Here is a 288,358-nt window from a genome sequence, read left to right as displayed (position 1 = left end):
AAGATTTAGAATTAGAGGTTAATGGCTCCAGGTCTGGCTTAGGATTCAGGGGTGTCATCCAAGGATTCCTTATTCCTTCCCTCTTCATGTCTAAATGTCTCTCCCCATGTCAAGGGGGCAGTCACAAAATGGGTTCCCTCCCCAACCCTCTTCCTCCTCAAGGGAAAGAAACCCACCCAGTACCCTCACTCCCAAGCTCTCAAGGCTTGGCTGCAGAGCTCACACCCAGTCCATTGCCCTGATTGAGTTTGGCCACCAATTGGGATCTAAACCTAGCATTCTTATTCCAAAGTGGCCCTGACAGGGATCATCATCCTTAGTTTTCAGTGACTTCTCCCAGGGTTGTGATTTGCCATTCTGAAGGAAAATGGGTCTCCATCATACTCTAAATTTTGCCAAATTAGAGGGTCCAGCACAGTGGTACACACCTGTAATTCTACCTACTTGGGAGGCTGAAGCAGGGGAATCACAAGTTCAAAGCTATCCTGGGCAACTAGGCGAGACCCTGTCTCAAAAAATGAAAGAGCTAGGGGTGTAGTTCAGTGGTAGAGTATTCCTTAGCCCCTGGACTTAATCCACAGTACAAAAAAAAATCATAAGTCAACTAACAAAATGTTAAATAAAACATGTTCTATCCTCCTTAACTTGACATGTATATTTTCATAAGGACCTGCAAGTCCAAGTTCAAGTTTTGGAATTCCTTATTTGGAATTCCCATACCCTTTGGAGTTCTGCAGCAGGACTTGGCAGTTTGGGAGGGCTGACTTCTCCTTAGAGCCTTGCTCTGTCCCCATCCCAAGCATCCCAGGCTGCAGGATCAAGTTCTGCCCATATACCTCAAGAACTGCCTCCCTCTTCCACTGCTCAGGCATGCATGAGGAAGCACCCAACCTGGGGAACAGAACCAGGGAAGAGGATGTCTCCAGCACTAGACACAATCATGGGAAAGTTAGGCAAGCCATAGCTCACAGGGTGCAGATTCTGGGGGGACTTATCTCAGTCCTTGCCCTAATGTGAATCAGAGCAGGCTCTCTAAGGCATGGAGACAAGGCAGGAGCCTCTCTTGTCTGGGTCTTAGGCATCACTGGAGCTTGAAACCCTCAAACCCTGAAGTCTCATAGTGACAAATCCAACTCTGCCAGAACTCTGCCATCGGTAGGTGCAGGACTCCAGTGACACAGGACTTCATTTCCACCTGCCATCGGACACTGAGATCCACACCAGAATTCAGATATCAGACTCCTTGTCTTCTGCCCCTTCCTGTGTCACTGACCTTGAGTTCTTGGATCCAGAGTTGTGGAAAAGAACTTAGACAAAATTTAAGTACAGGCAAAATTTTATTAGGATTTGAGCCAGAAGGAGGATACCACTTGGGGGTCAGAGAGCTCAGGCTGACTCAGGCAAAGAACAAAGGTGAATAGTTTTTATGCACCTATGGGGAAGACAGGAGCTTGTTCTCTCCATCTCATCACAGGTACAGGTGGGACTACAGTCACACCTGCGCTCTGTCATGCCTTTTCATGTGTTGTGTGTCTTGCTGCCATCTTGTCTCTACCTTGGGGAGGGTTTATTATGCTAATAAGGTAAAGGAACACTATTCCTCACATGTGTTCACCTCTCACTACCTAGAATTGCCTTTACCATCTGGAAAACTAATATGATTATTTTGAGAGCTGGCATTTCTACTGACCACATAAGAAGGCCAAGCTGACTCTCCCAGCTCCCTACCTCCTGGCATGTTCTCTCACTCCCATAGCCTTGAAGACTAGTTCACTATTTAACTCCTAATTTTATGCTATGGCTGCTAACTGAGATGAAGAGCTAGCTTGACTCTCTTATTCCCCCTGAGATCTTTTATCCCACAGTCCTTAAGAGAATCCTGTTTTTCATGGGGGTCCCTGACTGTGTCACCTGGACAATCTCACACATTCCTCACATGGTTGAAATTATATCACCAGCCCTCTGCTCCTGGTTTCATATTCTGTATCAAGCTTTGGAAATTTGAGCAAAAGGAATGTACTGGAAGGTGATGGAGAGCTCACAGTTTAGGGGAAGGCTAGAGAACCAGGCTTGAAAATGATGGCTGCTGCAGGGCCTCAAAACATAAACCCAGGCTGTAACAGGAATTGTCATATGAAATGAATAAGTCAGAAGAAGGATCTGAAGGGTCTTCATCCCACAGGGAATGGGTAAGGCTGGATAGGGCAGGGGAAGAATTCAGGTGAAGATGTGGTCTCACCTGATTTGACCCTCAGCACAATCTCACTGGAGTTTTTGAGTATAAGAGGTGCCAGAGAGTTCTCTACCCTGAAGCAAGAAGATTGATTTTTTTTTAATAGGGATTGAACCCATGGGCATTTTATCCATGAGCTACATCCACATTCCTTTTTATTTTATTTTGAAACAGCTGCTAAGTTGCTGAGGCCAGCTTTGAATTTGAGATCCTCCTGTCACAGCTTCCTGAGTTGCTGAGATTACAGGTGTGCACCACCATTCCTGGCAAGAGGGTTGATTTTTTCTTAATATTTATTTTTCGATTGTAGTTGGACACAATACCTTTATTTCATTTATTTATTCTTATGTGGTGCTGAGGATCGAACCCAGGGCCTCACACGGGCTAGGTGAGCACTTTACCGCTGAGCCACAACCCCAGCCCCAAGAGGGTTGATTTTTTAAGGTATATATTTGTGTATTACTCAGTCATTGGCCAAAAAATCTGAGGAAGGAATCTCCCTTGATGAGATAGCTACCATTGGCTGAGGACAGGTGATAGGAGAAAGGCCAGATGTGAGCCATTAACAACCAATGCTCACACAACATCTGGGGAACAGGTGCCCCCAGTAGTAGAGAAAAGAATCTGGGTGTACCATCTGGGTGTAGGGCCTGCTACGGATGCCTTCGGCAGGATCCCTCCACCAGGATCCCTCCACCAGGATCCCTCCACCCAGAGTCCTGTTCTGCTAGCTATTTGCCTAGGTATGGGCCATGTGCCCATCTCTTTAGTGTCTAAATAAACTCCCTCTGACTATAGTGGATGCACAAGGGGTAATGCACTGAAGAAAATCAGGGAAAGATTACCAAGGGGAAAAGGATGTTTGTGGAGCTTCTGAATCAACTGAAATATTTTCTAAAATCAGAACCAGAATTCTATCTTTCCTGCCCACATCCCTACTGTTAGCAAAAGCAACCTCTTCCTCTTCCCTCAGATGGATTTATTACCCTAGAAATGCCTTACCCACGTTTCCATCTTTCTGCCCTCCTAGTCTGTGTTCCTTTCATCATTACATCCACAGGACCCCAAAATAGACCGAACCCTAGGTTTTCAGTATGTGACCAACTGAATTTGTCCCAACATCACATCCCTCATGTTCCTCCCCATGTGCTGGCTGCCTGGAGCCAGACAGCTGTGAAGGGATACAAATGACTAGCACAGGGACATTTCTGGCCTTTTCCCTGCCCTGTCTGTAAGGGGGATGTGACTTTGCCCTTCTGTTCTCCTTCTCCTTCCCTCAGGTGCAGTGGTCTAGGATGCTGTGGTGTTCCAGTTATTGCTGCTGGGTAACAAACCACTCCAAAATGCAGTACACAGAACCACCACCATTTTATTATGCTCACAGATGCTAAAAGTCAGGGCACAGCAAGGACACCTTTTATCTGCTTCACAATGCCTGGGGGCTCTACTGGACAGAGTGAGTGGTCTAGGGCAGGAATCATCCAAAGACCTCTTCACTCACATGCCTGGGCACCTGGGCAGGAGTAACCTCAAAGGCTGGGCTCAACTGAAACTATGAACCGGAGCACCTGCCTTCCCGTGGCCTTTCTGTGGGACTTGGGCTTCTCATAGCTTGGAGGTTGTGAGATAGTTGGATTCACATTTTATTTTTTATTTTTTCCCTTTGGTGGTACTGGGGATTGAATCCAGGGGATACTCTACCCTGAGCTATATCTCCAGTCCCCCTTCTTCTTTTATTGTGAGATAGGGTCTTCTTGTACTACCCAAGCTGGCCTAGAACTTGTGATCCTCCTGCCTCAGCCTCCCTAATCATTGGGATTACAGCAATGCAATACTATGCCAGGCTGGATTCACTCTTGAAGGCTTTGCACTGTGGCTCAGGTCTTCAGGAATGAACATTCTAGAGCCGAGTTGTGTGGCATGTGCCTGTAGTCCCAGCTACTCAGGAGGCCTAGGTTCACTTGAGCTTAGGAATTCAAGACCATCAACAAAGCAAGAACCCCATCAGAGAGAGAGAGAGAGAGAGAGAGAGAGAGAGAGAGAGAGAGAGAATGTTCCAGCAGAAAACAAGGAAGAAGTGATGTGGCATCTTAAAACAATCTCAGAAAGCACACAGGGCCCATTCTGCCATATTCTATTGGTTGGAACAGCCACATCTACCCAGGGTCAAGAGAAGGAACAGAGTTCATTTCTGACTGGGAAAATATGCCAGATAATTGGCAAACAATTTAAAATAATCATAGTGATGTGAAATCAGAAGAAAAGGAAACTAAGGTTCAGGACAGATTTTTCTAAAGAGCATTGAAGATGCACACCTGCAATCCCAGTGACTTGGGGAGGCTGAGGCAGGAGGGTTGCAAGTTCCAGGGCAGTCTCAGCAACTTAGTGAGTCTCAAAATAAAAAAAATAAATAAAAAAGAGTGGGGTTGTAGCTCAGTGGTAAAGCACCCCTGGGTTCAATCCCTAGTATTGCAAAAATACAAGAAAAGAAAAATAAATAAATAAATAAATAAATAAATAAATAAATAAAGAGGGGGCAAGCAGCTTTACAATGTAAGGAGACAAATGAAAGGGCTTAAGACTTTTTAAGTCTTATACAGACAGAGCTGGAGTAGATTGACCAGGTTGAGCCCAACCCTATACCCTGGTTTTTCAGCCAAGGAAACTGAGGATGTGTACTGCTTATCGTCATTTCCATCATCTCATTATAGAAGGTCACCTCACTGAGGCCATTGCATGCATAAGCACGTGCCCTGGCATCTCATTTCCCCTGTTGCTCATGCTCCTCTTCCCCTCCTCAGTCCCAGGAGCCAGAGCTCCCCCAGCCTGAGCTCATTCTGTGAGTGGGAGGGAGGAAGGTAGGTGAAAGGGGTTCTCTCTGGAGGCTCCCAGTTTCTGAGACAGGCTAATTACAGGCTTCCTAATTAATGAGCCATGGGGTTGCATTTCATCAGCTGAGTCAGAGCTGATGTCTGGGCTCTGGCCCAAGGGAAGGGTACCAAGAGTCAGGGGGGTCTCCCCCACAAGGAAGCTTTGCCCTTCTTTTCAAACCCAGTTCTCTTCACCAGTTCACAGTGGCCCCAACCCACCCTTCTTATTCTTGATGTCTTCCTGTTCCTGGCTCAGTCTGTCTGTCCCTCATGCCATTCCACTCCACCAGGACCATACCGGGTTCATCTGATACTGATTCACACATGGTTTCCCAATCAGTTTTTTTTTTTCAGACTCCTTCAGCCACACACATTCCATACCTGGGGTCTCTGAAACATGACAGCAGGATTCTGAGGCCCACTGTTCCTGTTGGCAGTTTGCTAAAGATCCTGCCCATGCCTTCCTCTTTCAGTAAATGCACAGGATGGGCACTTTTCCATTCACATTTCAGCCATATTTCTCCATTTATATGCAGCTAATTCTGCTGAGCCTTTGTTTGGGGAAGCATCTTCTATTTTTGTGCCTAGTGTTGTAACAATTGAATTTTCAAGAGTTATGCTGTGGCCTGGTCATGAGGTTGCTATTTCATACCTGCATTCTGCCGTGCCCTTGGTTCTGCATGGTGGATTTTTGGACACAAGTGAAAAGATTCCTGTATGTCATTTGATTGTTGGTTTCCCACCAGATCAATGATGGGATCTGTAGGAAACCAACCAAAATAGAACCTGAGCTAGTCATATTAGCTCCTCATATAACTGAGCATCAGTTTCCTCTTAATCCCAGAGCTGCCTGGATTAAATACATATAAAACATAGTTCATGTGAGACTCAGAGGCATACATCTGTAATCCCAGTGGCTTGGTAGGCTGAGGCAGGAGTATCACAAGTTCAAAGCCAGCCTCAGCAGCTTAGTGAGATCCTGAGCACCTTAGTGAGAAAATAAAATAAAATAAAAAATAAAAAGGACTGGGATGTGGCACAGTGGTTAGGTGCCCCTGGGTTCAGTCCCCAGTAACAACAACAACAACAACAAAATCAGTTCAGGACACTGTGCTTGATACTAGAAACTTTTCTTTAATTTTGGTACTGGGGGGGGGGGTCAAATCTAGGGTGTCACATATGCTAGGAAAGTGCTCCACCACTGAGTCACATCCTTGGCCCCCTTTTAAACTTTTAAATGCACAGATTTTTTGTTTTTTCTTTGTGTTACTGAAAATCAAACCCAGGGCCTTGAAAATGCTAGGCAAGTACCACTAAGCTACATCCCCAGTCCTTTTATCATTTTGAGGCAGGGTCTTGCTAAATTGCCCAGGCTGGCTTTGAAACTTGCCATCTTCCTGCCTCAAATTTCCAAGTAGCTAGGATTACAAGTGTGTACCAACTTGACCAATAAATGCATTTTTTTTGTTCAATGCATTGATTTTTTTTATTAGTAGTAGTAATAGTAGTACGGATAATTTAACCCAGGGATGCTTTACCACAGAATTATATCCCCAGACCTTTTTAATTTTTTATTTTGAAACAAGTTCTCATTAACTTGATAAGGGCATCAATAATTTGATGGGCTGGCCTTGGATTTGTGATCCTTCTGTATCAGCCTCCTGAATCGCTGGGATTATAGGCATGTAACACTACACCCAGCAAATGGCAAATGCAATATTTTGTGTTGTTTTAAACCCAGGGGCATTTAACCACTGAGCCACATCCCCAGCCCTTTTTATTTTTTATTTTGAGACAGGGTCTAATTAAGCTGCATAGTGCCTCACTAAATTACTGAGGCTGGCTTTGGACTTGTGATCTTTTTGCCTCAGCTTCCCTAGCCCCTGGGATTACAGGCATGAACCACCACACTGGCAATAACTCACTTTTTTCCTCATAGAGAAGTGTTGCAAGAGAAAACACAAAATGTTTGTGTGGTCATGTCTCCCCCCACCCCCCAATAATGAGAATTGAGCCCAGGGGCACTTTGCCACCAAGATACCTCCCCAGCCTTTTTTGTTTTGTTTTTAATTTTAAGGCAGGGTTTCACTAAGTTGCTTACGGCCTCACTAAATTGTTGAACTTGAAATCTTCCTGTCTCAGCCTCCCAAATTGCTGGGATTACAGGCATGCACCACCACACCTGTCTAGTTGTGTATCAAAAGTATGGTTATAGGTAACATTGTTATTAGTATAAACCTTTCATGGAAAAGCTTGCCAACCACCACCAGGTTGTCTCTTGCTCTTTTATCACTCATCTCTATGACACTGGATATTCTGTCACTCTTTGGGGCTGTCAGAGTAGCAGGCAGAGCCATCTCAAGCACCTCTTATAAGAAAAGGGAGTTCATGTTGGTAGTGTGGAGGCCCAGACTGTGGCCAATGCCCAGTGCAGGAAGGAGTTTCAAGCCTGCAATTCTCTCCATCACTCTCCTGCTCTCTCATTCTCATGAACTGGTACTTCTCCTGACAGGTTCATAAGAAGTAAGGGGCAAGCCACTCCACCAAGTTCATACTTTGGCCTAGCACTATCCAGAACTCTTGTCATGGAGGAAATGTCTTTATCTGTGCTGTCCAATACAGTAACCTCCAGCCACATGAATATCAAGCACTTGAAATGTGGCTGTTGGGACCAGGAGCTGAGTCTTAAATTATGTTTGCTTTAATTAAATACATTGTAATAAATTTTAATAGACTATGGACTACTATAGTAGACTGTAGCTCTGGCCAATTCCCAACCCAGCTCCTCCCCTTTCCATCCAGAACCCAAAAGAATATGTTGCATGTGCAAGTGGGTTGGGAGGCCAGGTGAGGCCACAGTAGGGGTGGCCAGGGAGGTGAGAGGTGGTGGTCAGACCAGCTCAGTACCAGGTCCTATTTCCAGTATGTCTACAAGACCTCTGTGGGAGGTGGCCAGTTTGCAGCAGCCCCATCCCCACCCCAGTGGCCATCACAATCAAGAGTCAGGCCAACATACAATGCCACCGGCAGGAGGTTGAGCAGCAGCCTTGTGCCTGTGGATGGTTTCCTCCAGGGCAGGTCTCTTTGTCTGCAGACCTATTTACAGCAACTCCAGCGTCAGAGGACCAGTTTCCTAGGGAATAGAAAGGCATCCAGCAGCTGAGTGGCCTTAAGCTGGAGGCCAATAGGAAGAAGCAAAACAAGTGTGGGCTTAAGATAAAAGTATGTATATCTCCAAGGATGTAGGCAAGTTTTGCCTACCCCTGTGGTTCCCATGTCTGGTTTTCCACTAGAGCTGCTAGGGAGTAAGAACCTGCTAGAAATGCAGATCATAGTCAGGTGTGATGTGAATGCCTGTAATCCCAATGGCTCAGGAGGCTGAAGCAAGAAGGATCTCAAGTTCAAGGCCAGCCTGAGCAACTTAGTGGGACTCTGTCTCAAAGTAAAAAATGAAAAGGACCGGGATTATAGCTCGATGGTAGAGCACCCTGAGTTCAATCCCCAGCATTGCAAAAAAAAAAAAAAAAAAAAAAAAAAAGAAAGAAAAGAAAAAATGCAGCTCACCAGGCCCCTGCAACAGGTCTGGTCTGAGAAGTACCTCCAGCATAGCTGTTGGAGAGGAGTTGAGGTGAGGGAAGGGAGCAGGCTCTGCCCTCATTCAGGTACTCTGCACTGCTCCCACTAACACCAAGTTGTTGGTTTCCAGGGCTGGGCAGACAGGACCTCCCCCAGAGAGAACATCTTCAGTGGAGAGCACTGAAGACCTTGAACTACTGCTGGTGAAGAAGGCTGTTCCAGAGACCAAAAGAGGGTGAGGGTAGCAAGCACCCCTCCTCCCCCCAACACACACACACTCCAACCACAAAGTGCTCTGCTGGGGCTTTCCAGGAACCCAGCACATGGAAGGGATGGTGAGATCCTGGAGTGGTATAGACATTTATATCCAAAGGGCACACAAGAGCCTCATCAGCAAGGGCATGGCTTGCCATCTATGCTTATGACCCTGAAGTCTTACATGAGGGTTGCATCAAGGTAAGGATCAGAGGGAAGTAGAAGTAAGGAGAAGACTACCTCTACAGCCGCCTTTGTGGACAAAATCCTAGGAACTCTCAAATGCAGATTTCCCCCGGCTACTCTAGAAGCCGAGGCAGGATGATTGCAAGTTTGATGTCATCCAGGGCACCTAGTTGAGACCTTGTCTCAAAACTTTAAAAATTAAAAAAGGGGCTAGGGAGCCAGGCATGGTGGTACACACCTGTAATCCCAGCAGCTCAGGAGGCTGAGGCCGGAGGATATTGAGATCAAAACCAGCCTTAGCAATGGCGAGGTGCTAAGCAACTTACTGAGACCCTGTCTCTAAATAAAATACAAAATAGGGCTGGGGATGTGGCTCAGTGTTCAAGTGCTCCTGAATTCAGTCCCCAGTACTCAAAAAAAAAAGGGGGGGGGGGTGGAGATTTAGCTCAGTTATAGAGAGCTTGCCTAGCATGTGTGAGACTTTGGGTTTGATCCCAGCACTGAAAAAAAAAGAAAGAAAAAGAAAAAATACGCAGATTCCCTAAGCCCAGCTGCACCTCTCTAAATTCTAAGGCCTGTCTACAGGACTTCGATTAATCTCAAGAACAAAACAGGAGCATGTGGGGCCAATTCTTCCTTAATATGCTCAGCAGGGAATGAGAACACCATGGTGTACTTTCTCACATTCTGGTGAGTAGAATCTGTGTGATATGGTAAACAGAATTGTGGGAATAACAAATTTAAAAGAAAAAAAAAAAACAAATACAGCTTATAAACAAGTGTTTTTTTCTGAAATGAGCCACAAGTAGAATAATGCCTTCCCCGCTTCTAAGAGCAGCCCTAGGAGCCAACTGAGTGCATGCTGATACCTGGCTAGGAGGTCACTCAACCCTCCCAACTGGCAAATGAATAGCAAACCTGTCATTTTGGGCTCTCCCAACTGAGTGGGTGTGAAAACTCCAGCTTTTGTTCTTTCAGCTTGTTAACAAGAATCACAGCCTAATGGGTTGCAGCGACTACTCATGGCTGCCCTGTGATAGTTCCACTTGTGTGGACGCAGGTGGGGAACAGAAATATGACGACAGAGACAGGCACTCTGCCAGGAGGAAGACGTCAATAATCACTTTATTAAGGCGCTGAGTGTCTGCAGGTCAAAGGAGGAGGCCGAGTCATGAGCTCCACAGCCCCCACCATGGTCAGTATGACCCTGAGACCCTCTTTGCTATCCATAGTCCATTGTGCTCCACTCACAAGGCTCTGCTAGAAAAGGGTATGGACAAGCAATTCAGGGAGCCCTCAGCATGGGTACTCCTGCCCCAGTGGGGCTGGCTTCAGCAGGCCCTGGGATCTGGTGGGGGAGTGGCAGGGAGGCACAGGAGGGTAGGGACATCCCCCAGCCTTCCCAGCCAAGCCTATGGCTTTTTTATCCTGTTGCCACCTGAGCAGGAGTGGAGTGTTTCCCCACTCAGTCCCTGTGCAACACTATGAGGTGATAAAGCCCTGGAGAAAAAACAGGCACTCTGTGCCTGCCACCATCAAACTGCAGGAAAGCTGTGACTCTGCTCCTGCTCCCCCTCTGCTCCTCCCAACAAGTGCTTCTCAGGTTGAGGCTGGTCACTCAGAAGTGGACCCGCAGCACATCCTGGCTGGCAACTGGCTGCTGGCAGGCTGTGCATGTCATGGGCAGGGAGCGCTGCTTCTCAGCCAGGCAGGGTCGACATAGGAGGTGACCACAGGGCAGCTGGTACATGGGCTCCTTTTTGAAGTAGGAAGAAAATGTTCTTTTGCAGGAGGCACATTCAGGGCCTGCGATGCTCCCAGGCTGCTCTAAATCAGGAGACAGGATAGAGTTAGGGAAGGCTATTCCTTGGCCCAGGCTCACTCTGAGAGTCTGGCTTTTTCTTTCCTTAGCCCATCTCTAATCTGGGAGAAGAGGTGACAGGGTACTGGGTAAACTGGCAGGCCTCCTCTCTATAATCTCTGACCAAATCTCAAGATTCCTGTGACTGTTCAAGATGAACTGGCCTCCGGGACCAACAAACAGGACCAGCCCTTACCCCTAGTTTCCCAGCAAGGTATACTCTCCTGAACAGGCACAAACTCATCCTCATAATTGCAAGAAAAGGTGAAATGTGACAAGAAAAGAGAAAAGCAGAAAGTGGACAGTTAGGAGGTCACAAGAGGGACAGCTGAGATTTGCTTTCAGTCACCTTCCCAACACCTCAACCCTTATCCTGTGCTACCCTGGCCTCTAGGGCAGGCCTCCCAGGGGGCCTCCTGAAGCTCCAGCCACTCCTCCCCCTCCCCAAGCTGCACCTGTGGTGCTCTTCCTTTCCTGAGGTCCTTGCCTGAGAAGCTGCTCTTTATCCCCTACTCTAGGGAGAGGCAGGAGCTGGCCTCACCTGTCTTCCTTCAGGACCACTTCTCCATTCCTAGCCATCACTCCATAGGGGACCCCCAAAGCATCTCAAACTTTGAAACTTCTTAAACCTTAAAGTTCTACTTTGAAAATTCTTAAACCTAGCTCCCCCGACTCCATCCACTTTCATCATTATAATCCCAGCTACTTGGCACATCTCTTCCTGCCTGGATCACTTTCCTCCAGACTTGTCCTGGACATCTATTCTCAGCCCCCATCCATACAAGAGCACAACCTGACTCCCATGCCTCTGCTTTACACCTCCTGGGAGTGCTCCCCACCTTCTGGCACAGTCAATCCCTTGTGTGACCTATGCAGCCTCGTCTCCTTCACACCCACTCTCATTCTTTAGGATCCAGCAACTTCAGTACCCTCTCAGCAACACCAACACCACAAGAACAACAAAAAATGAAGCACAGTGATCCTGTTTACATTTTAATAAGATCCCTCTGACTCCTGTGAGGGTACTGAAATAGTGAGCAAGGGTGGCTGAGGGGAGCCAGCAGGGATACTGCAGGGCTGGTGGAAAAGCAGCAGGAGTGGTGCCATGGTGGCAGTCAAGGGAAGCAGGGCACAGAGGACTGATCTAAGAACTACTCTGGAGGAGTAATGAAGGAAATGTCAAGGTCAGGACACTGACTTTCATGTTAAAGGCCTGACACAGGTAGAATACACTGCTTTTTGCCCAGATGAGCTGATTGAGGGGTGGAGGGAAACTTTAGAGGGCAGATACCCATGAAAAGAAGCTGAGCAGCTGTAGGGAGACTGGGGGTCTGAATCCCAAGGAGAAGAAGGAGCTGCATGGAAGGGAAGGGAGCCCCAAACCTCCCTAGTACTCCAGATGTCATATGGGAGACTGGCTAGATGAGAAAAATAAAAAAGAAGAAACAAAACTCCCCAGGAGAGAATATTTAACATGACATCTTAAAAAGAAACACAGCAAAAGAGTAGCTAAGCCATGAGTCCACAGATTGACTAAGGGCTGACTGAAGAAGGCCTTCCCTCTGAAGGTCAGTTTGCCAGGAAGCCTGTTACCTCCTCTTGGAGAAGGCAAACAAGCAGTGTTCTCCCCAGGTTGGAATTAAGGAAGGAGGGAGCTGGCTACACAGGTCCACAGAGCCCCCAGGGACAAGCCCAGCATTCTGTACAGGATGGGCCACCTGTTCTATGGCTCTAGGAAGATACAGGGGGGAGGGACCCAGGTTACCTGAGCTGGCGCCTGGCCTCCCAGCAGTGCTGCTCCCTCTTATGCCCAGGTGCTGGAGCTGTCCCCTGGTCAGTCGGGCTGTGAAGGAGGGCATGGAACCAAGGGTGGACATCAAGGCAATTTCCAAGCTTTGCGATAGCTTCTGCTCATGGGACACTGGATCTGTTGAGAGATGGAGAGACTACAACATTCAGAGGAAGTTCAGCAAAACAAGTCACAAGTCCTTTGAGGACTACAAAATAGCACCTTCAATTCTATAGACATACATAAATGTAAAAAACAAAAACAAAAAAAAAAAACCACCTTCCTACTATCTCTTAGGACTTTGATGACAGAACACAGGAAGTCATAGGCCTGGAAACCCTGAAAGTTCCTCTCCATCCCTCATGACTTCAAGGCCTTGGGCTCTCTAGCTTCCTGATCCTGAACAAAGTGCAGGGCAGGCAGGGGCCACCTTGTGGCTCCATGAGGAACTGCAGCAGCCTTTCTAAAGGCCTCCCTGGAGTGCGCCAAGAAAAGGACAAAGCTAACAAATACCAGGTTTGTACCCCTCTCCCTCCTCCCATATTCCTTCCCCAGCTGCCTTAGTCTTTGCCTTCCTCAACTTCTCCTACTGGGACCCTCAACACCAGGCAGTGATACTTGCCTGAGTTCTAGGTGTTGTGTCCTCTTTCTCCTGGTAAGTAAAGCAGAGTAGACTAACCTTAGTCACTCTGACCAGATCATGATCTAGGTAAGTAAAGCAGAGTGAACTAACCTTAGTTATTCTTTCTGACTAGGTCATATCAGAAAGCCAAGATATAGGATGAGGGTGGGGGCAAGAGGGGTTTGGGGGACAGCTGCTCAAGAAAGGCCCCAGGGATCAACCTGTTGGCAGAATTTGCAAGACTTCCCCAACTCAGGGAGTGGAATATTTTGTCAGGTTTGTAGGACATAGGACATCAACTTAGGGCCTTCAAGGACCACTAGTCCACATGGCTCTGTGTCACCAAGTCTGTCAAGGCCAACACCAGTGAAACTTCTACAAACAGACAAGAGATGTAAGGACCTTGTTGCATCCCATTGAACCTCAGATGCTTCCAGGAATTCCTGGGATCATGCCAAAGACACAAATGTAACCATTAAGCACATTCTCAGCATAGCCTTTTAGAAAAAGACAGGAAATTAAAAGAATAATAAGATTTAAACAGACGGAGTTTCATAAGGAAAAAAAGAAAAAAGGAAAAAAGCTGTCAAAGAAAGAGGTTCCTCCAAAAGCAACAGGCACTAATCATTAAAGGGAGTCTACCAAAGATGCAAAGAGTAGATTATTCTGATACTATTATATTGTTCCAGAATACAGAAAAGGAAAATTTCCAAATTCTTTTTATGAAGTAAAAAAATCCCTGATATCAAAGCCTGTCCAAAGATAAACAACAAACTGAGAAAATATATTTTTAGCTCACATTAAGGTCAAAGGGCTAAACTTGATAAAATATAAAAAGTTCCTAGAGATAATTGGGAAACAACAACAACTGATTGAAAATGGGCAAGGAAATGGGCAGTCGATTCACAAAAAAGGAAACAAAAATAGTTTTTTTTTATTAGAAATGTTCAAGCTCACTAATAATAAGAGATATAAAAACTAAAGCAATCATAAGATACCATTTTTTTACCTTTCAAAATAATAGCTCCTCAATAAATAATAGTTCCTCAATTCCACAATGTGTTAGTAAAGCTAAGAGGAATCACTAGTGGAATGGTCGTGAGGGCAACTGGGCAATATCTATCAAGTCTACAGAAGAATATAACCCAGAAATGTGAATTCTATGATACTGTCCTACAGAAACAGCTGCAGTTGTAAAATTACATATGCACCAGGTTTATTCTGTGCAGCAAAAGATCAGAAAATAACTTACCATCAAAAGGACAGGGTAAGACTGTTTCACTCTGTGTGTGTATACAATCTGCTTCTCAGTTTTTAAAAACTACATGAATACATTGCTTTTTTAAAAACAAAAGGTACTAAAGTTAGGCTTAGTTAAAATAGCACAATGATAAAACAGCCTAAAGATTTATGGAATCACCTTTAAAACTCTTACCTAATCTTAGATGTCCCAAATCACTAATCTTTTGTTTCAATTTTGCAGTTCAAAAAACTTAGATTTTAATCTTTTTTCTAAGTTTTAAAACAACTTTTGCTCTAAATCATTCACTCTGACCTAAAGATAAATGTCTACATTGAGGCACTAGAATTTCTGCTCATGCTGCCTAAGCTGAGAAGATTTTTTAAAATTTATACTTTTCATCTGTCTCTTCTACTTTTACTAGAATTAAGTATATTACTTGTCAGTCTTATTTGGAACACATATAAATCACAATGGTCTTTCATGCAGAGCCCATTATGAACATGAACGGGGGTTCATCAAAATGAAGGCCCCAAAACTAAGCCCAATAACTACATGAAGAGGGTGGTGGTGATTGATGGGGAAAACAAAGCTTAAGCAAAATCACATGGCTGGCTGGCTGGCTGGCTGGCTGACCGTTCAGCTGCAGAAAGGCTAAGCCTGCTATCCTGAGGAGAGGGCAGCATCCCTGGTCCCAGAAATCACTGGCAATGCCCTGGGGAAGAAGTGGGAAGCCAGAAGGCTTAAATTTCATACTAAAGAACACTGTAATTGTTCAAGTACTTATTGACACCTGTTCTTCAGTACGACTTCTCTCTCCTAAAAGTAGGACGCTCCAACTTAGTTATTTTCTGCTTTTCTGTGTGCTCGTGGCACCTCGTGGTGAGGTAAGGCAGGGACGATATTAATGCACTTCCACCAGAGCTCCTCTGTGAAAATTCAAACAACATCCTAGAAGAGTCCACTGATACATGATGAACTGTAAAGACAGAAGATGGAAGACATGGTCTGCTTTGAGGGACTGGTGTCTCTTTTCCCAGAAGTTTTGACCAGAGGATTCAAGCCAGGAAAAACTTTTGGCCTGGTCAGAGCACACCAAGGGAGTCCAAGGCAGGGAAACTCATAAGCAGGACCATTAGTAACATGAAGGAACAAAACACTGAGACAGAAGCCTGGAATAGAGAACCTCCCAGGCCTCCAGATTGTCTGTGGTCTGAAGACAGCTAAAGCTGAGGAACTCTCCAATGAAAATGAGCATAAAAAAGGTCAGGCCCTAGCCAGAAGAACTGAAGCTGGCAAAGCACAGGGCCAAGGGCCACAGTGCCATATGTCATCAGGAAGAACAGGGAGGCCACTGGGCCATGGACACAAGACAGCAAATTACCTGTTGAGCAGTCCATGTGCGTTAGGCCAAGCTCACTGGTGGTTTTCATTTTCTTGGAGGTGTGCTCTGAGGTAGTAGGTGAGACCAGAGGATTTGTGATAGTAAAACAGGAAGCATTCACACCAAAGCTACTGCCTGGGGTCCGCTCAGCCTGCTCTATCTTCCTTTTCCGTGAGGGCAGGGCAACGGAAGAAGGGGTCACTGCCAAAGTAGTCTGAGCTCTCCCAAGTAGGTGACAGCCAGGGATGGAGTGCTGAAGCAGGAAATGATCAATCCTGGCCTTTAGGGAGGGGTGGGGCAGGGGCTGGGAGTGTGGAGTAAAGGCTACCCCAGTAAAAGGGTCACTGGGCACTCGGCCCCATGTAGCTTCACTGCGGTTACACTTTTCCAGTGTGCTCTGGTCAATGACCTTGCCTGAAGGTAGCAGCATGGGGCAAGGCATGATCTCCAGGGTGATGGGATCCAGGAACTCCTCGGGCACATCACCAACTGCCTGAGCCAATTCCTGCAGGCTAGAGGGGGCCTGTTGGGTCTCAGACTGGCTCCCAGAGTCACAGTCACTCTCCATGGGCAAAGCTGGAGTTTGCAAAGCCAAGTCCTGAGGCAGATTCTCTGAAGCCACCAGTAGAACACTGTCTATCACCTCCTGAGAGCAGGTCTTGGCTGGCTGACCCCACACTTCCAACCGCTTGATGCAAGGAATACCACTGCCTGTTACATGGGTGATACCAATCTTTAGGTGAGCCACGTGGCTAAGGGAAAGAGTCCCTTTATTCCAGAGCTCCTGGGCCATAACAGCAGGGGAGGGGAGTGTGATTTCCATTGGGCTAAAGGGTGGCCTGGCCTTGAAGCCCCTGTGGCTGAACACCACTTGGCTCTGATTTTTCAGTAAGACTTTGCCTACCAAGGTGAATGCCTCTTTGTCAGGAACAGATGGCTCAGCTGGGCCTGGGGTCTGGCACTCAGGTGTATTCCAAGAGGCTCTGCTGGATAAGGCAGATGTGTACATTTCCAGGCCAATGACATTCTGGCCTCCTCCAGCTGTGAGGTCTATGTTAATCCTACAGATTTCCACATTAAAGGGAAAGGAGACTGTCACGTAGATTGGTGGCTTAATGAAATACTCTGTCCTAAAACCATGGCTTCTCTTTGTGAGGTCTTCAGAGATGAGATTTTCTACTTCGTAACCATCAGCTGATATCTAGATTTAATGACAAATATGAGACATACTGATTCAAATGAAGATGCTGCTTTGCAAGAACTTGTCATTTCTAAGAAAACTAAAATGTGAAGTTCTTCATTTTAAAATTTCCCCTTCTAAACTAAATTATCCCAGGTTTTTTTTTTGTTTTTTTTTTATAAATTGCCTGTTATTTATTTTTTTTTTTTTTTAGTTTTCGGCGAACACAACATCTCTGTTTGTATGTGGTGCTGAGGATCGAACCCAGGCAGCACGCATGCCAGGCAAGCGCGCTACCGCTTGAGCCACATCCCCAGCCCCCAAGTCAAAGGCTGAAGGCAGCAATTGTGTTCAGCACTATAGCCCAATTATATAAAATATATATATATATAAAATAAAACTCTACCCAACCTACCCAAAACTTCCTGCAAAATAACATCTCTGTGAAGAGGAGGCAGGTATACTAGTGGTTTTTTATTTCAGAGGATGAAAACATGCAGATTTAAAGGAAAACAAAAATGTGCCTTAAAGTTCTCAATTTATATTTGAATCCCACAAATTATAACAGTTTTCCTAGGAAGGCAAAATAAACAATCTGATTATAAATCTATAAATGATGACACTGGTTTAAAAAAAAATGTATTCAGGAAAAAGGACCACAAAAGACTATGGACATTTAAAACAATAAATGGGTTTTGGTAGGGGTTTGTGATGACTTCTTCCCTTTTTTAATATTTCTAATACTTGTTAATATTAATGGATATTTTAAGGCATTTTTGTCTGAAGGAGTCAGCCCAATAATTTGGGAATGTAAAACAGTATGCTGTATGCAGAAACTCTAAATTAGGGAAGGGGTTCAATTTTTTCCTTGCTGTTTCCTTATTCCTTGCTTTGTGCTGTGAATAGATATCTTCCTTTGCACAAAAAGGGAAGAAGCTTAATTCAAATAATAAATAGCAAGAAATCCAAACAACAAATACAAAACATTACTTCTAGTATTAGAAATTAGCAAAAGAGCCAGATGTGATGGTGTAGGCCTGTAATTCCAGCGATTAGGGAGGCTAACACAGGAAGACTGCACAACTCAAGGCCAGCCTCAGCAACTTAGAGAGACCCTGATTCAAAAAAATAAAAAGGGCTATAATCTAGTTCAGTGTTAAAGTGCCCCCTGGATTCAATCCCTAGTACCAAAAAAAAAAAAAAAAAAAAAATTAGCAAAAGAACAAAAGAATGGGGGTGGGGGGTAATTTCCACTTTTGCTTTGACTAAGGGTAGAACTGAAATTGACTGTTCTAGAGGGAAAAGACAATGAAGACAACCCCCCACAAAATGAATCACAGCTTACCTCATAATGGTGCTCTATGATTCCAGAGGTAAGCCTGCCCCATGCTCACCTAAATGCCCTCTGGAGGAATCAAAGGGCGAAAATATAATAAACCTGAATCAAGTCCTCATGTGCAAGGCAGGAAATGGGAAAACTCGGGAAAAATATGTGTTGTATATCTATGTATATGTATTTGTTTTGTTTACCTTGTTGCAGTGAATTCTTGGTTTAAATTGTGGGAGACAAAGATTTATGACCATCTTTGTGGCTGAAAGGATAGCTTCCAAGTATCAGAAACAGCCTTAAATAAAAAATAAAACTTGGTATTAGTCATACCAGTTAAAATTCAGTTCTAAACTTTCAAGAGTTCCTAAGAGAAGAGAAACAGGGTAACAACAAAAATTTCAATATACACATAACTCTCACAGACTATACTCACTCTCCTTATGTCCTTCACATGATGCTGGGAAAAAATTAAATTAACTAATAAAAAAGTATGAAAGAAATTTCTAGTGTAGGATCCACAAGTTGGTAAAGTCTGACAGTTCTCTGGCCCAACAGAAGTGCCAAAGATCCATTAGAGGCAAAGTCTGTTAAGTCTGCAGGAGGCTACCCACAGGAAAGGGACAGTCAAAAATGACTTGAGCTCAGAAAAAGAACAGAGGTTTAGAATGGAAAGGGTCACAGAAAATAATCACAGTAATGTTAAGCATCTTTATTATTTAACATTTGTTAATACAAGTATATTTTCCTGTTAAAACAGACAATTAGGGCTGGGGTTGTGGCTCAGTGGTAGAGCACTTGCCTCACATGTGTGAGGCACTGGGTTCAATTCTCAGCACCATGTATAAATAAATGAATAAAATAAAGGTCCATCAACAACTAAAAAAATATTTAAGAAAGAAAGAAAACAAAGACAATTAGAAGAGTTAAAAACATCATTATTGTCAGGGATGGTGGCATACACCTGTAATCCTAGCTATTTAGGAGGCTAAGGCAAGAAGAGGTCAGCCTGGGAGTGAAAGCCTGCCTCAAAATGAAAAAATAAAAGGACTAGGGATGTAGTTCAGTGATAGACCACCCTTGGGTTTCAATACATAGTACCACACACAAAAAGAAAAAGAAACAAAACAATCATGATTGAGAAGACTGTTAGGATTTTTATTGGATTATACTGAATCTACAGAACAATTTAGGGAGCTATTATGACATTTTAATGAAATTCACGAACATAGCACTTCTATTCATTTATTTAGGTTACACCAAATTTCTTCCTGATGAATTGCAATTTGGATGCCCTTTAAAAAAAAACTGAAACAATAACATGATCATAAATGACTGCTGATGTTTACCAAGTGCTACGTGTCATGCCTTTTGTTAAATGCAAAATGTGTAGCATCTATCTCATTTCATCCTCACAGTAACCTTAGGTGGGTACTGATATCCTTATTGGGCAGATGAAAAAACTGAGGCCAAGGAGAAGTTAAGCTGAGTTTCAGATTCCAAAACTTCCCTTAGGCACTCTGTGGCCTATGTGGGCACCATTTGCCTTGAAGGATTTACCATGAAGTAATGTAGCTGAAAAGTGGATGTTAATGCCTTACAACTTTCTTCTTCTGTTACTTGGATCAAGATATGATATAATTGATTTAAAAAAACAATTTTCTAGACTTGAAATTAATGTGACTATGCCCTATTATGTACAAATGGGGAAACCTTGATTGTCCTTCCCAACTTGCGCTGGAACAGGCCTCAAATTATTTTTTAAGGAAAATCTTAATGGATCCTTCACACTGGTACTTCAGAGGAAGTTTCTTGCCTGTATGGAGATAGGCTAGCCTACTAGTTAAGTGTAGTAGAGCAGAATGAAAACTTTAGCAGTTTAAGAGCTGACAGGTGGTAGTTCTGCATGCTAACACACACCAGCTCTGCTTACTGACATTTAACTATAGAGGCCTGCAGCAGCTAACAGGTAGCTTTAAAAGATAACTGCAGTAGCAGAACCAGGAAACAAAATGATAGGGACAAAATAATCTCCCTTTAGGCTTGGTGCAGTAAAAGTCCCTAAGCTGTATGAGCTAAGTCCCTAGTTTGTTGACAGGCTTATACCCAAATAAGGAATGTAAATGTACCCTCCAATAGAATTACACCATCTCTCCTGACTTGATGTACACAAAACTTGCTTATATAGAAAAGTAAAAGCCCTCCTATGCTTGGGGCTCAGACTTTGGGATTTATCCCTCTGGGCTGTGGCCACTAATAAAGTGTTGCTTCCAGATCTTGGTGTCCTGACTCTCATTTCCCACTATATAAGCATCTCACCTCATGAGCTTTTCCACCTTGTTCAGAAGTCGTCAACTCTACCAGTCAACCATGAAAGCAAGGCCTGAGTAGACACAACTACTTACTCTCAATAGAACTTACCAAAATGTAATTTCAAGGAATATTCATGCAGACTGTTCAGTCCATCCATAGTAAATTCTCTTCAGTGCCAGCCTAAGTGGCACTTCTGGCCTCCTGCCTGGTATACCTGCTGGCTACTGCAAATCATATCCCACATCACCACCTGAGAGATTTCGCTGCAGTTTGGATTCTCAGCTGTAGAAAAACAGATGTAACACATTAATAAAAATTCAGTAGCCAATCTATGAAGATTCACAGGCCCCATCAACCGAGAACAGCAATTTGAGTCTCTAAAACATAAACTTCCTTGAGCATCATGACCCTCAGAGCAGACCATACCCAACTTCATTCATCCCAGCCACCACATCACTACACACTTCTCAACCCACCACAACTCTTCACCAAACTTCCCTGGCATAATGTGATCTATTAGCAAGGAATTTCATAAGACACAGCTCTGCAAGGTTAGATGGTGGTTTTTTTTTAAATCTTTATTATATTTACTTATTTTTATGTGGTGCTGAGGATCGAGCACCGTGCCTCATGTGTGTGAGGCAAGCGCTCTGCCACTGAGCCACAAGCCCAGCCCCTAGATGGTGTTTTGTTAGATTACAAACATGATCATTCCCTACACAATACCCATTCTTTGAGACCAGGAGAAAATTTTCTTTTATGTCTCAGTACTACAATAATTGTTTTTACCAAGCAACTCAGTATTTTATGATATGACTATGGATTATATGCCTTCTTTACTTTGGCTGCTAGAAAGCTCAGAATAAAACCTGTGGCCTCTCCCTCAATTTTTTCTTTGATTAAAACCCTTACTTCTATGTCACAGACTATGAGATTGACCTTAAAATCATCACCTTTTGGTGAATAATTAGGTCATTACAACCTTTTTACTATGATAACATTAAGATTAAAATCTTAATAAAAATTATGCCTTTTTTTCCCCTTTGGTACAATTTTGACTTTTTGTATTTTTTTCTTAATTTTAATATTTGTTTTTTAGTTTTCATCAGACACAACATCTTTGTTTGTATGTGGTGCTGAGGATCGAACCCGGGCCGCACGCATGCCAGGTGAGAGCGGTACAGCTTGAGCCACATCCCCAGCCCTTGACTTTTTGTCTTAATGGATCCTACATATTTTCTTGTTAAGGTTCCTATTCATAAATAGGATATGCTTATCCCATTGATTTTTCTAACCAATTATTTCTATACATATAGGAAAGGTTTTTCACTCTGGTTATCTTTATCATGTATTTACTAAATTAATTGAATTTAATAAATTTTCAGTTGGTTTTCTTGGGGCTTTTGCAATGCCATCTGCTCAATATTAATTAGAGTTCTTTTCTCAAAATGGTAACTCTTATTACTGTCTCTCATTGTATGGATTAGCTAGAACTTACAGAGTTACACACACACACAAAAATATATAGTTGCCATCCTTGTTCCCATTAGAAAATGCCTCTTTAAACATAAAGCTGATTGTTAGATTGAAATATTCTTTTTATGTTAATAAAGCATTCTAAATGTTTTTTGAAGATCAGTAATATGCTCTGAATTCTGATTTTTCTCTATATTGTTTTATTATTTATCTTATCTATTAACTCATTTTTCTAACTTTAAACTATGCCTTTATTCCCAGAATAGGTTCTATTTGATTGTGGCAGACTGCTCTTCAAAAGTACTGTGAGGGTTGGGACTGTAGCTCAGTGACAGAGTCCTTGTTTAGCATGTGTGAGGCACTGGGTTCAATCCTTAGTGCCACATAATAAATAAATAAAATAATTATTTTTTAAAAAGTACTATTAAATTTTATTTTATATTTAATTTTAGATGGGATGTCATTGTACATTCACACAAGATTTGCAAACCCTGTGCTAGGTACTTGAGTAAAAAGATAAATGAAGTGGTCAGGTGGTGAAACTATTGTGTTATCCTGTAATGGTGAATACATAACACTACACATTTTTCAAAACCCACAGAATTATGTAACATAAAGAGTGAACCTTCACTCTTTATGTTAATAATGTAGCAATCACACTCAATCATAACAAATATACCACACCAATATAAAATGTTAATAACAGAGGAAACTGTATAGGGGAAGGAGGTATATGTATTATCTGCTTAATTTTTCTATGAACCTAAAACTGCTCTAAAATATAAGATCTAACAATAATAATTGCAGGGAGAAGTAACTGAAAACAAATCAGGACTGGACATCGAATGGAAATATGCAAATTGAAACAAGTGATTGTTCCATTATGGCACAAGAGTGGCAGACACTTTTTTAAAAATAAGCTAGGCATGGTGGCACATGCCTTTACAGCTACTTAGAAGATTAAGGCAGGAGGAGTCCAAGTTTGAGGTCTGCCTCGACAACTTAGTAAGAACCTATCTCAAAATTGGAAAAAAAATTTCTTTTTTAAAAAGGCTTGAGGATGTGGCTCAGTGATTAAATGCCCCTGGGTTCAATCCCCAATATTCGCCCTCCCCCAGAAACAACAACAAAGCTGGATGTGGCGGCAAATGCCTGTAATCCCAGCAATTCTGGAGGCTGAGGCAAGAGCATCACAGGTTTGAGGCTAGCCTCAGCAACTTGACAAGGCCCTCTGCAACTTTAAGTCCCCATCTCAAAATTAAAAAAATAAAAATAAAAATGGTTGGGGACATAGCTCAGTGACAAAGCACCCTTGAGTTCATCCCCAGTAGTAAAAAAAGAAAAACAATCTTACAAATTATTCTGTTTCTTTGAGAAATTTTGGTGCCTACACTAGGATCCTACAGGACTTATTGCTATCAAGATCTTTAACTGGTATGACCTTATCATCTCTCTGGGTTTCTATACCCTGATCTTTCAATGTCAAGTGTCTCCTACCCTAATGCTTAATTCGAGGGGTGGAGGCGGGGAAATCAACATACAAAAAGGCAAAGAAAGAGCCTCACTCAGGAAGACTACCTCCCAAGCTCTGCTGAGGACATGGTCATGTAACCTGAATTCATTGCAAATACTGTCCAGTAAAACAGAAAATATAGCCTCTTTTTCCAAATGTGGTACAAGGAAGACTGGCCTGAATATAAACTGGGGACCTCAGATCATGACTAACGTGCCTTGCAGTTCAGAGAAGTAGCTTGGAGCCATATAACAATGGTATAGTAAGACAGTAGTACGCATTTGTTAGCAGATAAAATAGAAGTCAATATTTATTAGAAATTTTATATTACAAATCACTTCAGGTAAAAAAGGATTACAGACTATAACTCTTGAACCCACCACTAGCTTTAGCAAGTGTTAATATTTTGCCATGTTTTTGTCTGATTTCAGTGTAAAAATCAAAATTTTTTACCAAGTAAGCTCTATCTACCTAAAGTTGTTATTCAAATCATGTAGGTACACATGTATCCATCATAATTGTATGTATTTTAATGTATCTTAAGGATATTCTACTGTGCCTGTCATCTTACAACTTGCTTTTCCATTAAGCATTACTATTTTTAAAGTTTTTTATTTTGAAATTTTTTTACCAAGTTGATTCATTTTAACTTCTTTGCAGTATTCAACTGTATATGACTAAAAGTATATTTATCCCCTTCCCTATTACATATGTTGTTTATAAATTTTTAGTATTAAAAAATTACTACAGCTGGGCATGGTGATGCACACATTAGTCCTAGTGGACTCAGGAGGCTGAGGCAAGAGGATTGTAAATTCAAGGCCAGCCTCAACAACTTACTAAGAACCTTTCTTAAAATAAAATGAAAATAAAAAGGCTGGAGATATAGTTCAATGGTAAATGCTGCTGGGTTCTATCCCCAGTAACCAACTACAATATTCTCTGTCTTCCTGTTGGGGGAAGTAAGGAAAAATGAAATGAGCGGTTCTGTCTTGGGGCAATCCACACCTCTTCCTAAAAGATTATAGAATATAAAGGTTTATGACAACTTTCTGCAAACTACATTGAGAATGGGGAAGAATGGACTAACTCAATGCATTTCAACTTGTGATTTTTGAAATCAAGTTGCAGATTGAAGAAAAAATGTAAAATACAAAATATCAAAATGCATAGGGAGGACTGGGGTTGTAGCTCAGTGGTAGAGCGCTTGCCTAGCATGTGTGAGGCATTGGGTTTGATTCTCAGTGAAAGAAGAGAAAAGAAAAAAAAAAAAGGAAGGAAGGAAGGAAGGCCCAACAACAACTAAATATATATTTAAAAATGCATAGTGAATGGGTCTTACATCATGAAACCTGTTTCAGGTTTGTACAAATATATGCAAATCCATGTAAAATGTTCTTTATTGTGCTTCCCCCCCACCTTCTTCTTGGTACCAGGGATTGAACCCAGGGGTCCTTAACCACTGAGTCACATCCCCAGTCTTTTTTTGTTTTGTTTTGTTTTTTAATTTTGAGACAAAGTCTCTCTAAGTTGCTAAGGCTAGCTTTGAATTTGTGATCCTCTGGCCTCAGCCTCCTAAGCCACTGGGATTACAGGCGTATACCATTGTGCCCAGCTATTGTGGCTCTTGATTTAAAAAAAAAAAAAAAAATGAAAAACACCAGCCAAAAATATACCCAGAACTCAGGGACGGAGTCATAAAAGTAACACTTGAACTAAGGATGACTAGGACACATGGCTTCAGGAACAACTATGAAGAGAGACAAGTACTACATATTAATGGTACAATTAACTATATATGCTCAATTATAAAAGTCAGGAGAGAACAGGAACAGAAAGAGAAAAGCCCTACAGAGAGGGACCGGTAAGAATCAAGACCTAAAGGAGGAATGGTGTAAAGTAGGGTTAGGAAGTGCTACATATGCCATTGACATTGTCATTTGTTCATTTTGAGACAAGGTCTTACTATGTTGCCCAGGCTGGTATCGAGTTTGGTGGACTCGAACAAGCATCCCACCTTATCCTTCAAGCAGCTAGGACTACAGCCATACCAGCATGCCAGGTTTGAATATACACCACTTAGCTACAGGCTGGAATAGGAGGCAGGGAAGGCACTGAATATACCAAGGGGCTTAGACAACTTCATCTGGTAGAATGAAGTAGTGTTTCTCCAAACTCAAGACCAAGAGCTCCAATTAGTGAGATATAACCAGCAATTTTTTAATTAAGTAGAATAGAAAGGAAATATCAGTATGCACTAACGTAAAGGTGAACATACTGTCTTGTAAAACTTTTTGTTTCAGTTATATATCCATGTACACTCATTCATTCAAGGTTTTGATGTAAAGCATTTTGATTTTTTTGGTAGTACTAGGGATTGAACCCAGGGTCCTGCACATGAGAGGCAAGTGTTCTACCACTGAGTTTCATACTCAGTCCTTTTGGAGACAGGGTCTTACTAGGTTGCCCAAGCTGGTTTCAAACTTATGTTCCTTTTGCCTCATCTCGCAAGTAGCTGGAATCACAGGCATGTGTCACTATGCCAGGAATAAAAGGCATTTCTTACTAAGGGTTGTTGTTAAAAAAAAAAAAAAATGTTTGAAAGCTACTGGTCAGAGGGAAGTCATAGAAGGCTTATAATAAGGGAGAGAAATGACAACTAATGAAAAGCCTGCCATTAACCTCCTAGATGATGTAACAATTTTGAACCACTTAGAAGCAATTCATCCTTCAATTGGTTTCCCTTTCCTCTGGCTGATGTGTTCCCACTATCTTTTCTGTATTATAGGAGGGATTATCTTTGAAAATGGCTTCCTAAAGATACCAAGGTATAAACTACTTAGAAATAAGCTAGTAGCCTCAATTTTTCTTTTGACATTTTCTCCCCTTTTTAGAGGGATATTCTTTTTTGAACTACTGAGCATTTCACAAGGATTTCAAAGCTACTAAGAAACTGATTATTTAAAAGATATTTAATTAAACCTTTCAAGATAATTGTAGGTTAAGTTGTAAGAAACAGAGTATCTTTTACACAGTTCTTCCTGGTGGTAATTCTTACATAGTTATAATACAACACCATGACTAGAAAACTTACAATAACAATCTACTGATCTTACTTAGATTTCACCAGTTTTATATGCATTCATTTGTGCAGGCCTACCTCTTCAGTTCTATGCAATTTTATTCCATGTGTAGATTTGTGTAATCAATACCATAGTCAGGAAAACAAAACAGTTCAAGCACCACAAGGATCCCTTGTGCTACCCATTAAGAAGTCATTTATTGGCTGGGCATGGTGGTGCACCCTTGCAATTCTAGTGACTGGAAAAAGGCTAAGGCAGGAGGATCACATGTTTTAAACTAGCCTCAGCAACTTAGGGAGGCCCTAAGCAACTCAGCAAGAACCTGTTTCAAAATAAAAAGGACTGGGATGTGGCTCAGTAGTAGAACATCCCTGGGTTCAATGACCAGTACTACTAAGAAAAAAAAAAAAAAGTCATTTATTTTATAAAGTCAAATACTTTTTTGTTTATTTATTGGGTAGTGCTGGGAATAGAACCTAGGGCCTCACAAATGGTAGGCAAGCACTCTACCAATGCACTACACCCTCAACCCCAAAGTACTGTTATTACCACAGAAATCCTGAAGTTCTTTACCCATATCTAAGTCCCTTAAGACGTCAGTTAAGCCCACTGTTCACATTGTAAGAAACAAATTTGAGTGATATTATCATTCATGTCATTTAAATGATAACTGTGACTATTTAAAAAATGCAAAAGTATACATAAAACAAAGAAAAAGAACACAAATCTTTAAATTCAATTATTTACTCATCCATATAAAATGTTTGACTTATTCACATTATCCTTAGAGCTGGCTAAAATGAAAGACAGCTGTCTCAATCTATCACACACAGTTGGTTGCCCATAAGTGAAAGTTTATGGGAGTATTACAATTATATATTTGTGAAAAATCCGTATCTAGGACTATGTGTACATGAATAGTTTGGGAGGTAATGGTGGGCATGCAGAAGTTTAAACATGTCATACTCTACTAGAGGGATACGTTGGGGGATTTTTTTCCCCCTCTTTTGGGTTTAAAATTCTTCTAAGTACTAACCAGGTGTGGTAGCCATGCCTATAATCCCAGCACTCAGGAGGCCGAGGCAGAAGGATCATAGGTTTGAGGGCAGTCTCAGCAATTTAGCAAGGACCTATGCAACCTAGCAAGACCCTGTCTCAAAATAAAAAATAAACAGTGCTGGGGATGTAGCTCAGGGATTAAGCACTCCGGGTACAATCCCAAGTACACACACACACACACACACACACACACACAAAGTTGTTATAAATAGTTAAACACATGCACTGGATTTCTGAGGTCTCCAGATGGTATCAGGGAGGACTGATAATAAAATATATGCTCTGGGTATTTCTTGGCAGCTGATAGCCACTGGATGTCCAGATGGGACAAACCTTTCTTCCCTGCCTCTCTGTACTTAGGCTCAGGAAGGGAAAATGTAAGGGAAAGAACAAGAAAGGAGTCAGAAGTCAACTGCCCAACTGTATTGATCTACCCAGGACCGAAGGGATTATCAAAATGTGTGACTTTCAGTGCTGGGAGAGTCCCAGGCAAACTGGGACAAGTTGGTCACTCCGTCCTGAAGGTTGTTGTCTGTGATGCCCTGGAGCTTAAAGAAATGAAGCAAACCTTTTGATGTTGTTGTTGAAGTTTAGAACCTGGGGGTGGGAAAGAATGGAGGGGTAATTTGGAAGAGAATAAGGTGACCATGACACTTTTTGAAAATTTAAGCATCCACCTTCCTTTGGCCTACAAAAAAGTTACCATAGCTGAATTATACAATCTGATTTTTAGTTTCACGCAAAAGAAATGGAAAATAATTCTGGCAGATACACATATTTTTAAAGACTAAGCTCAAACAGGATACAGAGGGGGAAAAAAAGATTACCTGTCAAATAAGAGAAAAGCATTTAACCTTATAGAGTAGGTGGAATACTAACACAGTGAGCAATTTTATAAATTGGGCACTTCAGCTTTTAAAGACACATAATACTTCTCATAATTTCTAAATTGAGTCACCTGTCCATCCATGAAATTTGACTTAAATGCATTTTTCTTAGAGTTGGTTAAACTGAAAGACTGTTGCCCACCAGTGAGAGAACTAGAACACAGGCAGGGGTCTAAAAGATGCCTGCAATTTTATATCACATGTACCTAAGTCACCTTTAAGGGTTTATGTTTGAGGCAGTATGCTCGGCACAAATGGACATTTCTGTGTCTATGCATATTAGGCAAGCACACTACCACTAAGTTATACCCTTAGCCCATGCATACAGTTTTTACTCTTAAGCAAACCACAGCATCAAAATGAGGCACAAATGGACATGTTTTTCTTTTAAAAGATTCAGACTCAAAACAAGATATACAATGAATTGCCTTAATAACAATGTCAGGGAAATTCTATGGGATCTCAGGTGAGGTGGCCAGGCTCTACAATCAACCTGACCTTAATCCGGTCCCTTTCCTCCAGGACCTAATTTCGAGTCTTATCTCCCTCCTGAATTTTCAACTATCTCCAATTATAGTACTCTATTTTTAACAAATGCAATCATTCATTCAAGTCTATTCTATGCACCACCACCACCACCACCCCACCCAAATAAAACCTGTCTTGATGCTATGCTTTAGGGTTGCCAGATTTAACAAATAAAAACTGTTCACCTAAACCTGAACTTCAGCCGGGAATGGTGACACACACCTATAATCCCAGCAACATGGGAGACTGAGGCAGGAGGATCCCAAATTCAAGGTCAGCCTTAGCAATTCAGCAATTCTGTATCTCAAAATAAAAAGGACTAGAGATGGGGGCTGGGATTGTGGCTCAGCGGTACAGCGCTTGCCTAGCACGGGCGGGACCTGGGTTCGATCCTCAGCACCAAATAAAAATAAAGGCATTGTGTTGTGTCCATCTACACCTAAAAAAATAAATATTTAAAAAAAAAAAAGGACTAGGGATGTAGCTCAGTGGTAAAGCATCCATGGATTCAATCCTCAGACATTACCTGTTCACACACACATATACACACACACAAGAAAAAGCCCAAACTTCAGCAAAACAATGAATTATTTTAAGTATAAGAAATGTCCCACCCAGTGCAGAGACACACACCTATAATCCCAGCTACTCAGGAAGCTGAGGTAGGAGGATCACAAGCTCAATGCCAGCCTGGGCAACCTAGCAAGAACCTGTCTCAAAATAGAAAAATAACAAGTACTGGGGATATAGTTTAGTGATAGAGAATCTGAGAGTCTGAATTCAACCCACAGTACTTCAAGGAGAAAGAGAGAAAGAGAGAGAAAGAGAGAGAAAGAGAGAGAAAGAGAGAGAAAGAGAGAGAGAGAGAGAGAGAGAGAGAGAGAGAGAGAGAGAGAGAGAGAGATCACATGTACTATTTGGGTCACAAACTAAAATAATTTATTAGAGACTCAGAAAAGTAGGAACAAAAAATAAAAGGAACTCCCTCAACATTATAAAGGGTTTATGAAAAAACCCACAACTAACATCATAATTGGTGAAAGGTTGGAGCTAGGGATGTGGCTCAAGTAGTAGTGTGCTCGCCTGGCATGCGTGAGGCACTGGGTTCGATCCTCAGCACTACATAAAAAATAAAATAAAAATACTGTGTCCACCTAAAGCTAAAAAATAAATATTAAAAAAAATAATTGGTGAAAAATTGAAAGCATTCAAGGAACAATACAAGGATACCTACTTTCACCAATTCTATTCTTTATCTTACTAGAAGTTCTTGCCAAAGCAATCAGGCAAGAAAAAGAAATCCAAAGTGGAAAGAGAAACATAAAGCTATCTCTATGTTCAGACAACATGAGCTGACATACAGAAAATTCTAAAGGATCCAAACAATAACAACAACAAAAAAACCCCAATGTGAGCTAATAACTGAATGAAGCAAAATAGCATGTTTGACAGATCATGATCAAAAGCCAATGGAGCTAGGTATGAGGGCACATGCCTATGATCCAACTACTTGGGAAGCTGAAATAGGAGCATCCCAAGTTTGAGGCCAGCCTCAGTAACTGAGGCCCTGTCTCAAAAATAACAAGGGCTGGGGATATGGCTCAGTGGCAAAATGCCCCTGGGTTGAATCATCAATATGGAAAAAAAAAATGAAAAAAAGACTGAAGTGCTGTTGGTCAGAGTGAGAAATCTTCTCTGAAGAAGTGACCTTTGAGAGACCTTAACAATAGGAGGAGGGATCCCTCTTTCTTTTGCAGTGTGGGGGAATCAAACCTCATACATGGTAGGCAAGCAATCTACCACTGAACTACATCTGTAGTCCAGAGTGATCCCTTTTGAAAGGAATTTTCACAGACCCCAAGTGTTTACTAAAATTACTTATATTGTTATTTACACAGAAAATCTCTATGTTGGTGACTCTAGTATAAGCAAAAAGGAATCAACAAAACCTGTCCATGGGACTACCTGATTTGAAAGGTAACTCATTTTCTTCCCATCTGGGCTACTTGCCATGAAAAACATGCATCAGATTTGGGAACTACTGGCCTCTTAGGCTCTTATATAATTCTATTTTTCTAGGTCCAATTTTAAGAAGAAAATATGGGAGGCCTGGAGAGAAGAGTTTATGCAAGAAGTGTAGAAATGTGGAATAGGGAGCTAAGAAGAAGATATTAACTCCAATTCTGAAATTGGAAGAACAAGCAACTAAGGATAACCAATCAAATCTAAACAAAAATGAGAACTTTCATTTTAGACTGTGAAGAACACACACAGAGGTAAAGTCCTGAAATGTAAGTAAAGCTGTGATTCTTCTTTAAAACAAAGAATATGATAACTACTTTTATAAAAATTGGCTCTAGACAATACCTAAATTTTTATTCTAAAAGTTTAAAATAACTGAGACATAAGGCTAGTAAACAAAGTGCAACAGGAGGGCTGGGGTTGTGGCTCAGATGTAGAGCACTCGCCAGGCATGCTTGAGGCACTGGGTTTAATCCTGTGCACCATACAAAAATAAAATAAAGGTATTGTGTCCACCTACAACTAAAAAATATTTTTAAAAAAAGAAAGAAGGAAATAAAAACTGCAATAGGAATTACTAGACCATGGACATTTTAAAATGTTTATTACTTACTAAGAGTAATATGCACAAATTAGCAATAACTTATTACTGCTACAGGTCACAATTAATTCACAGTTAACATATATTAGCTCAATCTGTAACAGATAACACCATGATTAATTCTCTTCAACAGATGATTTTATTACTAAATTTACATTCTGGCTTTTATAATTATTTTGCTGTATAAATTGAGTATGATTTTATTCAAAATGCTTGGGACCAGGCTGGGCACAGCGACGCACACCTGTATTCCCAGTGGCTGGGGAGGCTGAGGCAGGAAAATAGCAAGTTTAAAGCTAGCCTCATCAACTTAGAGAGGTCCTAAGCAACTTAGCAAGACCCTGTCTCAAAACAACAACAACAAAAAAAAGGGTCGGAATGTGGAGCCTCTGGCTCAGTTCCTAGTTAAAAAAAAAAAAAAAAAAGCTTGAGACAAGAAAGACTTTGAGTTGCTTCAGATTAAGAAATATCTGCATAGACTACCATTTGAATATCCCTAATCCAAAAGTCTAAAATCCAAAGTTAATGTCATGGTGGTACTCAAAGTTCCAGATTCTGGAACGTTTTGGATTTTCAAATTAGGGATGCTCAACCTGTACACCAACAGTTTAGAGTAAAAATACCCATGAAAGCCCTTTAGAGAACAGAAGTGAACACTTTCTCATGGAGGAAAGCCAGCTTCTCTAAACGAGTTCGTTTTAGTAGTGGGAGCCATTCCCAGTAGGATAATTCTACCACATGGTACCCAAGCCGAACCAGCTGCCGCCTCTTCATATTGTGCAGTCCAAGCAGATCCCTGGAACCATAGCAATATTGGTTCCTGTTCGTCAGCTGAATAGCCAGCTTCACTGGTGGGGCCTGCACATGGGCTGAGGGATGCAGGCCAGCCATCTCCACAGCTCCCAATCTACCTGCCATATTGGAAAGAAAGTTCCCCAAGGATTCTTTCTCTGACTTTACAGGCTGCTGCAAAGTCTCTGACTCACTGTTCCCCTGGAAATGCCCTCTTGCTTTCCCTTTCAGCAACTGATTCATCAAATTATCTGTAAGGCTGACTCCTACATGCTTAAGCCTTAATTCGGCTACATCATCAGCTGGTATGGCTTCTTTATTAAATGGTAATGGCTTCATGTTAATGTCAAGCTGGACCTCTAAGTCAGAAGACCGAGTATGAGGCAAAATCATATGGTGCTTGATGTACTGGGGGCCGCCCAACATGGTCTCAAGTAAAGAGAGAGCTTCTAGGAATTCAGGCTTTGAGTTCATATCTTTCCTTGCTAAATTCCAAAGCTTAGCAGATGCCTCTTGCTGAAGGTAAGAACTAAGACGACTGCCTCTATAATCTGGACACTCAACACCAACTGTACCATCAAGAGTATACAGTTCCTTGGTGAGTTCAAATTTACTTCTCTCCTGAGCTAGCTTGACAAACCCTGGACTCAAAGCAAAATCAATAAGCTCTATTGGAAAGTACTCCGAAAATGCTAGACCCAGCAGGCAGGTGGGCAGGTGTTCTGGATATTGGTTGAATTCAGGCATCTTTCTGTGAATTTCATTGATCAGGCTAGAATAAAATTCTTCTGTGTTGGGTGGCTTATAATTCAGAGTTCCAAATGACCACAGAATTTTGGCAATATCTTTACTGCGACAGTGCACTACTCTAGGAGGCAAAGAAGCAGCCACGGCATTCATTACTCCTTCATCCAGAAAGTGTAAAGCTGAGCAGGCAAGAGTCAGGTGCATAACACCCTGAACCCCCAGGGAAGGAATTCGCTGAGGAGCTATCTCTCCAAAGCGCTTCATGAAATTTACGTGATCCACATGAGTGAATCTGAACATTTTAAGAATATGCACTAAGGCATGACTACTCAGATGCTCCATGTCAGCACAAGCCAAATCTCCAAGTTTCCGCATTACAAATTCAGAGAGACTACTACTTGACTTAAAGAATCCCAAACAGATTGTACCAACCTCCTCTAAGTTGATCAAATCTATATACTTAAGGATCAATGATTCCAGTTTTTGCATTAGGTCCTGAGGCACCTGTCGACTTTCACCTATAATATAAATTAAGTGAATCAGCTGGGACAAGGATAGATCTTTCCAGTGCAAATTAAGGTAACTAAAAAAAATTTTTAAAAACTGAGGTACTCTGAGACCTAAGCACCGCCAGAGATCAGCCACCAAGAGAAGCTGATTCAGACTCATCTCCCATACCTGTTGACAAAACCTGGTTTCATACACATCTAGCATTGAATGAGAGTGAGGAATTCCTAAACTAACAAAGGCTTTCAAAATACTGATTAGATCTGGAATATCAAAGACTTGTATATTTTTCACACTCAATTGGCAGAGCAGAGCAAAGCTGGTACTTGTCAGCAAAACAGGATGCTGTTCTGTAGGCAAAGAGCTCAGCTTACAGAAATAATCAGCAATGATTTGAGGTTGAAGGTTACTTTGATAAACTGTGACTTTGTGCAAAATTAGTTCGCCTTCTGAAACAGAGAGGGGCTGACAAGTCTCAGATCTGTTATAGCTGTGAAGCTGGTATTCTGGCCTTAGCTGTAGGAAAACTCGGGTGCCTTCAAAGGAATCAAAAACTTCTACATCCTCTTCATCAATTTTCATAGTCCTGGGTGAGTCCAGCTGCAACTTCCTGGCTTTAGAGGTAGAAGCTTTGCTGAATTCCAAACCCAGAAAGGCATGGCTGATTGTGAAGACCCTCTGAGAAAAGGTGCCACTACCAACGTTCTTAACTTTTCTGGCAGGATGGCAGGAACTACTACGCTCAGGAGGGGCCTTTCCCCTATGTCGTATATTGCTTCCCATATTCCAATATGCCACACTTTGGGTGGCACTGTAGGCAAAAGAATCGCGAAATGCTTGATATTTTAAAGGTTTTAATAATTTGAGAGTAGCTGCCATTCTGATGTCAGTACTGATCTTTTTGGCAGTCAGAGCACAGTCCTCACAGGTTTGACCAAACAATTTCTTGTTTATATGATGCTTGATTAGAGCTGGACGGGGAGATGTTCCACAGAAACTGCCTGGAATCTTCGGCATATCACAAGAGTCACGGTTCACAAATGACTCAGCCCGAATTGGTGCCAGATACTGAAAAAAGGGTAGATGAAGAATGAGTGGCTTCCACCTATCACATAACCAAAATTTATACATTATAAGAAATAGAGTCAAACCACACTGTTATCCACTCAAGTTAGTCTACTGCTAGTGAATGCCCAAACAACAAAACAGAATGCTATCAAAGATAAACTGTGTACCTTGAATAAAGGCAGAGAAAAACCCCAAACCCAGGGTACCAGAGTAGTTCCTAGACTGCTGTTCAGTCCACACTTTCTTCCTTTCAGAAGAGAAGCAGTGACAACTAGAGAAGACAGGTGCTCTACTAATACTCAATAGAAAGCTGGGAGTGAAAGTAAGCAATCATTCCATCTCTTTAATATCAACACAGAAAGATCACACTTGGAGAACAGAAAGTTTATAAAAACTGCCATGCATAAAGGAAAAAGTGGGATTTGGTATAAGATTTAACTTATACACAAAATAACACTCCCAATTCTTATAATTCAAACTTTTAATTACAAAATTCTGTTATTCTAACACTATGCCTATACCTTTCAGAAGATGGTGACTGTTATCTCCAGAAGGATTTTTTTAGTTCTAGAGTCTGAATCAAGGAGTACTCTACCACTGTGCTACATCTCCAGCCCTTTTTGAGACAGAGTCTCACTACATTATTCAGGCTGGCTTCAAACCTTCAATCCATGGGCCACTGTGCTAAGCACCAGGGGGCTTGTAAGAGAATCTGAATCACTAGTGCAAAGTAGTTGTTCAGCCAGGAAGTATATTCAGAAATTCATGTTGAGCTAGGAGTGATTCAGTGGCAGAGCACTTCCCTAACTGTGTGAGGCCCTGGGTTCAATCCCCAATACTACTAAAAAAGAAAAAAAATGAACTCTAAGCAGGGCTTAGAGTTCAGGGAACATCATTTTACCATACTACCTGGCTACCATGTGGGGGAGCAGTGCAGCTTTCCTATGATAAAGGCAGATTGGCAACACTTCTACTGAGACAAGTACTGAATCAAGTGCTGATTATATCCTTACTCTGCCTGTAAACAGTACAATTTTCATTTTTCTTCCATGGCAGAAATCATAGAGGCTATGAAACTGACTCTGCCATACTCTTGCTTTCCTTAATAGTTATTCTTTCTTTCCATTTAGGTGCCAAAGCCTAATAAGCAAAAACTGAGATCTGAGCTGCCAACTCATGGAGCACATAAGGCTATTCCACAAGGGTTGCAGAAAATTCCACAAGGGCTCTCAGGGGGTCAGAATGACTTTCTGAAATGTCTGCCCAATTCTGCTGTCAGGTCCTTTCTTCCAGAGCCCATAGCATAAGAACCACAACTATAAGGCAGGCCAGTGGCTATTATGGTAGGCAAACTACATAGGCTTCTCTTGGTGGCAGGAATGTATTTAATTTCTTTCTTTGTGAACTATAGCAGAAATCTTTCACAGTACATCTTTATACAGTTGGCTGCTGTTTTATTGGTTTGGTTTGGGCTTTGTTTTGTTTTGTTGTTGTTGTTGTTTGCAGTACTATGGCTTCTTCAAGCAGAATTTGGGACTTCAAGAGGTAGATTGCCAAATCTGAATCTATAGTATCTGACTCTAGGTTGAATCTCTTGGTAGGCAAAAATAGTCCATAGGTGCTGGGGTGGTGGCGCATGCCTATAATCCCAGCAACTCAGGAGGCTGAGGCAGGAGGATCATGAGTTCAAACCCAGCCTCAGCAACTAAGAGCAGCCGTAAGCAACCCCGTCTCAAAAAATAAAAAGGACTGGGGATGTAGCTCAGTGATAAAGCACATGCTTAGCATGCGTGAGGAATTGAGTTCAATCTCCAGCACCACCAGGAAAAAAAAAAAAAAAAGAGGATTTATATGCCTTAAAATAGTCACTAAGAATCTCAACAGGGTAACACAGGCATGAAGGAAATAAAAGACAAAACAGGTAATAGAATGCTCTAGTTGACAGAACAGGGCCTTTAAGAAAACCTGCTTGAGACCTGGAATTTAAATTTAGTCCAACACTGTATGAAACTAAAAGTTATACACATTAAATCTATAGTCCTTCATCTCCTCTGAATTCTTTAGAGATCCTTCATAGACATAACTTAAAAAAAAAAAAAACTTTCTCTTTTTGATTTTTAACAAAATATCCATATAAAAACTGAAAACAAGTCAAATGTCCATCCAGTAGGAAGAGGCTGGTTTGCATGGTATGTTTGTGACAGACACAAGTACACACAAATATTCAACAGAGTGAATGGTTACACAAATGAGTGCCATTACCTAAAACAGTCTTTTTTCCCAGTATTAGGGCACTTTACCCCAGCCCGTTTAGTGTTTTTTGTTGTTGTTGTTTTTAGATAGGATCTTGCTAAATTGCCAAGCCTGGCCCCAAACTTGCAATCCTCTTTCCTCAGCCTCCTGAGTCACTGGAATTACAGGTATATGCCACTGTATGCGGCTTCATCTCCTTTTTTAAAAAAATATTTTTTTAGATGTTGCTAGACATTTATTTTATTCATTTATTTATACGTAGTGCTGAGAATCGAACCCAGTGCCTCAGACATGCTAGGCAAGTGCTCTACCACTGAGCTACAACCCCAGCCCCTCATCTCTTCTTTAGGAGTCATACTGAATTAGAGTGGATCGTTAGAGACCTTAGACCCTGACATTTCCAAAAGGCACTGCCCAAACCACCCTGAATGATGTGATTTTACAAGGGTGAGGAATCTTACCTTTCCATCTTCCAGGTACAAGTCTGAGCAAGGCCAAAAAGCTTCATTTTAAACTATGGTCGAGAAGTTAGAAAAAGGGAGCCAGGTAGAAGAAGGCAGCCAAGCTAACTGTAGATTAAATATATGACACTCTCAGCATATACAGTTTACCAGTTGCCAGATCTTACCCCTCAGTTCTCATTATTTTTTTTAAATATATTTTTTTAAATTGTAGTTGAACAAAATACCTTTATTTTATTTATTTATTTTTATGTGGTGCTGAGGATCAAAGCCAGCACCTCACATGTGCTAGGCAAGCATTATACTGCTGAACCACAACCCCAGTCCATCAATTCTCATTCTTTTCCTAGAAAGGAAAAGATCTTCCTAAGTACCAATAAAATCACCATAAATAATGAATACTCCAATGCCACCACTATCACCTTTAAAAAAAATTTTTTTCCCTTAGTACTAGGAATTGAATCCAGGGCTTCACGCATGTTAGGGACATACTCTACCACTGAGCTACATTCCCAGCCACCAACCCCATTTTTGTCTCAGCAAATAATTTGTTGAGCAACCAAAAAGCAAAAAGACATATTCTACCACTGAGCTACATTCCCAGCCACCAACCCCATTTTTGTCTCAGCAAATTATTTGTTGAGCAACCAAAAAGCAAAGAATTAACTTTCTCTAGGTGAATCCTACTGCTGAGAGCCTCCAAAGCTTTAAAAGCTCCCAGTCAGGGCTTACAGGTAGACAGTAAAGACACTCAGCTGTTAAGGAGGATATTAACTGAGCCAGACTTTTCTGCACTTCTGTTTTTGTACAAGAGCAAGGCCTACAAGAGAAGGGTCTACTAGTAGAAAGAAGGTTAAGAGTTAGTGCGAAGAAGGTGTCTAGGTTAAGGTTAAGTATTATCCACTAAGATAAGCCAAATCAAAATCAAGTCTAGCAACCCATCCCCTCCTTTTTGTTCTAGTTCTAGTGCTTATAGGAGAGACATTAGCACATCAAATCATCTGTGAAACCTTTTTGCCTTTTATAGCCCTCCCTGGCCTTCTAAGATACCACTACTCTTCTATCAGAATGGCAAGAAGGGTGTGGGTAGAGATAGTCTGACAAAGATGCAGATGATCTTGTCAGAGTCACTTCTTTCAAAGAATTTCATAAGACCCTATTTTTAGAAACTCTCTCCTCATGTAAGTGGAATAAAAGTTTTTATGAATGGACTTTTCAAAAAAAAAAAAAAAGAAAGAAAGAAAGAAAAGAAATCTCCATAACAACAGGGAACAGACATTTGTGTCCACCAGAGAAAAGAGGAAATCAAGGCACGTAAAAAGAAGTACCCACAAAGTCATGAAAGAAAATTCCCAAATAAATGGCCTGAGTACCTATTACTGTTAGTGCATGCTTGGTCTTACCTGGTTTTCCAATTTGCAATGTTTTGCTTATGCTTTTTAGTCAGGCAAATGAGGAACTTCAAAATTCTTTTATATCAAACTTGATTATTTACATGATGAATGGCAAGGCCTTGTTAGAGATCAGAAAAAAAAAAAACACTAAACAGAAAAGAAAACCACACAGAAAAATGAATATCAGTCTTGCATTATTCAGGACTCACTCTCTCAGCTGTATGATACAGCAGTGTTTTCATATTTTATTTTGGTCCACCAGGCAGGAGTAAATCATTCACGGGATTGCTCAAGGCCATTCAGGGCTATTAAGTGCAAAGCCAGCTGTTACTACTTAACAGTGTGCCCAAACTGCAGAAAACATGATTGGAGCACAAAAACACCAGCCATTGTTAATACTAAAGCATTGAGCTATGATCTCCACAGGATGAAACACTGTCAATCGGTCTACACTGAGTAAGCAATGAAGTGCCACCTGAGAAGCCCAAGGTTTGCACCTGGTATACGGGTACCTGCTCAGTCAGGTCAGAGAAGCTTTGTCATGATATGCACAAAAACAAAAAAAAAAGATCAATTATTTCCTGTCCCTGGAAAGAAAAGAGGGAGGGACAACAATACTACTCTGAATTAGGCTTGCACAGCCAGAAACTCTCTGCTAAAATGGGAAAAAGGCATATATCAAACTGGTACTTACTTAAGACTCACCCCACCCCAATCAAGTTCTAAGCAAAATACTCTAAGGCCTGGCTAATCGAAGCGTGGTCTGCTGGAAGCTGGTTAGAAAAAGAATTTCAGGCCCCACCCCGAACCTGCTATCTCCAAGTGAGGATGAAAGGCACGCCAGAAGGTCTCACTACATTCTCACAACAGCTCTAGGAGGCACGTACTGTTGGAATCTTCCTTTCACCCGGGAGGGGGGAATCAAGGTTGCGGTCTCCTGCCCAAGGTCAAAGAACTCCGGAGTGGAGAGGGTCGCCGAGGTTCTCTCCAGAGGAGATCCTCTGAGAGTCGTCCGCGCATTGGCCGGGAAGCGCTGACCAGGGCCTCGACTGACGCAAGCCCTGGGCGGACCTGAAGGGCAGGAGGCACAGCCGAAAGCGAAGTCGGTCGCAGGCACACGGAGCGGCCGCCGTGACATCTTCCCGGGCCACCGCCACCACTCACCTGAACCTGGTGAAGGCGGGCAGCGCAACACCAGACTCTGAAGCCCGCCCGCCGCAGCAACACACTTACTCCTCCGGCAGTACTCGGCCTCACAGCCCAACTTCCGGCCAACTGCCCGCTACTTCCGCCTGCTGCGCGAGCGACGGGTGCGGCTGAGGCTCAAAAACCTCTGTCAGAGTTTTCCAAGGACATTTTTCACTGGAGGCTTTTGACGAGGAGAATGAGGGAATCTAAGACCTGCCGAGGGAAAATACTTTCCCGAATGAATCGCTCTGGAAGTAATTGAGCAGCATAGTCAGTTTCGACTCTCAGGACCTCGTTCAGGGTTTTATGGCCTTGGGGAATTCATGTAAACTCTCTTAGTGTCTCATCTGTACAATGAGGGTAATAGGGCATTTATAATAGAAATGTATCTGCAAAGTGCTCTCAAGAGAAGACTTAGTGATGGAGAGAAGAGCTGTTGAATAGCTAAAACTTGAACCCAGGTGATATTACACTTCCCTTAATAAGGGTCTCATACCTGAATCGATTTGGGCACAAATCTTAGGCAAAAAAGAAACTCTACCAAGCCTCTACTTGTCAGGAGGGCCTGGCCCCAGACTGCCATTCCTGAGGGCACTTGAGAGCAGCTGATCAGGTTCTTTGTATCTTATCAGTGCCCGAGCTACTGATTCAGTCATCTTAAGTGCTGTGAAGAGATATGAGAAAGCATGCTCCCTCCAGGGCACCAACTTGCAAGGGAGACAAAACAAATGTAGAGAAGACATAACCTTGCAAGGAGGAGCAAGCATGGCATCCCAACTCCTGAGCTTTGCCTAGGTGTGAACATTTGGGAACTCAGACTACTGGCACCACTGCTTAGGGGGCATTCTTTCAACAGATCAAACCAAGGAAAACTGTTAGCTGCTGATTACAACTCTGGCTTTGGCAGCAGAATCCAAAAACGAGAGGAAGTCCATCCCCAGGGAGTGATCCATAATTGCTCCAGGGCAGTTGTGCCAGTCCCAAGCGCCTTTGCCAAAACTCAATTTCCCAGTCTCCCTTAAAGTGGGAAGAGCATGTGACTCATTTCTGGCCAACAAGATTTAAAGGGAAGGGTGTTGACAATGTTCTGCGAAGGCAAAACTAAAGCTTGGGTTTGGGCAGCCACCTTGTGGCAAGGAGGAAACACTAAGTTAGAATGGGAGAGTGGGAAGAAAAAAAGTGTAGGTCCACCATGATGGATGAACCTCCACTTCCACCTGTGATACCCACATCCTTACTTCTTATCTGATGAGAAAAAAATAAACCACTTATTGAAGTCCTGTAAGTCAGGTTGTATTACATATAACAAAATGCATTCCTTTTTTTTTTTTAAATAATATGGAGATTAAACCAGGGCTGCTTTACCACTAATCTACATTCCCAGCCCTTTTAAAATTTTTTTGTTTGTTGTTTTGTTTTGTTTGAGATGGTATCTTGTTAAGTTGCTGAGGCTGGCCTCAGACTTATGATTCCTGCATCAGCCTCCTGAGTTGCTGGGATTACAGGTATGTGCCACCACATCTGGCTCAGCAAGATGTATTAATTGTGGGTTCTCTGAGGACAGAAGGAATTATAAAAGGATAGCTTACTGCTATGCCACATGCTTGGGTACCTTTTGCCATTAACTGCAAATCTGTTCTCAGCCTTCAACTTATGTGTGTGTGCGCACCATGTGTGTTGGGGAATCAAACACCAGGGTTTCATGCATGCTAGGCGAGTGCTCTATCACTGAGCTATACTCCTAGCTTTTTAGCTTTCATTTCAATGCCCTCAACCATCACCAATCACCGTAAGGTGGATCAAGTGACTGAAGACTACAGCTTGCAACCTGCATTGCCTACCTTCTGACCAGCAGCCTGGTGTCCAGAATCTGAAGGCTACTTTGAAACCCTTTATAAATGACAGTCTTAGCTGAAGAGAAAGCCCCACTGGGCAAAATCATGGAACTATGACTCCTCTTGGGCAATGTGGAGAAGTCTGGGCTTTGGGCCAACATCCTGGCATGGTCCGGTGAGCAACTCTAGTCTCGTGCCTCCTCCTCTGGGAAATGTTTACTCCAGCTCTGTCCTCCCCATTTCCCAACCCTCCAGACCTCACCTCCCACACCTGCAGACACAAGCAGGCCACAAGAATGCCATTCAAGAGGCTTTCTCCATTTTATTTCTTTGGGAAAGGAAAACAAAAGTCTTTCCATCACATATGGTAGATATATATTTATATATATTTATATATAATTTATTTTGTGGTTGGACATCCCAAAGCTGAGTCTGATATATATATATATATATATATATATATATATATATATTTATTTATTTATTTATTTTCCCCCTACTAATGCCTTCTTTTCCCAGCCCCTGTGGCCCAGGCCCAGGTTCTGGGGCAGGTACAGTGAGAGGTGAGTGGGATGGGCAGTGGTTGCCAGGGTGGCCTCACATGTAGCTCAAAGAGCTGGTGAGGACCATCCAGAAAAGGCTGTGCAGAGGGTTAGAGGCCACATAGAAGGGCACTCCTGTTTTTGTGGGGGATGCACAGCTCATTAAACAGTCACCAGTCATGGGAGGAGGCTGGTCAGGGACTGGGGGACTTGCTCACAGTAATTGCCAGCTCTCTCCACCCTACCCCCAAACTCTTGGGGGTAGAAGAGTGAAAGAGAGAAATACAAGGGCTGAGGGCCAAGCCTCCTCTGATTTTTATTGCTGGTGAATTAGAAATTTGCTTTCTTAGAAGGGAAATTACAAGTTCCCTTCCTATCTTGGGGAATTAGATTCTAAGAGAGCCACCAGAGAAGGAAATGACATTGGCTGTCCCAACTCCTACTGATGGCCATGCCAGGCCTCCCTGGGCAAATGCTGAGCTAACTCAGAGCTTGACAAGGAACCAAGAGGTTAGTGTTCTCTTAGGTCAGCCTTGTTCTTCAAGCGCAATTGCATCCAACCCTCCTGGCACCCCAAAACAAGGGCCTCGGGCTCAGACTTGGGCCAGTGGAGCTGGGAAGTGGGCAGTGCACCAAAGATCAAGCAGAATTTTCTACTAGAAGAAAAGTGAGACTCTGGGGAAGAGGCAGCCTGGGAAGATGATGTTCTGAGCATGAAAGCAGGAAACTGGGGGAAGTGAGTGAGGGAAGACACAGGAAGACACCACAGACACTCATCTGACCTCAGAAGCTGGGCAAGGGGAGTGCCTGAGAGGCAGGTAGCACTTAATAGCTATAGTTAGAGCCGACAGTGGCCCTGGGTGTGGGATAAGCCAAGCATCTGGGGCTCTTGCCCTGCAGGATCCTGGCCAGAAGGGTGAAGGTAGAAACCTCTAGATGACCTTTCGCAAGAACACGAGGAAAGATCTCCCTTGGACACTGAGCTTCCAGCCCAACACAGAGGGAATACACACTCAGGGCCAGGCCAGGTTCTGAGGCCTAAACCCAAGAGACCTTACGGGGGAGGGGCTGGGCAGGTAGCCCTCTCAACCACACAGGCAGGCCATCTGCTCCTACTTGTCCTGCCAATCTGCCCAGGGAGGGATAACACCACAGGAAGGAGAGAGGCCAGGAGCCCAGGGTCTGTCGGCCTTGGCAGACCCGTGCAGGCCCCCTCAGGCTCCACGGCCTAGGAAGTGAGCACAGAAAGCATCACTAGACACAAGTGGCCAACAACAGCAGCCCAGACTCCCTGAGGGTCTGGGGCATCTTATGGCACTGCAGGCCTGCTGCCTCCATCTCCAACAAGAGGCTGCCCAGAAAGGGGGCATGCTCCCTGCTGCCTGGGCTCTCATCCCTATGCACTCTGCCCTTTCCCCATTCTCTCCTTAAGAGGAGGGTCCGAGTGGCTACCCACAGGGGCAGTACTGGAACTGGGAGGGCGCGAGGGGGCAGGGAGGAGCCTTGTCACAGCTGCTCTAAGAACCTCTTTGGTCTGGGGACATGGGGCACATTGGGAAGGGAAATGGAAGGGAGGGGAGGCTGGGGACTCTGGCCTTGAGACAGGGCACTTGTCAGAAGGCCACGTGCCCAGGTGGAGGATCAGATTTCTGTGGACTCAATGCGTTCAAGGCGGGAAGGGGTCCAAGCCTTCTTCTCCTCACCATGTTGCGGGGTAGGAGTGCTTGCACCCCCTGCTGCCCCACGCTCCCGCAGCCTCCGTTCCAGCTGCTGGTTGCGCTGGTACATCTCCACATAACTCAACTGCAGCTGCTTCTGATACTCAATGACCTTCTCTTTCTCCTCCAGCCAAACTCGGCGCTCCTCTGCAAAGCTGGCGCCCTGGCGCTCCCGGGCTCTCCGCTCTGCTGCCAGCTCAGCCTGTAGCCGCCCTACCTCCCGCCTTAGGGCCCGTGTCCCATTCTCCCCTCCAGCATCCACCTCCCCATCCATGGAAACTAAGGAGGCAGCAGCTGCCACCCCAGCCTGACGACGCATCTTGGCCTCATCACTTTCGCAGGTGGCCAGTGCCTCCTGTGGTTCGGCAGGGTCCACGGGGGTCAGTGCAGGCTTGAGGCACGTGGCAGGCAGCTCACCTTCACCCAACTCCAGGCTGGCCTGTTTGCTGCCAAAGGAGTCCCTCAGGCTGAGCAGCTGCTCCTCCTTCTCCCGCAGTGAGGCCCGGCCCTCCCGAAGCTGTGAGCGCAGACCCACAATCTCACTCAGCTTCTGGGATACATCAGCCTGCGAGTCCTTCAGCTGCTGCTTCAGAAGGGAAATCTCCCCAGCCTTCTGGCACACCTGGGCAAGGGCAGGTGGGAGAAGAAGCCAAGATAAAGGCAGAGTTCTGTTCACCCCAACCCAATCCCCATATCCAACACCAGGGCCACCAAGCTTCCCCAGGACTCAGGCTCAGCCCTTCATCAGACCAAGCAAGGATAACACACCGGCCTCCCTGCTGGACTCAGGACATACAGGGTTCATCTGACATCAGCCCAGGGACAGTTTCATGTCCTAATAGACACTCCAAAGTCAATCTGGTCCCTCTATTCCTTTCTCTCACCCTTTGAATAGTGGTAGGCTACTGCTCTGGGGTTCTCCAGAGGGTCAGAGGAATGGGGAAACAGAGGGGAAAGGACAGAGCCCCCAGCCCGCACCTCCCACTTAGTTTCCTCCATCCGGGGCAGGAAGTCGGCCTGCTCCTTCTGGCAGGCGGCCACCTTGTCCTCTAGCTCTTCCCGCTGCCGCATCAGCCGGGCCGCCTCTTCCTGAAGTTGCTTCTTGTCCTGCTGCAGCCGCAGCACTTGCAGCTGTAGTCCCTGCTGGGCTCGCTGGGCACGGCGGGCCACCTGCTGCAGCTTCCCGCTGCAGCCCTGCCGAAGCTCGGCTAGCTCTCGCTCCCATGCCTTCTGCCGTTCCTCCAGCACCTGGGCCACAGCTGCCTCGCTCTGCTCCAGACTGCGCCGCAGAGCTGCCACCTCCTGCTCCTTCTCCCATAGCCGCTCCTCCAGCTCCTGGATCAGTGCACTGGGCGAGGGTGGTGAGCAGGCTGCAAATGGCAGGCCTCCACCTCCACCCTCCCCAGATCCCAGGTGGCTTGGCCGCCCCATGGATGATGATGACCCACTCTTGCTGGAGGCCCGCCCACTGTCAGAAGTCCCCAGGTCCTGGTAGCCTGAGCCCCCACCACTGCTGCCACTGCCATAGCTGGCAGTGCCGATGCGGTTGATGTGACTGGTGGAAGCACTGAGGGGCGCCAGGTGCTGGCTGTAGCTGGTGCTGTAGGTGGGCAAGCTTGTGAGTGAGTTCCGGCCTGAGTCTGAGAGGCCGCCCCCACTTCCGCCTGCTGGGGTCATGGTCCGAGACTTTTCCAGTCCACCCTTGAGGCCACCAGGGCCCTGTCGTCCCTCAGGGGTCCCATTGGTCTGCGGGGGACACAAGTTCTGCATGGAATGGAAATTCTTGGGTACAACAGGCTTGAAGGCTGATGGCCGAACTAGTGGTTCTGAGCACTGTGCAAAAGCAAGGAAGAGCAGTGAGCATCAGAATGAGTCCTTGACCTTGGCTCAGCTTCTTCCCTTTGGCTGAGCCTTGTTCAACCCTACATCCTCCCCTGTGGGTTTCTACTTGGTATCTCCCCCAAGCCAGGTCCCTGTCCTGGATCCCCCAGCTGGTCTTGGCCTCAGGGCCCCACTCCATAGCTCTTTGGTCCAGCTTGCCTCCTGGCCCCTATGATCCAACCTCCAAGAAAGCCCTCTTGCCCATCTTTTTGAGTTACTTCCCACCCCAGAAAAAGGTTGTGACAGTCTCAGGCCCTAGAGACTGACCTGGTCTAGCTTGCCAGAGGTGGCCAGGAGCTTGGGTGGGTGGCTGGGCTCACGATACTGTGGTGGAGCCTTGTCACTGCCACCGCTGCTGCTGCTGCCACCGCTGCTACCCACCACATTGCCGCAGACATCTGTGTGGTCACTGCCCCGCAGCTCGCCGTTGAGGTAGAGGGAGTTGGCAAGAGCCTTGTCCTCTGAGGGGTATCGGCCTGGCCTCTCCCTGCTGGTCCCACTGCCACTGCCTCGGGGGCCTGGGAAACTGCCCTGGTTGCCCCCACCCCCTGTGCGGGTGCCCACGCTCTTCATGGCGAACTCTTGGGCATGGGCCACCCCACTGCCCACACTGCCCATGGCCAGGCGGGGGTCTGGGGGTCCAAGCTCAGAGGGCCGTGGGGCAAAGGCCAGGAGGGGATCCCGCCCTGGGTCAGCACGCACGGGCAGTGTCTCGAGCTTCGCCATGACTAAGCCAGGAGGGCACTGTGGGCACAGACGGGAAGGTAGAGAGGTCAGACCCCACCCCTATTCCCACCACCCCAGCCAAATCAACCCCAGCACCACCCTGCCCCTCAGTGTCCCCTTTCCTAATGTAGAAGAGTTCCCAGACATTCAAAGTGAAGGAATAGGAATGAGTAAGAGTAATAGCTTGGTAATGGGGGCTGCCTGTTGCCCCAGGGCACTCCACTCCTCAACCTGTGCTTCAAACCCACCTCAGCCATAAGCCTCCCAGACTCATGAACCTCTCTTTGCTGCAACTCCCAGAATTTAGTTCTTTACCCTGGGTCAGGGCCTCTACATCTCAGCCTCAGTGGCTAGGGAAATGGGGTTGGGAGAGAAGTACCTGAATCCATTAGGGAACCTCAGAAGTTAGGGGAGGGCCAGAGACACAATAATTCTATTAAAAAAATTGAAGGCAATGGTCTTTCCCAGCCCCCTACCCTAAGATGCTGTAGTCAAGGGCGGAAGTGGAAGCTCACTACCAGCGCAGGCTCCTCTCCTTGCCTTTCCAAGGGAGTGGGGGGCCGATGGGTCCTCAAGCCTGGGACCCTCCGAGGCCCGGTCTGCAGGGGCCATGTGGCTGACTCTCGCAGTCGGGGCTCGGCCCGAACCAGCTGCGCGACTTTGGACGGGCCGACTGAGCCATCCTCTGCGAAATGGGAGGAATGAAGAACCTACCTCGCGGAGCTGCCGCTAGGCAGGTGCCCCGAGGCTGCGTGCACGGGAAGGAACCCGGTCACCAGGCTGGGTGGGCGGAGCTGCCCCTGCAGGATGCGCGGGCGTCGCGGGTGGGCGGCGCCATGGGCACGCAGACCAGACTGACCGAATGCAGGCCGAAGCTGCAGCAGGTGGCAAGGGAGGTCTTCCCAATTCCTCTGTAGCGGTCCTGGCCCGAAAGGGACCCCCTCCCCGACGTCAGTACTACAGAGGCCCCCAAGCTGAGAGGCCAGGACTGGAAGGCAGTGCTGCCGGCTTCTGACGCTGGCCGAGCCTCCCTCGGGGCCTACATCTCCCACAGGTGGGGTGGGGGGCGGCCTTTGCACTCCACGGTGCTCCAGAGGATCCTGCACCTGCTGCACCCTGCCAAGAATGCACTGCCACCAGGAAGACTTCCTGGATTGCCCCCTCCCCCGCTCCCTGTGGACTTTGATCCTGTTCAGTTCACCATGAAGTCAATTCTGTGGATGTGCGCCCCCTCCCCCAAGGCAGGCCGGCAGAAAGAGGGGGAGCAGGGCCTCAGATTACCTGAGCTCAGGCAGGCCTGATTTCCTGGTTCCTTTGTCTCAAGTCTGCACCTGGGAACACCTGTCACAGAGATCTACATAATCCAGCTGGACAGGGGCACTAGGGTGCTAGCAGCTGGCTAGATGGCTCAAGATGGCTCAAACTCTAGTGCCTTTCAGGCCTTTAAACCTCCTGCCCCCACCCAGGTTCCACCAGAAACTGGGCAGGAAGCCTCCTTCTCTATTAAGTGAAGGAATCCAACCTCCCTTTGAGTGTTCTGTAGACTGTCTTCTAATGATGTCCAGTGTTAATGTTCCCAAACAAGGAAGCCTGGTAAAACCCTTGCTCTTCAGGATCTTCAGGCCATATCAGCCTTAGATGGTGGGTAAGTTCACAGCCAAACTGGTCTATTAAATGGAATGTAGCATTCCATTCTCTCAGTCTTTCCCCACAGGTGTGGAGAACAGCAAATTTTCACCACCCTCATCCCTTCTGCAAGTCTATCCCCATAACCAGCAGTGGCACTAAGCTGGGCAAGAGAGGCATATAGGGCACAAGTGAAGTGCAGGACGTGCAGGTACACCCACAACCCTGAGAGTGAGGCCTCTTTTGCCTCACCCTAGTATCTGCCTCCACTCCCCAGCATACTCCATCCTGGCTGCTACTCCTTGGCTTTGAAACCCCTCCTACCCTAAACATGGCCCCCTTCTCTCAACATCCCTCGGTGAAGTATAGGAAGCAGCTAGAATTGGGAGGATGGTTGCTGAATGGCCTGAAGCTTGAAACCAGTGGGAAGGCCTAGGCAGGGTTTGGAGAAGAGAAACTGGGAAAGCCTCATACAGCTGGGTTTCAGGTAGTAGGGACAAGGAAAATGTCTGGGTTGGGGCACCAGGGGGGTAAAAACAAGGAAAGAATCTGAGCTGAAGCATAAGGGTGGGTGGGACACCCTTAACATAATGGGGAAATTGCTTGAGAGAAATAGTTCTCAAAAATAAATTTTAAAAAGTATGTGTGTGTGTGTGTGTGCATATGTGTGTGTGTGTGTGTGTGTGTGTGTGTATAGTTGTAGGTGAATACAATACATTTATTATTTATTTTGTTTTAAGTGGTGCTGAGGATTGAACCCAGTGCTTCACCTGAGCTAGGTGCGTGCTTTACCACTGAGCCACAACCCCGGCCCTGAAATAAGTCTTTTTGAGAAGACCAGAGAAATAATTCTCATGCACTGAGTGGAGTGAAAGACTCGAATCTTCAGCATACAAGGGCGGTGTGGGTGGGCCCAGCCTCCAACTAAGGCAGAAGAGCCCCATAAGTCTGGGTGACAGTGTGGGAGCTAGAAGGCATCTAGGAGAAGCTGGGCCCTGAAGGCCAAGACGGGGGACTCAAGAACGTGAGGCCAAGCTAGATGCAGTGGTGTACACCTACAGTCGCAGCTACTCAAGAGGATCACTTGAGCCCAGGAGTTTAATACCAGTCTTAGTTTTGGTGACATAGCGAGACTCCATCTCAAAAAAGAAAGAAAAACAGAATGTGGGATGTGGGGGCAGCTCTCAGGGTTAAAAAGAAAAGGGACAGGTAAAAATTGGGATTACAGAGTGTGCCCTGGATTTGGCAGTTGAAGATATCACTGGTGTGTGTGAGTAAGAATGGCTTCAGAAAAGTTGTACAAGGGAAAAGCAGACCACAGGGGTGGAGGGGTGCAGAGAGATGAAATGGCAGAATTCCCTGCTAACTGAGGCCAGAGAACACCATTATTTAAGGAGTTTTGGAATCTCAATGTTTGTTTTCTTTTTTAATTTTAAAATTAAATATGATAGAAACTTGAGTGTGCTGATATGCCAAAGAAAGGCACCATTAGTAAAACTAAAAATCTAGGTAGGGAGCTAGCAAGGGGGCTGCATCAGAAGTCAGGGATGAATAAGAAGAAATCTCAGACATGATAATGTTGATTGTGAGTGACAGGGCTAATGCTTGGGAAGGTACTTTCTAAACAGTAAGGTACAGCACAAACATGCAAAACCACCGTCTTTGAGATCCAGGAAAAAATAATCTGACCATAAATTTGAGTTGGTCATATGCCAATCTGCCCCACTCTTTCTCTAGACTGTGTGTTATTTCCCACTGGGTTCACATGCCCAGAGCTCTGGATAGAAATGACACTGTCCTGAACCTTCTTTCCTTGAGCTGTACCTGGGGAATGCTTGATTGTCATTCTACAGAAGCTCTCTCTGGAGCCCAAAGAGCTTCTTGCCATAATTCTACTCTGTCATGGTCAACCTCTTGCAAGTGTTCCCTGCCCCGCTTTCCTCTCCCAAGATTAGACTGCTGCTGGTACTTTCCTCAAAAACCTGACAGGGAGCTGGAAGGACAAGGAGTTGGGATATTTTTTACTGCTAAGAAGGAATTAAGCTGAGAGGAAGGGTTGTGCTTCCTTTGTGGGTCAGGGTCTTGCACTGGCCCAGGTAACAGTGCGATCTGAAAAGAAAGCTTCATGGCATCGAACCATGTCATCGAACCACGACAGCCTTGTTTCTTCCTGCCTCTATCTCTGTCTTATTAATACTCAATGCGTGTGACATTACAGTTTAAGTGGTCACAGAGGGACCTACGGGTTACACATGAAAGTCTCTCCAATCCATAGAAACCACCTCGCTCTTCACCACCTGTATTCCCCCAAAGCTAGAACACTTGAAGTCCCAGAGGTCCCCAAGTCCAACTCAGTCCACCCACTAAAGATCTCAGCAGCACCTCCTGCCAGCACCTTTGCTGAGTCTCCTCAGTGGCCCTTCTTCTGCACTCCCTTCTTGAGCTGCAGCCAAGAGACTCTTTCTAAAGGGCAAAGCCATTCATGTTCTTATTCTGCCCAAATCCTTCCATGAGCTGGGTCAAGTGTAGAAGATGGAGTTCTGGCTCCATCAGCTCCAAGTGTAAATCACAGCTCGACTGATTGGAGTGGAACCAAATGTAGGTTGTTTCACCTCAGAATTCTCACATTTACCTTGCAGGAATTTTAAGAAGCAAATGTATTAAGGGCAAATTGCTTGATATTCCTCTTGGTTCCCAGAATCAAGCAGAGCTTGCAGCAGTGTCCCCAAGGTCCCTCCTGATGCCCATCCTTTATCTTCCTTGACCTGAGCTCCTCTCCACTCCACATACAACCTCAGCTCTCTGTGCTCATCCTATAGCCTTCTAGAATCAGTCCAAATGCTGTCAATACAGCATCCCTGATATATCTCAGGGGTCTTGGAGCACTTAGCTCAGGACACCCCAGGACAAAAATGAAAGAGTCCTCAGGGTTGCTGGGCCCTGGCACCAAGAAAATGCAGGGTGAATGCCTATGGGAACGCTAGTTATGAGCAATGCAAATAGGTAATGAACACAGGCAGAGAAACCAGGAAGGGCTTCCAGGAAGAAGGACTGAGGGAGGAAAGGGATCCAGGGGCACTGTAGGGCTCTGGGGGTACAGAGATCTCCAGAACTTCTTGGTGGGATGTGTGAGGGGAGATCCATTTTCCCTTGGAGGCATGGACACTATCCTGGCTCTGTTGAAGCCCATGTTTCAGGACTGGGGGGACCGACAGCACACCCCCACACATACCCGGAGCTCACACACGCGGGCACACACGAGCCTCCACTGGGAGTGGGGGTCGCCATTCACCAGCAGCCCACAGCGCACAGCGCCAACAGATAGAGACCCCAGCCACAGGCCATCCGCAGGGGTGCCCAGGGGGTCTCTGCTGTGGGGAAAATCCCGCCCGCACCTCCTAGGGCTACCCACCAACGCGTGTGGCCCTGGGGGGCGGGGCGCAGAGGGAAGAGGTGACATAATCCGGACCGCACCCCCTCCGGCCGCCATCCCCCCCCAGGCCGGGCGAAGCATCCATGACATCATTGGCCTCCTCTACATTTCCCCTCCCCCGCCCCAGGGACCCTAGCAGCGGGACGCGACCCCTCCCCAGCTCCCAGTCGGGACAGACGCGCCGAGCCGTGCAGCAGGCACGGCGGCGGGTTGGAGCCGAGAGGGGCGACGCGGTGGGCCTGCCTCACTTACTCGCTGCCCCAGGGTTCGGTGTAGGGTCTCCGACGCGGGCGCCACGGGCCCGGCTAGCTGGCGCAGCCCGAAGCCCGCCCGGCGGGGCGCGCGGCGCGGGCCCGACTCGGCTTCGCGCCCCTCCCGCTCTCCGCCCGGGCCCCGCCCACCAGCGGCTGCGGCAAACGCGGGCCCGCCCCCGGCCACGCCCCCCGGGGCCACCAATCCCCGAGCTGGGGCGGGGCACGGTGATTTAACCCCTTAGTCTCTGTGTCTCCGCCCGCACGTGGGATCCCTCCGTCTCACCAGCTGCAGGATGCTTAATAGTCCCTCGGTTTGTCATTTGTCACCTGTCCTCTCAAGTCCTTGGACTTAGTGCCCCAGTCTCTCCTAACAAATCCTGTGGGACTGCGCCGTCCTTGAATCTAAGATTTTGCTATGGGAGATGAGCCCCTCTAGTTTCGAAAAAGGGATCCCAATTCCGAGCCCCAAACTCCCATTCCTCTCTGGCTTTGGGGAGGCGGCCTCCAAGCGGACGCATTTAGACCTTGAAAGACTGCGTGGTTGGGGCTCAACGAGCCATTGCGGGTGTATCCGACCCAGCCTCCCGCCAGGTCACGGGGACCACAGGCAGGATCGTGGGAAGCTCGAGGGCCAGTAACTACGTCAGCCTGCAAACCCAGAGGATTTGAAACTTGCTGCTTGAGAAGGCTCACGGTCTCAAAGGTGCAATGAGGAAAAATATGCATTACATACAGGCAGGGTTTGAGCGCTTTCACCTTGTGCGGGGTCCCTCCCTGGTGTAAGGCCGGGCCCAAGTCCCTGTGTTGCATCCCTGAGTGAGGAGCAGTGGCAGGGACTTCATCCCTGACCCAGAAAGCCAGCTTCCTTCACTGCGGGGAGTGCTCGATGACTTGGGAGGACTGCTGGGAGTAAGGAGTCAGCCTTGAATTGTGGCCTTAGCCTCGCTTAAGTGTGACGAAACAAGTTAGACCTAGGGTCAGGCACTAGCAAAGCCTGGAGGCACAAGGGTCTGAGGTAAAAACCGCAGCTCCTCCACTCTGGCTGGGATTTAACCCATTATATTTCTGCTGCGATAGCTGATGTGTTTGCTCATTCTATTTTGTAATTTTTATTTCTTGTTGTTTTAAATTTTTTCCCCACATTTGCTTTTATTTTATATAGTGGTTTTTAAGGCAAAAACCTTGTTTTTAGTTCTCCTAATGACTTCCTTTAAATTTATTTTTATGTCACTATACGACGAATCATTCCTTTTATATTATTTATGTAAAGAGAAATATTAAATGTTTTCGAATGTCACATAATTGTATGTATTTGTGAGGTTGTAATAAGAAATTGAATGTGCCTTTTGCCCTCAAACCTATTTATATTTGTCCACTTTAGACAGGATGACAGACCTTCCTTTTGCACTTTTTTTTTTTTTTTTTAAGAGAGAGACACAGAGAGTTTTAGTTCTCAGTGGACACAACATCTTTGTTTGTATGTGGTGCTGAGGATCGAACCCTGGCCGCATGCATGCCAGGCGAGCGCGCTACCGCTTAAGCCACATCCCCAGCCCTCCTTTTGCACTTTTTAAGCTAAAATATATTTTTTTTCAGTGGTAGAAGGTTTGCCTATTATGCAGGAGGCTCTGGGTTCCTCCCAACCCTGCTTTTGGGAATAGAATTCAGGGACAAGGGTGCTCCACCATTGAGATACATCCCCTTCCTAAACATGTTTTTTTCTTTCTTTCTTTCTTTTTTGTAACAGGGATTGAACCCTGAAGCCCTTAGCCAAAGGTCTCACGAAGTTGCTCAGGACCTCTCTAAGTTGCTGAGGCTGGTTTTGAACTTGTGATCCTCTTGCTTCAGTCTCCTTTACAGGTGGGATCCACTGTGCCCACCTCTTTGTACATTTTTTTTATTGGTATATTATAGTTGTACCTAATAATGGGATTAGTTCCTGCATATTCATACATGCACACAATATAATTTGTCCAGTATCACTCCCCAGCAATAAATCAATATGTAAAATTTATTTTTACATAAGGTCTCATTAAATTGCCCAAGCCAGCCTGGAAATTGCCATCCTCTTTCCTCAATCTCCTGAGTTATCTGGGATTACAGGTGTGCTACACCATACCTTATAAAATTCTTGAGTCTCAAACTCTACCCCTCAAAATTTTCTAGTCCTGATCTCCTGTCTTCTAGCACTGAAAATGGTAGCAAAACTGGGCTTGTCTTGTTAAGGAAAGTAAATTGGTGCTTGTAAAGGTTTTTCTTTAAACTCAGAAGTCAAACCTGTTGCCTGTGTAAGTCTCTGAGGGCCTTTGCCTATTAATTTTCCAGAAACAAAAGATGTCTTTTCAATTTAGGAAAGTCTGTTAATGTGCTCCTATCCATTTTGTGAACAGATTTTTTTTTCTTCCTTCCCTATCACATTAGACCTCCACTGTCAAATCTGTTTATCTACGTCCTGAAAGAGTATTTCAAGGTTTTCTTCACCATCATAGACTTAATTTCCTTCAGAGTCAAGTGTACTGTTTGTTTCACCAATAAGACATTTGATTCTGCTATTTAATTTTTCCTTTCATTTCAGCCAATTTCCATTCCCCTTCTAATTTGATCTCAACTTACTATCTTTACAGTTCTGTTTCTATTTTATAGAAAACGTGGTTTTCCATCTTTAGAAGAACATCGGAAAATATTTTTGTTCTAATGCACAGGAAAACCTTGCTAAAGTTGGCAATTTTCTGGAAAAAAAGAACTACAGAAATAAAAAATATTTTGAAAATATCATCCCAGAAATGTCCAAAAAGGCTCTGGGCTCAGGTGGTTTGATAGAATAAACCACTTAGAAAGAAACTTCCACTGATCAGATCATCCTCACCTTGTAAATCTGTACAAAAGCTCAGGGGGGGAAAAAAAAAAAGAATTCTATTCATTTTGTCAAGCCATAATTCCCCTTATAACAATACCTGATAACAACACAGAAAGGAAAGCTACAAACCAACCACACTTAACAGTACAGCGGGGAAAAATCCTAAATACAATTCAAGAAAACAAAATGTTATTGTATATGAAATCAATAAGCTATGAGTTTGTCAAATGAGAAAAAACAATCACTAAAAGAAATCATTCAGCTGGGTGTGGTGGTGCTCACCTGTAATCCCTGCTACATGGGAGGCCAAGGGGATTACAAATTTGAAGACAACTTGTGCAACCTGCTGAGACCTGTCTGAAAATAAAAAAGGGGCTGAGAGTGAAGCTCAGTAGTAGAGTGCCCCCGAGTTCAATCCCCAGTGCTACAAAGAAAAACAGCAATTCAGTTAGGTGTGGCGGTGCACACCTAAAGTCTCAGTTATTCAAAAGGCAGGAGGATCACTAAGCCCATAAGTTCAAGACCAACCTGGGCAACATAGCAAGACCCCACTCCCCAAAAAATAAAAAAGAGGGCTGGGTTGTGGCTCAGTGGTAGAGCGCTTGCCTAGCATGTGTGAGGCACTGGGTTCGATTCTCAGCACCACATGTAAATAGATAAATGAATAAAATAAAGGTCCATCAACAACTAAAAAATACATCTTTAAAAAATAATCAGAATAAGGTTCTGAGGAATGATACTAATGAATGCATTGTAAAGAAGTGTTCTTTTTGAATTACCTTTTCCTTCTCTCTTCCAGTTTTATCTTTTATGTTACATGATTGGTTTGAATAACTGATACATATTTTATAATTTTAAGTATTTTGATTCTAAAGCAACATGTTTTTATGTAAGCATGAAAAATGATTATTTTTTAAAAAATCACAACAAATCACCAAGGAAAATCATTGTTTTGCTTTATTTTTAAATCATTTTCATTATTTATGTCATATATGTGCTACATATAACCATATAAAACTTTATGCTTTTCATACATTAATGTAATATGTGGTATCTATTGCATGTTTTAACTGGTTATATATATATTATTTCACTTAATATTGTATCATAGGGTTTTCATTAATGATAAAATATTAAAGGAAAACCTGATTATAATGAATGCATGTCAAATAAATTTTTTTAATGCATGTGAAAAATAAAACCTATCAAATTATTTCGGAGGCTAAAGCAGCGAGATTACACTAAAAAACAAACAAACAAAAACCTATCACATTAAGAAACACTACTAGAAGGGAACTTAGGGCTTCTCTAGAATGTCTGTGAAGTTACCCCTGAATACTAAATCGGGGGCATATGAGGCACTTTATGCTAAAATTTGAATGTTTGTACTTGGGCTTCTTATTTTTTGAGACTCAGTTCCACTACGTTGCCCAGGCTGGTCTTGAATGCCTGGGCTCAAGTGTTCCTCCTGCCCCAACTTCCTGAGTAGCTGGGTCTACAACTCATCACACCCAGCTTATACTAAAGCTTTTTACAGCTGTGCTTGCTTTATGAGAAAGTGAATATCTCCAAAATTGGGCCAAAGATTCCTGCAAATTACCAGTAAAGGCTTGTGGGTTATCTAAACCAATATATAAATGTGACTGCAACGGTTATGATCCAAGTATGCTGAGGTCTTTTATAAGCTGTTTTATGATGATAAGCTGTGCGCATGGGCAAGCACACACGTGCACACACATGGCCCAGGAAAAACAAAAATTAAAGAAAAAAGTAAATTTACTAATAACCTTATTCTCCTTCTTACCTCTATTCTTTACTAATGACACATTTTTACCTAAAATACATGGTTTATGCTTACATTCCCCAGAAACCCCCATCACATTTTATGTTGTTTCTATAATTGATGTGTTGTTTTATAATACTAAGGATTCATCGGTACCTATATACTTTAAGCCTCATTGCAAGTTATTAAATAAAATGTAAAGAGAAGCACCAGTCACCACCCCAAGTGTGTTCTATATACTCACATCTACTTGTGAAGTACAGTATCTTCCCTAAACGCCCTCAAAAAACAATAAAATTGTTATTGAACCAGGGAAATTATGGTTATGTCCAAATATTTAACCAATTTTATGGAAAAACAGACTCAAAAAAAAGTTACCAGATTTAATTTTTAAAAGAGTTTTTTGTAGCTATAGATGGACAGAATGCTTTTGTTTACTTTTATGAGATGCTAACGATGGAACCCTGTGCTTCACACATGCTAGGCAAATGCTCTGCCACCAAGTTACAGCCCCAGATTTAATGTTTGTAAAGGCTGGTATAATTAGTCTAGTCCAAACTTTTCTTTTCTTTTTTTTTTTTTTTTTTTTTTGAGCTGGAGGGTCGAACCTAGGGCTTTACAAATGCAAGGCAGATGCTTTGCCACTGACCTACATCCCAGCCCTCCAAACTTTTTTTGCTGATACTGGGGACTGAACCCCAAAGCACTTATCTCCTGAGCTACATCCCCACAGCCTGCCCCACCAGATTTTTATTTTTATTTTTAGAAAGGGCATTGCTAAGTTGCTGAGGCCGGTCTTGAACTTGTGATCCTCCTGCCTTAGTCTCCCAGCTGCTGGGATTACAGGTGTGTTGCACTGTGCCCTATAACCTTTGTGAACTTTGTACACAATTATTGCAGATAGACATGGTAGCAGCTTAATGAAACTTTCATTACCTGCCTCTGTGTTCTTCATTCATCACTTGCCAACTTTTTCTCTCCTGAGCTGCTGCTACCCAATAACAACAGTAACTGAGAAGTGGAAAAAATAAGAAATTCCTGACAATAATGGATTATATGTTGAATAACTGCTCACTTGTGATATTTACTCTGGTCTGCTTTGACATGAGGCAATAAGTACAAAATAAAAAACATTAAGACAAATGCAGCTGGGCGCAGTGGTGCTAACCTATAATCCCAGCAACTAATGAGGCAGAAGCAGAAGGATTGTGATTTTGAGGCTACCCTCATCACCTTGGTGAGACCCTGTCTCAAAATAGAAATTAAAAAGGGCTGGTGATGTGGCTCAGTGCTAAAGCACCTCTGGGTTCAATCTCCAGTACCAAAAAAAGACAACTGCTAAGTAGACATTAAGAATGTGCCCACACATCTGCACTGCTCCACAAACTACACAGTGAACTGTGGTATTTGGCTCCATAAAAGTGATTAGAGGGAGCTGGGGCTGTGGTTCAGTGGTGGAGCACTTGCTTAGCACGTGTGAGGCACTGGGTTTGATCCTCAGCACCACATAAAATAAATAAATAAAATAAAGAACTAAAAAAAATATATATGTTTAAAAAAAAGTGACTTGACTCACCTTATTGTCAAGGAACAGTTAAAAGAAAATTTCTTAAAACAACATAAGTATTAAATCTAAGTTATTCAGTTCTGATACAGTTGGAACATTAATAGTTTTAGTAGTATTATTACAGATGTTTTTTGTATCATTCATTAGAAATGTAAATCATATAAGAAAGTTAAAAGGACTAAAATCTGTCCAAGTAAATCTAGTAAGCTACAGGCAAAAGATTACTTTTATGTAAGTTTAATGTTACAGTATCAGTATTTATTAGGTCCTGCTCTAAGGCTGCCTTTCCCATTTTGTTATAATGAGTAATTAAATAATGTATTATCCCCAAATCATATATGGGATCAGGATAAACCAAGTCAAAATATTTTTTCTGTTGTGTTACTACTGTAATCTAAATTACTTCTGGCACAATTTGAAGATTATCAAAATCTGTGTATGGAGCTGAGGATATAGCTCAGTCATAGAGCACATGCTTAGTATGTACAAGGCCCTGGGTTCCATCCCCAGCACTTAAAAAAAAAAAAAGTTATGTGCAATATACAACTTTACCCAGATACATTCGTGGCCCTGTTCAGTATAAAAGGAACAGGCCTCCTTAGCACCCTGTTTTTCAAACTATAGGTTGAGAGCTATTTGTGGGTTGGAAAATCAAGTCATCATCAGCAATGAAACAAAATAGAGAAGCAAATATTAACATGTGTCAAAAACCATAAGTGGATCCTACTGTGAAAGTTTTGCTTGAGTTACCTACATGTATCCATGCATACGGATGTACTAAGTCCTTAGTAAAATGGACTTCTTACTGAGAGATACTATACAAAAAGCTTGAATAGCACAGTCTTAATGTAATAGGGGCCTCCAATCTTAAGGCCAGTGCTTGGGACTAGAGGAATTGGGGCAAGCACTCACAAAGGCTGATGGAGCACTTTTCAACAGCACCTATAGATCCTTTTTTCTAGAAATCTGAAATTCCACAAGAACTCTTACAGAAATCCATCTCATCAGATACTTAAAACATTTACCTTCATTCCTTTCAATAAATTCTTTGATATGTAATCTTTTTCACCTTTCAGAGCTGTGGAGAGAAAACCCTTCCCTCCACTATTCCCAGGACTATTCCTGTTTTTAAGTAAAATGTACACCCTCCATCTGAGCATTGGTGAATCAACTGGAGTTAGTAATAGCTCCTTCTTCCTGTCTGGAATTCTGGTTCCATCTGGAATTCTGGTTCTGCTCATAGGAGCTTCACAGACTCAAGTGATTTATTTAATACCTCTAAACTTCTTTAAGTGTCCTATCTGTAAAATGGGAATAATGATAGCTTTTAAATCAATCAGACACGACTAGGGTAATAGAGGCACAGAGGATAGCACACAGTAAATGCTCAACATGTCAGAGGGGAAACATGAAAAAGGCTTAACCCAATACAATGTGTACTCGACTTTAATTAATTTAAATGGGAAAAAATTCTAATTTTTATCAGATGAAAAAATAAAAAAAGATTATAATGAAAATAGCAGTACTCTGCCCTACTTATCCTCTAGTTCCTCTTTTTCCACCAGTCACCACTTTTGTTCATTTATTCTATTAGTCAGCTCCATATTTATAAGCCATACATTTGTACCACTTATAATAAGATTTATCAACTTTAAATGTCATCTACTCAAATGAAGTGTGAAAGAAGGAGCTGATGGAGTGATGGATAAATTTGTGGGATACAAAAATTTAATGGTTTAAGAAATGAGGTATTGGCTGGGCATGTTAGAACATGCCTCTAATCTCACCAGTTTAGGAGGCTGAAGCAGGAGGATTACAAGTTTAAAGCCAGTCTCAGTAATTTAGTGAGGCCCTAAGCAACTTAGCAAGACTATTTCTTAAACTGCAAAATAAAAAGGGCTGGGGATGTGGCTCGGTGGCTAAGTGTCCCTGAGTTCAATCCCCGGTGCCAAAAAATAAATGTTACTGACTCAAAAAACCAATTAGACTTTTCCCTCTTCCCTTGCCCCAGCTCACCAAACATAGCCCAAATCTCTGAATTTAGCACTCACCTCCCTTACCACTTCTGTCTCTTATTTGCCCAGTCCTTTCCTCTTCCTCTACCCAAAACCCCATCATCCTGCCAGCTTTTACATTCTCTGCCCCATCTGTCCTCTCCTCAACCTAGGACCCTCTCTGTTAGCCACAGGTCCTCTCACTCCAACATGTGGCTGTGCACTTGCCAGCTGGGTGATTGGCCAGTCTCCTTAGGGTAATACCATTGCACCTGCCCCTACTGCGTATGGCGTCATGTTTCGCAACTCCCTTCAGGCACTTAGCATCATGCTTTGTACTCAGCAGGCTGGATCTGTTTAAATAATTTTCATGTTACAAAGAACCAACATGCACCCTGTACTGGTGCCACTGTGGTAGCCTGGAAAAGGTACTCAACTGCCTGGTAAATGGAGTGACTACTAGTGGCTTTACAGGGCTTTTTTAGCTTGTTTTCTGAGGCTTAGCATAAGCTAAGCATATACTAGACCACTGAGGGTTTATTGTGTTGTAACTTTTTTGTTACAGGGTATTTTATTTATTTTTATTTTTTGGTACTAGGGATTGAACCCAGGGTCATTTAACCACTGAGCCACATCCCCAGCCCATTGTTTTGAGACAGGGTCTCACTAAGTCCTTAGGACCTCACTGAATTACAGAGGTTAGTCTCAAACTTGTAATACTCCTGCCTCAACCTCCTGTTGCTGGGATTCAACATGCCCAACTGTTACAGGATGTTTTTTTGTTTTTTTTTTTTTTTATTGTTGTTGTTGTTGCTTTTTAGTTGTAGATGGACACAGTATCTTTACTTATTTTTATATGGTGCTGAGGATTGAACCCAGTGCCTCACACGTGCTAGGCAAGTGCTCTACCACTGAGCTACAACCTCAGCCCTGTTAAAGGATATTTTAAACATGTACAAAAATAGATAACTTTTACGTACCCATTACCCAGTTTCAGTAATTTTCAACAAATGGCCAATCTTGTAAATTTATATTTTTGAAAAGACAAATTACACAGCTCTCCAACCATAAGGCTTATCAACAGGCCTTGAAGATTCAGGACAAAGAAGAGTTATAATGGAACTAAACTGAACTACATTGGACTCTACTAGAAGCAAGTGGTATCAAAATATACCTACACTGGGCTGGGTTGTAAAAATAAGGCACCCAGGACAAGCATCACCTTGGGAGTTATAAAAATCAAAACTTTACTGGCTAGAGAGCCAACAATCAAAGAGTTCCTGACTTAAGGAGGAAAATCTATGAAAAAGGTACCATAAGTGTGCTGGGGATATAGCTTAGTGGTAGAGCTCATGCTTAGCTCATGAAGATTTGAATTAAATGCTTAGAAATCTTTAACAATTCATGTTTAAATGCTTGAAAAATTCTAAGTTGGGCTGGGGATGTGGCTCAAGCGGTAGCGCGCTGGCCTGGCATGCGTGCGGCCCGGGTTCGATCCTCAGCACCACATACCAACAAAGATGTTGTGTCCGCCGAGAACTAAAAAAAAAAATAAATAAATATTAAAAAATTCTCTCTCTCTCCCTCTCTCTCCCTCTCTTTAAAAAAAAAAAAAAAAAGAAAGAAAAATTCTAAGTTGTCTAACCTGTAAGTTTTCATTGATTAGTTGCTGAAGCAGCTTGTACACATTTAGCAAAATGTTAACTGTTTAGTGAAGTGTTCATCTGATATACTTATCAGATTAACAGAGCACTACATAATGCACAAAAGATTACAGGTTTTTTTCTTCCACACTAAATCTTTGGAACATCAAGAATTAGAAGGCTTCCAAAATGTGAAGAAGGGATGTCCTATTCCCAACTCCTGGCCTTTGGGCACAATCCTGAGGATGGTATGCTATGACTAGAGTTGCATTAGCTATCTTGCTACTGGATGGCAGTGGGGGATGGCAACTGAGGCAAAGGGGGCAAGAGCCCCTGGAGCTATTGCCTGGCTCTGAGACACCCCTTCCTCTGGGGATTTGAATTACTTGAAACTTTATTGCCTTCCCTCCATCTCTGTTCCTGGGTTCCCAAACTTGCCTGTTCTTTGGACTGTCCTACTGATATTATCTGGTTCTACCTGCTATCCTGATTTAATCAGTCATGGGGACAACTTGGCATGAGACTACTGAAAACTTTTCCGATGATTCTAATAAATAAACAGGGCTGAGAATTACTAATCTAACTATGCAAGTCATCCTCTGCTTTTCCCTTTGCAATTTTATTTTCCTACCTCATACTGTGGTTATCTGTGTATATTTCTTCCCTCTCCTACTAGATCCTGGACTCCAGATCACCTTTGAAACAATGCATAGGGCCTTCATGTGCTGACTTCTAGTGGCTGTTGCTGATGGAATTGGCAGTCACACTTTACTAGGAATTTAGGTTCTACAGTCAATGCTTATGGCACCACATGAGTCAAAATCGCCCTTGACAGCCTCGCAGAAAGGCTCTGCACAGGAGTCTGATGTTTGTTCTGTCTCCCCTATCATCATCCACATAGTTTTCTCCTGGCTTGGAACAGAAAGCTGCCTCCTCCACCAAACACCAGAGGAAATAGGTGGCTTGTGCTTAGGGGCCACCTTGAATTAAAAAAAAAAAATACACATTTAAACATGTGTCTCACCCTTAGCATCACAGAATGTTCATACCATTAACAGTCCACAGGAACCAGAATGACTGACCCTGTAGGAGACATACATCTTCCAATCTCACACCCACTCCTGAGCATATGGTCCTCACATTCACCAGTGGGTGGATCACCCACACCATTTAAACTTTTTAAATCAAGGATATAGAGCTGAATTCATGTGATTTGCTATATGAACAATGTCTCCTCAATGCACAATTACATCCAGCTCACACAAAGCCCTCCTTTTCCTATACCTGCCCCCAAAATAACTGGCCATCCTCTCTTTCACTGAGTTCTTCCATCCAGCTCAAATGCTACTGCTCCTTAAGATTCTATCCTTGGAACTTCTCATTAACTCTACTCCCAGGATTCTCACCCTTTACTTAGGGATCCTGAATTTTTTTTTAAAAGAGAGAGAGAGAGAGAGAGAGAGAGAGAGAGAGAGAGAGAGAGAGAGAGAGAGAGAGAGAGAATTTTAAAATTTAATTTTTAGTTTTCGGAGGACACAACATCTTTGTTTGTATGTGGTGCTGAGGATCGGACCCGGGCCGCACACATGCCAAGAGAGAGCGCTACCACTTGAGCCACATCCCCAGCCCAGGGATCCTGAATTTGACATGGCAAGATTTTTCTCTCTTGTTAAGGGAGGTGTGGCCTAAGAGGTTTCTTCACTTTCACTAAGGGGGGATTAAGGGATTAGAGAAAGAGCTCTTCTAGGCGTTGAGCACTGGGCTTGCAAAGAAACATGGTAAGTGCACAATAAGTTTTGGGGGATTTTTTTGTCTGTTTGTTTGTTTTGGGGGGGTTACCAGGGATTGAACTCAGGGGCACTCAACCACTGAGCCACGTCCCCAGCCCTATTTTGTATTTTATTTAAAACAGGGTCTCACCAAGTTGCTTAGTGCCTTACCACTGCTAAGACTGGCTTTGAACTTGCAATCTTCCTACCTTACCCTCCTGAGCCGCTGGGATTACAGGCATGTGCCTGACCACAGTAAGTTTTTTATGAAGAAATGGGTAAGAATTGGAATTCTGCCAGCTTGCAAGGGACTCTCACCACCTCTCAGTTTTCTTTTTCTCAGAACCAGGGATGGAACCCAGGGCCTCAGCCAGGCAAGCATCCTACCACTAAGCCACATTCCCAGCCCAACATTTTGTGGTGCTGGGGATCAAACCCTGGGCCTTGCACATGCTAGGAAATATTCTACCACTGCTACATCCTCAACCCCCACAGATATCTGCTGAGGCTTAAATTTCACCAGCTCATCTGAGATCCCAGGCCAGGCCTTCTGTCACACCAAGCCACACCAAGCTCAGCAGTGCTCACAGGCCTTTAATTTACAACTTCCTGGCCACACTCCATCACTGCCTCAGGATGGTGAGGAGAGATGAAGATGTACTGCCAGGTAGGCCACACCAGCTCTGAGTCCAAGTAGGCAGAGCTGAGGTCAGGCTGGCAGGGTTGTGGGGGCTCCTAGCCCCAGGCGATGAGGGAGTTGCTGGCCTGGGCAAGCTCAGTGATGGACACCCGGCCCCGCTGTCGGATGAAGTTGGCCACAGCAGCCAGTTCCTCTGGGGTTATGTAGATGAACTTGCCCCGGTCGTCAATCACACCTGTAAGGATATGCAGGTTGTGGAGCTGAGTCCTCCTGGGACCTCCCAATCTGATCTAAGAATATCCACCCATTCCTTCACAACTAGCTAAGAGCCCTCCAGGTCCCCTGCTTGCCTGACCTTTTCTGATTATGTCCAATCCTGGCTAGATGAGTCAAATCAGGGTTTGCTGCCTGTCCTCATAACTCCATAGCCAGCTCTAAGCCTCGACATGTCCTTGTAACTGCATCCAACCATTCAGTGCCCTTCTTTGAACACCCACCACTGCTCAGAATGCTCATCTTGTTTCTACAACAAATCCCTACAGCCCACTGTGGATAGATACTCCCCAGGCCAGGGTCTGTAGTGACTGAATCTCAATCCTCTCACCTGTTAGAGTCCCATCAGCCAGCAGGTCCTGGATGCGGTTGATAGTGTCCTATGAAGAGAACAAAGACAGATGCTACTGTCCCAAGGAAAAAAACACATTTTCCCTCCTGCTACAGCCAAACCTCCTTCCCTCACTCTCATAGCTGTCCCATATAAATCTGCTTCTCCTTTGGAGGGACCATGAGGAGAAGAGGCTCTAGTCCTGGGTCCTGCAAGACCACCATCAGAGGCTCTCTTCCAGTGGGAGGGGAGCAGTGGAGATGTTAGGCCACAAAACAGCCTGTCTGCAAGAGAGTTGTCAAGGTAACTGGATTTGGGCTGGTGGAGGGATGGGATTTGAATTTTTTTTTTTTCTTTTCTGCTTGTTCTTTCATCTAGTAGAAATGCAGGATTCCTGTGGTGCCAAGACTTCTACATTCTAGGTTGGGGGCAGGTTGGAGGGGGCCTCAGGACTCTCCCATTCTTATGACAGCAGGTGCCCTGCTGCACACAGACCCCATGGCCTCCACACAGCAGGTGACCTTCCAGAGCTTACCTGAGTCCGTAGGCCCACCTGGGAAGCCAAATCTTCCAAGAGTACAACCTTGGATTGCTACAGGGGAGGGAGAAAATGGGAGAGAGAATGAGTTTGGGCAAATCCCTTCTAACATGGAGATATCCTCTTAGGTCTGCATTCTGATTTAAGGTTTTCAAAAAGGATTTTTGTTGATGGTGCCTTTCCCACACTGCTGGGAATATTCTACCACTGAAGCACATTCCCAGCCCCTAAAAAGCTCTTTTTTAATAGTACTAGGAAGTGAACCCAGGACCACACACATGCTAGGCAAGTATTCCACCACTGAGTTACATCCCAGCCCTTTTTAAATTTAATTTTTGAAGCAGGGTTTGGCTATAGTGCCCAGGCTGGCCTCAAACTGGAGACCCTCCTGTCTTAGCCTTCCAAGCAACTGGGATTACAGGTGTGCACCACTGTGCCAGCCACTATTTTTAAGAACTGTTACCAATACTTTCGTTTGCTCAGGACCTAACGAGGCACTGAAAGGATGCAGGGAAATAATGGTAAACAAAACACAGCTCCTACCCTCGACTCACAGCCCAGCTGGTGAGAAAGGAAGTACATGAATAAGGAAAGAGGAGACAAAGACCCCCAATGAGCCAGGACCTCTCAGTAGACCCAGTGGGGGTTCATTCCTGCCTCATCTTTGCTCTTACCCCCTCACCCTGGATCCCCCCACAACTCTGGCATGCTGAACTTATCCTCATCCATCTTCTTCACACCATTTGAGGCATGGAGCCCACCCTCAAAATAACTGTCACTAACACTGACAAGTGCTTTCCATGTGCAGCTCCATGGCATGTTCCTTGTGCTGCCCACACACCCTCAGTAAACCTTAGTTTTCAGGGTGCAGCCAAGAATCCACAGCTGGGTATACACATGCATCTGCCCCTGCCTCCCCCAGAGAGAACATGTGACTGAAGAGAAGGTGGTCCCCTGCATTTCTGTGAATCTTCCAAAGCAAATGAGCTGGGGGAGGAGTGACACTGTGAACCTCCCTGATTGCAGATGGCATGTGACTTATTTGAAATGCCAAACTGTATGTGCAAGCAGGAAGGCCAGGGAGTGGGCAAGCAAAAGGTGACCTGGTCAGCTGGCCTCTGTCTAAAAAACAGGGAACAGGCACTGGATTCTTGGTGATAGCTCAGAACTTGACCACAAATCATACCATGTGGTCCTCAAAGACCTGGCTTGAAGTTCTGCTGGAGCTAAAAGTATGTTTAAAAAAAATAAACAAACCCAGTCATGATCAGAAAGTGGAATGGAACAACAAGAGCAAACTATTCCTAAATCTCTATAAACTATGCTATGTGCAGAAACCTTCCTCTGGTTTTAAAATCCTAAGTCTAATGAGCCCAACCCCTTGAAGTGAGGAGGAAGGTGAGTGGACTGAATTTCGGAAGTCCCCCTTCTTGCTGCAAGACAGCAACTTCAGGAGAATCACCCAATGTAGGCTTAAGAACTCATAAGCTCCAGAAGAGTTTAGAGAATCTCCAAGAATGGAACCTCCAGGGAAGCACTGAAAGCAATGACCAGAATTGCCTTGGGGACTTTCTTCTAGTCTATACAGTGGTGAGGGGGATACTAAAGCTGATCCCCTCATCTAAACTCACCTGGAAAGGGTCCAAGAGGAGGCATTTTAGGACTGTTGCTGCCCACTGGGTGGATGGAGACAAGTTCTTAATAGTAGCAAGACAGTGGGAGAGATGTGTCCAGGGCAATAATCCTGGATCAAGTGGTGATAGGCTTGAGAAAGGGCTCCATCAAAGGAAAATGCTTCAAGCTCTCAGCATTTCTCCCTACTAGAGACCCCAGACCATAGGCCATGAGCCCAGACTCTCACTGCTGGGAGGTGTCTAAACCCTGCTCTCTTTTGGGAGCGATGGAGGAGGATTATGCAAGACCTAGCTCCTTGGCAGCCCCTGGTACCACCCCCACTGTCGCCCCCGCTCCCTCTGCACTCCTTCCCTCAGCCGCCTCTGCACCTCTGAGCTGCACTTGAAAACCTCTCCCCTCACCACATCCTTTGTGGGAGAGAAGTTGCTTAGCAGCAAAGCAGATCAGGATGTGCTTATGCAACCTGAAGCAGCATCAGGATGGACTGCATGGTGGCTGCAGATGGAATCGACACAATGCCACCCTACTCCAGGTTACAAGGGAAATGTCATCCTGTTTCCCTTGGAAGACCCAAGTTCCCAGTCAGGAGCACATGGCAGAGGACGCTTGTTTTAACTCAGTGTGACAGAACTGGCAGAAAACACACGTGAAGAGACTTGAAAACACAGTGACTCACTAAGCGTGGGGTCTGAAGTGCAGGGGAACTGTCAAACTCCAGCGTGAGGAAGCTATAAGAGGTTTGCACCTCCCACACAGACACAGGTCCTTCTCCCTCTTCTGGGTCCAAGGAGAAGGGACTCCCCCAGCCAGGACTCAATAGTTCAGACCCACTGGGCCCCATGCCCACTCCTGCATAAGCTTGAATAAGTCATCCTCAAACCCTGCTCAGGTCTGAAAAGGTGTGCATGCACATGCATGAGACAGGGTGTCACCTGTACTGTTCTGTGGCTTCTTACCTTAATGTAGTTGATAAATTCTGTCAGGAAGCTGTGGGACTAGAGGAATAGAAAAATCAGGGTGGAGTCACAGAAGTCCATGACTGACCCCCACTGTGTGTGTACTCTCTGCTTACCTGCCTACAGCCTATCTGTGTGCCTGCCCGATTACTGCCCTGCATGAACAGCAGATCCTCCCAGGTGAACAGTCTGGGGGCATCACTCTCCACAGAGGACATGGCCTCTTGCTGCAAAGGCCTATTAACACTCACACCCACCAACCTCTCATATCCCAATTGGAGGTGTTTGCCAATGAAGTGGTCAACCCTGAGCCTCACATAGGCTGCCCTTGTGAAACAGGCTTCTCAGGGGGTGGTGGGCTTACCTGCTCCTCAGTCATGGTCTCACCCACACCCTCCTCCTCCACCACAAAGGCTTCCTTCAGTTTCAGGTACTCCTCATGCTCCCGCCGGGCCTGTTCTTCCTGGGCCTTTCTCTCTTCCTCCTCCTGAGGACACAGAGGAGAAAGAGTCAAGTATTTGGGATAGGTGCCCACCTATCCTGTTCTGGTCCCTGATGCCCCAGTAGGGCACCAGGGCATACAGCTCAGCAGTTTCCCAGGGACAGAGCTCCTTTAAGATCCCCACCTGGACCCCTCTTGTCTTAGTCCATTACCATTCAGACAAATGGTACCCTCCTTACTCAGGAGATCTACTTAGTAAAAATCTCTTGAAAACCCTCCCACAATCTAATCTTCCCTACAGTCATGTCCAAACTTCATGAACAAATATCAGGCTCCATTTCCGAACCACCCATGCACCAGCCAGCCCACTCCAATCTGTTTTTTTTTTTTTTAATTTATTTTTTTAATATTTATTTTTTAGTTTTCGGCAGACACAACATCTTCTTTTTTTTTTTTTTTTTGTATGTGGTGCTGAGGATCGAACCCGGGCCGCACGCATGCCAGGCGAGCACGCTACCGCTTGAGCCACATCCCCAGCCCCTCCAATCTGGTTTTTATGTACCAAGCTCCACTGAAACACCTCCTGCTGTTGTCTCACCTCTGACTTCCATCTCACAAATCCCTCAATGGCAATGGGAATAGCCAACTATCCCCTCTTTCTTCACTCAATTTCCACACCCCCACCCTTGCCTGGATTTTCTCCTGCTCCCTAGACATTCATTCTTGCCTCCTTCATCATTCAGCCCAGCCCCTGCTCTACCCTTTATTCTGCCTGGGCTTCCTCACCCAGGCCCAGCATTGACAACCATTTCCTCACCAGTGACTGTCACATTTGTACTCCCAATCAAATCTCTCCTCCCAAATATATAACTGCTCAATGACATACCACCTGGGCCATCTCACAGGTACCAAACCCACCCTGTGATCTACTTGCCACATCTGGTCTTCCTGCTAGGTCTCTCGCTGGTGAATCACACAACTACCTGGCCAGCTGCCCTGGTCAGAAATGAGGTGCCATCTACCACTTCTTTCTCTAACTTCCACAGAATTCTTCAATACATCCATGTTACTGTCACCACCTAGTGCAATAGCCTCTTCCCAATACAACCCAAACTCAGAAAACAGAGCCCACAGAAAAGTGTTTTTAAAATATGAAGCTAAAACCAAGTATAGGGTTCATGCCTGTAATCCCAGATATTTGGGGGAGGGGCAAGGTAGAAGGATAACAAGGTTGAGAACAAACTGGACTTTGTAAGAGCCTATCTCAAAATAAAAAATGAAAAGGAATGGGGATATAGCTCAGTGGAAGAATGATTACCTAACATTTTCATGGCCATGTATTCAATCCCCAGCACCACAAAAAAAGTTAAAAAAAAAAAAAAAAAAAAAACATGAAGCTAAAGCCAGGGCAAATAATAATATATAAGATGATGAGCCTAGAGCACCTTGCAGCAACAGAAAGAAAGTGCTAAAAAACAAACAAAAGGACTGGGGATGTAGCTCAATGGTAGAGTACTTACCTAGCATGTGCAAGGCCTTGAGTTTAATCCCCAGCACAGCAAAAAAATAAATAAATAAAAGTACTTCTACATAATTCCTGAGGGGTACTCCTTTCAGGCAGGTAAAGCGTAACTCCCTACCCTTGGAGGCTGAACACAATTCTTTTTTGATTTGTTTTGTTTCTGTGACACTGGGGATTGAACCCAGGGGTGCTCAACCACTGAGTTACACCTCCATTCCTTTTTATTTTGAGACAGGGTGTTGGTAAGTTGCCCCATTTCCTCTGACCCTTCCCCCCTCCTCTGTGCTTACTATATTCCAGCCACTCTGACTACCTCAATGTTTCTCAAATGTTCCAGGCATACTCTATAAATTATATAAATAAGAATCCTCGTCTCGGGCCAGGCACAGTGGCATTCGCCTGTTATCCCAGCAACTTGGGAAGTTTTTGCAGGAAAATTGCAAGTTTGAGGCCAGTCTCAGAAATTTAGCAAGACCTTTAGCAGCTTAGTGAGATTCTGTCTTGAAATAAAAAAGAACTGTGGATGAAGCTCAGTGGTAGAATGCCCCTGGGTTCCACCTCCAATACAAAAAACCAAAAAACAAAGAAACAAAAACTGGGCATAGTAAGGCATGCCTGTAATCCCAGTTGGCTTGGGAGGCTGAGGTAGGAGGATTGCAAATTCAAAACTAGCCTCAGCAATTTAGCAAGGCCCTAAGCAACTCAATGAGACACTCTTTCTAAATAAAATATTTTTAAAAGGGCTGGAGATGTAACTCAGTGGTTAAGTTCTCCAGGTTTCAATTCCCACTACCAAAAAAAAAAAAAAAAAAAAAAAAAACACCAAACAAACAAAATCCCAAGTCAAGCTCTGCTTTTTAGCAACATCTTCCCACATTTAGAGGCCAGGAACAAAATAAATCAGGGTATGCCCATGTGCCTGGTCCACAGCCCTTCTTCTAGGATAGAGGTGCTAGGGAGTTGCATAGGAAGCACAGCTGGCTGGTCAGGGGTCAAAGGACAGGATCAGTCTCAGTCTCACCTTCTGTTCCTCCTCCAAGCGAAGCCGCTCCTCCTCCTTCTTCCACTCAGCCTCACGTTGGGACTCTAGGCGTTTCCGCTCTTCACGTTCAGCCTCCTCTGCCTAAAGACAAAACCTTCATGGGGCACCCCATACAGTTTGCCCCACTTCCAGACAGGTCGGGGAAGGTAGTACTTGGGCCAGGGCAAAGACCAAAAGGCACAGTTCTTTTTTATTTCTGCAGGAGACAGAGCAGTATTCAGCAGTCCAATGTAAAAGAAGCCCAAGGGTAGAGTCTGCCATGGGGAAAAGTGGCCCTTTTCCATTTCCCAGAGCTACACCCCATCCCTCCTGCTTGCCTCACGCTGGGCTTTTCGAGCTTGTTTCTCCTCTAACTTCCGTAGTTTCTTGGCTCCAATTTTCCCTGTCAGATGAGTTTCCACTGGCTTCTCAATGTCTTCTTCCTCCTGGGCTGGGTATGGTTAGAGGAAGATAGTTCAGGTCCTAGCTAGAGGGAATTCATCCTACCCCTTGTCACTCTCCTCATGAATAAACCCCTTCCACCCACCTATGAATGTTACTAGTCCAGCTCTGCCATACTGAGGCATCTACCATAAAATCATGTGTGCACACACACGTTATGCTGCAGGTGGGAGCATCTGTAAGGATGAGACTTTAGATAATGTACACATGTAAAAGGGAGATGCCAATATCTGGGTGTCTGAGGATCACAGGTGGTGATGAGATTGCAGAGGACCTTGGTTTCTATCCTGGTGCCACCTCCAGGAAAGGACAGCCCTGTGGGGAAATTTATCCCAGTCTCAAATCTAAAATCCTCTCATTCTAGTCAAGAATTATTAAGCATTCAGGGCTTAGACCCTGGCCAGGATTATCCCTTTGTCCTAATAGAACCAAGGTAAACATTCAGTCCCACCCCACTGACTACCCAAGAGCCAGTTTAAAGTTAAAGAGATGCTTTTTTATGAGCAGTATGGGTATCTGAGACAAGAGGGATGACACAACAGAGGACCTTTTTTGAGTCCAAAGGGCTAACCTCAAGGATTCAAGGCAAAAGTCCCAAATGCCCCAGTTTCAAGGAAAGGCCCTGATATCCCTTCTTCAGGCTCAAATCAGCACTTAAGTACTAGAGAAGATGCATTCTTTCCTACAATCCTAAAGGCTCTGATCTCCTGGCACCAGGGATATGGACACCTCTATGTCAAGAGAATGCTTCTATTCCCAAACCCTTCTTCTGGGGTTACAGGTAACTGCACTCCAGGAAGGGCACTGGGATATAATAGATGGATTATGGAACTTTCAGGGTCAGTCTAAAGGCCCCTGACCTCCTGTGTATAGATACTGAGAGCCAAGATGAAGGAAGAGGAGGTTAATCAAATAGAATAGTTAGGGACCAGTTAGAGACCAGAACCAAAGTCTGGGTCCTAAGTGTCCATTCCTCTACCCCATGTCTCTCTTACACTGTGGCTTCACACTCCACTCTCCCACTTACCCCATCATCAATCCAGCCTTCTTCACTACCAAGCTGGGCCCCTCTCACCTGGGATAACATCTTCCTTCTCATTCTCATCCACTTCTGTCCAGGCTATCCTTTGGGCTCGACGCTGGGCCTGCAGGCGGCTGCCCAGGTCCCTCCTGCGCCGGGGCCTGCCTCCAGCCCTCTGTTCCTCAGGCTGCAGAGGCCGAGACTGGGCCACCTGGTCTGCTATTATTGGATCCTCTTCATTGTGCAGTGACTCTGGACCAGCTTCAGGAAGAGAGGAACCAGGACAGTTGGAGCAGCTCAGCCCCCTTGATAGCCCAGGGAGCAGTATCCTAGACGCCTCACCCTCCTCTGTTCAACCTCCTCCCAGACTCTCACTGCCTATTGCACAAAGCCCCAACTTCACAGTCTGATTACCAAGGCCTTTACAACTGGGCCCACGCCTTGGTCCAATACGGTAAGCTCAAGCCTTCCCTCATGCCCGATGTTGATACTTCTCTCCCCTCAGGGCTCCACCTCTCCTGCAAGCCTGTTGGGAGAATCCCACCCTGATTTCATCAAATGCCCATTTCAGGACTTCAATTATTTTTTAACACCACCTATCATGATTTTATTTTTTTAATATTTATTTTTTAGTTGTAGTTGGACACAATACCTTTATTTCACTCATTTATTTTTTTTTATGTGGTGCTGAGGATAGAACCCAGGGTCTCACGTGTGCAAGAGGAACGCTCTCCTGCTGAGCCACAACCCCAGCCCCTTGTGATTTTATTTTTAAAATAGTTATTTAAAATAATTATAAACTGCAGGTCTGAAGGAAAAAAAATACAACACAATTTATTTAAATAAAAGATTTGGTAAAAAAAAATAATAATAAATAAATAAATAAAAGATCTGGTCTTCCACCTCCCCTTAATAATGTCACAGATACAGTACAAACTCTGCTGGTTAATTCCACCCCATTCCCTCCCCTGAGATAACTTCCATTCCAAAGTTGGTGTGTGTCATTTCTCACCATCTCTGACACCCCAGACTCAGCCTCTACATTTTTCAGGTAGAGGCTGAGTCTCCCCTCCCTGGAAAATCTGTTGGATATGTGCCATACCTCAGATTCTCTCTCCCCTGAACTTGGAGCACCCAAGTGCTCTCAAGTAGCTGGTGGGTTCGGGGAGGAGGGAAGAGACACATATACAAATTCCTATGTTGACAAGAGATGCGGGGAAGGGAACTGACAACTTATCTGTTCTGTGTCCTGGCCAACCATATGGCCTGGTCAGTGTGCAGAGCATGGCAGACGGAAGGCCAAGGCAGCACGGCTGCTCTCCTTGGCGGGGAAGGAGAGGGCTTCAGAGAGTTTTCTAGAGCCACCTCCAGCTCCCTTCAGCTCCGGGTAGGCAGAAAACACCCAGAAGTCCCCTCCCTAGCACCCAAAAGGGAGCCAGTTTGAGAGATGGGAAACACTGTGGCCTCCCTATGGGCGCAATGGGAACTGGTCCAAAGCCCCCTGGGTGTGGAGGACTAGAGTGCCAAGGGGCGAGGCTCTCAGGTTTGGGAGAAAAGTGTAGGGGCGAGGCCACGCAGTTCCCTATCAAGGAGGCTCGGTGGTTCCCGTCTACTCGCTTGCCCGCGCCCGGGTTCCTCACAAGCAGGCCGGCGCATGCGCATCAGCCGTAGGCAACGGCCTACCGAGGCTGAGAAGGCCCGAGAACCGTGCCCCACCGATCCTGGAGCGGCGGCACCTCCTACCTGCTACCGCTCTGCCACGACTGCGAGTGAGGAAGAGTATAAGGCCGACAAGCAGAGCCGCTGCCACCAGATACACCACGGGCGCCACCATGACGACGACCTCCCAGCAGAACCAGCGCGGCCACGATGAGGCCCGTATCACCCAGGCCCCGCCCACTGCCCATAAGGCTCTCCCGTTTCCCACGTTAGGCTCCGCCCTCCCCGGGTCGGCGCAAGGGCTGGACACTTCGCACAGGCTTTAATTTCTATAGTTTAAAATGGGTTATACAGCCCGGCGTGGTGGCTCACACGTGGAAGGGTGAGACAAGAGGATTGCGAATTCAAAGCCAGCGCCAGCAATTTAGCAAGGTCGCTAAGCAATTTAGCGAGATCTGTCTCTAAAATTTTTAAAAAGGGTTAGCGATGGGCTCGGTGGTTGAGAGGCCCCCCCCCCCCCCCCCCCCCCGCCTTCAATCCTTGGTACAGGGCTGCGATGTAGCTCAGCAGCAAAGCGTTTGCCTCACATTCGCAAAACCCTGGGTTCCATCCCCAGTTCCAAAAAAACAAATAACAAAAAAAGGCAATTCCTGGTACAAAACAAATTAAAAAAAAACAAGTTATAGGAGAGCCAGCGGCGGGAGGGGGTGATGCATTCCTATAATTCCAGCAACTTCGAAGGCTGAGACAAGAGGACAGCAAGTTGGAGGCCAACCTCAGCAATTTAGCAAGACCTTGTAAAAAGGGCCAGGGATCTAGTTCAGTGGTGGTGTGCCCTTGGGGTCAATCCCCAGAATCACTAAATAAATAAGTAAAATAAAATAAATTAAAACACTCATGATGTTAATTATTGGGAAGTTATCACAAAAGTAGGAAACATTTAGGCAAGATTTTTTTAAATCACCAAGGTTGAGAATGTGGCTCAGTGATAAAATGCTTCCTGGAGTGTGTGAGCATCCAGGTTCAATCGCCAGCATCAGAATAAGTAAGTTAATTAATAAAATATACCACACTATTTATATAAACAAACAAATGTGGAAAAAATGCAAAAATATACTTAGGATGTCACATATCAACTGGAATGGAAGTTACCTCTGGGAAGGGAATGGGGTGGGATTAATCAGCAGAGTTTTGGCTGTACTTGTGACATTTGATTTCTTTAAAAGGGGAAGAAGGGGAGAGAACAAATTTTTCATTTAAATAGTGAAGTATTTTCTTTCTCAGACCTGCAACTTTATAACTATCCAAAATAAAATTAGTTTTATTAGGTTATACAATAATTACTAATCCAGTGTTACCTAGTGAGAATTTGGTATTCCCACAGGGAATTAAAATTTCCTGTTAAGTCTTCAGGACCTAAAAAAAAAACAAAAAAACTGGGGACAAATTATACCTCAGTAATTAAAAAAACAAACAAACAAACAGGACAGGCTGGGCATGGTGGTGCATGGCTGCAATCCCAGCAACTGAGGCAAGAAGATTTCAAGTTCAAGACTAGCCTCAGCAATTTAGCAAGACCCTATCTCAAACAATAAAAAATATTGGGAATGTGGCTCATTGGTTAAGCACCCCTGGGTTCAACCCCCAATACCAAAACACACAAAAAACAAAACATAAGACAGGTTGTGAACTGAAATTTTTTAAAAAAGCAAAGAACTAGCTGAATGGGGTATCACATCTATAATCCCAGTTACTCTGGATGGTGGAGCAGGATTGCAAAATTGAGACCAACTCTGGTGAAATTTAGTGAGATCCTAGCTCAAAATTAAAAAAAAAAAATTAGGGATGTAGCCCAATAGTAAAGAGCCCCTGGCCTCAATCCTGGTACTGGGAATTAAAAAAAAAAAAAAAAGCAACTACACTGGGAATTTGCTATTATAGCAGGATATGTGCATATAATGACATAAGATAGGAGCAGGGCTAAGCAGGGAATTTGAAAAAAAATATGGCAATCAGGCTGGGGTTGTAGTTCAATGATAAGAGCATATGTCTCTGGATTTAATTCCCTTTAACTGGGGCAGAGTAGAGGATAAAAGTTGGCAACATGTGCTGGGTGTGGTGGGGCACACCTGTAATCCCAGCAGCTCAGGAGGCTGAGGCAGGAGGATCATGAGTTCAAAGCCAGCTTCAGGAAAAGTGAGGCACTAAGCAACTCAGTGAGACCCTGTCTTTAAATAAAATACAAAATAGGGCTGGGGGTGTGGCTCAGTGGTCAAGTGCTCCTGAGTGTTCAATCCCCAGTCTCTCTCTCTCTCTCTCTCTCTCTCTCTCTCTCTCACACACACACACACACACACACACACACACACACAGTGGTAAACAAAAACATATGTGACTTACCATGATGATTTTGGGAGAACAGTTATTAGCTTTTCATCACTATGACCAAAATACCTGACAAGAACAATTTTGAGGAAGAAAAGTTTATGTTGGCTCCCAGTTTCAGAGGTTCAGTCCATGGTCAGCTGACTCCATTGCTCTGAGCCTGAGTTAGGCAGAACATCATGGTGGAAGGTGTGGAGGAAAAGCTGCTCAGTCCATGACAGGAAATGGTGATTGATAAACCCAGTCTGATTCCCTCTTAAAATTGGGAGCCATCTTAATACAAAGACATAAAAGCTAATTTCGGCTTTACTATAAATGACTGCAAATTCTGAACTTGCTTGGAATGCCTGCCTGCCTGTGCCTTGAACTCACCCATGCATGGCTTTCCCTGACCAGATAACAACCTCTCTGAGGCTCTAATGACCTTCATAACTTCTGATGTCAGGCCAGCAAAAATACAAACTAGCCTTTGTGTTATGCTTGTCAGAGTTTTGTTATCTGTAACACCCTCCCCCCTTGTGTAAATTTCTGGGCTATAAAGCTGGGCTGCAAGAAAACTGCAGTGCTATCTTGTTCCCATGGTTTATGTTGGGAGAGGCAGCCCGCCGGTCAAAATAATAAGCTTGCTTTAATTTTATTTTAATTGGAGTCAGTGGTCTTTTTTTTCCCCGTTGAGTTCTAACAATGATCACAAGAAGCCAGGGAAAAATAATATATAATCCCCCATCATACACCCTTAGTGATCCACCACCTCCAGCCACATCCCACCTGCCTGCAGTTAACACAAGGAACCCATTCAAATTGTTACTCCATCAAATGGATTAATTCACTGTAAGGTTATACCTCTCATAATCCAATCATTTTTCTTTTTGCATTAACACAGGAACTTTGGGGGGACACCTCATATTTAAACCATAATAAGGAAGAAACAAAACACAAATGATTATGAATCTGCAGTAAGGATATTAGTATTCCTAGGGAAGGCCAGTGTTATAAAAGCAAATAAAAGTTGCCAGGTATGGTGGTGCACCTGTAATCCCAGTAACTAGGGAGGCTGAAGCAGGAAGATTTCAAATTCAAGGCCAGCCTCAGCAATTAGGAAGACCATAAGCAATTTACTGTGACCCTGTCTCAAAAAAAAAAAAAAATTAAAAGGGCTGGGGATGTGGCTCAGTGGTTAAGTGCCCCTGGGGTCAATCCTGGGTACCAAACCGGGAGTAGTGGTTGGGGGGAGTGAATAAAGGGAAGCTGAAACTTGAGCTCGCTGAGATCCAAGGAAGGCATGCGGATGGTGTGAGACCTCTGTCTTCTTCTCAGGATCCTTGGGGTAACTGATGTCTTCCAGACCCTCCTCTGCTCCAAAATTCCTAAAAGCCACTCCTCTAAGGGCTTTGCAGAGAATAAATGTTTAGGGGCTTCTGCCTCAATAAAAGAGCAGGTCACCAATCAAAGCAGTGGTTCTCACTCTAATGAGCATCAGAATAACCTGAGGAATTCATCATCAACACAGACCAGCCAGACGCAGAGATCCATGCCTGTAATCCTAGCCACTCTGGAGACTGAGACAGGATACCTCTGTCTGCAGTGCAGTGGCCATGGAAAATGAATGATGGGTTTGAAAGGCTGGACAGATGAAAGAACCAGAGAGTCAAAATATTGAGTTCCCAACACTGAGAGATGGGGAAAAACAAAACAAAACAAACAAAAAAAAAAAAAAAAAACGGGCTTGCTTTAGGTTGCGCCAAGGTTAAGTTCACAGTAAGCATTTCTGAGATGGTCGGCAAAGAGGAACTCAAGGAGAGGGGCTGAAAGTAAGGTAAGGAAAAAGGGCTTGGGAGCCCTTGCCTAGGAGCCGGTTCTCTGGGACAGACTTGAGCCCACAGAGAGTGACAACCGCCCAGGGCACAGGGCTGCAGCTCATCAGCAGCCACATTGGATCTTTGCTTTTCTTAGTGCCCGGGTCCGTGGTCCCTCAAACTCAGCACCCGAAGTTCCCGATAATTTGGGAACAAAAGGTGCCGCGCCATTCTGCTCCCGACTAGCGCCAGGCGTTCAGGCTGCTCATTTGGAAGAAGCTGTTCATCTGTGCAAGGAGTCCTGGCGCTCAGCGGCGGACACAGCGTTTCTCGAACCCCGAAACAGGATGTACCCGCCACCGGAGATACGCCTCCGGATCCCCAATTCGGCCGGAAACCGAGCCTCCCACTTCCGTCTCCAGCCGGAAGTATCTTTCGACTTCAGGCAAATGGGCTTCCGGGAGCGCTGAGCGGATACCGGGGCTCGTCATGGCAGCCTCCTTGACCGGGAAGAAGATCGTGTTTGTCACGGGGAACGCCAAGAAGCTGGAGGAGGTGCCAGGAGGGTGTGGGGAGCAGACCTGGAGGTGGCTGGGAGTAGGGCTGAGATGGGGTTTCCAGGCGAGGGAAGCATGCAGAGGAGGCGTAGAGGGAGAACGAAGAGTTGGCCCCCTAGGAAGCGTGGGTCAGGACCTGACCGTCTGCAAGGCGTTGGGGGGTCAGGATGGGACCGCGGCGGAGTGGGGGTTCCCTGAGAATTGAAGGGATGAACGTTTTGACAGACCTCAGAGCTCGTCAGGTCAGGTGCTTCGGGGTCTGGAGGAGTGGCGAGGCCCTTAGCACAAGTCTCAAAGTTCTCCTCTTTTATCTAGACCCACACTGGAACCCCGAGATCTCACTTGTATCTCTAAGACAAATCTAGATGCTGCTGCTGATTTGGAGGTGCAGGGATCCAGAGAGGGCGTGGATGGGGACTCAAACTGAGCAGGCCATGCCCCACTACAGTCCAGAAGCACTCTTAGCCAGTTTTGGCTTTTGTGAGATGGAGTGAAACCTTTCCCCACCCATTATAAGAGTCATGGCTGACAACTAACAAAAGACAAGTTAGCGAAAAAGAATCATAAAATGTATTTAATCCAGATTTTATATACAACAGAGTCTTCAGAATGAAGATCCAAAGATAGGGAATTCTTCTCTCTCAACCCCTCTGGTGCTAAGAATCAAACCCAGGGCGGCCTTCAGCTTACTACTAGGCAAGCACTTTACCGCTGAGCTGTACCCCCAGCCTGAAAGAGGCTTATTTTTATTCTTAGATTTGATGGAACATGGACAACTGTGTGGAAATGTGATTAGACAAAAAGGGTATAATCCTATGCTAATAGACTGAACAAAGCGTGTTCTGATTCTTGGTCTCTGTGTGCAACATTTCTTACTTGTATAGGCAAGGACCCCCTCTGAATTGGGGGTTTTACCATCTACAGTCAGACAAGATAATTCAGAGAATTTCTTTATGGCCAGCTTCAGGACAGGAAGGCAGGGCAATATTAATATTTTTAGGCTTTCCAGCTCATTCTGGGGAGAAGGAGCTTTAATTTCTATGACCTACATTGGGAAGCATTTCTAGTTTCTCTGGCTTGCCTTGGGAGGAGAAAGGGGAGCTGAAGACAGAATAGAAAGCCAGAGACTTTGCTTTTTAAGTTTTTTAAAAATAACAATAATTATTATTATCATTATGAAGTACTGGGGATTTAACCCAGGGGTGCTCTAAATCTCTTTTTTTTTTTTTTTTTAAAGAGAGAGTGTGTGTGAGAGAGAGAATTTTAATATTTATTTTTTCTTAGTTCTCGGAGGTCACAACATCTTTGTTTGTATGTGGTGCTGAGGATCGAACCCGGGTCGCACGCACACCAGGCGAGCGCGCTACCGCTTGAGCCACTACCCCAGCCCTAAATCTCCAATCCTTTTTATTTTTTATTTTGAGGCAGGGTATTACTAAGTTGTTCAGGCTGGCCTCAAACTTAGTTCTACCTGCCTCAATCTCCAGAGTCAGTGTGCCACCATGCTTGACTAGACTTTGCTTTTTGAGGCTTGCTTCTGAGGGACCAAGTTGCTACTTTGGGGTATTGTTTCTGAGTCCTAGCAGGATAGTGTGGGACATCTGCTTCACAGCACTATGAAACAGGAGTAAAAGAAGCAGTAGATCCAAAGTTTCTGTCTAAGCTAGTTGAGAGGTCTCTGGGGATTGACAGAACATCTTTGGCTACAAGTAACAGACAAAGGTCTGGTAGGAATATGATGCTAAAGTATCCTAAAGAACTTAAGGATTAGCTCTCAAGGCTGACCTGTCCTTGTAGTTTCCTTTGCATATTCATCCCTACTTCTGTTGGAGTCTTTCAGCTTTTTTTCCTACTGGTGGAGGGTACAATGAGACTTCTGCTAGACATCAGCTGTGATTGGCAGGACTTGAGTCAAGGGTTTGCTCCTTCTTAGCCATGGCCAAGGAGATGAGGTCATGTGTGGGCAATTAGGATTACACTTACTAAATATGTCTGAGACGAATGAGGGGCAGTAGAGGAACCTGCATTTCTCTGTAACAGAGACTGATGGCACTTCTGTGTCAGGACAGGGTTGACCTTCTTGGGAGCTAATACCCTGCTGAGGCCAGACTAGTCAGACAGACAGACAGTGCCATCCAGAATGGAGTTCATACAGACCTCAAGCCTCTGATTAAGAATATGGCCTTCTACATTTGAATAACATTTGAGGATGTAGCTTAGTGGTAGAGTGCTTGCCTAGTATATGCAAGTCTTGGGTTTGACCACCAGCACAAAAACAAAAACAGTCTGGGGTTGGGAGTATAGCTCAGTGGTACAGCATTTGCCTGGGCTTCACAAGGCCCTAGAGAAGATGACTTGAACTTCATCTAGAACAGAAGACTTTTCATCTCTTGAAACCCCATTGGCAAACTGATGAAGCCCATGGACTCCTTCTTATGAAAATGGTTTTAAGTGTACAAAAATACATAGGATTACAAAGGAGATCAACTATATTGAAGTACAGTTTTCAGAATATTAAAAATATTTGTGGTCTTGTTACATGTATTTTATTAATGCATTAAAGGATTCAATCTAGCAATGTGTGCAGGTTCCTTGATTTTAAAATTGCAAGGAGGCTGGGGATGTAGCTCAGTGGTAGAGAGCTTGCCTTGCATGCATAAGATCCTGGGTTTGATCCCCATCACCTCAAAAAAAAAAAAAGATTGTAAAGACTTTTTTCTTCTTTCCCTGTAAATATTTTGAGGTACAGGCAAAATTATAATATGGTACAAAAACATCTGTGATTTTAATAGGTTTAAAAGTCACAGGAACTGATAATACTATTTTGGTTTGTTGTCTATATTTATGATATTAAAAGAGGACAAAATTTCAATTGGGAGCCTAGTGAGAATAAAGAAGGATATTTTTTTCCCATTCAGGTTCGCAGGTCTCCTGAATTCTGGGTAATCCCAGACAGAGAATTCCTGGTATGAGAGGATGGGTAGGGTTTCTGAAAGGATTGAGAAGCAAAAAGGTGGGGTGATGAGTAGCATAAGCAGAGGCCTGAAATAGGAGGGGACAGAGGAGTGAGGAGATAGGGTGCTAATTTGCTGGAATTAGACCCTGAAGGTTGGGATGAGGCTCATGGACTTGACTTGGTAAGCTTTAGAGGAGTGATGCATGAGTTACTTGATAAGAAAGGTCAGTGACAGTTTAGGTACTAATGGGGAATTATTAGTAGATGGTGATAAATGTTCTTTCATTTTGGAACAGGTCATTCAGATCCTAGGAGATAAATTTCCATGCACTTTGGTGGCACAGAAAATTGACCGTATGTCTCTGTTTTGTTTTATTTTTAAAAGATGTTTCCATTTCTCTATCTTCCTTTGACGTGACTCTGTGTGTGTCTGTTTCCCTAAAAAGTGCCAGAATACCAGGGAGAGCCGGATGAAATTTCCATACAGAAGTGTCAGGAGGCGGCCCGCCAGGTGCTTATCTTACATTTGTCCTGCTTGTCCCACACTCAGTCCTCTTTTGTAGCTTGTTGTGGTGGTTCCTGAGGTTGTACCTGCTGAGAACAGTTAGAGAACAATAGAGAGGGCACAGTTCTGTTGTGATTTCAAAGAACTGCTCAGGCCCAGCTAGCTTTGGATCAGTAATTGTTGGCTTTGAAACACTTCCATTCTGTCTCAGCCTTAACTGCCTGGTATCCCCCAAGACTACCATAAAAACACACATTCCCTCTCTAACCACCCTCTTCTGATTCTCAGTATGTACATTTCAGCCCTATGTTCTCCCTATACACATCCACACCTGCACTTGCACATTTTTGCAAATTGAGAAATGTTATAAAGGGTTGAATTGCCTGGATGTGAATCCCAGCACTTCCATTGCTGTATCTGGAGCTAGCTTTACACTTGCCAGTGGTTTGTTGTCTCTATCTCTAAAATGAAGATAAAGAGGGCAGGGCCTTGTGACTTTATCTTCTGCAGATCTCAACTGGCTGCTGGGTTGGCTTCAGCCTGGGTGCCCCAGAAATTCAGGGCAGGGATGGACCCTACTGCTGGTTATAGGTCTCAGGGATTCATGTCCTTGTGCCGTAGGTACAGGGGCCTGTCCTGGTGGAGGATACTTGTCTGTGCTTCAACGCCCTTGGAGGGCTACCTGGCCCCTATATGTAAGTGTTCCCACCAAACCCTTTCTAGGGCCCCAACCACAAAACCACTGGAACTGCCAAATGATCGGTTACTTGATATTGCAGGTCATTCACTGTCCAACATCAACACCAGTATTTCTCTTATCCTAAAGAAGGATTAGGGATAGAGAGGTGTGCCTTTCTTCTGTACAGTGTGAGAATGTGATAGTGTAAGTGGAGATGGGAAAGGGGAACCCACCCATTTCAGTGGTACATTCATAAGCATATCAGTTTCAGGAAAAGAATAAGGAAATTGAGATCTGAAAATTTATTTCTTTGAAACTACCCAGTGCCCTGGACTCCCTTAGAAGGTCTTTGTGTATCTCTAGGTACAATTACTCCAATTTGAAGATCCCTCCATGGGCTTAGGAACATAAGCACAGTTTTTAAAATTTATTTAGTTTTTAGTACTGGGAATTGAATTTAGGAGTACTTTCCCACTGAGTTAATTGTCAGCACTCTTTAATTTTTTTTTTTTTTTTTTGAGATGGTCTTAACAAGTTGCTAAGGGTCTCAGTGATTTGTTGAGGCTGTCCTTGAACTTACTATCTTCCTGCCTCAACCTCTTGAGTCATTGGGGTTATAGGCATATACCACCATGCATGATGACATATATACATAGTTCTGTTGCTAGGTTTGAGGTATAAATGTCTTTAACATTTAGATGATCAGTTTGCTTGCCAAAGCAATAGTACCTGTATGTATTTCTAGTCTATAGTATTATATTGCTCACATCCTCACTGGCTCTGAGGATTATGATTTTTTAATATTTTGCACTTTGAGAAGTGTGGAATGTTATCCCATGCAGTCTTAGTTTCATTTCTCTTGTTACCGATGAGGTTGAGGCCTTTGTTTGGTTATTGATTCTTCTGTGCATTGCCTGTTTGCCTCCAGGCAAAAATAGTTTTCCTATTAAATCATTCTCTCCACCCACCTCCCTCCATCTCCTCCCCACCCACCCCCTCTCTTTTTTGTTGTTAGTGGGGATTGAACCCAGGGCCTAATGTATTAAAGACATGCTCTACCACTGAGCTACACCCCCTGCCCCTAGATTATTTCTCTTAATTTTGAGTTGAGACAGTTTTTATCATTTCCCTGTGGTTTTTCTTGAGCTCTGATCCCTGTAGGGCACAGCCCAGAGAGAGTGGCAGAAGATCCATCTGCTCCTGGTGTCTGACTCTTTTATTTCTTTTGCAGAAAATGGTTTCTGGAGAAGTTAAAGCCTGAAGGTACTGTCCCCATTGTTTATTCCCTTGGATCTGTTGGGAACTGAGAATCAGGGTAATTCAGGGGAGTGGTCCCCCACTAGTAAACAGGAATCCCAGGCTGTAGTCCCTGGCATTGAGCCTCTCCATCTCTATTTTCCTTTCTTTAAACTGCCACTCATTTGTTCCAGAGAGTAGTGAGATGTGGGGGTTGGTAGGTATTGTGAATTTGAGGGACAAAGGGGCTGTGGTTGATTCTGCATCTCAAGAGGGACTTGACCCTAGTGACTACATGCAGTTGCTTGTTTCAGCCAGGGCCTGGCCCATGGGTCGTAGGATCAGCCTATCCTAGACCCCAGCAATCCATACCCTGTCACCCTCATGTGTAAACCAAATTGGTCCTTCTTTAAAAACACTTTATACATGGAACATTTCAAACATGGACAATAGTAGAATAGAATAATAGACATAAATATATTCAATTATTTGTCGACTTTTAAAGTATAGTAAAATAATGAACTCTGTATCCCCATATCCAGCTTATCAGCACAAGGCCTATTTTGTGATATCTGTAACCTGCTCTAATTTTTTCTCAATCCAGTATTTAAAAGCAAATCCCCAACACCATAATATCTATTAAGTTCTTCAGCCTTTATGTCTAAAAGATGAAAAAATTAAAAACATTAACCAACTAAAATTGTGTGTGTGTGTGTGTTGTGTACACATACACACATACATACTGGTGCTAGGGATTGAACCCAGGGCCTCAGCCATGCTGAACACACACTCTACCACTTGAGTTACACCTCAGTTAATTTCATAGTATTACCTAATTAGTTTGGAGATTTCCTTGGTTGTGACAAAAATGCCTTTACATGGTTCATTTTGCACTGGAAATCAAACAAGGTTCTACTGTATTGGTTGATTTTCTGACTTTGATAAAAGCCTTGGTCTCATTGTGCCAGAGGAAAGCGGATACCCAGAATCTTGATCTGGGTCTCAGCTCCCTTATGAGAGCTAGGATAAGCTTTGGCAGCCTCCCACCCAACCTAATCCAAACTTGAGGAACTCTTTCCTTCTCACTCTTGGTGGTCTTTGGCAGGTGGGACTGGGCAGCATAGATGCACTGAGCCCTCATAGTTTCTACACACAGGTCTCTATCAGCTTCTGGCCGGCTTTGAGGACAAGTCAGCCTATGCACTCTGCACCTTCGCGCTCAGCACTGGGGAACCCAGCGAGCCAGTGCACCTGTTCAGGGGCCGAACCTCAGTAAGTACCCACTCAGATGCCATTCTCCCATGGGCCACCAGAGGGCGTTGCGACCTGAGTGGACATCCAGGGTCTTTTGCTGGACCTTCCTGGAAGGGTATGTGGTATCCAGAGTTAGTTATCAGTGCCTTGTATGAGGCACCCTTGAGCACTATCATTAGAAGTGTTGTCAATCCCCAAACCTCTGTGGTCGCTGAAGCTACTAGTTCAGGGAAACAAAATGATTAACAACTCCTGAGGCCTTGTACACCCAAATCTCTGCAGTGTGTACCCTATAAGAAACAATTGTACAAATTAAAGGTTACTGCTCCTGAAGCTACATCTATAGCCCAGACTTCTCTACGTCCAAATCTTCTTATCCATCTGCCAAGGCTAATGACCACCTTGAGTGTCTCACAGCCTTTCTGACTTCATGTTTGCATAGAATTCCTTTTATTCTCCCTCCCTCTCTCAATACTAGGGATTGAACCTTAGGAGAGTTCAAGTGAAATACATTTCATTGTATGCAATGCTAGGCAAGCACTCCACCACCAAGCAAAACCCCAGCTCAGAATTTTAATTCTTCACCTTAACTTATTCCTTTCCCAGCTGCCTGCCATTTAACACTTTACACCTACCTATCTGACTCAGGTTTAGCTGCTTTTCTCAAGGTCTACACTTCTATCACAGCTGGTCAGCTGCCCCCAGACCCTGTCAATTCTTTCCCTATGACAGGACTGTGCCTTCCAGCACATCACCCTGCTCAGTTCCTCCTGCCAGGATAAAATCCAAACAGTTTTCTGGGAATTGTTCAGATATTTTCCTTTACCCTGCTTGGTTTTAAAAAATAATTGGTGGTGATGGTGGGGAATACCAGGGATTGAACTCAGGGTTACTTGACTACTGAGCCTCATCCCCCATCCCTATTTTGTATGGAATCCAGGGCCCATGTGCCAGGCAAGTACTCCACTGCTGAGCTACATCCCCAGCCCTTTTTTTCTTTTTCTTTTTTTTTTTTTTTTTTTTAGTTTTATTTTGAGACAAAGTTTCATTAGGTTGTCCAGGCTGATATGGAACTTGTGATCCTCCCTCCTCAGCTTCTGGGTGTAGCTGGGATTCTAGGCGTGTGCCATCACAGATGGTTTTATTTATTTTTTGTGGCATTGGGGATTAAGTCTAGGGCCTCCTGCATGCTATGCAAGTATGCAAGTGCTCTACCATTAAGCTACATCCTTGGTTCAAAACCATTTTTAAGTGTACATTACAGGGCTGGGATGTGGCTCAAGCGGTAGCGCGCTCACCTGGCTTGCGTGTGGCCCGGGTTCAATCCTCAGCACCACATACCAACAAAGATGTTGTGTCCACCGAGAACTAAAAAATAAATATTAAAACAAATTCTCTCTCTCTCTCTCTCTCTCTCTCTCTCTCTCTCTCTCTCCCCCTCCCTCTCTCTCCTCTCTCACTCTCTCTTAAAAAAAAGTGTACATTACAATAGCATTAAATATATTCATATGTATAACATATCTCCAGAACTTTTTTATTTGGTTCTGGGGATTGAATCCAGGAGTGCTTTACCACTGAGCCCTGAGCCACATCCCTAGCCCTCTCCCCCTTTTTTTTCCTTAACCGTTTTTTAAAAATATTTATTTTTTAGAAGTAGTTGGACACAATACATTTATTTATCTATTTTTTTTATGTGGTGCTAAGGATCCAACCTAGGGCCTTGCATGTGCTAGACGAGTGCTCTACTGGTGAGCTACAACCCCAGCCCTTTTTCCTTAATGAACTCTGTATCCCCATATCCAGCTTATCAGCACAAGGCCTATTTTGTGATATCTGTAACCTGCTCTAATTTTTTCTCAATCCAGTATTTTTTTTTTAATATATTATTTGTTTATTTATTTATTTTTAAAGAGAGAGGAGAGAGGAGGAGAGAGAGAGAGAATTTTTAATATTTATTTGTTAGTTCTCGGCGGACACAACATCTTTGTTGGTATGTGGTGCTGAGGATCGAACCCGGGCCACATGCATGCCAGGCGAGCGCGCTACCGCTTGAGCCACATCCCCAGCCCCTCAATCCAGTATTTTTATTGAGACAGAATCTTGCTAAATTGCTTAGGCCTCACTAAATTGCTGAGACTGGCCTCAAACTCACAATCCTTTGCCTTGGCCTCCTAAATCACTGAGATTACAGGCATTTGCCACCATGCCTGTCACAACTTCATTTTAAAAAATCTGAAACTACCCATTGAATAACTCCCTTTAACTCCTGTTCTCCAGCCCCTAGCATCTACCATTCTACTTACTACTTCTAAAGAGTTTAACTACTTTAGATACCTCTGTAAATAGAGTCATACAATATTTGTCTTTTTATGATTGGCTTATTTCACTTGGCATAATGTGTTCAAGGTTCATTCATTAGCATGACAGAACTTCTGTGATTTTAAGACTAAAAAATATTCCATCGTATACATAGACTACATTTTCTTTATTGACCTACCTGTCGATGACCTTTGGATTACTTCCACCTCTCGGCTATTGTAAAATAATGCTACAGTGACACAACATTACTTCAAGAACCTGTTGATGGGACCTGTGTCACTGCAGACCCCACCATTCCCTGTTTCTGGCTTTAGCTGCTTCTTGCGTTTGTTGCCTGGCAGCCCCCACCTCCCCTGAGTAGCCTTGTTTCTTCGTCTTGTTCTGTTTTCACCTTGTACTCCTTATCCACATTGGCACACCAGACACACATTGTTCACAGTGGCAAGTTAACCACACGTTATTCTTTCCGCAACTGAGATGTGCTGAGTTTCAGAGACTTTGTGCCAGCTATGTTTGACACCTGGAATGTTCTTGCTGCAACCCTGTATATGGCTAAAGGGTCCCTTCCTCACTATGTCTTTCCCTGAGCTCCCCATCCATGTCACTCCATCCTGTTGTTCTGGAACTCAACACCCTGTTGGTCCCCTTTAAGGTACTTTGCATTTGTTAATCACTGATTAATTTACTGGTGTCATGCCTGTTTGATATTCACTATAGGCAGGAAGGATATGTTTGCTGTGACCCCAGTGCTAAGAACACTGCCTGGTCTACTGTAGGTGCTCAGAAAACATGTGTTGCAGGAGTGAGGCTCAGAATGGTACACTAAGTGGCCTAATCCCACAGCTCCCCACTAGCAGAAACAGAATTTGCCCTTGGCTCTGCATAACTTGGCATTTATGTGGCTTATCCCTATCATCCACCATTGCCTTTTTTTGTTTTGGTTTGTTTTGTGATGCTAGGGATTGAACCTGGGACCTCTTGCATTCTAGGTAAGTGCTGTACCACTGAACTGCATCCCTAGCTCTGTTTTGAAAAGATTTTTTTTTTACTTTGATGGCAAAATGACATTTTACGACATTGGATTATAATTTGTTCTCTTTGTAACATTTTCATGTTGGAATTTGACTATTATAGCCAGTATTACTTAAGCTCCTGGAGGTGTTTGGCCACTGCTGAATACTTTTTTTTTCTTTTTCTTTTTTTTTTTAATTTTTTGGTGTAGATGGACACAACACAATGAATTTTATTTTTATGTGGTGCTGAGGATCGAACCCGGGTCCTGCCCATGCTAGGTGAGCGCTCCACCGCTGAGCCACAATCCCAGCCCAATACTTTCTATTAGGGTGTTTACCTGCTAGAGCCTCTCTTGTTTTCTTTTCTTCTTCTTCTTTTTTTTTTTTTTTTTTTTTTTTTTTTGGTGGTGGTAGTGGTTGTTGCTGCTGCTTTTTTTGGTTTTGTTTTACTAAGGATAAAACTTCAGGTCTCATGGTTGCTAGGTAAGCATTCTAGCACCGAGCTACATCACTGGCTATTTAACTTCCTCTTAGGAGAAAATGTTTTCTATTAGTTTTTTAGGTTGAGTCATTTTTCTTCAATGAAGTCACAGTTTATCAAAAGTGAAGAGAGGAAAATGTTGGCCCCAGAGGTGTTAGTGGACCAGTTGAATACATGGTTACTCCCTGTATTCCCAGATTTGCATTTTATTTAGATTTTCAACAAACATTTATAAGCACCTTAGTTCCCTTGAAATACATATTTTTTAATATTTTAACACCTTTTTATTTTATTTATATGGTGCTGAGGTTGAACCCAGGACCTCATACATGTGAGACAAGTGCTCTACCACTGAGCCCCAGCCCCTTGAATTACATTTTGAGTGAACCGGGTTTAATCACATGCATTAACTAACCAAATTCAAACTGCCTCCTAGTGCATCTCCTCCATGCCCAGTTATACACCTGTGCTCTCTTTTCTGTGGCAGGGCCAAATTGTGGTGCCCCGAGGCTGCCGGGACTTTGGCTGGGACCCCTGCTTTCAGCCTGATGGATATGAGCAGACGTAAGGAGCCCATTTTTTCTCTGGGATGTGGGGTTGGGTGGGCACCCTGCCCAAGTGCAGTCATGCGGATATGGGCAGGGCAGGTTCTGAGAGTGCTGTTCCAGCTGTAGGCAGCTCTGCTGGGGTAGACACAAGGAATCTGGTGACACAGCCCACAGCAGGGCGGAGCTGGGTATCCTGAGCTCTCAGGCTCCAGCTTGTCCCCGAGCTGCTGTGCTACTGCTGGCTTTCCTTCTCTGGCCCTGGCTTATCAAAATATTTAAATGTAACAGTTTTGTGGGGTAATTTTGACTCTCTAGTCTGGGTTGGAAAAATTATTCAAATAATACTATATATTCTCAGTATTTCACACTACCTCCCCTCCCCATATTTATGTGGCACACATTGGTCAATATTGGAATCAGTCTTTCTAGGCTGGATAGGCCCTAGGGAGCTTGGCCTGAGGCTTCACAGAAGCCACACAGGGCTAAGGACATTATGAAGCAGCACTATCCAAGAATGCTCTGGGACAGCAGATGTTCTATATCTGCACTGTCTGGTTGGATAGCTATTAGCCGTATTCGGCTGTGGAGCACTTGAAATGCAGTTAGACTGAAGAATTGTATTTATTTTTTATGGTGCTAGGAATTAAATCCAGTCTTGTGCATGCTAGGCAAGTGCTCTACCACTGAGCTACACCCCGAGTGCCTGGATTTATTTGTGTTCAGTTGTGTTAAACTTACATAGCCACATGTGGCTAATGGCTACTGTGTTGGATAACAAAGGTCTGAAGCCCACCAGTCGGGTGTGGATTCTCACCTCCCTGGATTCTTGGCATGGAGCATGGGCCTGTAGCCCGTATCTGTTTGGGATCCTCCCCTACAACTTACTCAGGGCATTAGAGGGGACTGCTGTGTTTGCTCTGTCAGGCTCTGCTGCTTCCTGTCAATAGATGACAAAGCTGATCAAACATGCAGCTCATCCACTTCTCCCCAGATTCCCTTAAGTTTTAGCCACACTGGAGCAAATTTAACATCCATCATGTTTATTAATATCAACAGAGGAACTTAAAACTCCACTTTTTTTTTTTTTTAATTAATAGACTGCCAGGAGTTGGTGGCTCCTGTCCCACTTTGTGTATGTGTGTGGGGCTGCTTCTTGAGCTTTGGACTCTGTGATTTGGGGGTAAGATGAGGTGGAATGGAGCTAGGCATCCTCTGGGGTCTAGGCTCCCTGTTCTCTGAGCAGCTATTATGTTACCCCTTAGGTACGCAGAGATGCCCAAGGCCAAGAAGAACGTCATCTCTCATCGCTTCCGGGCCCTGCTGGAGTTGCAAAAGTATTTTGGCAGCATGACTCCTCCTGAGGCTGGAGGAGACCACTCAGGCCAGGGATCTGGGGAGGGCTAGCCTAAACCTGCACCATTAGGCAGGCACCCCTGGAAGTACTACCTTCAGGGTTTCCCCTTGCTGGGGGTGTCAAGGCAATCTCCCTATCCTGGTCTGGAAGAGCAGCTAACTACTTAGAGAAATTCTGAGCAAGTTGATGCCAGTCTCTTGCCCTTAGGCCATCTGGGATTCAGTGATCTCTAGGCCTAGGATCCTGAGAGGTCTTTAGGTGCTAAAACTGGCCTTGGCAGGATTGAGGGTTTGGGAAAGAACCAAACAGTCTTCAATGTTCTTAAAATGTGGGAAATTGGGCTGGGGATGTGGCTCAAGCGGTAGCGCGCTCGCCTGGCATGCGTGCGGCACGGGTTCGATCCTCAGCACCACATACCAACAAAGATGTTGTGTCCTCTGAGAACTAAAAAATAAATATTAAAAAAAAAATTCTCTCTCTCCTCTCTCACTCTCTTTAAAAAAAAAATGTGGGAAATAAAAATTCTGGAAGGTACTTGTTTCCAAAATAAACTAGATACATCTGCTTTGAACCCTGCCAGGCTGATGTCTTCTGAGTCCCCTTGGGGGTGGTGAGACAAGGGCATCGCTGTCAAGGATGTTTGCCTATCCTTTGCTGGCTTGCATGTTACATCTTCTCTGCTTGTGTTCTTTCGAGTCATGAATTGTGAGCTGGCCATTCCTTGCAGGATGTGTGTTATCTACCCACCTACCAGTTGATGCCACTGCCAGCTGGCCTCTATGGTCTTTGCTGGATTGTGGGGTGGGCAGTGGGGAATGTTCAGGATATTTACTTTATACTATTGTACATTTGAGCAGTTGAGATGTTGGCTTGATTGTAATACCAAGTTATTTTTCTGGTGGGGAAGGGATGGAATCTGACCCCAGCTGGGGTGATATGCCATATGCCAGTTTTGCCTGGGGTCTAGAGGTCCATCAGGAGAACTGCCTCAAACCCTCACTGTGCCCTGGTGAAGCCATTCCCAGGGAGGGATTTAAGGGGTGTCAGGTGGCTGCCTTGCATTTCCTGCAGGCCTTTTTCTGATAAGGAAGGGTATACAACCCCAAGGATGTTTAAAAAAAAAAAAAAAACAGGTCAGGGCAGAAAGCAGGTTGGGGCGGTACTCCTCAATCCTAGTAGACCACTCCCAGGGTAAGTTTTGTGCTCCCAGGCAGCTCTGGAAAGCCTCTATTCCAGCATATGTTCTTCAGTCCTGGCAAGGTGGCCCAGGGCTGGGCTCAGCCGTTGAAAACATTGTCTTCCCCTGACCTGGGGCAGTGCTTCGCTTCCCTCTTGCCTGCCATACCTAGCTGGGTGAGGTATCAGCACCTCACCTATCCTCCTGGGTGGTCTCAGAGTGGGAGGGTGATGTCTGCCAAGGTCTTAAGTATGCGATGCTGGAGATCTGCCTGTCCCTTGCCTATGATTCTGGATATGATCCTACCTACAGGGAACACCCAGGCTACTGAGGAAGGGACCCCCAAAGTAGAATCACACACCACATGTGTATAGTAGATACATGGAGTTTGGGGCAAGACACCCTGGTATTTGCTGATTGGCTTCTTCAGAGTTCTGTCCTGGGTGCACACTATGCTTTGTTTGCTTTATCTTTAGCTACCCATCCCCATATAGGACTATGGAGAATATACTTGTACCTAAGCCCATCACCACCACCCTGGAGCAGAATTATACTGGACTCCATGCCCTGCATTCAACCCAGTTTGGCCTTTAACAACTCATCAAATGTAAAGTGGCATCTCTTTTGGCTTGCATTTCTTTGATTACCAAGGGTTTTGTTTGTTTTGCAGTGCTAGGAACAGAACACAGGGCCTTGACTATTCTAGGCAAGCACTCTGCCACTGAGCTAGACTCCCAGCCCTACCAAAGGGTTTGAACATCTTTGCCATTCCTATTTTCTTTTTGGGCTACTTCTTCTATCCTGTTGGGGTGTTTTTTCTTATTGGGTTGCAGGAATTCTTCACAGTCACTGAAGTCCAAAATACCTTCATCCTTGGGGACATTTGTTGAGCCAGAATCCTGCAAGGTAATGTGAGGGAAGTCTGGGAGCCAGGTGTTCATTTGCCACAGCTGCTGCCCCCAGGTACACAGAGAGGCTCTGCCTGAGCCTCAGATCCATACCGTTTCTGCTGGCTGCCACTGTCATGGACCAACCACCAAATGAATAAGCCAAAAACATGGCATTTTCTCCCTTCCATTAGACCAGTCCCCATGTCTTCCAATCTGCCATTTTCTCCTCAGTCCCTCTGTCACTGCCCTATGCAGGGAGCAGTACAGCCCCTGCTCTACCCTGCAGCACTAGGCACAGCACCCCATAAGGCCGAAGCCCTATCCTCTCTAGGTCCTGGAACGTGTTATTCCTAGAGCATTTTCCCCATTGTGCTGGGCAACAGGGTCATGTTTTCATAGTGGGCCAAGGTCCACTATGCAGGGCTGGAAGTGACAGCTCACAGGTAGTACTCAACATCAGTCCCTTTCATTCCACTTACATAGGACATGTTTCCCCACCCCAGATCTGGTTGGAGTAACAAGGAAGGATGTGGTACATAGAAGCACAGAAACAGGAGATTTATTCTTTAATGTGCACACAGTGAGTTCCTTATACAATCAAGGAAATCTTTCTCTTTCAGGCATATGACTCTTTTATCAAAAGAAAATCCACCCTGCTTTAGTCCCACCCTGGGCAGAAACTGCCCTGGGCCATGTTCCTGACCCAAAGCTAAAGGCTAATGAGGGGAGGAGTGAGTGCGCACACACTGAACCCCCACAATGTCCAGGCTCCCCAGGCCTGAGAGCTGTGAGGACACAGCACAGAGAAACAACCCAGACCTCACACCTACACAGCCACAAAGCCAGCCTGGGAGGGTGGGGAGGGTTGGTGAAGTGGGTATGGCCAGGGCCTGCTAATCAGGGCCTGTGCTCAGCATCCATGGCATCCAAGTATTTGGCTTCAATAATTCGGGGCAGCAGGTTGTAGCTGGGGAGAGGAAGAACAGGCAGGAAGATAAGCCCTGAATAGAAAAGAGAAAGTAGGGGCACTACCCAGCCTACCCACCTCCCAACCCTAGATCAGTCCTCTTGCCCAGTACCCCAACTCCAGCTGTCCGTACCGGATGGGGATCATGGCAATCATGATGAGGGGAAAGATCATTTTCATGTAGGGCAGAGAGCTCATGCCAAAGGCACACAGCAGAAGCAGCTGCAGGACCTGAAGGCCTGTGAAGTAGTGGATCTTCCTCTGGGGCACTCTCCGGATATAATGTGTGGGTGGGTACGATGTCTGCAGGCAGTGAACAGGTGTAGGCAGGGTTGGCCAGGTCACCAACCCTACCCTCCCTCCCAAGGCCAGGTACTCACCTGCTCTTTAAGCAGCAGGGCCACACGCGAGAAGAGCTGGTTGCCATCTAAGGAGGTGAGTGCAATATAGAGGAAGAGGCCATAGAGCACAGGCTTGGGGATCCACTGCAGTGGGAAGGGCAGCAGCAGCAAGGAGAGGCCCACCAGAACACTGGCACCCAGCGAAGTCAGCCGCGTCTCCTTCACATTCACAATCCTGCAGGGGCCCAAACCAAAAGACCACATGGCCCACCTCAGGCCACATGTGGATGCAGGGCTACATTACCTCTGGGCCCCATCCCTCCCTAGCTCACATGGCCTAAGGCTCCCTACCCTCCTCCAGAGTCCACATGACTCTTTCCCCAGCTCTCTAGGAGCCACTCTCAAACTCACGTCTCATAGATATGCCCATTCTCCACTCGCTCCTCCACTAAAGCCAGTGCTCGCACGTGCAATGGGGAGTGGGGGTAGGCAGCATGGATCCAGGGCAGCCCAAACAGTGACAGCCCTGTGTTGATGATGGCAAGGAGCAGGAGGTCCCAGTGGTAGGCAGTGCCCTTCACCAGCCTTTAGCATATGGACACATGTAGACAGAAACCTCATTAGCTCTCAGAGGGCTGTGCACTTACTCTCCCCGCCCTTCCTGGTCCTATATACCTGTTCTCAGGTGCATTGACCAAAGCAGCCACCAGATTTTGCTCAATAAAGAAGAGGAGGGAGAGCAGGAAGCCAAGGCCCATGGTACTGCTGATGGCCCTCAGGGATAGTGAGTGCATCTTTGCCATCTCAAATAGGTTCTCACTGGGATTGTAGCGGAACTTGCTCACTGTAGCAGGAGACAGGATCCTGCTCAGCCTGCAGTCTCCCCGCCCCAGCAAGCCTATACCACCTCCAATTAACTTGTAAAGCCCCACTCACTCTCAATTTCCTGGAAGCCATAGGAGCTGATGAGGGAGAAGGTGAGCACCGCGATGGGCAGGGCACAGTCAGACAGGGTCTCACGCACACACTGGTGCAGGTAGGGGCTGCAGACAGCCAGCAGATCAGCATGGCCCAGGGGCCATGTGGCCCTTCCCCTCATCCCAGGTCCCCCTCACCTTTTCTTGAACTGGTAGAGGGTGTAGCCCAGCCAAAGCGTGCCCAGCATGATGAGGAGACTGAGCACTGCAGTTGCCCGGCCTGAATGTGTAGCACTGGGACTTCCCGTCATGGCCAGCTCTGTAGGGCTGGCCAGGAAGCTGGTATTGAGGGTGGTGTGCAGGCTGGTGTTGAGGCTGGTACTGATGCCCAACAGACTCACTAAAGATGAAGTCCTTTTTGTATAGTAGTGGTGACCATAGTAGTACTTCCAGAAAACTGCAGAATGGGCCAACAGGCTTCAGTCATATAGGCTGTGAAAGGTTGGGGCCCACCTTCCCAGTGAGAGAAGGAGGAGATGAGAGAGAGGTAGGGACTCTGAAGGGACAGAGTGGGGCCTTGAAGGTAGAAAGCTCCTGAGGGGAGGTAAAGTGAGTGAGAAGCAGTAGAGAGCTCTGGCCTTTTATATCAACCAGGACCCCACTGACCTGCCCATCTACCCAGGGTCCCCATACTCAGTCCTTGCTCCATCTCTGACACTGTCAGGCCTGTCCTTATTTCTGATCCTGTCTGGGGAAACCCTGTAACCCTCTAGCACAGGGGCTGTTGCTCTCTGCCAATGAAGGATCCCAGAGTGCCCTTGACCATGGGAAGGAACAACCTTAGCTATGCCCAATGTGGCCACAACCCAGAGCCTCCAATCTCCATCTAACTTCCTCTGCAGCAGGTGGCCACCAGCTCCACACTCACTTTTGACCATGCCTTTGACAGCATCCAGCAAGAATGTGATGGAAATGAAGAGGGCAATGATCTCCTCTGTGGATCTGTCAGAAGCAACGTGCCTCATAAGATGGAGAGCATTGTTCAGAGAGAGGCCTCCCTTAGCATCTATATAGATCACCCTTCTCTCCCACTCTCTACTTAGAGGACCAGGCCTTAGATTGCCCAATGAGCCCACCCCAGCTCCTTGGGGCAGCAAAAAAGGTAGGGGTACTCCATCCACCCCAGGATTACAGGGCTTTAGAGTCCCCACAGCTCAGGAAGGATAAGTCACCTTCTGAAGAGACTCATGACCAGGCTGAGGTTCAAGAAGGCATACAGTGCGAGGAAGAAACTGTTCCACAGGCCCGTCCAGGCATAGAAAGAATTGAAGTCCAGGTCATAGTCATCACAGATGACACGGATCACTGCAGGCAGTGGGGCAGGGTGGGCAGTCAGGGCCCAGCTGGGACCCAGGACCTTGGGCACCATCTCCCGCCTCAACCCCCCACTGCACCCTGGATGTAGATGGCCAGGGGTGCGGTTGTCAGCAGTATCACCAGCGGCTGCCCAGAGAACAACGCATATAACAGGCCTCCGATGCTCTGCCCAGCAATGGTCTTCTGCACATCTGTAGAGGTGGGGAGGTCAGGGTCCACCATAGCCCAGGGCCCTGCCCAGCACACCCTGGCCAGCCCCAGCCCCTCACCGATGGCCCCATTTGTGTTCTCGTCATTGAGGGACCCAAAAGCGATCGTGGGTAGGAGACAGGCGAAGTAGAGGAACAGGGTGGTAGTGATGTATTTGCCCACGGCCTTGCTTTTCCCAATAATGCCTAGGAAAAGGGGATGGACAGAGCATTTGTTGGGGATGCAGGACAGATACCCATGTGTCCCTGGATAAACTCTGATAAGCTACGGAGCCACCTACCATCAGTGAAATCCAGTGGGTACACAGGGAACCTGCGCATGATGTCTTCCCGGATACCCTTCCCAAAAGGAATAAAGTCCTTGCACTTTGGGGGCTAGGGAGAAGAGCAGAGTGCTTGTTAGCCCTGGCCAACCCAGGCCCCCTCCCACCTATACCCACCAGTACCCTGTACCTGCGGGTGTTTGTGGGCATGAAGGGAAAACACGCTGTATTCCTTCATTCCTGGCATCACCATGGTGAGCAGTTGTCTCTGATGCACCAAGGCCTCCTTGAATTCTTCCTCTGTGCGGGTCTTCAGGAGCTTCTGGCGGAAGGTGATGTCAGAGAACATGGTGGCAAATGTGCGTGCCACCTCCATTGCAGTCTTGGTGCTTTTCTGGGAGGTGGAGGATGGAAGAGTTGTATCTACAGCCTGTGTAGAAAGAGGAAGCCCTGCCCTTGCCAAACACAGGCATTCCTAAGCAGGTGGCAGGTGCTCTTCCTGTGTACTGACAGTGAATTTTGTTCCCCCAAAGTCCAGGCATTAGTGAACTCCATCACAAATTCCACCAGTCAGAAGATCATAAGGACAACCATCAAGGTAGTATTGTTTTTAATTATATATATATATATATTTTTTTTTTTAATTGTCAATGGACCTTTATTTATTTATATGTGGTACTGAGAATTGAACCCAGTACCTCACTCATGCTAGGCAAGTGCTCTACCACTGAGCCACAACCCCAGACCCATAGTATTTTTCTTTTTTGGATACTGGGGATTGAACTCAGGGGCACTCAACCACTGAGTCACATCCCCAGCCCTATTTTCTAAATAAAAGAGACAGGATCTCACTGAGTTGCTCAGCACCTCTCTTTTGCTGAGGCTGGCTATGAACTTGTGATCCTCCTGCCTCAGCCTCCCGAGCTGCTGGGATTACAGTATATGCCAAGGCACCCGTGCTAGTATTTTTCTTATAAATTTAGGCATAGTCTTCTAAGCAACAAAATCTTTGGGATCAGCTGGGCATAAGCCTATAATCCCACTTGGAAATTTGAAGCAGAAGAATCCTAAGTTCAAGGCCAGCCTGGGAAACTCTGCCAATCAATCAGTCAATTGATAAAGAGGTAAAAATAGATAAGTAGATAAAAATAGATAAATAAATAAATAAATAAAGCTGGGTGCACTGGTACACACTGGCTCAGGAAGCTGAAGCTATTCTGGCCATCCTCCCTCTCTTCCTCAGCACAGTAACATAGACAGCATGTTTATAATGGCCCTTGGCAGGGACATTCCCCTCAGTACCCCTTTGCCTACAGAAAGAGAGAGGAAGGAGCCTGTATCAGAGGCAGAGGCAAAATCCTCAAGAAGAAAATGGAGAACCCACTGAGCACATACTGGGCTCAGTGGTAGAGCACCTTCTACCCAATATGTGCATGGCCCTGGGTTCAATCCCTAGGACTACATTAAAAAACAAACTAATGGCTTAAATGTTAAGGTCCTTTTAAGGCCTGGGTCAAAATCTCCTATTCAGAATTTTAAAATCCTTTTCCTTTTAGAGAGTACCTCCAAAATGTACTAGCTTCAGCCTCTACAAAGGCAGAGTGCTCCTGACCAAGTTGTATACAGCCCAAGAAGGAACAGAGATCCTTTTTTGGCCAGAAAATCAGTCAACGAGAAGAAGGATGAGGGTCGGGGAATGCAGGACAGAGAAAGGCAGTAATGTTGGAATCAATAATTGTAAAACCACTTCTTTTCAGTCAAGACGGAAAGACAAAGTTTGGGGCAAACTCTGGGGAAATTCGGACTTAACAGAGACATAACAAGGATGTTTCTAATAACTGTTAGGCAGACAGGAAGGGGAGGGGTGAGGTGACCTTCAGAGATGCTCCCAAGGAGAGGGCAGGGCAACCTGGGACTCTGTCCCCAAAGAAGCACAGCCACCTCCAATTCCTGCACTCACCATCTTGGGTGGGGCCAGCACCAGGATGACAAAGCGAACCTCACAGGAGTTTTCCCCCCAGTTCTGTGGGCGAACCAGGCGGCTGATGCACACATGCCGCTTCTGTAAGGCCTTCATGGTGCAGCTGGCAAGAGACAGAAGGGCACACAGAACACAATTGCCACCCTTGGAAGCCAGGGCCACACCCACCCAGAAACTCTTGACTTTGACAACTAGTGGCCAAAAAAGGGACAAAATGGGTTGGATTGCTTGGACCCTGTCCTCCCAAACTGGATGTACCACCAGATTTGGGTCACTCCTGGGTGGGTCAGCCTCTGCAGGGGTATAAAATGCTTAGCTCCAGTATGACAAGTAGAGGGGCCAAATGTGGTGGCCACAATCTGGCAACTCACATGATACAGAGCCACGACTGCTGATATTGCACCCCTGTGACTGTAGCAGTAACTCCTTGGATGGTATCCGACAGCAGGTGGACTGAGGAAAGAGTAGAGGGGAGAGGGAAGAAGGTATCTGCAGTTGTCCACACAAGCCTCCCCTGCGCAGGCAGGGAGATAGGCTTTACCTTTACTCTCCATGGGGGCCCCAGCATCTGTAAAGAGCTTGGCCATGAGTAGGTCCAAGTTGCAGTCAGGTTCAGCGTGGTTGGGGTCTTGAGCAAAGCGGTTCAGCATGGTCCGCAGCACATCATCCAGTGAAGTAGCCGTCTCATCCAGGATGATGCTGGCCTGTGCCAGGAAGCCATCCAGATCCCTGTGTGCACGTATCTCTTCCCCAAAGTTCTTTAACTTCAGGTACTGTGAGAACCCCAAGCACAGAATCCTCAGGCCCATAAATGAGACTGCTATCCCTGCCAGGGCCCCCCTTCTTTAATGGTTTCTGGCTGCCCCTACCCACCAGGACCAACAACCCTTTCCAGGAAGGAAGGCCCAGCTTGAGCTGGTGAGATCCCAGTTTAGGAACTCCTTTAGGCAAGGACAAAAAGGAACAGCTTGAGGGATCTAAAAGCAGCAGTTCCCTCTACCCCAACTAGAAACCTCGGGACTGCCCTACAGGATGGGGCTTCACCTTGCGGGAGGTATGTAGGAGCACACAGCCACCGGATGTCTCTTCACTACCTAGAGAAAAGGTAGGAGAGTTCAGGGTACCATCCCACCTCTGAGGGTCTCTCTTGGTAAAATGGGGCCATTTTTGCCCAAGTTCCTGCCCTCCTCCAGCCTGCCCCTGCTGCAGCCCCATACCAGATTTAGAGGGCTGCACCTCAAGGTTGACATTGACAAAAAACCGGATGCTCTCGCCAGATACAATGGAGGAGTTGACTGTGTCGAAGGCTTCATCCCCCAGGCTCTCCTCCCGGACCTCAGAGGTATCCTCCATGTCATTCTTGAAGCAGCCCAGAGATGCAGCTGTCACACCAAGAGAGATCCAAGAGGGCCTGGTCATCAATCCTGCATGTCAGAAGGAGGAGCTCCAAGCCCCAGGAGCAGGCATCTCTAGACTTTTCCATAGGGCACATTCAGTGAATGATTAGAGGTCTCTTGCAGGCCAGAAAAGCAGCCTTGGCCAAGGGAAGCAGAACTTCTAGCCTGCCCAACCCCACACAGCTGGAAACCCCCAGCCAGGTGACTTTATCCAATGTTTTCCAGCTGCAAGAACCAGGTCCTGCACTGTTCTGGCCCTTTAGCTTGAGAACAATGTCTGTTCTACAAACTTTGGACCAAGCACAAGTGAGACAATACAGATAAGACTGTCTAGCACCTGCCCTCCCACAACCTCTAGGCTAGGGGGCCCATGAGAAGGCAGAGCTGCTGGAGTAGCCAGATGACCTCCTCTACCCCAACTGCTTTTGTTGGCATAGAGCCTAGAGTTCCTCCTCCCAGGGAGGATAGGAGAGCTAAACATCAAGGCTGAGAGACCCAGTCCAGACATATGGCACAAGGAGGCAAGAGAGCTTGAGAAAGAGCCAGGGGGTGGCCTCTAGGAGGTTCACATCAGCCCTGTTCCCATCATGCCCCTCCTCCTCCATGATGCCAGACACCCAGGCAAAGATCTTGCTGCCCCTCAATTCCTACAGCATCCCCCACCACTCTGCCACACCCCTGGCAGGCCTCCTTCTATAAGACTTCCTAGTAACATGCAAATATTCCTCTTCCCTGGACCCTGCTCTGACTCTCTGTAGGATCACAGCATGACCCAGCCCTACCTCTCTTCTAGACTAGCTGTTATCTCTTTCGGACAATTCTATGACTGGTTCCCCATTTGTGGGTGCCCCCCAAAAAGAGGTCCTTGTAGTCCAGACCTCCCTAATGCCTGACAAACACCTGTGCAGGGACAGGGACGGGTCACCAGCACATCTACACCTGCCAGTGACTCATCCTGACTCATTTCCACTCCCACCCGCCAGTTTCCTCCACACATTCCAGGCCTTGTTCCCTCAATGTCCTGCACTCAGGGACTGGCAACCCCAGCCCCAGGTCTGCACTGTCCACAGCCCAGAGAAGAACTATTGGGTCAAAAGATGTCCTCTGTGCTTCTGTCATAGTGTTCATGACAAACTCCCATCCCTGCCTTGTTTAAAACCACCTGTCCCCCAACCCCAATCTGCCCCAGTCTCCCCTTTGCCACCCCTATTAGCACCCACTACACCCCATAACTGTTGTCTTCTCCCTCTACCCTGGGTTTTACCTTTTATTAGACTCAGCTCTTGGACCCCCAGTTAAGGACCTACCCAGCTAGAGTCACCAGGTCCATGATTGTGGTCCTGCCATGCTATGTCCTCATCCCTATCATGTAGTGTAGCCACATAACTAATCTGCATGCCAGGCATCCTGGCTCACAGAGCCTCCGTACCCTGGGGATCCTGGGTAAAAGCACATCCCCACTATGTTTAAGCATGGCCCCACTAAACAATCCTCTGATAGCCAGGCCAGTTCATGGGGCTGGGTGTAAGACAGGCAGCCCAGAGCCAGCCCAGACATGATAAGGGCAACTAAACCTATGCAAGCAGGGACAACCGATGCCCAGAGAGGTTAGGCTTTCTTAAAGGGACAGCTTCAGCCCCTCCCTCTGGGGGAGGGGTGAGGAATAAAGAAATATACAACATTTGGCCTAAGGATCCAGCCAGAAATCCAGTGCATTGTAGCAGTGAACTATGGGAGCGAACACCAGGTGGTGCCAGTAACCCAGGAGAAGGAGCAGACAGCCCTCCCAGGACCACAGCACCCCCAGGGACTGCCAGTGCCAGTATCATCAGCTGCCCCTCTTATCACATCACAACCTCCTGCAAGATGAGATCCAAAGGAATTCCAGTACCAGTACTGAACCAGATAGGTGGCAAACACCATGGGAACACTGGTGTGTAGGCAAAAATCCCCTAGAGACTTCTGATAAAGAAACTTCCCATATACACACCTGAAAAGTATTCACTGGAATCCTCAAGGTATCCATTCTGTGACATGGCGGAAGAGTTTTCTGCAAGGAAAGCCAAACAACTGCCACCAGCCCCTCTGCTGTGTCCACCTGCAACTTACCCTGCTGATTCCTTCTTTTCTGTCCCAAGAACCTGCCCCAGGCCACCCTGGGGGGAAAAAGAGGGAGGGGACAGCAACACTAGGGAGAGGGGGGGCCTCCTGCAGACCCAAAGTCAGCCTTAACTTAAGGAATTAAATTCCTTAGCCCATCTGCTAGCAGTTGCCCAGGTGTGCAAGGGGTGAGGAGGAGACTTTCTCAGGAGGTCTTCCCCATCAAATTATGAACAGTGCCCAATTAAATCAGTAATCCAGGTTTCATTAGAATCCAGCCCTGGCCTGCGGAACTAGAGGGAGGAGACTAAAACCAGCCTTTCTCTCAGGCTCCCCACACCGCCAAACCCACACTTGGGCCGGGACCCTTCTCTCTGCACATCTCTCCTCTCCCTCAAATCCATCCCAGGGGCCACTAACACCCATCGAAGTTCCTCACGTGCCAAGAATAACCCAGGGCGACCAGCAATGGCCTCCTCCCTTGGGCGTCTACACTATTCTGGGCCGTCTGGGAGGAGGAGCCCTTGGTCGGGGAGGGAGAAGGGGCGGGGTGTGTGTATTTGTGGGGATTCTGTGCACACTCCAGCGCGGGCCCCGGATGGTCCTGGCTGTTTGTGCATCACTGCAAGGAAGGAAGCACAGGAGGGGCCGCGTGCACGAAAGGAAAACGGCTCTATGCTAGCAGACCTGGGGATCGATCCGGGGCAGGATGCGGATGTACGCGCGAGGTGGGAGCTGGCTGCATCCAGGAGGAAGGGAGCGGGGCGGTAAAGGTAGCGTCCAAGGTCGCTGGGACCGGCAGCACCTACTCTCATCCCGCACACCAAGTGCAGGTAAATGGCCGGACAAACCCGGCTTCTGGCTAGGCCACGGGGCGGTTCCTCAGATGTCTGGGCGAACCAGAGGCTCCTGCCGTCTCGCCGAGCACCACCAGAGGCCCGGGACCTCAGCAGCCGGCGGCCTCCCCGGCAGCGCCCGGCAGCGCCCGACAGAAGGTGCCAGACAAAACGTGAGATGAGGCTTTCTCAGGCGGCGGCATGCCGGGCTCGGAAGAGCTCTGCGCTCGGGGTGCTAGGGACCCCACAGTTCCACCCTGCCCACCTCTGAGCCCCCCAACCCTTCAGTGCCTACAACATTCGTTTAATTTCAAGACGGCGAGGGCAGAGCCTTCAGCGCAGGGCCCACAAACCCTTCCCGGGCCACCCCACGCCTCGCGCGTGCCCATCCGGACTCTAGTTATCGCGCGGCCGAACTCACACCCCGACTCCCGCCCCAGGCTGATAAGTCTCCACAGCCTTTCGCCCCGGGTCCGCGCAGGCTGGCTACAGCAGCGTTTTTCCGCGACGGTGCCCCCGACGGCTCCTGTCTCCGCCTAACACAGCGACCTTCCCGCCAGGCCTCCGCCTCACCAGCGGGTTCGAGCACCCACCACAAGGCTGGAGACGGAACACATGCCCGGTGGCCACGGCCTGGGCAATTAGCAGCCAGACAGCTACGCACACGCACACGCACACACCCGGGCTTCTCACCCGTGCACTGGCGCTTCGAGACCCTTAACTTGGCGTCTCCAGCACGCCAAGGGCGGGAGCCGGCGACACACCCCCGCGCCGCGCCTGGGTCCTAATGCCGCTCAGACGCCCCGCCCGGGAGCCGGAGGCAGTGCCTCGGAGGGCGGGATCCCAACCGACCGCCCGGCGCCCTCACCCGCTAGAGGGCTGCTCCTGGGAGCCCGCGACGACCTGGCCAGACGTCTAGACCCAACTCCTTCGGGCCGCCCGCGACAACCCAGGTGTTGTAGGGTTAGGGCCTGGGTAGGACTGGGAACTTTCTGAGAGTTTGATAGGACCACAGACCCACGAAGTTGCGCGACTGCGGCGGGTCTAGGAAGACGTCGCGGGCGTCCGCTTTAAAAGCGTCGCTAGCCCCACCCCCTTTGCTGGGGATCCTCCGCGCGGGCACGCCCGCTGGCTGTCCCTCCTCCTCCTTTCAGCGTTGAAGATCGGGTCCGGATTTAATTCGGTTCTTCTTTTTCTTCTCCTCCTCCAGGAAGTTCGCCCTATCTAGTTAGATTCGCCGGCGTGCGTCCCTGGGTTCCGCCCTGTCCCCCGAGCCGGCGGCGCTCCTGGTTTGGCGGCGTCGGGTTTGCTCGCAACGCATCTCCGCTTCTCTCCTATCCAAAATGGCCCCGCCGCCCTCTTTCTCTTCCTGGACTGGCGGGAACCGGGTCTTCTGCAAATAGTGTGTGTGCATGTGTGGAGGGAGGCGGTGGCGCGCTGGGTTCTGGCAAGTCCAGTCGGTGCGATGAACCCCGACCTGACTCGGTGGCTTCCCAGCCAACAAGATTCCTCAGCCCTAGGGCCTCGTTTGCCCCAGGAACACATACCCTGGTGGAGTGCTAATTCCTCAACCTCTTCCACACTCTGGTCGCTAGCAGAGAACTGGTAGCAACCCCGTGCCCCCATCCGCTGCTGGGACAGAGTCCTCTGCCCTGCACCCAAATAGTGGAAGAGGGGAAGGCAGAGGGAGCATCCATCTCTATGCTAGGGATGTATGACAGCCCCCAAAGTAGAGTTGGGGGAATGTGGGGGTGGGAGTCGAGGATGGCCCTGAATCCCCCGCTCACACCTTTTACTCCAGAAGCTCCAAATGGGATTTGAACAATTGAGAGATGGCCCTATGCTTTTTTTGTTGGGGTGAGCAGACCCTGGGAGGAGAAATGGGGTCATACGTGCACCCTGTGCATGGGAACTTCTCTAAACATCTTCCAGCTACAGTTCCAGCAGAGGGGAGGGACACCTTCCTGGTATCATGAGGCAGCAAGATGAGTGGGCGGGGGAGTGCAAAGCAGGCTGACATGCCTGGGGAGCAAGTATGCATGGGCAGGCACAGGCTTAGACCCCTGAAAATCCACCTTTTCATCCGCATTTGGGAATATCTTGGCTTCTGCGTCTGCTCCCAGCAATACTCATATGCCTGGTCTTTCTAACCCAGCTGTTCCAGGAAACCACCTGGAACCTTCTCTCCCCCTTATCACAGCCTCCCCCTCCCTTATCAAAGGACCTCACCCCTCAGCTCACTGAGCAAAGTGGAGTCCATAGCAAGCCTTCCTCCAGTGCCTGTGGCCCCCTCTGCACACTTCTCCTTGTCTTTCAGAGAAACTGACACTGACCCCTTTCTGCTTCAGCTTCCTGTGCTCTGGCCCCTACTGCCTCCAGACTCTGACTTGCTATCAGAGTTTTTTCCCTTTAGTCCTCACACCTACCTCCCCTCTGCCTGGATCAGAGACTGTGAGCAAATACAGATGCCTAGGCTTCCATACCTATGCCCCCACTGGGTCCTTAAAACCGGCAGGTAGGCTAAGGGACCCAGACATAGACCCAGACATCTCCTCTCATTTTCTCCTTGGGGCCTCTAAATTCGTTGGGTTGTGAACGCAAAACCCTGTAGAACCACTAGATTTTATGAGGCACCTAACTCTTTCCAAAGTGCCTCCAGTTCCATTTGCCTCTTGTTTGTTACCAGGGATTGAATTCAGGCATACTTAATCACTAAGCCACATCCCTAGTCCTTTTTATTTTTTTAGTTAGAGACAGGGTCTTCTAGGTTGCTTAGGACCGCCATAAGTTGCTGAGACTGGCTTTGAACTTATGATCCTTCTGCCTCAGGCTCCTAAATTGCTGAGATTACAGGTGTTTGCCACTACACCTGGCTCCATTTACCTCTTTTTTTAAAAAATATTTTTTTTAGTTGTAGATGGACACAATATTTTTATTTTTATGGGGTGCTGGGGATCGAACTCAGGATCTCACAAGCAAAAAAAAGCACTCTACCCCTGAGCTATAATCCCAGCCCTTCCATTTTCCTCTTAAATCACTTAGTTTGCCTGCCATTAGAATCTAGGTTGAGGGCTGGGGATGTGGCTCAAGCGGTGGCGTGCTCGCCTGGCATGCGTGCAGCCCAGGTTCGATCCTCAGCACCACATACAAACAAAGATGTTGTGTCCGCCAAAAACTAAAAAATAAATATTAAAAAAAAAAAGAATCTAGGTTGAGAAATAACGGTGTAGTATCCCACTGAAATATCTAAACATGCTGATCATGGTGGCACATGCCTGTATTCCCAGCTACTTGAGAGGCTAGGGTAGGAGGTGCCAGTCACCAGGAAATTCCAGGCCAGCCTTGGCAATTTAGCAAGACCTTGTCTCCCATTAATAATAATAATAATAATTTTTTAAAGTGGGGAGACTGGGGATGTAGTGCAGCACTTGCCTAGCGCATGTGAGGCCTTGGGTTCAATCCCAGCACCACAGAAACAAAACAAAACAAAAAACACTCTTTGTGTTCAATCCCCTGCACCCCTACTGGACAACAAACAAAAAAAACCCTCATTCCCTAGAACTCCTTTCCTTTCCAGCTAGCGCCCATTCCTCAGCCACAATTTAGAGTGAACTTCTCCAGTTAGCCCTTTCCCTACATTTCAGTACACCACCTCGCAATGTAACCTGCTCTCCAAGGTCACCCTTCTTAAGTTTCCTTGCCCCTCCCATAACAGCACCAGGGTGCAGTGTTTTCTTCTCTGCCTCTGAGAGCCCGCTCACATTTCCCTTCACCCTTGGCAGTCTACCAGCCACAGCTGATTGTCATATTTCTATCTCCTGTCACAGCTCCTGACTTTCATGTGCCACAGCTTACCTGCCCTATTCTCCATAAATATCTGGATAGTTAATATGCAAATCAAATGAAATTCATGTAGAATAGGACCCTTGAACCTACCATGCACCCAGCCAGCTGCTCTAGACCTGAGAATCACTCCATCCATCCACATGGAATCCTCCAGGAAATGTTGTTGCCTCTACCTTCAAAATTGAATTTGTCAGCCAGGCATGGTGGCACATACCTGGAATCCCAGCGACTTGGCAGGCTGAGACAGAAGGATCACAAGTTCAAAACCAGCCTCAGCAAAAGCATAGAGCTGAGAATGTGGCTCAGTAGTCGAGTGTCCCTGAGTTCAATCCCCAGTACCAAAACAAACAAACAAAAACAAAAAACTGAATTTGTGCACTTGCACCTCCAGGTTGGCCATTATGTGGCCTTCTGGCTAGTGCCTTCATCCTGCTCCCATCCACTGACCATTAGCTACTCTATCTCTGATGCCTTTCCACCCACTTAGCACCCATTTTCCTATCTCCTGTCAAGAAGCTCCTGACTTCTACACACCATAGCCTGCTTGCCCCATACCTTAGACTTACCCAGATAGCTAATATACAAATCAAATGAAATGCGTGGCGTGACCTATGGAGGTGGGGCTACTGTACAACCTGGACTCTGCCTATTTCCCTAGTTAACGGTACACTTGCTTTCCCCAAGAGTGCAGCACTGCAGCTGCAATGGTTGCTGGCTGGTTCTTGGACCACAACTAGCTCCTACCTGCCTCAAGGCTTCCATAATCCATGTCCCCTGGCTCTTACCATGGCTTATTTCACCCTTCAGATCCTAGGGACCTTCCCTGATCTGTCTAGTTTTCTGCTTCCTTTCTTTCATAGATCCTTATGGCCCCGAAGTCTGGAGTTGTTCCTTCTTTTTACTATACTGCCCCAGTCCTACATGAGCACCCTGAGAGTAGGCCCGTTTGTCCTTTAACAGTTCAACACCCGGTAGAGTAGGTGCTCAATAAACCTATGGCCATTTTGAAGGCTATCTCTTTGGATGGGTTTCAGAGGCATTTCAAGCCAGTGATGCTCCCAGATGACTTCCTCTCTGTCCTCTACACTCACACTCAGGCTTTCTAGCCTTGCCCAATAGGTGCCCCAGGCAAATACTCCTGATTCCTTCCTTTCACCCAGACTTTCCTGAGTCCTTTTATCTCTGCCTCCTGCCTGTCCCATCTCGGTGGCTCCTACTGTTCTTGTTTAAGACCCTGAGCAAGCCTTGAAGCAGCAGCTCTTCGCCGGGATTCCCACTGCCCTGAGAACCACTGCCCTGAGTTACACGTTCTCAGCCCCTCACAGCCTTTCTCCGTAACTTCATGGGCTGTGCTGCTGTTGATGGGAGGAGAGATGCTGTTCCAGACTATCCTTCTGTGTGAGGATAGTCTTGTCATCTCTAATGGTTACTTATTTGTGGAAGCTCCATACCCAGCTACGTAACAGGCCCAGGGGCTGGGTTCAGCTGCCCACTGAATCAACATCCTGATACTTCTTGGTTGTCCAAGTGGACCTCACCAGCCATGCTAGCATCCTGTTCATCTCCAATTCCTTGTTTAACAGACTGCCTTCCCCCAGTGCTTTTCCCCATCCCTTCAGCTTTTACTTTTGATCCATGGAAGCTCAGCATGAGACTAGACAAAATTGGTAAAGCCCAGACAGATGGAGAAGGGAGCAGAGTCTCACACTAGCTTCCATTCTCTTAACCAATAGGGTTCTGTTCCCCTCAGGATGACATCCCTCTGCCCCTCTTCCCCAATTCATACTATCTAAGAATTCAGCACTGGGCAGGAGTCTAAGGACTCTCAGCTTACTGATTCAATCTAGTCAGTAGACTACTGGGCAGGAAGGTTCTGCCTTTCTGCCTTCTGATCTGGGTTCCAGCTCCATGGCCCAGCTTCTCAATCAAGAAATATCTGGTGGACAGACTAGACCAAGGCCTGACCTACTTTTATCCAACAGTTCTTAGGAAAAATGCTACAGGGTAGGCCCAAACTTTCCAACCTTTCATCTACCTCCAGGCCTTTTCTTACTGAAATGTCATTATCTGCCACTGGAGGAACTGAAGCTGGTGGCTCTTAAGTTCTTTGGGTGGCCTGTCACTTCGTTATCCTTGCCCTCCTTGGCCAATCGGTGCCCCACATTATCCTCCTCACCCATGGCTCGCCTGACTGGCCCCGTTTTGCCCAGGAGCCTCCAATTTACCAGCCAAGGCTGGAGCTGCCTGAGGCCCCCACCTAGATTCCCCTTCTCACCAATGCCAGCTCCAGGGTGCACAGAGCTGCAAGGGGCTGTTGCTTGGGGAAACCCTCTCAAGGTAAGACCTCCTGCTTCTTTGGGTCTGGGATTATTTCATTTACAAAACAATGAGGAGGAAATGGAGTCTTTTTAGCTAGAAAATTCCATAAATATTAGTCTCAAACTGAAATAATCTTTCTTATCAAGCCATCTTTCCTTTTCCTGTTGTCCTTATTTCTCTATTATTTGTACATTCATCCAGGCATGAAATTTCAGAGTAAAGATGTTTCTTAAGAATGTGAAACCAGGAAGGGCTGGGGCCCAGTGGCAGAGTGGTTTCTTGGCATGTGTAAGGCACTGGGTTTGATCTTTAGCACCACATAAAAATAGACAAAATAAAGGCATGCTGTCCATTTACAACTATTAAAAAATATTAAAATAAAATAAAAAATTTAAAAAATGTGAAACCAGGAGAGAGGATAAAATTAAACTTCTTTATTGGTGCAGGAAAAGCAGTAGTCATTGTAGAATAAAGTAGAAATATATTCATACTGTATTTGATTAGTAATTCTTTGTGTGTGTTCAGATTTGTAGTTATTTATTACCTTGACATAAAATTTACTCTCATGTAAATTTTAGCTGACCAGTTTTGCAGTGCAGAGGCCTGAGAAAAAAAGGAATAATTTGTGGATAAACAAATTTATTTTTCTTCAAATTTTTAGAGAATGAAACAAAAAGTTTTTGGAATTGTTTCAAATCATTGAGTTTTTTTCCACTTGGGCTTTTTCCACTTTTACCTCCGGGTCATCTCCTTGGTTCTTGTCTACTTAGTCACTTTGTCTTGGCACTTGTTCCTTCAAAATGGCTCCCTGGTTGGTCCTCTTCTTACTGATAGACCCAACCTGATCTTTTATTAAAATTGGGAGCCATCTTGCCACAAAGCCATGAAAAGATAATTTCGGCTTTACTATAAATTGCTGCAAATTCTGAACCTGCTTGGAATGCCTGCCCGTGTCTTGAACTCACCCATGCCTGGCTCTCTGACCAGATAGCAGCCCTCTCTGAAACTTTAGTGACACCTCATAAATATTGGCCTTCCCTGGCCATCCTCTCTGAGGCTCTAATGGTCCTCATAAATTCTGATGTTGGGGCCAGCAAAAAAAAAAAAAAAAAAAAAAAATGTGTAAATAACCATTAGTGTGATGCTTGTCAGAGTCCTGTTATCTGTTAACACCCCTTTTGTGTAACTTTCTGGGCTATAAAGCTGGGCTGTAGGAAAGGTGGGGGGCTGTCTTGTTCCCACCGTTTTGGGAGGGAGAGGCAGCCCTGCCGGTCGAAATAATAAGCTTGCTTTAATTTGATTTTAATTGGAGTCAGTGGTCTTTTCTTGCGTCCTGGTCTAACACTTACCACCTTCATCGCTGAGCAGTAGCCCATCCCCTGCATTAGTCTACATGACTTTTCTTCTTTTCTACTGATTTATTTATTTATTATGGTACTGGGAATTGAAACCAGGAGGGTACCTGGTTACTACCACTAAACAACATGTGCAGCCCTTTTATTTTTTATTTTGAGAAAGGCTCTATCTAAGTTTCCAAGGTTGGCCACATAATCATTCTGATCTTCCTGCCTCAGGAAGAAAATCTTTTTTTTTTTTTTTCCTTAGTGGGTACCAGGGATTGAACTCAGGGCACTAGATCACTGGGCCACATCCCCAGCCCTATTTTGTATTTTATTTAGAAACAGGGTCTCACTGAGTTGCTTAGCTCCTCATTTTTGCTGAGGCTGGCTTTTTTTTTTAATAGAGAGAATTTCTTAATATTTATTTTTCAGTTTTCAGTGAACACAACATCTTTATTTTTATGTGGTAGTGAGGATTGAACCCAGCGCCCCACGCATGCCAGGCGAACGCGTTACCGCTTGAGCCACATCCCCAGCCCGGCTTTTTTTAAACTTTATTTTTTTATGTGGTGCTGAAAATGGAACCTAGTGCTTCACACATGCTAGGCAAGCGCTCTACTACTGAGCCACAACCCCAGCCCTGAGGCTGGCTTTGAATTCAAGTTTCCTCTTTCCTGTATTCCCCAGCTGCTGGGATTATAGGTGTGCACCGACATGCCCAGGCTTGAAAATCTTTTTATTAAGTAAAAGAAAGCTCATATTAGGCATGGTGGCCCATGCTTGTAATCTCAGCTACTCAGGAGGCTGAAGTAGGAGGATCCAATGTTTGAGACCAGCCTAGGCAACTTAGTGAGATCCTGCCTCAAAATTTAATTTTTTTAAAATATATTTATTTGGGCTGGAGTGGTGGCTCAGTGGCAGAGTGCTTGCCTAGCATGTGTGAGGCACTGGGTTCAAATCTCAGCACCATGTATCAAAAAATAAATAAAGGTCCATTGAAAACTAAAAAAAAATTTTTAAAAATATTCATTTTTTAGTTATAAGTGAATACGATATTTTATATTTTTGTGGCGCTTGGAAAGCCCCACAGAGCACTCCTAGGCACATACCCACCCTGCTGAGTTGTTTATCTACAAATAACAGGAGAGATCTGCTGCACCAGGTATCCCTGACTCAGTCAGGCTAGGTGAGGACCCATAGCAACCCCCTAGCAACTATCAATCAGCCTGAGACAGGGAAAATACCTGGGATGCCAGATGACTCCCCCAGTAGTTTATGGTGCTTGATAACATGTTGGGAAACCATGTAGTTCAGCTCATACTCCCCTCGAGGCTTAAACCAATCAGGTCAAATGAATCCCCCTCTTGTACTAATCAATCACCCTTACCCAACTTGTTCCCGCCAGTGAATGTGCTAATCATGTTTTAGAGTTGTTTTATGATTTTCCCGCAGTGTGTGATGATTTGCTAAGAGATGCTATGATGTATGTGAAGTCCTTGCCTTCCCCAAAGAGTGTATAAAACTGCTGCAACCCCTGGGCTCAGGACCTCAGTGTCTGAGCTAGCTCGAAATAAATACCTCTTTGCTGCTTACATTGATCTTGGTCTCTGGCGGTCTTTTGGGGGTCCCAAATTCGAGCCTAACAGTGCTGAGGATCAAACCCAGTGCCTCATGCATGCTAGGCGAGTGCTCTACCTCTGAGCCACAACCCCAGCCCCCATTTTTTTTTTTTTGAGGGGGTTACTTTTTTTTGGTCCTGGGGATTAAACCAAGAGCACTTTACCACTGAGCTATATCCCCAGTACTTTTTGAGACAGGGTCTCACAAAATTGCTGAGGCTGGCAATCCTCCTGCCTCAGCTTTCTTGATCACTGGATTACAAGCATGTACCACCATGCCAGGCAAGAAATTTTTTAAAAGGGCTGAGGATGAAGCTTGATGATAGAATACCCCTGGGTTCACTCTCCAGTACCACAGAATAAACAAAGAAAGAAAAAGAACTGGGGTATAGCTCAGCAATGGAGTGCCCCTGAGTTTCATCCCCAGTATCCCACCCACAAAATTTTCCATTTTTTATTTTATTTATTTATTTTTGACACTGGGGAATTGAATCCAAGGGATTCAATTACCTTAGCCCTTTTTATTTGGAGACAGTCTTGCTAGTTGCTGAGCTGGCCTCAAACTTGTAGTCCTTCTGCCTCAGCCTCCAGACTTGCTGAAATTACAGGTGTACACCATCATGCCTAACTAGACTATTCCATTTTTCCTGTGCATTGTGAGGGATCAGGGTTGGGAATAGGACCCCAGACTTTGTGGATGCCTCTAGGGGAGGGGTTTTGCCTTTGGGGGTGTTGAGGCTATTGGTGACACAGAAGATGCCATTGATAGGGGAGAGTGAGGCCACCAAGGATGAAGTGAGGACCCTGATACCATCTGAGCACTCAGGTCCAGATGAACTTGAAGCTGTTTTTTTTTTTTTAAAGAGAGAGAGAGAGAGAGGGACAGAGAGAGAGAGAGAATTTTTTTTTTTAAAGAGAGAGTGAGAGAGGAGAGAGAGAGAGAGAGAGAGAGAGAGAGAGAGAGAGAGAGAATTTTTAATATTTATTTTTTTTTTTAGTTCTCGGCGGACACAACATCTTTGTTGGTATGTAGTGCTGAGGATCGAACCCAGGTCGCACGCATGCCAGACGAGCGCGCTACCGATTGAGCCACATCCCCAGCCCGAGAGAGAGAATTTTTAACATTTATTTATTTTTCTTAGTTCTCGGCGGACACAACATCTTCGTTTTTTTTTGTATGTGGTGCTGAGGATCGAACCCGGGCCGCACGCACACTAGGCGAGCACGCTACCGCTTGAGCCACATCCCCAGCCCCTTGAAGCTGGTTTTATTTTGGACTCTGTTAGTGGTAATCAAGTTATTCCTTTTTGTCATGGACTGGAAGTAGGGCATATGGTTATGTTTTGTCTGGGCTTGATTGTCCCCTAGAGTGTGTGATAGAAATTAGTATATCACTATTTCTCTGTGCTCTTCAGAGAGCCCTGCCAATTATCAACTGCTCCACATGAAATTCTGCTCTAAATCACACAGGTCTGTACCACCAGGATTCCTGCTTCTGGGTCTCCATTCTACTGTCAAACAGCTCTCAAGTTTCAGTTGTCCTCTGTCCCCACTGAAGCCCCCCCCCCCCTTCACTATCCCTTTTCTGACACTCAAAAGTTTCCCTGACTCTCAAAGATGACCCAGGCCAGGAAGCCCTTGGACATTTAGCATCTCCCCCGACAATTCCCTGGCAATTCTTAAGGTTAATTTCCAGGCCCTGGAGGTTGGGCAGAAGTGAAAGCACAGGAGCTCAAGCCTGCATTCTGCAGAATGGGAGGCAGGAGGCTCCAGGGGAAAGGGATTTGGGGAGGGTGATGGTGCTGTCACAGACCTTCTCTATCAGACCCCTCCCGTGCAGTATTGCATTTGATTTGTACATGTCTAAGTGATCTCAGATAACTTCTTCAGGAAGACACCCGTGGAGGCTGCACCTTCCTCTTTGGGCCAGCAACCAAATCTGTCCATGGGGCACTTCCCCTTGCCCTGGGCCAGCATGTGTATGACAGGAAACAGGCTCTTTATGGACTAGGCTGCCTGGGGTGGGTGTCCTCCCAGATCAGCCCTTTCCCCCACAGGCATTGGATCCTGTGGGGGTGGGGGGTAAACGGAGGGAGGTCTGAACCACCTGCGGTGGACGCCTGGTGAGAGGAACCTGGGATGCCCTCAAACAGTTCCTGCATTTGTATGTCTTCTGCTAATGCTCTGAGGGCTTCAGCCAACTTCTGAGAACTTGAGATTCCAAGGCTCTGCTTCAGATCTAAGCACTGCAAGGGCTCTCTGACTCAACATGGGCAAGAACAGAGGCTCTGCCACCTGTGCTAGTTACTGGACCCATTTGTGTCTTAGCCACCACATTTAAGTGGGACCAAGGGGCCACCTCACAGAGCTTTTACTGAGCAGAAATGAGTCCACACAGCCCTGCCAGAGCTGAAGCTCTAACCGGAGCTGGGGCAAAGACAGGGCAAGGGGTTGGGGGTGCAGCTCAGTGATACAGCTCTTGTCTAGCATATGTGAGGCCCTGGGTTCCATCCCCAGCACCCCCCAAAATAAAGGAAAAAAACAAAAAAATAACCACTAAAAAATGGAAGGTGAGGCATTAGCAGGCAGAGGTGGGAAGGCTTTCTCTAGGCTCAGTAGGTTTTCCTGAGCCCCTATCCAGCTTTTGGGGTTCTCCAAATGCCCACCCTACAAACCAAGATGGTTTCTTTGTATGAATTCTGTCCTCCATGAGTATCTGAGGACTGAAGAGAGAAAAGTGAGCCCCAGCCCCAGCAAAGGGGAGTCCCAGCCAGGCTGATGGAAGGTCCCCAGGCCCTAGAGGTGTCCCTTCTCCATATTATCCCAGGGACACCTCTAGATAGTCTACATGCTAGGCAATAATGGGAAGCCTTGCTTGTTCAATGATAGTTTATTGGTCTTTAGCATTACATCTTAATTACCAAGGTAAATTCACATACACAACTGCAGGTAAAAACATGTAAAATAATATAAAAATAAATTGAAGACTACTTTTTATATATTTACTGAATTAAGTAGTATAATAAATATTATAATAAGCAAAAAGCTTCAATCACACAATTCAGTTTCACTGAAGTTACAGTAGTGTTTGTAAATATGAGTTTTAAAATTTAAGTTACAAATATTAAAGCACTGAAAAACTAGTATAAAAGTGAATTTTGGCACGTAAGTGAGCTCTTATGTCATTAGTGGACACTGAGAAAGCCATTTCTCACCTACTTTTTGAGGTACATCTATCCAACTAGTCAGCAACATGGCTGGAATACTTCATAGTTTACAATCTTTTGAGTTGAACTTTTCCCTTTTGAGAAGCCCAAAGAGCAACCCAGAGCTTATTACTGTGCAAAAATTCTCCAAAATCCTAATAGAATTTAGGAGGGAACTTTGTATCACACCTGAAGGGCCAGTGTCCAGGCTTCAGATCCGAGAGCCTCAGGGATCAGCAGGGCAAACTAAACTTCTTGCCTGTTGCCCCCTCCTAGGGTGATCCATCTTCTCCAATTTCTGCCTCCTCCTTTCAATTAGAGAGAAGGAGAAATGGAAGACACCCCCCCCCAAAAAAAAAAAAGGAAAATAAACCATAACTTCAGTGATTTCACCATTATTCCACTCACTCTGGTGATATAAAACTGAAGCTGCTAACAGGAAAGTTGGCAAAAAGCATGTAAGCCCCTGGAGGACTTCTGCCTGTCCCTGGGAAATGAACCCCCTGTCTTTGCTGGGTCCCTAGTATCCACTTCTAAGATCAAAACACAGTGTCATGGCCTTTTCTCTGGAAACAGCCTACGACCCTGCTCCCTGACCCACAGGATAAAGTGGATATTAAACTCTACAGTCAGAACGAGAGAGGCTTGCATGCTCCCAGCCCCAGTCCTCAAGGAGCTCACAGTGTGCCGCTACTGTGCCCTTCACCAGGAGCACAGCAAGTGTGCCCAGGAATGCCCTTTCACCACGGTGCCCTTTCACACTCCCGAGCAGGCTGGGGAGTGTCTGTAGAGGCCTCAGCCAGTTTTGCCATTTTGGCTTTGATACTTCTTAACATTTTGCCTTTTTTCAATCACAGTTTCGTATTCATGTTGAGGTAATCACAGTTTTTCCTCTACAAAGAGAGGAGTGGGGACAGTGGGGCAGGTTGGTGAGAGAGCATTTCTATGGACAATGGTCAGAAATCAAGATCACCATGTAGTGCAGCCCCACGTGGTGGGAGGCCCACTTTCATGGGTGGGCTCCGACCCCCCTTTAAAAACTCTTGTGCAGCAGCCAGACTGCCAGGCCAGGGCAGCCAGGAAATGGCTCATGCTCCTACATCTAGAGCTTCCACTGAAAACTTCACAGTAACCCCCTGGAGGAAATGAAATGGCCCGTGTCCCCCCCACCCCCTTCCCTTTTCTAAGGCTGCTCAAGTTTGAGTTTTTAAAAAGAGCTCGGTAGAGCTAAAGGAAGCTACAGTAACTCATTGCTTATTAATCAATTGCACTTAAGATCTATGTTATTGATTTTGAAGCAGAGGCAGGCCATTTGTGGCCCTGAACTCTGGCCAGCCAGAAGTCAGGGCTCCCAGACTTGGGCTCCACAGAGAAGCCATTGTCACCAGTGGCTTTTGGAGCTAGGACTGAAGCACATGGATCTGAATTTCAGGAGCCTTTCTTAATGCAAGATTTCTCATTCAATGGTATTTGTAATTTTATTCATTTGATTTCAAACATAAATTGTTTTTCTCTAATATACGTATATTTTACTGACGAGCCCTTGATAACTGCTTTGTTACTTGCATTGCAGGATGCTGTGTGACTATGCACACAGACTCCATGTGCTCCATCCTGGCTCCATCCTCTGCAACAAGGGTCTTTCCCAAAACCCCCTCTACATTACAGGAAACTATGCTGGTTTCACCTATGTGCTTCTTTCTAAGGCATGCAAAAGAACATGAAATTCAGAAAACATTTACAACCTAGGCAGCTGAGGTGCTGAAATCCTAATAGATATCACCTTAATATCAGTGCCTGTGATCTCCTGTCCCCCACACTAACTATGAAGGTCAGACATGGAACACAATTTAATTCCCCTTTGCTTTATGGTCCATCTGAAAACAAAGCCACTGGAAGGAATTCTAACTTGCATATTAGAACTCTTTTGACATTTCTGATCCATTGGAGCCAAGAAAACCCAGGGTTAAGAAACAATGGTTGGGGGGTGAGGGCATGAGTTTTCTGAAGTTTGTGGTTGAAAAGCAGACCTTCCCTGAGCCTAAGACTAACTACTTGCAGGATGCTCCCCTTGATAGAAAACCAGTGTCAATAGGCCTTGGGCCACAGGTTTGGTCTTGTCCCTGAATTTGGGACACAAGTGATACCACAGGAGAGCTCAGAATGAATCACAAGGGGACTGCTGATGTCAACTGAAGAGCCACACACTTCTAGAAAACATGCCTTTTTCTCAGTTTAGTCCACAAGGGAAATCCCCTCATTTTCGAACATGCTATGGATCTTAGCTGGCTCTGTGGGTTGGCTTGGGCAGGGCTTGTGCTGCTCCCCCATAGACCAGGCCTAGGGCCAATAGGGCCAGCTCCTTTAATGAAAGGCCCTAAGCAGAAGCAGCAAGCCCCACTGGGGATGAGGGTCCTGGGGTAGTATCTGAGGCCTGAGGCCTGGAGTGGTCTTATTCCCCAGGCACTGCCATGATGGGGCAGCCAGGGTTCCTTCTAAGTCCTGGCAGTTCCTTTGTGCAATGCAAATGCTTCTCCCTTCACATGGTACCTCAGCAGCTCAAAAAATCTACTGTTACCAGAGACCCAGAGGGCCTGGACTGACAGCTGCACACAATGGGCAGTCCTGTCTGCTCATCCTTGAGGATCCCCACCCCCACCCCCCAATCAGTGGTGCAGGTGATGCCTTTCAGCGCTGTAGAGAGAAAAATGACAACATGTACTCCAGCAGCACACAAAAGTCAAAAAGGACAAAGACAGCCCCTCCAGGAGGGTGCCTGGGAGAGCTGGGGTTAGACACCCCATTTGTCCATCTCTGGTGGGTATATGGACCCAGCTTCCTCTAGGACTTCTGCTCAAAGAGGTCATGGTACTCCTGCTGCTCCAGCTCCCGGTTGTACCTCTCAATTTCCCGGTTTGCTTCTTCTACATAGTCATTCATGAACTGGTCCATGACTGGTAACTAGTTAAGGAAGAGAGCCCTGAGCCTGGAGGATATGGAAACCTTTCTGGCCCCAAGGAAGCAGGTGAGGAAGGGGACACTGAAGTAACTGCAGGCAGCATCACACCTACAAAAATTGTGACAGGTATTGGCACAGGGCCTTCATGAGGTCCCAGAATGCAGCTTCATTAGCACACAGTGGATCCCCAGTCTCACAGTTTACTCTGCTTATCTTTCAGAGATTAACTATTATTATCAGGCTATTTACAACTTATAAATCATGACTGTGGTGACTACAAAACTCAGGGTGTCACTATAGCTCCATTCAAACTATACCCCATAGGGTAACTTGAAAAATCACTCAATAAAGGACAAATTAAACTTTTGTTATTATTGTTGTTGTTCCTTTTTGAGACAGGGTCTCTATATACTGCCCAGCCTGGTCTCAGGTGATCCTCCCACCCCTCAGTCTCCTAAGTAGCTGATACTACAGACTCATGCCAGAACATCCAGCTGACAAATCCAATTTTGACAGCTTTAAAAGGTCAAAATGAAAAGTGTAACCCTTTAGTTTGCTCCTATTTCCCCAGTCCCTGATACTGCAGAACCCTGACTGCTCCAGGGGCTTGGCTGTGCTGGCCCTAGCAGACACCTGCTTTACAGACAGGCTTGCACCTCCCAGACTGCCTCAGTTTCTACTCAGAAATGGAGCTGCTCCTAAGGATACGTGGGTGAAAATCAGTCTTGTCACCAAAGAAGTTAACAAACTGAGTACCATTGTAAAAATAGCCTGCAGGTAGTGGGTCCAGGTGGCGCTTTACCTGTTGGAAAAAAGAATCCTGTTAGAATTATCTGACCACTTTCTATCATTCATTAAAAACAAACAGGCCATTATCCCAGTAAAATAGTCTATTCTTCCATGTTAGGTGGGCAGGGAATTTATTCCCCCAGCAACCTTCAGGCCATGATTGATACCGGTCCCCTGCTCATAGATGAGGATCAGGAGAATACTCTCCTGATCTACCAGTTCATTACTGAGACTGGTAATACAGCTCATCCTAGGGCCTAGACTCTCTGTTTCTTTTGACATTTTCCCACTAAATCCCTGGGAGAAAAGGCCCCAGTAGCCACAGGGCCTGGGGCAGAGGCCAGAGGTCGGCTTGGAGTTTTGCAGGGGAAGGCTCATCAAGGGAATCCATTACCATCCCACGAGCAGCTCTGGATCTAGAAAGTTTTTTTCTGGGCCCTAGTTGGTTTCTCTGAGGTTCATCTTGAATAGAAGCAGATGTTTGAAGAAGGTGACAAGTCCAGGTCTTCCATGACCTACTACTCCCACCATGACCTACTACTCCCACAAGAACTGGATCTCCTTGATCTTATGCCGAGGTCATGCCAGAGGTTGCCCATCTCTAAGAATGCAAGGCTGGATTTCTTTGTTCTGTGGCCTGAGAGAAGCAACACTTCCAGCATGCCCTACAAATAGCCCCTCACTCAAAGACCCAGAAGATAAGAGCTATGCAAACCCAGGAGGACCACCTTGGGCCCATAAGGGGAGGTCAACACAGGACACTCACATGGATGTTCCTGATCTCCTGCTGAGTCAGCATTCCCCTGGTCTTCAGAGCTTTTCTCTGAGGCTTCTGTGAAGAAATGTAGGGAAGGGACAAACTATAACCAAGCTGATGGAGCATGGTGAGGTCTCAGTGCTCTGGGGGGTCAGTTACATAATGAAGTTCTCAGCAGAGGGAAAAGCATATAAGCTGTTCCAGCTTGTGCACAATATCCTGCCTACCTAACTCCAAAGGAGACCTACTTTCCCACCAGATCCCTGCAAGGCAGTGGGCAAAAAAACAGCAGGTAGTCCAGTAGTTTAGCAAATGGGCCTGGTCCTGCCTCTTTTCAGGTTCTCATCCCTAAGCCCCACCAATGACAGAAGTGCTGACAAAGGCACAGTTCAAGTCCCACAGTCAAGCACCATTTAAAAGAGTTTACCTAGGTGGGCTAAGCCTCAATTGACCGTCAACAAAAGACCCAAGCCTCAGCCAACTCTATTCATAGAGTTCTAGGGTTAGCCAAACCTCTGAGGCTATGCTGAGAGGTTTGGCTCAACAGTAGAGTGCTCAACTAGTACGTTCGATTCCCTGGGTTCGATCCTCAGCACCACATAAAAATAAGTAAAATAAAGGTATTGTGTCCAACTACAATTAAAAAATAAATAGATATATTTTTAAAAAGTGCTGGCTGAGCCCATGGGGTTTGGACCAGTGAGGAGGTAGATGAGGGGCTTGTCAGGGCCATTGGCAACCTGAAGTGTGTGCTGGGCACATTTGTGACAGGTCTGTCTGGGCTTTGGTAGTCACCTGCTTAGCTGACTGCCGTAGCCAGTCCTTGAGACTATCTTCCTTCAGGGAGCAGCCAATGAATACCAGGTAGCACTCTTGTTGCCCATTGCTGTCTTGAGGTGTACTTCTTGAGTCAGGAGGTGGTGTGGGTCCATCCAAAACTGGCATGATGCTCAGGGAGTTGGCCAGAGTGTTGTGGCAGACCTCCATGGTCCTTTCAGAGTCTGCAAGGAGAATATAGGTTTGTCCCTGAGATGCTACTCTGAAAGGATAAGGCAATACTAACAATGCAGATGGTTGGAACAGATTCCTAAGAAAGTACAGAAGGGAGAACTGATGTGACTGCTGTCAAGTTAGAAAAGATGCAGTAAGAGAGGAAGAAGCAAAAGAAAGTTCAGGCATGGTTGATTTGGGTGATTAGATGGATACTATTAATCAGGAAGGGTAATATAAGAGGAAAAAAGGTTTTTAGATAAGAAGAGAAGATTGACTCTTCACCTGAAGCCCTTGAAAGACAGTAAGAGGAGAGATGTCTGCATTGACAAAGATACCCACAGGAGCTGGGCATGGTAGGGCATGCCTACAATCCCAGCTACTCAGGAGGTTGAGGCAGAAAGATCACAAATTCAAGGCCAATCTCAGCAACTTAATGAGATCCCATCTCAATAAAAAAAACAGCTGGGGGTGTAGCTTAATAGTAAAATGCTTATGGAGTATATGTGAGACCCTGGGTTGATCCCCTGTACTGCTGTGGGGTAGAGGGATACCCACAGGAAGAGCCAGCCTCTATTTGCTGGACACAGTATCTGGCTGACACCTAGGCCTGCAGCACTACCTGGCAACCATGAGGGCCAGGAACCTTAGGACAAGTTGACATGTTAAGAAAAGAAGAAAGAGGGGATGGGACTATAAGCTCAGTGATAGAGCACTTGCCTAGCGCATGTGAAACACCAGGTTCAATCCTCAGCACCACATAAAAATAAATAAAGGGCTAGGGTTGTGGCTCAGCAATAGAGCGCTCACCTAGCACATGTGAGGCCCTGGGTTTGATCCTCAGCACCACATAAATCAAATAAAGGTACTGTGTCCAACTACAACTAAAAAATAAATATTAAAAAATAAATAAGGGCTGGGGATGTGGCTCAAGTGGTAGCGTGCTCGCCTGGCATGCGTGTGGCCCGGATTCAATCCTCAGCACCACATACAAACAAAGTATTGTGTCCGCCAAAAACTAAAAAATAAATATTAAAAATTCTCTCTCTCTCTCTACCGCTCTCTCGCTCTCTCTTTAGAAAATAAATAAATAAATAAATAAATAAATAAATAAAATAAAGGCAGACTATCCATCTACATATGAAACAAACAAACAAATAAATAAATAAATAAGATTTTTTAAATGGAAGAAAAAGGAGCTCTGGGGGCACAACTGATTAGTGCAGTACTTACAAGAATGGATGAACACACAGACATACATTACCTGGCCTCAGTGGCTTTGTTCTGCTAGTCAGCCTCTTGACTTCTTGCTAAACAGCCAACAAATGCTAGTTGAGTTGGGGGCTGGGGTTTTTCTTTTTCTTTTCTTTTTTTTTTTTTTTTTTTGTGGTACTGAAGATTGAACCCATAGCCTTGCATATGCTACGCAAGTGCTCTAACACTGAGCTAAATCTCCAACACGTTTTTTTTTTTTTTTTTTTTGAGACGGGGTTTCACTAAGTTGCTGAGGCCTCAAACTTGCAATCATTCCTCCTGCCTCAGCCTCCCAAGAACCTGGAAATGCAGGCATGCGTTATCATGGCTTGAGTTGGGATTTTTCTGTCATAACAGCTACAGGCACTTTAGCAGAAACCCTCCCCAACTCCCTTCTCTCAGGCTTCAACCACAGTAAACCCCTTTTAATTCCTAAAATGCTCCTTTTTTTTTTTTTACCTCTGAGCTACAGCAAATACTGTGCCTTTAACCTGGTATATTCTCCCCTTCCTCAACTACTAGGGTTTTTTTTTGGTACTGGGGATTGAACTCAGGGTCACTTGTTCACTAAGCCACATCCCCAGCCCTATTTTATATTTTATTTAGAGCAGGGTCTCAATGAGTTGCTTAGCGACTTGCTTTTACTAAGGCTGGCTTTGAACTTGTGATCCTCCTGGCTCAGCCTCCAGAGCCACTGGGATTCTAGGTGTGCACCACGGCGCCAGGCCCAACTCCTAGTTTTGAGGCCTTATCTGGCCCCCATTCCAGGTTTGACTTTGAGGTCACAAGGGCAGGGGTCTAAGGCTGAAGAACGGGCCTGCCAAACAGAAGGAAGGAGAAGGCAAGTTAGAAGGCTCAAAGACTTTGGTCATACACAGATTGGGAGCCAGAGAGATCAACTTTGGGCAGCTCCTGGTAACATGTCTAGGAGGAAGCCATGGTGGGGTATGAGTCTTTACAACAAGGAAATCAAGGAACTGTGAGGAGAGGACTGAGCAAGTCATCCAGGGGTGATCCTAGATGATGAGGGTGAAACTCCACTGTGGTGCAAGGGAATCTAAGGAAAGTGGGTCCTTGGGGAAAAGCACTCTGATGGTAGGAGGCCCAGAAGAGGGTGCTAGAGATTTGGAGAGGCATCAGTGGTCTACAGGGTACCAGCAGAGGCTATGAACTCTTGTCACAAGCTGTAAGCACTTCATGATGTAGGGTTCCCAAATTTAACCCCCCAGTTACCTGAAAACTTCACTTTGCCCAGGATGTGGTAGATGTTTCCAGAGAAGGGACTTGGCTTGATGGAGGACTGAATTGCTGGTGGAGGAAGAGGACAGGGTCACCACCTGGGTGCAGAGGCTAAGTCCAGGGTGGCACATTTGGGAGGGTTAGGAACTGGGGAGGACCCTATTCCAGGTCTAGGATTCATAGCTCCTATCCCCACCCTCTTGCTCCTCGGGCTCTGCCACTATTTCCAAGGATGGGAAAACTTTTCCAATGGAGTGGAGATCAAATTTTATGGCGTCACAAGATCAGAAATAGGGGATTCCTGGGTCCTCAAATCCCTCTGCTGCTTTTGGTCACAAATGTGAGAAGACAGCACATAGGATATTGAAATGGTGCGAGGAAGCAGGACAGTCTGGGGTACTCTTTTCACCAGGGTCTGGGAGATGTCCCAGCCAAGGCTCACCTTTACACTTGGCCACAAAGCGAGTTTTCTCCAAGGGACGGCCAAACCATACGCAGATCTGAACCATCAGTGGGAAGACTGATCCAGAATTGAATTTACCTTCATACCTTTAAATGTTTAAGAAAAATTTAAGTACAAGTACTTGGGTCTCTGAGTGTTGTTATATACTACTTTGGGATAAACTGTATATCATTTATCCTATAATTCTCCTTTACTCGTATGCCATTCTACATATAAAACAATTGTTTAAATGTTTAATTGTTTAAATCCTCCCCCAGCCCCTGCAGGGCTCTAACCATGCCCTACCATCTCCTTGCGGGCAGCTTAACAGACTGTACATGTGGATTAATATTTTCTCTAAAAGGAAATGACAGGCTGGAGCATCTCTGCTCTATTTTCTCAGTTCAGCAGACACAGTTCCTGTCACAGATTCATTAAGAGCATGGTCATCTGGGTATGGTGTCCCACACCTATAATCCCAGCTACTGGGGAGGCTGGGACCAGAGGATTAAAAATTTGAGGACACTCCAGGTAATTTAGAGAGATCCACTCTAAAAATTAAAAAGGGCTGGTATGTAGCTTTTTTTTTTTTATGAATATGTGGTCATATCCACAGTATTAAAAAACCTTAACTTTCTAATATGGAAAATGTAGTATAATGAGGCCTTATGTACTCATTACTTGCTTCCACAGTTGAGGAATTGTTAGTCCTTCTTTTGAATTATTTCCTTGAAATGAATCCCCATGACTGGAATCACTCCAGCAAAGGGTGCATGAGTAAAAATTTATACCACCCCCAGCAGCAGGCAAGTATACTAGTTTCACAACAATTTCTCAGGAGATGAATATTATAATAAGTATTATAAGTATTTTTGATTGAACATAGTGTCAATCAAAATTCAGTACAAGTACTTGGGTCTCTGAGTGTTGTTATATACTATATACCATTTAACATTTCTGAATGTTATTGACACTGAATTCTGTTTCCATGATTTCCATTATTTACACTTGCTCTTAAGTGAACTGTTCTCATCTATATGACCTGGGGTATTTTTTGTTTTGTTTTGTTTTTTGGGACTGGATTGAACCAAGGGGCACTCTACCAATGAGCTACATCCCCAACCCTTCTTATTTTTTAATTTTAAGACAGGTTCTCATTAAATGCCCTACAGCCTTGCTAAATTGGTAAGGCTGGCCTTGAACTTGTGATTCTCCAGCCCCAGCCTCTGGAGTTGCTGGGATTATAGGTGTGTGCTACCCTTCCTGGTCCTTTTCTAAACATCTAACCAAGTTTCCCAAATATTGTATTATACCTTTGCTACATGTAATGCAAATACTTTCTCCTCATCTATCGTATCGTATCATATTTAGATAACTATATTACCTTTATTTGTATAGTTACCATATAAGTTACCTTATTTAAAAAAATAATAATTATTATTACTGTTTGTTATCATGAATTGAACCCAGGGACCCTCAGCCACTGAGTCACATCCCCAGCCCATTTTTTTAATATTATATTTACAGAAAGGATCTTGCTGAGTTGTTCAGGGCCTCGCTAAGTTGATAAGGCTGGCTTTGAACTTGTGATCCTCCTGTGCACCACCATGCCTGGCCTATTATTATTATTATTATTATTATTATTATTATTATTATTTTGTAGTACTGGGGATTGAACCCAGGGATTCTCTACTATTAGCCCTTTTTATTTTATGACAATCTCACTAAGCTGTTCAGCATTTTGCTAAATTGCTGAGGCTGGCCTCAAACTTACAATCCTCTTACTCTAGCCTCCTGAATCACTGGGATCACTGGTATGTGCCACCAGGCCGAGCTGCACCCCCCCACACACACTGTTTTTTCTTTATAGCACAGTACAATCAGTTTTAGTACAAACAATTGAGGGCCTGGGAAAAGTGAGTAAAGATAACAAAGATAAACCAGACAAAGCTCTAACATTGTCTTCCCCAAACTTTCAATAGAGCATAAATGAACTGCCCATTCTGTATAGGAACAGGTATAGCACAAGGCTTGGAAGCCAGACAACCTGGGTTTGCAATCCAACTCTGTTATTTACTAACTATAACTTTTAAATAAGTCATTTTGTTCCTTGTTGTCTATACCTATAAAATGTGGAAAATAATGGAATCCATTTTGTGGGTTTGGTGTAAAGGTTAAATGACACAACACAGGCAAAATTTTCAGAGCAGCACTGCCCAACAGAGCTTTCTGGAATAATGGAAGTGTTCTGGATCCACAATGTCCCATATGGTAGCTTCTAACCACAGGCAGCTTTGGCACACTTGAAATGTGATTGTGTGACTAAAAGACTGAATTATAAATTTCGATTTTTATTCATTTATATTTGTATTATATTAAATAGTCACATAGCTAGTGGTGGCCACATTGGAAAGTGCAGTCTTAGAACAAGGCCTAGCACTCACAGTGAGTTCTCACGTTATGTTGGTATTACTATGATTATGGTGGACTTTGTACACTCTCTTCCCTCCTTTCCCCTCTGCAGAGGTTCTCAGGCTGACATGTAGTTTGTAGAAAACAAGCCCTGGCCTCATCAGTAGGGAACCTACCTGTCAGCTGGGAAGTAGAGGACTGACTGACTTATTCTCAGGAGAGATTCTCTCACCTGGGAAGTTGTAATGTTCCATGCCAGTCACCTCACCCTTACTAGTGGCCAGAGGAAATACAGAATCCTGTTGTGCTTGGTGCCTGCAAGATAGGTGCCTTAAATCTCAATATCTAGGAAGGCTTCCAGTTTAGATCTCAAGACATGAAATATTGGGCTCTCAGCAAGAACACTATCTGGGACATGGCAGACCATTCCAATAAATATGTATCACTTGTGTACAGCATATCTGATATATTCATTTTTTTCTCTCTTTTTTTTTCTGTAAATAAACAGATTGTTAGGCTTCCAAAGAAATTTTAGCTACTTCGTAATGATACTTGCCAGCCAGGGTACATTAAATATCGGGATCGCAGCATCTGAGGACTTGAAAAACTATTTTCTGAGAGAATCAGTTCAATGTCTTCATTCCTTTGAAAACATTTAGAAAAGACCCAAGTCAATTAGAATTGTCAAACTTAACCTGCATAATTTTCTTCTTCCCTACACCCCCACATATACATAAGCACACATGCATGTAATTTTTTTCTGTCAAACCATGTGAAAATCACTTGTAAGCATCATGACATTCAGTGTGCATTTCCTAAGAACAAGGGTATTATCTTACAGGACCACCATGCTTTTATCACACCCAAGGAATGTAATATTATATATGATCATCAGTGGTATCACATGGGAGCTTATTAGAAATGTGAAATCTCAGGTCCTACTCCAGATTCACTGAATTAGAAATTAATTTTTTAAAGATTCCCAAGAGATTCATTTATATGATAAAATAGGATGGCCTGGGGTTGTGGCTCAGTAATAGAGTGCTTGCCTAGCACATGTGAGGCACTGGGTTCAATCTCTGGCACCACATAAAAAAACTAAATAAACAAAATAACGATATTGTGAATATCTACAACTAAAAATATTTTTTAAAAATTAGAGAGGTGCTGACTCAATATTCATCTGTTTCCAATTTTGTGTGTGTGTGTGTGAGAAAGAGGGGCCAAGATTCAATCAAGGATCACTCATTAAATTTATAATCTTGCCAGGCACAGTGGTGCACATCTGTAATCCCAATGGCTTGGGAGCCTGAGGCAAGAGGATTTCTAGTTCAAAGCCAGCCTCAGCAAAAGCGAGGTGCTAATAAGCAACTCAGTGAGACCTTGCCTCTAAATCAAATACAAAATAGAGCTGGGAATGTGGCTCAATGGTTGAGTGCCCCTGAGTTCAATTTCTGGTACCCCCACCCCACTAAAATAATTTAAAATCTTTACTCTCCTTCAATATGGGATATTTCCTTACTTTTTCCCTTTATTTTTCATAGTGTTGACAATTTTTTTTTCTTTTGGTACTGGGAATCGAACCCACAGGTGCTTTACCACTGAGTCATATCTTCAGCCCTTTTTGTTTGTTCATTTTGAGACAGGGTGGGTCTCACTAAATTGCTTAGGGCCTAAATTGCTGAGGCTGGCCTCAAACTTGCAATCCTCCTGCTTCCACCTCCTGAGCCACTGGAATTACATACAGGCCTGCACCACTGTGCCTTGCTGACCAGTTATCTTGTGCCCACAATGTGTCCCCCCCACACACACATTTTTTAATTGGTTCATTATAATTGTTACATAATGATTAAAGTTGTTGTTATATTTTCATACATGCACACAATTTAACAATATAATTTTGCCAATACCCACAATTTAGATTTATCTGATTGTTTTCTCATAATTAGCTTCAGGTTAAATGCTTTTGGTGAAGATTAATTCCTAGGTTATGTTCCTACTAACTCATATCAAGGAGGCACTATCAATTTGTCCTACTATAGGTTTTATTAGGTTCAATCATTTGGTTAACATAGTGTCTACCAGACCTTGCCAATATAAAGGTACTTTCCTATTTTTCTAAGTAGTCTATGGAGTAACACTTTAGACAGTGAGGACTAGTGAATATTGTTTTCCTCCATGATCTTTTACCCACTGCTGTTAGCACCCATTGATGATCTTCCCTAAGTCAAGTATTAAACTGGAGATTTTAAATTTTTCTTCTATTTATTTATTTTGTGGGCTGGGGATTGAATTCAGGGCCTTGCACATGCTCGGCAATTACTCTTATTACTCAGCTTCATCTCCAACCCCAAATGCTAATTTTCAGTCAATTCTTATTTATTTGGCTCTTCTATAAAGATTTTGTTGTCTCTACTTCTCTCCATTTAGTATATTATTATTGTTATTTATTATCCTCAAGTTGTCCCAAATTTGACTTGTAGAAGCTTTTTAACCTAGTTCCCATATTGTTTTGACACATCTTCACTGATCTTTGAGTACTTCCAAGCTTTACTTGCATAAAATGGACCAGGCTTGCCTTGTACTTTCCCTCCAATCAGTCAATTCTCCAAGGAGTTTTGTCTGGTAACTATGATGGGCAATGATACTTACAAACCAAGATCTGAAGGTAGGGGCGTTTATTGCTACTATGGTATTACTATTTTGGTCTCGTTCAATGAAAAGAGCTAGGAAATACACATTTTTTAAAAATAATGAACTTATATTGAGTACCCAACTCAAATCCAACACTTGAAGGGTTTTCCTCACCTTCCCCATTTCATATTTATAATCTCTCTTCTTGGATCAGTGATGCTATCTGCAATCAGGGTTTCAACAGAGGATGATATTAAAAAACTACCTTAGTTATTCCTTTGCTCATATTTGTTGTTATTTTGATGTACTCACAGATTCATATTTTTGGTTCATATTTAATTTTTCCCCCCTCTCCACTTGATTTTTTTTTTAAAGAGAGAGTGAGAGAGGAGAGAGAGAGAGAGAGAGAGAGAATTTTTAACATTTATTTTTTAGTTCTCGGCGGACACAACATCTTTGTTGGTATGTGGTGCTGAGGATCGAACCCGGGTCGCACGCATGCCAGGCGAGCGCGCTACCGCTGAGCCACATCTCCAGCCCTCCACTTGATTTTTTTGTGTGGGGGGGGTGCTGGGGATTGAACCCGGGCTTTGTGCATGCAAGGCAAGCACTCTACCAAATGAGCTATATCCCCAGCCCCTCCATCTAAAAAAATGTGTTTTTTTGGTGGTGCTAGGGATTGAACTCAGTGTCTGTCTGTCTCTCACACACATGCACACACACAAGGCAAGTACTCTAATACTAAACTATACTTCCAGCCATTTAATTATTTTTTTGGGGGGAGGTAATGAACCAAACCCCAGAACCTCATGTTGTGCTACATCCCTGGCCCTTTTTATTTTATTTTGAGACAGATCTTGCTAAGTTGCCAAGGCTGATCTCGAACTTGTGATCTTCCAGCCTCAGCCTCCAGTCTCTAGGATTACAGGTGTATGCCTTGGTGACTGATTTAGGCTTGATTTAATTTTTGAATATATGAAATACTTACATGGTTTGAAAGTCAAAACTATATAAACTGCCATACACCTTTTAGTATCTTAATTGAGCAAACTGAATTGCTACATCACTGGTATTTTCTCTTTACATATGTATACATACAAATTCACTAATTCTTTAAGTTTATTATTTGGACCCAAAATTAACATAAAGAGATAATTTCTCTATGTTTTCTATGCCATTTCTCTCATATATTTTTCCCCCTAGTATGTGGGACTGAACCCACATTGTGCATGCTAGGCAAGTGCTCTTAAGTTATATTTCCAGTTTCACTCACATCTTAACACAAGTAACACTGAGACAGTCTTGACTTCCATTCTTTAATGTATGGAATACGAATGCCTTAAAACAAAATGCCACAATTTAGCAAGGCCCTAAGTAATTTGGCAAGACCCTGTCTCAAAATAAAATATAAAAAAGGACTGGGGAAGTGGCTCAGTGGTTAAGTGTCCCTGTGTTTGATCCCTGGTACCAAAACCAAACAAAATGCCTCAAAATAGTGTAGGAAACTGACATGAGGTCTTTTTGGTGACTTTTACAGAATGTCAAAAACACTTCAAAAACTGGCTTCTATAAATGCTCAGGTCTTAGATACAATGGAAAGGCCTTGTGGGATCAGAACTCCAATAAAGCAGAAATCTGAGAAAGGGGCTGGGGCTGGTCCTGCAGAGTGGAGTCTGTGAAAGTTTACCTGGTGACAATGCCATTTTCTGCAAGAATGAAGGCTGTGGTAGGATTGGCAGCCCTGATGAGACTCTGTAACTGAACAAGGAGGGGGTGCCTCTGTTCCGTGGTGTGACTGGTGAACACCACATTATTCACCAGGCCTGTGAAACAAAACCAAGAGGAGTTCAGCTTTCAGAGCTCACACAAATGTAGGTTCCTTCCCCTGATCATCCCTTTCAGTAGCTTCCTGGTATAAACACATACTGACATACCTAGCCATCATTTCTTCCCCCGACTCCAAGTCTGTAGCTACTTCATTTCCTAACCTTTCCAATCTTAATTCAGCTTTCTGGTTGTTACCTAGAGTTTTTGATTAAGGAGCCTTTCCATATTCCCTGTAGTTAATCTGATCATTCATACATTTACTTACCAACCACTAACCATATAGATGTACTAACCAATATATTATCAAAAATTGCACAGCCAAGGAGCCACATAATTCCAAGATAGATGTTCATAGTGATATGGTAAGAAAAAGTTGTGAAGTAGGCCCAATCAGATCCCTCACAAACTTTTTGTACAAATACAGACATAAAATTCCCAAGACTATGGAGAATTTCTAAGTCAGAAAGGTACCATAACCCACCAACCCAAAATAATTATAATACTTCTTCCAAATATAATCCTATTTTTATAGTTACAATCATAGAATATACAGCATTTCTGCAGTAAGATCATTTGAATTTTTGTTATTCAGTAATTTTATTTATTTCTTACGATAAAAATTTCAAACATATAGAAAAATAGTAAAATCAACAAGCATTGTCTGGCTTCAAGAATTAGCAAGACTGGGGCTGGGGATATAGCTCAGTTGGTAGAGTGCTTGCCTCACGAGCACAAGGCCCCAGTTTAAAAAAAAAAAAAAAGAGAATTAGCAAGACTGGGGTTGGGGTTGTTGCTCAGTGGTAGAGTGCTTGCCTAGCACATGTCAAGCACTGGGTTTGATCCTCAGCACCACATAAAATAAATAAATAAATAATAATTAGCAAGACTTGGCTAATCACATTTCATCTATTCAATATCCCAATTTTTCTCCCACCTCCCTCACTGGATGATTTTGAAGCCAACTGCAAATATCCAAATATTTCATCCCCAAATATTTCAGTATATATCTCCATAATAAAAAGATGTGTGTGTGTGTGTGTGTGTGTGTGTGTGTGTGTGTTTGTGTTTGTGTGTGTGTGTGTGTTAGGAGTTGAACCCAGGGCCTCATACACACTAGACAAGTAGACAAGTGTTCTACTGCTAAGCTATATTCCAAACCATACCCAATTTAGGACTCTTTAAAAAAATTAATGATTAACAATAAATTCCTTAATATAAAAACATCCAATCCATGTTCAAATTTATGTCTCATGAATATTTTCTTTCTTTTTTTTTTTTGTAGTACAGAAATTGAACCCAGGGGTGCTCTACTACTGAGCCACATTCCCAGTCTTTTTATTTTATTTTATCTATTTATTTTGTGTGTGCACTGGAGATTGAAGCCAGGGGCGCTTAACCACTGAGCCACATTCCCAGCTCTTTTTATATTTCATTTTGAGACAGAGTATGGCTTAAGTGGGCCAAGCTGGTCTCAAACTTATGATCCCCCTGCCTCAGCCCCCCTTGGTGATTGGGATTATAGGTGTGCACAACTATGTCCAGTTCAGGATCACTGTTTTCTTAAGAGCTTCTCCAACACTAAAACTCTATCCTTCAGTGCTTTGTATATAACCTAGTTGTGTTAGCGGTACATGACTAAGGTAATTCAAATGGAGAATACCTCAGCACCTCATTTCTTTTTTTTTTTATTTTTTATTTTATAAAGGTTCCTCATGTGTCCTTTCTGTTCAGAAATTTTCACATAAGATAGACCTTCCCGGGCTGGGGCTATGGCTCAGTGGTAGAGTGCTTGCCTAGCATGTGTGAGGCACTGGGTTTGATTCTCAGCACCACATATAAATAAATAAAATAAAGATCCATTGACAACTGAGAGAAAAAAAAAAAGATGGACCTTCCTGCTGGGCACAGTAGTGCATGTCTGTAATACCAGTGGCTCAGGAAGTTGAGGCAGGAGGACTGCAGGTTCAAAGACAGCCTCAGCAACCTAATGAGGCCCTGAGCAACTTAGTGAGACCCTGTCTCAAAATTAAAAAAAAATGTTTAAAAACGGGCGGGGGATGTGGCTCAGTGGCTAAGTACCCCTGGGTTTAGTCCCTGGTACCAAAAAGAAAAAATGAAGGAAAAGAAAAAGAAAAAGTTGGACCTTCCTTGGCCAGTGCCAAGGAAGCCTCCGTATCGGGACACTGGTGGTGCCTGTGCTTCCATTTCCATTTAGGAAGGTCACTCTGGAGACTGCAGAGGAACAGCAAGGCCAGCCTGGTGCCATAACCCCACGCCTTGCTGTAGCCACAGAAAGTCACTGGAGCCTCTGGAAACTGAGTAAAGCAAAGGTCAGGAGGCCATGCCCAAAATATGGCACATGGGCAGGAGTCTGGAAGGTTCAGTATTTTCTGGGGATGGCAACCATGGGAGCTGGAACCTACAAGTGGCCTGCAAAATTCGCAAGGGTCAAGGACAAGAAGACTGTCGTGGGTCTTAGAGTGAGGATTCGGAAAAGATTGGCAAAGATCTATGAAGGCCTGGGGATTCTGGTATCACCTTGTGCAAAATAAATAGGAGAGTAAAACTCTAGTGCAAATTTTCCACCTGAACAATATACATGAGGAGCACAAGCCCACTCTGGCCAGCCCAAGAAAAGACTGGGATCTGGGTCTCTGACAGGAATATACTGTCCAAAGTCCTATCTGTGCACATGTACCATATGGACAAATCTTGTGGGGTTGGGATTCTAGGTCAGGAACTGGGCACGTAAAAAAGACTTTGCTTTATAGGGAAACAAGCTAGAGGATTATCCTCAGCATTCCTTAGGCCAGCTATGTAAACTGCCACCTGCCAAGAGGAAATGCCATCTGCAAGGCAGGTACAGCAGTTATCTGGAGCATAAACAGGCCATAGTGAGTTTTCACCTTGGCTGGGCCAGGAGCTTCCTTCTGTTCTGAATCAAGGAGTGGACATTCAGATTATGCCAAGGTCTCACCAATCTGTGCTGTGAGTGACCAGGGAGCCTGGGTTGGTCTGTTCCCAAGAGTAGAAAAACACAGCCTTGAAGCCTTCTTGACCATCTAGACTGGGCTAAAGACCTCTAGCAGTCCAGGAGAAAATGAAATTCGCTTTTGTCTACATATGCCTCTAAAAGCAGGCCACAGCAGTAAAATATCTCCACTTTGCTTGTAAGCCAGCATTATAATGAACTTTGTTTGCTGTTTTAAGCATCGAGATTATTTCCTAGTCCTTGGATTTGTGTAAAATAAGTCATCCTGGGGCTACAACATAGCCTTTTTTCTCATCATAAAATAATCCTTTGTTGTTAAAAAGCAATGAATCAGCAAGCCTGACTCATGAACAGAAGCAAAAGGAGGCAATATGCTCCCTTGGGACATGAAGCAGTTGCCCACTGATGGTAGATTTCCTCTCCAAGCAAGCCATCAAATGGCCAAGGAGAAAAGAAATATTTGCCTTTTATCTCCACCCTCCCCAGACTGCCCCCTGCCCATGGCAAGACAAGTCAGGACACACCATAGGGTCCTGTGGACCTAGATGCTAAGGGAAAGTATTCACCAAGGCACTGCCACTCGATGAGACCCTTGTTCAAAAAACAGTATATATGGTGTCTCAAGGTCATCCGTCCACATCTCTAGCTTTATGTAAGCACAGCATTTGACATATATTGCTGGGAGTTTTTTTGGTACTAGAAATTGAACCCAGGAGGTTCTACTACTGAACTACATCCCTGGCCGGTCCTCCCTCCCTCCCTCCCTTCCTTCCTTCCTTTCTTTTCTTTTTTTTTTTTTTTTTTTTTTTTTTTTGAGACTAAGCTGCTTAGAGTTTCACTAAATTGCTGACACTGTCCTTGAACTTGTGATCCTCCTGCCTCAGCCTCCTGAATCACTGGGATTCCAGGCATGCACCACCACGTCTGGCTCACATATCATCTTTGAACAATGTGTTGGAAGGCAGCATTAAGGAAATATACCTACAAGTGCCAGAGAGAACTCAGCCTCATTCAGCCTAGAAGGATTCGAACTAAAGGGTCTTTCCTTTTTGGATACAGGCCCAGGGTTGCCCAAGTATCATGGACAATGAAGACAGAATATTTCTTTAAGGCTGTCTGCCAAGGAAGCTTAACCATCTGTGTTGTCCTTCATGTAAAGAAGTAGAGAGGGCGTGCAGGAGAAAGTGCCAAGGAGAAGATGGCACCAACACTAAAAAGAATAAGACAGGGCCTTGGAAGTCTTGGCACAACTATTGGCTAGTACCATTAATCAGGCAAACACTTCCTCAACTTCCCTGGAAGACACTAGTTTTCTAAGTCAACCTTTACTTCCAATCTGAGCTTTGGACCCCTAGAGACTACTTCTATCAAGTTCAGTTATCTTCCCATGGCCTTGGCCCTTCTCTTCAGCAAACAGGAAGGAGCAAATTATTCAGAAATAACAATTTTTCTTTTTTGTGTGTGGTACTGGGGATTGAACACAGGGGTTCATGCAAAGTAGGAAAGTGCTGGATCACTGAGCTGCATCCCCAGCCCTTTTAAAATATTTTATTTCAAGATGGAGTCTCACTAAATTGACCAGGCTAGCCTCAAATTTACCATCCTCCTCCTGCCTTAGCCTCCTGAGTAGCTGGGATTACAGGCTATCATATCACTATGCTCAACCAGAAATAACAATTCTTTTTTTAATATTATTTTTTAGTTGTATATCGACACAGTACTTTTTTTTTTTAAATGTGATGCTGAGGATCTAATCCAGTGTCTTGGCAGTACCATTGATCAGGCAAACACTTGCCTCACACATCTCAGGAGAGCATTCTACCACTGAGCTACAACCCCCACCCCAAGAAATAACAATTCTGAGAACATTGCCCTCTAGCTACCATCCCCTTCTTTTCACAGCCTTCCTAGGCTGTCTCCTCTCTTGTGTTTTCTATTTAAAGAACAGGTACAACCAACCTCCCCAGTCTCCTAAGCTGGAAACCCAGGAGTTACCCTAGACACCTCTTTTTCCAACTCATACTCCATATCTAGTCTGTCACCAGATCCTAAGGACCTGAACTCCATATAGTCTCCTTAATCTGCCTGAGGTAGACACTATAGATGGATCCAGTTAACCTCTATTCCTAGCCTGCCTCTGGGGCATAGTGCCTGGAAAGTAAAAGGGGTCTCTAAAAGCTACTACCTGGTTTAGCAGTCTAACATGCATATCCCTCCCCCCACAGGGACTAGTCTCCTGCCCTGGGCAGCACCTAATTTAGCTGTTTCCCAAGACAACAGCTCTGGTATGCTGTTGTCTCTGCTTCCTGTGTACTGGCAATGGGAACAGCAGGGCACAACCATGCTGGGGACTCTGAGTTGTTTTCTTCCATCAGATTTCTGCTTGCTGGGCTGGCTCAGGGAGACTAGCCCCCAGGCATATCTCCTAACAACAAAGAGCATTTCAATACCACTGCAGGGAATTTACAATTTATTCTGCATCTCCAGGCAATCACAGATAATATGACTAAAAGTGTAGCTTCCAGGGTTGCTAGGTAGTAGGACAATGACACATGGAATGAAACCTGCAGGATGGGTGGATTTTTCTAAATGTTTTCAAGGAGGTGTGGAAAATTCCAATGTGTGTAGGAGGACATTAAGGAAGACAGTTTCTGCTGGGTCAAACTCTGCACTCTTGGAAAAGAAGCAGTGTGTCAAGATCTTATTCATCCAGAGGCTAGGAATACCTCCTCAGTTGACTGATATTAGCTGAAAGGCCAGGGCAGACCTGAGTTCAGGAGTGGTGCTGCTATGGCAGTTCATTGCCATTAAGACAAGAAATCTGTCTACCAAATATGATAAAAGAAAGATGTCAAAGTTTTCTCTGGGCCGAGTTGGTTTGTTTTAGATTTCAGAATGGTAGCAGTAGAATAGTCCGTTTCGATGAATAGAATGTAAAAGGCATGCAAGCAGGAAGTAAAGCATATTGCTCACCTTGTGAACACTGGTCAAGACACTTAGGGAAGAGAAACCTAAGGAGAAAAAAGATGGGAGATTTTAAAACCATACATCTCAAGGATGTCTTTGATTATTTCTCATTAAAATGTGAATATCACTGACATATAAGTCTCCACAGCACTATATTAGGAACTGATCTCAGGGGTATTCTACTACTGAGCTACAACCACAAACCTTTTTTTGGGGGGTGGGGGTGGGGCAGGGTGCTTAACCACTGAGCTACCTCCCCAACCTTTTTTATATTTTATTTTGAGACAGGGTCTTGCTATGTTGCTTAGGTCCTCTCTAAATTGCTCAGGCTGGCCTCCTGCCTCAGCCTCCTGAGCCTGGGATTATAAGCATGTGCCACCAAGCCCAGAATGTCACTAAATTACTCAGACTTGACCTTGAATTTAAGATCCTCCTGTCTCAGCTTTCCCAGCAGCTGGGATGGTAGGTGTGCACCACCAGCCCAGTGATATGCAAATTAACCTACCTGATGAGGCAAGCAACAGGTAGTATTGAATATTAAGAAGATATGGTTATTCAAAACTTAAAATTCTGCACTAAACTTCCCACCTCATAGAAATCTCTGTGGCTAACTAGTGATAGAATGAGGCAGAGGGGATATTGAGAGGCTTACCAGCTCTTTAGTCTATGGGAGATGGAGAATGAGAGCTGGTTTTATTTTTTTCATGAGGCACTAGGGATGCAACTCAAGGCCTCAGACTGTTGTTGGAGTAGTTAGAAGATACTAAGTGCTATAGTACTGATTTACATTCCCAGTCCAATCTTATTCATAAATCCAAAGGTCTGGGGTTGTGGCTCAGAGATAAAGCACTCACCTACCATGTGTAAGGCACTGGGTTCGATCCTCAGCACCACATAAAAATAAAAAAAGATATTTATCCACCAACTAAAAAATAAATATAAAAAAAAATTCAAAGGTGAATGAAAGCAGGAAATGGACTGAGTGGGTCACAAGTGAAGTAGGAGTTGGGGGTGATGGATCCCAAGTGTGAGTGAGCTTAATAACTCTAGTGCTACAAGTTGCTCCAGAAAAAAACTCATGTTATCATGGTGCTTTAAAATTCCCAAAACATTACAAAGCTCTTAGGGTAGAAAGATAATACTCATGAGAGTAGCTAACTTCGATGGAGTCCCAACTATGGTCCGACTTCCTGTACATCCTGTGTTTTAGGTTATTTAACAGATGAGAAGAGTGAGTTTAGGCTAGCGAAGTACCTTGCCTAAGGGCTCATATGCAGGTGGGAAGTGGTGGGGCTCAGGCAGACAGCCTGGTCCTCTGGCTCCACAGAGCTCTTATGTTTTCTTCCCAATAAAGTAGGAATCTTGGGAGGCACTATTCTGAACTGTTGTTGGAGTAGTTAGAGGGTACTAATGCTGTTCAAAAATCAGTGGGTTGGGGTAGGGCAGGGATTTTCTTTCCTTGCTGTTAGCAAGTCCTAATCCTTTTATTTGATTTCAGCTGGAACCAAATATGGTGGAGGAGTGAGCTATATGAATACTACTTTGGGTTGTGGACCCATTTCTCTTACCTAAACTCTCTCATAGTTTCTGAATAATTCCAAGGGAAACCTCCATGTGCTATAAGAAAGATCAGGAAGCCTGCAATAAGGGAAAAGACATCCACACCAGAGGCTCCCAAGAAGAGAACTCACTGTACTCATTGTCCACTGAGTGCACAGTGGAAACATTCTTAGAGAGCCTGTGCCCTCAGGAGCCTGTGACTTCTGAGTACACTCACTTAAGGACCTTCTCAGGGTCCTACTGCCTTTGCACAGCAGCCCACAACAATTCACACACCAGAGGCATCTTAAATAAACTTGAGCCAAACTCCTCTTCAAGGCATTGTACCCAATCACAGGTTAGACACTCACACTTCAATTTCTGGTGAGAAAGAGGCCATTAAACTGCTGACTTTAAGCAACTGGAAATAAAAATATTTAGAACACATGGGCTTGCATGTATATACAATTTCCTACAACTGGAATGTAACTTCTCATACCCTGACATCCTTGGCATCCATGTCCTTTCAATTCATATGCTGGCTTTCCTCCTAATACAACTAGAAAATATTGTTGCTTCTTTAAAATTCTTATAAAATCACATTAATATGGCAGCTATCCTATATTAATTAATTATGTATACACCACTAGTGTGACATTTAGAAAATTAATTAACTTTTCAGAGCATAGCTCCCTCATGAAAAATCCATAGTAATGATACCTTCCTTAAAAGGGGATTTTGAGGATTAGTAGGGGTAAAGCATCAATGTAATTTCTGACAAATAGTACAAAATAAATGCTGGTTCATTTCTTTCCTTCTCTACATATTATCCTCTCTACTAAACTGTAATACTTTTGAAGAGTATCTGGTACAGGAAAACATATCAGGCAAGTTCTAAACCAACAAACACAGAAATAATGTATATACTGTTTAATGACCAGCTCTCCATCTGCGAAAATAAAAGCAGCTATAATTTTTTTTTAATGTGGCCCCACTCTGTTGCCTAAGCCCAGTTATCTTGAACTCCTGGGTTCATGTGATCTTTCTGCCTCAACCTCCTCAGTAACCGGGACTATAGGCACACTCCATAGTTCCTGGTAAAAGTAGCTGTGATTATAAATATATTCCTAAACCTTCCATCACTATTCTGTAGTATCATACATTTAGTAGTGTACCAACAAAGAACCTTATTTATACAAAATTCTTGTCAATTAAAAAATGATGATACTCAAAACATGGAACAATCCATTTACATTTATTCATAAATATAAAAAAAAACCCAAGAGTAGACACCTGGGCTGACTTATTTCTTGCTATACTCTCAATGAGTAGAACAGTCCCGGCACAGAGTAGACATTCTAAGAATATTCACTGAACAAAATACATTGAAATAAAGATAGCAGGCAAGTATCACATGGACCCATCCTGAATCCAAGCTAAGCCCACCTCCTAGATTAAAGAAGCCACACTAATTCTCACCTCCTAGAAAGGAAATAGACGTGCTATTATGTTCTATCTCTACTTGTTTACTTACAAAACATTATCTAGAAGCAATGATGTAAATTTTATTTTCCTAAGGTGGTCACTAAAAAACAAACATCAACCAAATGATATTGAATTAAGAGTTTAAAAAAACTTGATTCTCTGGTAGTTATCAAGAATATAAACAACAGGGCTGGGGATGTGGCTCAAGCGGTAGCGCACTCGCCTGGCATGCGTGCGGCCCGGGTTCGATCCTCAGCACCACATACAAACAAAGATGTTGTGACTGCCGAAAACTAAAATGTAAATAAAATATTCACTTAAAAAAAAAGAATATAAACAACAATAACTGTTGGTGAGGATGTGGAGGAAAAGACACATTCATATCACTGGTGGGACAGCATATTAGTGCAACCAATATGGAAAGCAGTATGGAGATTCCTGAGCAAACCTGGACTGGAACCACCATTTGATCCAGCTATCCCACTCCTCAGTTTATACTTAAAGGACAGACAGCATACTACAGTGATGTAGCCACTTCAATGTTTTTTTTATAGTAGCACAATTCACAATAGCTAAACTGGGGAATCAACATAGATGTCCTTCCATAGATGAATGAGTAAAGAAAATGTGGTATATATACACAATGGAATATTACTCAGCATTAAAAGAGAATAAAATCATGGCATTTGCAGGTAAATGGATTGATTTGGAGAATAACAAGCTAAGCAAAGTAAGGCAATCTCAAAAAACCAAAAGCCGATTGTTTTCTTTGATAAGTGGATACTAATCCATAATGGGGGTGGGTAGGCATTCGAGGAATGGAGGAACTTTGGATAGTGCAAAGGGGAGAGAGGGAAAGGGAGGGGGGATGGGCGGTAGGAAAATGGTACAATGAGATGGACATCATTACCCTAGGTACATGTATGATGACACAAATGGTATGACTCTACTTCATGTACAACCAGAGAAATGAAAAATTGTGCTCCATTTGTGTACTACGAATCAAAATGCATTCTGCTGTCATGTAGAACTAATTAGAATAAATAAATAAATAAAATTTAAAAAATCTGATTCTCAAAAGAACTTTTTAAAAAAAATATAAAAACAACATGCAATTCAAGGGTAACATCACAATGGCAAAAAACTGGATTGCTTTCCCTTCTATTCAGGAATACAAGAATGTCTACTCTTTCTACTTCTATACAACAATATATCTAGTCAGGACTATTAAGCATGAAAAAGAAAAAAGGGCATCCAGATTGGAAAGGAGAAAGTAAAATCTCTGTTCATAGATGACACAGTCTTGTATAGACAGATGAGTATTGGTGGGGATGTGAATAAATTGGAACCCTAAAGCATTTTGCTGGTAGGGTTGTAAATGGTGCAATTTCTTTGGAAATTAGTTTCTGGGTCTTCAAACTGTTAAACATAATAGTTACCACATAATCCTGTAATTCCACTTACATACAAATGTTCATAGAAATATTTATTTATTTGTAGTACTGGGGATTAAACCCAAGGCCTCATGTAGGTCAGGTAAATGCTCTACCACTGAACTATCCCAGAATTATTTTACTTTATTTTATTTTGAGTCAGGATCTTAGTTACCCAGGTTGGCTTGGAACTTGCAATCCTACTGCCTTAGTCTCCCAGAGTAACTGGGATTACAGGTGTACGCCACAATACCTGACTATAGTGGTATTATTTATAATAGCCCAAAGTTAAAAATAATTCAAATATCCATCAGCCAATGAATGGGCAAATAGATATATTCCATGTGACAAAATATTTGGCCAAAAACAAACAAACAAAAAACCCCAAAAGTAAGCATTGATAAAGCTACAACTATATGATAAAACTCTTGAAAATATGCTAAATGAAAGATGCCAGGCACAGAAACCACATATTCCATTTATGAAATGTCCAGAATAAGAAAATCCAGATATATACAACAGATTCACAAGACAGAAGGACTAGTCTCCCCCTCCCTGCCAAAAAAAAAAAAAAAAGTTTTAAGGTCAGCCTCAGCAACTTAGCAAGGTCCTAAGCAACTTAGTGAAACAAACAAACATACAAAAAAGTAGATGTAAAGTTGCCAAGCACTGGGAAGAAGAGGGAGAGAGGAGTTTCATTTGGGGATAATGAAAATATTTGAAATCGGACGGTAATAATGGTTATACGCTCTGAATGTACTAAAAAACCACTGAACACTTTATTTATTTTTAAATTTTTTTTCAGTTACAGATGGACACATACCTTTATTTAATTAACTTATTTATATATGGTGCTGAGGATCGAATCCAGGACCTCACATGTGCTAGGCAAGCACTCTACCACTGAGCTACAACCCCCGGCCCTGAACTGTACCCTTTAAAAAGGGTGAAATTATATCAAGAAAGTTATTATATTTTTAAAAGGCAACACACACACACACTATGAAGCATCAAATGATCTCTTCCTCATTCAACATTTGCCTTGAAAGGCAATGGCCATTTTCCAGAAGGAAGCACTATTAACAGTTTGGTATATATCCTTCTAATTATTTCCTATGCTTATATAAACAAACATTTTGAAAATACATACCACATGCTGGTGTCATGGTATGTACCTACAGTCCCAACACTGGGGAGGTTGAGGTAAGAGGATTACTTAAACCCAGGAGGATAAGCAAACATTGTGGGCAGTGTAGTGAGGCCTCATTTCAAAAACAAAACAAAAACGAAAACAAAACCCCAAAACAACCAAATGAAACTAAAAATATAAAAAAATATATAAAAATGCATATTGTTTTGGCAATTGGCTTTTGAAATTTAGAAAATATTGTGAACATTTTTCCATGTTAGTACATAAAAGTCTACTTGATTTTTTTAAATACCTGCATAGCATCTCATTATATATCTATATCTCAAATTTAACCAGTCTCTTACTAATAAGCATTTAGATTATTTCCAGTTCTTAAATATAAACAGCATTGTTGTGATATCACAGACCACATCTGCCATATTTTAGAATGCCTAATACCTTCTAATCATCTTTTCTCTGCTTGGTTAGGAAATCTATTCCCTAATAGAAGAGCAGAAAATTGCTTTTCCAGCCTTCCTTACAGTCTGGTGCATATATGTGAACTATACTTCATCAAATAAATAAAGGTACCACAAGACTCCAACTGGCAGTAAGCAAGGTAAGGAAACACATGGTTAACAGATCGCACATTCTAGTGAAGGAAGTAGTAGAGATACACCTTATGAGAGCAGCCCTATGGAAAGTTGAGGGTTCCTCCTGGCTGCCTAGCCAACACTACAGCCTGAATTTTTGGCTCTCTTGGAGAATCTGCAAGTTACTTAATGTTCTTTATAGATTCCCTTCTATGTACACATGCTCCAGTGGGTTCAACTGCTTGAAATTAAGAATTCCCCTTGGGGTTAGGGGTGTCAGTCAGTGGTAGAGGATTTGCCTTGCATGCACAAGACCTGCGTTAGACCAATTCCCAGCATTGAAATAATAATAATAATAATATAAAGCTGCATGTGGGGAAAAAAGAATTCTCCCTGAAACAAAAATAAATACATGCATCTTTATTCACTTGCAGAAATAAAACTATATGATAAAACTCTTGCAATCACATGGCCAAATTTATCTCCCTAGAGATTTTATATTCCTATCATTAGTATACTTGTAACACTGTACTAAATCACCCTAAGGCTAAATGGCTTAAAATTATGACCATTTAGCCAATGGTGGTAGCACATGCCTGTTCCAGCTACTTGAGAGGCTGAGGCATAAGGATCACAAATTCAAGGCCAGCCTTGAGACCTTGTCTCAAAAAAAAAAAAAAAAAAAAAATCAGCAAAAAACAAAACGTAAAACCCTGATAAAAAGTATTACCATTTATTATTTCTTATGATTCATGTGCAGAATAGAATCAGAAGGACTCGGCAGTTGGTTTTTGCTTGGGGCAGTTCAGCTGTGGCTGATTGTTTAAGATAGTCTTACACAAAGGTAGAAATGCGGCCTTAGTCCAGATGACAGGGCTGGGATGGCAGGGCCCCACTCTCCCTGTGGCCTCTTAATCCTCCAGCAGCCTAGTTTAGGCTCCTGGAGCCTAAGCTCCTAGTTTAGTCTCAGCTCCCAGAAGCAAGGGAAGAAAAATCTCAATGTGTAAACACTTCTCATGCTTCTGTTTGTTTCATGCAATGTTAATGTCCTATTGGTCAAAGCAGTTTCATAGTCAAATCCAAATTTGCAGGGTAAAAAATACTAGATTCAACTCTTTCGTTCTTTTTTTTTTTTCTCTTTTTACATTTAATATATTTTTTAATAACATACTTCTTAAAAATTTATTTATTTATTTATTCTAATTAGGTAGACATGACAGCAGAATGCACTTTGATTCATTGTACACAATTACAGCACAACTTCTCATTCATTTGGTTGTACACGATGTAGTTTCATACCATACCTGCATTCACACATGTACCTAGGGTAATGATGTCCATGCCATTCCACCATCTTTCCTGGCCCCATGTCCCCTCCTTTCCCCTTTGCCCAATCATAGTTCCTCCATTAAGTCTTTGGTTCTTGTTGAGAGGGGCTGCTTTTGCTGTAGCATATTTTTCATCTACCAAAGTTGGCCATTTAAGGATGTAAGAATAGTTTTTCTTCTTTCTTTTTTTAAATTTATGGACATAATACTGGCTAATTAAATACACACACACATAGACACACACACACACTTCTTGTATTGGGTGCTAGGGATTGAACCTGAAGCCAACCCTGTGCTCTTCCATTGAGCTATACCTTCCAGCTCTTTAAATTTTTTAATGGAGTGAATTTAAGTTTATTTAGTATCCTCCTTCTTCTTCTTCTTTTTTTTTTTTTTTTGGAGGGAGGTACCAGGGATTGAACTCAGGGGACTTGACCACTGAGCTACATCATCCCCAGCCCTACTTTGTATTTTATTTAGAGACAGGGTCTCATTGAATTGCTTAGTGCCTCACTTTTGCTGAGGCTGGCTTTGAACTAGCAATCCTCCTGCCTCAGTCTCCCAAACTGCTGGGATTACAGGTGTGCCTCATCCATCTATTTAGTAACTTTCTATTCTTCTTCTTCTCCTCCTTCTGCTCTTCCTCCTCTTCCTTTCTTCCCCCTCCGGCCCCCTACTCCTTCTTTTCTTGTACTGGGAATTAAGCCCAGTGGCACTCTACCACTGAGCTATATCTTCCCAGCCATTTTTATTTTTTTATTTTGAGACATAATCAAAATTTCCAGACTGGCCTCAAACCTTCAATCCTGCCTAGCCTCCTGAGCAGCCAGATTGCAGATGTGTGCCACTGCACCTGGCTATAACTTTCTATTCTTAATTACAGTATCCATAACTGTTTTATTCTATCCACATACACCATGAGCTAATCATTAGTTTTTCAACAGAGCATTAGTAAATCTACTATAGTAAATTATTTTCTGGAAGGAATTCAGATTAGTAATTTTGAAATTTCTCATTAATATCTAAAAACTGAGCAAATCAGTATCTTTGAATTTATTGACTTAAATATTTCTGATCTCCCAGTCTGAAAAAATGAGGAAATGAGTATACTCATATTTCCTATTACTTACCCCTGATTTTATCTCTTATATTTTATATTCTATAACCATAATCACCTCATTTTAGTCTCATTTCTATGTTTAGACAGATTATATTATTTTTAATATTTATTATTTAGTTCTCGGCGGACACAACATCTTTGTTGGTATGTGGTGCTGGGGATCAAACCCGGGCCGCACGCACTCCAGGCGAATGTGCTACCAGTTGAGCCACATCCCCAGCCCCGACAGATTATATTATACGCTCATCCTCGGTTATTTTATTTTATTTTTTTTTTTCATTTGTTTACAGTGCTGGGTTTCAAACCCATGGCTTTGCACATGCTAGGCAATGGCTTTGTTCTTGAGCTACACCTCCAGCCCCTTTCAGACCTTTAATATCTTAAACTATCTTTGAGGACACTTAGTATACACATATTAGAGTACCCATTCTTTTTTTTTTAATTTTTTTTTAGTTGTAGATGAACACAATAACTTTATTTTATGTATTTATTTTTATGTGGTGCTGAGGATTGAACCAGTGCCTCACACTTGCTAGGGAAGTGCTCTACCACTGAGCCACAACCTCAGCCTGGAGTACCCATTCTTTTACTTTTTCTTTTCAGAGCTGGAGATTAAACCCAGAGCTTCACATGCATAATGGGTAAATAAGTGCTCTATTACTGAGCCACATCTCCATCCCTCAATAGATATTTCATGAGCACTATATACTAAGTATTAAATGGAAATGGTTCTTGTCCTCACAAAGGCTAAGACTGTACCCAATATTGACTCTCCTTTCCCTTGGGCTTTTTGGGTCCTTTGATGACCTAGCACTAATCAAAGAGTGACCGAGCACTTATTACATACAAGGCACACTGATGTGTTCCAAAAGTCAAACATACATAAATATTTGTCTTATGGTGGGTAAGGAAAATGTCGATTTCCATACATTTACTCACACCACATCCCATGGGCTTAAGGTGGTCCTAAATATCTACCTGTGCTCCATGTAGCAGCTCAGGGGCTCCATGCAAACCGTGATGGCACCAATGGTGAAGAAGGACTTGACATTTGAGTCTGGGTGGGTCTGCAGGGCCTGGATGACATCAATTATATCCGTGTAGCTGAGGGGGAAAAAAGGAATACTGGTTGGAGCTACAGAGATGGGTAAGAGGCATACTGAGTGGCTGAGTCAGCATGGACAGAAGGAAGACCAATAAGAGGAGCCTATAATTGGGTTCCTTGGAGTCTGTTATTCAACTTCGTAATTCAGAATCCCAGGAATCCCCAAAGTACTTCTACATTCCCAAGTTCTGTTAGTCCTCCTAACTGTGAAAGAATGGGTAGAAGAGCCAACCTGTTCATGGGGTAAAGGAAGCCTGCGGTGATTATAGGGCTCCCCTACTTGATGTCCCTAGGCCTGTTTTTTCCCAGATCCCTTTTTTTTATGCTAGGGATTGAACCCAAGACTGCTACATTCCAAGCCCTTTTTACTTTTTATTTTGAGACAGGGTCATGCTAAATTGTTGTTGGTTTCTCAAACTTGAGATCCTCCTACCTCAGCCTCTTGAGTCACTGGGATTAGAGGCCAGCTTTGGGGCATGTTTTCTAATCAAGTTAGGATCTCCTGCTGAGGTCTATTTTCTTTAGTTGCTCTTTTCCCCTCCTTCCCACTTCAAAGGATCATCAGAGGGGCTAGGGTTGTGGCTCAGTGGTAGAGCACTTGCCTAGCATGTGTGAGGCAGTGGGTTTGATTCTCAACAGCAACATAAATAAATGAATAAAAGAAAGGTCCATAAATATCTAAAAAAAATATATTAAAAAAAGATCATCAGAACTGTTCAGAGCAGTAGATGTGTCAAATACTGACTGCATTCTTGTCTTCTGCTTGGAATTTCCTCCAAAACCCAGATTTAGAGCCAATTTGAATATCTTCACTTTGAACCTAATAGTTCATAATCTGACTCCTCCAAGTCTGCTCCTCCCAAGGCTGTGTCTTCCTTATTAGAGGGGACTCTATACTCTTTCAGAAGCTAGGCTAAAAGATGTATTTGGAGTCTTCATTGACTCCATTTTTTCTCAGTTTTCAACATGCAACTAGAAGAGATTATTGCTCACATACCTGCAGTACCAGTGAGTCCAAACTGCTACAATCTCCTGCCTAGATCATGCCAACAGCCTCCCAGCTGGTCCCCTACTTCTGTCCTTTCCTCCTTCCAATTTGTTCTCAGCACTGAAGCTAGAGGGATATACTAACCCCACAGTCAGATAATGGCATCACTGTTCAAAACCCAGTCTGAAAGCCAAAGCCCTTAACAATAAGTCAGGTAGCCCTTTATGATCTAATCCCCCACAATACAGGGAAGAATTTCATCTACCATCCTGTCCCTTCCCCTAATCCCACCACTCTGGCCTCCTGGCTCTTCCCTGAACATGCCAGGCATACTTCTACCTTAGTATTCTCCTTTCCCCTCTACTTGGAATGCTCTTTTCTTCTGATATCTGACAGTTCGATCCCTTTCTCCCTTCAGGTCTCTGCTCAAGTGGCATTTTTTTTGTTGTTTTCATTTTTGCAGTGCTTGGGATTGAACCTGGGGCCTTGTGCATGCTAGGTAAGTGCTTTAACACACAAATGGCATCTTATGAGAGGCATCCTCTGACTTCATACACTGTGTTCAATACAGCAATACTCCCTTTTGGAACTCCATGCTCTTTTCCCCCAGTTTTTCCCCCCTAAAATCACTGATCATTAGTTATGTAAGCTCTTTTTATTATTTTTGTTGGGTTTTTCTTTTATTGTGTCTTTTTCTTACATGTTTTCTTTTCTCATTTGTTTACTGATGGTCTGCAATGAAAATGTAGTTTTGTGTGCTATACTCCCTAGTGCCTAAAGTAGAGTAGACGAACAGGGTAGGGACATTTGGCACCCCACCCTGCCCCACTGTAGACCCTTGGCCACACAGAGGGGACCTGCCCTCTTCACATGGTGGACAACACTCACACTGTCCCAACTGACCTAGACTATCACCAAAAGGTCTGTTTTTGTGGAGGGAAGTCAAACCTGACACACAGCCTTGTGTATTAGATCAGCCTGGGTCTCTCTGTGCCCTTAGGAAGTCAGTGGCAGGTGGGGGAAGGTAAAGCCTGCCTGAGCCATTTCCTAAGTTTCTACAAACAACTCACCTGCAAAAAAGCCCTTGGCTTCATTCCACACTACAACATCTCCTACCTCCTACCCAGGTCTGGCCTCAATCCTGTCCAGTCAGCAGAACTTCATTAGAGGACAAGGGGTGCTAAGTTCAGGAGTTTCCGTATGAGGAGTTGAGGATTTTGCTCAGTGGTAGAGCACTTGCCTAGCATACACAAGGCCCTCAGTTCGGTCCTTGGCCTTGGTGTTCGGGGATTTCCCCCATAAGGCTTTGTGGGGAGCCACTCTGAATAGATTCACGCCCTCCATCCTGGAGCGGAGAGGCTTTGACCTTCACTACACCTTGTAGTGACCTGCACATTGCCCTGTCCCGAAGTCTGAGGGCACGTCTTCAGAAGTAGGCGTGTTGCCCCATGGACCCTTAGGCGTGTTTCCCCATGGCCCCACCTGTCCTTTGTAACTCTGTCCCCCTTCTGACCTTTTTTGGACGGAATTTTCTAAGAATAAAGGTCCCCCCAGTAAAAGCCCACTTCCAAAAGTGCTTGATCTCTCTTGCCAGCCTTTCATGACTTTCTCTTGGTCTCCTATTTGGGGAGCTGAGAGCGGAGAAGCCGTCCTGAAGTTTGTTTAAAGGTTAAGTGTGTGTCTGTGTTTTATTTATTTGGTATCTCTGGAAATTCACACAAAAGACCTTAAGTTTAGCTGCCCATGCGCATGCTTTGAGAGCAAGCCCTCTGCTTGATGGCTTTTCTCCCTGTCTGGACATGTGTGTATGGATGGTCACATGGGGATCTTTCCACTGTAGTGCCTGGGTAGGCCTGGATACCAGGAGAGCACCACACACTGTAGGCACTGCCAAGTCTTGATAGCAGCACACATGGTAAATGGGACAGACACTTGCATATTGCCTGCTCCAAAGATCTTTGTGGGAGCATTAAATGGATTTAACTTTCAACCGCACTCCTCAACAATAACTTTTCCCCCTTCTGAAAAGGGAGGCTCTTTCTTGGAGCCTCCCTTTCTTGGTGCTTGGAGGTTCTTTCTTGTCCAAGTTCATTATAAGCAATAGAGTCCTATTAATCTCAAGGATATAAACTCAGCTACTTGAGAGGCTGAGGTAGAAGTATTACAAGTTCAAGGTCAACCTCAGCAAATTAGAGAGACCCTGCCTCAAATAAAAAATTAAGAGGACTGGGTTCAACTGCCAGTGTCTATCTATTGCGCGCTCTCTCTCTCTCTCTCTCTCTCTCTCTCTCTCTCTCTCTCTCTCTCTCTCTCTCACACACACACACACACACAAGGATTTCAGTCATTTTAGTGCAATAGAATTTCCCTTAGAAAGGGTGGCTGGGGAACCTGGAGATTAATGGAGCATCTGTTAATCTTCATTAATTTTAGTGGAAAAGGTTAGAGTAAAAACAGGCTGCAGGCTCTTTGATAAGGCTTGTGCATTTGGGACTTCCCCAAAAGAGAAGGTCCTTGGCCATTCACTCTGGTCATCAAGAGAATCCTGTGTAGAACCTCCCAAGGGAAATTCTATTGCATTAAAATGACTGTTTTACTCCTTCCTCCTGCAGAATTGCAGAGGTGGCTCTGTGTGTGTGTGTATATGTGTGTGTGTGTGTGTGTGTGTGTGTGTGTGTGTGAGAGAGAGAGAGAGAGAGAGAGAGAGAGAGAGAGAGAGAGAGAGAGAGAGATCATCTATTGTATTACAGTTCAGACTCTGAGACAGCTGACACTTTTTCAGGCTTGTAAAGTCAAAGAAAAGGGGTCAATGATGCTCTCTAAAATGATGGAGGGTGAAAATGACCTCAGCTGCACAGTGGCAAGCTGCCAAATTTCCCTCCAGGTCCACAATCCCAGTGACTCTCAACTCTGGCAGGGGCAGGTGATGAAGCTGGGTCAACCCACTCCTTTGACCAGTAGAAGTAATGAAAAACCTGAAAAAATCAAGTAGTTTCATGTCTAGACTCTTCCTCTGTAGTTTCCATGACCTGAGCTCACAGGTAGGACAAGAGGGCTGACAGAAGAGAAGATGGAGGAAGGGTGTGATAACAAGGTCTGCCAATGCATGATGGCCCTGAATATGCACAGTTCCACCTGCCTCTTCCTTGGGACCACCATTCCAGCTCCTTCAACTTCCCATCATCACAGCCAGGTGCCCAACAGGGCCTTGGATACTGGCCCATTCTTTACTGGAAATGACTAACTTATTACAAACACTGATTATTATGACCACAAAAAATGTAGCATAGCACAAAAGCACTTTGTGAGAACATCCAAAAGCTTCTTTATTATCAACCATAATAAAAGAGTGAAAGGCAGAGCACATGTTTTCCTGGCCTGGCATGTTCCTCTCTGGGCCCAGATGATAATGGACCTGTGAGGGGCTCCTCCCTAGAGGCCTGAGAACAACAGGTCAAGGGACAATCGTTCAGTCAGGACAGTAGTATATGCTCTGTCAAACCTGACAGTAGTAGAGTACTTGCCTAGATATTGCATGCCCATGATAATCCTACTTACACAGGGACTTAAGGAGCTGGGAGGCTATAATTATGGTCCTATACCAGTCATGAACAGGGGGCTTCTTACCTAACTGGTCAATACATGCTCCTTACTGAGGGTCCTAAGAAACCCTTCAGAGCTAGTCATACAGGGAATAGGAGTACTGCAGACAGCTGAGTATAGGAGCCACCTCTGCAATTCTGCAGGAGGAAGGAGTAAAACAGATGAGGCCCCCTTATATAGATGACAAAGAAAGAGGGTTAGAGACCACTATTGTTCCAAGAATTATCAGAGAACCTTGAATAGATTCCCTAATTTGCACCTTCTGGTATTGAAACCAAACCTAAAACTTATGTAAACTACACTAGCCACTCTAACCCACAATATGGTAATAGGATGCTTGTTGGATCAAGGCCTAGCCTGTCTGTGTAGCATAGACAGTGTTTGTGCCCATGCAAGGTTTATTCTGTGCCCCAGGTTTGCTACACATTAAGTAATAGTAATGCCAAGGTTACTACCCTACCCAACTGTACCCAGATGTCAAATGCTTACCCTTGTAACACTACCAGCAGTCTGGTCTTCTTGCAGATGTAGGCTGATTGACGGGCAGAGCGATTCTGTTGGGCCTCCAGGGCACTAGAAAGGTATTTCTGGAAGTGGGCAGCATGAAAACATTCAGAGCTATCCATGATTTGGCGGTACACCATCCACCTGGAAATGGAAATGCAATCTCAGCACCAGGGCTACCTGATGGCTTGGCCCTGTAGGCTCAGTAATGGATTCATTTTTTTTTTTTTAAAGAGAGAGAGAGAGAGAGAGAGAGAGAGAGAGAGAGAATTTTTAATATTTATTTTTTAGTTCTCGGCGGACACAACATCTTTGTTGGTATGTGGTGCTGAGGATCGAACCCGGGCCGCACGCATGCCAGGCGAGTGCGCTACCGCTTGAGCCACATCCCCAGCCCAGTAATGGATTCAAATGTGACCTGTATTCCAAAGTCATTCTGCCCACTGAATCCATATAGGATAAAGCAATCCTAATGTCACAGAAAAAGGCAGAAAGTACTAGATGAATTGAGAGCCCCAAATTCGGAAGCTACTATCACTGGCACTTTTGACAGGAAAACCCCTGCCACAGGGAAAACAAGTAAGCTCATGATCAATAGACTTCAGAGGTGAGAAAGACTTCTGACCGGGCAGTGATTTTCTGAAGAACCATGCAATAAATTGTTTCAGTACAGCGCTTAGTAAAACTCTTGCTAAGAATAAGAAATAGGCAGGTAAAGAATTCAGAATGTTTATAGAATAACAGCACTAGACATGATGAACTGGTTAGCCATTAAGCGTTTATTAAACAAGGCTCAATAATTCCCTAGCATTTCTCTAAAACTGTTCTCCTCATTCCCTGCAATTTCTCACACTAAATTCCCAACCCTTATGCAATTTTAGTTTTCTTAATTCCTTTAAAGCCTCCTGCAGGATACTTTACTTTGGAGTACACTGACTAGATATTCTGTACCCAGGTCAGTCAAGAAGAGTTGATTAATCATCTGCCAGTCCAGTGAAGTGATGGATGAATAACTTTCCCAGTTTCACCTGAGCCAACATGTCCCAGTTATACCAGTACTCATGTGGTCCCTCTGTGGTCATGGAAGGTTCACTAATTCTACCAGCTCCCAAGTTCTTATGATCACCAGTGGCACTGACCATCCCCCTGCTGATCAGGCACACTCCCATCCCTTTGAATTTGCTCAACCTGCTGCTGTGCTCTTCCCCAGATACCAAATGGTTAGTTCCCTTATTTCTTCAGGTCGTTGTGGAAATATCACCTTTTCAGTGAGGTCTTCCCTAACCATCCATTCAATCCCTCTCCCAGTCTGCACTTCTCTGCTTTATTTTCTCCAAAGCCTTTTACACTAGCTAATATAGACTATTTTCCTTACCTGGTTAAGTGTCTTCCCAAACTAGAATGTAAACTTCATTAGAGCAGAGATTTTCTTCTGTTTTGCTCAGTGATGTATTCCCTACACTTAGATCAGTAGCTGGCATACAGGAAGCACTCAGCATAGTGTGTTAAACGAACAGATGGATGGATGACTACTGTGCCAATACCAGTTGCACCAAAGATCAGTATGAAGTCTAAAGTCACCCCATTAATATACAGGCCCAGGCATAGAATCCCATTCCCAAAGCAAAGGCAGCAGACATACTAACCTGCCATATTCCTTATGCAGGGTGACCAGAAAAGCACAGAGCTCACTAGCATGACAGCCTGGCAGGCCAGTTACAATGCTGATAATTACCTACATGAAAGAAAAGTCATGTGGGTTTGCAATTCAACCAAGAGGCAGCACTGAGTAAGAAGTTAAGAGAAATGAACTTCTGGAGTCAGGCTTTGAGGGCTTGAACCTCAGCACCACTATTCATCAGCTCTGTGACCTTGGGACAATGACAAAATCTATCTTGTAGGGTTGGATGTGAGGAGTAACAGACTTAATTTATTTCAAATGCTTAGAATAGTGCCTGGCACATAACAAATACCATATACAATGTAGTCTTACTATTCTAATTGCTGTGAAACAGGTTGTGAATATATCAGTTAAAATATAATGTATTAAAAAGCCGATCTGCTTGAGACCACAAACCTCTTTTGTAAAGCAGACATTCAGGGATAAGATGACTATTTCCAACAATAATACTTCTTAGGAAAATAATAGGCAGAAAGGAGGTCTGAGACAAAAATGCCTTGGGCTACACTGGTGTGACAAACTTGGCAGAGGACAGGAGCTGCCCTGTGGATGTTTCTGCCTGGCTGCCTGTGTCCCTGAGCCACATGGCCTGGCCTGAAACAAAATTCACTGGGCATGGGAAGCACTTCTGATTCCCAAGGAAAAGAGAAGCCAGCTGGATTGTCCTCACCTCATTACATGGCCACAAAAAACAGGCCCCTCTTGGGCTGGGGATATAGCTCAGTTGGTAGAGTGCTTGCCTTGCATGAACAAGGCCCTGGGTTCAATCCTCAGCACCACACACACACACATAAAAAAAAGAAAAAAACAGGTCCTTCTTTAGGTAGATACTATAAAGCCTTTCAAGAAATTCACTGAGACTGGGTGTGATGGTACATGCCTGTATTCCCAGGTATTTGAGGCTAAGGCAGGAGGATTTGCAAGTTCAAGGCCAGCACAAGCAATTTCTTGAGACCCTGTCTCAAAATAAAATATAAAAAGGTCCGAGGATTTAGTTCAGTGGCAAAGTACTTGCTTAGCTTGTGTAAAGCTCTGTGTTTAATCCTCAGTACCAAAAAAAAAAAAAAAAAAAAAAATTCATTGAAAAAGAAGGGATCAAGCAGGAATCAGGCAACCACTGAATGATGTCTATGCAAATGACAGAGCATAGCAAAGACTTCAATAAGTACGTATTTTGTTTTATTTTACAATAGGCAAGACTCCTTGAGACAGGCCTAGTCACAGGTAACATAGACTCAAGCTAATCCCTGTGGCCCTTACCATCCAAGCTGATCACATCAGCACAAAGATGGCTAGGGATCCTGCTTTTTATATGTGTAGGAACCCAGAGCTTTTCCTCCTCCCCTCTAACCAGGGCCTGTACACTGTAATCCTTATTGATCCTGTGCAGTACTCCACATCGACATTTTGTTTATCCTTCTCCATTCAGCTTTCCCCATATCACTACTACTCCTACTCCTCACTCTGCCCAGGTCTTAGCCCTTCATATCACAGTACATACATATAAAGGCAGACACTTTCTAATTTTTTTTTGTTGTTGTACTTGGGATTGAACCTAGAGGCCCTCTACCACTGACCCACACCCCTAGCCCTTTTTACTTAATTTTGAGGCATGATCTTGCTAAGTTGCCAAAGCTGGCCTTGAACTAGTAATCTTCCTGCCTCAGTCTCTGGAGTCTCTGGGATCACAGGTTGGTGCCACCACATCCAACTTGATAGCACCTTTTTAAATAAAATATAAGAAGCATTTTCAAACATTTTATACTTTCATCTAAGGGAAACAAATGATGCTTCTAATGGTTTAGAGACTCTATTTCCTTTTGCAGCTGATTTGCACAGGAACGAATGCCCTCTTTGAGTCTATTACAACATATGTCTCCTGAAGGAACAAACGGACAGTGGGAGGAGGTCAAGAGGATGGAAGTGTGAGGAAAGAGTAGTTAAAATTCACTCTGTGGAGAACAATGTTTATAGAGTATCATCTTACTCTGGTGATTCCACCCAGGCCCAAATAACATGGGCACTCTAACCCTTATTAAGTGCAACAGATCCACTGCTAAGTAAGTCCTTTGCACAACCAGAAAGAGCTGAGAGCACTGAATGAAAGTTTAAAAGACCTGGAAAAGCAAAGGGTGGGCATGGCAAGATGCCAGGATTTATCACTGTCATGAGACTTGGCCTGACACAGTCATTGTAAAGAGCAGGTTTCATGTATATCATTACATCAGTATCCAAGGAGGTGGAGCGTCTTATAAAAGGGACTCCACCTGAGCTCCTTTTGTTAACTGACAAAAAAGACCCAAGGGCAGGCTTTAAGGATTATCCTCCTATGAATTCCCAGCATATTTGGTGAGCTTTTCTACCTTGTCATTTTCTACTCTGTGAGGAGGGCTGATTTCAGCTTGCTGCAGCAGGATCGGAAGATGGATCCGCATCACAGGCTCCCGACTAATGCTGCTGACAGCGAAATGCTGAAGAAACCTGGAAAAACAAAGACAGTGCTAACATGTCACCATCACCAGCTTTGCCTGATCTGCCCACACAGCAACTTCTTACTGAACTGCAAAAAATAAGCCTTAGAAAAATTCTCTCTAGAGAATAAAATTGTATATGGTGCATCACTATTTCCTTTTTACAAGGATCCCTAAGAAACTATGGAGAAAAGGGGGGTTTTAGAAAGGACCAACCCTGAGGTTTCTGACATTTCAAAAGCTAGAACATTAAACATCTAAAATCAGACACCCAAAGCTCACCAGTCCAGCTCTGGGAGTTTAGCTGAGAGCAGCTTTGAAGAACTCCAATTCTCCCCAGCAGGATGGTTCAGGGCACGAAAGAGTTTCTGTGCACTAGAGTGCCTAGAATACCAAAAGATCACAGATTAGAATTCCACTTCCATACAGCATGCATACTTTACACAACTGGTTCTGAGGCAGGCTTTCAAGCCAAATCCCATGACAGAGTCAATGCTTCCAAAATAAGCATCTCACTGACTTAAAATGTGGTATGAGTGCATGACGACTGGCATGCCCACATAGGATGAATGGTCTGAAAGCCCTTGACAGTAGTATCAGTTTCTGATTCTTAGTAGATTTCATTTCTCTTGCCTTCTATTTCCCAAGAGCACTAGCTACTTGCAAGTTGGCAACACTGAAATGACTGCTGGCCCTTTCAGAAGCCAAGACCCCTGTGTTACTTAATGTAAGTCATCCTGCAGAAAGCACACCCACAAAGCTTAGGGAAGCAAGCACAAACACTGAAGGCAGCCACTTACAATTTCTTTTGTTCCACAGATAATCCATCTTCCTGGATCACTTTTAAAGAGAGCCCTGAATTATCCTGCTGTTGCCAGGGGGAGAAGACCTAAACAAAACAGAATTTGAGCAAAGAATACTTTAAACCCAACAACAGGATATGGAACCCACATGGGGATTTGATGATTGTTGAAAATCTAGAATGTCTGTGCAGAGAAAAACCATTTTAACAAACAGGGTTTTGTTGTTGTTGTTGTTGTTGCTGTTTTAAATAAGATCTGAAGCAATTTTGTTCTGTATTTTTCAGAATCAGAACTATCTTTTTGGGTTCCGCTCCTTGAGGATTCTGCTCTTCCAAAGGTCAGGAAGCCTTGAAGAAGGTGCTAGGAAATAGGGGCATGCTCTTTCCTGGAGATAAAGTAGATATCAGTGGTTTAAGTAACTTCTGTCTAGAGGCAGAAGAATGGCTGAAGAGAATCTGAAAGGCTGTCTCTAGGTTCCCAGATTGAAAGGGCAACAGCAAGGAGGTAGAAAGTCCAGGAAATAGTTAGGGGGAAGAATAGACTAACTGAAGAAGCCAATCTGTAGCTGAAGTCAGCTCTTGTTCCTCCACATTCTGTGAATCTGTCCTGGGGGAGGGACACTGTCCTCTCACAAGCTGCTGTAATCACACCTTTCCAAGAATCTCCCCCAGTCATGAAGCTGACCATCAGTTTGATTGGCTGCTGCCTGGTCTCTAAGTGGGTCAGATAATTCCTGTGCAATCTGTGCTAAGTACCTACAATTGGCCAGCTGCCAGGTGGGACTATTCAAAAGGACAGGGCTGTGACCCATAGGGAAGGAGAGCCTGGGATAAGGTGGAGAGCTCTAGTTCAATAGGTAGGTCCTATGATTCGATAAAATGGCTGAAAGAAAATAAGTCTAATTAGGATTTAAAGGGGACAAAGCAGCCAAGTGTGGAAGTGCATGCCTATAATCCCAGAAACTCAGGAGGCTGAGGCAGTAGGTTTTCAAGTTTGAGGCCAGCCTTAGGAAATTTAGCAAGACCCAATAAGCAATTTAGCAAGACCTTGTTTCAAAAAATAAAGAGAGATGGGGATGTAGCTCAGTGGTAAAGCGCCCCTATTTCAATCCCCAGGACCAAGAAAAAAGTGGGGGAAGGGAAAAGTAGTTTTTTTTTTAACTTTAAGTTTTTGCTTGTTTTTTGTTTTAAAGGCTGAAAACCCTTTTATTCAGTTTCCTTTAGGCTCTTACTCCTCACTAGCAAGAGCACCATGCCAGAACCAAAAGAATATATAGAGAAGTTGCCTCTGTGCCAGGCCCTCTCACACTACACCATTAGCTCTGACACACTATCTTACTGTTTAAATTGCTAAGGAAAAAAAATGACGGGATGTTACCTCTGAGTAAAATGCTTGATATATCTTTGATTTGGGGAAAAGAGCAATCATCAGAAAGTTGCTTGATCCATGGAAATGAACTGGGAGATGAGGAAGCAATGAGCTTCTGAAGTTGATAAAAAGGGCAGCCACAACACTGGTAGAATCCTAAGGAGAAAAAAAAGTAGCATTAGCAAGAAAACTCATTTTCATGATGCCTGTCCTCAGAACTAAAATCAGAATACACAAGAACAATTTCAGTGCAGTTATTTCACACTGAGTGATTTACTGGGGTTCAATAATAGATGGGCTTTCCAATACAGTTATAGGAGATTGGGCAGCACAGGAATTTTTTTCCAAAAATAAAAATGTCATCTCAAAATTCCTTCTAAAATATTAACACCTTAATCAGATATATGATTTGCAAATACTGTCTCCCATTCTTTGGTTCTTTCTACTCACATGAGTGTCTTTTGATGTGCAAAAGTTTAATTTTGGATAAAGTTTAATTTATATATTATTTCTTTTGCTATTTGTGCGTTCAATGCAGTATCTAAGAAATAACTGACAAACCCAATGTCATGAAGCTTTTCCTCTATGTTTTTTTAAAAACAGTTCATCATTTTGCTTTTATATTTAGATTTTTTATTCATTTTTAATACTTTTAAAATTTTGTTATATATGACAGCAGAATGCATTATAATTCATATTACACATATACAGCACAAATTTTCATATCTCTAGTTGTACACAAAGCAGAGACACACCATTCATGTCTTCATACATGTACTTGGGATAATGATGTCCATCTCATTCCACCATCCTTCCTACTCTCAGGCCTCCTTCCTTCCCCTCCCTCTCCTTAGATTTTTATTCATTTTAAGTTAATTTTTCTACTTAATTTGCATGGGATATCCAGTTTTCCCAGCACATTTCTTGAAAGACTGTGCTTTCCTCACTGAATGGTTTTGGCATCCTTATCAAAAATCATTTGATCACAAATGAGGAGTTTATTTCTGGGCTCTCTATTCTATTTTGCTGGTCTATACATCTGACTTTATGTCAGTACTACACTGTTAGGTTACTGAAACTTTATTTTAAGTTTTGAAATCAGAAAGTTAGAGAGCTCCAAGTTTGTTTTTCTTCTTCAAGACTGTCTTAGCTAATTGAGGCCCTTTTTAAATTTCATATAAATTTTAGGATGGTTTTTCTACTTCTGTAAAAATTTATATACTGCAAAAAATGCCACTGGGATTTTGATAGGACTGCACGGAATCTACAAATTGCTTTGGGTAGTACTGTCATTTTTTTAACTACATTTTTTTTAAATACTTATTTTTTAGTTGTAGTTGGACACAATAGCTTTATTTTATGTATTTATTTTTTTATGTGGTGCTGAGTTAATTTTCTACTATAGTTGAAAGCACTCTACCACTGAGCCACAACCCCAGTCCCAATATTGTCATTTTAATAATATTAAATGTTCTGATCCATGAAAATGAATGTCTTTCTATTCATTTAGATTTTCTTTAATTTTTCAGTAATGTTTCATAGTTTTGGGTAAACAAATCTTTTATTTCCTCATTGAAATTTATTCCTAAGTATTTTACTCTTTTTGATGCTACTGTAAATGGAATTGCTGGGGGTGGGGGGGCTGGTACAGGGTATTGAACTCAGGGGCACTCTACTACTGAACCACATCCCCATATCCCCAGCCCTATTTTGTATTTTTTTTTTAGGAACAGGGTCTCACTGAGTTGCTTAGCACCTTGCTTTTGCTGAGGCTGGCTTGGAACTTGTGATCCTCCTGCCTCAGCCTCTGGAACCACTAGAATTACAGGTGTGTGCCACTGCACCTGGCTTGGAATTGCTTTCTTTCTTTCTTTTTTTTTTTTTTTGCAGTTATAGATGGACAGCATGCCTTTATTTGTTCAGTATTTTATGCGGTGCTAAGGATCGAACCCAGAGCCTCACACATGCTAAGTAAATGCTCTGCCACTGAGCTACGGCCCCAGCCCTTGGAATTGCTTTCTTAATATCCTTTTCAGATTGCTCATTATTAGGAAGTAGAAATGCAATTAAGTTTTGTATGTTGATTTTTTATCATACAACTTTGGTGAATTATTAGTTTTAGAAGCTTCTTATGGAATGATTAAGGTTTTGCAGATGTGAGGTCATGCCATTTATGAACAGTTATAATGTTACTTATTTTTTCCAATTTAGATACCTTTTATTTCTTCTTTTTGTCTAATTGCTTCAGCTAGATCTTGCAAAACTGTTAGAATAAAAGTGGCAAAAGCAGGCTGACATCCTAATCTTATTCCTGATATTAGAGGGAAAGGGCTTTGTTTTTTGTTTTTAAAAATCTAGTAGTTTGTTCATTAAATAAATTTTTGGAAAAAATAGAACAGGGAATGAAGGTTAAAAAATTGATAAAAAGTCTCATCCTTAACCCAACTATAGCTAATATTTTGGCTTTTTTTCTATTTTTGTTTTTTAACTCACTGCCTTACCCTTTTTTAAAAAATATTTTTTTTTAGTTATAGATGGACCTTTATTTCATTTATTTATTTTTATGTGGTACTGAGGATTGAACCCAGGGCCTCACACATGCTAGGCAAATACTCTTATCACTGAGCCACAGCCCTGGCCCCTGACTTACCCTTTTGATGTGGTAGAAAATCATATTTACAGATCCACATTATTTTTAAAATTTATTTATTTTTGGTGCTACTGGGAATTGAACCCAAGGGCACTTTACTACTAAGCTATATCCTCATCCTTTCTGAGAGTCTCCCTCAGTTCCTGAAGCTGGCCTAGAATTTATAATCCTCCTGCCTCAGCCTCCCAAATCGCTGGGATTACAGGGATCTGCTACCACATCTGGGTCCATATCCTGTTTGCTTTTTTTTTTTTTTTTTTTTTAACCCCCAGTCCTGTGGCTGGAACGCAGGGCCTCACGTGTGCTAGGCAAGCACTCTTATCACTGAGATACATTCCCAGGGCCCCCCTGCCCATATTCTATATTTAAGACTGAACTAACCATTACCATATACCATACCATCTGTAAAAATTTATATACTATCTATAAACATTTTCAATGATTGCCCTCTATTCTCATCTCAGGCATCCCACCCCCACTCCCTTGGTTGGACATTCATATCGCCTACTCCATTTCTCCTCTGCTAACTGCTTCTCTTATTTACTCTTTGTTTATTTACTATTACATATGATAGCTGTTTCTGATGTGCTTCCCTCTATTGATTAAGAATGCCTCTTAGGAATCAGTGTTTTCATGTTAAAAAACATAGAGCTCTTTATAGAAAAGAAATATTAACTCATTAGTTTTAATCACCAAAGATATTTTTCCAGTGTTTTTTGCCTTCCAATTCTCTTTTCCAAATATCTTTAGAGTTTTATATTACTAATTAGTCTAAAAATCTTTACAATAAATCCATACAATGGAATACTACTCAAACAAAAGAAGCAAAAAGAAAAAGGCACAAACTATTCGTATATATTATAGGAATAAATCTAAAAATCATTCTGAGTAGAAAATGTCAGACTCAAAAGGGTACAGAATACTTGATGATATATCAGCAATGCAAACTAATTTACAGGGATAAAAATCCAGGAGTGCAGGAAAGGCATGAGGAAACCAGAGGTAGGAGGAAGGGCATAAGGAGACTTTGGGGTAAAGAAAATCTTCTTGGGGGCTGGGTCTGAGGCTCAGTGGCAGAGCACTTGCCTAGCACCTATGAGGCACTGGGTTCAATCCTTAGCACAACATAAAAAAATAAGCAAATAAAATAAAGGCATGCTGCCTATCTACAACTACAAAAAAATTTAAAAAAAAGAAAATTTTCTGTTTTGTGATAATGGTTTGTTTCATGATTGCACACAATTGCTAGACTGTTAGAAGTTTTTTTTTCTTTTTTAAAGTTATAGAAAATAATTAATGTATATAAAAAGATTTATATATTGACAATGAAAATTTGTTTTCACATTTCTAAATTACATCACATATACAGGTCCAATTTCAAAAACTATAAAATTACTATAATAAAGCTATGTATTAAGGCAAGTGCAACGGAGAATTTAGTTCTTGGATTATCAGAAAGACCTTAAAACAATTTTTGAATTATATGATTCTCATCATAAAGACCCTAAGCATAAAATTGCAGCTTTATGTATTAATAAGATGAATTTCTAATTATATCTAATTTCAAGACTTCCTTTTGTAATCTCAAGCAAATAATGAATAAAAAATTTCCCTTCATCTGGAAGATAGGTTTTTCCCTAAGTAAAAATGAGTACAAAACAACTTTTTCAGGTAACCTATACATTATGTAGTACTTATGTACATTTTATTTACTGTACTAAGGAATACACCCAAGCTCAGGCTGGTCTCAAGTTATGATCCTCCTGCCTCAGCCTCCCAAGCCACTGGGATTACAGGAATGCCCTACCATACCTAGCCTGTAGTAATTTATGACTAATGACTAAATGACCTTATTTTGTGATCTAACAATTTCCAACAATTCACCCCTATTATAGTTCCTTCTGGGACTACAGTGGGGAAAATTCTCACCTAGAGTTACCTAGATAAGAGCAGAGTTAGCTAATAGGTTGGATTTTTAGTTCTTCTAGTGGTTAAGAATATAGAATGAGACTTATCTGAGGTGGTGATGAAGCAAACCACAACTTAAATCTTCAGTTTTAAAAGATTCGTTTTATCTCAAGTTTGCTAACCTCTCAGAGCTGCTTCTCTCTGTCAAGTCTTGTTAATGCCTACCTCATAGGATTCTAGCACTTGTAAAACACCTACCCCATCATAGAAGGAAAGGGAATTCATGTGATCCTTGGAAATGATGATACTTCCATGATGACGGTGAGAAAACAGAAGGCCACTAGAGAAGAAATGCAAGTTTCCTGGAAGAAAAAGAAGATTGGTCAGAGCTGTAGAGCTGGGTCCTGTGGACCAGAATCCAATATTCTTCTTACAGGTACTAGGGCACACCACACAAGAGACCAGTATCAGTAGCATTTATATTCTTAGTTTGTATGGTGAGTGCTATGCTCTGGAAAAGCCAAAGTAACCTCAGAGAAATTAAGCCATTGCCATGTGTCTTTGCATAAAAATTAGAAAAACAGCAAGTGTATAAACTATCAGCCTTGGGGAGGGGCAAAATTCACATGCCCTTACAGGTGCTTTTCAAGGAAATACTCTTAAGACTTTGGTTCTGTCTGCTCCATTACTGAGTTTATAGATTCTCTTTTCTTTTGCCTTGGCAGAAGCTGGATCAGCTCTAAAGAGATCACATTCCTTACTTATGGCTCAAGAAGAAACACTGGGATTTCAGTTGAAGGGTCTCAGTTTGTGATGTGTCCAGAAAAAGAATATTTGGACTAGGTAATAAATGGGTTCTACAGACACTGGGTGCCCGCTGTTCTGATGTTCTCTCTCTCCCCCCATCTATTTATCTTACACATGCGTATGTGTGTGCATGTGCGCAAAAGACAAGTGACAGCTAGGCATTGAATGTGAGTTCCTCAGGACATGGATTCAGATCTAAGAACGACTGTTGTTTTCTCAGTGGACAGTTACACAGCTCAGTCTATGTCCTAGGAAGCAGACTACAGAAAGGATGTATAACTAAAATGATGAAGATTAAGGTTTGGCCTGGACTTGCTCTGGATCCTCAAAGGAAACAACCAGAGTATCCATTAGACTCTTGAGTGAAGCTGCTCTTGGGAGCTGGTTCAAGTTGGATCCTTTTTGTTCCTATAACAGCCTTTCTTTGTAAGTGTTCACATACAAAGATGAATTATATAAGAAACAGTACTGGGATGATGGGTTAGCTAATTTGGTGGGGACAGAGACAGATTTTTACAGAGATAAGGTAGCTCAAAGCACAGGCTTGAAAATACTGTCACCAACACCTTATTGCCAAGGCAAAGGACTAGAGACAAAGAAGAGAAACTGGTTCCTTGACTTGTAGTTCTAGAAAAGTAGCTCCAAAGTTCTGGAGGTTGCAATGATGAGAAGTGCAAAGGCCAGGAACCCGAGTACTGCCTCCACCTTGAAGCTATAAGTTCTGAAAGCTTCCTGAGGAGGTGGAGTTTCAGAAGGAAGAAAGAGGTCTAGTAAGTGTGTATTAATGGAGAACGGAGAAAAATGGGAGAGACAGAGGCAGTTTTTAGGTATAGAGGAAGGGATGAAGCCTGACTGAAAAGAAGAAATAGATGTTTAGTCAGAGAGACATACCAACCATTCCATCTGAGGCAGCAGTAGCAGTCAGTGTAATTCAAGGCATCCAGCTTCAAGTCCTGTAACCCTCCCATCCTCCAACAAGTACAGCCTAGATTTCCCTGTGCACTCCCTTGCATGTAGCCTGGAATGAACCCAAGTTCCTCACTGCTGCTTTAGGGTCCGTCTTCTCCAATCTTGATATTCTTGTTCCCTTGGAGACACAATCCCTTTTTTTACTGTCCACATCTACTGCCCTGATCATGCCACAATATTTCCAATAGTTTTTCAAGGTGCTTCCCTTCCAAAGCCAGTATTCCCACTCCTTCTGAGAGATCAGAGGAACACTCAGGCCAAAATGACCCCACTTTTCTTCCAGGCCAACTCCATAGCACTGAAGAAACACTTGGAACATTCATCTTCTGATATCTTCAACCCCAGAGCCTACTCTCTGACTCCAGCATCCTATCCTTTTAGCTCTCACAACAACCCATCCTGTGATGCCACTGAACCCTGAGAGTCTACAGTCCTCCTATTTCCCCCTAATTCAGAAATTTCTGACATTCCTCTCATTCACATCAAGGGTTGATTCCCTGGGACAAGGACATACCTTTAATCTCCATTTTGTCAAGGGAAAGGGATGGGAGCAGATTTTATTAGTATTTCCTAAGCACCAAGCATATCACAAACATTATTGTTTTCCTTTTCAGTCCTGAGAAACCCCTGAAAGATGTGTCGCTTTACTACATTTTGATAGTCAAGAATTCAGAGCAGGGGTTGGGGCTGTAGCTAAGCAGTAGAGAACCTGCCTTGTACATGTGACACACTGAGTTCAATCCTCAGCACCACATAAAAATAAATAAAATAAAGGTATTGTGTCCATCTACAACTAAAAAACAATTTAAAAAAATTCAGAATATCTGGGATGGGGTTGTAGCTCAGTGGTAGAGCACTTGCCTAGCACATTTAGGAACTGGATTTGATCCTCAGCACACATCTAAATAAATAAATAATGGGGCTGGGATCATAGTTCAGTGGTAAAATGCTTGCCTAATATGTGTGAAGCACAGGGTTCAATTCTCAGCACCGCATATAAATAAATAAAAAGATCCACTGACAACTAAAAAAATTTTTTAAAATAAATAAATAAAGGTATTCTGCCTATCTACAACTAAAAAAATTTTTTTAAAGAATTCAGAGCAAGAGGTGGTTAATGATTCTTACAGGACTAATGAACAGACTCATGTTTAGAGAGATTTCCCCAAAAGTCATAGAATTACTTGGTGATGAAGGCAAAGACACAGTACCATGCTGGACTCCTCTAATTCCCTCACCACTTTTTTCCTTCATTTTCCTCTTCCCAGAGCCACATGTGGCTAATCTAATGACATGCCTTCCCTGACTCTCCAGCCTCAACAGGCTCACAGTGCCATTCAGCAACCTGTCTACTATGGTCTCCCAGCTCCTTTCAGGAACTCCACTGAGACCACAGCCATCCACAACCTTCAACACTCTCCTAAAACTACAACCTCATCAACTTCTTCTATATATGAAACTACCCTTCCAGAAAAAAAGACTTCCCAGGTATCATGTAGTAGAAACTGTTCTACCTACTGTCTGGTACTTGTACTCTTCCATGTCCTGGGTTCCCTCTCCACCTTGTGTATCTGTTAAGTGGAGCTGCTTAGAAACAAGTCCACTACCAATGGACAAACCTCAAAATCCTTCTAAAACCTGGGGATGGGGGGAGTCAATATTAGAGAAGAATTAGAGCATTTTACCTCTTCACTGTGAAGACAGGAAAGGGGTACATAAGGAAGTCTCCCTCTAGACTCTAAACCCAATCTAATTTTATTACTGTCTTGTGACTTTCATGAGCGTGCAGTACCTCTGTCATTATCCTCAGGGCTCCATGAGAAAAATAAACTGACTCACTGGGTGGTCCAGTGCCAGTGCCCTGGTCTCTCCTAATCCACAGACCCTAGGGATAAAACTTCTGATGCCTGCTCTGGACAATGATGATGATGATGATGATGATATTTATTTATTTATTTATTTTATTTTTGGGAACAGAGAATTGAACCTAGAGGTACTTTTCCACTGAGCAATATCCCCAGCCCTTTTTTATTTTCTATTTTGAGGCAGGGTATCTCTAAGTTGCTGAGGGCCTCACTGAGTTGCTGAGACTGGCTTCGAACTTTCAATCTTCCTGCCTCTTCTTCCCAAGTTGCTGGGATTACATGTGGGTGCCACTGCATCCAGTGTCTGCTCTGAATTCTTGACTGTTAGACTATAGGCAAAAGGGACAGACCTTTGCAGGGGTTTCTCAGGACTGAGGCCAGAAAACTCCTGAGAAAATCTCCCTGGCTTCTTATCTCATCCTTAATGTCTTAGTGGATGAGCTCTGACCTTCCTGTTGCGTTCTGTAAATTAGAAAACCCAGGTAAGAGGAAATTTCCCCTCAAAGCCCAAGGAACAACAGGGGACTGCAGCATAGTTGTGCCTTTGACTAACCTCTCTATCTCTGAAAGCACAACAAGAGAGAAAAATAAGACCTCAGGGCAAAACAAGATACCAAGTGTCAATGAAGAATTTGGCCTTTTCTATTTCTGTAAGGAATGACATTGCAATTTTAATTGAAATCACATTGAATCTGTATAGTGCTTTTGCACAGTATGGCCATTTTGACAATAATTTTGCCTATCCAAGAGCATGGGAGATCTTTCCATCTTCTAAGGTCTTCTTCAATTTCTTTCTTTAGTGTTCTGTAGTTTTCATTGTAGAGGTCTTTCATCTCTTGTGTTACATTGATTCCCAAGTGTGTGTGTGTGTGTGTGTGTGTGTGTGTGTGTGTGTGTTTTAGGCTATTGTGAATGGGGTAGTGTTCTAATTTCTCTTTCAGCTATCCCACTCCTTGGTCTATACTCAAAGGACTTAAAATCAGCATACTATAGTAACTCAGCCACATCAATGTTTATAGCAGCTCAATTCACAATTGCTAAACTGTGGAAACAACCTAGATGCCCTTCAACAGATGAATGGATAAAGAAACTATGATATGTATATACAACAGAATATTACTCAGCATTAAAAGAGAATAAAATTATGGCATTTGTAGGTAAATGGGTGGAGTTGAAAAATATCATGCTAAGTGAAGTAAGCCAATCACAAAAAACCAAAGGCCGAATGTTCTCTCTGATAAGTGGATGCTGATCCAAAACAGGGAAGGGGGTGAGGCATGGGAAAATGGAGGAACTTTGATTGGGCAAAGGGGAGGGAGGCTAGGGAGGGTGCATGGGGGCAGGAAAGATATTATTACCCTAGATACGTGTATGACTGCACATATGGCATGATGCTATATTGTATACAACCATAGAAATGTAAAGTTGTTGGGCTGGGGATGTGGCTCAAGCGGTAGCGCGCTCGCCTGGCATGCGTGCGGCCCGGGTTCGATCCTCAGCACCACATACCAACAAAAGATGTTGTGTCTGCCGAGAACTAAAAAATAAATATTAAAAATTCTCTCTCTCTCTCTCTCTCTCTCTCTCTCTAAAAAAAAAAAAAAAGAAATGTAAAGTTGTGCTGCAATTGTGTATGATGAATCAAAATGCATTCTGCTGTCATGTATACATAATTAAAATAAATTAATTAATTAAAAAAAGAATTTGTTTTTTCCTCCTTCAATCAACTAGCTGTACAAATATAAGTGTTCCAACAGTGCTATGTGGAGAGAGAACATTTATCACTGCTGGGGAAATACAACAGTTGAATGATTTTCATTCTATGTCCATGAAAGTATTTGAAAAGTATACATGTCATTTAAAGAAAAAGACTAAAACAACACCACCAAAACCCAGCTGAATGTGCACATGCTACCTCACCTAAGAAATCACACATTACTACTAGTTTTAAAGTCCCTTGTATGCCCTTCCTAATTGGCAGCATTACCAGAGGAAATTAATATAACTCAAGTTGGTATAATTTTACCACATACCACCCTTCTTCTTTTCTTAAATACTAAATACTACTTAGTCTTGTCTGTGTTTGCTTTCTTACTAATGGATTTCCAATTGTGTTCTTTTGTGATTTGCTAGCTTTTCTCAATATTCTGTTCCCAAGAGTGTTGTAGGTAACATGCAGCTGAATGATTGATTCATGCTCAACACTGTAGAGAACTTTCTTTTTTAAGTGTCCCTCAACAGTTGCATGTGGACATGAGACAAATATAAAAGGGTGCAGAAAGAAGGCAGCAGGCAGCAGATGATAAAGGTCAAAATCAGTTTGGTCCCCAGAATTCTCAGGATGTGTTCACTGCTCCATGTGTTAATGTGACCCAAATCCCTGGTCCTCATTGTTGAACAATCTCTGCCCAATGGAAAAAACACTGAAACCTAAATCACTATTAGGAGAATGAAGGAGCTATTGGAATGCCAACCATTCACTGAGGCTTGTAGGAAACAGCAGAACCTGTATATATATGGTCAATTGATTTTCAACAAAGGTACAAAGAAGGGAGGGTCTTTTTAACAAATGGTACTACAAAAACTAGACATTCAGATGTAAAACATGAATACACATCTTGCACTGGAAATTCTGCCCATTTCCACTAGCCTCAGTCAAAATCCTCATTACTTCTCAGGACACTAGGTACTCAAAAAGATTCTGCCTCAGCAGTGGGGCAAAATTTGCCCTAAATTAAATGCTACTCTGCCTCCTGCCTAACAAAACTTAAAAGCAAGACACAGATAATAGGATTAGAGGGGGAAAAAGATAATAATAACAGTTATTATAACTGTAATCCCTATGTTTAAGAAACTAGAAGACTGAATCATAGTAATTTGAGGTATGGAAGATGTAAAAACAAGGCCCAGATTGAATTTTGACTGCAAATTGGTACAACCAATATGGAAAGCAGTATGGAGATTCCTCAGAAAACTTGGAATGGAACCACCATTTGACCCAGTTATCCAACTCCTCAGCATATACCCAAAGGACTTAAAATCAGCATATTCTGGGCTGGGGATGTGGCTCAAGCGGTAGCGCGCTCGCCTGGCATGCGTGCGGCCCGGGTTCGATCCTCAGCACCACATACAAACAAAGATGTTGTATCCGCCGAAAACTAAAAAATAAATATTAAAATTCTCTCTCTCTCTCTCTCTGTCTAAAAAAAAATCAGCATATTCTAGTGATGCAGCCACTTCAATGTTTATAGCAGCTCAATTCACAATAGCTAAACTATGAAACCAACCTAGGTGCCCTTCAACAAATGAAAGGTTAAAGAAAATGTGGTATAAATACACAGTGGACTATTACGTTGCCTTTAAGAAGAATACAATTATGGCAATTTTTGGTAGATGAATGGAAGTGGAGAATATCATGCTAAGGAAAATAAGTCAATCCCAAAGAACCAAAGACCGAATATTTTCTCTGATATGTGGATGCTAGTCACAAAAAATAGGGAAGCTTAGGGAAGAATAGAGGGACTTTGGATTAGACTGAGGGAAGTGAAGGGACGAGAGGGGGGTATGGGGGTAAGAAGGATAGTTGAATGAATCGGACATTATTACCCAACGTGCATAAATGATTACATGACTGGTGTAATTCTACTTCATATACAACAAGAAGAATGAGAAGTTATACTCCATTTAGTATTATGTGTCATATATAATTAACTAATAAGTAATTGGAACAAACAAAAAAATATAATATCTGAGAAGCAAAATACACTGGATAAATTAATGGCATTAGAAAAGGCAAAAGAAAAGACATTAGAATACATTTGGTTCTCCATATCTGTAGATTCAACCAATTTCAGGTGGAAAATATTTGTGGATTTTTTGTTTTGTTTTAATGCTATGTTAGCTGGGTGCAATGGCACATGCCTGCAATCCCAGAGATTTGGGAGACTGAGGCAGGAGGAAGGTAAGTTTGAGGCCAGCCTCATCAATTTAGTGAGGTCCTATCTCAAAATAAAACATAAAAAGAGTTGGGGATAAAGTTCGGCAGTAAAGCACCACTGGATTCAACACTCAGTGCCAAAAATAAATAAATAAAAAAGCTATGGTGCTACTGAGGTGTGCCATGTAGTTAGGCCTATGATGGTTGCATCTATACTATGTATGTACAGAATTTATTGTCACTATTTCCTAAACAATACATATTACAATGATTTATATTGTATCCACATGGTATTTTAAGTAATCCAGAAATGATTTAAAGTATAAGTCTATGGAACCAACTTAGATGCCCTTCAACAGATGAATGCATAAAGAAAACGTGGTATATATACACAATGGAATATTATTACTCAGCCTTAAAAAAGAATGAAATTATGGCATTTGCAGGTAAATGGATAAACCAAACCTGAAAAACCAAAAGCTGAGTGTTTGCCCTGATAAGTGGAAGCTAATAAAAAATGGGGGATGGGGAGGAGAGGGAAGAATGAAAGAACTTTGGATTATGCAGAGGGGAATGAGGGGAGGGGAAGGGGTGAATGGGAATGACAATGGAGTGAAATGGACATTACTACCCTATATACACATATGATTACAATAGTGGTGTGACTTTACACTATGTTCAGCCAGAGGAATTTGTGAACAATATGTCAAAATGCATTCTACTGTCATGTATACCTAATTAGAACAAATTTTAAAATTTTTTGGGCTGGGGACGTGGCTCAAGCGGTAGCGCGCTCTCCTGACATGCGTGCGGTCCGGGTTCGATCCTCAGTACCACAGACAAACAAAGATGTTGTATCCGCCGAAAACTAAAAAATAAATATTAAAATTCTCTCTCTCTTTCTCTCTCTCTCGAAAAAAAAATTTCAAATAAAGTATATGGGAAGATTGTTTAGGTTTTATGCAAATAATATGTGATTTTATATAAGGAACTTCATTGAGTTCATGCAGATTTTGATGTTCATGAAGTGGGTAGTGGAGTCTAGAACCAATTCTCCAATAAAAAAGAATGATTATGTTTTCAGCAGAGGTTCAATGACTATATGTTAGAGATGCCACAGAGAGGAAAAAAACAATAAATTAGCCCAAGATTTCAAAAACAAAAAAAGAATGATTATACACAAAAATAGTATAAAAAATAAAATGAAAAAATACTGAAAACAACTGTATTCAGGGAGTTGTGAGACAACTTTGTCTAGCCCAATACACATGTAAATGGAGTAAGAAAAACCTCTTAATGGCAGGAAATTTTCAAAATTTGAGGAAAAAGTATAAATCCACTGATTCAAGCAACTGGCAAATCCCAAATGGAAGTAAATGAAAAAATCCACAGTAAGTCACATCAAAATCAAATTGCTGTAGCTTAGTGATAAAGTGCTTATCTAGTGTTCACAAGGCCCTGGGTTCAGTCCCTAATCCTCCTTCCAAAAAAAGGAAACAAAAATTAAATTGCTTAATGTCATGATATCTTAGAAAAGAAAATCTTAAAAGCCAGACAGTAAAAATATAAATTTTATGGAAAGGAACAAAGGTAAGAGTGGCAGATTTGTGCTCAAAAACAATACAAATAAGAAGACAGAAGAGTAAAATAACATCTTTAAAGTATAAAAATTTGAGATTTTTTTCCTTCTTTATGCCAAAGATTTAAGAAGATTCATAAAACTTCATAGAAGATTCTAAGTTTCTAAGACTAATTCAAGTAGAAATTAAAAATCTAAATAATCCTATATTTATAGAAATTGAATTAGTAAATAAAAATCTTTCCTGAGGGGCTGGCTGGGGATATAGCTCATTGGTAGAGCACTTGCCACACATGTGAGAAATGAGAAACCCTGGGTTTGATCCTCAGTATCAAGACAAACAAATACATAAAAATTTGAAAAGTCACGTCATCAGTGCTTTATAAGTAAGTATTACCAAAGAGTTAAGGAATAAATAACTCAAATCTCAATTTCACCATAAAGGGATACACAAAAAAAAAAACTTAAAAATTTTCCATACAAAAAAGGAAAATTGAAGTTAATACTATTTATGATACAATAATTCTGACAAAATTATTAGCAAATTGAACCTAGCAATACATTAAAAAAAAAGATCCGATTCTTCTCATGAATACAGAATAGGCTTAATATTAGAAAAATCAAATAATAAACATTATTATGTTAATAGATTAAAGGAACAAATTTGAAAACAGAGGGAAAAAACATTTGAAGCTAGGTGTGGTGGCACACATCTATAGTCTCAGTTACTTGGGAGGCTGAGGCTGGAGAAGCCTTGAGCCCAGGAGTTCCAGGCCAGCCTGGGAAACATAGTGAGATTTTATCTAAGAACACAAATAAAAATAAAACAAATTTAATAAAATTCAAGAAACAGTCATGAGCAGGGCACAGTAGCACATACCTGTAATCCCGAGATTTGAGGAGCTAAGGTAGGATCACAAATTCAAGGCCAGCAGCGTAAGCAACTTGTGAGATCCTGTCTCAAAATATAAAAACAGAGCTGGGGATATAGCTCAGTTGGGAGAGTGCTTGCCTGGCATGCACAAGGCCATGGGTTCAATCCCCAGCACCACAAAAAATGAATAAATATATAAATAATCAAAATACATAAAAAAATTAAAGATGAAGCTTAGTGGTAGAGTGCTTGCCTAGCATGTATGAGCCCTGGGTTCAATCCCTAGTATACAAACACAAAATAGAAGCAAAAACAAAACAATAACCAAAAAACCCTACAATATCAAAACATACAGGAAAAGCATTCCGTTAGGAACAATACTGTGTTGCCCACTGTTAACACTTTTATTCCCTGGTATAATGAAATGTGTAATGGTCTGAGTCAGTGAAAGCAAGGTAAGAAATAAAAGTAAAAATCAGAAAAGAAAAAAAGGTCATCTAATTCATAGATTATATGAGTGCCCATATATATAACTCCAAAGAATCTAAATTATTGGGATAAGGAATTGAGAAGTTGGGGGTGTACCTAAATACTATAGCACTTGCCACGCACATGTGTTTTGTGATTAATCTCCAGCACGGCAAAAAAAAAAAAAAAAAAAAATTAATGAAGTAAGGAATACAAAGTCAATATACAAATATTGAATGTAGTTGCTCTTATGACCAACAATTCCACTACAATTTATTATAATCCTAGATATGTTAGCAATAAAAACATAATAGTAAAACATATAATATATAATAGCAAGAATGATACAAAATAGAGAATTACAATATTGTATTAAAAGATATTTAAAATTACATGGATTGGAAAAGCCAGGCTTACTTATTTGATAGGGTGAAAAATATCAATTCTCTCCAAAGTAATCTTTAAATTCCACACAATTTCAGATAAGAAAAAAAAAATCAAACCCATAAGGTTCCCCCTTATGGGATCAAATCCAGTGTCTCTAGCATGCTAGGCAAGTACTCTACAACTGAGCAACTCCAGCCATTTTCATTTTTTATTTTAAGACAGGGTCTCTCTAAGTTGCCGGGGCTGGCCTCAAACTTGCAATTCTCTTGTCTCAGTTTCCTCAAAAGCTGATATGATAACAGGTATGTGCCACTGCACCTGTCTTCCAGTAGGTTTTTTGATCATTTTGAAAAGTCAGTTTGAAAGCGTCAACAGATTTGGGCAAACTGCCAAGAACGGCCAAAGTACTCCTAAAGAAGAAAAACAAAATAGAGGAACTTACAACTATGTTATAGCCTGAATGTCTGTGTCCCCTCTAAAGTCCACGTTGAAGCCTTAACTCCCAAAGTGATAATATTTGGAGATGGGACCTTTGGAAGGATATTAGGGTTGGATAAGGTCATGAGAATAGGGGATGGTCTGATGGAATTTTTTTTTAATTTTTTTTTTTTTGAGAGAGAGAGAGAGAATTTTAACATTTTATTATTATTTTTTTTAGTTATTGGCGGACACGACATCTTTGTATGTGGTGTTGAGGATCGAACCCGGGCCACACGCATGCCAGGCGAGCGCACTACCGCTTGAGCCACATCCGCAGCCCGGTCTGATGGAATTTAAGTGCCCTTATAAAGAAGGAACACCAGAGAGCATGCCCTCCTTTTCAAACTTTGGATATAAAGGAGAAGTCATTTGTACACAGTGAGCTGTAGTCACTTACAAGCTAAGACAAGAGTCCTCAGAATAAAACTTACATTGCTATACCTTGATCTTGGACTACCCATCTTCCAGAATTGTGAGAAATAAATTTGTTATTTAAGCCTCCCAGTCTACAATATTTTGTTATGGCAGTCTCAGCAGACTTAGACACTATATATAAATATATTATAAATCTAAATCTAGACAGAATGGTATTTTCTCAGGGACAAGTTGAATAATGGAACAGAACAGAAATCCTATTAATAGGAGCACACATAAAGTGATCTGATTTATAACAGTTGCTGGCACTGCAGATCAGTGGTAAAAGAATGACTTTTCAACAACTGTTGCTTAAACAAGTGCTTTTCTACATTTACAAAAGAATAAATTCCTATGTCATATCACTTTCAAAGATCAATCTAAGTGGATTCTGAAAAAATTATCACAGGAGATGAAATACTTCTTAAACAGATCCAAAATATACTAATCACATAGGAAAAGATGAATTATTTTGACTACATTAAAATTAATAACCCAGCCCTTCGAGACAGGATCTTGCTAAGCTTTCCAGGCTCGTCTCAAACTTGTGATGCTCCTGCCTCAGCCTCCCAAGTAGCAAGAATTACAAGACCGTGTCACCAGGTCAGGCTATACAGAACTTTGTTGTTGTTATTTTGTGGTACTGGGAACTGAACCCAGGGTCTTTTTTTTTTTTTTTTCAGTTGTAGTTGGACACAATACCTTTATTTTATTTACTTCTATGTGGTGCTGAGGATGGAACTCAGGGCCTTGCATGTGCTTGGTGAGCACTCTACTGCTGAGCCACAACCCCAGCCCTGAGAACTTTGATTCTTAAAAATAACAATGACAAACAACAACAAAAACACCAAAAATGAATGAGCAAAAGACAAAAACAAACATGTTACAAAAGGGAAGTATAATAGGCCAATAAATAAAATATGATCAGCTTTCACTAATAACCAGAGAAATAAAAATTAAAGTCCTAATGATATAGCATTATACACTCACTGCAATGGCAAACACCAGCAAAACAAGTATGCCAAAATGTTGAAAAACAGAAACAATTATATGCTGCTGGTAGAAGTATAACTTGGTACAATCACTCTGACTTCACTGATAAAAGCTGTGCATGGGCTCATCCTAAAATCCCAATCTACTCCTCCCCATTCCAATTCTGAAGAAAACTTTACCCAAGTGAACCAAGAAATATGTATAAGAATGTTCAATAACAATACTGTCTGCAACAGCAAAAAACTAAAAATAATCCAAATGTTACATCAAGAGTAAAAATGGTAAGTAGCTAATCTTCATACCAAGGAATACTACAGAGCCATGTTGAATGAGTTATATGGCTACATACAACTGTGAAAGAGACGTGAAAGTTGTCAGAAATCAAAATGGAGTCACTTATATCAACACAACCAAAAAAAAAAAAAAAAAGTAAATAAAGCTGAGAAGTTATGGAAGGAAGAGTTCTTGCGCATGATTGCCTGATAGTAACTACCACAAAAGACTGCTAGAACCACAAGCTTTCACAGAGGCCACCACAGCCATACACAAAACACACTTCTCCAAGAATATCTGTTCAGCAACCATCTGTTCAACCTTAGACTGATGCCACTTGTTATTAATCAATGTGGCCAACGACTGTTTCAAAATATCTGATGTAATCCTACCCATTTTTTTTTTCTTTAAAAACTTCCTCTTGCCACAGCCACTCTGAATACACCCGTAGTTTACTATGGCATGTGAATCCCATCGCAATGCTGTACTATTCCCAAATAAATATCACAAAAATCTGTATGAATCTTAGGAACATAAAATTGAGCAAAAAAAAAAAAAAAGCAAGCCCCAGAAGAACAAGAACACACACAGTATGATTCTATCTGGTTCAAGTTCAAAAACAGGACTTTGTTTAGGGATATAGGCATATGTGGTAAAAACTCTAAAGCAAGTTTTTAAGGACTAGGTACTGAGCAGCCTGCCCCGCCACAGTCAGCAGGGTGGGAAGAGAAGGGCACATGAAGGACATGAATGAATGGGAAGCTGGATAACAAGAAGTCTCATGATAGCAGAAGCCACTAGCTGGGAAAAGGAAAAGGTTCCAGAGCTGGAAGCATTTCAATGCAAAGGAAGCACTATTTTCACCACCAAGTAGTCCAGTGGACAAAAGTCAGAAAGCCTGAACTACCCTTGAGACATGGACAATCCTATAGATGCTGCCAATAACTTGCACTACAAACTTAGTAAAGTTTTCCCCTTCTATGAGGCTCAGGATTTGAATGCTCAAAACAAATATTTTCAAGGGTTGAAAAAGACAGAAATTTCAAACTCATCCAGTTTCAACTAGAGGCAGATTTATCAAGACACTTAACGATACTTGAGCTTCAGGTCCATTTACCTGACTAAGCTCCATTCCAAGACCTGAGAAAAGTCCTACCCATTTTACAATGTTTTCTTGTAAGAGATCCCCGAAATGTTTATTTCAAGCCCCACAAACCCAGTTAATCTCTGTCCTAAACCCTGAAGTGGTAAAATGCTTAACATACAGCCTCCTGTTTAAATTTTTTACTTCTATTGAATTTTCCTATCTCAGAAAACTAGATTTCCCTCAGGAACTAAAAAAGTTTGAAATCTAAACTCTTGAAAGAATGTGACTGACAAGGACACAGAAATCACTGGCTGTGTCTTTTATCCTCTAACAGAGACCTAGGATATACTGAACCTTGCTGGATATCAATAAAATGTAGGATTTGTTTTCTAATAAGGTCCTCTGCTAAGAAGCCGCAATCTAATTTGGGCAAGTGTCTTTGTTAAATACTATAACTGGCTCAAGGATGACAGTGTACAACCAACTCTGTGTTGTGCCTACAACCTGCTTTCAAACACTATGTGATCTTGCTCCACAGCTGGTAGCACTGACACACACTGAGTGACTTCCACAAATCTTTCTAAATCCCACATCTTCTGCACCAGGACCTGGAAATGCAGAAATGAAAGGCCCATCGTGACATAGGCATGTAACAGATGCTACAACCACCTCAGCACTTTGTGGTCTGAAAACTAGAACTCCTTGCGCTTTGTCTTCTACATGAATGGAAGAGCCAAACCAGTGATCTGAGAACAGGGAGAGGAATTTGCCACCAGATAGAATATTTTCAACAAGAAGAACAAATCATCCAGAAAGGGGATTTGCTCAGTAGAGGTTGAGGAATTTGTGAAATCAGAACTCTTCCTTAACAAAAAGACTATATTCAACAGGGAAATAATAGGACTTACAATAAAATGTTACTTGGTGCCTATAGCTCGCTTGCCTATAAGCATGAGGTCCAGGGTTCCATCCCCAGGACCACATACACACATGGAAGTATTTTGAAGAAGCCAAAAAGGAATCTGGAGTAAATCTCCATGAAATCCATGCAAGACCAAAAAACGTTCTTGAGAAATTTACTATCAGTAAAAATATTACCAGCTTGGACTGAAAGAGACAGAAAAGAGAAAAATGAAAAGAAGCTGCTGAACTCTGAGAAATCTACTTCAAGAAGCAGGCTGACAGAACTATTTACCCACAAACAGGGTACTACCTTTCACAGAGATATGAAAATTTGAGTTCACAGCCAAAAGTCACAAACCATGAACCAGAGGGAAACCAAGAGCTCAGAGGGTAGAACCAAGAACCAAAGGAGAAGAGCTGAAGCCACTGAGAATTATTTCCAGGCCTTCAGTTCTAATTAAGGAACTACTCTTTTTCATGGAAAAGGAAGAGGGCTGAACCAAGAACCCACAAGGCAAAACCATGTGCTCAGAGAATAGAACAAAGAGCCCAAAGGGTAAAGTTGAGAGCTGCAGGAGATAATTCCCAGACCTCAACTTTAACCAAGAAAATGGAGTTGTTACCAGGATTTTAGGGTTGCCTTTTCACCTTCTATGTTCTCCCTTTCTGGAATCTGAACACTTACCAGTTGCACTTCTATGTTGGGAGAGCTGGGGGCAAATAACCTGTCTCTTTAGTTTTACAGATCCATAGACAGGGAGATGATCTGAATTTAGAAGCTATACTTGATACACTACACTCCTGAGCCTTGTCTATAAGGGGGGTTCAGATGATCTCAATGATGAGATTTGGGATATCTGAGTCCATGAGATTTAGGACTTTGAACTATTGCTATATTGGGATAAGATCCTTAAAAGGAGGTAACTATATTTTACATGAGGGAGGGATATGAATCTTGAGGGCCAGAGGGTAGAATGATATGAGAGTTTCAAGGTTGGTTCTGGTTGCTGAGATAGAAATGGTCCCAGGGCAAAGACCTCTGAGAAGAGGTGCTGAAAACAGTCCCTGGATGGCAGCCAGCAACAAAATGGAGACCTTAGTCCTACAGTAGAGGGAACTGTGGACCAAACACTTTGATGAGTTTGGGAGTCGATTCTTCCCTAGAGTCTCTAGATGAGAACCTAGCCTGGCAGATCTTTGACTTCAGCCTAATTAGACCTGGATCCAGCTAAACTTGCCTCAACTTCTAATCTACAGAACTGTTAGATAATAAGTAGGTGTTGTTTTAAGCTACTAAATTAGTGGTAATTTTGTTATACAGCTGTAGAAAACTAATCCAGATTTTGTTTAGGTCTACAAATTCTATTTCTGAAATGCTGCTGCTCTAACCCATTCTGAGAGAAACGTCAGATGGCAACAAGAGAACCAGGTGCAGTCCTGGGACAAGCCCTTGTACTTGTGAAACCAGCACAGGTTTCCTCATCTATAAGTGGGTGGATCAAAGGAGAAAAGCTGTAAGAAGACACTGCAACTCCAATAAGTCTTTTCAAACAGCAGATGTATTATTAATCATAACACCCATGCTAATATCCGCAAACTAGGGATCCAGACAAGCCAAGAACAGAAAAGCCATAGCTGCTTACCTTCTTCAGGCCAGGACTGTAAATTGCTGGAATAAAGATATGCTCCTTCTCCTCCTGTTAGAAAAGTACCCAGGAAACACTCATCTCCCTTTAAAGAACAACAAAGCAAAAACATAGATGATTTGTAGTACATACAGAATAAAAAATCCTGCCAAATATTGTCTGTGTAAAAAAACAGAGTCAAACTCAGACATACCCAATTTCTTCCATTATCTTTGGCATTTGCTCTTTTTGGCATATTACTGGCATCTATTTTTTTGCGGGGTGGGGTACTGGGGCACTCTACAACCTAGCTATATCCCCATCCCTTTTTATTTTCTATTTTGAGATAGAATCCCACTGAGTTGCTGAGGCTTGCCTCAAATCTGTAATCCTTTTGTCATTGGAATTATAAGTGTAAACCAGTGTGCCTGGCTGCCATACTTGATTGGTGCTGAGAAAAGAAATGTAAAGGTCCTCTCTGAGTCCAGGCACCAAAGCCTGCAATTCCTGCTCATCTCCCAGTGGATTTACTTCTGTGAAAATGGAGTTCAGGTTCTCAGTGGCCTAAAGCTTTGGCATCTCAGCTTTCCATGTCTAAGTCAATCTAGGATCTGCTATGATTAATACTGGGAGACTTTTTAAAAACCCAAATTGTCTAAATGGCAGAAAGAATCCTTCTAATTTCATCCCCTATTAGTGGTTATTTCCAGATGTCTGCTGGGAAGGGGAAGAATACAAATAGGAATTGAAGACAAAGAACCTCAGATCCCTTAGATTAGTGGTAAAATAAAATTTTTAAAGTTGTCTTCAGGAATTGTTTACATTCGATGTTTGCAGGATGCTAATGCTAGAAAAAGGCTGCTTACCCTCACTGCTTGCTGGGTTTTCTCAGACAATTTTACTTCATCATCTTCTACCTGTGTCCAATAGAAATGCAGATTTTCAATTTACTACTTCAAGAGCAAAATCCTGCTGAGTACCCCCTCTGTGTTCAAATATCTACAGGAGACTATCTAGGCAGTCCCTCTACCACGTCCAGTGCTCTCAGGCCCTGATATGCTGGCAGAAATGGCTGCTATTCATCAGGGCTCAGAGCACAAGGCCACAGTAGGCTCTCTCACTGAGATTCTCAGATCCAGCAAATGAGCCTAAGATCTGTGGGTAGGATGTGTTAATCTCCAGTTACATGTCACTTCAAAAGAAAAATAATTGTTATTAGGGATGAAGAAATGATAATATATTAAAATATTTTCAGAATGTTTTCTCATTTAAACATGTTCATGTTAGAAGATGACTCTTAGTTCTTCCCTGTCCATATCAGAACTGTAGAAATAGAATACAAATAGATTCTAAGTTTAGGCCCTTAGACTATCAAATATCAGACTCTCTGCTATCATGCTTTCTATGACCCAAGGCAGTAGAGTTTTGGACCAAGTCCTGCTGAGGAAGATGGAAATTTTCTACATGTGGAGAGATGTTGTGAAAAATCAGTAGCAATCATTCTGGCCAGAGCAAGGAGCTACAGGTCTACTTCTCACAATCTGTGTAACTGTGGACAGGCAGATCCCCATGGGGGTCGTGAAATGTATCACCTGGATATTATCAACTTCTAATCCTCAGTTTCCTCATCCATAACATGAGGGGATTAATTTCTTCCTTGCACAATTTAATAATTCATATAACATAGCTCTTTTCTTTTTAAATGTTCTAAGAATATGAGAGAGCTAAAGAAATGAGATTTGTTCATATAACGAGAAAGGGCTGAAATAAAACTACTACTCCTGAATGATAGTTAGCTTAGGATCTGACATCCCACAAGGGACCCAACAAAAAAGCTCCTCCTCAAATGTCTTCCCCGTATTTTTCATGTTTGGGTCCAATTTCATCTATGAATGATACTGACCAGCCAGGAGCAGAATCTGGGTATGGCAGCTGTCAGGACTATGCAGCTGGTCTCTGTGATAACAGTGCCATCTGTAGGAAGACCATGGACATTCCAGTTACTTCCAACCACCTCAGCCCACCTTGCAGGCCCTTCCCCTTGGGAGAAAAGGTTCCTCTTATTGGTATAAAGAGTCCGATGCCCTCAGAAAAGGAGAACTTCTCATCTGGGGACAGAGAGACTAATAAGTGTATAGAGACAGGTTTTCCCAGGTTATTAACTTGAGTATTTTTTAGAACAAATAGAAACACATTTAAGTGAAGAATCCTTCATTAGCACTTTTTATCTTTATTTTTAATTTTTATCAAGGTAGTACAGGTACTATAGATATACATATTTAAACCAAACAGAACACTATCAGGATTGTCCTATCAGCATTGGATATTACCATTCTTTAATTAATATTTTTTGCCAACATAATGGGTAAAAAAACAGTGCCTAATAACTGTTTCAAATTGCTTCCACTTGATTATTACTGAGGCTGTATATCTTCATTCCTATAAATCCCCCCCCCCACTTTTTTTTTGTGTTTCACTTCTGTGAATAGGCTGTTCACACTTTTTGCCCATTTCCCCACTGGGAAGCATATCTTTTTCTTATTAGTTTACAAGAGCTCTTCATAAATTTGAATATACACCATGGCTTATTTTAAAATTTTCATCAATTTATATTGGTCTTATGCCTTAGTTTTATGGCTTACTTTGTCAAAAAAATTTTTTTCCAATGTTTGCTTTATAAAGACCACATATACTTACCCTTTTCTTTAACTAAGATCTGAGATGTCAAAAATGATTCTGAGAAGACCACAGATCCTAAGCACCCTCTTCCTCCCAGCAAATCAGGAATATCATAGACAGTCATACAAGCCTGTATCAAATGAGAAATCAGAGTTGTAGCAGTCTCCAGTCCAACACCTTCAAGGAGAGTTCCCTAAGATACAGGCCACAAAACACTGCTTTAAAACACATGGCAAAAATAAACTGGAAAGTTTCTTAGGAAAACAAACTATCCTGAAATACACCTTGAACTTCTGGAACACTCAGGCTTCTTTCCAGAGACATACTTGGACTAGAAGGAGAGCATCTTTATGCTTCTATAAATGCCCTCTCAAGGTGTTATTCTATGAGTATTCTGAGAGGCAACACAGCTGCCTTTTTTTTTTAATGGGGTCTCGTTATTTTGCCCAGACTGGTCTCAAACTTGCAATCTTCCTGCCTCAGCCCCCCAGGGATCTAGGATTAAAGGTGTCTTCATTCTTAACTATGACTGGCACCCAGTCTATCAGAGTTTGTGGTGTTTCCACTAAGTTTCTGTACACATTCATAGCTTCACATCCCCATACTGTCACACTCTGTCTAGCGGTTTAGGCTTGAGTTTTGAACAAGCCCAGAAAGACTGTCATTCATTTGGTATACACGTGTCTTCATGGATATTTTTGTGTACATTTCAGTACATATTCTTTCAGTATAGCAGTCCTTCTGTATCTGTGGTTTCACTTTCTTCAACCTCAGTACTCACAGTAAAATGTGGTCTGAAAATATTAAATAGAAAATTCCCCAAATAAACAATTCATGAAGTCTAAATTCTGAGCATGATGAAATCTTGTACTATCCTCTTCCATTCTGCCCAGAGTGTGAAACATCGCTTTGTCCAGTGTGTCTGTACTTTACACAGTACTGTCTGTTAGTCACTTAATAGTCACCTCGGCTATTAGATTATCATGGTTTTCAAAGGGGTTACATTCAAGTAACCATATTTTACTTAATGATGACCCCAAAGCATAAGAGTAGTAATGCTGGAAATTTTATTACAGTATATTATTGTAATTATTCTACTATTATCATCATCATACTGTGCCTGATTTTATAAATTAGACTTCACTATAGGTATGCACGAATACAAAAAAATACAGTATATATACAGTACTATCCATTGTTTCAGATACCCACTGAGAGTCTTGGAATATATTCTTTGTGGGTAAGCATGAAACAACTGTACCAAATAAAAGTACCGGTTTCAGTAGACCAGAAATAAAATTAGAGCAACTCTAATTAGAGTGTGCTCCTAAAAGCTGGTAAGAAAGCCCCTCAGCACAAAAGGAGAGAAAACAGAACAAATCTGTGGAGAAAGCTATAAAAGAAACACAGGGTCGGGGGGGGGGCCTGGGTTGTGGCTCAGCGGTAGACTGCTCACCTAGCTCGTATAAGGCACTGGGTTCAGTCCTCAGTACCAGATAAAAATAAATAAATAAAATAAAGGTATTGTGTCCAACTATAACTAAAAAAATCTTAAAAAAAAAAAGAAACACAGAGGGATTTGGTTATAGATCAGTGGTACAGCTCTTGCCTAGCATGTATGAGGCACTGGGTTCGATTTGCAGCACCACATGTAAGTAAGTAAGTAAGTAAATAAATAAATTAATTAAATAAAGAGCCATCATCAACTGATAAAAAATATTAGATAACGAGAAAGAAACACAGAAACCAGGTATGGTGGTTGTGTGCTTCTACTTCCAGTTACTCAAGTGCTAGAATCCTCTGAGCCTAGATGTTCCAGACCAGCTTGGTAACACGCAAGACCTTATCTCTAAAAAAACAAACAAACAAACAAACAAAAAAACAGGAAGGAAGGAAGGAAGGAAGGAAGGAAGGAAGGAAGGAAGGAAGGAAGGAAGAAAAATAAAAGAAACACCACAGAAAGTGGGTAGAAGTATATAAGCCAGAGCTAGGGTCTGGGTATGGGATGACCATGAAGATCTGGTGAGGGACATGGGATAAGCAGTACAACAAGCCTATCAGGTTAGGTCCTCTCCCTCTTAACCTGAGCATAGGATCTTTCCCTCTTAACCTGAGCATTGTTGATTAGTGGGGTGCAGAGTTTCTGAAGCTAAGTCCATTACTGCACATTACTATCCTTGCTTGAGGCCCCTGATCTACCCCTAGGACAGAGACAAAAAAAAAAAAATGGGGCACTTGAAGAAAATGCTGGATTCTTTTGTTTTGTTCTGATACTAGGGACTACTGTCACATAGCATCACTGATCTACATTGCTACATGCCAAGTTTCTTTAATTTTGAGGAATATTTATTTTATTCATCAATTTGTTAAGGGTCTTGCTATGTTGCTGAGATTTGTCTTGAAATTGTGATCCTCCTGCCTCAGCCTCCCAAGTTGCTGGGATTACAGGTGTAAACCACAGTAACCAGCTAGGAACTGCTGGATTCTTAAGTAAAGAACACAGAAGGGTTGAAAAGAAAAAAAACACAATCAAAGCCAAGTCCCTGATTTTCAAAGCTGTCATGATAATAGGGTGAACTGACAAGTAGGCTTTTATGTTTGAGTTAATTTTCTGATTAGGCTTAATAATTGGAAGGTTTATTTAAATCTTTCTCAAGGGATTTAAAAAAAAATTGTAGTTGTAGATGGATAGAATGCCTTTAATTTTTTTGTATATGGTGTTAAGGATCAAACCCAGTGCCTCACACATGCTAGGCAAGCACTCTGCCACTGAGCCCCAACCCCAGGCCTTTCAAGGGATTTTGAGCATCTGATAACACAGAGTTTCACTGGTTACATGGTCCTTCATAAGTGACAGTGGGAATCCTACTTCTTTCTTTGGTTTCCAGATCAATCAAGTAAACAGATCCTGTGGCTTTCTGATCCTTCACTTTCATATTTGGTCACTGGTATTAAGGAGGGGGAGAGAGAACATTGGAAAAAAAATACATGTAACATTTGTTGGATACTTGCCAGGTATTTGCCACTTTGTGGCATGGGGAGAGGAAAAAATACAACATAGTACCTATCTCTTCAGGAAATCTATAATGTGTAGCTATAGAGACAAGAGCTTACAGAAAAGTGAAATGACATATTAGTTCAGAATTATTTCCTAATTTACATGGTATAAACTACAAATCCTATAAGAATACAGTACTTATAGGGAAGAAATCAATAGAGAAAGCTTCAAGGAAGAGGCAGAACTTCATATCTGCCTGATCCTGGAAAGAAAGCATAAAATTCCTGACTACTCTTTCTTATTTCATTAGCTGCTAATAAATTCATACCTAAAAAAATATGACAGGGTCTCATTATATTGCCCAGGGGGCCTTGAACTCCTGGCTTCAAGTGATCCTCCTGCCTCAGTCTCCCAAGTAGCTGGGACTACGGTAACACTGCATTGTGCCCAGCTTTCAATACATACTTAACATAAGAATATGATTCTATTGGGCTTCTAGTCACATACTATTGTGCAAAGCACCTTCCAAAGCACTGCACAAGAATCCAAGGAGAGAAGCCAGGAATTTAAAATTTAGCAAGGTGATAAAGTATTATCACCCCAATGTCATAAAGTATTTCCCAATATCTTGATATCACAAAAAAAGTCTAAAATAGTTCTAAAAGAACAATACCACAAAATGCTGACAGACAGGGACCAAATACATTATAAAACATTAATTACTCACAACTTTAAAAATTACCCTAGTCAGGCTTGGTGGCACACACCTGTAATCCTAGCTATTCAGGAGGCTGAGGCAGGAGGATTGCAAGTTCAAAGCCAGTCTCAGCAACTCAGCAAGACCCTTCGCAACTCAGTGAAACCCTGTCTCTAAATAAAACACAAAAAAGTGCTAAGCTTGTGGCTCAGTGGCTTAAGCACCCCTGGGTTAAATCTCCAGTACCCCTCCCCCCAAATTACCCTTGTTGTATTATTCTCTACAGATGAGAAAACACTACTGACAAGCCCTTTGAGCTGCTTTTCCACCAGTGATGGTGATGGGAATGCATCTGTACTAAGTTGTCTACAGTTGCCCACTTACCATGACCAAAGTGTGCTGGAATTAAGGCTCAGGCAGTGGCCACAGAACAAACTTAAGGTATAACTTGTGCACATGCATACTTCAACCAGATTCTTGGCTGGATAGCCACCATCCTCTAATGCACTGTTTGCTAACCCTCTTCACACCAGGATGCAGTGGAATAAATAGAGCACTTGGCTTGTGGCTGAAGCTGGCTTAGAAAATTCTGATTCCCTCAGGCTATGCCATACCATCCCAGGGACCGCTCATTATGTCTCTAAACTATTCTGCCCCACTTCACTGGAGACCCAGGCCTTTGTTGATTATTGTTTGTTTAATGGATCTTCCCAGCTCCCTGTTAAGGGCATCAACTCAGGTCTTAGAATGCAAAAGAAGCCACTAAAACCTGTTGGTCCATTGGTAAAGGCAGGTTTGTCCTCAACTCAAAATTTCCATGAGATCAGAACAGTCTTAGTCACATAGACACCCCTACCTATTCCCACCTCACCCCTTTCAGGTGTCCCTCTACAGGCCATTCCTAGCCAGCTGATGTATATATAATAGCTCTGCTTACCGTTTTCACAAAGGATAAACTATCTTCACCCTCCAGAGGCACAATTCTGTAAGAGGAACGATATGGGAGATGACATTTTTAACTGCACCAAAACTTACAATGTTCTTTTTTCAACTTGGTAACAACTCACAGACTCAGATTTCTCTCAAGGATTTTTAAAACACTATGAAATTCTGTTTTGAATTCCAGAATGCAGAATTAGCATGTGGGTAACTGGAGTGAACTCATTTACTCCAGTGGGAAGCACTCAAGAGTGCAGAGGCTCAGATGATTACAGCCAGTCTGAACCCAAGTCTGGAGTGGTACCTTGGCCAAGAATGGAACTGTGAGAAGATCAATGAAGGTTGCAGCTACAAGGCAGCCTCTCCTCTCTTTATGTTCTTCAACTTAACCATGGAAGAAGATACCAAAATCATAAACTCACCTTCCTTGATTATTCACAGCATGTATATGAAAAGCCATCTTGGAGCTGTAGACCAAAACCAAAACACAATAGAAGTCAGTCTGTTCTTGCTGACTACTGTGTTATCATAGCTTTACACAGATTTACCTCAGTTATTTTAGATACCTCTCCCTGGGTCCCATGCCATCAGAAAGTGTGGAGCCAGTATCTGACCCCAGGCCCTGCCTGCTAGTTCTCAAGGGCTATCTTGACTCTTGCAGACTGCCTGTGGCCCTTGACTGGCATGATAACACTTCTGCTCCTCAGCCTCTATATATTTACTGTCCTGAAACTCCTGCTCTTCATCAACCTTGAGTCAAACTGCCAGTTTCGCTCTACATTCCAGCAAAGGCCACATCTCTGCTACTCACAGTTAGTTGCTAAGGAGCCAAAGGCAGTGCCAGGTCTTCAGAGCTGAGGAATAACCAGAAAACCCTTCTGGTTTACTCTTTGTAAAATAAAGTTTCTAAATAATATAAGCCGAATTTCATGCCTTAAGAAGTACTAGTTAGTAACACACTAACTTCAGTGTACATTCATGGCTCCCTCCACCTTCCTCTCTAGGCAGGTGATCTGCTAATGTGATGCAGTGTGAGTCCTCAGTAAAGTAACTCTTGTGGAAAGAAATGAGCGGGGCTCTAGGTGAAGGACTGACTCAGGGACTCTCCTCCCATTACTCAGTGTTTTCTCCATATGCCTTCTTCCAGTTAGGGTGATACACTCAGGCCTAGGAAGCTTTGGGTTTGAGAAGTGGCCTGGACAAAATCCCAAGGCAAAGGATAAATAGAATGACTATTTCAGCCAAGTTCACTATAATAGCAAATAAGATCTACATACCTAAACACTCTATTAGATAGACAGTTTCAGGAAATAGATATAGAGGCTACCTATCCTGCCTAACAAGTTATAGCCAGAAAGTGAAGGAACTTTCATAAACTTAGACCTGCCAGTAACAGACAATGCAGAGCAGCACAAGGACTAACGGAAAAGGTTTCTCCTATCTGTCCTCTTCCACGACCAAAACAAAAAGACCCAGAAGACCCAGGGGAAAGGAGACCTGAAGCAAAAGGAAGCCTTGCACCACTGAGTTCTGCATCTTCTGGAGCTACAGCAATAGAATAGAATTCTTTTTGTTTGATCAACTGACTGATATAACTATCAAACACTCCTTCTCATTATCCAGGGCTGTAGGTATTAGAAAACATGGGTCATGGGAGTGGAGGCATGATAGCACACCCCAGAAATATGAATTCATTCTTCCTTCCTTCCTATCTATTTTGCAGTGCTAGGGACTGAAAACTATCTATTTATTTATTTGAAGTGCAGGGAACTGAATTCATGTTAGGAAAGCACCATATCCTTAAGCTCTAGGAGTCTTTTGTGGGATTTTTTTTTTGGGGGGGGGAGGGCAGGACTAGGGAAACCCAGGAATGCTCTACCACTGAGCTACACTCCTAAGCCCTTTCATTTTATTTTTTAAATTTTGAGATATGGTCTCATTAAGTTGCTGAGCTGGCCTTGAACTTATGATCTTCCTGCCCCAGCCTCCTGAGTTGCTGAGATTACAGGAAGGTGCCAATATGCTTGGCCCCAGAAGTATTCTTAAACTCTCCAATATTGATGTTTTTTGTACCCTTCGCATAAAAGTACACAAAGTGATCCTCCTGTGAGATGGGGATTGTAGACTGAGTTCATGAAGATTTAGCTCTGTACAAAGTCCTATAAGAGATGCAGAGGGACATGCAGGGAGATGTGATGGAAGGCTGCAAGAAGTCATATTTCCAGAGCATCTAGTCCCAAGACTCAGGGTTTCTATCATCTAAGAGGCAGATCAGAACTATGGTAAGTCTCTTCTAAGCAGTGACTATCTTCATGTGCCAGCTTCCTTCCCCCAACAAATCTATCTCTAAGGTCCCTGACTTTACCCTTCTAACTTTATTTTGGAATCAGACCTATGAAATCTCCTAAGGTTCTGGTATGAATCTGCCTCACATTCTAGCCTCAAAAGATGTGCAAGTGTTCCTCATATGGTTCCTCTGGTTTTGGCTCTTAGCTTGTCAAATAAAGGCCTGATCACGAGTGATTCTCCTTCATATATATCATTATTTTTACTGAATGTTTTTACTGAAACATTTCTCAAAGGGAAGATGGAATATAAATTATAAGGGACAAGAGTATTTTAGAAAACAAATCAAAAAAATTCCTTGTAAAAAGAACATCAACCATTGCTTACCATAGGGCTGTCTTAAACTGAACCAGCTCAAAGGAATCTAACTTAGATACCAGAGTCTGCTCTGCTACCTCTTTGGCCTGTTGAGAGAGAGTAAGAGAATGAATTAGCTTTCAAGCAGTAAAAAATACACATATCACTGACAGGAAGGGACCTTCTAACAGTTGGCTGGTGCCTTCTATGTAACTACTCTGTATACGTCAAGAGACTAAAGTGTAAATAAACATCATGTTAAGGGAAACAGGGCTCTTACTTTCTTCAGGCTTGTCTCATAGGAAAAAAAACTGCTTTCAGGCAGATGGGCACTGGCACCTGATCTGCCAGAGAGGTATGAGCAGCTGGGGTGATGCTGATAGTATGTGAAGTCTAGAAAAGGGCTCCCCGCTCCCCTAACTCTAGTAGAGGGACCACTGCTCTTAGTCCCTGCCAGACACTAAGAATATTTAAATAGCTAGAGTTACAAAAGATCAGTTAGAAAACAAAGGTGTAGGAACAGAAGGGTATCCCATGGCTTTGCATAGGCCCTATGGTAGGTAGAAGTTAAAGGGCTGAATAATCTTGCATTAGTACAGAGATTCCAGGATTCAAGTTCAGTGAGGAGGGGAGATGGTAAGGGGCTGGTGACTATGTCTAAGGTCTTTCTCACATCTACATCATACACAACCTTTCCAATATCAACTGGTTTCCTTCAGAAAAGGTCCTATTGGCATTGGGAGGCATCAAGCTGACTCTTCTCATCTCCTTACTATGTCGGATTTAGGAATCCAACTCAGCAGGCCAGGTTAATCATGAAACATCAAGGAAGAAAATGGTCAGAGACCGAGAACATGCATGCTTGTCTAGGAAAGGCAAGTCAGATTTTCTAGTCTATAGTTGATTTTTTAAACACTGGATTATAGGAAACCAAACTAAGTAGCTCAAAAAAAAAAAAAACTTACCTAACTATTAAAACTCACAGCAGAATAATCTATAGTTAACTTCTAAAAGCATTCTGTTTAAACTGAACATAACAATGTACTACAGAATGACTTTAACACAACCAGATGTCTACAAAGAAGTGCTGATGAGTTGTCACTGATAAAACAACAGCAGCATGGCCATAGGCAGCAGAAGCTCAGCACTCCACAGGCATCTCTGCCTGGTGCCATGGAGGCCCGAGTTCACACAAAAGTGAGAACTCCAAGATGTCCAAAGATAAACGAATGGTTAGGATGCTTTACATTAAATAATGACCAGGGAAAGAGAAACATGGTATTTAAATTACCTTTGTTAGACTGGAAGCTTTAGCATAACATGCAATGCCAGCCAAAACAGCCTCAATAACAGCAGCATATATCTGGGACAAGAGCCTACTTTAAAAACAAAAAATAATTGTTAACTATAGTAACATGAGATTTCATCATAAGCTGCATGCACATAAACAACAGACCCCAAGGAACTGATTTTTAAATAGAATGACAAAAGTGCAAAAAATGAAACTCATTGAAAAAAGAAACTCACTGAAAAATGAACTCTTAAGTCACAAGCCTATTTGATTTATACTTTACTCTTGTTAAACCATCTTAAAGTCAGCTCCTCTGAACTCTGCTCGAAAGTCCAACCCTCCCTATTTGGGATCAATGAGAATAAAACTAATAGGCTCCCTGAGCACCATATGTACAGGGGCAGCTACCCACAGATAAAAAATCCTTCAGGGATGGGATTGTGGCTCAGTGGCAGAGTGCTTGCATCGCAGGTATGAGGCACTGGATTCAATCCTCAGCACCACAAAAATAAATAAATAAAATAAAGTTATTAAAAAAAAAAAAAAGAATCCCTTCAGTGCAAAGATACACACTTGAAGCTTTTCCAGGGACTAGTCACACCACATCCAAACACTGGTTGCTATAGAACCCCAGGGCAGGAACTCTTAGAGAGCAAGAGAGATTTTTTGGCTGAAGGGAGTTCACTTAAATTCAGATTAAACAGCTGCAGGCCACTTTCTAAGCAGCCTGCCTGATCAAAAATGTCAAGAAAAGGGTCTGGGGATGTGGCTCAAGCAGTAACGTGCTTGCCTGTCATGCGCGGGGTGCTGGGTTCGATCCTCAGCACCACATAAAATAAAATAAAGATGAAAAAAAAAAGTCAAGAATGCTTCTGAGAGGATCTCTCATCTTCCCCTCAATCCAAAGCCATTATAAAAAGGTCTTCTTCTTTGCTAGACAGAGACTTTCACAAAGGTATTCAGAAAATCCAAGTCTGATCCCCTTTATGGAAAGGTTTCTGGAAATTGCTATTCTGGGCTAGATAATTCTTTGTTGTAGGGTCTGTGTCTGTCCTGCATTGTACAAGGTTTATTTAGCAACATCCCTCACTTCTACTCACTAGACACCAATAGAACCCTCTAGTTGTGACAATCAAGTGTCTTCACACCTTGTCAAATGTGCCCAGGGTTGGGAATATAGGGGTATGAGGCAGAATTGCCCTTGGTAGAGAACCACCTGCTTTATAGAAAGGAGGCCCAGGCTCTTCTCAATTAACACATTATAGAGAGAAGGTGCTCATCCACACGGCAAAGGCTCATCTGAAAGGCAAGGGGAGGTGCCCAGCAAGGTACGAACATGGCCTCACAAAGAATGTCTATTTTTAAGCCTGTAACAGGAAGAGGAAGCAACAGGAATTTGAAAGTGGGAAGAAACACAAAAATAATTCTCTTAGAATGGTGGAAGCAAGCAGAGCCTCTTGAGGTGAAGTGGGCTATCTAAGGGCACAGAAATTCATGGCAGACCTGAACTCGGCTCTACTTTCGGCCTGGTGCCTTTCTGCTGTGACACATCACCCTGCTATCTCCTTCAATTCTTCCTTGGCTTCTGCACCTCCATTTCACAGCTAAGAGATTTTAGTTGGGTTGAAAAAGAAAAAGGGACAGAGTGTTCCATAGCAAAACAACAACTTCAGAGAGTAACATATCCTTTAGACTGCTGGCCAGAGCAGAGGGTCTACCTAGTAGGAAGGGACCTGGCAGGGACACTGTCAATGAGCTTTGCAACTTCCAGGTGAGAACACAAAAATCCTCCATACCACCACACTAGGGTAAAGTTTTATAATGGTCAACCCCAAAGACATGTAAAGATATCCCCTTCCTTGGCTTGACTCAAACATCAGTTAGTCCAGCATTGGACAACTTCCCTTCTTGGTCTTCCTTTACACAGATCCTAAGACAAGAGCCCTATACACAGGCCAATACCTGGTTACTGACCCTTAAAATGGACTTGGTAGTGCTGCTGTTTCCTTCACTAGGACTCCACAAGGCCCAAGTTCCACCAGCTCTGTGACTCTCCTGACTTGGGCATAAGTACCTCTTAATACCAAGTCCCGATGCAGAGACCCAATGAATTTGGTTTAGGCAAAATAGAGTCTAAGGGTCTCCAGAATGAAGATCCTGGGCAGTGACTAAGCACATCTGTCATGGAGGCACAAACAGGCACAAAGCAAGATTACACCCACCAACATATGAAAAAGTGGTTGGATTGCTGCTAAAGTGAAAAAAAAAAAATCTGCAAAACAAAACTTTCTAGGCACTAATTAAAACAACAACAACAAAAACTTTCTAGGCATTATAATTATGGTTAAGAGTCTCATGCTTAGGCTGGGGTTGTGGCTCAGCAGTAGACTGCTCACCCAGTATGTGTAAAGCACTGGGTTTGATATTCAAACCACATAAATAAAATAAAATAAAATAAAATAAAATAAAATAAATAGATAAAATAGTGTTTATTTATCTATTTATAAATAGATAATATAAATAAATAAATAAAATAGAGTTTATTTATTTATTTAGTTTATTGTGTTTATCTACAATGAAAAAAAGTATTTTAACAAAAGCCTCATGCTCTACTAACCAAGCTGGCCAGGCAACTACAATTATAGTTAAGTAAACCTAAACGCATATGGAGTTTTTTTGTTGTTTGTTTTTTTATAGGAATAAGACTCTTTTTTGGGACTTCCTGAAGGGAGACACAGCACTTACCTGCACTATACTTTTCCCAATTCAGGTTTGTGGGCCCTGCCCTAGAGATTCTGATTCAGTGATTATGAGAATGAGTAAGGGGAACCTATATTTTAAAGAGATCCTTAGATAATTCTTTGACTTGTCACTGCAGGTCTTTAAGAAGTACTAGTGGTCAGAAGAAGTTTATTATGATTGTATTTCTGAAGGAGTATACTTTTTGGAATTCAGCAGTTTCAACATTAATGAGTTTATTTCCTGTCTTTGGTTTTCTGCTGAGAAGGGTCATCACTAGGTAAGGCCTTTCTAAAGTTGCACAGCTGAGATTCAGACTGCAGATGTTTCACCAGCCTGAATGTCAAGTCCAGAGAACACACTTCTCAGGCCACATGGAATTTCAAAGAATCTTCCAATGTATTTCAGATTATTTTACTTTTAGATAAGCCCCCAATTAAAAATGCACTATATAGAAAACATATGAAGGGAAGTTACGTCATGTAAATGCATGGTGTGCAGATAGGAAGACTCTGGAGTTCCAGAAAAAAGAGCAGATGGCAAAGCTGGCAGGGTCCTCTGATATGGATTCCAAGCTGACAGACAGGTGCTGGGGACCACCTGGGAAACTATGTAGAAATGTTCACTTCATAACTAGATGTCCTAATCACTGATAATCTCTATAGGAAGTACACAAAGCAGCCACAACCGAGAAATGCAACTTTAAAAAAGAAAAAAATAAGACAAATATGAAGACTTACATTTGTTCAGTTTTCTTGGGCAGCTTGTCACTGCCACCTGTGAAAGAACACATGTATTAAGAATGTGACAAGAGCACAGAATATGCAAACACTATATAAGGAAGTGGAAATGATCTATCCATCTATCTATCTATCTATACATCTATCTATTGTGGTACCCAGGATTGAAGCTAGAGGTGCTCTTCCACTGAGGTATAACCCCAGTCCTTCTTGTTTTTTTCATTTTGAGAGAGGGTCTCACTAAGTTGCTGAGGCTGGCCTCCAACTTTTGATCCTCCTGCATCAGCCTCCCGAGTTGCTGGAATTACAACAGTGTTCCATCTCACCTGCTTAATTTAATTTGAAGACATTACCAAGAACTACATTTATTTTTCTTTTAAGTTAAATACAGTATAAGCACAAAACAACAATGGAACCTGGCTTCTTCCACTATCCTCCTGGACCGTCACCCTGACATTTCCTACTTTTACATCCTACTTAGCATCACTACCTAAACATCAGAGATGTGCAGAATCTTAGGCTCCAGAATGTTTATACTTTTAAAACTTTGAGGTAAACAGGCTCAGTTCTGTTTCTTTCTTAATTTTATTAATTATCTGACTCAAGATAATTTTTTTATAGGAATGAGACTTTTTATTGGGACTTCCTGAAGGGAAGGGCATTTTTCCAGAGTTTCTTGGCTTATTTGACAATACCCAGGAAAAAAATCTGGCTTCTGATGTACTCTATCTTCTGGGTCCACATTCATTCTCTTTTTTTTTGTGGGGGTGGGGGTGTCTGGGATTGAACTAAAGGGGTGGGGGTTTCCGGGACTGCACTCAGGGGCACTCAACTTCTGAGCCACATCCCTAGCCCTATTTTGTATTTTACTTAGAGACAGTGTGCCTTGCCATTGCTGAGGCTGGCTTTGAACTTGAGATCCTCCTGCCTCAGCCTCTGGAGCCGCTGGGATCACAGGTGTGCACCACTGCGCCTGGCAACACATTCATTCTTTACATTATGCCTGCAGCTTCTGGATACCTCAGCAAGCAGAGAGGCTCTAGTCAGCCTGGCCTTTTTGGATAGCACCACATCATGTGCCCAGCTTGTGGGTACTCTTCTATTATGGCCCTTTGTCACATTTCTCACAACAGTCAGGTATTCACCCAGCTAAGTCATTCATATTCCCACTGTAGCCCATATCTCCTACTATCTCAAACTAGATCTTCTTTATTTGACCTTTCTTCTGACACTGAGTCCAGGGTCTTACACAGGGTTAGACCTCTAAACCATAGGTTGAACCAATGATTTTGCTTCTGAAATATTCTGTGAGTAATATGTTAGACACAGTAACTCCCCAGAGAGGGAGTAAGAATCTCACAGATTGGTATCATAAGTTTCTAAGCAAAGCAGTGAATTTTATGTTAACTTCTCATCCATGGGAGAAACCATTTACTAGGTAAGTTAATGAGATGATTTCCAAGGACTTACCCAAGTAAGGAATGTGAGTAGCTCCAAAAAAGTAGGTCCTTGAACATGCAAGAGGTCCTTTTGGTGAGACACACTGTGCTACCTGCATGTCAGAAAATATTAAAAATAAGAAAAGTAGCAGAGACTTAAGTATGAACTGCTAGAGAAATAAAAAGCATATAATCAGTGGAAATAAAACTTATTTAACCAAAACTGATTTATTATTATTATTTTTTTTGGGATACCAGGGATTGAACTCAGGAGCTCTCACTCAACCACTGAGTCACATCCCCAGCCCAATATTTGTATTTTATTAGAGACAGGATCTCACTGAGTTGTTTAGCACCTCCCCATTGCTGAGGCTGGCTTTGAACCTGCAATCCTACTATCTCAGTCTTCTGAGCCACTGAGATTACAGGTAGGCAACACTGCACCTGGCTTGATACGTTATTTTTTAAAGAAACAGAGGAGAAGATCACCTTTAATTCTGCTTTTTCCAAAAGTATCTTCTCTGTGTGTATATGTAGGGTCCCCCTGTTCCACCCTTGGCTGGAATGTGAGGCTGCTGTCAGCTACTCAATTAGCTCATTATGCTAATGAATTCACAATTCAGAAGGAAAAACATAAAAGGTGTTTTGACGGTCATTAATATTCAATCCAGAGCTTTCATGTAAAGACCTTTGCCCACAAGACAGGCAGAGGCATGGGGCAGCTATAAAATCAGGAAACCCAGGTCCCCACCTTCATTTGGATTTCATCTTTGAATATAGCCCTTGTAGAAAAGAAAGTAAGTTTTTCTAGGTTTTAAGATTTTTATTATTCTTTCCTGTTAAGATGTGCATTTATGGACTGGGGCTGTAGCTCAGCGGCAGAGCACTTGCTTAGCATGTGTGAGGCACTGGGTTCGATCCTCAGCACCACATAAAAATAAACAAAATAAAGGCATGCTATCCATCTACAACAAACAAAAAAATTTTTAAAAAGATGTGCATTTATATCTATATAAATATCTCTAGATATAAATGGATGTCCAATATCTCGTGTAGGTTCCTAGGAGAGCAGGTACGAAATAAAAAACATGCCATCATAAGAAAAAAGGAATGTAAATTAGTATAATATGTAAAAAAAATAGCTAAATATTCATGACTAATAATTTCTTCTAATTAAGGAAGTCACATGAGAATACACAGCATCTTACCATAATACTATGAATCCAAGGTACAGATTTGAAATGAGAACTTCTTCTCTATAATATTCAGTATAGTGAATGTGATCAATATTGCCAATGACAATGAAGGAAAACTCATGGTACCTACTCATAACTGTTGGCTAATACATTTTTTTTAAAATCTAGGGCTATTTCCTTAAAGCATGTTTCTTGGGTTTCGAAGTTCTTCCATACTAAAGGTTTTTTTTTTAAGGTGCCATGTGTTTTAAATCTGCTTCCTTAGGTCATATCATAAATTTGAGTCAGCACATATTAACATCAGATTTACTTTAAAAAGTAAATTGAGACAATTTCATATATAATGTAAAATTGCTTAAGTTATCTGGGTTTACACATTTTACATGGCACTTATTAATTGTAAATTATTTACAAGTCACACAAAAATGGAAAAGATGAATATATTACCTTGAAATACAACTATTTTTTCTCTTTACATTTTAGTTTGAGAGGTTTTTACTGATTCATCATTTTCAAGGTCACTGATTCTTCCCTTGGATATGACTAATCTATTGATAAATCCATCAAAGGCATTTTTAATTTTCATTATAACTTTTTTTGGTTCCAGCCTTTCCGTTTGATTCTTTCTTAATTTCCATCTCCCTGCTTAACATTATTCATCTACTCCTACATATTGCCTACTTTTCCATTAGAGCCCTTCACATATTAACCGTAGCTATTTTAAATTCTGAGTCCAGGGCTGGAGACATAGCTCAGTAGTACAGCATTTGCACAGCATGTGTGAGGCTCTGGGTTCCATCCCCAGGACTGCAAAATGATAATAATAATAATAGCTATTATCATCATCATTATTATTTTTGTCCAAAAATTATAAAATATGAGATACAAGTTGGTTCTGAGGGTCACATTAGCTTTTCACACCATGTTTTTTATTGCCTTTTAGAATACTTTGTGATTTTTTGTTGTTGTTGTTAAAAGCCAGACATGATATATTAAATAACAGAAACCAAGGGAAATAAGTCTTTAAATGTGAGATTTTATGTTAACATGCCTAAGAGTTGGGTTCTGTTCAATGTTTTCTGTGCCAGGTGTTTTGATTCCTATACTGTCCTTAGATCTGTCTCTCTTGTTATCTTTGGGTTTCCCTATGAATTCCCCCTTATATACTCTTGTGCCTTGCAGCTATTAACCACCTGCTATTAAACTGCAGACCTGCTGCAGTGGTGCTAAGGTAATGGGGTAGGAAAAGCATTCTATAATCTTGCGATTAAATCTCAGTCTTTGAATGGGCCTGTATATGCAGGCTTTGACCTTTACAAGTGTTTCTTAGCTCTTTTCCCTCTCTCCTAGGTGAGTCAGGAAGGCCAGAGTGTGACAGATCAAAGAAATGCCCTTTTACCCAATGGAATAAGGTTTGGGTAAAATTGTTTATCCTGGAATGTAGGTTTTGCTATTGAGGCCTTTGTTATTATCTTCCTTATATTTCAAAACAGTTTCTCTTCTTTTTCCCCTACCAGTCATAAGAGAATTGGTTTGTTTTGCTCTTTACCATGTGAACCTGCAAGGGTTCAACTAACATAACCCATGGAAATGTGACAATCCTATGTCCCCCAGGAGTTTCTCACTTTCACACTAGTCCACTTTCTACCTGCAGAATTTCACTACAATTACCATTTATTTAAGTGTTCCCACAAGTTTGTAAAATCAGTGGTTTCTACTGCAGGTACGGAGACACTGGCTGTGATTCTCTGGATTTACCTATCTCTCTAGACTTCAGAGTGGCAGTTTGCCTTGAGACCTTAGTTCTCTCATGAATCCAAGAAAAGTCATTGATTTTCAATTTATTTGGCTTTTTTCTTATAAATATAGGGATAATTTCCAAGTTCTTTACATATCAGAGCTGAAACTGAGAGTCTTCTCTGAATCTTACTGAAATCTTAACATGTTAGAAGGCCTCCTCCAACACTATGTCAGTGGTGAGCAGGAGGACCTGCCTCCTCATTACTACCCGGTAGGAGTGCAAATCCAGGTTCTCCACTCAGCTGCTACTGACAATTGGCATGCGCATGTTGGGCGGGGGTTATATCAGTGGGAGCTCAGGTTCCCCACTCTGCCTCAGCTGATACCATCCCAGAGTTTGGAGGGTAACAAACACTATGGTAAGGAAGGGGCCTTGCTACTGCTCAGTGGTGATAAAAGTCATATAATTCCCCATTGCCACCTGTGATACTGCCCCAAGAAGAGCCCTCTTGCTATATTGTGGGGTGGAAGAAGCTATTATTATTATTTTGCAGTCCTAGGGATGAAACCCAGGGTATTACACATGCTATGCAAATGCTATATCACTGAGCTATGTCTCCAGCCCTGGACAGAGAATTTAAAATAACTATGAAGTTCAGGCTCCCCACTGGGCCTTCTATGACACTATCCTGAGCAGAATATGGGTGGGGATGGCAGCTCACCCCAATCTGGCAAACAAGGAAATCTAGGGTCTCCACTCAGCCTTTGTGGGGAGGGTTGGGGCAGAGGTGTACTTTTTCTGTAGGGCTTGTATATAGAGCAGTTATTATCTTAAAGTTTTCTGTCTTACTAGGCTGTACCTTTTCTGATCCTCTGAATATATCTGGATATTCTTGAATATCCAGTCTGGATATAAGGAAATAAAAAACATAAGAATTCACTACCATCTTATTTCCTGAAGTCTTTAGCCATCCTGCTTCCTTCTCTGTACCTTTCAGAGTATATTTGTGTTTGTTTTATATGAAAGGTCCCATGTTTTTAGTTGTATTTAATGAGAGATAAAGCATGTATACACTATACACCATCTTTGTAGAAGCAGAAGTCAGAATCGTCTCCTATATTTATTTAATTTGTGTATTCAACAAATAATATTACACAGAGAAGCCTGTTCCATCTGGCATTTTCTGTGTATTCCAAAACTACTCGGGGATTTAAAATGGGGTCTGAGCCTCCATTGACAGAACAGCAAAGTCCTGACAGCCCATCCTTTCTGGTAGCTCTATATCCTGAGCTGGCTCAGAGGCAGTTCTAGAATCATAACTCAGAGAGACTAAACTATATCACCTGGGTCACACATTCTCCAAGTCTAAATTTAAAAAATAACAACACCTACAACTCTGGCTTTCCTGATAGCCAGAAACATTTTTAAAAATATTTAACATTCCATTAAGATAGCATAAATGTTCACATTCATTAGAGTCCCCACATTCAAGTTCAATGATCTCTTTTAAAGAATGTAGCAGACAACATACTATCAAATGCAGAAATCTCCCTGGCACTCTCAATAAGAGAACAAAGATCATCAAGGTTTATGATCTTAAATATAAGCCAGAACATCACAAATTTAGGCTTGGTGTGACTATTAAAATTGCTTTTAATCTTTTTTACTTCAAATACTTCAAAGTTAAATGTTTTCAAATCACATCTAGTACTAATAAATATTGTATATTTATTTCTATATTTTATAAATAAATGTTATATATTTTAAAATAAATATAAATGTGTTTATATATACATAAAACATATTATATACATACAGTTTCCAATCATTTTTCACTTTAAAATAAACGTCAGACTCAGGGTTAAATAAATGCACTAATTGTCCAGCAGGCACCAGGCAGTCCAGCCACTCACCATGTGTTTAGCAAAGCTCCCACCAGGACCAGTGTTGCGTACCAAGTGCCCTTCAGAAGGGAAGTTAAAGTTTCCAGCATTCAGGTTTTCTCGAGTTGAGTGATTACCAAAGAGTACAAATGGCTGCCGATTAGGGCTAGAGCAGCAAGAAAAACATGTGATTAGAAAACAGATTCCTATGACCTGAGTGAGTTCTTGGATTTTTCTGATTGATGTCCTGAACCTAATGTCCTGGACTGATTGGGAAGGGATGCCAAGCGACTCTTACTAGTGACCCAAAGGGATTAGTCATTGAGGAACATAACTATATCCATACTAGACTTATATTTTCAACTTAACCTACCTTTTGAGGAACAGTTCCTTAAAAGTTTATGTGCATAATATAGTGATGAAGCAAAACCCTAGTTTTATATGACAGTATTATAATAGAAATACAGGTTTTAAAGCATGATAGTGGCTGTGATCAGACTAGGCAGACAATAGAGCAATTACCAACTTCTGAGTAATTTCAGGTGGAAAGGATAAGAGGAGGGTTGCAAATAGTTTCATTACCTGTCCATCCTCTTACTCCCTCTCTCGGCTGAATTCTACCTCCCTCCCATTTTCTGCTCACTCCTCGTTCACTCTAATCAACCCCTCCTCAGTCATTTCATTCATAGAGCTGTTGTAAAAGTCACCAAGTGACTTTCACATGAAGCATACTATGGCAAACCCAAAGGATTTGTGCTTCCTCACCCCCTAAATCAAATCAACCTCCTGAAAACCATTTATTTAGTTTCCTCCAACCACATGGCCATAACCCCTAATCCCTGCTGCCATCATTTCCTCCTTTAATAACTGCAACGTTTCCTGTTTCACTGCATCCACCCTTACCCTTCTATAACCTATTCTCCAACAGTGATAATATATATACTTTGTACTGGGAATTGAAACCAAGGGGGGCTTTACCACTGAGCTACATCCTGGTGTTTTTATTTTTTATTTTGAGAAAGGGCCATGCTAAGTGTCTGAAGTTCTCACTAAGTTGCTGAGGCTGGCCTTGAATTTGGATCCTCTTGCCTCGGCCTTCTGAGTTACTGGGATTACAAGCACGCACTACTGCACCTGGTTGTTATATTAATCTTTTAGATATGCAAAGCATTCACTACCTGTTATTCTCAGGAGAAGTACCAAAATTTTGCAAATGGCAAACAAGGGTTTGTAAGGTCTAGTCGATGTCTTCATTTCCATGCAAGGCAGTTCTCCTCCAACTCCCATATTCCAGGATATTTCATGTTTTTTATGTCCTTTATGTTCTTGTTTCAGGACCTCTCATCTTCTCCCTTCTCCCAATTATCTCTACTCATTGTGCACATCTCTCCCAGAGGAGGCCAGACTCTCTTCACAGTACCATCAATGTTCTTTTCTCTTTCATGGCATTAATCAGAGTTCACAATGATATATTTCTATGTGAGTTTATTTAATTAAGGTCTTATTTCTTCAGCATACTACAAACTCCATGAGAGCAGAAAACATATTTGGTTTATTTATTTTCTTAACCATGTACTTCTCTTCCTTGATATGTTGTAGTAAATATTTTTGATGGGAGATATATTTTAAAAGATAGTTTTCTTTATCCCCCACCCTTTCCTTAAAGTGCTCTTAATGTGTGTTGTATAGAAAAGTCTTTGCATTTCTTTTCATTCCCCTTGAAATAGTACCTTAGGCATCAAGTAAATAGGGGCTTTGAAAACTAAACATGACTGATTTTTCTTCTGAAACTTAATTCAAGCTAAGTGATATTTTGGGCAGAACAGAATGAGTCTGAATCCCCCCAGGGTATTTTGTTTTACTGTTAGAGTGGACTGTGATTGAGGGAAGAAGAGAGTAAAGATCTATCTTCTTCTTTAAAAAAAAAAAAAAAAAAAGATAGAGAATTTTAATATTTATTATTTTTTAGTTTTCAGCGGACACAACATCTTTGTATGTGGTGTTGAGGATCGAACGTGGGCCACATGCATGTCAGGCGAGCATGCTACCGCTTGAGCCACATGCCCAGCCCAAGATCTATCTTCTTTATCCATCAGAGGAAGCACTTCCTGTTGATCATGACAAAAATGAAGGAAAAACTTTGGAACACTTCCTGTTCCCCTCTTCTTCATGAGGAGACCCTTTTACTCCCCACAAACCACTATTGTTCTCCTGCCCAGTCCCTGAATTTTTACTCTTGCTTTCCTAAGCTAGGGACAAGGAATCAAAATTCCTTCATTTAGATTTTAGCAGGCTCTAATGCATTTAAAGCTAGTTTACCTGGGCATGGTAGTGCACACCTGTAATCCCAGAGGCTCAGGAGGCTGAGGCAGGAGGACTGCAAGTTCAAAGCCAGTCTCAGCAAAAATCAAGGCACTAAACAACTCAGTGAGACCTTACAAAATAAGGGTGGGGATGTGGCTCAGAGGTTGAGTGACCCTGATTTCAATCCCCAGTAACTCCCCTCTACAAAATGCTAGTTTACTATAAAATTACAGAAAAATAAAATACATATTCTTTAAAAAAGCGGTGAAACCAATGAATTTACAGGGTACAGGATTTCTTACCCTGTGATGACTAAAGCCATACTCTTCTGACTCTAGGTTCTCTAATTGAATGCTCCCAAATTTCACCTTGCTTGTAAGTTCCATTTTTGCTATCATCATTCACACTTCTTCCCTTGGGGACCTTACCTGTTTTCAGTTATATGGCTGGAGATCATTCCATGACTGAAGTAACTTCTGAATGGCTAAAAAGAAGACAATATTGTATATAAGAGCACAATTTTATAAAATAATCAGAAATCCTTCATACATGTATATATGTGCACACACACATACACTCAAAAGAGCATGTAGAATGTATGTGTGAGAAAGAGAGATGTCAGTAGATTATTCTAAGAATATGGAAGGATATGTGTGGTGGATAGCAACATTAATTGGAGGACACATAGCAAAAACAAGTGAAGAAAAAAGACAAAAGGCTGCAAAAGTAAAGAAAAATTTTCTTTTCAAATTTATAGTTTTTATTGAAAGAACACTGGACCAACCACCATCTATTGTCCAAATTGCTAATCTTGTAGGGATTTTTCCCCTTATATATAAGAAGTTTTTTTTAAATAAATTTCCAAAACATAAATGTGTACTAATTATAATATGCTAATTTAAAATGAGCAACAAGGGACACAGAAGTACAATGACAGAAGTTTCCTGGGAAATCAAATAAATAATTCTCAGCTTTTGGATACACAGCATTAGGCTAAACACTAACCAAAGCAAACACACGGGGTCTAGTGTCCAGAGAGTTCAAATTTTCAAACAGCAATTATAATACCTCTAGAGAACACTTGTTGTGTTTTTTTCCAGTTATTTAAACAGTATATGTTCATTGCAGAACACAATAAAAACCACCATTGTAATCTCTAAGAACCATTAACATTTTGGTACATTTTCTTTGAATCTTTTTTTCCTTCTTGTTTTTGAGGGGGGTGGGAGAGGACTGGGGATTGAACCCATGGTCTTGTGCATGTCAGGCAAGTGTTTTACCACTGAGCTACATCCCCAGTCCTTTGTATTTTTAATTTTTATTTATTTATTTATTTTTGAGACAGGGTCTCACTAAGTTGCCCAGGTTGGCCTCAATCTTACAATCCTTCCCACTGAGATGGGTAACTGGGATTAGAAAGATGTGCTGCCACACCTGGCCATTGAAATCTTTTTTCTATGGCACATTCATAGACTCTATATGATTATACTTAAGTGTATTAAGTAGTCCTCTATTCTTGGAAATTTATATTGTTACTAATTCTTCTATATCAAGATTAATAGTGTAATGAATAACTTGGAGCTCTGAATATTTCCTAAGACAGCTCTAAAACAAATAGGCAGAACTATATCACCAAACTGTTTTTCAAAATAGTTTTGTCAATGTACACCTTCACTTACAATATCCGAGTGCGCCTATTTCTAGGTCTCATCATCAGCACTGCCTAAGGAATGGTTTAAAGAGATTTGCCACATTGATCAATGCCACAATGATCACTATGTTCTATTTTATATCCCTCTTAAAATTTTTTTCAGATTTTTAAAAATTGTTGATGGACCTTTATTTTATTCATTTATTTATATGCAGTGCAGAGAACTGAACCCAGTACCTTACACATGTGAGGCAAATGCTCTACCACTGAGTCACAATTCCAGCCCTTTATATCCTTTTGACTATTTTTTTGGGGGGCGGGGTATAAGGTATTGAACTCAGGGGCGCTTAATCATTGAGCCACATCCTCAGCCCTTATTATATTTTATTTGGAAACAGGGTCTCATTGAGTTGCTTAGGGCCTCACTAGGTTGCTGAGGCTAGTTTGAACTCGAGATCCTTCTGCCTCAGCCTCCTGAGTCATTGGGATTACAGGCATGTGCCACCTATCCCTTTAATTTTTTAATGAAATACAGTATTTTTTATATGTTCAGTGGCCATATAGATTTCTCTTTGTTACTTATATATAGTTTAGATATTTATCAATTAGAATTTTGGCATTTGTGTTGTTAATTTATAATAACACTTTTAAAATAATAATAGTTGAAATTTATTATGGGCTTCCCATGTGAACTGTGAAAGACACTTCAATTACTTACTTTTAAGTAATCCTAATAACCTATGAGCTTCACAGTATCATCATCTCCTCTCTACAGATGAGTTGACTAAGACATGAAAAGTTAATTGACTTGACCAAGATGACAGAGCTAGCAAATTACATAGTTGGGATTTTAACTGAGTAATCATAGAGAAAAAAGATAAAATTAGATCTGTATCTCACACCATACACATCAAAAATCCCTTGTGGATTAGTGACCTAAATGGAAAACATCAAACCATGTAATACTAGATGGTGAATTACTCTTTAACCTTCAATTAAAGATTTTCTCTGATGGGGATTGGAATAAAATTCCTTGCATGTATTATTTTGTCAAAATTACCCAACTACTATAGTATATTAAAAAAATTAAAATAATAAAAAAAATTAAAAAACTTTTCTCTGTACAATGATTTAAAATTTAGAGATGATAAAAGATTGATATTTACATAAAAATAAAAATAGTTTCCATAAGTAAAGCAAGTGTGATTAACATGGAAGAAATATTTGGAATATATAAAAAGAACTCCTTAAAACTAAGGGACAAAAGACCTAAAAACCTATGCTCTTAAATAACCTGTGCTCTTTTGTTCAGTCAAGATTGTACCAGGACTCGGGGTGCAGCTTATGGTAGAGCACTTGCTATCTATGTGCAAGGCCCTGAGTTCAATCCCTAGTATAGGAAAAAAAACTGCATCAATATTAAATTGGGGGGAAAAGAAGACATAAAACAAAATATAAATAACTCTAAACATGTAAAAGATGTTCAACTTACTTATAAGCAGAGAAACCTAAATTAAAACAACACTGAGATACCATTTCTCATCTATAAGACTGTGGAAACAATTTTTGTATGTGTGTATGTTTGTGATACAGGGATTGAATCCAGGGCCTCACACACATTATGTAAGTGCTTTACTACTAAGCCACATCCCCAGCCTAGGACTGAGGAAAAATTTAAAAGTATGACCCTATATTCTATTGGTGAGGCTATGGAGCAACAGGCACTCTCATATCATTAAGAATGAAAATTAGTACAATCCTTCTTAAGGGGGATCTGGCAATAGCTAACATAATTGTGTATGTACTTACCTTTTGACCCAGAAATCCCATTCCTAGAGGTGTATGTGTGTGTGTGTGTGTGTGTGTGTGTGTGTATAACATTATGGAAAGATAAGCATGAAGTTATTTATTATGCACTGTTTGCAAATGGCAGACTGTTGAAAACTACCTAAATATATATACATAAAAGAGTACCTGAATAAATTAAGATTCATTTTCAAAATAGAGTATTTATTATAAATTGTAGCAAAGAAGGAGAAAAATCTCAACAAACTGATTTGGAAAGAGTTCCAAGATATATTGTTAAATGAAGAAAGCAAAGTGGAAATGATTCCTTGTTATTCCTCAATGCAAGAAAGATATAAAAATACATATCTGTTCATTTGTGCAAAGGAAATAGAAGAGATAAATCAGAAATTAAAAAGGTTTGTCACCTGTCAGAAACAAAAGTGACACTTTTTTTTTTTTTTTTTTTTTTTGTAGTGCCAGGGATTGAACCAGCAGGGCCTCATACATACTAGGCAAATACTCTTACCAGTGAACTACATTCCCAAGTCTAGAGAGTGATACTTCTGAGTTATCTCTTTTTGAATATCTCTCATTCTTAGGATCACAGTAATGAGAAAGAAAAAAAGAATGCAAAAAGCTGAAGGGCACCATTGAAGTGTGTGAAAATTGTGAGGTCTAATTTAGGAATAACTGGAAGGAAAGAGACGGGAAGCTGAAAAACTATTTGAACTAATAATGTACAAAAAATTATCAAACTTGACAAAACTATAAATCCACCAAACTAAGAAAAGAAGCTCAACAAAACCCACATGCAAGAAATATGAAGAAAACTGCAGCAAGGCATATCATAATCCAATTACTCAAAACAAGTAATGAAGGAAAAATCTTAAAAATCTGCTACAGGGACTTTCTCTGCTATGTACAGAGAAACAAAGATTAGGATGAAAGACTTATTAGTAACAAGGTGGGGCTGTGGAAATAGAAAGAATGGTAGAATGAGAGACATTATTACCCTATATACATTTATGATTACACTACTAGAGTGACTCTGCACCATGTACAACCAGAGGAATGAGAAGTTGTGCTCTATTTGTATACAATATGTCAAAATGCATTCTACTGTCCTGTATAACTAATTAGAACGAATAAAATTTTTAAAAAGACTTATCAGTAACAAAGTGAGAGACAGTAGAGCAACATCTTTTGAGATGTTGGAAAGGAAAAAACTGTCAACTTAGAATCTATACATGGCAAAAGTATCTTTCAAAAATGAAATCAAGATTTTTTTTCCTAGACATACAAAAGCTGAAAGATTTCATCAGAATAAGATTTGAACTACAAAAAAAAATGTTAAAGAAAAGTCTTTAGGGAAATAGGATACCAAATGGAAATCCAGGTCTACACAAAGGAAGAAAGAGCACCAGAGAAAGTAATATCGTGGAAAAAGACATAAGATACTTTTCTTATTCAGTAAACCTTTAAAATAGATAATTGTTTAAAACAACAATAACAATATATTCTAGGGTTTACAACATAAGTAAAAGAAAATTCACACTAAGATCAACTCAAGAGGCTGGGGTGTGGTTCAGTAGCAAAGCACTCACCTAACATGTGGGCAGCCCTGGGTTCAAACCCCAGCACCACCACCAACCCACAAAAAAATCAACTCCTGCTCCAAGTGATCAGGAGGAGAAGGAGGGATTGTTCTGGGCCACCAGAGATCTGAGTACTGGTGGTAAAAGCCCAAGGTGGACTCAAGGGCAAGCTCAGGAGAGTTGTTCTTTTTTTTTAAATTTGTTCTTTTTAATTATACTTTACAATAGAATGTATTTTGACATATCATGCATACATGGAGTATAACTTCCCACTTTTTGTGGTTATATATGATGTGTAATTACACTGGTCATGTATTCATATATGAACATAGGAAATTTATGTCCAATTCATTCTACTGTTTTTCCCATTCCCATTCCCATCCCCCACCCTTTCCACCACTCTGCCCTGTCCAATTCAGGAGAGCTCTTCTAATCCACGTTGACTAATTTCTGTGACATATACACACAAGGGCACAGTTTTTTTTTGTCTATACTTTTTGGTTCTCAATCTAGATACTTTAGTTTACTCATGGAGTGTTTTAGTCTGAAACTGGTAACTTCTCACTATTGTTCTTTGCTTTATAAAAGACAGTTTGGGGGCTGGGGTTGTAGCTCAGCGGTAGAGCACTCACCTAGCACTCACCTAGCAAACCTAGGCCCTGGGTTTGGCCCTGAGCACCACATAAAAATAAATAAATAAAATAAAGGTATCGAGTCCAACTACAACTAAAAAATAAATGTTAAAAAAAGACAGTTTGACATTTGAAAGAGATATGTGAAGAAATTATTAACTAGTGGTCAACAGAATTTCTGGCTGACAAAGGCACCACCATACTGAAAAATGAATATACATCCAGTAGAGAAGGTGGCACAGGAAAAAAGACAAAACACCCTCAACCCCTTCTGCAGTGCTGGGGATCAAATTCAGGGCCTTGCTCATGCTAGGCAAATGCTCTATCACTGAGCTACATCCACAGCCCCCAAACAACTTTTTATATAGAGATTGGCAGGGGGGTGAATTTCTTTATGGCATATAATACAATCTAAGAAAATGATAATCAAATTACAAAACAACAATAATATAGGATTGATAGTGTATTTTGGAAAAAAAATTTTAATAAAAACAACAAATAAATTAATAATTCTTTCTTTCATTGACCCTTCCCTTAACATACCTCGCCTGCTTGAGATTCTGAAAGTTCTAGCAGGAAAGGAATTTCTGTATCAAAATTAGCGAAGAAGCTAGTCCACTGATGTTCAAAAGCAACCAAATCCTGGGGAGAAAATTAAAGAGATAATATTATGAAACAGAGGTACTTTAGAAAACCAGAGCCATAAACTGCTACTGATCTCAAAATATCATATATTTATATACGCTGATTAAAAGATTGTAGCACATAACTGATGATGCTATCACACAGACAAATCTTTATTTTTTCCCTTTTTATTTTAATTTTTATTTATTTTACATAGAAAATCTTAAAAATATGAGGTCAAGTGAAAAAAGCCAGATGCAAAACACTACCAGGAATGTGGTCCATTTATATGAAATATCCAGATGCAAAAAGACCAACAAGAATACAGTCCATTCATATGAAATATAGAGACAGAACACAGATTAGTAATTGCTTATGGCTTGGAGTGAGGATACAGAATGACTGCAAGTGGGCATATAGAAACTTTTTGTGTTATAAAAATATTTTAAAATTTGATTGTTGTGATGGTTGCACAATTTTGTAAACTTACTAAATACCACTGAATTGTAAAAGGTTAATTTAAAAAAAAAAACAGTAATGACCCTCGAGCATATTAATTTATCAACCTTTGATAGAGGGAAGAACTTATTTATGAAGCACCTAAACTATGGTGCTATGTCCAAGTGCCCAAAAGGTCACACATCATAAAGCCCTGTTCAAGTACAAATTAGCTGACCTTAGTTAGAAGTTCAGTGGGGCCAGGAATGACACAGAGCCCTCTTCTCCCTCTAATCTTCTTCTTAGTAGCCATGTGAATACTGAGAACTATACACCCTTCCTGGTTGACTCCTTTATGTGCAGCTTCCACTCTCTACTCCATTCCATCAGCTTTTCAGTCTCCTCTTTGCACTCATTCTTCTTCCCAACCACCACACATTGGGTTTTGCTATTAGCTTTTAAGGAATCATCAGCTAACAAAGAACATGCCGACTGATTTGCTTAAGATATTCTTCAAGGAATATCTATGCCCTTATTTTGAAGTTGCTAATAATTTGTACTTCAACTGTATAGTTATCTTCACTGCCTATCTTGCATGGTGTAAGGGTACATATGTCAGGCACCTAGTTTAACACCTTGCTCTCATTAGGCATTCTGTTTACTACAACAAGCTTTATAGGTTAGATCTTTGCTCTCCTCCATTCTTCTCTTCCAGTGGATGATGCATAAGTACTCAGACCTATAGGCTCTATGCTAGCCATGCACTGACTCTAAAACTACATAAAATAAAATAAATCTCTGCTGGGAATACTTACTAAAAACAACAATCTCACTAATGGCTTCTCTACTTACTGCCCAGAATATTTGTAGATGGATATTTGTGTGTGCTTGTATGTGTAAGTGTGTGTGTGTGTGTGTGTGTGTGTGTGTATATATATATATATATATATATATACACACACACATATATACACATATGATACACATATAAATTTCAGTAATCATTTAGGTGAAAATGTTGATATTTTCTGAATATCTTCTATAGAATATGAGATAAAGCATATATATGTATACATATATGTATATACAATCAATGCACCACATAAAGATGTTCTGGTTAATGAGGAACCACATACATGATAGTATATATACTCTAGATGAGTAATAGGCTATACCACCAAGGTTTGTATAAATTTATGATGTTTGCACAATGAAAATTGTGCAATGATACACTTCTCAGAATGTAGCCCTGTTGTTGACACATGACTATATACACAAACACACACACACACAGACACACACACACACACACCCCACATGATAGAGAATTTCCTAGCTGTCCACTGGAGAGATCTAGAAGCAATGACCAAAAAAATAGCAATGACATTCTTAGTGGTGCTGAAATACTATTTACAATGCAAATAAAAAACCCAGAACTTAATAGAGAAAAGACTAAGTCCAGGTCTGGGACAGGAATTGTACAAAATTTGTGCCTGAAACATCTTATCATACTTATCAGCTACTACTTGTTGAGAGCCACAGCCGAAGGGGCCCCAGCAAACTTTCAGACTGCCAGCTGATGATTGGCTCACAGCGGCCCCAGCAACATCTAGCTGATTGGCTCCTCTGCAGTGATGCTCATTGGGCTATTTCCCTGCCCTTTCAGACTGCCAGCTGATGATTGGCTCACAGTGGCCCTAGCAACATCTAGCTGATTGGCTCCTCTGCGGTGATGCTCATTGGACTGTTTCCCTGCCCTTTCAGACCACGGAGCTGCTCATTGGGGGACTTTTTTGCCTCCACCCACGCGACCCAGCCAATAGGCCTCAAGAGCAGGAGGATTGTGGGAGGTGGGGAGGCTTGTGGCTTTGGGGAGAGGCTTGTGGGAAGCCGGTGGTGGCAGCTGGACTCTAAGGGTTTTTCCTGAGGAGCTGTTTTATTTGGCATGTGTGGTTCTAAAAATAAAGTTAGTTTCTTTTGACAAGTGGCTCCTGATTGTGCCCAGCCAGACTGTGGCAACTACTCATCATAGTAGCTGGCAAGGAAGTTATCAAGGACTATCAGTATTATGTTAAAAGGACATATGAACCAGTCTGAAGGGAGTTCACTACCCAAAGATGGAATCACTAAAGATGATATCTTCAATGAATATAAATGTGTCAAATATGTTTAAATCTATGACTTCAAATTTATATGTATATTTTTAAAACTTAATTGGTTATTTATGAAGAATGGTGAAGGAACCAACTTTATTTTGAAAACTGATAGGTTCAGGCATTTATCCTGCTTGTCTTATATGAACTTCTCACCACTATTTATTACAAGTTAAACATTTCTCTTTAGAATATAAATGAAGAAGGAATTACAGAATTGAAATATCACCAATGTACAATGGTGAATTAGGCATATAATGATTGCATAGCAATGGTGTTTCTTTTTTTTTTTTTTTAGAGGAGAGAGAGAGAGAGAGAGAGAGAGAGAGAGAGAGAGAGAGAGAGAGAGAGAATATTTATTTTTTAGTTCTCGGCAGACACAACATCTTTGTTGGTATGTGGTGCTGAGGATCGAACCCGGGCCGCACGCATGCCCTTTCAACAAAGAAAAAGAGAATCAATTAAACCTTATATGCTCTTTGATAAAGAATACAATACCCACCAGGTACACCACACCTGTAATCCTAGTGGCTCAGGAGGCTGAGGCAGGAGGACTGCAAGTTCAGAGCCAGCCTCAGCAACTTAGCAAGACCCTAAGCAACTAGTGAGAACCTGTCTTAAAATAAAATATAAAAAGGGTTGGGGATGTGGCTCAGTGGTAAAATGTCTCTGAGTTCAATCCCCCATGCTCACCCCTCAAAAGAATACAATACCCTTTAGGAAGGAGACTTTCCTCCAAGTATCAATTTTGAAACTGAATAAACCTTTAGATTCAATGACTAATTATCAGGGAATACAAAAGACAGAGGAAAATTTAAAGTACATCATGGAAATAAATCAACAAAATCCCAACTGAGAACAACTAGAAGAAAAATGGAATAGCTTCTTCAACAAATAGAGAGTAAGAGGATACGGAGACCAAAGAGGTAAAGGAGAACCTACAGTTAAAAGAAACCTAAAATACACCGCCCCCCACAAACATACACACGCTACAGGCAGAGAGTGCTAAACTATGTGTTAATGGAAGCAAACTGGATGATAAAACTGCAAGAAAAAATAAGGAGGTGATTACCAAAGAATTCATGGCTGGGCGTGGTGGTGCATGCCTCAGCTTGGGAGGCTGAGGCAGGAGGATCACAAAGTTCAAAGCTGGCCTCAGTAAAAGTGAGGCACTAAGCAACTCAATGAGACCCTGTCTCTAAATACGAAGTACAAAATGGGACTGGGGATGTGGCTCAGTGGTTGAGTGCTCACAGTTCAACCTTGGTACCACCATCACCCATCTGCAAAAAAAAAAAAAAAAAAAAGAATTCATGATAGTGAATTCTTGGACAAGGAGGAAATGGGTTTGGCAAAAAAAAAAAAAAAAAAAAAAAATTCAGATTGCTTCTACAGTGACTAACCAGGTTCTGTTGTTTTGCTTTGTAATTCTTTAGGCCATACATTAGTTTTATTCTATTTTCTGAGTCTGAGTCTGTGTTCTTATCTTTATTTTCCTTCTTAATTATTATTATTTTTTGCACTACTGGGGACTGAATCGAAGGTCTTGCACATGTTAAGCAAATGCTCTACTACTGAGCTACATCTCCATCCTTTCTTATTTTTTATTTTGATAAGTGTCTCACTAAGTTGTCCAGGCTGGCCTCAAATTTGGTGATCCTCCTGCCTCAGCTTCCCAAGTAGCTGGATTATAAGTGTACACCACAATACCCAGTGAGTCTTTGATGTTTTAATAATAAAATGTCTTTGAAAACAAATGCACAAGCAGTATTTGTTCACTACCGAAAACCCAGAAAATATAGAATAAAAGTCATCATTAGCATTTTTGGAAATGTTCGTGTTCATTCTCTCTCTCTCTCTCTCTCTCTCTCTCTCTCTCTCTCTCTCTCTCTCTCTCTCTCTTTGTGGTACTGAGGACCAAACCCGGGACCTTAATAGGTAAGCACTCTACTACTAAGCTACATCCTCAGTCCTACATATATGTATTTCATATATATAAATATGCATGTAATTGATAATCTGCCATGGTCTAGGTCACACTGCCTTACTATACGTGTATGTATGCCTTGTCCCAGTAAATCAGTACTTCAGTTTGGGTTCCTGACACGCAGTTACTGCATCCAGTCAGTGCTCTTTATCCCAAGTTCAGGACTATCTTCTCAAGGGTTAACTTTGGCAAGGGTTAACTCCGATATATCCCTGTGGAGTATGAAGAGAAGTACACTCCCTACTTTTTCAACTGACACTTTAACCAAGACCTTCAAATGACTGTCTGACTCCTCTGGTTCTAGATCCACTCCCCATCTCAAGCTGGCTGCCACCATATCCTAGCACTGAAATTATGTTTCAATATAGAAAGACATGCTAAAACATCTGCTCTGTCTCTTACTGGCTACGTGACCTTGGACTAGGAAATTTTCTAAATCTAAAATACTTTATTGTATATAACTGGGATAACTACTATCTGCCTTACAGAGATGTTATAGATATTATAGGAATTAAATGAAAATAATCTATATGAAGCACTTATTTCCATGCCTTGCACATCAGATGTCTTTAATACTTGTTCATTTCTCTGCCTCTGTAGCAGGCCAGCACAAAATTAGCTGTGACTAATTAAACCACTTAAACCTCCTGCCATTTGTCAGACATCCATAATGCACATCACTGGTCTCAGTGAAACTATACCTGATACTCTCCACCTCAGCATGTGTATGGTTCTGTACAATCTTTTAAGCTACACTAGAATTCTTTAATTGTGAGACTTGAAAATGCAAAAGAAACCAACATAGTTATTAGTTATTAGAATATACCATTTTATTTTCTGAATGTGTTTAGAAACAGACCCTGAAGGTACACTTCCATTTTAAGGGCCTACCCTAGTGACAGTGTCTTGGTTTGGGTCTATGATAGAGAGCAGAATCACACAATTGAATGGCTATCTTCTAGATATAAAACACTTTATGCTTTAGGAGTTACACGAAGAAGATACGCACTTTGCTTCCAAAAACCACCTTGAAGGAGGTGGATATGTCAGTAGTAATCACAGAACAAGGCAATATTATTAAATACTGCTTTCAGCTCCATGCTATGAGTGAAATGGAAGATGTCATGAATTCTAGTATATTTTTTTAAATATTTTTTAGTTGTAGTCAGACACAATACCTTTATTTCACTTGTTTATTTTTATGTGGTGCCGAGGATCGAACCCAGGGTCCCCCACTGAGCTACAACCCCAGCCCCATAAATTCTAATATTAAAAACAACTAGCAGCTATATGAAATATTGTTTTCTCTATATTGTCCCTTTTAATTGCCCTAATAGCCTTGTGTAGTTCTCTATGTCCATTTATAGATGAGCAGACTGAGGCACAGTTGCAACCTGCCTGAGGATGCAACACTAACAAGCAGTAAGGGTGGAACTATTTAGAGACAAGACACCTAGAGCCTGTGTGCTTTTCACTAGACACACCATTCTCCAACTTTTCCCCAGCAAAAACTGCATTTTTGGAAATGGATTTGTGCTGGTAAGTGGAACCAATCAATTTGATGGAAAGTATATCTGCTTAGACTCTTCCAGTACAAATCTCAAGGTGAGATATGCAACAACAGTTTGAAAATCCAAAGACCATGCCAGTGTGCCTTAGCCCTTACCCAGTAGGCAAGGACTCTGAACTTTAGATAGAACTGGGCCCTAGGTTGGCATCCAGCAGAGGCAGGTCTTGGGTGACTCAAAATCCATACTCATGGCACTATCTCTATTAGTCAGGCAAGGGATGGCTTAAGGCAGCCACAGTTGAGGAGCACCTCTCAATGTGCAAAAGAGGATGATTCTAAGGCTTTCAGACATGTTCCTTCCCTGTGCCTAGAATGTTCACATCAACTTCTCCTCTATTTGGAAAATCCCTGATTCTACATGAGTCCTCTGAGAAACAATCCTTAGCATTCCCAGAAAGGGTTATTCCCTCAACTCTTATCTTCCCACTACTACTGCAGCAGCTATTCCTCTGAGAAGTAATCCTGAGCACTTACTTTATTATTTTTAAATAAAATTAAATCTGGCTCTTGGCCTTTAAACCTTAGGACAGATGTGAAGTCTACTATTAGATATTAAAAGGGCTTTTTAGCCCTTCTTAATATGATCTAAGAATATGAAGTTTATGGCAAGTCAGAAAATTAGAAAAGGGCCTGATATACAGTCATTTCTGTTTCTTCAACTGTATGATGTCACTGTGGTCCAGGCACAATTAAAAAGAGTGGACCCTCTCCAATGACTCCAGAAATACTTGTAGTGTTCTCAAAACAGTGGATATCTAGCCTCCACATGAGACCTGCAGTGTCTTCACATTCAGGGTAGGGTATGCAAGTGGGACATGAGTCTCAGACATTGGAAAATACTCCTGAACTACCTCTTTCTCACCTTCATCATTGTTTCATTTATATATATATATATATATGGTTGATGGGCCTTTATTTATTTATTTATATGTGGTACTGAGAATCAAACCCAGTACCTCACACAAGCTAGTCATGTGTTCTACCATTGAGCCACAACCCAGCCCCTCCTGTATTGTTAATGTTATACATTTTTTAATTTTCAATTTTTTTGAAAATTGTTAGCCATGGGAAGATGATGATATCTTTTCAAAAAAGAAAAAGTTCAGGTTTTTTTTATACTCTTATTTAATTAGAAATGTTTAAACATTATATTCAGTTTTATCTAATTCCTTTCAACTTCTATGGAGGAGAAAAATCAGCATAGTGATTATAACAGATTTCCTAATATAGAAATACTGAACCTTTAATAAATCCTATTTCATCATAAAAAGCTAACATACTATTAATTTATGTTTGCTAATATTTTATTTAATATATAGGTACCAATATTCACATGAGACTCATTTATAATTTGTTTAGCTACATTTGTTGGGGTTTGATATAGTTAACTTCAAGTAAAAGTTTCTAAGTTATTCTTTTTCTAAATTCTTTAGTTTAAATTAATTCATCACTAAATTCAAATATTTTGAGGATTGGAATTTTCCTTCTAAGTAGCTCTGGGACTATATCTTAAGGTTTTAATAGAATTCACCCATGAAACTATGCATTCCTAAGCCTTTTATACCTTTTTTCAATTGATTATTTTAGATTTCAGGTCTTTGGGTTATAGCAATGGGCAAGATGAACCACATGAATATATTAAAATCCTCTGCTCAGCATGTCATGTTATGACCATTTACATTACACTGGTCAAAGCAAGGGTACATGACCAAAGCCAAAAACAGCAGAGCAGAAAATAATACTCCATACACTGCCAACTATACCAAGGCCACTAAGAGAAAGGAAACTTACAAAAAATAAATAAATAACCTATCACAACTGAGCTAATAGTTTTATACATATCATTATTCTCAATTTCAAAGTATCAGCTTTGAGCTTAATTATGAGTTCTACTATTTTCCTGTTTTCTAATTCAATAGTTTCTTCTTTCCTTTTAATTACTTCTTTCCTTATTTTTTCTCCCCCTAAGTATTCACTTACTGCTTAATTTATTTTCATTTAAAAATTTCTTCTAATTCTTGGTTTAGCTATATTTCATGTACTTTTATATGAGTGTTTTCATGATTTTACTTTCTGAATATTTTCCAATTTCAGTTTTATCTTCACTTTTCATTAACAACATTTAAAATTTAATAAGTTGTTTTTAAAAAATTATTACTTCTCAGTTCTACTGTCTACCTGGTAATTAATGTAAGTTTTAATGCTCAATTTCCTTACTATCTATTAATCTCTGATCATATCCAAATAAAATTAGTTATGCTACCATGAATTATATATCTGGTTTTCCTCCCAGTTTCCTAAAGCCCTTGGAATTGCCAAAGTGATAACTGTCTTTTATATACTAATGAGATAACTGGAGGCGAGGCACCCTAGATAGCTTTCAAAAGGGCAAAGACCAAGGCATGATAAGCAGAACTTTCAGCCCTACCCTGAAACCTTGGGGAAAGAAAGAGGGACTATAGCTTAAGCTAATCACCAATGGCCAAGGATAAAATCAATCATGAATACTTAACAAAACTCCCATAAAAACCTAAAGGAAAGGGTTTGGACAAGTTCTAGAAAGCTGATAAATGCAAAGGTTCCTGGAAAGGACAAGGAAGCTCTGCTCCCACTCCCACATGCCTCACCCTAAGCATCTTCTCCACTGACTGTTTATCTGTATTCTTTGTTGGTATAAAAACTATTCATTACCTAGGAAAGCTTGCAGTGAAATAAGAAGGACTTTACAAAATGTGATAATGAAGGAAATGGGTGGGGAAGCTAGTCACTTTCCTTAACTCATCTTCAGATGAGGATCAAAACAGTGATTGTGGTTGCAAAGTAAAAGAATGCACTCATAAAAACATATGAAGGTGGGCTGTGGTTGTGCTTCAGCAGTAGAGTTCACGGGAGGCCCTGGGTTCAGTCCTCAGCACCACATATAAATAAATAAAATAAACAAATTGTGTCCAACTACAACTAAAAAAATAAATATTAAAAAAAAATATGAAGAAATTCACCTGTACAGTGGACATGCAACCTGTCATATATATTTCTTCCTGCTTGAGGGCATGATGTAGCCCTCCATCTACATCCTGCCAATTCAAACCCTCAAAGTTCTTTCCTTGGGGATCTGTAAACAGTATGCTGGGGCATTTGCAGCCCTGAGGCTGAACACTGTTATAATGAACAGTAAATAGTTCCCTTGAATTCTATGAGCCACTCTAGCAAATAAATTGAACCTAAGGAGAATTTTGTGGGAACCTCCAATGTATAGATGGGTCAGAAGTATAGGTGACAGATAACCTACTGCTTGCAAATGGCATTTGAAGTGGGGGAATGGGACTTTTTAGATATTTCTTAACCAGTGGGATCGGATACTATCTTAAGTAGACAATGTCAGAACTGAGTTGGATTGAAGGATACAGAGCTGGTGTCTACTAGAGAACTGGGTGTGCAGAAAAATACCCCCACATACCTGGCCTAAGAGGTGTTGTGTGGGGTGGTGATTGAGAGTAGGATAAACACTTTAATTTGTTTTCCTCATTACATTAGCATATTTCTTTTTCCTACCTCTCTCCTTTACCCATCCAATTTTATTCTCTGTTAAATAATGTTCTTGTCTTTATTACTTGATTTTTAGGTGGGTTCTAAATGGCATTTTTTGATATTCTACTTTCTAGGTATTAAAGATTAAATATGCAACCTCTTATCTTCTTCCTTCTACCATCATTTTTTTAGTTATATCATTCATATAAGAAAGGTTAATACATTTACATTGCATTGAATCATCATAATGCTCAAAAATGCTTCAGTTTTAGTCTATAATTAAAGATCTATCTATGCTCATTGCCAGTCCTTTTGCTGTATTTTTTCCAGTTATAGCTTGGTTTGTTGAAATTTGTACTCAAATCTGGTTTCTTCAGAAGCTCTCAAGAACCATATGTCTCAGTACTTATACATTCAAAAGGTTTTCTGCCTTTATACGTGAAACACGATATAAAATTTGGGAATTACTTTTTCCTTGAGGACTTTATTATAGGTATTACCTTACTTTTTATTTACTGTGGAGAAATCCAAGGCCAGCTTGAATTTCCCCTTTATCTGTGCCTGGCTGCCAAAGCATTTTATTGTTGAGTTTTTTGGGAGAAGTCTACAAATTTTACTAAAATATGTCTCAGTGTTAATCATTCTAGGGCAATTTTCTCTGAGTGATGGTATACCTTTTTCGATATATAAATTCAAATTTTCTGCTATTCTATGGAAATACAATTTTTGAAATTGTGTCTTTTCCTTTCCTTCTTATCTTTTTTTATTTTCTCACTCTGCCTACACAAGGAGTACAACCATGATCCCCACAGTAGCATGAACCATATCCAGTGCCCAGCTCATGGTCTCCAAATATTATTCTAAATAATAAAGTAAGAAAAAATAAAAATAAGTAGCCCCTTAAAGAAATAGCTAGTTCCAAGTTTGAGGCAGAGAAAAAAATCCTTCATGATCCTGGAATATTTTATATTATAAAACAGAGATTTTCTAATTTCCTTCATGCACCCTCCCAATGCATTGGTCTCAGGTACTCTTTAAAAATTACTGCTAGTTATCTAAAATAACTCTAAACACATTCTGTTCTACCCTATTCTAACTGAGCAGTACAAAATTAAAGTGACATCTCACAGATATTTAGCAGGTAAACCCAGACCAATTTTTTTAAAAGCCAAATACTGAATACTCAAGTCATATCCACTGAATACTCAAGTCATACCCACCCATATCCACTGAGACACACACACACTGACTGCTCAACCATTCCTATAGGGTTATTTACTTATTCCTATAGGGTTAGTTCTCATAGAAAAATTGCTCCTCCCACCCTGAAAATTGTTTTCGAAGTTTACATAAACAATTAATGTCTGAGGAGATGGCAATTACAGCCTACAGGAAGGCCACATATTTTTGTAAACAAGGTTTCTTGGGAACAGACACACCCATTTGTTTAAGCATTGTCTGGTGCTGCTTTCAAGCTACAATGGCATTGCTAAACAGCTGCAACAGAGATATGTAACATAAAAATTTTACCAGCTAGCCTCTAAGAACAAGCTTGTTGCCTCTGCTCTAGTCCTTGATTCCTTTAAGCCATATCCCGTCTTTGTATCTTTTCATGCTACCAAAAAGTATACCATCTGCATTATTTTACTAAAGTGCAGTCAAACAGAAAGAATGCCTAAATCCTGGACCAGGTAAGAGGTCTTGGTTTTGCCTGAGGCAAGGCTTCCTCAGAATAGAAAAGGTACTATTTATTTTTCCAGACTCCCTTCTACTCCCAACAAGTTCAAGATAATACTCTAGGAAGAAATTATTCTTTGATTAAAGCATTTCTTCAAGTTAAATATTTTTAGTGGAAAATTGAGCTGACAAATATTCATAAATTAAACATTATTTGGCTCCTTACTTCTGATAGCAAATTCTCCAGAGACACAGGATCCATCTTGCTGTAGACATTCCAGAGATTCAAACTCACATCCTGCAACTGCAACAAAAGGCAAAGACATTAAAATAATTAATTCAATTCATTAGAACAATCAAAGTTATTTTCTGAAGCTCCGAAATTAATATCTTGGTGCTAGAATGAGCAATTAAAATTCCAGAAACTTGGGAGGATGCAGGAGGATTGCAAGTTCAAGGCCAGCTTCAGCAATTCTTCAAGACCCTTAGAACCTTGGAATCTGTCTCAAAATAAAAATTTAAAAATAAATAAAAAGAACTGGGATTGGCGTGATGGCACAGATCTGTAGTCCCAGCAGCTCAGGCGGCTGAGACAGGAGGATCACAAGTTCAAAGCCAGTCTCAGCAAAAGTGAGGCACTAAGCAACCCAGTGAGACTCTGTCTCTAAATAAAATACAAAATGGGGTTGGAGATGTGGCTCATTAGTGGAGTGCCCTCGAGTTCAATCCCCAGTACCCCCCCCCCAAACACACACAAAAAGACTGGGGCTGTAGCTCAATGGTAGAGAGCACCTGGGTTCAATCCTAGTACCAAAAAAAAAATTACTACCTTGGTATGAACCCAGTGAGATTAAAATAATAAATCAAAAATTTTAGTCAATTAAATTAGAACCTATACATTTTTAAAAATGCTTTCTCATTCAAGAAAACTGTTTTTTTTCCAGAATCTCTGGAATATTCTTTATGTTCAATGTGTGTGTATACATATATACATACATACGTATATACAAATATGTATATATTTAATCTATGCACATGCAGACATGTCCACTGTGTTTTTTGCCTTTGTTTAAAATAAAATTTTAATCAAAATAATGTGTCCATGGTATAAAATATCTAATAGTATAAAAGCTTGCAATAAAAAAATTCTAATCCCCTATTCTGACCTTTTACAAACCTCCACTAGGTTCACTTCTCAGAAGTGACCGTTTAAAGCTTTTTACATTTTCTTTTTAAAATTGATTTATTTTTTATTGGTTCTTCTTAGTGTACAAGAGAGTATATTCCATTTTGATAAAATTATACCAGCATGGAATATATCTTATCCTAATTAGGACCCCATTCTTATGGGTGGGCATGATAATGTTTGTTATGTACTTTCACATTTTGATGTATGTTTCTATCACTGCTTCTTCTTTTTTTTAAACTAAACTTTTTTATATACCTTTATTTATATTTTTAAATTTTTATGTGGTGCTGAGGATTGAACCCAGTGCCTCCCACGAGCTAGGCAAGTGCTCTACCACTGAGCCACAACCCTAACCCCTTCACTACTTCTTATCAATCCAGAAATTAAATATTAACTTATGGCAAAGATGCAGCTCTCCTATGCTCAACCCATTCCCACACTTTTTCTCTACACACACTTAACATAACATTACTTTCTATCATGATACTACTTTTTTGTTTACATCGCTAATTATTACTAATGACACTAAAAACCTTATAAATATTATTTATTGAAGGCTAAATGCAGATGCATTTCTTTTTTAATGTAACTTTTAAAATTTGTTGCTTTTAGATATACATGATGGTAGAATGTATTTTCACATATTATATGTACATGGAGTATGACTTCCCATTCCTGTGGTCAAACTACACTTCTTTTTTGCTTTCTTATTTTTCTCTTATTTTAATTTTCTTAGAAGTACTAACAGATGTTTTTTCTTTTGAGACAGTCTCTCTATGTTACCCAGGCTGTGCTCAAATTCATGATCCTCCCACCTCATCTTCCCAAATAACTGGTATTGTAGATGTGTGCCACATTGTCTAGCCCACAGCTTCATTTTTTTTATTTGCATAATTTTTAGAAATCAATCCTAAACTTTCTAACTGCTCTACCCAATTTTTTTTTAACTTTTTTTTTTGAGAGAGAGAGAGAGAGAGAGAATATTTAATATTTATTTTTTAGTTTTTCGGCAGACACAACATCTTTGTTTTGTATGTGGTGATGGGGATCGAACCCGAGCCGCACGAATGCCAGGCGAGTGCGCTACTGCTTGAGCCACATCCCCAGCCCAACCCAATTTGTTTATTAAAAGATTTCTCAACAATGATACTATTGTCATTTAGGACCTGGTATTTCTTTGCTGTGTGGGGTCTCCCCTATGTAATATAGGATGCTGAGAAGCCTCTGTGGCCTCTATTCACTGGTTGCAAATAGCACCTCCCTTCACCTCAAAGCCAAACCAAAAATATTTCCAATACTGTCAAATGTTTGAGAGCAGGCGAGGGCAAAATCATCCCCAACCGAGAACAACTGACTTAAACTAAAATACTCCATTCTCTTTCTTCCCTTGTTTCACTCTGGCCCAGCTATTGTGCAAGCTTGCACAGCTACAACATTCACTTTGAGTCTTCTCTTTGCTATTATCCTGAAGCTCTCAGATGACAGATTTAGTCCCATGACTTACTTTTCTCCTTTTTCTTGGTTAACCTCCTTGTTTACTGACACAGAACATTCAATAACTTTCTAAAAGGGATTAAGTGGGAAACAAACTTTTTTTTCAAATCTTTATTCTGTTCTCATGACTGTGCTCCTTTTTTTTTTTTTTTAATTCTTTAATCTCTCTGTGTTTCACCTTGAATAGTTTCTACTACTATGGCTTCAAATTCATTAATCCTTTTTTCTACAATAGCCAATCTCAGCTAATGTATTTTTTAGGTTAGCTACTACAGTTTTCATCTCTAAAAGTTGTATTTGGGTCTGGTCTTTTTTGTATCTTCTATGTCTTAATCTTTCCTACAGTTCCTTGAATACAGAATATAGTTATAATAACTGTTTTAATGTCCTTATCTACTAATTCTAATATTTCTGTCAATTCTAAGTGAATTTTATTTTATTTATTTGTTTTATTGCTAGGGATTAAACCCACAGCCTATCATATTAGACAAGCACTCCATCACTTATTTATAATCGCTGCTGAATTCAAGGTAAATTATGATGACTGACTACCTCATTATCAATCATGTTTTCCCTACTTCTTTCAAACTTGATAATCTTGGATGCCAGGCACTGTGAATTTTATCTTGTTTGTATTCCTATAAACATTCTTGTGCTTTGTTCTGGGATACAGTGAAGTTGATCCTTTTAGGTCTTATTTTTTATGAATTATTATGAGGGTGAAAAGCAGTGCTTAGTCTAGGGATGATTATTCTCCAACCGTCCTGAATACTCTGCCTCTCAATTACGTTTTTCCAGTCTAACTGGCAGGAAGGGGTACTATTCCCAACCCTGAGCACAAATCAGGCCCTTTTCTTGAATCATTTAAGACGGCTCTTTTTCTTAGGCCTTGGCAGTTAAGTTACCTCACACACAAGTACAATGATCAATATATTCCACTGAATACTTCAGGTATGGGACTCTCTGCAGATCTCAGAAACTGGCTCTCTCTCTGGTGGTTCTTTCCTCTTTAGCATTCTGGCTGTCTTGGTATTCTGGAGGTCCTAACCACTTCTTCTGACTCAAGGAGTACACTGGGATCTACCTGAGTCAACCTCCTTGGGACATAGTCTAGGAATTTTCTCAAAGTTGTAAGCTGAAGCAATCATGGGATTCACCTTGCTTATTTCCACCTCTCAGGAAATCATTATTCTTCATTGCCCAATGCCTAGTTTCTTGAAAACCATTGTTATACCTATTTTTTTTTTTTGTGTGGGGAGGAGGTGGATTTACTTCCTCTATCTATTATTTGTTTTTGCTAAGGTGAAGATAACATTTGGCAAATACCTGATTGCCTGTCACTCAGGGGGCAGGGGGAATGGCAGAGGGCAATACAGGTTGTTATATAACAATCTTCAACTAATTCCTTCATTTTTAATATCACCAATTTTCATTCTCTGTCCTTTTATCACCTTCTTCACTAATCTAATCTGTTTAAGCCCCTTCTACCATACTCTGAAAAAGCTTTTCAAGTATATCAACTAATTAGTTTTTTGAGGGGACTGAATCTGATATCTCTTTTTAATGTAAATTTTAATTCTACTAATGAATTATGGATTTTTTTTTACAATCTTTCCTTATAGTCATCCACCTCCCTTTTAATTCCACTCATCTGCTGTATCTCATTTCTCTTTTTACAAACTTCATTCTTAAAAGGTACAAAAGGGAGGGTTTTTTTTCACTTTTGTTTGATAGAAAAAATTTTTTTAAAAGCATGTTATTTATCTTTGCATTTAGTATGCTATGGTCTCTTTCTTATATTTCATTGAATCTTTTCATAAGTCTTATTCCACCTCTCAATATGAAGAGCTTATGTTTGTCTATAAATAAGTAAAAGAATGTTAATGGTAGCCTTGTTTTTCAGAAGCTTTCTCTTAGGATCCTCCCCTTAGGGAGCTGGTTGTTATAAATTAACATTAGCAGTTCACAGTTCCAGAAGCTGGAGGGTAACAAGAAAGCAGAGGCAGGAAAACCTGAGCAGAGGAACTTTCCCTTACTGCTTCCAGGAAAAATAGTTCTCCATATCCATGACCCAGTGTAATGAGTCTAAATGCCAAGCAAAAACTATGGCTGGGTCTGGCTTCCTTTTTCATGTTGGCATCTATCACATCAGAGACAAAACACCCTATGGGTGGATGATTTTTTTTTTTTTTTTTGTACTGGGAACTGAACCCAGAGGGGCTTAATCACTGAGTCACTGAGTTATATCTCCAGTCCTTTTTAAATGTTTGTTTTTTAATTTTGAGACAGGGTTTCACTAAGTTGCTTAGGGCCTTGCTAAATTGCTGAGGCTGGCCTTGAACTTGTAATCCTCCTGTCTCAGCCTCCTGAGCTGCTGGGATCACAGGAGTACACCACCACACCCAGCAAATGACTTTAAGTATGGCAATACAATAAAAGAGAATTTTTAAAAATTAAGTTATAAGTATCTATAGTTCTCTTTTTCTTATCTTTCATAGAGTCAAGAGTTAGCCGGGAGTTGTGGTGCAGCAGCTCAGGAGGCTAAGGCAGAAGGATCGAAAGTTCAAAGCCAGCATCAGCATCTTAATGAAGCCCTAAGCAACTGTGTGAGACGCTGCCTCTAAATAAAATATTTTAAAAAGGGCTGGGGATGTGGCTCAGAGGTTAAGCACCTTGGGTTCAATTCTTGGCACCCAAAAATAAATAAATAAACAAACAAACAAACAAATAAAGGCAAGAGTCTTTTGGGCCTGGGCAGTCATCAGGCCATCAAAGTGGAACAGAGAGGACACTGGCAGTGCCAATCTGCAGACCAAACTACTCCTCACCATAAAGGACTGGGAAGGGTAGGGTAAAGAAAATAACTACATGGGGGGACTGGGGTTGTGGCTCAGTGGTAGAGCACTTGCTTCGCGTGTGTGAGGCCCTGGGTTCAATCCTCAGCACTACATAACAATAAATAAATAAAGATACTGTGTTTATCTACAACTAAAAAGAATTTTTAAAAAATAACTAGATGGGGTAAATGAGATGGAGACAAAAAAAAAAGAGTAGCTGGGAGAATAAAAATTAGCAGTTACATACAAGGGCAGGAGCTGGAGAAAGGAACCTGGAGAGAGACCTTGTAGTAAATATGATGCATATATTTTCCTTCTCATGGCCTCTCTCTAGTATAGATCTACATTATCTTTCAAAATTTTTGAGGAGAGGTTTTTGTTTTGTGTTTTTGTTTTTTGTTCCTGCAAACATGACTTCATGATGTGCAGTACGTTAAGGCCAAAAGCCCATCTCACTTGGGTTACATCAAGGATACAGCCTTCCAGTATACCATCAAGATATAGCCTAGGGTCAGGGGCACAGCCTCGGAAGGCAGACCACCTTGCCCCAGCCCTGCCACTCACTGTGACTTAGGGAAATTCATCTAACCTTTCTATAAAAGAGAGACATAAAGTAGTACCTAGCTTGGAGGGTTTTTTTTAACATGAAGTGCTGGCATAGAAAAGGTACTCTGTAATAGGCTGGGATTGTAGCTCAGTGGCAAAGCATTTGCCTTGCATTTGCAAAGCCCTGGGTTCAATCCCCAGTTCCAAAAAAAAAAAAAAAAAAAAGAGCCCCACCAAAAAAAAAAAAAAAAGATTAAAAAAAAAAAAGAAGAAGAATAGGTACTCTGTAAGTGCGTAAGTGCTTAGTTCATACAATTAATTTAAAAAAAATATTCTATTATTTTAAAACTGTTTACCTTCCTCTATGCCCCACAGGGCCTGTCTCCCTTCAATCTCCTTCTCATCTGAATTAGAGTATTATTTCCTAACAGTGGCAGCTCTTGCAGCTTTGTTAATGCTCTGCTACTTGTAGTCAGTATGAGAATACTGTGCTTTGGGAGCAGGAAAGGTACAGTCCAAGTGATAGCATCCCTCTTCCCTCTAGCCCTCCTTTAGCACATGCTGCTTCATATTAGAGGATGTGATGTGTTCCCACCAGGCAAACCTCCACATGTCCTGAGGATATTGGTACTACTCAGAAGGAGAGCCAGGAATCAGCCCTGTGCCTTGTTTCTAAAGGTCCCACTTGGGGCTGCGGGTAGTACAACACTAGCCTCAAATGCATGAGGACCTGGGTTCAATTCCCAGTATAGCAAAAATTAAAATAAAGGTCCCATTTACTCCCTCCCTAACAGAATGTCCCATTTCTAGCATGACAATGCTTCCCATCCCCGGTTTCCTGTGCTGGGGCAGGTCATGTCAGTGGTGATCCTATGGAGGCATATGAATGCCTGTCATCCATGCTACTAGACTATAAGGCCATCCTCCCTACTCTCTACCCTGAATGATCCCATCTCCCAGACTCACTCATTAACTCACTTGACAAATATTTATTCATTATCTCCTAGATGCAAGGAATACTGAAATAAAAGATTTTGTTTTACCACAAAAGCTAACCATTTTATTTCCTCTACTAATACTGTATTTATACAAAACCCTGCATTGTCCCTTTCATTGTTCTTGAACAGTTGTCAAATTACCTGACTGAGGTACAAAAAACAACAAAAACAGGGCTCTGTATACCTACTCAAGGAGCTTGCAGTCAGAGACCAGAAGTGAGTGGGTGAGTGGAGTATGTATGACAAGTGTGACAACAGGACAAACACTGCAAGAGAAGTTAGCCTTGGGTGCTATAGGGGTAGACAGGAAGAACACCTAACTCAAAATGGGGAAAGAAAGAGAAGTTCCAAGAGAAACTTCAAAGAAAAGAGGATGTAAGAGCTCAGTTTGGAACTAGGTTCAAATACCAACTGTTTTCCATTTCAAGTCTTCTAATTTGTCCCATGTCCTGGCATGTGGCGAGGCACTGGGTTCGATTCTCAGCACCACATAAAAATAAAATAAAGATAATGTGTCCACCTAAAACTAAAAAAATTAATATTTTAAAAAGAAGGAAAAAAAAGAATACAAGCTTGTGGGGCTGGGGTTGTGGCTCAGTGGAAGACCACCTGTCTAGCATATGGGAGGTAACTGCCAGTTTTCAATGTGTTATAACAATGCACACTTACATTGTGGGTCCCTTCACAAAAATAGTCCAGTGGCACACAAAACCCAAACATATTACCTTTCATACATACCTCATATTTCATGGTAAAAAATCCATCCCCTCCAATGCCCTCCAGTGCAAAGGCCTGTACAATTGGCCATTTTTCCACCACAAACATATCAAATATCTGCAAGTGACCTAGAGGAATCAAATACAACAACACATATCAAATAGCATCCTAGATATAACTGTCTAAACTGATCTAATGTGGCTGGACAGGCATTATTTCTCACAAGTTCACCAGGATCTCATCTGATAAAATAAATTTCAAACAGTTAGGTATTGAAACTAGAAATACATAATAAAAGCCAAGGAAAATTAAAAGCATAAGCAAGTGATATTGGTTTCCTAATTAAGTAATTAAGTAAAAAATGAGTAGTATATTATATTTGAATTGCATTATTTAGTAGGTGTAATTATTAACAGACCCAAAATTGACTCTTTTCCCTTAAGAATTAAGCAATCAACTTCCTCAAGGGCAAACTACCAAATCAAAAATTTTCCTTTAACAATAGCTTAAACATGCAAAGCTTTTTCCCACCTACAACATAAAATATTGCTAAATTTGTTGGGTTTTCTCTCTATTCTCCACATCCATTTTTGAGCCTGAAAGCATATTTTTAAATGACTGTACAAATTATTATTTCTTATTACCAAGAGGCCCCATATCTAAACTCTATATAATAAGCAATAGAGATTATATATCAATTGTACTAAATAAATAGCCTATCAGTTCTTCTATCTGAACGTAAGTGGCTTGCTGTGTTCATATGGAAATTTCACAATTAAGAATACAAGCTTGGACTGGGGATGTGGCTCAAGTGGTAGAGCGCTCGCCTGGCATGTGCGAGGCACTGGGTTAGATCCTCAGCACCACATAAAAATAAAATAAAGATAATGTGTCCACCTAAAACTAAAAAATAAATATTTTAAAAAGAAGAAAAAAAAAGAATACAAGCTTATGGGGCTGGGGTTGTGGCTCAGTGGTAGAGCACCTGTCTAGCATATGTGAGACACTGGTATAAATTTTATAAATAAATAAATTTTATAAATAAATAAAATAAAGGTCCATCAACAACTAATAAAAATATTTTTTAAAAATACAAGATTTTATAGAAAATCCCCAATTTCATTTCATTTGATCCTTTGCCTAGTAAAAATGGATCAAGGGGTTTCTCAATGAAAGCCTTCAATGAAAGAGAAGTAGGGACATTCAATACACACACCATCCAAGCAAGGCTCTTTTTTTTTAGATTATTTTCACTTTACTTATACAAGACAAAAAATTTGCAAGTGAGGTATAGTCATTCAGGTCCCCCTGCAAATATTTTATATATAACATAAAATTTAGATGAAACACTGATCTTGGGTTACACTTATTTTTACACAAATAGTTAGCAGAATGGATTGCTTTTCTTTACATTTAACAAATAACTAAAATTGAACAGCAAATAGTTTATTGGTTAAGTACATGGTTTCAACTGCAGTTATAAATTCACTTGAACAGGAAACAATAATCAAGTCAAAAGAATAAATGCTTGCTAATCATCAGAAAATCTGTGGCCATTTGTGCTGTCTCGTAGAAATCCAAAATCACGCAGAGGCCAGATCTTAAAGAAGATTCGTCCTCTTATTAGTCTATATGGAGTAGGTCCATAATACCTGGAATCTGTAGAATTCTGTAAATTATCACCTTCTAACCAAACATGACCTGTTGGCACATAAATACAGCTTTTAAAGAAATCTGATGGACTAGTGGTGAGGATTTTGTCTCTTTGCAAACCAATTACTCTTCTACAAGTATTTGATTTTGGTTCACTTGGGCTTTTTGCAATCACAATGTCACCTCTTTGGATACCATAAAAATGTCAGCTAAGATTTTCTGCAAAGACAATATCTGAATTTTGAATTGTTGGCTCCATTGATGGTCCAGAACACATACATCTGTTCTACAATACATTCTATTTTAGGGTAGTTGCAGGGCTTCCAGGAAGAAATCTAAAGAATGTCTCAAAGCATATGTGGGTGATACATGGTTTCAGGATTCCTCTGGCCCCAAAGAACCTGGAGAGACCCTCACCCAAGACTCAGGTGGGCCTTTCTCCAAGCAAGGTTCTTTTTTTAGAGGCTGCGGGGAGAGTTCCAGGGATTGCATTAGGCCACATCCCCAGCCTATTTTATATTTTCATTTAGAGACAGGGTCTCACTGAGTTGTTTAGCACCTTGCTTTTGCTGAGGCTGGCTTTGAACTTGCAAACCTCCTGCCTCAGCCACCAGAGCTATTAAGATTATAGGTGGGGCTGGGGATGTGGCTCAAGCGGTGGCGCGCTCGCCTGGTATGCGTGCAGCCCGGGTTCAATCCTCAGCACCACATACCAACAAAGATGTTGTGTCTGCCGAGAACTAAAAAATAAATATTAAAAATTCTCTCTCTCTCTCTCACTCTCTCTCTCTCTCTTTAAAAAAAAAAAAAGATTATAGGTGTATGCCACCATACCCTGCTTCAAGCAAGGTTCTTAAATGGCTTGCTGTCACTCACCTTGGGAGCTGTAAGGAATGCCAATTCTACTACAGTCTCGAACCATGTCTACAAAGCTGGAAATTTTAAATTCTTCTGCAGCTTCCTCATCTTCATACTAAAGATGGAAATTAAAAGGCAAACAGACTCTGATGAGACACCATGAAAAGTTCTACATTTTTCTACATTTTTTAAAAAAATCTTTATTTATTTATTTTTATGTGGTGCTGAGGATGGAATCCAATGCCTCCCACGTGAGGGGCAAGCTCTCTACCACTACCCACAGCCCCAGCCCCTTTTTTCTATATTTATCAGTGTTGTCCCAAGACATTTATAGAAGACTGCACCCAAGAGGGTATTTTCAAAGCCAACTATTGAAATTGCTGGTCAGAAAAATTTGTCATTCCTTTATAATCATACACAAAAATCAACTGAAATCATACACAAAAATCAACTCAAAATATATCAGGACATCTAAGGCAAGGCATAAAATTTATCCTCCCTCACCCTCAAATCTTCAACATACAAAGAAGAGTTCTTGACCAATATCAGGTCACAACTTTCATAAAATCTTCAAACTCAAATCTCAATTTGATTTCCAGCCAAATTCTTGAAAAGGACCCAAAGGGAAACAGAAGCAGATACCAGGAAACCCAAAGACAAAAATGTCACAAAGCTGAAAAAAAATGTTGAGGGTAGTCCCCAAAGCACTAGTCCCAGAAGACAGTGGTCTCAGGCTGGTGTAGAAGCAGCAGAACAGGAACATAGGTTCCAAGCCTACTACTAGGTCCTGATTCCAACAACCCTTTTTTGTCACCTTCAGGCAAACAATTTATCTAAAAGGTAATTTCAAAATGAAATATAAAAATCTCTACTTAAACTATTTTGAGGGGCTACCTGTTCCAGACCAACACTTTCCTTAAACAAGTGCCCATTTGATCTTTTTTCCTCACCTCGTTTTCAGTCATGCAGTGGAAATGCAGATTTCTCCAATGTGCCACATAGGGTAATAGATAACGATAGTTGATAGGATTACAGTACAGATGGACACTGTCTGATTTAATCAATATAATTACATCTGTAAGAAAACAAAAATCAAGACACAAAATTGTCAAAGGCTTTTCCTTTATATAGTTCTTATCCAGAAAATTAGTCAAACCATTAAGGGCTGGGGATGTACAAGTTTAGTGGTAGAGCACTTACCTGGCATGCAGGAAACCCTGAGTTCAAGACCCTACACCACCAAAAAAACCCAATCAATTATTAAAAGTATTTTGAAAACAATGTAACAAAACTAATAATAAAATTATTTAATTAGGCAATGTGCTTCAAAGCAAATAGAACATTCAAATGTTGACGATGAATTTCCTGGTCTCCATGGCCCTCTGGTTATAGCAATGCAGGCACCAAATAACCAGTCTTGATCAACCAAAACATGGTGTTTTGCAAGGGTCAACACAGTAAAATCTGTGGTACCAAACTCAGCTGTGTACTTCAATGCATAGATAAATACCAAATGGAAACCTCATGGTTTAAGCCCTCTCAGACAGGAAAACAGCACCAACTATGGCCAATGATGGTGCTCTCACAAAGATCAGTGTCTAAAGCTCTTGACTACTGGCTTAACTAGCTCCAGGCAATTGTGGTCCTGGATACTGCATGTCATCTTTGGGAAAGCTTACTGTGTACACAGGAAAGGCTGGGAGGAAGGAAGTTGAGGCAAGGGGAAAGAGCTTCTGTAAATAGATCAGCACAGCTCACAGATTTAAGGAACGGCCATCAACAATGGTAAATCAAGCAAATAAAGCAATCCTAAAGGTATAAATAAAACCAGGTAAATGGGAGAGCCATGGTCTAGGAAAGCAATATTAAAGTAGTAGGAACACTGAGAATGAAAGGAGCCATACCTCCAGAATAGAAGCAGAGGTTTCATTCCATGGTTCCTCTGAGACCAGAGCCACCAGGCTTCTAATAAGATGAAGCCAGAAGTCACTGGAGGTAAAAAGGTACATAGGGAAGAGGAGCATCTGGTGTGGGACAATTGGAGCAATGCCAACACACAGTGCAGTGTAACTGACCACACTTTATGAAAAATATTATAAGTATAATAAATACAAGCCATAGTTGACCACATAGTAAGGTAGCCTCCTAAACAGAGGTCTATGGTGCTAGCCTTTTAAGCCACTCTGCACTTCACATCTGGTCAGCCCAGAGTATTCTGGAAACAGCCTTTTCACTGTGGACTCTCAGGTAAGTGCTAGAGTCAAAAGGTAGCAAAAGGTAGGAAAGGGGGGTAACCTCTCATCTCTCAGTACTGGGTTTCCTCACCTCCCTCTCTAGAGCCCTGTCCTAAATTACCTTCTGAGGAGTGTGAGCTTGATGTCACCCAGAGAGACTGAGACACTCTACATTGAAGTGCAACATGCTTCAGAGAACTAGGATACTATAAAGGGCATAGTAAAAGCCAGACACAGTGGTCTGTAATCCCAGTGACTCAGGAGACTGAGGCAGAAGGATTACAAATTCAAGTCCAATCTGGGCAATTTAGCAAGACCCTGTCTCAAAATAAAAAATAAAAAGGGCTGGGAACATAGCACAGTGGCAGAACACTTTTTTTTCACAAGAAAAAAAAAGTTTAAAACTGAACAGCTGATGTATTCTCAGAATCTCAACAGACTGATGTCATCATTATAAACATGAGTTTAACAGTATACAGGCAGGTAAAAGAATAAAGTATATATGAGTTGAATATGTTCAATATTTTTAAAGTTTTTTTAAAAAATAAGTCACTCTTATTGGTCCTTTTGCCTTTTATATATTTAGTGAGTTAACTATACAAGCAGAAATGTGATCAGAGTTTTTTAAAAATGGATTTGCTAATTTGGAGTAAAATGCTCATTTGCTAAGCACCTATTGTGTCAGGTGACAGGATAAAGACAAAAATAAGCAAAGTAAAGCACCTTTTAGAATTTCAAGTATTTCCTTAATTTCAGTACTGTAATGTCCTTAGCAGCCCTGGCTATAGTGAAATGTGTAGCTGATACAAGTTGCCAAGATTAATTCTTTCCAAACAAGCAGAGCTATACAATGTAAGAAAAAAATTTTTGAATCAAAATCTGAAACGTGGGGCTGGGGATGTGGCTCAAGCGGTAGCGCGCTCGCCTGGCATGCGTGCGGCCCGGGTTCGATCCTCAGCACCACATACCAACAAAGATGTTGTGTCCGCCAAGAACTAAAAAATAAATATTAAAAATTCTCTCTCTCTCTCTCTCTCTCTCTCTCCTCTCTCACTCTCTCTTTAAAAAAAAAAAAAAATCTGAAACGTAATTTGAATTGAAAAAAAGTCAACAGAAGGGGGATTTTCAATTAATTCTATACTTTCTAATAAAAAGGAGAGCTTTAATTAATATAAGGTATAAACATAACTAAGGACTTTACCACAGAAGATCAGGGTTTCTCAACTTTGGCACTACTGACAATTTGGATTAAATAATTCTTAGGGGCTGTCCTGGGCATTGTGGGATGTTTACCAGCATCCCTGACCTCTACCCACTGATGCCAGTAGCACTCCCCACACAATTGTAACACTCAAAATATGTCTTCAGACATTGTCAAATGTCCCCTGGGGGACAAAAGTGCCCCCAGCTGAGAACCACTATACTGAAGCAAGATCATTTCACATCAGATGTTTGCTTTCATGGCTCCCCCAGCTGCCTCACAACAGTTGTCTGTCTCCTGTCCAGTTTTATTTGCCTGCTCCTGTCTCCTGACCCATCTGGCAGACAAGTCATGATGCTAAGTATGTGATATCAGAGATAGCTCCTGGGCAACAGCCCACTGCAGCATCAACACAGGCAGAGTGTCTCAGAGCTAAGAAAAGAGGAATGTAAGCAGAAAGCCTGCATTGTAGTCACAGGCATCATCAGGAATTAAAGTCACACAGAAAACAATTCCAAAAGATAGCAGGACAAAGAGCTTTTGTTCCTCAGCTGAAGAGCCACAAGAAGTCTTCCTTGTAGGGGCAGCCTGCAGGCTCATCCTTGCTTCACAACTAAACATGCTTTCACTGGATAACAGCACATATCTGAACCTTCAGCCTTAGAGGCAAATTATGGAGCCTTAATGGGAAATTACGAGGAAAACTAATATCTTGCCAAGAAGATATAAAGCCAAATACTGATGATTACTTTCTTCTCCAAAGTTGATTTACCCAGTAAATATATTCTGAAAATAACTTGTTCCTATTTACTTATCCAGTGGGTGACCAATAATACTTAATATATCAACAAAGAATAAATGTTATTTTTCACTGTCAAAAAGGCAAAAATTTAGAGCTAGGGATGTGGCTCAGTGGCAGAGCACTTGCCTAGCACACGAGACACTGGGTTCGATCCTTAGCACCACTTAACAAATAAAATAAGGCTTTCTGTCCATCTTCAACTACAAAAAATTTTTAAAAAGGCAAAAATTTTGCCAGATGTGGTGATACATGCCTGTAATCCCAGCTACTTGGGAAGCTGAGGTAGGAAGATTTTGAGTCTAAGGCCAGCCTGGGCAATTTAGTAAGACCCTGCCTGACTTGAAAAGAAAAAGAAGAAAACATGAGAAAAAAAATAAAAGACAAAAATTTTAATGGGGCTTTTATTTTAAATTTGATCATACTTTTCCATAAAAAAATCATGAACTAACAATGCAAAGAAATAAACTCTTCTCTCACATAGAATTTTACCAACATAGACTTACCATCGAGAACTTCTTCAGAAAATCCCGTTTTCTCAAAATCACTGATATTCTGATTGTATAAACCAAACAGAAGATAATTTGCCAGCTCTCTGCAGCCTTCATTGTACCTGCTATCAATTCCTGCAAGGCAAAGAAAGTTCTGATCAGCTGTTCTGTACTATGGGAGGCAAATGAGCCCCAATACTTTGCCCCTGCTTAGCAAAACTCTGATGATCAAAGATGGCAGCTCATATCATCCAATATCCTTACTTGGATTCCAAGATCTAAATATTTAGCTTAGAAAATCAAACAGCACAGATTATTGAGACTAAAAATCAAATCCTGAGGATGTAAGGAACCAGATAATAATGCTTTGAGTCCTTCTATGGCTTGTTTAAGAGCTTAGAATACTCTCAGTCTTAAAAATAGATGTCTTAAAAATATTCACCTTTTTTTTATATGGTGCATGGGGATTGAACTCAGGAAAATTCTATCACTGAGCTATGTACATCCCCAGCCCTATTTTTTAACAGGGTATCACTAAGTTGTGTACAGTCTCACTAAGTTGCTAAGGCCAGTGTTGAACTTGCTATCCTCTTGCCTCAGCCTCCCAAGTCACTGGAATTTCACATGTATGCCTCCACTCCTGACTAATATTCATTTCTTGTGAAGATCTTTAGCAAAACATGTGGATGCAAATAAAGGCAATTAAGGTGGCTTGAAAATAGCGTGAAGAAGATAACAAGTGAATGATACTATAAACACTCAGCATCTCATAAATATTAAGAGCAAGAAGATTAAGCACTGCACTGGATGCTGGACTACCTGCTAATGGCATTCATAAAGCTTACAGTCTAGTGAAGCTGGGTCAGAGATAATAAAAAGGCAATTAAATGATGCTGTCTTCACTACTGCCTCTTGATGCTTCACATATATATACAATCTGGTTCTGGATATCTGTAAAGTCCCAGAGCCATAGCAAGAGGAAAGGGTCTGGCAGAAGGAGTTCTAAGAATAAGAGTAAGGTAAGTGCTCCTTATCTCATTGGTGTCTCTCTATCCAACCTCATTAAAACAGCCACAGATTTCAGGGGAATGAAAGCTAGGAGTTTATCTTACAATGATAAAGTTTATCTTACAATGATATACTGTTATCAATTTACTGTGATAAGAATCTAAATTGCCCCCACCCTGAGTCCCATCTTGCTAAAAGTACTGACCTAGGATGCACAGGATCCCATCAGGCCGAGACTTGCTGCTCTGGGTTAGGATGCTCTGTATCTGGCGGAGTCGGCTACAGCTGCAAAAAGAACAAGAAACAGTTCTGAGCACCAGCACAACCTGATGGTAAGAGCTGCACTTGGTATGAGATGCCCATGATAAGGCATGAGGAAGAGAAATGACTTTGCTAGGGATGGAAATCAGTCCTTGTTTGGTTCTAGCATCAAAACTACAAAATGAGTTCCTTTCTCTTCTGTTTTCTGGAAGAAACTGTACAGGACTGGCCTGAAGACTAAGTCTAATTACCGATTACAAACTGGATAGCCCCTGGATCTATGGCTCAACAGAAGTTACAGCTTAAGGCCCTCTCATGGTCAATCCTGGTCAGGAATAAGACTCAGCTGTTTACTTCCAATGATGTCTCCTTTTTGAAGATTTTCTTTCTTTTTTTAACTTGTTTCTTCTTTTATGGTACTGGAATTGAACCCAGGATCTCAGACAAGTGCTCTGCCGCTGAGCTATATTACCCAGCACCCCCAACACCTTTTATTGAGACAGGGTCTTGCTAAGTTGTGGAGCTGGCTTGAATTTGCAATCCCTTTGCCTTAGCCTCCCAAGTAGCTGGGATCACAGGTGTGTACCACCCCTAGTTCTTGAAGAAGAGTTTCCACACTGATTTTCCCTAACTGTAGTCTTCATCAGTGTTTCAAAAACAAACACATACAAAAAAACAAAGAAACTAGGTCTAATTCATTCCCACAGCTACTCCTTATGGAGGTATCAGCAGAAAATATGTTCTCCTTATGTACTCCCAGATATTAATGTCATTTCTAAGAACCCCATTTTCTCCAATCCAATAATCCTCCTTCCCAGCACTCCCAAAGAGGGGTGCCCAATTTTCTGCCCAAGATTAAGCCTTTGGACTAGGGATGTAGCTCAGTGGCAGAGCTCTTGCCTAGCACTGGGTTTGATCTTTAGCACCACATAAACAAATAAAACAAAGGCATTCTGTCCATCTACAACTACAAAAACATTAAGAAAAAAATATTAAGCCTTCTACCTGGTCTTCCCATCACTTCTGCCTGGTCTTCCCATCACTTCTGCCTCTACTATTCAATATTCCCTAACACTCCTTATATGAAATCACTTCCCTATAGTCAATAGAAATCCAGTCCTACCACACCATTAACTAAGATTATCCACAAACCCAATGACACTAACTGTTCTATCCATGACTGTGAGACTTCCCACCGATTCTGAATCTGCTTCACTATAGTAACTGACACTCACCCAAACACAGGATTTCCAGTCAGACAACACTATTTCTCTTCTCTAATTCCCCAGCTTCCTTTCTCTTTTGGATTCTTTTCAATGGTCCTGTACCCTAACTTATTCACTCCATGACTTATAGTCATCGTGCTGTTTTTATCAAGACTTTCACAATCTTGTACATGATATCAGAATTAGATAAAGGCAGAGAAAGAAAAGAAAGAACCAAACTACAAACCAATATCCATCACAAATACAGATACAAATCCCTTAACAGCCAGGCATGGTGGCACATGCCTATAATCCCAGTGGCTCAGGAGATGAGGCAGGAGGATTACAAGTTCCAGGCCAGCCTCAATAACTTAGAGAATTCCTAAGCAACTTAGTGAGACCCTTTTTCAAAATAAAAAACAAAAAGTGCTGGATGTAGCTCAATGGTAAAGTGCTCCTGAGTTCAATCCCCAGTACAATTTTTTAAAAAAGAAAGAAAGAAAGAGGGAGGGGAGGGAGGGAGGGGAGGGAGGGAGGGAGGGAAAAGAAAAGAAAAGAAAAAAACAAATCCTTTAAAAACATTGCAAATAAGGGCTGAGGTTGTGGCTCAGAGGTACTGCACTCGCCTATCACATGCAGGGCCCTGGGTTCAATCTTAGCACCACATAAAAATAAATAAATACAATAAAGGTATTATGTCCAACTATAACTAAAAAATAAATATTAAAAAATATATTTGCAAATAAGAATTAAGCAACATATAGAAAGAATTACACACCACAACCAAGTAGAGTTGATTCCAGAGATAACCAAGGATAGTTCATTATTCATAAATCAATCAATGTATTGCATAACATTAACAAACTAATGAAGAAAAAACATAAATTCATATAACTGATTCAGAAAAACCATTTGACAAAATTCAACATTCACTCACAATAAAAACATTCAGAAAATTAAGAATAGACTGCTTTCCTCAACTTGGAAAAAAAACATCTAAAAAAAAACCTTTCTGAGCCAAGTTCAGAATGTATATAATGATGAAGGGCAATCAGGAACAAGGTAAGAATATCTGCTCTCATCATTCCCATTTAACAAACATTGGAAGTTCTAGCCAATAGAATACAGTAAGAGAAACAGATTAAAGACATAAAAAATGGAAAGGAAGAAATAAAATTGCCCCTATTTGCAGATATGGCCTATTAACAAATATTCACAGAGAGAAAGTAGAATGGTGGTTGCAAGGAGTTTAATAAGAACAGAATTTATATTTTTCGAGATGAAGAGAGTTACGAGGATGGATGGTGGTGCTTTTAGTCTAATAAGTTATATGAATGTACTTTAATGCTACTAAACTGTGCACTTAAGACCAGCTAAGATGAAAATAATTGTTACATGCACCTTAATACAACTTTTTAGACTTTTTTTGTTCTTTTTAGATGTATTTTGATATATTATACATACATAAAGTAAAACACTCTTAATTAGAATCTCATTCTTGCAGTTGTACATGATGTAGAGTTTCACTGGTTGTGCATTCATATATGAACATAGCAAAGTTATGTCTGATTCATTCTACTGTCTTTCCTATTCCCATCCTGCTTCTCTTCCCTTCATTCCCCTTTGTCTAAGCCAAAGAATTTATATCCCCCCTCCTTATTTTATGTTAGTATCCACATACCAGAGAGAACATTTGGCCTTTGGTTTTTTGAGATTGGCTTGTTTCCTTAGCATGATATTCTCTAGCTCCTTCCATTGACCAGCAAAGGCCATAATTTCATTCTTCTCTAAGGATGAGTAATATTCCATTATGTGTATATTCCACATTTTCTATCATTCATTTGTTGAAGAGTACCTAGGTTGGTTCCATAGCTTAGCTATTGTGAACTAGCTGCTACAAACATTGATTTGGCTGTGTCATTGTATTGTGCTGATTTTAAGTCCTGCAGCACATATACCTAACTAGGCCAAATGGTTGTTCCATTATTTTCTGAGAGTGGTCGCACCAATTTGCAGTTCCCCAGCAATGTATGAGTAAACCTTTTCCCCTACATGCTCATCAACATTTATTGTTACTTGTATACTTGATAATTGCCATTCTGATTGGAGTAAGATGAAATCTCAGTGTGGTTTTAATTTGCATTTCTCTAATTCCTAGAGATGTGGGACATTTTTTCATATTATCTGTTGACCAACTGTATTTCTTCTTCTTTGAAGTGTCTTTTCAGTTCCTTTGCCCATTTATTGATTGGGTTATTTGGTTGGTTTGTTTGTTTTTGGTGTTAAGTTTTTTGAGTTCTTTATATACCCAGTTAATACAACTTTTTAGAATTAAAAAAATGTTGGGTTGGAGATGGGGCTCAGTAGTAGAGAGTCTGCCTGGCATATATGAGGCCTTGGGTTCAATCTCTGGCAACAAACACACACACACACACACAAAAAAAAAAAATAAAAATGTCAATATCATATGAAACAAAAACAACAGAGGGCTGGGGTTGTAGATCAGTGGTAGAGCACTTGCCTAGCATGTGTGAGGCACTGGATTGATTCTCAGCACCGCATAAAATAAATCCATTGACAACTAAAAAAAAATATTTTTTAAAAAAAAAGAGAGGAAGAACTTCATTTGATTAAAAAAAGAATGAAAACAAGGAAATATCTTGAGACATCTGAGGAAATCTGAATACCGACTAGAAAAACTGATGCTATTAGGGATCCACTGTTAATTTTCTTAAGTGAAATAATGTAATTGTGCTTCTATAGTTCAGCGTCCTTTTTCTTAGAGATATATAAGGAAGTAGATAGGAGTAAAATGTCATAATGGCTGCAATTTATTTAAGAATGGTTTAACATGAAATAAGAAAGATTGAGGAAAGAAGAAAAAAGATAAAGCACATGTGGCAACAAGTTAAAAATGGCTGAATCTGCAGGGTGCAGTGGCGCATGGCTGTAATCCCAGTGGCTTGGGAGGCTGAGACAGGAGAATTGCAAGTTCAAAGCCAGCCTATGCAACTGCAAGGCACTAAGCAACTTAGTAAGACCCTGTCTCTAAATAAAATACAAAATAGGGCTGGGGATGTGGCTCAATGGTCCAGTACCTCTGAGTTCAACCCCCAGTACTCCCTGCCAAAAAATGGCTGAATCTAGGGCTGGGGCTGTAGCTCAGTGGTAGAGCTCTTGCCTAGCATCTGTGAGGCCCTGAGTTTGATCCTTAGCACCACATAAAAACAAGCAAATAAAATAAAGAAATTCTGCCTATCTACAACTACAAAAAAATTTTTTAAAAAAAGGTTGAATCTATGGTGAGCTAAAGATCAATTCATTGTATTATTCTTTCAGCAGTTCTGTAGGTTTGAATATTTTCACATCATAAAAATTGGGGGACTAGGAGGAAAGGGTTATATGGAGCAGCTGGACCGGAAATAGCAAGAACATTCAGAAAACTTCTTTCTTCAGTAAATGATTACTTGCCCCTCGTTAGTTTTTCAAGTTTAACCGAAGACTGATCTTGTAATCATTTTCTGTCTGCACTAGAAAGATTTCATCAAATTGCCTCTTTGGCCTATTTCCCAATCCATCCACCAGTGAGCTAACTAACTGCCAAGTTTACCAAGAGCTCTTTGGTTTTCAAACTTACAACCAGCCAGTGACAAAAAGCATGAACAGTTCATGTGACCAAGAAATAAACAGCTCCCTGACTCCTGCTGTAAAAAGCCAGGACAATACAGAAAACAGAGCTTCTTTTCCACAAGTATCGACCAAATAAAGTAGGAGCACATAAAACGTAAAAAGACCTTACTCTTCTCAGAGTAAAACATCCTAATTAGTGTTTCTCATTTTCTTATCAAATGGGTGAAACTAAATTCATTTCTTTTTTTTCCCTCTATACATTTTCTTGCTTTCCAAATTTAATTTTTAACCAGAACATAGCCTATTGTCACTGAAGCATGAAACATGACATCTACTGAATTATTTACCTTTTAACTAAAATAAATAATTAATTAATTAAAACACAAAAAACCATAAAGAAAACCATAATCCACCAGGCATGCTGGTGCACCTCTATAATCCCAGCAACTGAGGAGACTGAGAGAGGAAAATTGCAAGTTCAAGGCCAGGATGGGCAAAACCCTTAGCACCTTGTCAAGACCTGGTCTCGAAATAAAAAATAAAAATGACTGGAGTGCTGGGGTGTAGCTCAGTGGTGAAGTATCCCTATGTTCAATCCCCAGTACCAAAAAAGAAAAAAAAAAACAAAAAACACAATCACTTAACATTTCCAGCACCCCAAATAAACAAATTTTTGGTTTTTTTATTTGTTTGGTACAGGATTCAACTCAGGGGTTCTAGACAACTGAGCCACATCCCCAGCCCTATTTTGTATTTTACTTAGAGACAGGGTCTCACTGAGTTGCTTAGTGCCTCGCAGTTGCTAAGGCTGGCTTTGAACATGCAATTCTCCTGTCTCAGCTTCCCAAGCTGCTGGGATTACAGGTGCGAGCCACGGTGTCCTGAGAAAATTAACAACTTTTAACATCTTGAATATTTGTTTTTATCTACATTAGTGCTTTTGAATTTACATATATAATATATTGTCTTTTTTAATGAAAAAATTGAATATTACATGGAAAAGTAAAGTCTTCATGGATCCTCATCCCCAGTCACCACTATGATGATCTATGTATCCAACGAGTCTTTTTCCTTTAATAGAAACTATGAAACATACACCAAACCTTGGCAATAACACTGTCTCAAAGCTCACAGGTCTACCTGAAGATGGCTGGCACATCCTTGGTAGGTTTACAGTTGCCTGTGTCTTTACAGCATTCCATCTTTAGAAGATATGTAAACTCAGCCAAGCCAATAACTGTAGCTCAAATCAAATATGTTGCTTTCATGCTATAATTTATTTCTGATTTTCCTTGGATTTAGACTCCAACGTTGGACATGACGGTAAACTATATGAAGAAAGAACAACCTAAACTGATGCAGTTTGCCCAAGATTAATAGCAACAAAACCTGATTTTGAAAATTTTCTTTCTGCTACATCCCACTGTTTTATTTGTATTTGATTCCTCTGGTTCCCTGGAAATGATGAAAATAAATTGGAAAAAAAAATTTAACTGTTTTTTCCTCTGTAATTTACTTTTTAATTTTGAAAATATTGTTTGCTTCATGTTTTGAATATTTTGGTAAATTAAAATATTTACTGAATTATACAAATCCTTATACAAATCTGACTAATACCTTAGGAAATTGATATAATTTGACAAGGATCTTGCTGGGTGGGTTTTGGGGGGAGCTATTTATGTAAATAAAATAAAATATGTAACTGTTCTAAACATGCTTTTTTTCATTTAACATTATTCAATGGAAATATTTCCAATTTAGCATATAGAACTAAATTTCACTTTTTAAAATTTGTTCAAATTAGTTGCATATGACAGTAGAATACATTTTGACACATCATACATAAATGGATGTAACTGCTCATTCTTCTGTACATGATGTAGAATTACACTGGTCATGTAATGATATATACACATAAAGTAATAATGTCAAATTCATGCTACCATCCTTCTTACTCCCAACTCCCCTTTCTTCCCTTCACTCCTCTCTGTCTAATCTCTACTACCCCTATTCTCCCTAGCCCCACCCCCTTATTATGAATTAGCATCTGCATAGCAGAGAAAATATTCCTGCTTCTGTACTTCAGTGTCCTTTTTTATTTTTTTTAAAGAGAGAGAGAGAAATTTTTTAATATTTATTTTTTAGTTTTTGGCGGACATAATATCTGTATGTGGTGCTGAGGATTGAACCCAGAGCCACGCGCATGCCAGGTGAACGCTCTACCGCTTGAGCCACATCCCCAGCCCATCAGTGTCCTTTTTTAAAAGAAATGTAAAAGGAAGTTACGTAGGAGTAAAATGGTTCTTTGGAATTGGCTTATTTCCCTTAGCATGATATTCTCCAGCTCCATCCATTTATCAACATATGCCAAAATTTCATTTTTTAAGGTAAAGTAATATTCCATTGTGTGTGTATGTATGTGTATATGTGTGTATATATATATATATATGTAATTTTATATATATATAATTTATATATATAATTTTTTTAATCCATTCATCTGTTAAAGGGCACCTAGGTTGGTTCAATAGCTTACCTATTATGAATTAAGCTGCAATAAACATTGATATGGCTAGGTAACTGTAGTATGCCATTTTTAAGTTCTTTGGGTATAAACCGAGGAGTGGGATAATTGGGTCAAATGGTGGGTCCATTCCAAATTTTCTGAGAAATTTCCATATGGCTCTCCAGAGTCGTCACACCAATTTGCAGTCTTACCAGCAATGTGAGAATGTGAGTATACCTTTTTTCCCCACATCTTCACCAACAGTTATTTGTCGCGTTCCTTGCAACTAAAACACTCAGGGTCACTCTAGGGGAACTGGGCCGTGTGAAATAACCACAGAGATAACTTTTTCTTTGGGGTTCCTGTACCAGCTCCTCTGACCTTAAGCGTCTACAGAAAGAGAGAGAGAGAGAGGTCGAGCACATGCTGACCTCTTTTATTGAGGAGAAGCCATTCAAATGAGTCAAGGGGTCAGGTTTCAAGGGGCTGAATCTAGCTTCAAGATGTCTGCAGTCAGCAGGTTGACTGACGTCTAGGAAGGCCACACCCAAAGGCAGAGCAAAAGAAGGGGGCACACGTGGGGGGTTTTCATGGAACATTCTATCCTAAACAGAACAAGGGGTAATATCACAAAGCAACAGGTGAGCATAGCTTGACCCATGGGGCTGCAGGAAGGCAAGCCTAAGCATGAAGACACATCTGGCTGCATTTTTACTACTCTCAAGATCGGGGCTACCGTCTACAGCCACTTAAAAGTAGCCAGATCATGAGGGATGACGGACAGTGCCTCAACCAATCAGGAGAGGAAAAATGCTGGTCATATGATATGGCAGCCTCCCACATTTATTGTTCCTATATTCTTGATAACTGTCATTCTGACTGGAGTGAGATGAAATCTGTGTGGTTTTAATTTGAATTTCTTCTCTAATTTCTAGAGATGTGGAACATTTTCTCATATTTTATATATATATGTAAAATATATATATATATATATATATATATATATATATATATATATATATATATTTTGTATCAGGGATTAAACTTAGGGGCACTCTTCCACTGAGCCACATCCCCAGCCCTATTGTGTATTTTATTTAGAGACAGGGTCTCACTGAGTTGCTTAGTGCCTCACTTTTGCTGAGGCTGACCTTGAACTCACGATCCTCCTGTCTCAGCCTCCCGAGCCACTGGGATTATAGGAATGTGTGCGCCACTGTGCCTGGCCATTTTTTATACATTTTTTAACCATTTGTATTTCTTCTGTGAAGTGTCTATTCAGTTCCTTTGCCCATTTATTGATTTATTTGGGGTTTTTTGGTGTTAAGTTTTTTGTGTTCTTTATTTATCCTGGAGATTAATGCTCTGAGGTGCAAGCAGTAAAGATCTCTCATTCTATAGTCTCTCTCTTCACAATCTTGTTTCCTCTGCTGTGAAAAAGCTTATTAGTTTGATTCCATCACATTTATTTTTTAATTTTTTTTAATATTTATTTTTTAGTTTTTGGCAGACACAACATCTTTGTATGTGGTGCTGAGGATCGAACCCGGGCCACACGCATGCCAGGCAAGCGTGCTACCGCTTGAGCCACATCCCCAGCCCCATCACATTTATTTTTAATAATTTTTTTTTAATTGTAGATGGACACAATGTCTTTATTTACTTATTTTTATGTGGTGCTAAGGATCAAACCCAGTGCTTCATGCATGCTAGGCAAGGACTCTACCACTGAGCCACAACCTGAGACCCCCCCATCACACTTATTGATTCTTGATTTTACTTCTTGCACTTTAGGAGTCTTGTTAAGTTCCTAAGCCAATATGGTGGCCCTACTTTTTCTTCTATTACACACAGAGTCTCTGTTCTAATGCCTAAGTCCTTGATCCACTTTGAGTTGAGTTTTGTGCACAGTGAGAAATAGGTGTTTAATTTCATTTTGCTACATACAAATTTCCAGTTTTTCCAGCACCATTTGTTGAAGACACTATCTTTTCTCCAATGTATGTTTATAGTGCCTTTATCTAGTGCCAGGTAACTGTATTTATGTGAGTTTCTATGTCTTCTATTCTGTACAATTGGTCTGTGTGTCTGTTTTGGTGCCTATACCATGCCATTTTTGTTATCATATCTCTGTCGTATAATTAATGATCTGGGATTGTGATGCCTCCTGCTTCACTTTTCTTGCTAAGGATTGCTTTGGCTATTCTGGGTCTCTTATTTTTCCAAATGAATTTCATGAGTGCCTTTTCTATTTCTATGAACAATGTCATTGGAATTTTAACAGGAATTGCATTAAATCTGTATAGCACTTTTGGTAGTATGGCCATTTTAATAATGTTAATTCTGCCTATCCAAGAGCATGGCAGATCTTTCTACTTTCTACAGTTTCCTTCTATTTCTTTCTTTAGTGTTCTGTAGTTTTCATTGTAGAGATTTTTCACATCTTTTGTTAGATTGATTCCCAATTTTTTTTGAAGCTATAATAAATGGGGTAGTTTTCCTAATTTCTCTTTCAGTGGATTCATCACTGATATATAGGAATGCATTTGATTTATGGATGTTAATTTTATATCCTGCTACTTTGCCGAATTCATTTATTAGTTTTAGAAGTTTTCTGGTAGAATTTTTTGGGTCTTCTAAATATACATGTCAGCAAATAGTGATAGTTTGTGCTCTTCTTTTCCTGTTTGTATTCCTTTAATTTCTCTCTTCTAATTGCTCTGGCTAGAGTTTCAAGGATGATATTAAATAAAAGTGGTGAAATAAAACTCGTTTCAGGTTTTAGAAGGAATGCATTCAGTTTTTTCCCATTTAGAATGATGTTGGCCTTGGGTTTATGTTGGGGTATATTCCTACTATCCCTAGTTTTTCTACTGTTTTAAACAGGAAGAGGTGCTGTATTTTGTCAAATGCTTTTTCTGCATATATTGAGATGATCATATGATTCTTGTCTTTAAGTCTACTGATGTAATGAATTATGTTTAATGATTTCCATATGTTGAACTCCACTTGATTGTGGTGCACTATCTTTTTAATGTTTTTGTATATGATTTGCCAGAATTTTATTGAGAACTTTTGCATCTATGTTCATCAGGGATATTGGTCTGAAGTGTTCTTTCCTTAGTGTGCCTTTGTCTGGTTTGGGTATCAGTGTGATACTAGCTTCATAGAATGAGTTTGGAAGCATTCCCTCCTTTTCTATTTCTTGGAATAATTTGAGGAGTATTGGTGTTAATTCTTCTTTGAAGTCTTATAGAACTGGGCTTTTCTTAATTGGTAGGCTTTTGATGGCATCTTCTATTTCGTGCTTGAAACTGTACATAGATGCTCCATTTTAGTAATTTGAGTTTTCTCTGTTAGTGTGGCTAAGGGTTTATAAATTTTATTTTTTCAAAGAAACAAGTTTTTGTTTTGTCAATTTTTTTAATTGTTTCTTTTGTTTCAATTTCATTGATTTCAGTTCTGATTTTAAATTTTTACTGTCTTCTACTACTTTAGGTGTTGATTTGTTCTTTTTCTAGGGCTTTGAGATGTAATGTTATTTATTTATTGAGTTTTTATTCTTTTAAGGAATGAGCTCAATGCAATGAATTTTTCTCTTAGCACTGACTTCATAGTGTCCCACAGAATTTGATATGTTGTATCACTATTCTCACTTATCTCTAAGTATTTTTTATTTCATCCCTGATTTCTCCTGCTATCCATTTGTCATTCAATAGAGTATTGTCATTCAATAGGGTATCCAGGTGTTAGAGTAGCTGCTATTTTTTATTTTATCACTGATTTCTAATTTCATTCTATTATGATCTGCTAGAATGCAGGGTATTATCTCTATTTTTTTGCATTTGGTAAGAGTTGCTTTAAGGCATAATACATGGTCTATTTTAAAGAAGGATCCACGTGCTGCTGAGAAGAAAGTGTATTTGCTCCTTGATGGATGATATATTCTATATATGTTAAGTCTAAATTATTGATTTATTATTTAGTTCTATAAATTTTTGGGTTTTTTTAAATTTTGTAGTTGTAGATGGACACAATATGTTTTTTCTTTTTGTTTTTTTTTGGGGGGGGTACCAAAGATTGAACTCAGGGGCACTCAACCACACCCCCAGCCCTATTTTGTAGTTTTTATTTTATTTGCTTAGCACCTCACTTTTGCTAAGGCTGTCTTTGAACTCAGATCCTCTTGTCTCAACCTCCCAAGCTGCTGGGATTACAGTCATGAGCTAGGGTGCCCCGCAACACAATACTTTTTTATTTTATTAATTTATCTTTATGTGGTGATGAGGACAAACCCAGGAACTGACACATACTTGGCAAGCACTCTACCACTGAGCTACAACCCAAGCCCTGTTCAGCTTTTGTTTGGAGGATCAATCCAGTGATGATATAGGTGTGTTGAAGTCACCTAGTATTATTGTGTGTAATCTATTTGATTCTTGAAATTGAGAAGGGTTTGTTTGATGTACATAGATACTCCATTGTTTGGGGCATATTTACAATTTTTATGTCTTATTGATATATAATTCCTTTTATCAGTATGAAATGTCCTTCTTTGTCCCTTCTGATTAACTTTGACTTGAAGTCCACTTTATGTGAAATGAGGATAGAAACCCCTTGCTTGTTTACACAATCCATGTGAGTGATATTTTTTTCCCATCCTTTCACTTTCAATCTGTGGATGTTTTTGCCTGCAAGGTGAGTCTCTTAGAGACAGCATATTGTTGGGGCTTGTTTTTTAATCCAATCTGCCAGTCTATGTCTTTTTTTAAAAAAAGAGAGGGAAATATAATTTTTTAATATTTATTTTTAGTTTTCAGTGGACACAACATCTTTGTTTTTATGTGGTGCTGAGGATCGAACCCAGAGCCCCACACATGTCAGGCGAGCGCACTATCGCTTGAGCCACATCCCCAGCCCCAGTCTATGTCTTTTGATTGATGAGTTTAGGCCATTAACATTCAAGGTTATTATTGAGATATGATTTGTATTCCCAGTCATTCTGGTTTATTTCTGATTATTAATTTGATTGTCTATTCCTTTAATGTAGTTCCTCTCTTTGCTGGTTTTCACTTTTTCTTTTCATTTCATCTTCATGGGATATTTTGTTGAGAATATTCAGTAGTTCAGGCTTTCTAGTTGTGAATTCTTTTAACTTTTGTTTATCATGGAAGGTTTTTATTTCATCTTTAAATGTGAAGCTTGGTTTTAGAATTCTTAGTTGGCGTTCATTTTCTTTCAGAGCTTGCTGAAACTCACTTTAAAGACTGTGGTACACTATATGGCATGGTGACACTTGCCTGCAACTCAGGAGACTGAGGCAGGAGAATTTCAAGTTCAAGGCAGCCTGGTCAACTTAGCAAAACCTTGTTCTCAAAAAAACCCAAAAAACTAAAAATTGAAAAAGGCCTAGGAGTATAGCTCAGTGCTAGAATACCCCTAGGTTCAATCCTAATACTAAAAAAAAAAAAAAAAAAAAAAAACCAAAACAAAAAACCCAACAACAAAACAAAACCAAAAAAAAAAATCCTGCTATATACTTTATCTTTTGTTTTAATTTAACTGGATGTTAATTGAACATTACGGGTTTTTATTTTGCTATTGCAAATAATTCTATATTAAGCAACCGTATATATCCACCTTTAGAACAAGCAAAGTTTCTGTACAGTAGAGACCTAAAAGTAGCACTGCAAGGTTAAGAGGTATCTGCATTTTAAAATCTGATAGATCTTACCACACTGTTCTCCTAAACCATTCACCTATTCCGTTATAATTTGTTTTCCCTAATCACTAGGGAAATGTTTTTTGATCATTTACATTTCTTTTCTATGAATGCATATCCATGTTCTTTGTCCACTTTCTATTTAGTCATTTTATACTTCACCATATTGCAAAAAAAAAATTCTTTGGCTATATGTTGCAAATATTTTCCTCATCCTCTACACTTTTGTGTCAAAGTTTTATAGAATTAAGTCTACCTTTACTTTTAAGCTTAAGGGTCTTCTATTTTCCTTTTGTGCCTTCTCCACTCAGCATCATAAATAATAAACACCAGCATTTCATTTGTGAATTTTTTTTCTTAGCTCTGGAATATTTACTTTTGTGGAGCAAGAATGTAACTGAACTTTGTTCTCCAAAATATAAGTGAATATTCCAAGACCATATGTTTATCCTTTTAATTCTCTGATTTAGAATACCATTTGTAGCATATGTTAAACCGCCCTATGTAGCTAGATCTAACATTTGGATCTTGATCCATTTATCTATTCTCACAGAAATATTACACTTTAAAAAACAATCAAAGCTCTTAAGGTATGCTAGTACTTCAATTTTCTAGTATATAGATTATTTTTATAACTGATAAGTCCTTCTATTATTGCTTTAAAGATTCCACAGTTGTGGGACTGGGGTTGTGGCTCGCCTAGCATGTGCAAGGCCCTGGGTTCGATCCTCAGCACCACATATAAATAAAGGTATTGTGTGCAACTACAAATAAAAAAATAAAATTAAATAAATAAATAAAAGATTCCACAACTGTGAATCCTAGAAAGACAGTAGATTGAGGTTTTAAGCAGAAATTATTAGGAAAGGCCTCACCAAGAGTACCTTTGCATAAAGCCCAGAAGTGAGATCACAGCTATGTAGCATGTGCCAAGGTCCCACAGAGGAGTATTCCTTAACATTTTCCTTTCAAGATGAAGTATAAAAACAGTGGGGGTGGGCAGTGGCACATGCCCATAATCCCAGCAGCTCGGGAGGCTAAAAGCAGGAGGATGGAGAGTTCAAAGCTAGCCTCAGCAACTCAGTGAGACCCTGTCTCTAAATAAAATACAAAAATTGGGCAGGGGATAAGGCTCAGTGGTTGAGTGCCCCTGAGTTCAATCCCCAGTACCAAAAAGAAAGAAAAAGAGATGAAGTATAAAAATAGCTTGTCAAATTCCATAAAAGTCTGTTGAGAATTCACAATCATATTGAGTCTGGACAGTACTGAGATCCCCATTCAGAAACATCTCTCCCTCCTATTCTGTTTCATACTCTAAAAGTTTTATATTTTCGGGCTGGGGATGTGGCTCAATCAATAGCGCGCTCGCCTGGCATGCGTGCGACCCGGGTTCAATCCTCAGCACCACATACCAACAAAGATGTTGTGTCCGCCGAGAACTAAAAAATAAATATTAAAAAAAAATTCTCTCTCTCTCTCTCTCTCCCCCCCCTCCTCTCTCACTCTCTCTTTAAAAAAAAAAAGTTTTATATTTTCATTTATAAAATAGGTCTTGCATATTCTTATTAGGTTGATTCCTATGCATCTTATAATTTTTGTCCCCATTTTGAATGCTATCTTGAATACACTACATTTTTCAGAGTTTATATTTGCTAAACTCTAATTTTAATAGATTTTTTTTTGTAAGTTTTCCAAGTAGTGAATTAATAGTTTTCTTACCTTTTCAAATATTTTCAGATTTTATCCCAAATCATTAATTCATCAAGTTTTGAGCACCTATTCTGTGTCTGGCACTGTTCAGAGCATTTAACAATGAAAGAAAGGGCAAAAATCCCTGGGACAAAAACCTTGGAACTTAAATTTCAATGCAGAAGCAATGAGTTAAAATAAATAAAATACATTTGTCATATGGTGGTAAGTAGGAGAATTTGAGGCTTAGGAAAAGAGTAGATTAGAGTTTTAAACAGAAATATCAGGAAAGACCTCACCAAGAGTACCTTTGCTTAAAGACTGGAAGTGAAATCACAGTTACGAAGCAAGTTTAAAGGTGCTACAGGGAGTGTTCCTGATATCCATGTGCATGGAACAGAGTGAAGAAAATAGTAAGAGATTACATTAAAAGGAGGGGTGCGGATTAGTTAAGGTCTTGTAGCTGATGATTTGAATTTCTGCTAGAAGTACTTTGAAAAGAGGAATGCCTAATATGAAATACATTTTAATAAGATCCCTTTATTTGCTGTATTGAGAGCAAACAGAAGGGAGGTAATAGTTGAACCTGAAAGACCAATTAAGAGTCCACTGCAGAGCTGGGAATGTGGCTCAGTGGTAGACTGCTTACCTAGCATGTGTGAGGCCCTGGATTCTATGCCAAGCATCACAAAAGCAAAAGAAAGAAAAGAAAGAAAGAAAGAAAGGGGGGAAGGCTATTGCAATGTTCCAAGTAACAGATGATTATTTCTTTGGCTTCTCTCATATTGGCTAGAACCTTATCATGAACAGCTGGTTTAAGTCATAAATAAGTGTTAAATTTTAAGCAGCTGGGTTTGTTTGGTTTTTTTTTGGGGGGGGGGTCTACTACTACTACTTGTCTGATAATTTCATTAATAGACTTTTTAGTAATGAACAGTTCATTCATCTTCCATTTCTGGGACAAAATCTATATGTGCTAGAAGTAATATTCTAGACTCAATATATTACTGTTTTATTTAGGATTTTTACATTTGTAGTTCTCCATTCCTAATCAAGCACCAGGATTATGAAAGGCTCAAAGAATGAATGGGAAGCTTTCTTAGATATACACTTAACTCGGCATGCTTTCCATCTCTATCCTGACTCTGTTAGGTAACATATACTCTGCTTGTTCCTGGCCACAGCATCCCATCATGATTTACCAGGGCAAGCCAGGTCATTTGAAGTCCTTTCCATGGACATGTTTTAGGGTTAGAGGAGAAATGAACTTCAGGGTCATGGTGCAAAAAGAATGTGGAAGTCATCTTTCCTGCCTTGGGCAAGGCATGTTGATAGGAAAAAAAAGAAAGCAGAAAGGTAGTGAGAATAAGAAATGAAAGGCAGCACAGACTATAAAGTAAACCATCTCGATAGCAGAGTCCTGGTTCTAATGCATAAGGCCCTAGTTCCTTGCAGCTCAGCTCCTCCTGTCAGTCTAAATCTCCATATTCCTTCTAGCCAAGTAAACCAACACATTGCCTTCTTTACTTAAATCCTTTGAGTCAAGTTTTTGTCATTTGTAAAAACAAAACATTCTTCATTTTTTATTTTGTTTTTATACTGAGGATTGAAGCCAGGGATGCTCTACCACTGATCTACTTCCCCAGTACTTTTTTTTTTTATTTTGAGAAAGGGTTTTGCTAAATTGCAGAGGATGGCCTTGAACTTGCAATCCTCCTGCCTCAGCCTTCTGAGTCACTGGGATTGGAGGAATGCAGAACCAGGCCCAGTAAAACATTCTTCAAATTACAAAATCAATCTCAAGACATGTTTAGGATTGAAGCACATTGATATCTACTACTTATTTTCAAAAGTATTAAAAAACAGGATGGATGAAGAGAAGTATGGATATATGATAAGGTGAATAGAACAAATACACTAAATATGAAACCTAAACATGAAGATATGTGTGTGTGTGTGTGTGTGTGTGTGTGTGTGTACACTGAATGAAAGGGAGCCACCAAGAATACAAACAATAATAAATGCTGGAAAGGATGTGAAGAAAAAGGAACACTTTTACAGTGTTAGTAGGATTGTAAATTAGTACAACCACTATGAAAATCAGCCTGGAGGTTCTTCAAAAGACGAGGCATGGTAGCCGGGCACGGCTGAGGAAGGAGGATCACAAGTTCAAAACCAGCCTCAGCAAATGCGAGGCATTAGGTAATTCAGTGAGACCCTGTCTCTAAATAAAATACAAAATAGGGCTGAGTGCCCCTGAGTTCAATCCCTGGTACCCTGAAAAAAATACTAGGCATGGAGCCACCATATGACCCAGCTATACCATTCCTCAGTATTTAACCTAAAGAATTTTAAGTCATCATACTTAGTGATAATTGCATATCTATATTTATGGCAGCACAATTCACAATAGCCAAACTATGAAACCAGCCTAGGTGTCAATCAAAGAATGAATGGATAAAAAAATGTGGTATATATACATAATGGAGTTTTATTCCACCATAAAGAACAACAAAATTATGTTATTTAATAGCAGGAAAATGGATGGAACATTACATTAAGTGAAATAAGCCAAACTCAGTAAGTCAAGGATTGTATATTTTCTCTTATTTGTGGAAGCTAGGGAGAAAAAAGAGATCAGTAGAGTAGAGGAAAGGGACCAGGGGGAGAGAGGTGGGGAAGAAAAGGAGAAATACTAAAACATGACACTGGCCAAATTATATTGTTATATTGTGTGCATGCAGGAATATATAACAATAAATCCCAACATTATGCACAACAATAAGGTACCAATTAAAAAATATGGAAAACATAAAATTTAAAAGGAGGTACTGACTTGGTAGGTTGAGGCAGGAGGACTACAAGTTTAAGATCATTCTGGGCAACTTAGTGAGAACTTGTCTCAAAATAAAAGAGCTGGGAATATAGCTCAGTGGTAGTGTGTTTATCTTGCATGTAGAAGGCCCTGGGTTCAACACCCAGTATGGAAAAAAACATGGAGGATACTGAATTGACTAAGAGGAATACTCCTTTCCTTATCTTCATGCCTGACAGATACGATGGCACTGAAGAGATCCTGCAACCATTGTGTGACCATGGGGCTAAGGTAAAGATAAAAGCCACTTGCTAAAAATAATAAAATACAAACACAGAAGAGGCATGGTAAACTTGATGATTTTACACCAGAACTGGCCTATCTTTTCCTAATATAACTCTTTAACAAGAGAAAATAAACTCTAATGTCATTTTTGCCAGGCTTCTTTTACCAGTTGCCAAATGTAGTTCCTAAATTATAGGCAACCTTTCCTAAAAACTGCCTAATCACAATTCACAAATATTTATAATTTCTAAATTAAATACTCTAAAAACTAGAGCTAAGCACAGTGGCAGCACATGCCTGTAATCCCAACAATTTGGGAGGCTGATGCAAGAAGCTAGTGTCCACAACTTAAGCGACTCTGTCTCAAAAAAAATTTGAGGAGGGGGGATTGAGGATTTGGTTCAGTGGTAGAAGACTGAGGGATGTGGGGGAATATTCTACAAATTAACTTCAAGAACTTCAGAAAATGTTAACCACCATAATAAGGAAACATTATGTAGAAGTCTGCTGACTATATTCCAGTGTTATGATGCCTTATTTTCCATTTTCTTCCTTTTTTTCCTGCTTTCTATGAGTATTTCTTCAAACAATCTGCTCTTTGTAAAGTCGTTTCACAAATCTTCATTCAGAAAGCATCCACAATTACTTTCCCTCCCTTCTTTGACTGTTAAAAGCATGCCAAATAAAAATGCAGTGTGGAATCCTGGAGTGGATCCTGGAATAGAAAAAGAGCATGTAGGAAAACTGGGGAAATTCAAATAAAGTTGGGAGTCCAAGTTAAACTAAAGTTTACTAAGTAAACTAAAGTATTATAGCACTATTAACTTCTTAGTTTTGAGATAAACACCATAGTTATATGTAAAATGTTATCCTTAGAGAAATCTGCATGAAAGGGTACACAGGAATACTCTACACCATATTTACAGCTCATCTATAAATCCAAAATTACTTAAAAACAAAAAGCATGCTAAATGAACTACTTTTTCTTCAAACCAGGGTTCAAAAATCACAGATAATGGCTTTAAGTACCCAAATTGTGAAGCCTACTTTTCTCTTAATTTTTTTATTTTTATTTTTAATCTTGGAACAAAAACAGTAATTTAAACTGTGTAACATACAAGGTAAGACATCTCTCATCATTCACTCCCCCTTCTCCAAATGCTATGACATGAGAGAAGAACCCCAGAACTAAGAACCAGTCAAGATACTGTATACTACTAATGCCATGATGTTCACCAGATAGGAGTCCACAGTATGCTATCATCCTAGACACAGGTAAAAAGGCAACTGTGAGGCCTCTACCTCTGGGGCAGAAATAAGGCCAAAAAAGCTTAACTAAGCATACCCTTTTGCTTCTATAGGAAGCACACCAAGCCTCCTTGGCCAGTATCCAAGAAGTATATTACAGGCTGAAACTTCACATATTCAGACATTCAAGGGCACAATCTTGCTTTGCATTTTGCATTTTGTTTTCTTAAGGCAAGGATCATCTGCACTACATTTATAACTTCTGTAGATTTATAACCCAAAAGTTCATTGGCAACTGGCCAATAAACATCACCTGAAGAAATAACTGACCTCTGGGAAGTTTTAATTATAGTGTTCTCAGTAGAGCATCACTTTTATGAATCAATTTCTCACCACCTAGCTAGCTGACAAGTATGACTCTTAATTCTCTACACACCCATGAAATTTAACATAACCCACTGCTTCACCTCAATTATTCCCTATTCACTCAATAAATAATTAGTGCAAGCAGTGTTTCATAATAGCTGTCAACAGCAGTTCATATTTAGTGAGTACAGATTATGTGCTAGACACTGATCTAAGCACTAGGGGAAGCAATGTGGAAAATGTCAATTAAAAATGATCTCCTCCCTTTTGGTAATTTCCAAGGGTTAAAAAAAAAAGGTCCTTCCGTTGAGTCCCTTGATAAGGAAGAAATCCCACCTATAACCGGAAGAGAGAAGCCAGGCACAGGAACCTGTGATTATAGACTATTTTGCCAGAGCACATCATCCAGTAGATTCTTCATAAAATGTGCATGGGATGTCAAATTTTAAGACTTTACATGTATGAAATGTCTTGATCCTTTCCTCACACCTGTGAGTTTGGCTGGACTCAGAATTCTGGGTAGGAATCTACTTTCCTTCAGAAGGTACTGTTTGCACCATTATTTTCTAGTCTCCAATCCAGCTTGAATCCCATAATCCCTTACCCTTTCTATGCAACTTATAGATGTTCCTAGATTTTAAGAGTGCTCAAAAATTTCCTGATGCCATGCCTTTGCATGGATTTTTTTTTCTTTTTCTTTTTCATTACTGGGGATGGAACACAGGGTCTCATGCATGCCAGACAAGTGCTCTACACTGAGCTACACCCTCAATCCTGGAACAAATATTGTGCTGGATTCTTGGCAAGTCTTTTTAATATGGAAACTCATGTCCTTTGATTCTGAGAAATTTTATTTTTGGATGATTTCTTCATGCTGTCAACTAATAACCACCCACTCTTCTCTCCTTGTTGCACACATCTACAGGTCCCTGGTCATTCAGTTCTCCTCGTTCCCTAAAGATTTTGGCTTCTGAATCATTCTCTTTTGCTCTACTATTGCGAATCCTACCCTAATTCATGCTAATCTCAGTACACACCATTGTCTTCACCTCTGTTTGACTCCTCTCTTACAATGGTGGTGTTCTATTCTTCTGCCACTCTCTCCCATATCACCCACATCCAACCAGTTCAACACAGCTGTAGGGAAACCATGTAAATTGTGTTAACTGGATCTCATCTTAATTTTTGTTGGGGCATAGAGGGGATTGAACTCAAGGGTACTTTACCACTGAGCTACATACATTCCCAGCCCCTTTTATTTTTTTATAAAAAAGCAAAGGCTGGCCTCAGAGTTTGGGTATGTCAAACTCCTGCTTCAGTCTCTTAAATTGCTAGGGTCACAGGCGCATGCCATCATACCTGGCCTTCTTAAATTTATAACCACAGCAAGGAATGGGATATAGCTCAGTGGTAGAACACTTCTGGGTTCAATTTCAAATACTACAAAAAAAATTATAACCACAAATCCTAAATGAGAACTTGTGCTGCCAGACAATCCTAAAGCACTTCCTTACTCAACTCATTCTTCCCACTCTCCTAGATGAATTTTACACTTCTTTTCCCTCAAACATCCAACACTTTCCCACCCTTCACTTTGAGCTGAAGACCTTCCATCTTATTTATCTGAGAATATAGATATATTTGGAAAAGAACTTCACATATTCTCACCCCAAAACTACCAACACACTAGTACTTGAGTTCATATAATTTGCTACTGACAAAATGCCCTTATGGAGATTGAGGCCAACATATCTTTTGTTTACTGGTTCCCATTTCCCCTTCAAGAGTCCCTTCTTTATATTTAATCAATTTATCTTCCCTACTGCACCATTCTCAGTAATTTACATATAAGCAACAATATTTGTCCACCTAAAAACAAAAGATAATTTTGTTTGTTTGTATTGGGGATTGAACACAGGGGTGCTTTACCACTGAGTTATAATCCCAACCCTTTTCATTTTTTATTTTGAGCCAGGGTCTTACTAAATTGCTTAGGGCTTAACCAAATTGTTGAAGCTGACCACGAACTTGCCATTCTCCTGCCTCAGCTTCCTGAGTTGCTGGGATTATAGGTGTGTACCACTGTGCCTGGCTAAAAAATGCATAATAACTCATGACCTTCCAGTTACAGTCCTATTCTTCAGCTCTCCCTTACAACAATCATTCCCCTGACACACATTTTATTCGTACATTATAATCATACATAATGGTGGGATTTGTTGTTATATATTCATACACACAAGAATGTCACTATGACACTCTTCAATTCTTCTCATTTCCTCTTGACTCCACAGTTCCAAAATTGTTCTTGTCAAAGTCATCAATGACCTCCACATTATCAATCTAATAGTTTATTCTTAGTTCTCATCAGACAACAGTATTATTTGACTTTTGATTCTACTACTTGATTATGTCCTTGATTCTACTCTTGCCTCAGTGGTAGAAAACCATTTTTCCTTAGAATTTGGAAAACAATGTTACACTGTTTTTGTTTTGTTTTTTTAACCTTTTCACTCTTCTCTTACTTTACACAGGCACTATCCCAGGGCTTGGACATTACTCTGCTCTGTGTAATCACTCCCTGGATCGATATTTAGTTGCTGGCTTAAATAAAAACTTGGGAGTCACCAGCATATGGACAATATCCCCATAGTCCCAATTACTCTTGACACCAGACCATGATCATTTTGAATTGCCTAATAGATATCTAATTGCCTTATTTGTCTGCATCCATGGCATCCAACATGGTGTATGTTGGATTATTTGCTTAAAGAGGTTGTGAAATTTAAATTATTAAATAAGTCCCAAGCAGGAATCTATTAAAAAAATTTTGGGCAGTATGAAAGTATATTTCAGCCAGATTTCCACCAATTTCTTAATACTAATCCAGAGAGACTACGTTATATTTTAGTAATAATTTCAAAATTCCAGTGGCATTTCAACTTTTCCTCACTCTTTATACTCTGGTCCTACACTGATACAGTAACCATGATTTGGAGCAAGAGCCATCATGATAGAAGGAAAAAGAATGACAAATTACATACTAGAAGCTTTTATCATGAAGGATTACACATTTTTACTATACACATTTCACTGACCTAAAGCAATATGCGGGCCATATCCAACTTCAAAGGGGCAGGCAAGTACAATTCTACCAGAGGGTTAGGAGACAGAAACAAAAAATTAGCTGACGGACAGCACTGATGACTATCATATACTTAAAAGGAAATCTCTAATTCTGAGCAACAATATTTTAACTCCTGAGCTCCATTCTTTATCTGTAAAAATGAATTCCCTTACTAGAAGAGAACCATGCACTTGTAAATGCTATCTATGGATTTTTAGGAATGTAACTTCACCAGTTAGGCCTGCCTCTTTCATCACTCAGGAGTCAGAGAGCCGCAAAGAAGCCAAATATGGGTGACAGGAAAGTGCTGAGCCCAAACCTGATAGGAACATTCAGTGTCAAAAGTGAGGGAAAGGGCCTGGGGCATTAGCTCAGTGGTAGAGCCCATTCATGAAGCACTGGGTTCCATCTTCAGCACCACATAAAAAATAAAATAAAATAAAAATAAAGGTATTATGTCAACCTACAACTAAAAAATAATTTAAAAAAATAAATTAACAAAAAGATATCATGTGTCCATCTACTACTAAAAAAATATATTTTTTAGTTATACATGGACACAACATCTTCATTTTGTTTATTTATTTTTATGTGGTGCTAAGGATCGAACCCCGGGTTTCACACATGCAAGGTGAGAGCTCTACTGCTGAACCACAACCCCAGCCCCTAAAAAAAATATTAAAAGAAAAAAAAAAGTGAGGGAAAGGTTGGATGTCGTGACATACACCTATAATCCCAGAGACTTGGGAGGCTGCAGTAGGAGGTTAGCAAGTTCATGGACAGCTTCAGCAACTTAGTGAGACCCTGTCTCAAAATAAAAAATAAAAAGTTGGGGATGTGACTCAGCACCACCGATTCAATCCCCAGTACAGGTTGGGGGAGGCTTGAATATGTAAGAAAAGAAGTTCAACTAGAAGTGGGGAAAGGAGGAAAACCTTCACCAAATTTCTTTGACCAAAGGTATACAACAACTCAGGCCTTGGTGTTCCTTTCACTATCCAGGTCTGAAGTCTAACAAGTTTCATGCAAACCACTTGATGGAAGATTCAGAGTTTGGGTATGTCTAATTCAAGACAGCCAACAAACTTCTTTTTAACATAAAATGCTATCTTTAAAGAAAATCAGCAAAAAGCATACTGCTATGCTACTGGAAACAAGACGGCTGCAATTACTTTAGAGATGAATTTTTACCATAAAGTTGGTTCCCCACCCCACCCCACCCCCAGAAATCTCAAAAAACTCAAATAACAATTCCTGAGTTCAAGATGATCTGGGATAAACCCCTAAGTCTACAAAGAGCTGGATTTAACGGATGGCTGCTCCAAGTTCTAAATTTCTATACAAAGTTCAAATACTTTCAAACAGTGAAACCATCTGGCATAAATATTGGGATGGATTGGGGATGGTTACCATAATCAACTGAACACTTGAAACTGTAAAGCTCAGAAGGAATTTCATTGAAAGGCAAAGAAATTCGCCTAACAATGAATTAGAAGTAAATTAGGACTCCTAAATGCATCATTTCATTACCAACTAGTCCCTTCTTCCATCCTCTATTCATTCAACAAACATATATTAGTGCTGGGATGTGGGAAGGAATTCCAGGAAGTAAAGAAGGAACAGAATTCTAAGAATGAGTTCTTGCTTTCCATGAATTTGGTCTAGTTAAAACAACCTCCCCCCAAAAAAAAAAGAGTTTGGCAAGCAAAAAAAAAAAAAAACCCACCTTAAGTACCATAACAAGAATATAGGAAAAACCATTTAACGTAAGTTAATAAGCTTTCAAGGGAAAAAAGCCATATTCCCTTTGTTAAGTGGCTGGGATAAAGAAAATGCAAACAAAAAACCCTCGTCTGGTTTAATGACAGTTAATCAGCACTAAAGCTCATTGCTAGCTCTCCCTCCCCATCAAAAGATCTCTGCTGCAGCCCCTCCATCATTCCAACCTCCACACTCTTCTTGCAGCCCAATACCAGGCCGGTCATGAACAATGGCCAGACTATCAAGGTCAACCCCAAAGACACAGGGAATAAAAACTGGAAACGGATCCTTTTATACAAAAAGGAGGCAAAAGAATCCTCTCCAACGCCAGCCCCCACACCATACCAAGACAGCTGGAGGCTGTCTCTAGACTCAGGGATCTGGCATCAAGAGCTTTCGGGGGTTCCGGACCCTCTTTTCCCTCCCCATCCAGTTAATTTCCACTCCTGCGACCCTAATGCCCTCCATCTCCCTCCAATCTGAGCTCCCATCGTGGACTGAGGGGGTGTCCCGCTTCAGGCTGGGGCAGGGGGAGGTGGGAAACACGCAATAAGGGAGATGCTCTCGGTGTGTATGTAGTGGGCGGGGGTGCTCTTTAGGGGAGCCACTGTCACGGGTAAAGGCTCTAGACACCTACAATAGCCGGGGTTTATAGGTAAGCGGTTTCTGAGCGGCACGCATTCAAGGTTCTATTTTAGGGGAGCTATTGTGTGTAGGAGCGAGAGACTTCAGAGAGAGCTGTTTCTATTCCACGACCAGGGCAAGTGAGTTATCCACAGGGAAGCCACTGCGGGTTCTCTAAAGGACGCCCTCTCCTAAAGGAAAACGTTCTACGGGGATGGGGATGTCACAATAGCGGGGGTCTCCACAGAGAACCGTTGCAGGGTTGTCCGTAGCGAAGCCATTAAGGGGACTCTACAGAGGGCGCCTTCCGGGGAAACGTTTCTCCAGGAGCCGTTTTAAGAATCGTCCTCAAGGAAGCCATGTCGGGCCACGCCCTGCGGCTGGAGGAGTCGCCGGACCCCGACATCCCGCATCCCCCCCCCGGCCGCCCCTCTGCGGCCTCGGGCCCGCGTACCTGACGGAGGGCGACCCGCGGCCGGAGCTGCCGGGGAACCGTGAGCGGGGCAGCCCTAGCTGGTGCACGGGGTATACGTCCATGGCGGCAGGCTGCGGAGGAGGACCGTGTCACTGTGAGGGTCGTTAAGGCCCGCCGGGCGGCTCCGGGCCCTCTGTGGCCGGGCGGGGCGGAGGGGTGTGCCGGGTGGGAGGGGGCGCGGCGCGCGGGGGCACGTCGAGGGGCGGGGCGGACGCAACCCCGGGCGCGGACTGGGGCGTCGGGACGGCCCCGGAGTGGGGGGCCGATGGGCGGCCGCAGGGCCCCGCCCTATTTAGACAGCGAGGCGGTCGGGCGGGACGTTGCGGGCAGGAGTACCCGGTATGAGAGCTACCTGGGAGCCGCTCTGCCCTGTTATAAGACCCCGGATAATCGAGTGGGACTCTGCCCGGCGCCCCCCAGCCACGCATACGGACGCTTCTGGGGGGCGGAGCCTCTCTCCAGCCCCGCCCCATCAGCTCAGGCTTCCAGTGAAACCTTCCGCTGCACCCTCTGGAGCTAGGGCACCTCCCCGCTCCTGGCTTTCATCCCCGGGACACCCGGGCCGGTGCCGCGCTGATCTCTTCTCAAGGGCTGCTTATTAATTGCGCACCCACCCTCCAAACACTCCGCAGATTCCTAGCAGCCCTCCCATTAGCAGTGCTCACCCAGCCCTGCGCAGGGCTTGAGCGTTAGGGGCTCAGGCTCTCAGCCAAGGACCCCGGCCCTTTGCTCTTCAGATTCTGGCTCGACCCGCCTCTGACTGCCGGGCCAAAGACCAGAAACTTAATCCCACTAAGCCCAGTCCTTTTCTCTGTAAAATTGGGGAAATATTTTATTGGTAGGATTACCAGGCATCCTGTATGTACAAGATCTATTTCATGATTTCGTTCTGTGTTTGACTTTGTCAGGATGTTTTAAATTCCCTGTATTCATCTTTCAACAATTACAATAATTCGCTAGAGCTATTTTTTCCACCACAATAATTGGCCTTTCAATCACTTAAATGACGGCACTGACTGAAAATTCTCCTTCCATATATAAAGCTCTTGACTATCCCTGTGGCGTCTCCAGCATATTTCGCTGAAGGAAGACCAAATAGTACAAATTTAAAGTACATGTTTTTCAAATTCAAGAAAGGAAAAGACTTTTGATTCAAATCCCAATACTGACCAAGTAACCACCATTCGAGATAACTTCACATCACTACACATGCTCTGAAAATCAGCCAATCAGCGACAGCCTCACTCCAGGGGTTTAGCTTCTGAAAACCAGCCAGTCCTCTCAAAGTAAATCAGTGACAGGCCCAAGCTTCTGAAAATCAGCCAGTCATTGACAGCTCTCGGTTTCTAGACACTAGCCAATGAGCAATTGCTTCACACCAGTAACTAGGCTTCAAAAGCCCGTCCTCAGCTGCCTTGTTGAAGTAACCACACTGTCTAAAACAGCTGAATCTGTTAATTGCTAAATGTGCCAACTTCTTGGAGGACCACCAGTCCCTACAGGCCAGACTTACTAAAACTTTAAGTAAGCCCTGGCATTGTTCAGAGACTGTCCCTTGCAAGCAGATGAGAAATTCGTCTTTGGCTTTTTTTTCCCCCCATCACGTGGAGTTCAACTTTGTTGTTTTCCCACAAGTTGGAAGTTTGCAAATCTTTCAAGATTCAATTCCCATTTATACTTAAGTATGAGTTTGGATTTGTGTCAGATGAAGAGATGCAAGCCATGAGACTCATCAAATACAACCTTTCCAATTCTTGTTGTGGTCGCTGTATTAATTTTTAAAAGTACCACAATTATGTTTAGAACTCCTCCACCTCCTTGTTATTAAGCATTGATTGAACCCAGGGTAACTCTACCACTGAACTACATTCTCAGCCCTTTTCATTTTCATTTTGAGACAGAGTCTTGCTAAGTTGTGAGGGATGACTTCCAATTTGAGATCTCCTGCCTCAGTCTCCTGAGTCGCTGAAATTGCAGGCCTGAGCTACCATGCTGGGCCATTTTTAGAATATTTTTATCATAGCAACAGGAAACTCTGTACTTAATAAGCATTCATTTCCCATTTTTCCCCAACCACCCCAGCCATAGGCAACCATCAATCTTTCTCTGAATTTGCCTATTATGAGCATCTCATATAATCAGAATCATACAGTATGTGGTCTTTTGTGACTGGCTTCTTCCATTTTGCATAATTTTTGTAAGGTTTATCCGTGTTGTAACATGGATCAGAATTTTTCTTCCTTTTCCTTTTTATGTTTGAAAAATATTCCATTATATGAATACCCCACACTGTGCTTATCCATTTATCAGTTAATGGATATTTGGGTTGTTTCCACCTTTTTTTTCTCTTCTTTTTTTTACTGCTTTTTAGCCAATACTAGTAGGAACTTTGTTATAAATTTTTGCATAGATATACATTTTTAGTGCTCTTGGAAAACTATGTTTAATATTTTGAGGAATTCCAAACTGTTTTCCAAAGAGAGAGCACCATTTATATTCTCACTAGCAAGGTCTGAGGGTTCAAATTTCTCCACATCTATCTCTTTGGTTGTGATAAGCTCAGTGGATATGAAGCGATGTCTCATTGTAGTTTGGGTTTGCATTTGCCAGATATATATATATATATATATATATATATATATATATATATATATGTGTGTGTGTGTGTGTGTGTGTGTTTTATATTATATAAAACATATAACACACATATATATAGAACATATATGTGTGTATATATATATATATATATATATTTTTTTTTTTTTTTTTTTTTGGTACCTGGGATTGAACTCAAGGACACTCAACCAGAACTTTTTTGTAGTTTATTTAGAGACAGGGTTTCACTGAGTTGCTTAATGCCTCACTGTTGCTGAGGCTGGCTTTGAATTCAGATCCTCCTGCCTCAACCTCCCAAGCTCTGGGATTTCAGGCATGCAAGACCTTGTTGGCTACTTTTATCTTACTTGGAGAACCTTCTTTTCAAATCTTTTGTCCATTTTTATTGTATTATCTGTTATTTTATTATTAAGTTGTAATAGCTCCTTATATATTCTAAATACAAGTCCCTAATCAGGTATATGATTTGTGAAAATTTTCTCCCATTCTGTGGGTTGTCTTTTCATTTCTTTCTCCTGATCCCCCAGTGCTGGGGATTGAACTCAGAGATGAGCTATCACTGAGTTACAGTACTAGCCCATTTTATTTTTTGTTGGTTAGTTGGTTGGTTTTGGTATTGGGTATTGAATCCAGGGATGCTTTACCACTTAGCTACATTCGTAGGCCTTTTTTATTTTTTATTTTGAGACAGGGTCTCATTAAGTTGCTTAGGTCCTCACTAATTTACTGAGGCTGGTCTTGAACTTGCAATTCTTCTGCCTCAGCCTCTTGAGTTGTTGGGAGTGTGCACCACCATGCCCTGCTCATTTCATGTTCTTTTTTTTTTTTTTTTTTTTAGCTGTAGATGGACAGCATGTCTTCTTTATATTTGTCTATTTTTTTAAATGAGGTGCTAAGGATTGAGCCCAGTGTCTCAAACACTCTGCCACTGAGCCACAACCCCTGCCCAGCCCCTTTTTTCACATTCTTATGTCCTTTTAAGTACAAAACTTTTAAATATCCGACTTTTCTTTTTTATTTGTTTTTATTTTGTTATTTTGCTTTATGTATCTTAACTAAGAAACTATTGCCTAATCCAAGGTCATGAGAACTTAATCCTATGTTTCTTCTGGGTATAATAGTTTTGGTTCCTACATTTAAGTCTTAGATTCATATGGAATTAATTTTTATATGGTGTGAGAAAGGGATCCAATTTCATTCTTTTGATTATGGCTATCCAGTTATCTCAGCATAATTTGTTGACCAAACTATTCTTTCCTATTGAATTGTGTTGGTACACTTGTTGAAAAGTCAATTTCATGATGAATTTTCTTTTTTTTTTTTTTTTCCTCATACTGGGAATGGAACCCAGGGTATTCTACTACTGAGCTACATTCCCAGCACCCGCCTTTTCTTTTAATCTTGAGACAGGGTCTCACCAAGTTACTGAGACTGGCCTCAAATTTACAATTCTTTTGCCTCAGCCTCCCAAGTCACTGGAATTACAGGTGTGTACTATCACACTTGGCTCATGATGAATTTTCTAAATAGTGTACTTTCGAATAAGGGAAATATTCACTTTCAATTATTTCTGCAGCATGCAAATGTTCAGTCAATATTGAAAATGGCGGAAAGACAGATATAGAGCAGCATATGCTAACAGCTAAGCATGAAAGATATGGGATTCCCTCAACTTGTACCAAAGGAAAACATAAAAACATTTTTTTTCTTGTACCAGGGATTGAACCCAGGAGCACTTAACCACTGAGCCACATCCCCAGCTGAGTTGCTTAGCCTCACTAAATTGATGAGGCTAGCTTTGAACTCATGATCCTCCTGCCTCAACCTCCCAAGCCACTGAGATTACAGATGTGCACCACTGCACCCAGCCTAAAACAACAAAATTTTTATTGAGATTCCAATGAAGGTAAAATAATCACAGCAGAAGTTGTAATGGCTTCCCACATTATTCTTGTCATCAGTCTTTTGGCTCAAACAATCCTTTGAATGCACTGTTACCAGAAGTTTGTTGTTTGTTTATTTGTTTTTTGGTACTGGGTCTTGAACCCAGGGGCCTTAACCACTGAGCCACATCCCCAGCCCTTTTTATTTTTTATTTTGAAACAGGGTCTCACTAAGTTGCTTGAGGCCTCACTAATTTACTAAGGCTGGCTTTTGAATTTGGAATCCTCCTGCCTCAGCCTACTGAGCCCCTGGGATTACAGGTGTGCATCACTGCACTGGGCAACCAGAATTACTTTCTATTTCCAAAACTACAAGCAAATTTTCAGATGCCAGGACAAAATATATTGCAGTAATGAAAACTGTAATAACTCCATTCACTGCTGCAGTTAATTATAAAGCTCTAAATGTCTCACCTTTTTATAGACTAGCCAAAGATACAAGTAATCACAATGCAGAAAAATTGCCCCTTATACAATATCTTTCTTATGAAAAAGACTTGCTTGTAAGACTATTTTGAGCAAAATTCCTTACAGATGAGATTTCAGAAACAAGAGATTCTCTTATGGAATTGGGAATTAATAAGAAAAATTGTACTGTTTTTGGTTGAGATAATACATAATATTTCAGTATTTATTCACACAGTGTTTATTCAAAGTTGGAGTAAAGCTGGAATAATCCTATGGAAACTGAATGTCTTGCTCACATTCTGAATACTGTTGCTCTGAAACAATCTGGTGTTCTTTCTGTTGATTGTGGAGGAATTGTCATGAAATTATTCTCTTACATCAGCATTTATATTGTTTGAATTGAACAATTAAAATATTTTTGTGATTTGGTTGGCATTGACATTCCTTGATTCTGTTGCATTAAAAAACCTATTAAAGTTGAGCATGTGGCATGCCTGTAATCTCAGTGGTTCTGGAAGCTGAGACAGAAGGATCATAAATTTAAGCAATTTAGGAAGGCCCTTCTCAAAATAAAAAATAAAAAGGGCTGCTGTGTGTAACTCAATGGTTGAGCACCCTTAGGTTTAATGCCTAGTATGAACAAACAAACAAACAAAATTTCTTAGCTTTCTTTAATATATGGAGTATAGAGAATCAACAGTTTATCTGAAACACTAAAATTATGCTTCTAAAGAAAAGACCCTCAAAATTCTTATTGAATTTTAAAATAATTAATTGAAATTGAAATAAACCTATTTGTTTCCTATTTGTTGACAACAATATATTATTAGTAATAGGATTACATAAACTGAAAAAAGAGCAAACAGTGTATTGAAGTATTCAATTGCTTGAGGAATTGTGAATGCATTAAAGAAATAATCAATGAAAAAATGTATCCCTTTGTCAAGACTGTTCTTTAAAGAGACAATATTAAAAAAATAAAATAAAAAAAAAATAAAGAGACAATATTATTTATGGCTGGGCACAGTGGCTCACACCTGTAATCACAGCAGCTTGGGAGGCTGAAACAGAGGGATTGCAAGTTCAAAACCAGCCTCAGCAACTCAGTGAGACCCTGTCTCTAAATAAAATACAAAATAAGGCTGGGGATGTGGCTCAGTGGCCAGTGCCCCTGAATTCAATCCCTGGTACCCCCCAAAAATTAAAATAGACAATATTATTTATGAACAAGAAGAAATTCTGACTTGATGTGGATAATTAATATAGCACTTTTCATGACCACTTTTAAAGATGAGTTTTATTATTCCATAAAGAATCTTATTTATTTATGCAGTGCTGGGAATCAAATCCAGGGCCAAGCATGTGCTAGGTAAGTGCTCTACTGTTGAGCTACATTCCCAGTCCCAATAATTTTATTTTTTTACACAAATATTACTAAATACCCTTCTAACATTGGAACAAGTTAAATTATTAAGTTCAATGTTGAATAGGAAAAGAATAAAAATTGATGATAAAATGGATGGCATTTTTTTTTAAGGGATCTGGTCTTCTTTTTATTTCTCATCACACTGTAAGCCACATCACAGAGAAAGCACTTAAATGGTAAAGACATCTAATTCAGGCCAATAGTATCCTTCCTCCTTCTACCAGTTCTGGGGGAGAGGGAGGACAATGACATCTGCATTTGACATACCCCTATGGCACTGGTATATGGATCCCTATAACAGATCATGAAGAGACTCAAGGCTTTGACCTCCACATTTATCATATGTCAGGAGGGGTTTTCAAAAACAGGAGTCAAAATTGGAAGGAAGGAGCCTGGGGATGTGCCGCAGTCTTGGCTGGGCACTGAATCACGAGCCACTCACAGCTTTGTAGATTCAAACAGCAATTCTTTATTCCCGAACTCACACCGGCCTCTACACACATTCTGGGGAAATCCAGTTCTGCCCGCCAATTCACGTCCCAAAATACTTTCTCAATTCCACGAGAACTCAACGGGAACTCGGGCAGCAGGAACGCCCTATTCCCAGCAGCAATAACCTTAAACCTGGAACTTCCCTCTAAACCCAGATTGTCTTAAACCGGGAACGCCTTAAACCCAAATTATCTTAAACCCGGATACTTCCTAAAACCTGCAGGATACACCCTAATCCTGGATCCACCCTGGTCCTTGAGCAGGGTCACCTTTCTCAAAGACACATGCAATGTCCAAGGCAAGTCCATTTAACATGGGGTACGCTGGCAAGGAAATTTCGATGCGTCATTCCTACTTGGCAATGGCCCTCAGCAGGGATGTAGGTCAGTAGTAACGTGCCTGTGTTTTAGTCAGCTTTTTCACTGCTATGACTGAAAGACCCGACCATGACAATTGTAGAGAAGGAAAATTTTATTTGAGGGCTCATGGTTCTCAGAGATCTCAGTCCATAGACAGCCAGCTCCATTCTTTCACCAATCCTTGGGGCTGGAGGGGCGGCAAAGGAATCTGGCGGAAGGAGGCAGCTCATGATGATGATCAGACAGCAGAGAGAGAGATCTCCACTTGCCAAATACAAATATATACACCAAAGTCACGCCCCCAATGCCCCACCTCTTCCAGCCACACCCCTTCAATTACCACTCAATCACATCAGGTGATTAATTCACTGATTGGGTTAAGGCTTTCATAGCCCAATCATTTCTCCTCTAAGCCTTCTTGCATTGTCTCACACATGAGCTTTTGGGTGACACCTCACATGCAAACTATAACAACCTGCTTAGCATGTGCTGGGGCTTGGGTTCTGCCTCTGGTACTACAGAAGGAGGAGGAAGAGAAAAGAGAAGGAGGAGGTGGGGGGGGGTAAAGATGGGAAGGCAAGGTGTTGGGGCAACTTCTCCCAGCCAGCTAGACAGCATTTTTTGTTTTCATGTGTTTTTGGTTTTGTTTTCCCCACCCACCAGTTCTAGGGATTGGACTCAGAGCATTGCACATGCTAGCCAAGTGCTCTACCACTGAGCTATGTCCCTATTTACATTTACTGATCAATAGATGCATCATGGAGGGGCACACATCTGTAATCTCAGCTACTTGGGAGATTCAGATAGGATGACCTTACATTCTAGACCAGCCTCAGTAATTTAGCAAAAACCTGTCTCAAAATTGAAAAAAAATTTAAAAAGGGCTCAGGGATGCAGCTCAGGGTACAGAGCCACCACAATTTTGAGAGCGAGAGAGGCAACATCATCTCAAAGAATGGAAATGCAAGTCATGCCATGAGAGAGATTTGCTTCAACAAATCAAATTTGAACAGGAATACTCAGAGTTAATAACTTTATTTTAGGACATGTACAATATACTGGCTCATTACACTAATGTTGAGCAGATTTTTCTGACAAAATGTTCAATGGATAAAAATAATGAAATAAGTTAGATGTAACCACTGTTGAAGGGATGCTACAATGGAAATGAACAGTTATATTAACAAGGAATCTTTTTTATTTTTATATTTGTTCTTTTTAGTTATACATGATAATATAATGTGTTTTGACATACATACATGGAATATAACTTTCCATTCTTCTACAAGGAATTTTATAAGTAAATTATAATGTAAGGGTCCAGCGGAGTGTTGGAGAAAGAGACCACACAAGAGACTGACTCCATGCAATTGGCAAAAGGGGATTTATTGGGGATCCATTCCAGCACGCTGGGGCTCCGTGCTCACTCAAGAAGGGAGAGCAGCCCAGAGCCCCGAGCAGAGGTTCAAGCAGAGCTTAAGTACACTTTTTGGGGAGGGCGGGAGGCTTTGCATACATCAGAACAAATCATCATGAGGCGTGGGAAAATTGAACAACAACTCTGAGATGTGATTGGCACATTCATTGGCGGGAACAGGTCGGGCAGGGGTGATTGGTCACTCCTAAGTGGGATACACTTCAAACTGATTGGTTCAGGCCCTGTGACAACTGCACAGGGCCCTAGGCTAAATGGCCAGTAGGACGTTGTCTTAACTATCTCAGGAATCTGGGTGTAACAGAGGAACTTAATAATACCTAATCTTTTACATTCAAGCTTTCCAGCTTAGAAACTTTACCCTTTCAATAAGAAATGGTTAACTAAAATGGTCAGAAAATATAATTAAGGAAAGAAATATTTAATTGAAAAACTTACAATTTATCTGCTATAAATCTTAGACAAATGCAGTCAGTGGTGCATGCCTATAATCACAGCTACTTAGAAGATTGAGACAGGAAGATTGCAAGTTTGAGGCCAGCCTGGGCAAATTGATGAGACCCTGAATAAAAATAAAAACTAAAAAAAGAGTGGGGATATAGTTTAGTGTTAGAGTGCCCAGGTTTCGATCCCCAGTACCACCAAATTAATTAATTCAATTTGTTGCAAACTGTTGCATCACACGACTAAACTAGTCAGGGTCACTCCATGTGAATTTGAGGACTAAATAAAGACACAGACACTGAAAGTAACTTTTCTTTGGGTTCAGCTTCCACAAGGGGGTGGGGGCAAGGCCTGCAAGAAAGGGAGCAAGGAGCATGTGCTAAGCCCTAAGCCGTTTTATTGGGGAGAAGCCATTCCAATGAAGCAAGGGGTCAGATTTCAGAAGGTTGAGTCTAGCTGCATGATGTCTTGCTGTCAGCAGGTTAACTGACATTTAGGAAGGCCACGCCCATCTCATGTGCTGTGTGCAGATCATAAGCAGAACCAGCAAAAAGATGCATACATGGCATACATCCTCTGCCCAAACAAAGGGGCAACATCAGTTTAGTCCACCCTGTGCGCTCAATGCCCATAGTTCACACACACACAGCCCATGGCAGGCTTACTACATCTCCACACACTCATCGTTCAAAGCTAAGGGACGCTGGGTTCCATATGGCAGCTTCCAACAGCAAACATAACAAAATTTCAACATCTGTTCATTGGGCAATTGGTATTCAGCTATTAATTATATTAACTTTTGTTTTTATCAAAAAAATTAACAAAATTACATATAAGAGGAAAGGAGGGGTAAGAGAAGAATAATACAAGTGGAAGAAATGATTTACAGTAGAGGGGGTAGAGAGAGAAAAGGGGAGGGGAGGGGAGGGGAGGGGAGATAGTAGAGAATAGGATAGACAGCAGAATACATCAGACACTAGAATGGCAATATGTAAATCAATGGAAGTGTAACTGATGTGATACAGTAATCTGTATACGGGGTAAAATTGGGAGTTCATAACCCACTTGAATCAAACTGTGAAATATGATATATTAAGAACTATGTAATGTTTTGAACGACCAACAATAAAAAAAATTAACATTTAATTTTTTTCCAAATAAATTAGGAGCACCTCCAAATCACTACAAAAATCTAAGTACCCTTAAAGAGAATGGCAAAATGATACAGCTAATTTACAAAGAAATTCAAATGGCTCATGAAGAGATGAAAATACATTCAAATTGCCCAGAAACCTGGCAAAGGAAAATGGAAACAACATTAAACTTTCTTTTTGCCCATTAAATTGAACCACATAAATTTTTTTTTCTCTCTTTTGGAATTAGGGATTGAACCCAGGTCTTTGGGCTGCTAGACAGGTACTCTACCACTGAGCAACATTCCCATCCCTTTTTAATTATTGAGACTGGATCTCACTAAATTGCCCAGTCTGACCTCAAACTTGATATCCTCCTGCCTCAGCCTCCCGAATCACTGAGATTATTAGTGTGCACCACTGAACCTGCCTATGGGTTATGATTTTTTAAAAAAATGTTTTTGCAGTCCTGGAAATTGAACCCAGGACCTCACTGAACTACATCTCTGCCCTAAAAAAATAACTGGTGTGGAAAAATGAACACTGATATCTTCTGAATGAAGCAAAAATGAATATACTCTTGCTGGAGGGTGTTTTGGCAAAATATATGCAGCAGATTCTCAAGTTTATTTTCAAGTTGACTTGAATGTTGGATTGATTAAGATTAAATTATTCTGTGCATAGGTTTTACCCTGTAAAAGTTAATAAACACTAGTTTGACCCAGGTAGGTTATACCTCCATATGCTAAAAGTGTGGTCACTGTGGTTCAATGAAACCTCAGGAATCAGAGCCCTTTTCTAACAGTGGCCCTGCTACCCTTCCTTCCCTGGATCAGCTCATAGTCCTAGATGTCTGTTTCAGCTCTAGTCATCATATATGCATTCAAGCCAGCAGGATGAAGGAAAGGGCAAAGAAAGAACAAAAAGTGACACCAGCCAGTTGCAGAGAATAGGATAGACAGCAGAATCCCAGTGGTGGGGAGGCTGAGGCAGGAGGATTGTGAGTTAGTTCAAAGCCAGCCTCAGCAACTTAGCTAGGCCCTAAGCAATTCAGGGAGACCCCATCTCTACCATCTCTAAATTAAAAAAAAAAAAAAAAAAGTGACACCAGCTATCTCTTAAGGAAGATCTCCAGAAGTTTCCACATGATTTTTCTATGTTCATCTGGTATCCAGAAGCTGATTACCTGTGGCCATGCATTGTTAGAAGGAAATCTGAGAAATGTAGTTTTTATTCTGGATAGCTAAATTATCCTGTTTTTCTTTTTGGTAAAAGAAGTAGAAGAGGATGTGTATTAGGAAATAAATAGCAGTATTTGTTACGGATTTGTAAAGAAAACAGTGATTACCTTTTCCAGCAAGATGATGCCAAAAACAAAGCAGGAAGCTCCTTTACCTCCCAAAGCTGGAGTCAAAGCAAAGACTTTGAAGACCAAGAAGGCAGGGTTGAAAGGCATCTACAGCCACAGAAAGAAGACCCATAGGTCACCCACTTTCTGGCAGCCCAAATACCCTGGGAAGAGTGCCCCAGGGGAAACAAGCTTGATGCCTATGCCATCAAAGTTCCCCCAACCACTAAGTGGGCTCTGAAGAAGACAGAAGACAATGACACGCTTGTGTTCATTGTGGATGTCAAGGCCAACAAATACCAGATCGAACAGGCTGTCAAGAAGCTCTCTGACATTAATGTGTCCAAGGTCAACACTCTGATCAACCCTGACAGAGAAAAGGCATATGTTCCACTGGCACTCCTGAGTATGATACTTTGGATGTTGCCAACAAAATTGGGATTTAAACAGAGTCTAGCTGGTTAATTCTAAATAACATTTTTTCAACATTAAAAAAAAAAAAACCAAAACATAATACTTTGGCGGGGGGTACCAGAGATTGAACTCAGGAGCACTCAACCACTGAGCCTCATTCCCAGCCCTATTTTGTATTTTATTTAGAGATAGCGTCTCCCTGAGTTGCTTAGCGCCTTGCCACTGGGATTACAGGCGTGAGCCACAGTGCCTGGCAATACTCTAATTTTGATCCCGTCTTTCATAAGCCATATGGTAGATACTGTTGATCACCTATCCAAATCCCCTCAATCAGGTGATGTACCCAGCCCCCAGCTGTTGTGAGTTTCCATCTGTCTTCGATCATAGCTTCTACTTTCTCCAGAGAATTGCACTTGGCCTATAGCTGCCTGCTCATAAAGAAGTGCCTGGGCTGCCAGCATAGTGACACATGCCTGCAATTATAGTGACTAGGGAGGCTGAGGCAGAAGGATCTCAAGTTCAAGGCCAGCTTCAACAACTTAGCCAGACCCTCAGCAACTTAAGGAAACCCTGTTTCAAAATAAAATGTAAAAGGGACAGTGGATGTGGCCCAGTGGTTAAGCACCTCCAGGTTTAATCCCTAGTACCAAAAGAAAAGAAAAAGAAAGAAAGAAAGATCTGGGCAATTATAAACATTCTGAGGGAGAAGGAGGCAGCGCATGACTTACAGATATAGAGATCAAAAATTTCCATGGGGAACAACTCTGTAGTACAATTCTCACTCCAGTCTCCTACAGGATCATACCAGATTCCAGCAAAGATCACATTTCAACCCTCCCTAATACATTATTCATTCCGCTCCTTTTCCTTCCTCTTTTTATCTTTGTCTCACTTCCTGACATGTTCTTCCTGGAAAAACACCCGGGATATTTATTACAAGCTTAGGAATCCCTGTCCTGGAACATGAATTCAGGACCTCATGCATGCTAGACAAGCATTCTACCACTGACCTACATCCCTAGTCCTTCTTATCTTTTTTTTTTTAATATTTATTTTTTAGTTTTCAGCACACAACATCTTTGTATGTGGTGCTGAGGATCGAACCTATGCCAGGCGAGCATGCTACCACTTGAGCCACATCCCCAGCCCTCCTTCTTATCTTTTGAGATAGTATCTTATAAGTTGCCTAGGCTAGCCCCAAACGTTAGATTCTCCTGCCTCAGCCTCCCAAGTAGCTGAAATTATAGGTGTGCTTGACAAAAACTCAATTTTGAATGTCCAAAGCTGAAAAAAAGAATTCCTCTTTGCTTATATTCTGCAATATGTGGAATCCTTTCTACCATCCCAGCAGGATGGATGAATTGTGAAGACGTGCTATTCAAAAACTCCTCCAAGGAAGGACTTGCTCCCCAGCTGCGGAGTGTGATCATCAGACAACCTGTATCCATCAGTTCCTTGGAGTCTTTCTGAGCTGCAGAGAGCTGCCTCTTCCAAGGTTATGACTTTCTAAGGCAGCCTACATTTGATGAACAAATCAGGAAGAAAGGCTTAGCTAGTTGGGGATCAATGTGGAATACACTAATGGGCAATTCTCGCTCAAAAACTCCCGATGGATTGGTCAAAGCATTAGTTTGAAGTCCCCAAATTCCTCTCATTAATTTGGCTTCTGCTGCCTTCTTTTCCATAATAAATAAATGGGTTGTAACCCAAACTTCATCCCAGTATCTGAACCCAGAGAACACAACCTGTGGCATGAATACTTAGGGCTGAACACAATGGTCCTCATACAGACAATAAAATATTATTCAGTCTCCAAAAGGAAAGAAATTCTGACATATGCTACAACGTGGATAAAACTTCAGGACATTTATGCTAAATAAAATAAGCCAATTGCAGGGGCTGGGACTGTGGCTCAGTGGTAAAGCGCTCACCTAGCACACGTGAGGCTCTGGGTTCAATCCTCGGCACCATATAAAAATAAAATAAAGGTTACTGCACACACTAAAACAAATTTTTTTTTTTTTAAAGTAAGCCAATTGCAAAAGGACAAGTGCATGGCTGTAGTTTGGATCTTGAATGTCCTCCAAGAGTTCATGTGTTGAAAGCTTGGTGTCTAAGCCATGGTGCTATTGGCAAGTGGTGGAAACTTTTAGGAAGTGGGGCCTATGGAAGGACGTTAACTCACTGGGGCATGGCCTTAAAGGGCACATTGGTGAAAGTGCTGAATCTTAGCCACTAGATAATTAGCAAGTGCCTCAAAGGGGATATTAGGACTCCAGTCCTTTCCTTTTTCTCTGTCTTTTGCTTCTCATCTGTTATGAGGTGACCAGATTTGACCATATGCTCCCACCATAAAGTACTGCCTTGCCACAGGCCAACAGCAAGCAACCATGAACTGAGAGCTCTTCATTTGCTCTTTGCCCCTTTTTCTGGCCTGGGATGCAGAATCAATGCCTGAAGGAACATCAGTCATCTTGTGAAAGTGAAGATGAAAACCTGCACAAAGGAAGACAAAGAAGGTAGAAGAAGCCTGGCTCATGCCCCTGTCTTGGAATTTTTTCCTCTAGGCTCTTTGCTGTCAGAGAAAACTATACCCTGTTTACTTTTTAAGTTGGATTTTCTTTCACCTTCAATCAAATGCAATCCTCACTAAATCAAAAGATTTTTATTATCTTTAATACCAGTAAAATTGAAAACAATTTAAATGTCCATTAACAGAGGACAGGCTTAAACTAATATGAAAATACACTCATTCAATGAAAAAGATGAATAAGGAATGTCTGTATGTATTGATGTGAAATGATCTTTGAGTTACATCATTAAATGAAAAAAAGAAAGATGGAAAACAATGTACCTGGCCTTCTGTCATTAGCAGAGGCATGTGCTACATAATGACAGTTCAGTAATGATGGGCTGCAGAGATAAAAATGGTCTCATGAGATTATAATGGAGCAGTAAAATTCTTATCACCTAGTCACATGGTATTCATTGTAACATCAGAGCTTGATGTATTACCTGTTGGTGATAACACTGGTATAAAGAAACCCACTGTTCTGACAATTGTATAAAAGTGTAGCCTAAAATAGTTATGTACAGTACATAACACTTGATAATGATAATGTTAATGGTTTATGTATAATGAATACTATACTGTTTGTCTTTATTTTGGAGGGTATTCCTTATTAAAAAAAACAAAACAAACAACAACCAAAAAAAAAAAGAAGAAGAAGAAGAAGTAGTTTGCTGTGTGGTAGCACATACCTATGATCCCAGTGATGGGAGGCTGGGACAGGAGGATCATTCTGGGTGACTTAGTAAAACCGTGTCTCAAAATACAAAATTAAAAGGGTTGTGTTAGGTGCAGGACAGGCTGAGTAAGCTGTCTGCAGGGCATGCCAAACAAAATTAGCTACAGGATGACCTGGCCGCTCAAACCCTCTGTCTGATTCTTTATCACCTGTTTGCTTCAAGCCCAAACGCCCAAGCCCCTGCTCAAGGCTGAGCGCTTCGCCCTCCTGCTCAAGGCTGAACACTCAACCCCCTGCTCAAGGCCGAGCACTTAACCTCCTTGTGTGCCAACAAGGCAGCTTGCAGACCCAGAGACCCCATTATATTTGGGCTATAAAAACTCCCTCCTCCTGGGCCCCTCTCTCTCCTCTCTTGCTCTCTCTGACTTCTTTGCACGCGTGCTCTCTCCTCTCTCCTCCCCCCCCCCTCTTTCTCTCTCTTCTCCTCTGTTGCACTGCTGCAATAAAGATCTCTTGGTTGCTCTGAGTGTTGTGGTCACTTTTCTTTCAGGTTGCAGATGTAATTCAGTGCACCTGTGTTCAATCCCCAATACCAAAAAAAAGAAAGAAAGAAAGAAAAAGAAAACACTGCATATAATGTAGGTCTGCAGCAGGACAGGCCATGTGGATTTGTGCAAGAACATAAATTTTATGATGTTTGTATAATGATTAAATTCCCTGATGACACATTCCTCAGAGTGTATCCCTGTTACAAAATGATGCATGTCTGCATAAACAGAAAGTTGAAAGGTATAGTTTGGATGACTGAAAGGAGCAGGGGGAGCATAGGCCTGTTTCTCAAGACCTGAGCAAAGAAAAGAAGCTGCTTCTGGAGGAGTAAAGAGGAGTGTGAGGATAAGGGAGGCTGCTGCCTCCTAAACCTGTCACCCCACTCTTCTCTGCTTTGGTAGGCATTTGGTCCACAGGTCTCTGGCCTGTCTAGTGAAACACTTCTTTGTCATATAAAACTTCAAGACGTCAAGCGGCCTGATGAGAGAATTCCAGAATGAGCTGGATGACCATTGGCAAGTGGTTGGAATCAGAAGCCCCAGAGAGCAAGTCTGGCAAGACGATACAGACTTAGCCACTTTCCCTTGGCAGGCCACCTTGGACCCACTTCTTAGTCCTAGGGAAAGAGGGGCTAATGTGAAAAGTGAGTGTTTGTGAATTCTTGGTGAGATGCTGAAAGTCTGCCTTGGTCCCTTTGGGACCATAATGTAAGAAAGTGGCCCTGAAGTATATTTCACCACCTTCAACACAGAGTGACTCTGGCACTTCATAGACACAGAAATGGGGCAGAACCCATGCTCACCCTTTTTATATTATAGAAGCCTGGAAGATGACCCCATTCCAGGAGGAGAAGGGATGATGCTGAGAGAAATACATGGGAGTCTTCCTAGCTACTTCTAGAACATATAGAAGACTCGGGTATATAAGAGAACTGAAAATTTCAAAATGTTTATTATGTTCATTGACTAACCTTTGTATTTAAAATCACTATGACATCAGAAGGCACAGGCCCCCCAATTTGACTTGATTTGGGGTAGGGAAGATACCAAAGTTTGAATCCAGGGGTGCTTTACTACTGAGCCACATTCCTAGCCCTTTTTCTTTTTTGACACAAAGTCTCGATGGGTTGTTGAGAACCTCACTAATTTGCTGAGGTTGGCCTTGAACTTTTGATCCTCTTACCTCAGCCTCCCAAGTCACTGGAATTACAGGAATAAAGCACCATGCCCAGCTCTGACTTGATTTTCTTAAAAATAAATATGGTAGAAATATTAAGTGCTATGGTATCCTCTTCTGTGTATCACATAAGTTTGTCACCTTCATCAAGATGGCAGCCACCAGATCTCTCTGTGGTAATGATATTTACCACTTTGCAATTACTAGTCTACAATGTGATAGTTCTAGACCTTGTGCATAACTCTTTTCCCAGCCCTTTTCTTTTCAATGGTTTTATAAAATGACAATTTTTCCATTTCTATCATTCCTTCTACATTAACTACTCATCATTTTTTTATAAAGAAGAGATTTCTTTTCTACTCCCCCCCCTTATTTTTTTTTAATGTTAATCAATAAAGGCACATGGGATCCTTTTTATTAAGTGTATTATACAGCTTGGACATCCATAATCTGAAAATCTGAAAACTGAAATGCTCCAAATTCAAAACTTCCCTGCAGGACATATGACACATGTAGAAAAGTCTGTTCTTAAAACTTCGTTTCATGCAAAATAATTTAAAATAGTATATAAAATTATCTTCAGACTACCTGTGTAAGATGTCTGCACAACATAAATGAATTTGGTGTTTGGACTTTGATCTGTCCCCAAGATATCTCATTACGTACATGTAAATATTCCCAAATGTGAAAAACATCTGAGATTTGAAACACTTCTGGTCCCAAGTATTATGAATAAGGAACAATCAACTTGTAATCCGTTCCTACATGATTCATTTGAGACTGACATTGTCCCAGATTGACATGGGACCCTCTATAAAATATAGATTTCAAAGTACTTTCTCCCTCTTTTGGGAAGTGGAGTAGAAGGTTCTGCATTTATAACTGGCTCCCTCTAGTGCTGCTTATATCCATTAAAATTTGAAAAGCTGAGGCAAAGCCCTTTTGAAGGCCTTTCTGTAGAGTTTATGTTAAGAATGGTCTGAACATATATATATATATATATATATATATATATATATATATATATATGACTTGAAAAGCCTACTCCTCTGAGATAAGGAGGCCAGAATACCAGCCAAAGAAGGTCTGTCTTCTGCAGGCAATGACGCAGAAAGGTTAGGGTCAGAAATTAAATGATTAAACCAGGCACAGTGGCACATGCCTGTAATCCCAGCAACTCAGGAGGTTGAAGCAGGAGGATTGCAATTTCTAAACCAACTTCAGCAAGTTAGCGAGGACTTAAGGACTTATTTTGAGACCCTGTCTTAAAATAAAACATAGAAAGGGACTGGATTTGTAGCTTAGTGGTAGAGCACTTGTCTAGCATGTGTGAGGCACTGGATTAGCTCCTCAGTACCACATAAAAATAAATAAATAAAATAAAGGTATTGTGTCCATCTACAACTAAAAAAAATTGAAATGAATAAATAAATAAAAAACAACGAGCTGGGGATATGGTTCAATGGTTAAGTGCCCCTGAGTTCAATCTCCAGTACCAAAAACAAAATAATAAATAAAATGCTTATTAATTTTTTTAATATTTATTTTTTAGTTGTAGTTGGATAAAATATCTTTAGTTAATTTATTTATTTTTATGTGGTGCTGAGGATCAAACCCAGGGCCTCACCTATGCTAGGGGAGCACTCTACCACTGAGCCACAAACCCAGCCCCGGTGAAATGCTTATTATTATTTGCCCTCAGATCACCATCTTGAACAATATGGTTGGAGTGTGGTTTTATTATTCTATTTTTTTAACCTCCCATTCCTGGAGATTGAACCTGAGTCCTTGTGCGTGCTAGAAAAGTGCTATACCACTGAGCCACACCCCCATCCCAAGATTCTTGGTTCACCCCCGTTGGAAGATTATAGTAGACAAGGTAACTACTAATTCTTAAAACATCACAACAACTTTTTTTCCCCCCCATAATGTGAACCATTTGCTTCCATCCCAAAAGGTGAGGAGCTCTTTTTATTTGGAGTTAAGCATTGGTGTATCAGGAAACAGCCTACATCAAAAAAAAAAAAAAAAGACTTTTTTTTTTTTTTTTTGGTACTGTGGATTGAACCTAGGGCTGCTTTGCCACTGAGCTACATCCCTAACTCTTTTATTTTTAACTTTGAGACAGGGTCTCATTAAGTATAAATGTAATCCCAGCAACTCAGGAGGCTGAATCCCAGCCTCCTGGGATTCAGGATTTAGTATAAATTTATACTAAAGTTGCTTTAGACTAAATTGGTGAAGCTGACCTGAGCTTGAAGTCCTCCTGCCTCAGCCTCCCAAATTACTGGGATTACAGGTGCATGCCAGAGTGCCAGGCAAAAGCCAATCAAGATGGTGACTAGAACTTCTGAGTTCATACTTGCTCTTGCTGAAAACTCCCAATGCAAGTCAGAAAAGACATGAAAGAAGGAAAATAACAAATCTATAGCAGCAACACAACCTGAAAAACAATGGGCCAGGCATTTTTTAAAAGTCCTGAATGATACAGAACAGAAGGAAATATGTGATCAGAAAAGGAGAATTGAGGGCTAAGGGTGTAGCTCTGTGGCAGAGCATTTATCCTGCATGAGTGAGGCTCTGGGTTCAATCTTCTCTACTCCCCTCACAAAAAGAAGAAGGAGGAGGAGGAGGAGGAGGGGGGAGGGGAAAGAGAGAAAAGGGGAGATGACTTTATCTGTTTATTCCTGCCTCCTCCCCAAACCTCATTCAAACAACACTAAGTTAGAAAAAAATAAAAATAAAAATGGACAAAAACTACAAAGAGAAAAATGAGTAGGCACTGAGGCAAGTCTAGATCAGTGATGTCAAAAATAAATATTTTAGATGTACTCCCCTGGCATAGGGGAGAAAGGGAAAATGATTCCACACTCTGAAAAGTGACAAAATGATGATTGCCTGATTCCTGAGATTTTGGGGGTACACCTCCTCAAATTCTGAACAAAATCAGAACCTTGTACCCTGGGAAATTTACCCCCATTTGATAATCCTGAGGAATCCAATTTCATTGCCACAATTATCTAATTAATCCAGAGTGATTGACATAGCAGACAGTTTTGTGATTCTATAAAGTAACAGTCCAACTTTAGAAACTAATAAATTCTATGATTTTATAGACTGGTTGTATAGTTAAATGCAAGGATTTTACTGCCTTGTAGAAAGTTAATCAGTCTTGAATCATACCTAGCAAATGCCCTTGGAATTCCTTTCATTAACTTTAAATCTGTGTTTGTTCATGGGTGGTGTGTGTGTGTCTATACACACACACACACACACACACACACATTGTTTTTCAAGCTTGGTCAAACTAGTTTCTTTTGTCTACCTGCTGACTTCTTCCTTAATGAGTTAAATTAATTTTTGATAGATATTCACAACCTCTTGGTTCCAGAATTTTGCTTTAAACATTGCTTTCCAGTGCTGGAGTTGTGGCTCAGTGGTAGAGTGCCTGCCTTTCAAGTGTGAGGCACTGGGTTCAATTCTCAGCACCCATATAAATAAATAAATAATAATAATAATAATAATAATAATAATATATCACATTGCTTTCCATTTTCTCAGTTCTGCCAAGGAGATGGGGGTGAACCCACAAGAAGAAAATCAATTTGTATTACAGCAGTACTCCAGAAAGGCTCAGAAATAGGAAATATTACATAATTCTGATGTCAGAGGGAAGGGCTGGTGCTGGAATAACAGGTCATAGTTCTAATTTTTGGTGCCCCTCTGTTTGAACAGAAAATTAGAGTTTGCCATCTGGAGAGGTTGGACCCCAAAACTCCAGACTCAGGAATATCAGATAAAGCTGAGGGAAAGCCTAATGGAGTGGACATTGGGCAACTGAGTGAACATATGTTTTAAACAGAGACCTTGGCATTAATCCCCCCGCTCAAAGCCAGGAAAATTCCAGCACTATCCACCACCCATCCCCTTTCATTTATATTTATACCACCTCTCACTAGGCAAAAGATAAGAAGAGACTTATCTAGACAAACTGGCCATACCAGAGAGAAATAGCTACAGAAACAATTGGTGGGGGTCCCACCAATAAACTGCCAGTTCCTTATCCATCTTAGGAGACCTCGATCAATAAATTATACCTATAAACACAAAGCTCCAGTTCATATATATGTAAACAGAGGTCGCAGGTCACCAGACAGTAAAGTTGCTAACATATAAAGCAAAGCAAACAGAAATAGTTTATGACAAGGAGCAGGGGAAGACAAAAACCCTTTAAAAACCTACTATAATTAATATTCTGAAATATTTAGAGAAGATTTTGCATCTATGAAACAAGATCATGATGATGTATATATAGTTAGATACAGTTACAGATATAGATTTGGATACAGAAGTATATATAGATATTTTCGAAGAACATGAAAAGACATTTTGGAAATTAAAATATTATTGCAGAAAATTTCTAAAAAATCAAAGAATTGGAAGATAGCATTGAAAATATTTCCCCGGAAAGGAAGAGCAATAAAGAGATGAAAAATAGAAAAGAAATAATAAGATAATTAGAAAAACTGTCTGGGAGGTCCAATTCCCCTCCTCCCTTTGTATCAATATTCAGACAAGAAAACAGATTCCAGTTAATGTAGTTCTAAGTTTTCAGCATAATATTAGAGCACTAGGGCTGCTTCTGTCTTGCCAATACTGCACACTTGGGCTTTTGTTCAGCATTGTTGGGAGGATGGGTCAAGAGACAAATGTAAGAAGCTTGGGGCTTGCTTATGGTGGGTGGTCCTAAACAAAGTCCTGTTCAAATTAAACTGGATTCCCAAAGCCCTACACCCTGAATGTGAACCAGCATTAAACTTTTTTCATTAAACTCCCTTTCCCTGCCCCAAGGGACTTAAGAGAAGGTTATATTCATGGTTAACAAAGAGGGAACAAAATGTAACAATAACATTTGTCACGATCTATGGATCCAGATCAGTCTTGATGTGCACCCAGGTGTATGCTACTTGAACTGGAATGAAAACTGAACTCGTTTTTGAGGAAGTCACTGACTGATGTAACAGAAGCAAATAAAAGGTTTCTCTGGTATTAGATATGTTCATTCTGGTCCTTAAAGAATAGTACCTAAACAGTTTTTTCAGTGCTGGGGATTGACCAAGAGCCTTGCACATGCTAGGCAAGTGCTCCAACTGAGCTACATCTCCCAGTCCCTTAAAATAAGTTCTCAAGGATGATAGCCAGCCGGAAGTCAAAGATAACTAGGTACATAAGGCAATAGGACAACATGAGAATGAACAGGAGAAATCACCAACTCCAGAAAGAGACTCACACAGACTTCAAATATTAGAATCGCCAGGTTATAAAAAGTATGATCAATATATTCAAAGAAATAAATGAAAAGCCTAGAAACTATCTGTAGGGAGTCGTAAAGGTATTGCTATGGACTGGGAAAAAGCACATCTATAACGTTATGAGTAACGTGGGAGAAACTGAAGTGCCTCTACTTTGGATAGAGGTGACTTCTCTATGGATAGAGTCCCATGGGTGGGCATGTGACCCACACTGAATCAATCACATTTCCATGGCCACCTGAAATACACCCTCTATACTTTTATTTAGTTATGGTCTGTAAGTGACAATGTATCCCTGTTTCCGAATTCCAAAGAAGGAAGAAGAGGAGGAGGAGAACAAGAAGAAACAAACAACAGGCTCACAGATCTATTTTGTCAGTTTCTGAGAGAACTATGTTAAAACGTTTTATTATGCCAGGTGTGTGCCTGTAATCCCAGCTATCGAGGAAGCTGAGGCAGGAGGATTACAAATTCAAGACCCTGTTTCAAAATAAAAAGGCGCTGTAGCTCAGTGGCAGAGTGCTTGCTTAGCACGCGTGATGCACTGGATTCAAGTCTCAGCACCATATAAAATAAAGAAAGGTGTTGTGTCCATCAGCAACTAAAAAAGGGGGGGGCTGGGAATATAATTCAGATGTAAAGCACCCCTTGATTTAATTCCCAGTACTTCTCCCAAGAAAGTCTTACTATAATGCCAGCATATCTATTTCTATTTTGTCATTTTGCTTTTTATGTGGGGATCATCACATCATTATGTGCCCACAAATTTAGAATTATTTTATTTTATTAGACTTTTGCACATTTTACCATTATGAAAAATGTTCAAAGGAGATAGGCAAAGTTGAAGGGCTGGTTGAATCTGGCTTCAGCCTGGTCTTTAGGAGACCTCTGAAGCATAAATTGCACTGCATAATTGGGAAGGAGGCAAACACCTGTCTTTTATACTCCCTTAGTTTAGGATGTGCAATGCTCCCTAGGGGAGATAATCTCCCAGGCAAAGAGATTCTACCTCCTTTGCCCTATGGAGTCGTTCCCACCTCCTTCCTCCCTGAGCAATTCTCTGAAGAAGGTACATCAGTGAGCTTTTAGCAGCAAAACACCCACCTGAATGATGAGGGGGATGGGCCAGTAAAAGGGATCTGACTTGCCTTCAACGGGTCTCTTACAATGAATTAGCATGATTGGTCAGCTAGGATCATTTGTTTACCCTATGACGGGGGAAATGGCCCTTATAAACAAAATTTTTGTAAGTCAGGTGTGGTGGTGCACACTTGTAATTCCATTTCTGTAGAGGCTGAGGCAGGAGGTTAGTGAGTTCAAGGCCAGCCTGGGCAGCATAGTTACTTGGATATTGTGCATAACACTGGGAGTAACATGGGAATGCAGGTATTTTTAGGAGGTGGTGATTTAATTTCCTCTGGGTACATACCCAGAAGAGGGATTGCTGAGTCATATGGGAGTTCTATTTTTAATTTCCTTAGGAATCTCCATACTGTTTTTCACAATGGCCATAGCCAACAGTGTAAACAGGTTCCTTTTCTCCACACCCTGGCCAACTCCTGTTATTTGTCTTTTGATAATAACCACTGTAACAGGGATGAGGTGATATCTCATTGTGGTTTTAATGTGCATTTCCCCGATGATTTAAATGACAGTTCCACCAAAATCCTAGGGAATGAAATAGGACAATTCTGAAAAGCACAGACATTGTGTGTATTTCATTTCTCTGACTGCCCAGCTCTCACATGTGTGAGTCTACAAATTTATTGAATGCCCTCATTTGAGATAATGAGTTAGCTCACAAATGGAGAAAGACCCTCCTGCTTTTTGCATTAGATGCAGTCATTGCCTTGCTCATGTCCCTTTGTCCTTAACCACTTTAAAGCATACTGGCCTGACTTTCAGCTGCCAGTGTGTGCACTTCTTTGCCTAAGGGCTTTCTCTGACTGTTGCCTATTTTGCCACATGCACAGCAGGCCACAATTGCAGAGGAATTAAGGTTTCTCCCTCCCCAGGAGCTATGGGGAGAACTGATGGGAATTGGTATATGAACATTTTGGCTCCCTCATTCCTTGTATTGGGATAACTGTGGTGTGTTTTGCATTGGCTTCCAAAGTTTCCTGCAGGATTAAGCTCCAATTGTACACAATAGTAATGCCTGATAATGCATCCTATATTGGTTTCCTTATTTTCTCTGTCTTACTTCTCCACTCTCCTCCAGGTTTTTGTTTTCCTCCCAAATCAACAATCTGCAGTGGCTTCACAATATGCTTCTGGCAGCACCCAAACTAAAACCTTCCCTCCCCAAACAGAAATAGCTCAAGTTACGTCTTCTGGAGGAGGGAGTATGTGTGTGTGTGTCTGGCTGGTTTCCTTCAGTTGTGAGCTAGCTGCATTCTTCTAATTTAGTTCCAGATGTGGCTCCTCATAGTCTAGCAACATAAATAATACTCTCAAAAAAAAAAAAATCCAGTTGTTGGGAGGGGGATGGAAGAACCTACTTAAAATTCGTATGTGGATTTGAAAAGAAGAAGAGTATCAAAAAGTAGTTTCCAGTTCACGTGTCAGCTCCCTGCAAGACAGGAGCAGCAAGTGCTTTCAAATGCTCTTGGACATGGCAGCAGACAATGTTCCTTAGTCAGTTCATCTCTCTGCCTCTGGGTTGCTCTTTGTGCTGATTCCCCTTGTCCATTGTCCTCCATGGCCACATCTAAAGGGTTCCTGGGATGGACCCCTCTTCTGACTTCTGCTCAGCATTTGCAGTTCATTTCCTGTTGATGCAAGATCTGAGGTCTGAGGATGCCTTAAGGTATGTCAGCCATACTAGCCTGATCATGACTCACTTGGAATGCTTATTAAATACATAAATCCCCAGCATTGTTGTTTGGCTCCTCTGAAGACGATCCTGGGAAATTGTCTTTGCCTGGATTCCCTAAAGAACAGAGCAAGAAGCAAAGCTTTCATGGTAAAGCCTTAATGAAAGACACACTTTCAGAGTAGCAAAGTTAAGGACAGGGGAAGAAAGGAAAGATCAAGGTTGTATATTACTGAGCTGACCACAACTTCGTAAGAAAATATAGCTGGTTGCTTGGTTACACAAAAGTTGTCTTAAAAAGTTATATAAACTCATCATGTCTTGGAAAACTGGGGGAGAAAGAGAAATATTATTTGGAATACTGGGGGAGAAAGAGAAATATTATGTTCCTTTCTGTCTCTTATCTTGTACTTGTCAAAGTTCACTCATGGCCTAGGATTCTTTTCCACTTCTATAGAAGGGGAGGCCAAGTTCCTTGACTGACAAGTTTACTAAATCATGGATGGTAGGAGAATAGCAATTCCTCA

The 288,358-nt window shown here is 41.7% G+C and overlaps 7 protein-coding genes across 25 annotated transcripts; 1 reads left to right on the top strand and 6 right to left on the bottom strand.

Annotated features, from left to right (window-relative positions):
- Positions 1-10,249: 10,249 nt before the first annotated feature.
- Ubox5 (U-box domain containing 5) lies at positions 10,250-40,479 on the bottom strand. Of its 5 annotated transcripts, none has more exons than XM_026409720.2 (6): positions 40,392-40,479; positions 20,945-21,118; positions 18,727-18,821; positions 16,017-17,217; positions 12,747-12,908; positions 10,250-10,947 (listed from the first exon to the last, which is right to left on the bottom strand). In XM_026409720.2, the coding sequence occupies exons 3-6, from the start codon at positions 18,778-18,780 to the stop codon at positions 10,739-10,741; spliced, it is 1,626 nt and encodes a 541-aa protein (XP_026265505.1). In that variant the 5' UTR covers positions 18,781-18,821; positions 20,945-21,118; positions 40,392-40,479; the 3' UTR covers positions 10,250-10,738. The 5 variants fall into 5 exon arrangements, with proteins under 5 accessions (XP_026265505.1, XP_026265504.1, XP_077655653.1 ...); XM_026409719.2 differs by lacking the exon at positions 40,392-40,479 and adding an exon at positions 40,115-40,201; XM_077799527.1 differs by lacking the exon at positions 40,392-40,479 and adding an exon at positions 40,037-40,121.
- Fastkd5 (FAST kinase domains 5) lies at positions 32,035-40,472 on the bottom strand. 8 transcript variants are annotated; one of them, XM_026409714.2, is made up of 3 exons: positions 40,115-40,167; positions 39,740-39,761; positions 32,035-35,119 (listed from the first exon to the last, which is right to left on the bottom strand). In XM_026409714.2, the coding sequence occupies exon 3, from the start codon at positions 35,066-35,068 to the stop codon at positions 32,642-32,644; it is 2,427 nt and encodes an 808-aa protein (XP_026265499.1). In that variant the 5' UTR covers positions 35,069-35,119; positions 39,740-39,761; positions 40,115-40,167; the 3' UTR covers positions 32,035-32,641. The 8 variants fall into 8 exon arrangements, with proteins under 8 accessions (XP_026265499.1, XP_026265498.1, XP_026265500.1 ...); XM_026409713.2 differs by having other exon boundaries at positions 39,725-39,761; positions 40,115-40,154; XM_026409715.2 differs by lacking the exons at positions 39,740-39,761; positions 40,115-40,167 and adding an exon at positions 40,392-40,472.
- A 2,161-nt stretch (positions 40,480-42,640) lies between the features above and the next one.
- Lzts3 (leucine zipper tumor suppressor family member 3) lies at positions 42,641-52,514 on the bottom strand. Of its 7 annotated transcripts, XM_026409735.2 has the most exons (6): positions 52,429-52,514; positions 47,977-48,458; positions 47,658-47,802; positions 46,659-47,135; positions 45,489-46,343; positions 42,641-45,132 (listed from the first exon to the last, which is right to left on the bottom strand). In XM_026409735.2, exons 3-6 carry the CDS (start codon positions 47,727-47,729, stop codon positions 44,434-44,436), a joined length of 2,103 nt encoding a protein of 700 aa, XP_026265520.2. In that variant the 5' UTR covers positions 47,730-47,802; positions 47,977-48,458; positions 52,429-52,514; the 3' UTR covers positions 42,641-44,433. The 7 variants fall into 7 exon arrangements, with proteins under 7 accessions (XP_026265520.2, XP_026265518.2, XP_026265519.2 ...); XM_026409733.2 differs by lacking the exon at positions 47,977-48,458 and having other exon boundaries at positions 52,429-52,513; XM_026409734.2 differs by lacking the exon at positions 52,429-52,514 and having other exon boundaries at positions 48,399-49,536.
- Positions 52,515-64,626: 12,112 nt separating this feature from the next.
- Ddrgk1 (DDRGK domain containing 1) lies at positions 64,627-74,772 on the bottom strand. The gene is made up of 9 exons (XM_026409724.2): positions 74,628-74,772; positions 72,939-73,145; positions 71,740-71,852; positions 71,402-71,503; positions 68,781-68,903; positions 68,417-68,455; positions 65,823-65,879; positions 65,288-65,336; positions 64,627-64,918 (listed from the first exon to the last, which is right to left on the bottom strand). Exons 1-9 carry the CDS (start codon positions 74,716-74,718, stop codon positions 64,779-64,781), a joined length of 921 nt encoding a protein of 306 aa, XP_026265509.2. The 5' UTR covers positions 74,719-74,772; the 3' UTR covers positions 64,627-64,778.
- Positions 74,773-79,159: 4,387 nt separating this feature from the next.
- Positions 79,160-92,111, top strand: Itpa (inosine triphosphatase). 2 transcript variants are annotated; one of them, XM_026409722.2, is made up of 8 exons: positions 79,160-79,279; positions 82,534-82,591; positions 82,684-82,748; positions 83,364-83,437; positions 84,653-84,684; positions 85,814-85,929; positions 90,212-90,288; positions 91,535-92,109. In XM_026409722.2, the coding sequence occupies exons 1-8, from the start codon at positions 79,214-79,216 to the stop codon at positions 91,674-91,676; spliced, it is 630 nt and encodes a 209-aa protein (XP_026265507.1). In that variant the 5' UTR covers positions 79,160-79,213; the 3' UTR covers positions 91,677-92,109. The 2 variants fall into 2 exon arrangements, with proteins under 2 accessions (XP_026265507.1, XP_026265508.1); XM_026409723.2 differs by lacking the exons at positions 82,534-82,591; positions 82,684-82,748 and having other exon boundaries at positions 91,535-92,111.
- A 2,326-nt stretch (positions 92,112-94,437) lies between these two features.
- Slc4a11 (solute carrier family 4 member 11) lies at positions 94,438-104,753 on the bottom strand. The gene is made up of 20 exons (XM_026409741.2): positions 104,675-104,753; positions 103,136-103,195; positions 100,966-101,130; positions 100,793-100,842; positions 100,290-100,521; positions 100,120-100,201; positions 99,728-99,851; positions 97,958-98,161; positions 97,786-97,879; positions 97,565-97,690; positions 97,373-97,486; positions 97,151-97,283; positions 96,847-96,920; positions 96,117-96,375; positions 95,938-96,044; positions 95,677-95,845; positions 95,413-95,586; positions 95,041-95,236; positions 94,794-94,963; positions 94,438-94,660 (listed from the first exon to the last, which is right to left on the bottom strand). The coding sequence occupies exons 2-20, from the start codon at positions 103,179-103,181 to the stop codon at positions 94,591-94,593; spliced, it is 2,589 nt and encodes an 862-aa protein (XP_026265526.1). The 5' UTR covers positions 103,182-103,195; positions 104,675-104,753; the 3' UTR covers positions 94,438-94,590.
- Positions 104,754-117,593: 12,840 nt separating this feature from the next.
- Dnaaf9 (dynein axonemal assembly factor 9) lies at positions 117,594-263,142 on the bottom strand. The gene is made up of 38 exons (XM_026409747.2): positions 263,066-263,142; positions 262,693-262,784; positions 237,205-237,284; positions 236,007-236,126; positions 232,217-232,341; positions 231,285-231,381; positions 228,777-228,883; positions 221,201-221,278; positions 209,541-209,639; positions 203,760-203,815; positions 201,058-201,193; positions 196,239-196,320; positions 194,769-194,805; positions 191,290-191,377; positions 190,029-190,105; positions 187,778-187,822; positions 187,354-187,399; positions 182,740-182,851; positions 181,946-182,016; positions 180,909-180,959; positions 180,061-180,148; positions 163,640-163,743; positions 158,833-158,979; positions 157,453-157,541; positions 156,935-157,036; positions 156,545-156,662; positions 154,147-154,235; positions 152,486-152,644; positions 147,279-147,404; positions 137,680-137,717; positions 131,575-131,710; positions 127,810-127,896; positions 124,842-124,948; positions 124,394-124,468; positions 121,712-121,917; positions 120,926-120,991; positions 120,079-120,172; positions 117,594-119,365 (listed from the first exon to the last, which is right to left on the bottom strand). The coding sequence occupies exons 2-38, from the start codon at positions 262,773-262,775 to the stop codon at positions 119,253-119,255; spliced, it is 3,534 nt and encodes a 1,177-aa protein (XP_026265532.1). The 5' UTR covers positions 262,776-262,784; positions 263,066-263,142; the 3' UTR covers positions 117,594-119,252.
- Between the last annotated feature and the right edge of the window lie 25,216 nt (positions 263,143-288,358).

The sequence above is a fragment of the Urocitellus parryii genome, chromosome 6, assembly GCF_045843805.1.
Source record: "Urocitellus parryii isolate mUroPar1 chromosome 6, mUroPar1.hap1, whole genome shotgun sequence".
Classification (NCBI taxonomy): domain Eukaryota; kingdom Metazoa; phylum Chordata; class Mammalia; order Rodentia; family Sciuridae; genus Urocitellus; species Urocitellus parryii.
Note: the sequence above shows the minus strand (reverse complement) of the source record. Positions and strands in the feature narration are given on the sequence as shown.

Coding starts and splice junctions, on each gene's coding strand:
- Lzts3 (XM_026409735.2), bottom strand. CDS start 47,729: ATGGCCCCTGCAGACCGGGCCTCGGAGGGTCCCAGGCTTGAGGACCCA. Junction 46,344..46,658: donor CCTCTGGCAAGCTAGACCAG/GTCAGTCTCTAG, acceptor GCTTTTGCACAG/TGCTCAGAACCACTAGTTCG. Junction 45,133..45,488: donor TGGAGGAAACTAAGTGGGAG/GTGCGGGCTGGG, acceptor GCCCTTGCCCAG/GTGTGCCAGAAGGCTGGGGA.
- Ubox5 (XM_026409720.2), bottom strand. CDS start 18,780: ATGGTCATAAATCTTTGTCTCCCACAATTTAAACCAAGAATTCACTGC. Junction 12,909..16,016: donor GCACATGGACTGCTCAACAG/GTAATTTGCTGT, acceptor ATCTCTCAACAG/ATCCAGTGTCCCATGAGCAG. Junction 10,948..12,746: donor GAGGCCAGGCGCCAGCTCAG/GTAACCTGGGTC, acceptor CTCCTGATTTAG/AGCAGCCTGGGAGCATCGCA.
- Itpa (XM_026409722.2), top strand. CDS start 79,214: ATGGCAGCCTCCTTGACCGGGAAGAAGATCGTGTTTGTCACGGGGAAC. Junction 82,749..83,363: donor GTCAGGAGGCGGCCCGCCAG/GTGCTTATCTTA, acceptor CTTGTGCCGTAG/GTACAGGGGCCTGTCCTGGT. Junction 85,930..90,211: donor TGTTCAGGGGCCGAACCTCA/GTAAGTACCCAC, acceptor TTTCTGTGGCAG/GGCCAAATTGTGGTGCCCCG.
- Fastkd5 (XM_026409715.2), bottom strand. CDS start 35,068: ATGCCGAAGATTCCAGGCAGTTTCTGTGGAACATCTCCCCGTCCAGCT.
- Slc4a11 (XM_026409741.2), bottom strand. CDS start 103,181: ATGTCACAGAATGGATACCTTGAGGATTCCAGTGAATACTTTTCAG. Junction 100,843..100,965: donor GGTGCAGCCCTCTAAATCTG/GTATGGGGCTGC, acceptor CCTTTTCTCTAG/GTAGTGAAGAGACATCCGGT. Junction 97,487..97,564: donor GAACACAAATGGGGCCATCG/GTGAGGGGCTGG, acceptor CCACCTCTACAG/ATGTGCAGAAGACCATTGCT.
- Dnaaf9 (XM_026409747.2), bottom strand. CDS start 262,775: ATGGACGTATACCCCGTGCACCAGCTAGGGCTGCCCCGCTCACGGTTC. Junction 232,342..236,006: donor TTCTGAAGAAGTTCTCGATG/GTAAGTCTATGT, acceptor GTTTTCTTACAG/ATGTAATTATATTGATTAAA. Junction 127,897..131,574: donor GAAAATGGCATTGTCACCAG/GTAAACTTTCAC, acceptor ATGTTTTCAAAG/GAATGAAGACATTGAACTGA.
- Ddrgk1 (XM_026409724.2), bottom strand. CDS start 74,718: ATGGTGGCGCCCGTGGTGTATCTGGTGGCAGCGGCTCTGCTTGTCGGC. Junction 73,146..74,627: donor TCGTGGCAGAGCGGTAGCAG/GTAGGAGGTGCC, acceptor CTCTTCCTGAAG/CTGGTCCAGAGTCACTGCAC. Junction 71,853..72,938: donor GAAGGAAGATGTTATCCCAG/GTGAGAGGGGCC, acceptor AACCATACCCAG/CCCAGGAGGAAGAAGACATT.